We start from the raw sequence: 221,151 nt of genomic DNA, 5'->3' as shown, positions 1-221,151 counted from the left end.
TCAGAGAAGATGACATTACTCTTATCCTCTATGGTCCAATCCTTATGCTCTTTTACAAACCTCAGCCTGGCTCTTTGCTTCTCAGTGATGGACTTTAGTCTTGCTTTTCTTGACCTCAGCCCAGCTCCTAGGAGCATGTTTGGAGCCTTCCTTGCTGTGCACTTCCCCCCAACTGTCGTTTGTCATTCTTTTTAGAGGTCACTTGATGTCATCCTACAGTTATTTCTGCCCCTTTGCCAGTCTATGTTGTCCCCAGTGTTTGCTGCTTGACCTTGTTCTCCATTTTTTCAAAATATTTTAAGGATGGATGGAACCTGACCCTCACTGTTTCCCTCTGTCAGTAAAGCCAGTATTGAACCCTTCTTTTCCTCACTCAAAACTTTTATTTTCAACTCTTTTGACATGGTCAGGTGTTTGATTCAAATACTTTAGAGGTTATACTAGCACTGTTTTGGTTATCCAGCTGGAATTCAACAGACACTGGAATGGATTGTCTGCCATACATGTAGAGATGCTGATTTGAGAAGAAATTGGGAGTGGTCTCATTTCAATGCTGTCTATATGTATATACTGTATATGTAGGCATATGTATAATCACAAATAAATGTACGGTATACATTTATGGAAAACCTGCTCCAACTGGGTGCAACAGTGTGACATTTTCAGCTCCTAGAAAATTGAAGCGCAAGTGTGTTTAACTGAGACATCTTGCAGTAGCCAAAAGCAAAACCTGTACATTATTTGTCTCAATATTCATAAGTTCTCTGCCTTTTTACTGAATAATGAATGTGTGGAGCTGGTGCCTTTGGGGAGAGGGTACTGTTTATACCAATGCTTCATCTTCCTGGATTTGGTTTGGCTGTCAGAGGAGGTCATGCATTACATCATATTTATTTTGGATCTCAGGAGGATGAATAAATGAGAAGTGGGTGAAAAACAAACTAAGAGGATATTTTGGCTGTGGACAGTATAGGCAATAATGTACACTCTCCAGCTTTCACCTTTCCTTCCTTGCCTTCCTCTACCTTGAAGTATCTGATCTAACATGATTCGATATGTAAAAGGATGGGTGTTTCTTTAAACATGTTGCCAACCCACTTATGTCTGATCAGAGAATATGACTTGACCTATACTTTTTGACTTAAAAAATGCCGTACATTTCAATCAATTCAAGACTATTTGACTGTATGAATAATTTACTGTGAGGAGAACTACGTGGATTATTACAGTCTCAAGTGAAATCATTAAGCCGTTTGCCATTATGGTATGTAAGGCAATAAACAAAATTAATAAAATGATTGAAGCAGCATTGAACTCTCCTCGGTAGTTACAGAAATTCAAAGACTTCAAAGTGAAGCAGAACCAAAGCAAGGTGAGTTTACAAACCAGTCAGTATATCTTGGAAACCATACCTAATGCACACTCGAGGTGTTGGAATAGTGTGTAAAAACCAATACCCCCTCATATAACAACAACTGCATCAGACAGCAGGGAAGGCATCACCCAATCGATTGCCAGTTTCCATGGTTGCTGGCAAGCGCATAGATAGAAGAGCAAACAATCTGGTGACATGGATTTCCTTGTTTGCCCTTCGATCTGTTCCACTGGAGTGCATGCACCTGTGTGATTATTGCACAGGTCATGTTAATTCACTGAACATATGGAATGGAGCAAAGCATGGGTTGAATTATAAAGGATTGACTTTTAGGGCTCAGCACATTTTAGTTTTAAAACTATGGTAAACTTGGTTGCAATGGTTTCATCCTTTGTTTCAAGGTACACTTGCCACAGAAACATACAAAATCCTAAAGCAAGATGGATGGAAGGGGGGGGGGGCTCGGCCAGAGGGGTTTGATAAGAGTGGACAGTAAAAATTGGATATAAATGGCAACAGAGAAGTGCAATTAACAGACAAATGAGTAATATGGGCTTTAACATGTGTGCCCAAGGGAGAGTCAAGATTAGGGTAGGGAAACAAGCGCAAACAGACGTGGGTGATGAATGGTTTGTAATAAGCTGGCAAGCTGGTGACTTGCTGCATTCACAAGCTCCTCGGACCATCCCATTTCATGAGTTGGTTCTACTGACTTCGGTGGGTTTGTCTTTGGCGTGTTACGTTTACATAGTTTGTAACAAACACCGACTTACTAGGCTACTAATTAAAACAGACGGGCAAAGGAGAAAGTTGTAATTATTGATTGTTTCTTTCCTTCAGCTAAATACGAAGGGTATGTGTAAACAGAAATTAGGCAATGTGAAAAAATGCATGACAATCAAGGCCCTGCTTAAAGTACTCTAACATACATATAGTACTGTTGTGAGATAGAACTGCAAATTCACTAACAAATCTCAAGACAATTAGGTCTTTGTGAGGAGTGGAGATAAAAGAAATGAGCTGGAGGTATTGTTGGAGACTGCCACAGTCGGGGAGTGTGTAGTCCCTAAGGCAAAAGAGGCTTTAATCGTTCCCAATTGCTTCGCCTCACAAAGGTGCAAACCCCCACATCTGTCTTTTGGTTGCACCAGCACTCGTATATTGCCACGGGGGGAAACGGTACAGTGTTTGCTACCTTCCCAGGTCCCCATTTGCCACAACTCGACTTCAAGCGAGCTATACGGCCCCAGCCACCAGGGAAGACGATGGAGTGATCAAAACAATTACTCAAGTTCTGTTTAGTTCTTGGGAGAGTTCCTTAATCTGTCTGATTCTTCAGCCAAAATGAAACTTGTGCCTTGGGGCCTTTTAGTGGAGCATCAAGCAGCAGCTTTCAAAAGACGCTGAAATCATACCATTCCCCTCAATTTGTATAGCTTGTGTCCCTCCCTAGAATATCTAAAACATGTGAAGATACATCAGACACTTTGATGTTTCTGAATCCAAACAACAATCGATTAAGTGTCCTCAGCAAGCAATATTTAACACTATAGTGAGTCAGGTGGCTGAGTGGTTAGAGCATCTTGCTAGTAATCAGAAGGTCGCTGGTTCGATTCCTGGCCATGTAAAAATTACGTTGTGCAAGGCACTTCACCCTACTTGCCTCGGGGGAATGTCCCTGCGTCTGCTAAATGACAACATGTAATGTAAATGTAATATATGCCTACGAAACACATTGATTTGAGAAATAAAAATCGGAATGGACTTTAAAGTTAAATTTACGCTTTAAAATATGACTAAAACATCTTCAAGAGACACACGGCTCACCATTTGTTTAGACCTCACTTAAGTCAAGGCCGCCCTCACTGTAGTAGATCAGTGTCTCCTGATTAACTAAAGAGCTTAAAAAAAGATCTTGTGAACGCCTTGGCAGATCAATGAGGCCTCGGCTTTGATGAGACAGAATGAGCTCACCAGAAGATGTAATGGCTTGCGCCCCTTCCCGTGCCCACTCTTCATATGTAGCACTTCACTCTCTGACTCCTCTCCGCGGATTAAAAAGGCCTTAATTAAAGATTAATACCGGGGTTCCCTGCATGCAGCGGAAAGATAGCTCGTTTCCCAGGGTGTTGCGCTAAAACCGTTGAGCCAGGGCTTGGATTCTGTGCTCTTGGAAACAAAACCGAAAGCCCAGCATGGATGTCCCCCCTGTTGAAGGGCAGGCAATAACACCGACGCCGTTGTCTTCGTCACCTCCCTAGCAAGAACAGAGGGAGGACGAATCATTTTAATTATCACAGGCAGGCGAAGAGACACAATCAGCCAATTTAGGTCCCGCTGCATCGGCTGCCTCTCCACTCCTCCTCGTTACAATTACAGCTGCTCATCTTCATGGGGCCTGTTTAGAATGTCAGGGCATGCTGGCGGACTGGGAGATCTGTCTGCGGGAATGAACGTTGTCTTAAATGTCTCACTAGAATTGTGTGTGTTTTTTTTGTTAACTGTTTTGATAAGCCATGTTGCTCTCATGCATTTACAGCATGACAGCATGCGCTTGTCCAGTGACACTACTACTACTGAACAACAATGCGGTGCTTTAATCTTGTTTAAACTGATTTTATGTGCCAGGTCCACACAAATCCAGCGCTGCTCTTGTATCCAGGACTGGAGTTATTAGAATAGAACAACAATCTTGCTTGAGACACGCTCCACAACTGTTTACTTTGGGCCCAGTTTCCCAGACATGGATTAAGCCTAGATGTTAGGGTATACTTTAATTGTTACTCTAAAAGTAGTCACCAGTCCCTGTCTGACATGTCATACTACCATCCTAGTATTTGAAAGTGTTAGTCTAGTATGCCCCGTTATGTAACAGTACTGCAAAAATGTCAGGATGATATAGCCTACTCTAGCTACTATAGAGAGTTTCATTTCACAGTATGCAAGCCAGCATGCTTTCATGGTTACTCAACTACCACTAATGGTAGTTGGTATAGGTTGTAATTTATCAAATACTATTATACCTTTGGCTTGTAATTTATTATAGACTATATATGTATATTTAAGTTGTCAGTTTACTAGAAAAAATAACCGTGGTGGTAAGTTGATAATGTAAATTAAGCATTTTTTTTCATATTTGCATTTTTTTGTTGTTACAAGATGTCAACTGGTATTAAATGGCATGCATTTGCATTGTTCTTACAGTTCAGCACTAGTTTTAACTATCTTTATCCATTTACCAGAGCCTTCATCAGCTGTCTTAACCAAATGGATGAACCAGTTAGACAGACTGGGTAATTGAAAAAACATCAACACACTAGTCTTCACAGAGTCAAGATATCTAGTGTTTACATTTACATTTAGTCATTTAGCAGGCGCTCTTATCCAGAGTGACTTACAGTAAGTACAGGGACATTCCCCCGAGGCAAGTAGGGTGAAGTGCCTTGCCCAAGGACACAGTGTCATTTTTCACAACCAGGATTTGAACCGGCAACCTTCTGATTACTAGCCCGATTCCCTAACCGCTCAGCCACCTGACTCCCCTCTGTGGAATAAAAGTATACCCTTTCTCAATTAGTAAGTTGTTGGCATCATTCAAATAAACTGTCGTAAATGCTACCTGTGACAGTAAACAGATCTGACATGGCCCATTCCCTCGTCTCCTATAACACACCCTATACACAGCCGTAATTAGCAGCACAGCAGGCCAACAAGCAGCAGGCAACAAGGTCATACTTGTAATGCCATCATCTCAGTCACACAATCGGATTTGGAACTTATCTCAATCTTTCACAAGCCATTATCTTAAACTGACTGCCTGTTTGGTGCTTAATTTGCAGCACCACTGTTCTCATAAAAAGAACAACTTTCAATTGGGAGTTCTAAATATGCCTCAACAAGAAGTTTGAGCCTTTCAGTCAGCATCCCCTGCTTCAAATTGTAGCTAACTTAAAGTAGCATAGCATTGGATGTAGGCCACAATAAACCAGGCTGGAACATGTATTGCTCTAGCAGGTGTTGATGGAGGATTTAATGGTGTTGAATCAATTGGCACAGTTAATATTGTGTGGTAGGTCAGAACCGAACAGATGCAGTCTGTCAAGGTTGGTCTTAATTATAGGTACTTATGCCTACTAAGGGAGAATTAAATCATAACTTCAAGCTCACTGACACCTTAGTGAGACACATTGGTTACTGGAAGTTCTGTGTTTGTGATAGTGCCACAGCGGGAGAGGGAGTGGCCTTAAAGGAAAAACTGTGATATTGTTCTTAAACTTAAATGCCTCTCATGTCTGCCTTGATAGTCAATATAATGTGATGTTGTTATATTGGCAAAATAACTACAATATATGAACGCCGTCCAATAGTTTACTATAGGTGGCATTTTTTCTCAGTTCAACACAAAATGCCACAGGTTGGTATGGTGGAAGTCAGGTTGGGTATAATTCTTGGGTCACATTTTCAATTCAGAAGTTGTATATACATTGTATTACACTGCCATCTGCTGGTTACTATATAGTAAACACAAATAAATGAAGCAAGCTGCAACCCACACTGTATGCTTGTTTTATATTCATACTCTTTATATGTTTGTGTTTGTTGTATATTTATTGTATGTTAATTCACATCAGTGTAAGATAAATTATGACACATTCAAGCAATTCAGATTATTTGTTGAATATTGCGTACTGTGAAAATACTGTACTTTATTGAGAAATCAAATATTCGTTTTGAGTAGGTTGGATAAACAGGTATCTTAATCCCTATGCTTGTCATAATATGTCATAATAAAAAGGCATAATAACACCACAATAAAGCAGCTCCCCGGAAAAAAGGGTTGTAAGTTAATTTATGGTAAGTAGGTGAATGGACATGTACTGTCCATATATTTACAAGTCTGTAACTTTAAGTGGAAAATGTTAAGCAGGGAGGATGTCTGCTGTGTGCTTTTAAAAATGAATTAAACAGCACTTGCTCTTCTGTTGCCTATGACCCTGACTCATTTACTCTGAGTGGTTGTTTCATTTCTCTCCCTCCCTGAGGGAAACCAGGAAGGACACGGTCATTCAAAATAAACACAACAGACATGTCAATGTGACTTACCTCACCACCAAGATATGTGATGTGATACTGAGTCATTCTGTTTTCATCGTTGCAATTTCTTTGCTGTTCTTAGTAGCAGCAAGATTCTCTGCGATGGTTTGTAACTAGGTTCTTCCTTATCTTCTAAGTATAGCACATTCATTGTGTCTGTATATTATGGCTGTGTGAATCCTCAATGCCATCTGCTGTCTAGTTTCTGCACTCACAGTATAGCTTTGACACATTACTTGACATTTCCCACCAAACACAACACAGTACCACGATTCCACAGGATCACAACAATGTGGTTGAATCTAAATTGTGTGGAAGAGGAATAAGCAACATTCAAGTATTCTTGCCATACCATATTTATTATAACAAAAAATATAACAAGAATTTTATGAGGTGCTTTACAGTAGCTGAAAACTCAGTCATTTTATGCCACAATATCACTTGCAAGTACAATTTGTATAATCTTCCTTGGTTTACATGAAAGGGGCTGTTGGACTTCTTGTTTTTCTATATCATGTTGACCCCTGCTGTTTCATCCAGACAGTGTTTCAATCACATTAACAAGAGTTAGTGATTAGCATTGACACAATTAGACCTTAAAATGGTAGGATGTCAATAATGGGATGAGTATTATTTATAATTTTTTATGGACAAATTAAGCGGACATATTTTATAATTATTTTAGATAGATTTATAAAGAATGATGTATTATGGGAAAATAAACAGCCTAGGAATTCTGTCTTTGAGGTTTATTGAAACAACTTTTAAAGGAATGTAAAAGGAAGGAAACAGGCTGTTACATCCCAGTCTTGTTGAATGTGTGTTGTATAAAGAGACCATAAAGAAAATAAATGTATTGTGCACTGAACAAATACATTAAGCATAACTTCTCTCAAAGATACATGTTTTGCTTTCTTTTATTTACAAGATCCAAGGATCATGGAGTAGAGAATTGGCAGCCCACGCTTTTGTTACTGGATGGACATGTGTACCAGCTTAATACAAAGGAAAACATAGAAAGCACATTCACAACCGAGCGCACAGTCACATATTCACAAAATGTATAGAGCGTCTTCCCTCCCCTCCCACGCCTGGGTCAGTATAATGCACTCCGCTTGAGGATGTACGGCCTCCGAGTCTTGGCGGTGTGCGCTTGCCTCTTCAGGATGTATGGTGATTTCCTTTTGAGTGGGTTATCGCTGTTTTGCTCGGGGTCTAAGTAGTCTTGTGATTCGTGGAGTAACTGTAAGCACAATCATCAGCATGTGAACCTCTACTCTGTGGAGTAGAACACACATGTTTTGTCATGGAGGGACACAACATAATGAGTGGTTTGCACCCCTGCTCCTGTGATTGTGCAGGAGCTTTGGTGTGTTCTAACATGCATGGGAGGAGAACAAGGTCTAATCACGCCAAAAGAGCTCTTGGTCCTTGGTGTGAGTGGAGCTGACAGCCAAATAAAGAGAATGGAATATCTTCCACACACAGGGTGAAAGGGCTGTATAATGAGGTATGTGCGTACTTTTCTGTGCTTGTATGTGATTGTTTGATAATATGTATTTGTGTGTGTGTGCGTAGGTGTGTGTATGCGTGTGCAAAATGTATATGTTCTTACCCTCTCTTCACGGGGATGTATTACTCTGCAGATGTGCTGTAGGTTGTTGAGATACTCCAGCGGTTCAGGTAGCGAAGCCAGTCCATCCCTGCTCTCCTCCTCACTGTCCCAGGCCTTTTGCCACGGTCCACTAAGGCTGGTTACCATCTTGCACAGGTTGATAAGGGATACTTGCCAGTAGGGGGCGCTCTGCTTGTTCTGTTTAATCTAGAAGCAAGTGTGTAGACGCTCTTTAAAGTAAAATGTGTGTTGGAATGATTTTTCATCCTCACTTTCTTTCTTTCCCTTTAGTTCTCGCTTTCTTTCTCTAAATCGAGCATGATTCGTACAAGAGAATCCAGAAAAATAACCGAAAACTGCAGGTGTGTACTGCTTGCCTTAAGCTTGGGAGGAACATGGGGATTCCCCATTTGTTATTTCAAATGGTTTATGCATCCATGGTGCAGTTGAAATAAAATTTAAATAAGTGGATGGCCTGAAGACTGTAGATACGATATTTTTGCCAAGAGTCATAGATCAGTGAGGTCTAACCTCATACAGCCCCAGCCAGTTGGATTCTAATCTCGTTTGAATGTGACGTGAGGCCCTTGCCCCAGCTTGGGTGAGGCCTCTATGTGTGTACTGGTTGGCTAACACCACACAGTGCAAATCCATGACGGTCAATGAGAATGATAAAGAGAGGGAAATTGGTGAATCACCACAAACTCCATCTTCTTTATTATTATTCTTTGTGGATAGCAAAGCACTACACATACTGTATAGTCTCAGGTGTCTTTGTTGAAAGAAAATGTTTTATCGGAATATGATAGGGGTTTATATGCAAAAAGAAGAATGGCATTCCATTTAAGGCTTCTAATCCTTCTAACACCAAGTCAAACTGTCTGTTCAGTTTGTTTGCTATTACAATGACTTAGTATACAGGAGAAATTGATTAACTTTAAGGACACTTAATTGTGCTGAAAGGTCATCTCACATATCTTTTCCATGTAGGGTCCCCAGTGACCCAATTAATCACTTTCCCCAAAAGTCCAATGAGCTATACAACCTCAAAAGCGATGCTGGCTTTTTATATTTTATGAAACGGCCTATGTTGCCACTTTGACTTCTGTAACCATTTTGCTCCCCTCATATTCTCGTACTCTATCAGTCATCTTGCAACGTCTTATTCAATTCATTCCTTTAAAACATTATAGGCTATAAATCACAGCACTTATTTGTTGTGTCATGACTCAGTGTGTTCCCCTCATCACAAATCATTTATCTTAGAAAAAATAGAGTGGGGGAGCAGAAAGCGGACATGTCTGCAAGGCTCTGATGTTGTCAGGGCCATCTGAATCCAATTAGCTCAGGTAATCAGTCTCAAGGCACCAGTAGTTCCAGTTTTTAATCTCATTAATTCCTTCTGCACTACTGTGGTTATCTTGCATGATAAATTGTGATTAAAAAAAAGCAATACGAATTCTGCATGAACACGTTCCCAGATCGATTGTCTCTTGTTTTCGTTTTCAGTGTCCGTGTGTACCGTACAGTATGTGTAAATGTGTAACCTATGTAAAAGGATTCTGCTACAGGGGAAGTTAATGGGAATGTTTATCATAAATCCTCAAGTGTTAACGCTGTATAATGGAAAGAGTATATATTTAAAAGAAATAACCCTAACCCTAACCAAGGGCCTACCTATAACCCTGCTAAAACACAACCAAGAGGGTAACAGTGTTAAGGCTGTCTTATCTGGATGGCAGGTCTATATCCAGACTCTATGAAAGAACACCTGCATAGTTGGCAGTTGAAGGGAGGCTAGCTGGATGGGTTCTGTACACATTCACACCCTTCAGATGTGACAGGTGCAAAGAGAAAGCCATAGTAGCCTACCTTTGAAGTGAAGAGACTGCTCAGTAATTCCTCTTCTATTGCCCGCTGTTCTTGGTCAACATCTGTCGGGCGCATCCAGAAACATGAGTCATTTCAATTTAAAACACAGGTTCATCTGGTACAACCCAGGTAGAGAAGTAAGCCCAAGAACGTAGAATCAATATGGTGAATACAGCCTAATGTTTAGCTCTGCTGCCTCCATTTGTGGACTTGGAGTAGAATTAATGATGTATGCTTTTTTTTGTTAATTGCAAGACTCTTTGTCCATCATTGCCAGATTTTGTATGTAAAACACCTAAAACACTTTTAGGTACCTTTAAATGTAGATTTGATTGATATTTTCGAGAGTCAGAGTTCATGCAATTAAATACTATTGTTTTGAGTTCAAGAACCTATATTACTTTTAACCAAGTTTTGCTACGACAAGGTTGCTTTAGACCACACGACCCCAGGGCTAGAAATAACTGTCTGTTTTGGGGATTTATATAATTGAGGTATCATTTGTTAGGATCATCAGACAGTCAGGTGTCGGAGGGCGGCAGGACTCAGGATAATAGGGTGGAAATATTTAAGAACACGGGTGAGTCATAAAAAAGGACTGCAAAGAGACATGGAGACACTCTTTAGAATAGATAAAAAATACTAGAATGCCCGGTTCATTATGCAACCTCTATTAATCCCACTGTGTTCAGTATTTTTCTTGAGTCTGCCACTAACACACTGAAGAATAGGATATGTCTGCAAAAATCTATTCATTTTGCTTCCTTTAATTTGTATCAATAATTAACTTTTTGATAGTTTATTGGGCATCATTGTGATCTCAAGAACCAATAAGCTAAATAAGCCAAAAATGATTGAAAGTACAGTTTATCTTTCTAAATGCATAATGAAATTAGAAATATCCATGCTGTTGTCTACATTTAATATGTATAATGGTGTGGAGTTTGCCAGAATAAATAATAATAATAATAATATAATAATAAGTACAATGTTCGGTACACTGACAATCTCCCCTTATTACACTTTAGGGTACGAAACCAATATGTAGGGTTAAATCATGTGTTCTTTCTGCAACCCCATTTACAGAAAAGGCTACTATCTGGATTTGCAAGATTATATCATAATTATTAAACATCCTTTTTGAGTGTTTCAGACGCTTCATCCCTTGCATGTGTTATGTAAAATATCTGCAGGCAGCAGCTGTTGATAAGCACCATACACTTGCCGCAATTGTACTAGACCAATCCATGTGAATGAATAATATATCAATAGGACATGACGAAAATGCACCTGTTATTAACCCTCAAGTGAAAGAAAACTACCTCTATCCTTCAAAACATTGACCAGATGTAACATCCCTATCCCAAGGCTGTTCATCATTCAAAGAAATCATAGTTGCATATGAGCAGAAGGACGCCAATGCTTACCTGAGCATAGACCTCCACATGTGAAACAGAGGAGAAGAATGCATGCCACCTGTGCCCACATCTTTGAAAAATTCCACACTGTAGAGAATCCGCCTAGGCAGAACCCAAGTCCATAAGGTAAAAGGGCCAAATATGTAAGAACAGGGAGAGAGAGAGATGTGCACAAGAGAGGTAGCGTGGAACTTGTTCTTCTTCTTTCCCCCAGTTCAGCCAGTGTTTCCCTTGAGTCCTCCAGGGGTTGAATTCACTTCAGCTGTGGGATCCATTCTCTCAGTATATAAGAGCCAACGTGATGTCAGAGAATCACTCTCAGTTTCTGTCCCCTCCCTCCACCCTTCTCCTGACACCCATCTCTCCTTTCTTCATTCCCCTCTCCTTCCACCCCCGACTCTCCCCCCAGGGCAGCTACCCCAGGACGTCAGACATCACCTCAGCATCACCCAAAGGTTTCTGCGTCACAGAACCTTTTATCTTCCTTTCTTTTATCTTTCTCTTATTATTGCACCCGTGCTGTGATTGTGAGGGCAGGAGAGGAGGATAGAGATTGGGTAGACTATAGATTCAAATGTATGGGGTGACAAGAACCTGATGAAATACCATGTGAGGAGGCTCCATCACAGCCCTGTATGACCACACAGAGCTCATTAAACATACCAATCTCAGCACTGTAGATAATATTGTTATCTGAAAAAAACACAACACAAATCTGATTTGGTGACATCAGTGTTGGAGCAGCAATGTTCTTTTATGAACAATTTTCAAAATAACAGTTTGAGTAGTAACTGATTAAATACGTCATTTATAAATGGCCCATTCTTGTGGATTTCCGCCAGACGTCACTATATCGCCAGTGTTGACAATCGCGGATACTTAAATTATAGAAGTAATGGTAATTCATTTTATTCCATCCACGTAAAGCCCAAACTCAAGTGCAACCATACAGGGGCACATATGGACAACCCACAGTGAAGGCCACTGTCTGATTCCTGATGAGTTATATAGTCGAAAACCAGATACAAAATTCCGCCCGCAGGAAGTCATAAAGAACTTGACGCCTGAACTAGCCTACAACGAAAATAAAGTGAAGTGGAGATTAGGAGATAAACGTGTATAAACATTCGTTTATACACGTTCTTATTTTTATTCTGGTATGCCATTTTTCTGTTGACCAGTGGAGAAGTGGTTGAACTCTTAGTCTTTCAGTCATTTTTTTGTTTAACGCCACCCTCAATTTCAGTGTGGGACGGCCTCCCACCAAGTGCGCTTTGCAGTTGGGACAGCTCTCAACTTTGTCAAACACAGATCATAGCCTAGCAAAATTATTAGACAGCTACATACGGAAAGAAGGTTTATAACCTTCTGTGTTTGCAATGCAGCGAGTATAGCAAGTTTTAGACTGTGTCTCGAATTTGTGACTTCTTATGGCTCCGTTTGGAAAAAACTTTCTGAAAGCGCGCTTGAAAAACAGGTATTTTACATTTTTGTCTCTCTGGAGTTAAAGCCTATAGAATATTTTTCTAGGGGTCTGCCTCCAGGTTTACGTATTATTACAGATGCTCATAGTTCTACAGACAAAGTTGTAGATATAATACTGACTGACATTACACATTCGACAGAAAATGCACTGTAGTTAGGCTACATATTTTAGTATCCATAATTTGACATAAATGTCATCGTTTGGAAGGATTGATGTAACAATTGATTTTTCTGTTGCTATCGTCTTATGGATTTTGTACTGGATCAGTGTGTACGAGTGTAAATGTGAATGTACAGCGTGTGTACAGCACGCGCGCGCGCGCGTTTGTGTGTGTGTGTGTGTGTGTGTGTGTGTGTGTGTGTGTGTGTGTAAGAGAAAGGGGTGTTCTCACAATTGGCAAAGCCATGACGAAATGACAAACCATCATTAAGATATTGATGATGTGAATGGGACTGGTGGTGCGACTCAGTCTACTTTCATCTGAAGCGTTAGAAAACAGCGGTTTTCTTGATATTCACACGTCTTTCATTCAGTGTACGTCAAGGCTCTGACAGATTGATGGTTGACTCGGATCTTCAATGAGACGGATCGCCTGTGGCAGTTTCATTTTATTATCAATTTCACTACAGTCAAGACCAAAATATAATGTAGAGGATAGCCCACGATTTTTATCTGATAGGCTATGTTGGGCTGAGAACAATATTTAATTGGTTAAAAAACAAGTTACAACCTGCAGTCACACCTCAGCCTAGTTTGTAAACGCATTGCATTACTTTACTATGTTATTACGTTCAAGTTGACATAAATCCACCATCTACACTTGAATTACTTGTGTTGGCAATTTCCGTGGTTGAAGTTCCATGGATTCATATGGGGCTTTGTAAAGTGATAACATCTAGATGCAGTCTGCCACAAGCAGTGCTGTTTCTTTTAAAGAGACAAAATCTTATATATTCTGTTTGGCGGAATGCATGGGATTATGACCCTTTTAGCATTTCGGATTTGAAAAAGTCTAGGCAGTGACATTAGTCCATGTACAGTTCAGGGAAATAACTTTATCTGTGTAGTCTAACTGTCTGATAATTTCAGTAACTTCAAACAGTCTAGCTGGAGCTACCTCAGTAGATGCATTCGTCTTATTTATGTAGTGTAGTAATTATCCTTGAGCAACTATAATTATCTCAAGTGGATAGATCTGTAGATATCGTATGTCAGTGGTGATTTTGTTTAAAGCCTTTGCAATTTACTGTTTCAAGGAGACATCAATGTGCTTATACTGTTATCATTTGTAAACAGATATATAAATGTTGCCCTTGTAGGCTACTAGAATGAAAGACAGGTCCAAAATGGGAGTCAGGTGGCTGAGCGGTTAGGGAATCGGGCTAGTAATCAGAAGGTTGCTGGTTTGATTCCCGGCTGTGACAAATGTTGTGTCCTTGGGCAAGGCACTTCACCCTACTTGCCTCGCGGGGATATCCCTGTACTTACTGTAAGTCACTCTGGATAAGAGTGTCTGCTAAATGACTAAATGTAATGTAAATGTCTAGGTAGGTCACCTACCCTATTTTCAAGCCAATACCAACACGGGGCTGGCAACGGGCCTATTGAGACAAAGATTAGTATTGTACTCCTTATTCCAAAAAATTTGAATTGTATGGATTTGTATTCCATATCATGTATACTTTTCAAAACACAAAAAAGCTCATTTCTAGAACTGGACATTTTCTTCAGGACTGAATCAATGAGGAGCAGCAGTTGCATCTTCTCCTTTGAAGCCAGGTCTTAAAACATGAGTGTGTCTGGTCTCTTAGATGCCTACAATCTTATGTGGAACCATTCTAGAAAGTGTTGTTATTTCTTTTCCCCCAAATCGTTATCCTCCTCAGGCACAGGATAGAGACAGGAAGCCTCTATCTTGCAGCGTTGTCCCATGAACAGGCCCTAGAAGAACGACAGTTAAGACTGGCTAGTTGGCTTGCTGAGGAGTGTGTTTACACAAACAGTATAAACCACACTCTAGATCTTCCACCCAAATCCTCTCCAGATTGAGGATCTAGGTTGATGGGAAACAAATTCCTGGCAGGTTTCCATGGTATACTATTGATTTGTTTGTAGTACAAGCTCAAATTCACCTTATGTAGAAAGGCTTGACTGAAAATGTAGCCTATGGGTTTTACACAGTGAATGTAGAGGTGTAGCTACCAAGCTAATCTTTAGTGTGTCTTATCAACAACCCCCGCAGAAACATGTTTGCGTATATACTATCAAAGATAGGAAATTGTCTTTCGGTATCAGGATAACTGCATACTTGGCTGATAGTGTCTCTGTTAACAGGCAACACGATGTGACAGCAAAAAAAAGTGATACTCCCTGTCATGTTTGAACTTGTTTGAAACCACAATTGTGGGATTCTATGCTGTCATGAGAAGTCATTTTCAAGTTTGTCACTCAGGTCTGTTGTTTATATTCCATTATTTTGAATGGTCCTATAGGTTTAATTAGGGTTAGTGGAGTTCTTTTAAGAAAATAAGAGATCAGCAGCACACACCTTACATCACTTGCCACGTAATTTTCTATCACATTCTTTAAGACTTCCCTTCTTAGTTCACTTAGAGATCAAGTGTGGTTGTTTCTGGGACTCACTCAATCACATATACCCCATTGGCAACAGGGAAAGCTTTCTAAAATGAATGGAATTCAATAATTTATGGAAATTATACATATTTTACAATTGGATATGATGTGCACATAGGTATGTGTTCTAAATAACACAGACAGTTCTGTAGTTGGAGATTGTCCAGTTCACATGCTTCAGTTCATCAGCATGCGAATCTCAGATTTGTGTAACAATTTAATGAGTGATCGCATCAGAATCATAATGCATAATGCATTATGCCTTAACCAATGTATAAGGGCACCCACATGTATACCGCCAAACACATTCTATAGCATTTAAATGTCAAGTAGCGCACATTTTGACAACCCTCATAAATATATATTACTTTTGATTTCCTGTGTAGTATTTACCTAGTCAGGTTTGATGATTGCCTGTTCTATTTAACTCACTGATACCACCAGTTGAAGGTATTGTTGGTCCTGATAGAACAAGCTAGCAAGCTGTCATGCTCTGTTCCATGAGGACCTAATAAACATTGGTAAATCAAGAATTTAGTAGTCAAGTTAATAGGCTGGAAAATCTCAGGTTATACACCCATCTAAGCATTATGCTAGTGCTATTTTAGAGCACTGAAACTCTCACCTAATGTAATACCTAATAAATTCATCTTTGCATATTACCTAATTTTATCAGACTTTACCTTGATGTAGTCAAAATGGGGTACACAACTCAATAAATCCAGTTACAAAAAAGTTTGGGATTTAAGTTTCCCCTCCCCCATCCATGGATTCACAGGATGTGTCTTGTGCTCCAGAACAAACACAGGTGCTTCCCACTACTAGTAAAGGGGGCATCCTGCTCAGCTGAGTGTTTTGGTCTGGTGTGGTTGTGTATGTGTGTCTTCATAGTGTGTTCGCATGTACATTGAAGTTTGAAATTCAGTACTTCAAACGCTTATGAATAGGCTACTTGACTACTTAGCGATTTCTTGCTTGGCATCTCTCAGTCTCAGATGACATATTTACTGTAGTGCTCTTGAGATTTAAAAAATGATTGGGGTCATTATTAAGTCGTCATGGTCATTGTCTGTGAATGCTGAAGGCATGTTGGGATTGTTTTCCCTCTACATAGCTCTATTTGCTTAGCCATTTTCGTTTCCAAGGTCTCCATAACCATTAACCAGCAGCTTGCATTGTTGCATGTGTATCACATTCCTAGGCCTCATTCATCAACAGTGAACACAATACTCTACTTGTGTGTTTTCATGCTGGGTGGAAACCAAAACAATCTGGAATCACACTGTAAAATCAGCTATCTTGAAGACCTGGCAGGTGTTTATACTCCAAAGGTTTTCTATCCATAGACCAATTAATTTGTATGTTTTATAGTATCATAGAACTTCTATATATATTTTTTAGTACAGTCACTTGGGACTTAAAGGGACTTCTTTGAACATGACATCAACAGTTTAAAAACGTTTTTAAGTTGCCTTATTCATCGGCCATATTCATCCATACTCCCTGCCTTGTGACATTCTGAGACAGAAAGTACCTCATAAAGTAGAACTACTCTGCAAAAAAACACATTTAAGTTCAGTTCACTGTACCCAAGGCTCTGATGCAATGTGGCATATTGTTTATGGTAAACTAAAGCCATCCAGTACAAGGATCAATGGCAGTATTGGTTATGAGGTGTGGATGGAAGCCTACACTTCAAGTAATGTTCCAAAAATAAAAGCTGACTGAAAAGCCGAACTAAACTACAAACAAAACCTTTAATGTGTACACAAGGACTGATCACCTGATTACAGGAAACGGAAACATCTGACATTATAATTTGGTGAATTATTTGATTATTGCTTGATGTCATAGCCATCTGCATTGCCTGTCACATAGGCTATGGTATGAACTGAATATGAACTTATACAAGACCTTTACTGATCTCATATCTAGACATTAACATTACGGAAGTAAAAGGATGTAATCAAAAACCTATTTTGAGGTCAATTTATGATCATACTTATGATCCAGACCAAAAAGTAATATGGACTTTGAAGTTAAATGGCTCAGAACGAAATCATAAAGTAATCTTGTCTGATGAGACAGACAATGAGTTACCATTAAAGACAAATCAGATTGAGGCACTGTACAAAGCTAATGTATTTCTCATTGGCTCATTTGAAGACCACTATAGGATGTATTTTCTCCCAAAAAGTTATATTTGGTTTAATAGAAAGATGCATTCATGTGATTCATGTGAATGAGTAAAGGAAACCGAGACTGAGCTATGCTCAAATCTTTCTATGATACAGTACACTGCAACCGTTTTAAGGTTTTAAATAAATATTCCATATCGTACTATGTATATATATGTTTTGAACATATAGTATCTACCAATACTTTGAATAAATATTTCATCAACTGTATCTTGGTCTTAGGAACAAGGACATTGAAGCTGTTCCAGGAAAGGAGATCCAGGTGTCCGTGTTTGATGAAGAGAAGGTGGTCTGTGGAGTGACCAAACACACAACATGTGCAGACATAGTGCAGGCCTTGCTGGACGACCATAAGACCATCCCAGAAAGCAAGAGGCTCCTACATGGTGACTGCAAAGACTTCTGCCTCCTGGAGCGCTGGAAGGGCTTTGAGAGGGCTCTGCCTCCTCTGACACGAATCCTCCGGCTTTGGAATGCCTGGGGTGACCAAAAAACATTTATTCAGTTCATTCTAGTTAAAACCAGCGATGTTGTGCCCCAAACAGGCAAACGGTGCAGTAAATCCAAAGGGGCCAAGCCAAAGACGTGGGAAAAAGGTCCCACTCATTATTCTCAGTCCATGCCTGTTGAGAGACAAAAGCGCATGGTGAAAAAAGCCTTTCGGAAGCTGGAGAAGATCCACAAGGAGAAGGAGACCACCCCAGGTGCTGCGGAGATTGACAGGATGGTTCAGCTTATCATCTCGCAGGACCACACAATCCGACAGCAGGTCCAGCGAATGAGAGATCTAGATTTGGAGATTGAGAGGGGCAAACTGCAGGTGGGCCAGGAGGTTGACAACTTGTCAAAGTTGTCAACACCTCCCACCCAGAGTATGGGCTTTCAGAATGAGGATCCGTTGCAGGACTACCTGTACTCTAGAGACGGAGTGGAGCAGCTAGAGTTGCAGTTGCAGAGGCACCAAGACCTCATCCTCCAGTTGTCTCATGACATCAACGCAGAGCTGATGAGTGGCACGTTTGCCTGGCCAGAGGTTCCAGAAGAGGAGGTGCAACCGCAAGGGGCCACGGCTGCTGCACTATCCCAAGCACCTTCTGACTTGGATCTATCCTCCCATGTCCCGGAACTGGAGAGGCTACAGTCAGAACTGAAGTATAGCCTGTGCACTGGCGTGTCCCTTCACAGCCAAACAATGGAGCTGGAGAAAGAGCTAAAGCGCTACGATATGACAATAAGCTCCAAAGACCAGGAGTGTTGGCAGCTGGCCACCCAGCTTTGCTCACTGCAGTTGGAGGAAAGTGTAAAGGAAACTCCCAGGTCTGGGACCCTAAAAGGCCTGGCTCATTGCAGTGTTCCACAACACGTTAAACTCAAACACAACTTGTCCCCTACTGACATAACCGACACTGACTCCGACACCGGGATTAGCTCCACACACAGTCAAGACTCCCTCTTGCCCTGTTTGGATTCCCTGCCTCCTCTGGACTCAGATGTTTGAACAGGAACTCCAGGACTTCTGGATTGCTCAGCATGGGTGAATATTTCAGCAATACATGCTGAATGTTCACTAGTCTAATGTTGATATTCATCATTTAATCATGCAGGAATATTTAACATTGCTTTTGAATACTCTGAAGGCACCGTTACTATCCCAGGTGTTAAAAAGACTGGCATCTTCACAAGACCTTTTTGATTTACTTTCAACCAAAAGGCTTGTAATGGTAGAATCTGGATGTTTTATATTAAAACATTTGGGAAAGGTGTGTGGATAAATAACTACAGTGAACCTTTATTTTACATTGTAAAATGCAATTTTCCTGAGCTACTGCATTATATAATAGCCTATCATGTTACATCACGCAACTTGTATCTATCACACGAAAGACAATGATTTCAAAGTTATTTATTTAGACTAAAATAGCACAAGGTTGTATGTTATACAAGGACATTATCTTCTTTTTAGGCATTTTTAGGCAAACCCTTATTCAAGACATTGCAGCATTATGGAACTAATGATTATATCTTTATGACAAGGCAATGAGTCATAAAATCATTCAAAGTCAATATAGACTGATAATTTAAATGCCACAGACAGTTGGTTCACACATTGACTAGTCTAGCAACTGGTAAGACACAGGGACATCATTTTACCGCCTATAAATGAAACACATTAAAGCAGAGCAATAGGTGAGTTTCTAAAAATATGAATATATGAAATGCCTCCAGAAAAGGAGCGAGACTCAAGCCACAGCAGCCTCGGAAAGTGCCCTGTATTATCAGGGGAGACAGTCGCTAGGCAGACCCAAACAACAGCAAGCACTCTTCTCTTGCCATGGTGATGCTGAGAGTGTAACACGCTGTACTGAGAGCAGATCAGGCCATATATCCATTTCACAAACTAATTGCCTTCTTCAACCCCTTTCTTTAAACCCCTTAGTAGTTCCAGCATACATGAAAGAGCACAGTGTCTCACAATGTAGACTGCCTTGCATCAGTGCCTCCCAGTTGTAAAGAGTACCAAGGTTTAGCTAAGGCAGGTTTGCTTGAAAGCAGTTTGTACCAAATGGTACCAGATTTGTGGTTCATGGAATTTATTTTCTAATGCAAATAGTCCCTCAGTCATAGATGTTTCGATAGAAAAGAGGTCACCTTGTTAGTTCTTTATTGTTTCTCTGAAGCATGCTGATGCAGTTTCTTCTTTGATTTGGTCTCAAGCTGTGTTGATTACCTATTTTCTTCATCAGCAGCACCTGACACTCCCTGTGGATAAACATTGCCAAAGCCTACATTTCCCAGCAGGCCAAGCAGGAAGTAGCACTCAGACCCTGTAATGTCGAGTAAGATGGAGACTTGGTTATCCAGTCTCTGCCTGACATCAGCAAGAGTTCAAAACCCTTTCAAGTCATACGCCTGTTTTCAGACAACAGTAATTACATGGGCCAAAATGACTGTTACTAGAGCCTGTTTTTTGTTGTTGCAAAGGTGTAATTCTGTGGCAGCAACCTTGGGTTAAAGACACTGTATGGTCATTTATGTCATTCGGTAATGATTCTGTTGTAGTTTGATACATGCTACAATCACTGTAAAATTATAAAATAATTATTACATTTTGTCACAGATTTTTTTTAATCACTCACCACACTGGTTAGTCATGTAACACTGTTGATAAAAGAGCTTATAATTCCAATACCTCAGAACCTTACAGCATGGCATGTCACTAGCACTTGGACTGCTTTGCTTGGACATGCCACCAGTAGATAGACCCCTTCGCTTTGTTATTCATTTGTCTGGTTTTCTATATAAATGTTTCAGGCATTTCTGCTTTTTTTAGGACAGAGCCAGTGAAGAGCGAGAGGACATTTAAGGGCGAGAGAGAGGCTAGGACGTGCAAGAAATATCAACCAGGCTGGATTTGAACCTGGGCTTGTAAGGCCTTAGCCTACACAGTACAAGCACTTAACTGGTTAACCACCAGGGCACCCCGCTTTCTTATTTTCAAATGCATTCTCTGTGGGACCAGAAAGAGATGTCATCAGTTATTGTATTCCATCACATGTTGTCATGAGATAAGTCAGCACAACAGGAGTATATCATTCTCAGCAGTTGTTCTTTTAATGACATGGATACCGAACCAGGATCTCTTAAAGACACCAGTACAAATAAGCCATAAAAAGCCTTACATAACCTGTGAGTATTACAAATACTAGTACACTGGTGAACCTACACCCAGCAAATGGGGACAGCTAACATGACCAATGACAGCAACCACCCACAACACCACACATCAAACAAAGAGGGCTAGGTAGCAACACATGACACCTGATGAAGGCTGGCCTGGAGGGTATGTCCTACATGGGAACATGACATCTCTGGGAAAAATGTCTAATTTGTCTCATTTGTCAAGAGAGAACACCTTTAATAACATTACAAAGTTGTTTTCGGAGACTACAATTGCATTTTCCAATTCCTTAAGTGTGCTGATTTGAATTCACCGTAAATTATAATAATGTGATGATTATGAGAGTGCAGTGTTAGTTAGATGCAGAGCTGTGTCATTTCAGTGAACCATGACGTTTTTCCCTTGCTGTACTTTGACTCACTTCATTTGTTATAAAGAGAACTTGATCATGAAAAAATGTACGCAAAAAGCCACAATTACAGGTACTGGAGCTGCATGTCACATCATCTAATGACAGCATCAGATGGATTCTATAAACAGCAGATGTGCTATCTGAAGCATACTTTCAACAAAAGTGACAATACCCTTACTCACACAACACATGTTGTGAACCTGCCTGTTTTGTAAATTGTTGGTTTAAGTATAGCATGACTAGCCAGATTGAACCTATTATTATTACATTTTATAGTTGTGGAGACAAAAGGAAATGGCCAGTATAGTAATTTACATCAGAGAGAAAGAAGCAAAATGTAATTGCCATTTATAAAATGTTATGCAGCACACACCAAATTGTTTTAAAATGCGGACTAAATTAAAGTAGCATTATTAATTGTGCATGGACTATATTACATTAAGTTCAAAGCTAATGAAATTGAAGGTTTATTTGAAGATTTAATTGGTTTATTTGCCAATTACATTAGTTCAACAATCATCTGGTAGTCAAATTCATTATTTTATTACTTTGTATGTTTATCCATTTTATGTATATTTTATGATTCATTTTGATGAAAGCTTAATAACTTGTGGTTAAAATGTTGACTTTTGGACTTTGTTGTTCTATTTGGGCAACGTATTTTAAGATGACAGAGAATTGTAAGGACAGTTTAAAGTCCTGGAAATTAAAGCTAGGATGTGTAATCCAGAGAGGCAAGCAGTTAGCAAGCTAGCCTTGAAAACATAGAGCCCGCCCTCGCTTCAGAGGCGTCTCCAAAGCCACGCCTCTTCTGTCACACATGAACAAACACTTAGAGCAGAGCCTAAGCGCCAGGAGAAGAAACGTGTTGGTGCAATCAATCACTTCTCGATTGATTTAGATTTATTTTCTTGCTTTTTTTTACTGGTGGTTCAGGAGGAACATAAGGTAGCTGCATTTCACCTTCCATTCTCGTGCTCGCTCTGCAAAGCGACAAGGAACCTGTGCTGATGACGTGTGACCGTCTGCGCGAACAAGTTGTGCGGTGCTGTGCAGAAATCGACAGATAAGAAGGATATCCTACATTCGGCCCGAATGCAAGGATTGGTCCATAATTGTTTTGTCCTGTCCCATCCACACAGTATACATATACATATTTTTACATTTAGACAACTTAAATAATTGATTGCTATCAGGATGTGAAGAGACTCAACCAGTAAAACAAAAACAAAAAAAATATGTAGAAGAAAGATGGTGTAGATCGATTAAACTCACTCCTCAGGTATGTACACAGGCCATTCATGGAAGTGAATCGCTGGCTTTTCATTGGCGTAGCTGGTAGTGGTCGGCTTGCTGAGTCGGTGGTGTTGAGTTTGAGTCCAGTCACAGGCGGTTAGGACATTAGTGCACTGCCGATGAAGCTTGCGTGGCCATGTCTGTTACACTAGCTTTAAATGTTTCAAGCACTCTTGGCTAAAAATATACAGTACACATTTTTTTAAGAGGCTTTTATGTTATGAATTCAAAAAGAACTCCACACACTTTGATCTCATTAAGAGCTTTTGTGTTCTTCTAACAAAATGGTGCCATACTAACATGTTGGCAGGCTTTTAAGAGCAAACAACCCCATAACATTTTTCAAATTTCTCCAAATTTGCTCATTTTATGTAATTTTCCACTTCACACATCATCTAATTCAAATCAGTCTGTGTGTGGTCGAAATAATTACATTTGCCTGGCTCAAGTCAATCACATCTGAACTAAACACATTTGGAAATTGTTGGTGTGTTGAGTAAACACTTGAGTTTCATGATTTGGCTGTTAGCTATTTCTCTATATTCAGATATGACTGCAGAGGACCAGCCAATCGTACTACACATTCTCTTCCTCTCACCATGGGCATGTCAGAACTGCTCCAGGGCTGGGACTTAATTGCCTCAATCAAAACAGATGTGAGGTTTCATCTTTGGAAGCAACATAAATCACCATAATAAACAGATAAAAAGGAACAACAAACACCGCCAGTCAGGTAGGAACAAGAGCAGGAGGGAAAAATGAGAAATGGTAGGGCAAAAAATCGTATTCAGAATCGTATTTCATTTGATTCATAGAATCAAATGAAACATACTGGCTAGGTGGGTGAAGCTGACTGGTGTTAAAATGGGAAACAAGGCTTTTAGTTACACATTCTGTTTTACATGACAGACTTCAGACCATGATTGAAATTATATGATTTACAAATGTTTTAGTTGATAGCAAATTTGCCAGATTTGCTTACAGTGAAGCTTTCATTGCTCACATGCTAATGTAATGATGCTGTGATCAATCAAACAACACACATTCTCTTTGTCATTCTCTGTTTCCCTCTATCAATCGCTCTTTTTCTCTCTGACACACACACACACACACTTCAATTGACACTTTCATCTCTCCTGGCTTTCTGTCTTTTATTATTTCCCTGTAAATAAACAGGGTACATTCTGGCACCAATGTTAATTTCCCCCCTCTTTATTTATTAGTGTTAGTGTTCTATCTGAAGCTGTTTGCTTTGCCACAGGTGTTCTCTGATGCTCCACACTCCTCCGTCCTCCAGCCTCTTATTACCGGAGACTGTGTCTCCCTTCAGAGTAAAGGACAGGAAAGGAGGGAATGGATTAAAGAGAGGAAACTCACTAAGTGGGAGTGTAGAGGATGGTAAGAGCAACACACAGAGATAGACAGATTCTTAGAGACAAAAGAAAACACAGCTGAAGGATTTAAAATGGAACCAGATTAACAAAACTAAAGGGACAGACAACTCTTTCAAATTTAGCAGATTTTAATTTCCAAAAACTAGGTACGGAGAGGCATGGGGGTTCCCCTCACGATGTGCGGTCATCCATAAAGTCACTCCTCCACAAACAGTGGCTAGTTTGATTATTCACTGTACTCTGTGACTGCCCATGTGCCTATTATATGAAAGGTGTTCATCGTAAAGGTCAGGATGTTACCCAAATGGATAGACATATCCAGGAAAATGTGATCTATCCTATTGTGTGTTACTGGAATGTGGACCAACATGTGAGGTTTTGATAATGTATTGGTTGAGTTTGAATGGCTTGAACCTATATTTCATCTTTGCTCGGAGCAACAGACAATTGTGCTTCCATATAGTACAATTTGTCAGTGACATCAATCTCTCTAATTGCTTTCAAGGAAATATTCATATATTCATGAGAAGGTTCAATATATTAATATATAATATATCTGAATTTCCATCAATTGCACAGAACAGGTTGTCTAAAAGCCATCTAAATAACTATATTAAAGAAATGTATCAATCCAACATCAAAATATCTTAAAGTTTGACCTGTGTGACCCAGTCACCACCAAAAGCTCCACTATTGCTGGTTGCCTATTGTTTTCTAAGTGCCATCGTGACAGCATGTACTTGGAGATGCATTCCCAAGTGGGACTTGGAACAAAAAGGCTGACGTCAGAGACTTTGAAGGGGTGACCACTGAAAGATCATATACTGCTGCATGTGCTCCTCAGCGCCTCAGCCAGGCTTTGATGGAATGGTGAGAGCTGCTCTATTTTCCACAACCATTGTTGAGGCAAGGCACCACAGTTCATTTTGATGCACTGCACTTTGAAGAACAGAGACCGCTTGCGAGATTAATATGATTTGGTACTAATTTCCTGAGAGTAAGGATTTCGTGGGATATCACCCCCCCCCCTTCACACTCACTCACACACACCTTCATACACACATAACAACAATCAGCAGCCCCTGTGGCTTTGCGTCGCAACATGTTGCTGTGGTAACTGAGTGTGTATGTGCTCTGGTGGTTGGCAACTTTTCAACACTCATCTCTTTAAAAAGATAAAGACATGCCACATTGAAAGGGGGAGGTTATTCTGCATGTGCAAACCCACATTTATGTTGGGATAGCCAATAGTTAGTTAAATTTGATTATGAAATGTAAAATACACTTTATGACCATGAGTAATCTCACATCTTCATGTCCCTTCAGAGTATTTTACCTGCAAAAACTGAAGTCATTGGCCGGATGGGAGGCAGGTCTGGAGTGACGTTGGCATAGCCAAAGGTCACTGCATTTCTTGCTTTGGGGTTAGAATGGTCCAGTGCCTGTCCTGGCAGTTGGAGTTATCTTTCCACTGGCTTTTGTGCAGTCAAGAGGTGTGGCTTCCTGTGCTGTCCATAAATGTTTCCTGTATAAAGACCATGCCCCTTTAGGGCAAGCTAGATGTAGCTAAAGAGATGTGAACTGTACAGAAATCTAAACATTTCCAATGTACAGTAAAATAGCTTATACTGTACACCTTATATTTTTTTATGAGTAATCACAAACATGCGTACCCTGGTGGATGTCGTTTGACAAAGTTTGAGAGAAGCATTCAACAGAGCATTTTATTGTTGGGGGAAGAGCAAAACTATGTCAACAAGCATGACTATTCTTTAAACATTAGCTACAAACAGCATTCTATGTCAAGTAGCTGAACAATATGCCACCCATGTTAGGTTAGTTTTAGTAATAGCTGTAGTCTTGTACAGTGTACAGTTGTTAGAACTTCTGATAGAATATTTCAATAGGGAATATGATTAATACAACTGTATGCAAGTTTGTAGTTTTTAATGTTCAAAGTTTAAGTATTTTTTGAGGTGTTAGTTTTCAGAAGGCACTGGATTTGGGTTCTGGTTAATCCTGTCGGCTAGCTGAGTAAGGGTGGTAGCGAAGACAGGAAGGAAAGGAAGGGCAGTGTTTACCCATGGAAAGAGGTCACTGCTCACAATGGAGTCCGGCTGTATGTGTGTGTGTGTGTGTGTCTGGAGGGGCATTGTTAATCATGCTCTTTACTTTACCTTTACAAATAACCTACTGCAAGTCAGGGGCTCTGACCAAACAATTGCACAGCTACATTAGGAGAGACATTTTCTCCTACTGTGCAAGTAGTTGCTTATTGTGGAAAATGTCAAAAAGTGCCCACGTTTAGTCTATATTGTTTTGCAATTCAATGTACACAATAAAAAGCAAAAAAAACTAAGAGAAGCAGGCACACATAGACACACACACACACACACACTCACTTAAGATCAGGAATCAGAGGAGACTTGGTTTCTTCAGCTATAATGTGAGGAAGATCAAATATCAGATCAGTAAGTTCAGCCAAAGGTTGGTGCAGGGCCCTACCATTCCACCACCTGGAAGTAGATCCTGTCATCCATTAGAGTGAAAAGAGAGCCCGACCACAGTGCAGTGCTAGGCTTCATCAAACGTTCTTTTTAGACAAAAAGATATGGGAATTATCCAACTGTTGAATTGAATTATGAGTAGTAATCTGAAGGTTGCCAGTTCGATTCCCAGCCGTGCCAAATGACGTTGTGTCCTTGGGCAAGGCACTTCACCCTACTTGCTTCGGGGGGAATGTCCCTGTACTTACTGTAAGTCGCTCTGGATAAGAGCATCTGCTAAATGACTAAATGTAAATATGACATATATTGGCCTGAGAGCTTTCTAAAGTGATGTTGCTTAAGATGTAATAATTTCATGAGGTATAGTTATGCCCATAGAATAGTTAAAGCCTGTTTACAGTTATATTCTCAAACTATACAATAAAGTTTACATAGTGTAAGAATGGTTGCTCATTCTCATGCTGTAGAAATCAAACTATCGGACTGTACATATTCTGAAATTGTCAACACAATGATGGTCTATACACTATAAAGATCCAATCACTAACAGACGTCATCCCTGACAGTTTCTTTGATAACAAGGTACTTCAAATAGATGAAGATCGAGTCTGCAAAGGAAAAGAATAGAATTTGCCAAAAATAACCCTTTTTATTTTACACAATAGGTTGTGTGTAACCATGGTGTCTTTCTTACTTTTGAGGCCTGCTGTCACCTATTTCACAATTTCTTGCTTGATCTTTCATGGAAAGGGTTTTGATTGAAATCTTACAAATATAAGCTTTTGATTTGTTTAAAAAATGAAACACAATCATTTTGTAGTCAAGGAAATGTACCCTTTTTTAGTTGGCTTTTAAATTTCCAATTTTAGGGACACCTGTTTCACCAATCAGGCATTTCCTAATTACTTGGAATGTTGAGATTTAGACACAACTTGGAATACTTCCAACAACAAAGGATTTTTCTCTCTGAAAGGCTTTCAGGGTGATATAAATATTCTGGACTATAAATTTACCACCACCCTAGGTTTCCATTCGGCATGTCGATCACATTAATTCTCTCTGGGGGAATGAGGAATGTTGTAAACAATACCTCATGCAAGATATGACATCACTGTCTGTATGTCCCCTCCATGGGACTTCAGTTTGAACTCTATGGTTTTTTTCACTGTGGCGAAGCCATCAAGAATGCCCAATGAACCCCTACACATAGTAAACAATCCCAAAAGTTTTTATATGTAGTTGTGTACAGTAAAATCAAACAAAGGGTAAAACCAAATCTTCAACCAAATCCATTTTAAAAAGCAATTATGTGCTATGTACATAATGTTACCACCGATGGGTACTTATTATTCAAATCGTTTTTTGAAAATGAAGCTTTTTAGATGTTGCATGGTATGATGTGTATATAAATAACATTTGTATTTGGAAACTGGGGAACTACAGCAGACAAAGCCCGGTGTCCAGGAAGCATAAACACTTCCTGTACTAAACTCTGCAGGACACAGTGGAGGAATTAAAACTTTGTACCTCTGATAGTAAGACGACAGCTGCTTGGTGTTAAACGAATTACTGTAAAAGCATAGAGTTAGTTTTAATCAAAGAGATTCATTTCTCCTCAATATTTTGTGTGGCCTCCAAAGACAAAGCAGAAAAGCTGAAACGTCTCCTGAAAATAACTGGACAAAAATAAAAGTTTAAAAACCCCCCGGTGTAATCTACTGTACACTGACACTAGTTGTGTGATAAAACTAAAAGTCCACACAATGTTTGATTTGTATGATTTTTCCCCCCTGTGTTTTCGTTGGCTAGACAGGTGCCTCTGTCCTTGGATCTGGGATGTGAGATCATATGTTTGGAACACCTGTTTAATGTATGCACAGAAGCAGAGACAGACAATAAGGGGTCACCATCACCCTGCCTGGTGTTCAAGTACACCCACACAGAACTCTGGCCATTTGAAATCTACACACACACCCTTCATAATCAGAGGAAACTTGATGTAGCAGATTGGATTCAAACAGGAAACACACTAAATTGTTCTCGAATCACAGAGCTCACATCCACTGATGTTTTAGAAGTGGTACAGCTTGACAAAATAATTCCCAGCATGCTTTTCCTTGAGCCCTTGCAAAGAGAAGAGCTGTCTGTGTGGCCAATCCTATGCCCACCGAACGTACAGTGACACACAACCATGGAGAAATCTGCTTGTAACAGATTTCAGACAGATCATTATTATCTGTCAATCCCAATACAGCAAGTATGGTGGAAAATCAAACTGATTCAAACCTAGGAAATTGAGACTGTAATGGAATTTCCTAATTTCTGAAAACACACAGATAAAACATACAGTTATGTATAGATATATGTCCTAATCTAACCCTTCCCTTGTAGACAGAGTTGATGGGCGTGCTAAAAGACTCTGGTCTGCTTACAAAAGCAGAACTAATACTTTCTCTGGCTGACTTCCGCCAATTACCATGTCTAAAGCTGTCCTCCCACTCTCAGCCAAACCTACACCTCAATCCCAACTCTGTGTCATCATCCAATGGCAGGCTAAATGATGATTCATCACATCAGCAATTCGGGAAACAAACACTGAGATAGAAATGTTCATCGAACCACCATTGCTTTGCTGAGTGCAAAAATACACATTCAATGAGTATTTAACTCACATATTATACATTTCTGAACTTTCACAATGGCAAGAAAACATGAAATGAAGACAAAACATCATGAGAACTGGTTTCAGTGCAATCAATATGATGCACTATATATAGAAATATGGTTGGGTAAGGTTACACTGTTGGTTTGCCGCTGCCCAATCAAGGCTAATTATCAAGGCTACATAATCACTATAATAAACATATCCATTGAAAAAGTACAGGTCACAAAATAAGAAATATACTGTGTAGTTATGACTAGACCTGTTTCTGTTCCTCATTCTCCCTCTGTAAAAGACAGCCTGGTGTTTGATAAAAGGCTGTGTACTATGGTCTACTGGTGAAATGCTATCTGAAAGACTGTAAATCCTACTGAATGACAGTAAAAGATGAGAAACATTGGGCCTATAGTGTAGCCCATGAAGGCCTCACATGCCTTCTGGCAACAGAAGGCATGTGAGGCCTTACAGTATGCCATGGAAATACCAGTCTACTGCACCCAGTATGTAACTTAGAGGTATCCTAAAATTTGATGATGATGGTGGGTACAACTGTTTTAGTGTCAAACCAAGGTCATGCTAGAAATTGTGATATCTGTTGTCAGTAGGATTAGAGTTAGGGTTAGCATTACCCTTCTTTTTTCTCTTCTGATTTCATTTCAAGCATGAGAATCATCAGTTTTAAACTACTGAACATAGACTGTGCTTTCTTCTCCCCAAATGACTATATAAATAAATGATAAATGTTAATGTTAAAATGCTTTTACATCCCAAGCAAGTTGGTTTGTTGAAAGCTACAACTGCTATATTGCAGCACGAAAGCCTGATGCAATGTGTCTTTATAACGCACGACTGGCAAGCTAAAATGGTATCCAGGAGCTTATTACTTCCATCTTATTAGCAGCCTGAGAAAGCGCATGTTGTTCCTTGAACAAGTAAATTGATCCTAAGCAGTAAATTAACTCAGTGTCGTGGCGAAAAATCATTTTTTCTATTTTTACATCCTTCACTCTCAGAATGAGAAAATCCCAGAAAGACGAAATTCCTTTTGAATTGTGCACTGAACAATCAAGGGTCTGCTCAAAATGAGCGGCACAATGGGAAAATATTAATGAAATCAATGGGGATGGTTGCTTTAAACAGATGCAGCTGGGATGAAATATCTAGACATATCTAAATATGTCATATTTTACTTGTTGAATGTTTCATTAGAGAGTCTGAGACTTTCAACACTACTTGAGTTTCTAAATTATATAGTTTCATTTTCTTTATTACCTTTTCTATTTGATAAGATTTTGACACTGTGTGGTTTGGTACATGGATGGAAAATGTGACAATAGTTTTACATTATTTAACTTAGTTAACAACTAACAGTCTGGGACATTTCTCTTAAATTATAAAATCACTGAGTTACAGCGAATATGCCAGTGCTTCTATGTACAGTCTGTGATGTAGAAGGATATAATGCTGCATAGTGCAGTTTAATCAGACTATTCTAAAAGATGAGATCCAGAGATAGGCAAAACAAATGTTTTTTTTATAGCCTTTCACAGTTTATCTGTTAAATATTTATGTAGTTGCTGTTGTCTCATTATAATTTAAATAATCCAATCCTTATAATCCAAAGGTCACACCAATAAACTGAAAGTTATTGATTCATATGCAGTTTGGATATGCATTTTATTTATTTATGTAATTTGTAGTCCTCCTTTAGTAACTGAAAATGATTACATCATATCCATCGAAGTGTACAACCATGAATCACTGTTTAACTGATTTTTAAAACATTCAGTACATTATTAATTAAAGCGTTCATCCATATTTGTTGATATCACAAAACTGTGCACGATATCTTTGGATAACAAATGCTAATGAACATTTGACTTCGAACAAGTTAAATGTTAACACATTTTTATTGAAAATCCTCTTCAAAGACATACAATGGACTGTAGCTGTTTTTAAGTTACTGTTATGAGTCATAAATTATACCTTTAGCCAATTCTCTTCAGAATGACAGAAATAAAACACTATTATGATGAGGATGATACAGTACAAAATAGTGGAGAAGGCTGGTAATTACAGAGTCTTAGTGGTGTACAATACCATACTGAAATCTCTAGATGTATGCACATGTTCCATATACCATCGGTAGCCCAACAGACACATTCATTTCTTAATTTATACTATTAAGTAATTTCATTACATTTGCGCCGACCATAACCTGACTAGACAGTCTGGAAATAGTTCTGACCAACAGACCCATATTGGTATTGGTTTAGTGTTTCATCTCAATCATGTTTTTCATTATATTACATTTCCTCAGTTACAGCCACAGGGGTCATGTTCAGTATCTTTTTAAACATACACACATAATCTCCTTTTAAAGTTTTCTTAATAAAAACATTCTCAAAAAGGTTTCTACGTACAGAAAACATAAATCAATCATTTGTAATTTGCAACATACAGTAGATATACTCTATAGCTTTATAATCTCTGAACAGTGTACCGTCCATTTAGCTAGTAGGTTTATTATTATGACTTGGCTCCTCTTTTAAGCATGGCAGGTTGCTTCAGTGCACTTGCAAGTCTCTTATATGGGTATTTAAGAAAACAAGGAATATTGTATGTTGACTTGAGCTACAGCCAAAAATCACATTTAAAGATCTCAACACTAATCAAATGATAATCAGTCAGGGAGGTTTGAACCTGCAAGGTCATTTTAAGAAAGGAGTTTACAAAATGATGTGGCCTGCCGGAGCGGAGAACCCCAGCTACATTGCAGGCATAATCAAGAGGTGTACGGCTACCAATATTAGGTTAATTGATCAACACAGCTGTGTGTTATGCAAAGCGTTTCCGCTCATTCATATGAGTATTTTCCAAGTACTTAAGGCAGTGGAGGAAACACTTTGCATGATTAGACTGTAATTCACAGTGTGGGAGGACTGTAAAAGCATTAATCTACCCACCATTTAGAAGCAAGCTTTCTCAATATCCATGGGTCAGACATGTTGGCATGATGATGAGTATCACCTTTACAGCTGACAATTGGTATGTAAGTGTTTAGGTGATAGCGATGCTATCACCTAAATTTGATTTAAATTTGATTGATTTATATTATCAGCAAATTGCTGCATTGTGTCATGACCTGCAAAATGTGACCTTTTAAATAAAGTGGGGCTAGACTTTTTTAAAGGTCTCTTGCAATTTGGCTGTTGAAGGAGTGAAATGTTATCTAATTGCATTGGGTTTGTTATTTTTTTTTTCAGGACAAGATTCTGCTGGTTCAGAGAAGTGAACAAATTCCCAAACATAAAACTAATACCAGGGGGGTATTCCAGAAAGCAGGTTATGCAACATAACCGGGTAAGTTAACCCACAAGCTGATTCACAATGTTGCAGCAACTTACTGGCAATGTTGCTACAACGCTGGGTGTCAGCTGGGGAGTTAACTTACCCGGGTATGTCACATAACCTGCTTTCTGGAATACCCCCTTGATCTAAAAAGGTATAAACCACTTCTGGTTCAAGTAATATTTTCAAATACTGCCAAATACTTTGTCTCTCGCCCACAGCAATGAAACCAGTGTATCAATACCATAACTGCCATCTGTGAGCAAGATCAATGCATTGATTACTTTTTACTGATTACTTATTAAATATTGGTAACCTATGTCACCAATATATGTAACCCAGACCTATGTTGTGGATATCAACTAACTCTAGGTAGTAACACTAACTACTACTTTACAGGAGATGTTGTGTATACAGTGTCTGTTGGTGCTATTTTATCAGCACACATGAGATTATCTCAGTTTGATTATGAATGCCGTTTTCTCAGACCATTGCGTGGTGCCATATTATGTGTATGTGGGAACAGTTCAAAAATAAGATAATATGTCCCCTAGCAAAGTTATAATTAACTTCTATCATTAATTATCATCTTCCCATGTCCCCAGTCTCTTTAGGCCGTTTCAAGAGAACAGTTTTTCAGCTAACTAATCATTTAGGTGATTTGTGTTCATAAAGTCCATTTCTCATCTGTACAGTATTCTGCACTTTTTTCAAAGACCTAGAAGACCTACTTCCCTTGTATATAAAAAGGTTCAGTCAAAGTTAATGGCTTCCCAGTCCGTTGACTTTCCGTGCTGTTTCAAAAATGTTATACTGTTGCTTCTGCATGCCATACATTCCAGAAGCCTGGTCCACCTCAAAAGTTTGCCTATGCCCATTGCTTAGTTAAACATTACCAGATTGGTTTATCTTTATTGTCTGCAGGGTATATCTAAAATGTCCTCCAACCCATGTGGAGGTGTTTACCTTCGAACTCTTAAGTTTTTATCAGGGATAGCATTTAAGTGTGTATGTCATGATTCCACATTCCTTTGAAGAGTGTCCACACATTGGCAGGGCCTAAATCTGTTTGGAAAGCATGAAACAAACTGAGACATAAGCCTCTGCATAGTACTATCAGCCTCAGCTGCTATCAATGAAATATCAGACCAGAAGTTGAATATTTTTATATTGACTGTATATATTTTTATATTTTTCTCTCTTTTTTGTGTTTTATTTTAACTATGTGGAAGGAGGACATTGCAATATAAGAATTTCATTGTACAGAGTAACTTTGTTAACTGTACACATGACAATAAATATAATATAAATAAATATCTTTCATCTTGAATGTTAGACCTTTAGCCAAACACAAGGCCTGTCTCTTGCACACTGGGCTTTGACCTTGTCTCAGAGATGCCTAATAGACTATCGACTGCGGCCTGTAGCTACCATGTGGGCCAGGGTTTCTCCCCTGCAGTGCCTGCTGATAACATCCAGTCTACAGGTCTGAGACTGGAGTTTGTATGTGGGGTGCTGGGGTTTGATGTGGTTCCAGTAACAGTTGAAAGTTTACATGTGAGAGGAGGTCAAGTACATCAAGATAAGTTTGAGTGTTCAAATATTAAAGTTTCAGGTATATGCCAATTGCCATTTGGAATAAGTGACGTTTGTCTGTACAGGTACTTCAATAATTGTGAGATCCATACATACCCCCAAAAGCCCGAAGGCTTTACTAGATCACAAGGACACTGAGGCTAACGCTTTGCTCTCAAAACAACACCATCATGATTGTCTTAGCCTTCCTCTATAAAGATTGTGAATGAAACCATGAGCGGCTATGTCGCCATTCATACTGTAGCTTACTTCTTCTGGAAAACACCTCAGCTGTGCATGACTAATGACCATTTAAGATTAAGCATTACTGGATGAGCTGACTATCTAGGGGATTTGCAGTTTGTACGAATCCCAAGTAGATGATTTTAAGAATGAGGGACCGACGTAGACGCACTCCCCTGCGACTTCCTCTCCACCTGCCACTGAGAGCCCCCACGGCTCTGAATCAACGGGGGGATGTTAGCCAACCCAGGCAGTTGAATAGAGAGCTAGGATCTGTATCAATCCTCCATCTGCAAGGCAATAAGTCATCTTAAACATAACTGAAGTTGTTTGACTGAAAAAGAGAGATGAAATAAAGGGAGAGAAAATATTAGTTGCATAAATCAATCATCAACAAACATCAGAAAGGACTCTATACTGACAATGACTTCAAAGGAGGAGGCTTATGTTGTCTGGATTGTATACTTGCAACCAGCACACCTGATACTTTTCCTCTAGTCCACTGGAGCAGGTGCCCACTTTGATCACAATTAATTGTCATCCCTTCTCCCCTTCACACTGACAATACAGTAGATTGCCCAACACAAGAGTTGGCAAGAGAGGGAGTAAATGTCAATGTCAAGTGTATTTATATAGCACATTTAAAACAGCCATGGTCGACCAAAGTGCTGCAAAGGAAGTGTTGGTGAACGAAGTGTTCAGACTAAAATTGCAGCAAGAGTCTCATCAGAAAGGATTATGTGATGTTGGCACAGATGCACTAGTTAGGGTTAGAATTTGTGTTAGGGTTACATCAAGGATTGGGGTTAGTGATAGTTTTAGGGTTAGCAGCTAGAGATACAGTAGGTTTACGTTTTGGTTTAAGGTTAGGAGTTAGGGAAAGCAGGGTATTGAATGGGACTGATTTGTGAGTCCCCACAAGAATTGCAGAACAAAGTGTGGTGAGAATATTGGATGTGTAATGAGAATGGTGGAAGAGATCCGGTTCATCCGAGATAATAATTCACACCTGTAATAAGCCAACACAGAGATGGGATAATAACATTATCTTCCCTTCTGGTTGGGGTTGCACCTTTCACGTACGCACGCATACACATGCACGCATGCACGCACACAAGCATGCTCACACACAAAAAGCACAGGAATTCACCAGACACATACCTCTCTCCATCATGAAAAATCATTTCTAATGTTTTTGTAAATGTCAGCAAGGTACAAATTGGCTATTCTAGATTCAATTCACACATTTCCAGTCCCAGAAGTTCCAGTCCAACTCTGCACTTTGCACATATTTAACCATTTAATTCTCCTTTCATGAGAGCCCAGTTATATTGATCTATTGACAGCAAATTAATACAATAAATACTGAAGTATTATTAGACATAATCAATTAGTTAGGTTCATCTGACATTTCTCATATTTTTTATAGTAATTCATCAAGATAAATAGCAACAGTTTGCTCCTTGCGAAGAGAGGACAAGATATATCTGTTTAATTTAGATTTATGAGCTTCAAATATACAGTCTAATGTACAGAATACATAAAAATATGTAAAAAACTGTATATATACAGTTAGGTCCATAAATATTTGGACATTGACACAATTTATCATTTTGGCTCTGTATACCACCACAATGGATTTGAAATGAAACAATCAAGATGTGCTTTAAGTGCAGACTTTCAGCTTTAATTTCAGGGTATTTACATCCAAATCAGGTGAACGGTGTAGGAATTACAACACATTTTATATGTGGCCCCCCCCTTTTTAAGGGACCAAAAATAATTGGACAATTGGACAAACTAACAATCATAAATCTAATTGTCACTTTTAATACTTGGTTGCAAATCCTTTGCAGTCAATGACAGCCTGAATTCTGGAACCCATAGACATCACCAGACGCTGGGTTTCGTCCCTGGTGATGCTCTGCCAGGCCTCTACTGCAACTGTCTTCAGTTCCTGCTTGTTCTTGGGGCATTTTCCCTTCAGTTTTGTTTTTAGCAAGTGAAATGCATGCTCAATTGGATTTAGGTCAGGTGATTGACTTGGCCATTGCAGAACATTCCACTTCTTTGCCTTAAAAAACTCTTTGGTTGCTTTCGCAGTATGCTTCGGGTCATTGTCCATCTGCACTGTGAAGCACCGTCCTATGAGTTCTGAAGCATTTGGCTGAATCTGAGTAGATAATATTGCCAGAAACACTTCAGAATTCATCCTACTGCTTTTGTCAGCAGTCACATCATCGATAAATACAAGGGAACCAGTTCCATTGGCAGCCATACATGCCCAGGCCATAACACTACCTCCACCATGCTTCACTGATGAGGTGGTATGCTTTGGATCATGAGCAGTTCCTTCCCTTCTCCATACTCTTCTCTTCCCATCATTCTGGTACAAGTTGATCTTGGTCTCATCTGTCCATAGGATGTTGTTCCAGAACTGTACAGGCTCTTTTAGATGTTTTTTGGCAAACTCTAATCTGGTCTTCCTGTTTTTTTTTGAGACTCACCAATGGTTTACATCTTGTGGTGAACCCTCTGTATTTACTCTGGTGAAGACTTCTCTTAATTTTTGACTTTGACACAGATACGCCTACCTCCTGGAGAGTGTTCTTGATCTGGCCAACTGTTGTGAAGGGGTTTTTCTTCACCAGGGAAAGAATTCTTCTGTCATCCACCACAGTTGTTTTCCGTGGTCTTCCGGGTCTTTTGGTGTTGCTGAGCTCACCAGTGCGTTCTTTCTTTTTAAGAATGTACCAAACAGTTGATTTGGCCACACCTAATGTTTTTGCTATCTCTCTGATAGGTTTGTTTTGATTTTTCAGCCTAACGATGGCTTGCTTCACTGATGGTGACAGCTCTTTGGACTTTATATTGAGAGTTGACAGCAACAGATTCCAAACACAAATACCATACTTGAAATGAACTCTAGACCTTTTATCTGCTCCTTGTCAATGAAATAACGAACTCCCATGAGGGAATAACATACACCTGGCCATGGAACAGCTGAGCAGCCAATTGTCCAATTATTTTTGGTCCCTTAAAAAGGGGGGGGCCACATATCAAATGTGTTGTAATTCCTACACCGTTCACCTGATTTGGATGTAAATACCCTGAAATTAAAGCTGAAAGTCTGCACTTAAAGCACATCTTGATTGTTTCATTTCAAATCCATTGTGGTGGTATACAGAGCCAAAATGATGAAAATTGTGTCAATGTCCAAATATTTATGGACCTAACTGTATATATATAAGTGTGTGTGTGTGTACAGCCGTATAGAAGAGCTATCTGTAAACCAATTTTACCTTAAGTGACTTTCAACAACCTGACTTGATTGGGCTTTTTGAAAAACAATCTGAGCATCCAAGCTCAATGAGCTGGCTAATGGCGGAGCTAGCGTTGCGTATGACACCCTCGCATGATGCACACTCATTTTCTGCTTTTTAACTTTTGCAGTGAGCATCTTCACGCTGACGCCCTCCGTCACCGCTGACGCAGAGGGACGGGTGTGACGGTCAACCCCTACCTGGAGCTTTTGCACCCCCTGAGACGCTGGAGATAGAAATGAAATGGAAATGAAATGTTGTGCACACACTGATGCGCAAGCACACGACCACACAGGTGCGGACAATCTGTCTCACAAGACCAAATCTCATGCACTCACAGAAACAAAGACGGTCACAAGTGTGCGCAGATCACACACACAGGAAATCACACACACTTGAACACTCATCATTACTCATCCCCACCAAAATACAGACGCATGAGAATTCAAGTGGGTTCTCATCGTTGATCTGTGGACACTGATTATAAATATATATATATATATATATATATATATATATATATAAATATATATATATATATTTACCTTTAAGATGAAGATTATGATATACAGTCACACATGTGTCAGGAGTCAAACACTCCAAAACACGTGTATTCATACAAGTACACTACAATTGCTCTCATTACCATCATTGTCTTGAACGTCCAAAAGTCTAACAGTCCATCCAAGATTCAATCTCAGATCAGAGGCAGAGGTCATACAGTGCCATCTGGTGGCTCAAAGAATAATCATTTGGAATATCTGGAACATTTGGGTTAAAGCTGGAATACGTAACACTATAAAATCAATTTGAATATGAGAAACAGTGCCCCCCAAATTCGTGTCTGAATCTCCACACTTTCCTGCAAGTTTGATTGCCATTGGTTTCACAAAATGAGACAGGAGGAAGCATAACCGCGGGAACTAGGGGTGCTGAGGGTGCTGCAGCACCCCCTGCGCACAGCACGAGAATTTAATATGATATGACTTGAAAATCCACCACTGTGGCACCGCCCGCAACATTAAGACCCCCCACCCCCGCCAGCACCCCCTGATAAAATATGTTCCCTGAGGCTATGGGAAGAAAGCCCGCCTCACCAAACGCAATTGGCTGGAACAGGTTCGCTGGAACACAATTGTCTGGAAAGTAGCGGGCTGCTCCAAAAGTAGAAATTGACATTCCACTGGTTGTCTGTGTTGCTAAACAACTCTCAGAAGGCCTCATGTGCTTACACAACTTATTTATTAGGGACAAATGTTTCTTTTTATATTGAAACATCTCATTACAACATATTGTACCTCTAACACCAAGACAATACATTGTGTATATTTCCATTGATGAAAGGGTACTATTACAATGGTAAAATATTTAATCATCGTGTAGTTACCATTGTGTAGTTACCATTGTGTAGTTACCATCGTGTAGTTACCAGTTTTTACAGGGGCACTGGCCCCTTAAGGCCCCCGTGTAGAACCGCCACTGCGTATAGCCACATTGCCAACCATAATCTTGCGGGATCAGTTCATCAACCATATAGTACATTTGGTCCAAAAAATTGTCAGACATGAGAAATCATCTTACTGTATCTTACTTTTCTTCCTTAAGTTCCTTTACCCTCCTTGGCTAGGCCAATAACATGTGTTCCCATGAATATTTACTGCATCTGAAATACCTGGAGGTGTAAAGTGAACAAGCCCCTGTCAGATTTATAGTGCAGAGAGAGGCTGCAACTGTAGACACACAGTAGATCAAATAGGCCTACATTGTCCCAAAAAAAGCATTCTTACAGTCATGCAAATGTACATTTGTATTTTTAAACCATAAAAGGTTTGTATTGATATTTTTTATTTGGATATGGTGTTATGTTTCTTTTCCAATGGTTCCTTTTCCCATGGCTTCACGTAAGGAGTTAATAACAATGGCTACCATGTCTAGGTATGGCAGTACCATATAGCTGATTGACCATATCACCATATCTCCTAAATTTACATTTACATTTATTCATTTAGCAGACGCTTTTATCCAAAGCGACTTCCAAGAGAGAGCTTTACAAAGTGCATAGGTCACTGATCATAACAACAAGATAGCCACAAAACATTGCGAGTCGCCAAAACATGAAGCACACATTGTGAACAACCAAAGTAAGTGCCAAAGGGAAGAACCATAAGAGCATGTAGTTAAACAAGTTACAATTAAACAACATGAACCGCTATAAGTGCAAGTGTACCTGTGGAAAAAACAAGCAACAATAATAAAAACAATATATCACAGCGAGTACAAAATTTTTTAATCAGTTACCACTAACCACAAGAGCAACAAGTCTCTGAGCAAGAGTCATTGTGATCCTTGAGGAAACTAACATTGGGTCAAGCGAACCATTCCTAAGTACCGTTGTACTCCCGGAACAAGTGCGTCTTGAGCCTTTTCTTGAAGGTGGAGAGACAGTCAGTGTCTCTGATGGAGGTGGGGAGTTGATTCCACCACTGGGGGGCCAGACAGGAGAAGAGCTTGTGTTGGGACCGGGCGGTCTTGAGCGGTGGGACCACCAGGCGGTTGTCTGAAGAAGACCGTAGGTGACGGGTGGGGGTGTAAGGCTGCAGGAGAGACTTGATGTAGACGGGTGCAGTCCTGTTCACTGCTCGGAAGGTCAATACCAGGGTCTTGAATCTCATACGGGCCATGATAGGTAGCCAGTGGAGAGAGATGAGGAGCGGGGTAACATGGGAGCGTCTGGGTAGATTGTAGACCAGGCGGGCCGCTGCATTCTGAATCCTCTGAAGAGGGCGGGTTGCACATGCTGGGAGCGAGCAGCGAGTTGCAATAGTCCAACTTGGAGAGGACAAGTGCTTGGACTAGCAGCTGGGTGGAGTGCTCAGACAGGTATCTCCTGATCTTCCGGATGTTGTAGAGGGTGAATCTACACGACCGGGAGACCGCAGCAATGTGGGCCGTGAGGGAGAGCTTGTCGTCCATGGTAACCCCAAGGTTCCTGGCAGAGGATGAAGGGGTCACCGTCGCAGATCCCAGGGTGATTGAGAGATCGTGGGAGATGGAGGGTTTAAAATAAAATAAAATACTGGAATACTGGAATAACTTACACACGTCAGTACACGTCTTTCATTTAAGCCACATCATTTGGTGAGAAAAGAAATATTAAATTGGACATTTTCGGAGCTCATGGCATTTTTCTTATGGGGGTCAAAGTAGCACGTCGGGACACCAGGGGTAACAGACACACTCTTCAACTAAGATTTAACATCAGAATTTAGTGAAAATCGAGTAAATATAACACTATTGGTATTTCGATCTATTTATCCGCAATTATGCTATGAGCGACTGTATAAATGCTTGTGGTTCCCAACAATCTGATGCATGGGCAGAAGACACCCAAACATACCTCCAGAGCAGATAACCCCCATTCTTACACACACTGTGCTGCAGCTAACGCTTGAAATATGACACGTGTGTCCCTGTGGACGTATGAAAGGAGGATCAGGACCTAATCAGCCCCCCTGCCTGCCGGACACCACATGCTTTCCCTACAGGGGGGCTGGAGAGACCTGTGGAGAGACAATCCCCAACAGGAGGGGGGCATTACACCCTACCTAATCCCCTAATTAGGCAGCTACAGCCGAAAAGGGAGACAGACAGCTACTGGGTGCTGTTAAGGGTCAGGGGAGACCACCAACACAACCTTCTGGCTTGAAGCACTTCTTATACTGTACATTCGATCTCTAGATGATTTGGATGGGGAGAAGCAAGAAGGCTTACTGTGAGGAAGCTGGGATTCCATACGCAGTCATTCACACCTCGGGTCACTTATAGCACTCAGAGCTTTACGGAAGCTAGGTCTTTTGGATTTGCGGAGAGAGGAAAAGAGACAGGAGGGTAGGGAACAGAGACGTGTATTGTGCCACAACCTGAGGCCTGGAACAGAGGGAAGCTGTCTAGGCAGGCCACAGGAGCAACAGTGTCTGGAGCAGCCATCAGAGAGACACCATGGGCGAGAGGGATGTGGTAGCCAAGCGAGGAGGGGGGGAGGTCATGTCACCTGGGGTGTAGAGGTGCAAAAAGGGGCGGGTAAACTATGAATTCCGTGGCTTAGGTGAGGCGAAACCACGTGTGCACTCTATCTATAGTTGCTGTTTAGAGGGGCGTACATTCTATTTCAGAAATGTAGGAGCTGAGTAAACACTGTTTATGCTCTACTACAGCCCTGCATTTCACCTATTGACTTGGCATATGTTGTGACAAGCAGATGGGAGTCAGTTGTGTGACAGATATATTGAAAGTAGTGTTTTAGTAGTAGTGAGTCAACACCAGTAACTCCCTCTCATGTCTCTGACAGACCAACATCTCTATAGACACATTCCAAAAATGTGTCTCCTGTACTGAAAGCAACTTCCCTGTTCCCTCCACTAACAAAGTTCAACAGAAGCTTTAAAAGCAACTTGCCCCTGTGAAGAAAGCACAGCTGGGTGTGTTGTTTTGTTGTTGTTTGTTATTGATGGATTTCAGCATATGCAAACATCGTTCTAGCAGCAGGGAGGCTGCCATATTGGACTATGAGTAAGTGGCTTGTCACAGGTATTGTGGCGCACATCAACAAATGACTCACCATGCGCTGATAATTACAGTGTAGCAGCTACAGAAGGCTGCTGTGTGTGTGTGTGTGTGTGTGTGTGTGTGTGTGTGTGTGTGTGTGTGTGTGTGTGTGTGTGTGTGTGTGTGTGTGTGTGTGTGTGTGTGTGTGTGTGTGTGTGTGTGTGTGTGTGTGTGCGCATGCAAGTGTGTGACTGCATGTGTTTATGTGTGCAGGAACAAATAAGTCTGAATAGTAGAACACTAAGAATCCAACTTGTGAATCTGGTTCTATCCTTAAAAAAAAAATCAAAATCAGTCTTTCCCTGTCTACTGTGCTTGACCATGGAAAGAAGATGTTTTCCAGCCTCAAAGTGGTACACAGTCTGGAAAATAAAATATCTTAGAATATCTAGAACAATCAAGATGGATGAATAGCACTACAAGTGTGAGGAAATGTACTGTATGTATTTTTGATTTTGGGGTTCACTGTATGAACTACATTGTCAAGACGTTGGGCACCTATCTTTAAACCATGGTCTGGATAAATACTCAATTCCGATTGGCTGCAGGGTATCCATTATTTTCTGATAATGGACACCTACTAAGTAGTTCCAGTGAAACTAGAACCATTATAAATTAATGTGCTGGCTACATAGTGAGGTCGACATATCTACATTTTACCATAGCAACTGGGACGCAGACAAATCCTCCATTTATGATTTATTGCAACACTTTAACAAGCTAACATCTTATTACAAAAACGAGTGACATTTATTTTAACCTACTTGGAGAAAATACATTTTCTGAACTTACTGTGTCAGTGTCACATAGTGCTTGCAAACAGCCATGACATCAGGAATGAAGATAGGAATGTGTTTGTGATATCCACATATAAATCTCAATTATTTTTTTGCCCCAATTATTTTGTGTTACGGTAACTCCAAACACGGAGTTCTTACTGTAGCAACATTCAATTCTTAACAACCAAGAATGTGCCATGAGCAGCTTTGGTTTGTGCTGCCCAGTGCTGTGAAGTCAATTAAATAATAAGTCACTCTTCACTCGAGTAGCGGTTCGGAGAACTCACCCATAAATCATTGCCGTATGATGCGGAGGCTCGCTACTCTCTTACCGCACACACATAACTGCTGTCAGCATGAGGGATCGCTGGCCTCCATGACACCACAGGAGTTTGAAAACACTGGGTTCCCATGCAGCAAAATGGGAGCGAGTGTGAGCAATGTGGTCCAGTTGAAATGTCCATCAGAGTCCTCTATGTTGAGGCCTGATGAGGAGAAAAACACGAGTGTACGTGTGTGTGAGAGAGAGAGACAGAGAGAGAGACAGAGAGAGAGACATAGAGAGAGACAGAGAGAGAAAGAGAGAGAGAGAGAGAGAGAGAGAGAGAGGGAGAGAGAGAGAGAGAGAGAGAGAGAGAGAGAGAGAGAGAGAGAGAGAGAGAGAGAGAGAGAGAGAGAGAGAGAGAGAGAGAGAGAGAGGAGAGAGAGAGAGAGAGAGAGAGAGAGAGAGAGAGAGTGTATGCAAAGTATGCTGAGTGGAGGTTGAATCTGTTTTCCTCAAGGCAAAGTATAAAAGTTCAAATTGAAAGTCAAACAAGCTAGTTTACGATGCAGCTACCACCAGCGCCCATTAGATGGACATTCATCTTGATAAAAGCCTAATAGTATTTCAAATAATGCAGTCTACAGCCATTACCTCAATGCAATAATTGCATGAGTCAATTTCAAGATGGGCTTACAACACTCACCTCCCAAAACACATGACTGCATTGCATACCAAGTAGACACTCACCAGGGCCCATGCAGCGACTGATGTTACAGCATTTTCATGTCTGTCAGGGAAATTATGTCACTTAAGGCAGTAAAAGACCCATCCCTTTGCTAATTAGATTTAAGAGACATCCCGTCTGATTACCTGATAACCACCGAGGCAGCGGTCAGAGGAGTGTGCTGCCTCTCTGCCTTAGCACTGAGGCGTAAAAGGCCTGCCGAAAAGATCTTGGCTGCGTTCGCAACTTTGTGACCTTAAAACATTTTTTGTTGCAGGCTATTTGAGACAACGTATCGTCCTGCATAGAAAAACAAGTCTGCCAATCTTGCTTAGGTCTAACCCTACTTACATTTACATTTAGTCATTTAGCAGACGCCCCCCCCCCCCCCATCTACTTACTGGGAAAACATTCAAAAAGATACAATTGGGGGGGAAAGCAGATTAAATGTTGTAGACTGGCGGGCATTGTAAATTAAGTATTGTGTTTAACATGATGCTATGTAGGTTGCAATGGACTGCGGCAAATACTTTTTAAACTTGGTCTACTGTTCACGTGGCGTGTGATCTTCATGTGTTGTGTGGCTCAGTTAAATACAATAACTGTGACTGGGACACACTCTGACTTTGATTTGACAATGACTGTACAGTAACTCACAGCAGCTGACATTGATACAAAACCACATCAGTAGAGAGTGACCATTATGAGACTGACAGCTGCTTCAAATGTAGGTGAGTAAATAACATACATACTTTATGGAGTCCATTTAGTTAATACTATTTATTTTAAAATTTTGTTTTACATTAACCCACACCCTTTATCTTTCATTGCAAGCCCTATTTGTCTTTAAAAAAAAGGATCAAAACAAAAATTATGGCCAACTGACAGTGGGACAATGAGGTGCTGCCTAGAACTCTTTAGAAAAATACATGACTATAGACAATTCCTCAACTCCTGCAGTTGCGTTTGAAGTCTTCATGACAGCAGCGTAAACCCAGCCTGAAAGAGAGAGAGAGAGTCCTCCTAGGCTCTCCCTGCTTCTTTCCCCACATTCTACCCTCCTCCGTCCCTCCCTCCATCAGTCCTGTTCTTCCCCGTGGGAGATAAGGCGAGTACAAAGTGACACTCTTATTAATGGCTGCTGTTAACCTCAGTGGGTCAAACCTATTGGAGTCGCTGATGAATCTGGTCTGCAGGAGCATTGTGGGATGATAACCCTCCATACCAACCCTCAACAGCCCCCCACCCCTCCCCCAACACACACACACACACACTTCCACCCTCCCTTCCCACATGTGCAGACTTAGCCACGTCATCCATTCCCCCTCCTCAACTGAAATGATGATGGTCGGGGAGGAGGATGAGGAATGTAGCAGGGTGGAGAGGGTGAAAGGACAGGGGGATGTAGGTGTCCCCCCCCCCAGGGAGAATCCTATGGTTTGTGTGCGAGTTTGATAATGGGTGCATTTGTAACTAAGTGTGTTAGTGAGAAAGACGTAGACTGTGATGTAGAGGAAAAAGTAAGCGAAGGTGGTCAAAATGGTCAGGAAAACTATGTATGATTGAGCCACGTGTAATATCAACATAACTTTTTTGCATCAGACTGTTGCTTGGTGTTTTACTGAAGATACAGATCAATTTCAACAACTGGGGAAAATAAATGTATGATCTTAAAAATCTTAATCCAAGAATGTGGGATCATATCCTTTTCATTCACATGAAATGATTGTGACCATTTTTGGACCTGTGTTCAATATCTGATTTCCACAAAACCTCAACCTCAAAGCCTCTGAAAAGAAACATGCACTTGTATTACGTTTCTGCGTGTTCCAAATTAAGACTCGATCAAAGAGCCTGTGTTTTGATCCATTGAGATAAGAAGCAGCGTACATTATTTTGATTGGCAACATCGAGTTTGTGCCCGTAGGGAAAGTCATGTCTGCCATAGAAACATCTGACAGGCGTTTCTGTCCCAACTGAATCAAGAAATACTGTTCCTATTAACACTTTTTTCATACTTTTTTTCATACAAGCTTTCAAATGCAAAGCGTCATCTCATAAACCACAACATTGGGATGATGTCATCCACTGAAAAGTGAGCATCCAGGGTACACATGCTCCTGCCTCAGAAGTGGTGTGCAAAAAGCGGGTATTTAATGCTCCAAATCTTTGTGTCACTCTCAAGAGAAAACTAATATTGAGAAATTGAATATACATATTTCCCTACGTCTGTCTATTTGGAAACGTATTTTATCCAAGTCTTATCGTCAAACATTTTTCAAATTGATCATTTTACTGGTGAGGGGTGCATTAGTTCGACTGGCAGTGTACTGTAATAAATGTAATGTGGTTCATTGCAGCAGTATCAACTGTTGGACCAGAGCTGATTTGTTGATTATGCTGTTCATTAACTGGGTTTTTTGTTCAAGGGACACAACTTTAGTTCCCATACTTCTGTAGTCAGTAAGTCAAGTCTGTCTGTCAGAGAGTTTGTCACTAAATATGAGATTATCAGGATATCAAACTTTGGGGGGGGGGGGGGGGGTAGTTTGTGCGATAGACTAATGTGTTCTGCAGAGAGGGGAGACTGGCATTTTGGAATGGAAGGGAGAAAACAGGATAGAGTAACATGGCGGATATCGCCATTAAAAAAAGAAAAGTTTCAGTTGAGAAAGTCTTAAATTTCTCAACCCAATTAAATTCCTAATTGAGAGTTCAGTCATGAAAGTCATAATGTAATACATTACTTTTAATGTGAGAATTATTTTTGCATATTTACCAAAATAAATTGCAATCATGATATAATTTCAACATTTGAAATTAATCTTAATAAGAATTGTGTCTCTTCATAACAGACTATGTTATTATTTCAGTCTATTCGTAACTGTTAGGCTTTGAGAGTCCTAAGCTGAAACTTAAAAGGGACTTGATAACATTTAGACCTTGACACCTTTAGGTACCATACACCCAGTGTTAGTGTTAACCTTTTGCAACCTATTTGTGACCGTACTGGACCACATGTCACACAAGGCCAATACAACTTTAAGTCAGATAATCTAGTGCTCAGTCAAACACATTGATCCGTAAACAGTTCACATTGAAGCAGGTTCATTACCACCATCAAATCTCTCAGTAAACCTGTGTATGGGAATATCTCGCCAGAATCTCGCCAGTCATTTCAACTACAGCCCTATTGTCCACCCATATTCAACACCGCAGAGCACAGTCTATTTCACTTTCATATCACCATGGTTATTATGGGCTGCTTTAATGAATACAGTAAGGTTAACAGGCGATGTCTAGGATCACATGACCGAGTTGATGTTCAAGATCACATGGCCCGGGGGACGTTCAGCATCACATGGCCCAGGAGATGTTTGCGGCATGTTCCTTTGCCTTCATCCGCAGCACGGCGATGCTGGAGGAGCGTCTCTCAAACTCTGGCTTGGTCTCAAAGGATGGGCCGCCATTGGGCGGTGGCGACGTGAGGAGGGAATCCGCTGCAAAGAAGTTGTTCAGTGAGACGTGGCCAAACTGGCTCTGCTGGTTGGAGAAGGCCACATATCCGTGTTCAGCAGGAGCGCGAGGGGAGGGGGAGTAGGAGGTGACGCAGGGGGGGGAGCCGCGGGGGAGCATGCAGGAGGACACCACGGGGCCGCTGGGGGGGGGACCGGGCCACAGGTTGTTGGGAATCTGCGTAAAGTAAGAGGGCATTATTAGTCATCGATACTTTAATGTCTCACAGATACTTTGTAACTGTGAGACAACAAAATGCTCCTTGACAGAATGTTCGGAATAATTAATGAATCCTTACATATCGCTTATAGGAAGGTTAGATTTTATAAATGTCCTCTAATGGTGAAATATTGTCAAGTTTAATGTCTATCTCAAAGTACATCACAGACAGCAGATGGATGTTTTACTGGCAATTTAGTAAATAAATGGACAACCCGTCTTTTTCAATTACGCGCATTGGAACATTTTAACAATGTAATTTATGAATATTACTAATATTTAATATTTTACCAGTACATATTTATATATATTTTTAACAACCACTTCAATGCACAAGTTTGATATCCATAAACTAAAAATAGCATCTGTGAAAACATTCTGACATGCATGGTAACTGCAGCCAAATGTGTATTACTGACAAAACTGCACTAGAAGCCTACAGTTTAACATTTGGGTGAGTGATTTTTTTGCAGTCTAGGTGCTGTATGGTAGTTCAATTTAGGACTTGTTGCAGACATAACATGTCTGATATTATCTCTCTAAAGTGTGATATCAAATAGCATACCAACCTAATTTCTGGATGTTAGCCCGTGAATAAGTCTTCTGACCCACAAAAAGTATATTTTTTCTCACAAGAAAAGGCCTTTATAGACATATAGAGGAAGCAACAAAATATGCTTGTACAGAATTTTGATTTAGAAAAAGACATAGATCATGAACAATACTGAAACTGATCAACTTGATAAACTGATCAAATCATCAGATATCTAATATGCCCTTAGTCCACGTCCACACATTTTACATACATTTTGAATAACTCATTGGTAATCGAACACTCAATCTTCAGTCGATGGTACTAGGCCTACAATCTTGTCTCAAAATGATATGGTCGATATTTATTAAAACTTTAAAACTACAAATGTGGATAGGTGATAAATATACGTGAATATGGCTCGCAATGGCTTCACCTCCATACAACTTGGAAGTTTCTACATCTATTTCGATAGACCGAGAACGATCGTCGTCGCACTTACGGTCCACAAACACCTCTTATCATACATAGCCTAACTAAAGACAAGTTCATGTATTCGATGGTAGCTTAAATATAGCCTATAGTTAGGGTTCAAATTATACTGTAGGCCTACAGGTATTGCAGATTTTACTCATGCATAGGCTACAACAAGCTGATGACATAACACAATCGATGTGCTTAATTGCTTGTCGTTTTTAAATCCCATGTCAAACGTATTTGTCCTTGTTTGTGAATATGTATACCGTATTAATGTAACCAAAAAGTTCGGTTGTTGAGCACCGTAAAGCAAATAGCCTGTTTCAAAATATTTCAAGATGCGGGCGCTAAGTGACAAACAAAACCGATGCTCAGGTGGAACACTTTTGATAAGTAATATATCCTACATGCATACATATTGCTCTAGCCTATAGGCTATCATACAAAAGAGAACTTACTTGTGTGTAGCTGTCCGTTCTTGGTAACACTGATATGTCGTAAGTCGCTGCAAAGTGACTTTTTGCTTGTTGGATCTGTCCATAGCGCTCTCTTTTTCTCCATTTGGCTCTTCTGTTTTGAAACCACACCTAAAACAAAGAAAATTCCCAATTTACTTAAACTCAATGTGTATTTTCACAGTTACAATAGGCTAACTATGGATTTAAATGAAAATCGAATATAATCAAAGCCAATTGTTCTATTTATTTAAAAAAAAAATGGCCATGAGATGGCAATACTTTCAACCTTTATTCAACCTTTATTTACTTCACAGGTAATTTTTCCAGTCTTAGATTAGTGTACATGTTAAACTCGGTTTACCTGCACCCTGGCCTCTGTTAGTTCAGTCCTCATCGCCAGCTGTTCTCTCACGTAAACATCTGGGTAATGGGTTTTCTGAAACACTTTCTCCAATTCCTCAAGCTGGGCACTCGTGAAGGTCGTTCGGTGCCTTCTTTTCTTACTGCTCGATACGTTACTATCGCACTTGTCACCGATTTCATCCAAGTCCGTTTTGTCTTGGCCCACGGTTACAGATGAGGCCCGCAGATTGCAACAAGTGTCCAGTGACCTTCCAATGTCCGAATGCAAAGTTTCCTCTTCAGTTTTTTGCATACCATAATTTGCTACAATTCAGGGTGGGGTGGAGGTGTCAGTGATATTTAAAGTTGGGGACATGATGACAAGTTATAGGCCTACCACTATCACTTAGCCTATGCGTAAACTACAATAATTGAAGATAAGTAAATCACTTACATTTAAAATGTATAAACAGTTCAACTGTGTATCATGCTATGGATAGGCCAGCAGGGTACGCCTATACATAGTCCTATAAATTATTGTAAGATAATGACTGATTGTGATATCCTCACGAGGATATAGTTTTGTTGGCTTATAAGATTATTCTTAACTATGTGAAATCCAAATTTACTCACAATAAAAATATCCTACAAACAAACAAAATAATAAAACATCTTCCATATCCCAATCATTCTACATTTCCTATCAATTAATCATGCAAAGCATATAGCCGTATACTATTGTACATTTTTGCTATAGTCTATTAGATTAGGTTGCCCAATTTTCGATATATTTTATTATTTTGGGATTGTCGTCTGCTGTATCATAATAGTCTACTTTATACTCGTCAATAAACTCAAGCTAATACGATGGATTTCATGCGTAATTTGGGTATACAACAAACACGTAAATTGACAAGTTACCCACCGTTCTGGTCACCACAAGGCGAGGACCGCTCCATCCGAGTACTGTGGTCGTTATTCTGAAGACCGAACGCCTGCACACACTTAGGCGAGGTCTTGTTGTAGTACTGCACGCTGTCCAAACTCTCCACCACCTGGTCCAGCGCGCCGCCAGGGCCCAAGTAATAATCGCTGCTCTTAATCACTTGGCTTTTCAGAGCGAATTTATCGTTCATGTATTCCATTGTATTCCTTGTATCCTGTGATTCACATGTAGTTTTCAAAAGGGACCATAGATAATTTTGACGTTCATAAACGCGGAACAATACCCTGTACAATAACTAGCGCAAGTCGTTAATTAGTCTTGTCTTGAAGGTTGCACGGCTTCTTTATAACGTGGGAGAGGGGGTCCCTTGAAGAAGCCTCCCTACTTTTGAATATGAAGCGGACTGAGCTCCTCCCACGCGCTGTAGGCCTATCCCTAGACTGCAATGGACTGAAAGGAAACAGTCAAATTGATTTAATTTAAACACGACATCCCAAATAAAGCGATTGTAAAGATGTGGACTAAAAGTTGTGACAAAACATAATCATTTAAAAATATTTCCTAATTCCACCGATTTAGTTTTGCATGTAGGCCTATGAAATTTTGCCTAATTTAAACCCAAGTAGGGCCTATAGGCCTAGCCTATAAATGCGTAAATGTAATAATGTAAGCCTAAATCAAAATATGCTCAAACTGTCTACTTTGTTCAACTTAAAAAATAGGCTCCGTTATTAGCAAAATAACAGCTCTAGCCTAATGAACAAATAATTGACTATGCGTTGCTGCATTATTAAAGGTTTATTTAAACATATTATAGATACAGATTTTTAAATTACTCGATATTCTCTAGAGAGAGATGAGAAAGTCACAACTAACATAAAAAGTTTTATACCTACTTTATGAATGAAAATATGATGATGTCAATAGGTTAAGTGTAGGCTACGGATGTCCACTCTTAACATATTTCATGTAGCCTATAGCCTAATAAAACAATGACATTTGGAGGAGCATATTTAGAAAAGATAAGAAATGACAAAGCATTGCTGTGTACCAGGATCTTGATATATTTTACATGCATTTCATTGAAAATCCATGCACTTCAAGTCGACAAACGGCGTCGGACCATGTGGGACGGGGATATTGAGTCTGCAGGCCTGTCCAATTATAGACACGATTACACTAGGCGTACGTTTATTTAGACAGTACATAGGCCTTTAGTTAAGCGACAGATAATAATTAATAGCCTACATAAATAAAAACATTTATTTTTAAAAGTTTATCAACTAGGGGTAGGCATATTAAAATATCAAAAGAATATAAGAATAGGCCTAATATCAAAGTCTCTGTAGCCGATTCAGAGCTCAATGAATTCAAATAATGTCGACAGCACTATAGTGAATAGACAAGACAACCAGAAGGTTCAGATATTTATAAAGGTTTGTTTAGCAAAACAGAGAAAACATTTCCTATTCTTGATATCCTAAAATGTATATTAGTATGAAAGTTAAAAAAAAGAAAAAAAATCCTCGCCAATCGCATGAGCTCGGTATACTTAGTAGGCATATATGGTTCGCTATAGGGTCAATGGCAAGTTAGATGGTGCCACACGAGAAAAAATAAAAATAAATACGAGTGCTCTTAAGTAGCAGGGGGTGGCTTACTGGGCATCTAAGATGACCTCGCATACTGCCACATGCTGAGGAGAAAATGTGAAAAGTTCGGCTTGGTGTGTCTTGCACTAAAGTTCCTGGCACGAGCGGCAATTCATGAAAGTGGGCATTGCGGGGGGTGTGCGGGGGCTTATACATTGCATACCACAATTAATGGTGTTTTATAAGTTAAGAATGAAGTTAGAAACCACACGTGCTGTTTTCAATTGTAAACTGACCTGACAGTGGAAGTTTTAAGGACTACAGGTAATTGACAACCCACAAAAGCCACAGACAACCCAGGAATTAATTTGAGATATTTCTGATATTTAAAGTAAAACCTTTTCAGATAAACTGAATAGATATGTTACAGCATTGAGGTTGCTAAGGACACAATGGTATCTAATTCATGTATTGCAGTAAAAAAGGCTATGGCCTTTTGAAATACAACTCAGCAACTCAAAAAATATAGATATAATATATATAAAGTATAGCTGAATTGGAAATTTCCAATTGTATTTTGATGGCATTATACATTTATTTTAAAATAATTTTCAGCAAAGAACATATTATATTTGAAAGAAGAAAATAATAATATGTCACAGATGCCTGCATCGTAAACAATATAAGAAACTGAATTACCCATTCAATGACTTTGAATAGAGAAAATTACTAATCCTCCCGTTTTATGTCACTGTGTGTAATGCCACAAGCATGGATTAAAGAAACAAGATATTGTCTGACAACGCTCCTGTTTCCAGTATACCGTATCACATAATGCTATCAATAACTAAAACTCAAAACGACTGTGCAGGCCTGTTGAAATAGTGGAGAAAGCCCCTCAATGAAAAACACAAGACTCAAGGTGTGTTTGAATGCGCACCCTCCGTCCCTAACTCAATGAATAGGAGTTATAAGGTCGGAAGCTATAACCACTACTGAGAGACACAAAGAGTTCACCCATACAAATAAAAATACTTCTGGAACAATGTCCCGTGGACAGATGATACATTCCTAAGATGCACAACTCGGTTATATAAATACACACCTTCCCTGCAGTGAAGGTGGTTCAGTGGTGTTGCTTTGTCTTTATTGCCAGTGTGCCTTAAACACATGCAAGGCATCATTAAATCAGAAGATTATCAAGGTATTTTGGAGTATCCAACCCAGTTTCTGAAAACCTGGTCTTTATCAAACATCTTTCAGCAGGACAATTATCCTAAAAGTATAATTTGGGATGACTGGAGCTGTGTGCCCAAAAAGAGTGGTTAAACTGCTAGAAGAGAGATGCAAGAAGCTCATCTATGGCTATAGGGAGTCCTTGATTAGTTCTTTTAACCAAAAGCTGCTCTACCAAATAATAAGTCTAGCGTGTCAGCCATGTTGTTAATCCCATTTGTATATTACATTTTGAATGAAAACCAAAGAGTCTATAACAATAAAAAGGAAATTGAATGAATTGTGGAGACCAAATACTTTGGTTCAACTCAACTATCAGTTGATTTATTCCGATATGGAACCAATCACAACAGTGAAATCCCTTAATAAAATGGTTTTCAGACAAAACCCCTGTCATCTTGATAAATGGTTCTTTCTAAATTAAAGAAGACCTTCATTATATGGGTCCATACCTATTCTTTACAAATGGTTCTCCTTCATTTGTTTTTAGTGTATATTTATTAATGTGAAGTTAAAATTAGAAATATGCTGAACATTCAGTTTCCCAAAAAAGTATGAGGGTTGGGTTGATTCATTTGAATTTAATTTATCAGCCAAACAAATCTCAAGAAGGCTGGAGGGTCTCTACTATACTGGATGTTACTGAAAGTCAAATCATAGAAACTGAATGGACTACTATCATCCAAGACCACAATCTCATCAAACAACACAATCGTTTGGCACACAACTATACTTGCATCCATTTGTACTATAGACTTTGAAATGAAAGACAAAAAAGCTCAGTATGGTGTACTCAGAAATTCTAACTAAAGTCAAGATCTCTTCCTATTCCAAAATCCCATGAGCATCTAGAATTTGTTCTGGACAAGGGATATCAATCGGAATTAGGGTTGGATGCAGTTTTACACTCACACTAGGCTGATGACGTTATACTGGCTGAAGAGCACATCTCAACGAGAAGCATGGATCCTCCCCAGGGGGTATGAGAGTTCAATGCCCCCCCAGGACAGTGCTCTTGGGTTTCATGTCATAACAGCCCTTAATGGGTAGGACCACTGCCACATGTAACTAGCTCTAGACAAAATTCCCTATCAGCCCAAACATTCAAAACACAACCAATGTAGAAATATGAAAGTTCTCAGAGAGGAGAAAATAAATAAAGGAATATGATTTTCTGCTAGAGTGCCTCTCTCCTTTCAGACTCATTTATTTGTTTTCACATTCATTAACTTATCATTTCCAGGCAGGCGACCAGCTAGGAACCTCCACATCGAGGTTTCCCGCCTCTGGTGGGGCCTTGTTTGCAGACAGACGGATCGGCTCTCCAAATTCAAATACACAAACATGACTACAGTAATCCACAGCTGATAAAGAAAACAGCATTCTAATTTGAACATCAATGTTTATGCTCCTATCGAAACAGCCAAGATTTCTGAAAAAGAGAGCTGTTGTCTGTGGACAATGACGTCAAATACAGAAACTGCCGTTACTTCAATAGTACACTCAAATAAATAAACTTTTTATTGAATTCATGTAATTGTTATTTAAATTGGGGGAACAACGTATAGCGGAACAGCAACTACATTAGGCCAACAAAGTAGCTGTCTGAAGGTTGTTTCTTTTCTTATTTTACAAAAAAGTCAACCAACTGTTTCCCATTTCTAGACATCGTCTGCATATTAAGCATGTCATTCTTTAACCAAGTCTTTGGCTGCGGTTGTGTTAAGACAGTGATATCCGAGCATAATGACCAGAATGTAAGCGCCTGCAGATATTTAGACTTGACCTCCTCCTATTGCTTTTAATTAATTTTCAGATGAGGGAGCCCAATCCTAGCTAAGAGACAGCTGCAGTGAATTTCATCGTAAGAAACCAATTACATCTTCTTTTGATGAGAAATGTAAGTTCATATTACACTGAAATAAACAATATATTGACATGTTTACTTTAACTAATAAAATATTATAATTCAAACATTCCTGATTATTAGAACAAGTATGTTTTCCCCAAAACTGAGGTATTCTGATGTACACTGTGAATTGCTGTTGGAGAATAGCATTCTGATACATTAATTATAATTATACTATCATTTGTTTTTCAAAGTATACGGCTAATGCAGTGGGTCAAACTCTGGATTATGAGGGTGTTTTACTTCTGAACTCTGTCCCTCTTCTTCCCTCCTCCCCATCCACCACTCCTCTGGACTGGGTTGTCCCGAAAAGACATGCGCTCTTTTTTCGATGGAGCAGATTGGGCTCTATTAGGTGATGGCACATTCTTTTCTGCATGGAAGAAACAGAGAAATGTATTGACTATAATACTCCATTGAAACAAAGCTGAAACCTTAAAATCCATAAAAAAAACGGAAACATGCACACGTAATTCACACATCTGAGTACATCTACAACGTAGTCGTCATGTGTCGTATTGCACTTGCCCCTACTCAAACCTACAGGATCTACTCAAAAGCTCTCCAAACAAGGGAAAGGCATGGGGAGCGGTTCTAGTCAAGCCTGATGTGTTCCACGTGTAAGAACCCAGAACCCAGGCCAGGGCACTGCAGAGAGCCTCCCCAGGGAGCAGCAACAGCAGGGAGGAGGCTAGGAGGCGCAGGGGGCTGGAGCTCTCTTCACAGGTACCGACTTGGCTAGCAGAGCACCACATACCTGCACTGCTGGTGCCCTGTATAGAGTATCCAGCAGAGCAGCAGGTTTACTGGGGAGTCTGTGGGAATACTTTTTCATGGTCTACCTGATGTGCTTGGACATTATATTAAGAAACTCAAACCTTTTATTGGCCAGGGAGGTCCCAAGGTGTTTGTGCACTGCAGTGTGGAGCTTATTTAGAAAAAAAAGAGACCTTTAAATTGATGTTGCTAAACAAAAAAAATTTGTTATTTGCTTCCAAATGAGAAAAGAAGACAAAACGCATCTTTACAAATACTGCAAATGTTGCCACTAGTTCTGTCTTCAGCCACACATTCAACCTGACCACTGTAGTCAAACAAATATCCATTTGCTCCCTTTAGCGTTTAAACAGAGATTAAATTGAGGTTGTAGATATGCAACCAGTGGTTTCCTTTGTACAAGACAAGAAAAAAGTTTGTGAGGCTGAAAAACGTATTTTTATGGCATAGCCCCAGCAAGTGGTAGGTATCCTATTGCAATAGGTTATAGAGTATTTACATAGTCTTTACTGCAACGGCAAGTTAAGTGAGCCCTCCGCCTTTACAGACTCACTTTGATGTTCTGTACTACTTCAGAGGCAAAGGAAATATTTTTTGGGCAAAGCCAAAATAGATTGCAAAAGATTACTTTTTCCCTTTAGGGATGACTCGCTCAAACCTGTCAATTTCCAGAAGGAAACCACTCTCTGATGCATTATGCTGCCTACAAAATGCAGTTTTGTTGTTTATCAAAAATCTATTTGGCTTGTGGAAATTTCACCCAGTTTACACACACATACATCTTTCAATTTAACTTTGTAAATTTGATAAGTGCTGTTTGAGCAGCCTTATGGCCGAGGGGCTTTCATTCTTGCCTCCCCAGATCCCAACACCACACAGCTTCACACACATTCAGTCTCCACTGCAACCCTCGTGCATATCATTCCCAAATCATCACCAGAATCGAATTTGGCTTCGTTAGGACGAACAGGGTTTTCCTACAGTCAAATTCCAGGGCTTGTTTAATGTGATCATCTGCTGTTGCTCAGTCTCTGTCAGTAGCACCTTTGTCACCCAGGCTCCTGAGCTTGAGCGTCTCTGACAGAAGGACCACTCATTCCCCACAGAAGGAACATTTCTTCCCAGTTTCCTGTCGAAGGACAAATTCTTGGTGTCCTGTCCCCTGCCCGACCCCATGTTCTCCCTTCCGTGTGTCGCTGACACATGCATGTACACACACACACACGTTTTCCCTCATCATCATATCATAACCTTCCATTTGGCAGGTTGACTACAGTAGTCTATTTGGATATCGAGATGTTCAAAAACTCAGGAGAAGGGTTCCTCCAGACTCTCACTATATCTGGTGATGATTACAGTCAGTCAGAGCCACAGCTAAATGAAGGATGTGTTTTTAAGCAATTGGTTTTCAGTGTACCTGGGATCTGTGAGGCTTGTGCCTAATGTTACTGTAAACAAAACTCAGGACACACACATACTGTGGAACTTGCTTGTTCGGCCTGTCACTGAGGAGAACTTCATGAATGATTAATTAAATCGGTATACTATATGTATAGTAGTCAAGGGGGTTTGTAGATAATCGGTGACGAAGCAGAATACTGAAAACTTACTTGAAAGTACCGAAGAGCCGTTTTGACCCTGACTGTGTTTGCTAGGTGGCGGAGAGATGGAAGCACCGTTAGCCCACAACCCAGAGGCCTGATCAGGCCCTCCTCGGTTCCCTGCCGCAGCCTGCAGGCAGTAAACACATGCACAAACCAAACACACACACACACTGTTCAAATAAGGTCAGACATTATTTTTCTCACGCAACTGGCGCCCTACTTCCAAAAAGGTTCAACAACAAATGCTGCGCTTAGAATAGAGCACGAAGACATGTACGCCAAGGTTTACTATTTTTTGCCAGTGACCATAACTCAAACCGCTCTAATGGCAAAACAAGCCCCGTAGTTTGCCGACTTCAAAGGACCCATGAGCATCAATATCGCTCTGTGATCCAAGAACACCGCACAGGTATTTCTACAAATTAAATTAAGAAATTGCAGCAAATGAAACTGGATGTTACAGCGGAACCAAATGAAAAGAAAGGGTTCAACAAGCAAGACAAGCTACAGGTGGAAAACTTATGTGGAACTTATATTATATATAATATAGTATACTATAATATAAACTGGAAATGGTAACAACCCATACCTTCACTCCCCAACCTCCTTTTAAAGAGACCTGAGAGCAGGAGTCAATTACTCAATGTAAGTGAATGAGTCGTAGGGTAAGGAGAGCGAGTCACTCACCACAAGCTGCACTCGGCCTCCATTCAAAACGTCTGGATCAATCTGGGGTAGGAAATGATCACTACAGAAAAAAGAGGCCAAACACTCAGCTATCAGCTTGCATCCATTTTTCTTTTCCCTTGTTTTCAGTTCAATACAATCGTCTCTGAATAACCATTCATCACTGATCATACACTACCAATGGGATCACTGGATCTTTGTATGGTTAACCTGAGTTGTTGTAAATGAGCTATCCTTTGTTTCTATAGTACATGTTAGTGTACTATATTTAAGACAACCTTTAAAAGTCAATCTTATGTCGGTGTTTAAGTTTAAGTTGCAATCCAACAGCTTTTTTAATGTGTTGACAAGGTTGAGTATCATTTGTGTGTACAGACAGATGCAAATACATGTATGCATATTTATATACAGAAAACTATGAAACACATCAAATGTATATTACCCATTTTAAAGTTAAAGTAAACATTGATATATTCACATGTAAACTGAGATTAATATGTGTATATCTACATTAAGGTACTGCTTTAGTACTGTATGACTACCATGTGAGAATCTCACCTCTCTGACAGTTGATCGGGGTCCAGAGCCTGGGTGTGAAGCCACTGGTAAGTGCGTTCCTGCTTCAGTCTTGTCTGTTCCACTTTCCCTGCCTCCTGCTCCACCAGCTCTTCACCGCGAGCTGCATATGACAGAAAACATTAAATAAACGTCACAAATGATTATTTTCCAACTTCTTCTTTGGTACTTTAAAACATCCGTGATGGCACTAGTAATATACGGTAGGACTGTCAACCAGGTCAACAACTTTACAAAGAGGTTATGGGGTAAAGTTTGAGGTTTATGTTAACCGATGCACACCAACTTACAAGTTTGACAAATAAACAGTTATAAGCCGGGGGCGAGTGAGCTTGGCAACGCTCAACATGTCAGACTGCATTTGAGGCCCCCTCGGTGGTATTAGCTGTGAGGTATCAGTGGCTAAAGCACAAGGCGTTTATGTTGAGGCTTAAATGAGCTATTTGTTTGGACGGCTCAAGGGGTATTACCCTAATTGACTTTACTGAATGACGCAAGCGGACACAGTCATATTTTTGTGCTTGTTGTTGCGATTTATTGTGAAAAAACGCACCCCAAAAAATTGAAAACAAAAAAACCAAGGAGGACAACTTAAGGGTCAACGATTTATGAACAACACTCAAATCCTATAATAAAACGGTAATTTAAAGTAAACAGCTCCACCGTGCTGACAGTAATGCGGCCTTAGATGGGTGTGAATTGCTAATACATTTTGACATGCCAGTGCTGGAACTAATGACGCATTGGTTTAAGTAATTTTCATGCTTAGTCTGAGCTGCGAAGGGGAGAAAAGCTTTATGGTTTACAGTTGTCATGGGTTAATTAAAGTCCACTAAAAATGTTAAGTGATAGATGCTTCCCCTGAGGTAAGGAGGGCAGGAAGGGGCCATTGGGCTAACTCCGAAAATACCACACACATACACAGTACATATATGAATCTACAGTCATGGTATAGAAATGTATTTTTATAAGCTGAGGACTAATGACTCGTTTTTGTGGCTTAAACCTTTATCGCGAAAGAAAAAATACTCCCCTGTGATGATCCTCGACATCAGTGGGGAGCTGTAGGAGTCACGCCTGTTAAGTGGGTCTCTTAAGAGCATTACCCAATCACTAGGTCTCTCACTATCTTTTGGGGGTGGGGTGGCGGAAGACAGGGCTTTTAGTATTAGGAGAATCAGCACACTGAGGGAGTGGGGGTCGGGGTGCATTGTTAGCTCCTTTGGAATTCTAAAGGAGCGACATCAAATAGTCCCTTTAAAACTTTTGAAGTCTTCCCTTGTCCTGCGGCACAGGTACAGCCAAATCAAGGTTGTGCGCAGGCTACGTATAAATGGACCCTGATTGGACAAATGAGAGGGTGGGAAAGGTCGCATTGTGGTTCATCTGTGGTTTCCTGTGCTTGGGTTGAATTTATTCTTCAAAGTTCAACCGAGCTCAAATTCATTGAGGACACAAGCGACGTTTATTGGCCAAAAGTCGAGGTCTATCTCCTGGCATTCTCAGAGATTCGATCAGATATCAACATGGCATAGCCCTATAGTCAGACAGTCAGTTGGTGTGGTGTGTCTGTCCTGCCTGTCTGTCCTGGCTGCCTGTTTGTGCCGGCCCCTGCCCCCAAGCGTCAGACTTGAAGGAGAAGGAGGGGGGAGGGCTAGCCTTTATCAGAAGGGCCTGTCTACTACTTTCCTTAGCCTCCAGGTCAAGTCTTCACCTCCAGAGAGCAAACCACACACGGTCAACCCCCGGTCAAAGCGCACAGACACTGTAGAAGCACTCAAAGTGGACATGAAGGTAGCCCCCCCCCACCCCCCCCCCCCCCCACCCCTGGCCATGTTCACGCATATCAGACAGAGAAAAGCATGAAACAAGACTCAATTCGATACAGAGATAATCATTTTTTTTTCCTGTGCTTTCAATCTTTTGACATGCTTCGATTGTTTACTTGTTGGTTGTGTTGTTATGAGACACCATAAACAAATGTACACTTTTGTAATCCGAAGCAAAAGCAAAGTTTTAAAATAAAATTGAAAATAAGATGAACAGCCGTTTCAAGGAACACAGTTTAAAGGAATACCTTGTTAGTTTTGTAGTAATAATTGCTTAGCATGAATACAATTCAATTGGCAAAAACATGAACACTCGTTGGTTATCTAAATGTTATTTATCAATATTCAACTCTTTGAAACTAATCCTAATCCTAACTAAAATACCTTTCCAACAGTACACTTCTGCAGAACTATTTCACAATACACCATCAGAGCCAAAGGCTGAACTGCACGCTCAAACTAAGCATAATAACAAAGTTATTGCATCATCCGTGTTTTTTAAGTTCAGGTGAACTATTTCACGAGTATTTTAGAATCTAACGTTCAATTATCATCCAAGCATGTCAGAGCATTGGATAAGCCCCTTGCCAGCTGGCACCAATTCGACAAATCCCGGCAACCCAAACCCAAAACTATCTTTTGCTTGACGACATTTCCAGAACCGTATCTTTCCATTATCTTTTCCCTCCTCCCTTTATACTCCCCCTCAAACCTCGAAACCCCCACCCCCATCCACTTGTCTGTTCTAATGGAGAGAGACCTTGTAAAAAGTTGTAACCCTAACCAGGCCTGAATTTCTTCGGGAGATTGTGTCCCACTGACTTTTTATGTGTGTGTGTGTGTGTGGGGTGGGGATTCGGGTCTTCACAAGCCTACACCCATACACAGATAAAGGCACGCATCTGAGCTTCTAACTCCCCTCCCCAACTAGCCTCCATTGACACTACCTCCCCTGGTTCTGACCTGTGGTAGGGACCCCCCCCCCATCCCCATCCCAGCCTCAGTTTTAACGCCCCAGGCTGAGCCAGGCCCCAGTCACCCCAGCCCAAGCCCAGCCAGCGCTCCCCGGCAGGGGCTAACGTTTCAGGCTCAGAGTGGAGGCCCTTCTGGAGGTGATTAGCCCCAAAACCCATGACAGATTCTTTCCGAGATATCCGACGCGGCATGTTTATTTTATCCAGGCTCTTTGTGTGGATGTGCTCGACATGAGTAACCCACTGGAAATGGGTATCAGCTTACATACCAGAGAGAGAAAGAGAGAGAGAGAGAGAGGGAGAGAGAGAAAGAGAGAGAGGTAGAGAGAAAGACAAGAGAGAAAGCGAACGAGTCAGTGAAAGACAGAGAAGACGCAGATTTGCTCGCGAGCCCCAGTGTTTTCGCAAAAGAAGAAGAAAAAACACTGCGCTCTGTTTTCGTACGTCCGCATTGCTAAGTGTATCAGAACGGCAGATGTTGGAGGCAATCGCCCCACTCCTATTTGCCTTTACCTTACTACTACCACCTTTCCTTCACCCCCACTCCCCCCCCCCCCGCTTCCAACCCCCCCCCCCCACCACCTGATAAGTCTATACATACCCAAGACAAGAGAGTCATTTTCTTTCAAGCCTGGAACCCCATACCCATGGCCCTATACCTCCCCAACACTTAACTCGATTTCACACTTCAAGTCATCTACAAAGCCCTGCTGTAACACAATCATCTTGTTTATCCTCCATCATCCCAAACAACTTAATGTCAAGACTATTTACCACCAGTTCATGTGCATTCAATTTCATTCCAAGTAAAATGTGGCCGGTCCATTAACTGCATGCGTCGGTGCTCTCTTTGACTTGTATGTATTTTTGAAGTTTTGAAAAATCTGTTCGGGTAGATACGACTTTGTGAGTTGCAGTCTAAATGGTTAGAGGGGGGTAAAGGTATGCAAGATCATTTGCACCCCAAAAATGGGGTGAGCAGTACGTTTTGTTATATGTTATTGCTGTTTTACAGCCTGCATTGCTTTAATTATTGTTTATTTGTTTCTATTTATGCCTCAGTGTCTGGAGTGTACGGCATTTGTAAAAACCTGTTTCTGTTTAAAAACAATAAAAGCTGAGATATTACCTGAGCGAGAGACGATAAAGCACACTAGGGTAGAAATCTCTGAATGGCCTACGTTTGAAGCAGTCGTTCTTCACTGGTGAGTGCTTCTCTGGTGCCTCAATAGGGACATGCTGGTTGCTGTGGTTCCTAAACAGGGCCAGGCGTACCGATGAGTCTAGGACAAAGAGAGAGAGAGAAAGAGAGAGTTAACATCAAACCAATCTACTCCACACAAACTAACACAACCTGAACATTTCATTTCAAGCCACAACCATCGCATAGGGCTCTGGTGAAACTCACGGCCAACTTAATCCCTAACGGTTCCCCAACATCATGACAACATTTGTAAAACATTCATGCTCCAGCTCCATGGCAGCAGCTGACACTTGGAGTTACATTCGACAAAAACAGACACAACTGCAGTCATGCTCTCAGAATCCGGATCAAAGACCAGGCCACATCTACACGACCATGGCACGACTACCTACGACCGCTTTCAGACAAGACCGAGCGATGAGGTCACCCATCATTGTGGCTGCGGCAACCCACAACTCAGTAATGAAAAGCGTCTCCGGGACGACAGGGTGCGTGGTGGGGTTGGAAAGGGGAGCTACCAGTTTGGTAATGGTTATTTCCGGTCAAGCCTCTCAGTTGAGGTTCAATAGGAAACGATAGGAACCGACTCTGCCGTCTGTTGGGGTTGATTGACATACACAGGGAGGAAAAGCGGACTGGTACTGCAGCACGGTGTGTTTGAGTAAGAAATCTGCAGTAGAATAAATACTTTACAGTTCTTAGGCAAAAAACATGTTTTTCATTTGAACCAATGAGAATTAAGATGATATTAGTAAATGTACAGCTGGTACTGTATGTGCCTTACATTATAAAATAAAATTGGTGCAATGCCCCTTAATACATATAATGGACAGTAAGAGTATTTTTGACAAGTTTCTGTTTATGAGTGTGCATGTCGACCAACATTCTAGATTCAGAGACTAAAGACATTTAATAAACACTGGTGCAGACCAGCAACCTCTCATCAACATTTTTTGTAATAATTCAATCGTATAATCTATTTGAATCAGGCCTAGAGGAGCCCGTTCTCTTCCTCACCAAGTAGCTTCCGCCGCCTCTGCTTCTTAGACTTCATCTTCTCAGCTCTCTTCAGCATCAGCAGAGCAGTGTGGCTGTCCGTGAAACCCCTGGGACAACAATGGTATGACTGAGACACTCTCCATCTATCCTTACAAGCCAACTTCAAAGAAAACACACACCGACTAACAGGGTATCGACTAACAGGTATAGGGAGTCAGGTGGCTGAGCGGTTAGGGAATAGGGCTAGTAATCAGAAGGTTGCCGGTTCAATTCCCGGCCGTGAAAAAATGACGTTGTGTCCTTGGGCAAAGCACTTCACCCTACTTGCCTCGGGAAGAATGTCCCTGTACTTACTGTAAGTCGCTCTGGATAAGAGTGTCTGCTAAAAATGACTAAATGTAAATGTAACAGCTGACTTTATCCACTACATACCTTAAAACACACATGTATACCTACACATTTCTAAACTATTACTTAAAACGATTTTAATCGAGTAATTGCATGCTGTGTGACCATAACACGTCCTTACCATTCCTCCAGAATTTTCTCAGATCTTTCTGAGAGACCGCTAAGTCCTGATGGCGAGGCAGGAGATTTTTTCCTGAAAATCCCACATCATTATTCAGGGAGATGGAAGTTCTATCAGCTTACGATTATAAATCAGTCCCAGTCCCCTGACAGTAGCCCTGTGACATTCTTCATAAAACCCGCCACAGGCACATTGACCTGCATGTCTTTATTTAGTCCCAGTAAATACACTGCGACACTGCGAACTGTTTGTATTTATTTTCTTTGTAAATCAAGTTGCAATCAAGCCGATCAAATCAATCGTCTAATCACTGTTTTCAAAATCATTAAGAAATTGAACCGTGATACTAATTGAATTGTGATACTAGTAAAAATTCCCATACCATACATCTAATTAACATTTAGGGGTCCACTGTCCACCATTTTGGGTCAGTGTACTTACCTGCTAGTGCTATGATGGGAAACTCCTCTCTTTGTGTACTCCAAGGGTGTCTCTGCTCCTAACCAAGCATGCTTGGGTTTCCACTGCAGGTCAGGGGGGAGTCTGGGCTGGTAGGGGTAGGGGTCTGGAAAGTGGTGCTGAATTACAGACACAAACCATTTTATTATCAAATATCCTTATCTCTGATGTCAGCATTCTTCCTAGAGTGAAAGGGTAAATGAGATACTTCTACCAATGCTATACATTTTTTATACGAGTTTCCTCTACAACATGTATGTATTTCAGACATGAGTTGCTGTATGTACCTAAAAAAGTATTGTGTGGACAATGTCTGACCACTAATTCTCTAACATCACTTTTAGAGTCAAAGTGATATTCTAGGGAGTTGTCCCAGTCCCTATGTCTCTTTGCAGAAGTGGAAAATGGTCTAAAGGTTCTCTTTGATGTGGCTTTGTGTCAGCCTAAAAATGTAACTGCGGGTCATCCACAGTCAGCTGTGATGCGTCAACAGACTCTGAGCTTCAGCCACCATGATGTAGAGTCAGCGGCTCTCCAAAGAAAAGAGCCAGCAAAAGGTAAACAAGGCGAAAAAGAAAAAGTGAGAGAAACCAAAGTTGGGGGTCGGTCGGGGGGTGGGGGTGGGGGGGTCAAGGTTAGCGTGAAAAATGACATCTGCCGATGCAAAGGAAGCATGTGGGCCTCACAGAAGTTATTGTGTTTTTCAAAGTCATAAATTGAAGGATTAATCAGGCTGTTTCTACGGAGACCAAAAAGAAGCTAGGGATTTCACCTCTTTTTTCTCTCTCTTCTCTCTTCTTCTATTACCTTTGGATGTGACGCCTGCGGTGGTAGAGGGAGACTTTGGGGAGGAGAGTCTGCTAAGACCAGGGATGTCCAGTCTCTTTCCAACAATGTCTGTTCAAAAGACAAAATGAAGAATCAATCTCAAAGTAAGGATGGAGAGCTGTGGCACTGTAGCAAAATCCTATGAAGAATGAACCGTTTGCTTTACTGTTAGATATCAAAGGTTCAGACACACACACACAAGAGAAAGTGACCACAAAAAAAAATGGTAGACACTGATTAATGTTGACAGTGAACAGAGGGTAGGACATACGCAACAGAGATGTGTGTTCTTGTTTGGGGGAGGGGAGGGGGGGGGGGGGTGACCTGGACCTCCGCTTACCTCATCAAAGACAAATTCATCCACATGCATCTCCTCAGAGCCGTCTTCCTCCGCATCCATGCGAGCAGCGGCGAGAGCCGAAGCAAGTCTCTTTCTGAGAGACCAACCCCTCCAGGATGCCTAGAAAGGTACGGGGGGAGGGGGGGCACCATACATCTTTGGCAAACGTAAATATTGTGTGTTATCCCATTAGGAAGATAAAACATGCTAACCTCTCTTTAATTGCTGAGCGATCTGCTGTTTGAACTCTGCGTGACACCGCAGGGCCGCAAAGAGACAAATGGAACGTCTGCGTGGACCCCTTAAATCCGCCAAATTCCCAACGGAGGGGAAACAACTTCACAAAGTGAGCAGGGCTGGAATTCGAGGGCTCCCACCACCGCAGCTCTTTGGAATCTAACCAATGATTTATCATCCCAGGACGCCTCCGAGAGTTCCTCAAGGACCCATCAAGCACAAGGAGGAGAGAGGAGAGGGTGTTGGGGAGTCAAAGTGTCAGGTAGCCCTTTTTTTCAAGGCACCGTCTAGCACTTGCATAGAGATTATGCAAGTAGGGCTTCGTCTGTCAAAAGCTGAAGGGAATTCCCCAACGCAGCGGCCACATGGGGAACACGCTGGGCGGGGGGGGGGGGGGGGGGGTTTCATGCCACCTCTGGTGCGTTTGTGTGGCCTCCATAGTTCACTTCAGAGAAGGCAGAGCAGCTTGTAAAAGTGCTGGGAGGATGTGTTAGGATGAGTGTCATATGCACAGTGGCACTTTCAATTTGATGGAATATACTGTATCTTACTGAAATTCATAAGCGTGTAAGCAAACGTTCTTGGTGTGCCTTAATCTAATAAGACCATTTATGTGTGTGCTCTACGTTAACGTCATTTTAAAATCACGAAACAGATTTTTTGAAGTTCGTACGTTTCCATCCATTATTTACTTTCTTGACCTATGAATGGTTAAACATCGTTGTTTGAATGTTATGGCAGTAATGCTCAATGTACATTCATGTTCAATTCATTTTACATTCAATCTTAACTCACTCACTGTAATGCCTATTCTGTTTACTGCGAATTTCCTTAAACACATTATTTATGAAGCTGTTTTTGATCTAACATTGCAATAACATGATACACTGCAATATTTCCAACCCTCCAATTGACAAACTGTAAGCAGTCACCAATTGATAAATTGTTACATAAAAATGCATAAATGTAGCCTATTAATCTCCTTTGGGCTTGAGCCATCAAGAGTTGTACTGTCTATTGTGGCCGTGCTCTGGGCTTGACATAACGCTTGCCCACATGTCCAGGACACGAACATGGTCAGAAAAAACTATATGTTTGGGTTCTAAATGCTAATATCTATCTTAAGCTTGAGCGAGTTTGTTATGTTTTGCATATAAAAGATCAGTTTCACTCAGTACATGAGATTACCCTCATGTTCTCTCTCGACTCAATCAAGCTCACAGTGTGATTGGCCGATATCAATGTTATTATATCATACAATAAAAAACGACACCTGGTTTATATTGAATGGGTTGTTATCAAGCTCTGTGGAAGCCGAGTAATGACCATTCATTTGAATCAGGTGTGCTGGAGCAGGGAAACATCTAAAACATGCAGGATAGTGGCACCTGAGGACCAGGGTTGCCTACCCCTGCGTCTATCTTGTACTGTGGCAAAACACTGACCTAATACTATCAGGCCTATGGCCTAAAAAATAAATTGTAGGTCTGACTGAGGTATCGTTTAAGGTACACATAATGAATAAAGCAAGCATTTATAGTGTATTGTCACAAAGAATAAAGGAACAGTTGCAAATGACCACCGGAGCCCTGAACTCCCCTTGACAATGCTTACCTGGATGACAGTTGCGGCATAGCCCAGGTCCAGACAGCGTTGGCCATTCTTAGTGATTCCAGCATCAAATTTTCTTCCTCCCCCTCCTCGTCCATGTCCATTTTCTCTTCGTCCTATTCTCTTTCCTCCCCCTCCTTCATCATGGAGAAGTGGTATCCTCCTACATCTTCTGTGTTTTCGCCAGTGGCGCTGAATCACAACAGCTGCCATACTGCGCAAGAATAAAACATTCACAGAGAGCCATACATACACAAAGAAGCAGAAACATTCATACACACAGGCTCACAGTACACACACACACCAACCACACATACAAAAACACGGTGAGAGATACAATTGATGTCATATAACCTCTTGAATTTATTTCTGTAGCCACATCTGGAAAGCAGCACCTCAGAGGAATCCAGGGTTGTCTAGACCCACAGAAGATATATTGTTCTATGAGAGAGAGCTAGCCGCTTCAATGATGAAACTGTGTTAAACTGAATAAGATGTCCCACATCTCATCACATAAATAACGTAAAGGACGTTTAAATGATGACAAATGCTCATTGGTAGAAACTTATAATGTTGAGGAACTACACACATACTGTACGCTTTCCTGAAAACACGTAAAAGCCGTATCCAAGAGGAAAGGTTTCAATGGAGATTCCTCGTCAAATATGTTGCAGAAACCAAAAGGACTCCAATACAAGACACTAAATGAAAGTGCAAGGTTTACCTTTTGATGTCTCGGTTGCAAGGGTTTGGAACGGGTGCTTTGCTTGGCTCAGCACGAGGCTTCTCCTCTGAGGTGGTAGCATTGGGATATTGAGCCTTAGCATAGCTAAGTGCCGCGCTTAGCTCTGTCCTAGAGGACCCAATCCTTGGACTACAGCTGGGTCTGTGTCTTGGTAGCTGGACCTTCTTGTCAGGTGTCACCTCTTGGTTGTTACGCTTGTTTGGGCTGAGGGGGGAAACCTTGTGCAACTCTTGGCGTCCCGGTTCCTTTGTCCCAGGCCCAGCAAAGCATTCACTGATACATCTATTGATACTCTCATGAGCTTTGTCCATTATCTCCACTGTCTGAATGTCACTTTTGTCACTTGGTCTTCGGTCGACAGTGGTGTCACCGTATTCGTGAGCATACCGATGCTCCTCGGCCAGCTGCAGATTCTCATCACGGTGTCTGCTGAAGACCTTCACAGCACTCAGCGGAGAAACAGCCTCACTGCAAAAAGACATGAATATGAAGAGATATGTGTTTCACAAGTTGTGGTGCACCAACACTAGTATTACACAAATACGTTTGGGGAGCTTTTTAGTGGAAGTAGAAGCACAATCCTTGTACTGTGCATTCAAGGAGAGAGGTGCGACGTGTGATAGAATAATGACAGAACCATTGAACATTCTGCCGTGACAAAGCACAACTGACTTCTGACGGATTTCGGTTTTGTAATCCCCTATAATGTCTCATTCATAAAAGGGATTAAGTGACTACAAAGCCACCTCAATGGAAAGCTAATGGGTTTATTAGAAGAGCCTCCGTTCCGCTAGCCCTGTCACAAACCCTGAGGGCCAGAGTTAAGGCAGTACGTGGTATGGCACGTTGCCCTAGGTAGTTTCAGGGATTAAGCCTCGCTGCAACAATGTCCCTGCTATACCACTGGGCTAGAAGAGGGTAGGGGTTACAAAGAGGGATCTTACAGATTGTGACTCACTGATATCTGGTTTTACTACTGGCTGGTTCACCAAAGGGTCAAAGAGAAAGCTTTTTTAAATGTATTGTATAAATACTGGCTTGACTAATTTGATATTTGAAAGTTACAGTAAAGATGTATTGTCAGTACAAATTGAGGGAAGCAATGAGCCAAAGCAAATACAGCAGTCCTGGTTCTTAGTGAATACTGGCATCCAAGGAGAAAGAGTTGAGTTGACTAGTAGTCGAGATGTTATTTGCATTATTGCCCTAGATTATATAATGTATTATAAGTTTCTTATTTTAAAAACTGCTTATGTGCTTATGAATTTACTGCAAATTTTCTTTCTATTATTATTTTCATAAGATACAAATGTATCCTCTCTTAACCACTCAAATGTATCTGAAGCTTCTTGCAAACACATTCTGTCACTGATTTAATGTATAATGTATTTATTTAGCAGATAATTTTATCCAAAACGACATATAAAGGGAGATTTGAGCCTGCGACCTCTAGATCTGCAGTCACATTCTCTAACACTGAGCCATACCCACCCCCATTTAAGATGTTCTTAAAATAGCATGCATGTCTAGACACTTTCATTTGTTCCAAAACAAATGATCAAATATAGAGCTGTGTCCTCTATTTACCTCTCAAATCAGTCTTAGAATGTTGTGAAATCGTATTCCCAGAAAACCCCATGGTGCCTCCTTCTCAACCACTGCAACCAAACAGTCTCAAGCTAGACTCCTCACCTCCCTCAACCTCTTTTAACATTGTGTCGGGTCAAAGGTGGACTGTCTACGGTGGTCTCGCCAAAGCCCAGAGAATGACCCATTGTCCACCAATTGGGGGGGGGGGGGGGGGCGCCGCACTCCCCCGAGCTATTGGAGCCCATGGTTTGACCCGCGGTGGTAGACACCACTCGCTTTTCATGTTTTGTGCTATGTAATTCAGAAAGGTCACATAGATAAGCGTGTAGAGAGGTTGAACACCGTTTCATGTTCTGGTGGTCTGTCCAGGACGATCTGTTTGTAGCTAGGAGCCGATTTAGTCAAACATATAATTTGCTAAATGTTGGTTCAAAGCGCTGCATACTCTTTGAATCTGACATATTACAAAGCTAACATTTCTGACAGGGAATTTGTCTTAATGACAAGGTTATGAAGATTTATATGCAGATTTAAACACAAATATTTATAGGGTCTTGTTAATGGTTCCCAACAAAAAATAGCAGCTGTAGCCACCATGACAGAGCTCTGTCAACCAACTGAATATGATCAGTACCACATCTCAGAATCCTGTGAAATCCTCAGTTCATGCTTTCAGTCTGTCCTTTTTGGGGTTAGTACCATAATCCACTCACCCTAGCTCCCTGCGCTGTGCGTCCTCCAGTGTGTAGACCTGTTGGAGTTGAGCCTGACAGAAGGCTAGGAAGCTGCCCTCAGGCAGGGTGCTGCAGAGCACCACACCAGTAGGGGGTGGTGGAGAGGAGCCAGGCGGATGACCATCCACATCCCTTAGACCAGGCACTGCCTTCAGCAAGGACGACCTGAGCAAGACAACAAACTATGTCAGGTAACCAGAAGAAGGGTTTTGATTGAATAATGGTCTTAAATATGATGATTGTGGATCACAAAGCCAGGCACATTCCGATTTTCAGATGCAGCATTGACAATACACTGTACTGATGAAAGTGACAAGGCTGTATAGCTGTATTACATGGACACAAACTTGATTTATTCATGATCCCTGCAAAAAGTAGTCTCCTCTAAATGATTACAAACTGTTTTCAACACTGATTTATTGTACACTGGTGGAAACACCAAAGCTTGAACTGTTTTTCATAGCTTGTATAAATAATATTGAACCAAACTAGTGTTTTTACCTATAGAAAAACACACCAAATGTTGCATCTCAGGCCAACATAGTTTAAAAATCTCCATACAAACAAAGGAGGGCAGAAGAAAAGCACTGAAAAAAGTGACAAACTGGGATTAAAGACTGGGAATGAGAATCTGGGCAGTGGCCCTGGCAAAACCTTACTTTGAAGTTTATGTTCTTTGTTTTTTTTTTTTACAAAAACATGACTAATGAAGATGGGTAAGAAATGTCTGATGTTGACAAAGTGGAGTTTAGGCGTCTTAGGAATTCAATAAACCTTTCAGAGAAACAAAATCAGCTAAATGTGATTACAGGATGATGGCAATGTGAAAATACAGAAAGACAGCGGTAGAGAGAGGGGGGCGGTATTCCTGGGAAAAGCTTTATAATTCGGTGACGTACGATGTTCTAATTAAGAAATGAGGGAAATTGAGTTTTTAAAGGACGTCAGAGCAAAATCATTTGACCTTTCGTTGCAATAAAGGCACACTGTGCGTTTTAGTACAGGAAACTTGTAGACAAATGTCCAGGTTAACATGGACATTTCTCGCCCTGTTACACTTAAATTGTATTTATTACATTGAAAATCAACGTATGTGATTACTTTATCAGTTTTAACACAAAATTGTAGTGATGTATTAAAAGAAGAGTGGGAATGATGCGCATCAGACGTCTTCCTTACATGGTGTACGTAATACAGTAATACAGTACACCTACACACATTTCCTTTCTGGGTTTGTCTATAATTCATGATTTTTCCTGCCCTGGCTTACGTATTCACACACTATCAGTCAGATCACTTACACCCTAAAATGAATTAAATGTATGTTTTTGCCTGCCTATACTCTGTACCCCGTATTGTTGTTGTAACTATTATACTGTACCTAAACAATGTTTAAAATTGTTCTTTTTTTCTAAATTAGCAAAGATAAACAAAAAAGGTTTACCTTTTGAAATGTGTTCATATGGATGGGGTAGTGTGTATAGATAGGTCAAGATAGTTTTTTTTACACTGTACATTTTTTTTTTGACTGTAAAGTTGAAAGTAGTGAATTGTTTAAAAGGGTGTGAATACTTTTTCTAGGGAATTGTCCTGTACATAATGAAATCCAAAAAGGATCATGGGTGTCTCAAATAATGGATACAGTAGGCAGCACATGTTGGTCCCTGGTGACTCCAGCTTAATAGTTCCTTCATCCCTCTCTTGCTCTTTCATCCACAACAGGGAACATATTTCATTTGATGAAGACTTCCTTGAAAACACAGCACTCTTTAAGGAGAGCTGATTAATTAGCTCGGGAGCTTTCTTCTTCCCCCTTCACTAGATTAGGCCTGCTTGGGGCCAGTGTAATTCTTAACCATAGCTTTTTGGTCCTTTAATTAAACTGGTGTTTTCTCTGGCCGGTGATAAAAAGGTCTGGGCCAGGAGTAAGGAAATAGAGAGAGGTTAATTCCATTGTTGGCCATTGGAGGTTAGGTATAGTTGAACATAATATTTTGACTTGTTTCAATTTAGAGTTAAGGCAGTAAGAAGAATCAGCAGATTAACCCTGTCTCAGTGTGGATTGTGAATTAAATATAGCAAATCATGTTTGACATTGATTTAATTAGAATAGCAATGAGTATGTACTGTTAAAAATATATATTTTTTAAACATTTGTCACTGAAATGATGTTTGTTGTAAGAGTATAATCTGGAGTAAATGTGTGTGATTGCTAATTGATATAATGGTACAATGCAACCTATAACATATATTTGACAAACTTTCGAATGTTTTTATGTTCATGAAATATGACACTGACTAAAATTAATATTAACAAGAGTGTCACTTCAAACCAAATAAAAGTCACTATTATAACTCTGAAATGGATTCAAAAACACCACATTGAATTTGAGGACATCTTCTTGAACCATAAGGTGCATCCAAGCCAAATGTCGACTCATTCCATCACACTTAACACCGATACAAGGAAAATGGTTGGCACAGTAAATTAATGAGCAAATTGACATGAAAAGTTAATGGATTTTTCTGTTGAATAAATATTATTTGAATTACCGCCACTTAAAGGCTATGTGTGCGCGGATGTCAGTGGCACGTTAGGTAAACGAATCGGGTTCCCTGGATTGTCTGGGTAATCCGTGCATGTGGACAGGAAGGCCCATGTTTAAATGGAATGTTTACACTCGCTGCCTTATTCACCTCAGCCTCCTCCTCCCTCTGCCTCCCCCTCTTCCTCCCCCACACCCAGCTCACTGTCTATGAGCATAACCTTAGAGAGGACGTTTTAAAGGCATGTTCCGTTTTTATATCCACCTCAACTGGTATTTGCATGACTAAAAACTTTATTTTATCTCTTTAGCAAACACTTTACTGTACACTTTACTTTTCTTACTGTGTGCAAAAGTACGAAAAACGTGACTGACCACAATACCATCCCATGATTTATCAAGAGATACTAAGAGAAATATATATTTTCTACAATGTACAGTTGGGTACTGTAGGCTTGCAACAAATCAACCTCTCCATCATGCCTTGTTGAGGTTTTTCTTGTTGTGATGTTCTGGTTCCACAGCTTCTTGGTGTTGTATGTCTGCTAATATTTGCTTGCTGCCATTTATGTTGTGTGTTCGTTTTGTTCAGTCCTCCATTTTTGTTTAGTCACTATCCATTATTATAAACAAGAATAAGAATGTTTCTAATTAACCTGGGAAAACAGAGTTTAAGTAAAAATCCTTTAACAGCAACATAAACCCTTTCAGGATTGTGTGTGTCGCAACATGGCTCTAAGGATGTGCCACTGTCCCTCTCATTGTACCGTGCCTACAGTACTGTACCTCCAGTCGACTTCCTGTTGAAGTGGGTTTCCCGTCAGGTCCACATCCAGAAGAAAAGGACACCTCTTCAGACTCTCACACACATTCTCCACCTCTAACAGCAAGGAGGGGAAAAAGACATGGTTTAGTTTTTAAGTTCTTTATATTTTTTGTGTATTCAGCTTTGAGTTAGAAGAGTTAGTGGTCGATTTACAGTATGTATTTATCATAGTTGTGATATCATAGGAAAATGTTAAGTAGAATGAGAGTTGGACATTTGACTGGAATGGTGTGGAATGATATGGAAACATGAGAGAAGACCAGGTAATGGCTTAAATGGCTTATACAATTATATTAGGAGAGTGTGTGTAATATGCATCTGATGTAGTTGGAATACAACATAAAGCCTTTTGAGAGAATGTCAAATTGCAAAACTAGCTTATTGATAAACTCAAAACTGGTTTCTTTTCAAATTTCTTCCATCATTATTTACAGTAAACTGAGTATTTTATCACTTCTCAAATGTCTGAAACACTCTGAACGACATTTCATTTTTCTTTTGTTACACTATCATCATTTTGTTTACTGACCTGAGAGGCAGTTGTGGCTGAGATCCAGCTTTTCCAAAGATACAAAGTCAGACAGCAAGGGAAGCTGGGTAATACTGAGGAAACACACAACAGCGCTCACACACAAGGTTCGTACTCACATGAAAAATGAACATACCATAACATGTAGCAGGTAAAATGTGTCCGATATTCCGGTATGACACAGGAAATCGTTATGTTGTGCAGAGCTTTCAATGGATCTCCAAACCCTGAGTTTGTTGTACCTGTTCTGTGCCACAGAGAAGAGCTGCAGTAAGGGCAGCCAGCAGGCCGTGAGGCCCCCCATGGAGGAGATGTTGTTGTCCTCCAGATGCAGCTCTCGTAGGAGGACCTGGTTCTTCAACAGAGGGGGCTGAGGGAGAGCGAGAAAGAGAGATAGGGAGAGAGAGAGGGGTGAGAGAGAGAGAGAGAGAGAGAGAGAGAGAGAGAGAGAGAGAGAGAGAGAGACAGAGATTGAGAGAGAGAGAGAGAGAGAGAGAGAGAGAGAGAGAGAGAGAGAGAGAGAGAGAGAGAGAGAGAGGGGGGTTGATAGAAAGAGTGAGAGGGGGACAGAAAGGGAGAAAGTGAGGGATAAATTGAAGAGAGAGAAAAAAAAGAGAAAGAGGGAGAAAGAGAGAGCGAGGGAGAGAGAGAGAGAGCGAAAACAATTATTATGGTTGAACAAGAAGTTCTGGGTGTTTCCGTCAGTTACTGAGAGCCACCCCTGTTGCAGGGCCAGAGGGACGATGATTAATCAATGTCAGTCATTGCAGTCCTGCTGTGAATAGTCACTGTCAGTCACAAGGAGAGTTGAGCTGTCAACCTTAATACTTTAGGAACTTGTGCATGGTGTCTCAAACAACATTTGATTTGTATATTAGGCTGCATTGTGGTGCATTTCACAACTAAATGATTTGTTCAATGATATTGCCATTACGAGTTAACCATAAAAAACAACACTGATATTTTCAACCACAAGTTACTTTATTACTGTACTACTTCACAACTGTACTGCAATTCATCCTAGGGAACTCAACTATATGATCCCACATTTGTCAAGAGAAACATCTTTGTACTAAATACCTCCAACAGAATATGTATTCTTTCAGTGGGAATGACTTAGGGTAACACCTTCACAGCTTGGTTCAGTTTACCTGTTCATACGTGTTCATATGGGCTACATAGAGATGATCCAAAACATTATAACTGCTCACAGGTGAAGTGAATAACGCTGATTATCTCCAAACAAGGGCACATGTCAAGGCCTGGGTACATTAGATGGTAAGTGAACAATCAGTTCACGTGGTCAACATGTTGGATGCAGGAGAAATGGCATGAGTAAAGAGTGACTTTGACAAGAGCTTAACTGTTCTGGCCAGACGTCAGAGCATCACTGAAACGGCAAAGATGGTGGGGTGCTCGAGGTGAGTAGTGGTGAGTACCCTGGATCCTGTGTGCCAGGATCAGGTACATCCCTTCATGGCTATGGTATCCCCTGATGGCGGTGGTCTCGTTCAGCAGGATAATGCGCCCCCCGCTGCCCCACTTGCAACACATTGTTTGGGATTTTGACCGATGTGGACAATAAAGTTGTTTGTTTCTTACCTCAGTGAGGTTGTTGGCCCTCAGGTTGAGTGTGTTGAGCAGGGCACAGTTGTCCAAGCCCTCCACGGTGCTCAGGTGGTTGGAGGAGCAGTCTAGGTGAAGGAGTGTGTATACCACCCTCAGCTCGCTGGTGCTTATCAGCTGGTTGTGGTCGATGCAAAGCCTCTGTAGCTTCTTCAAGGACTCCAAACCACCTTCAGAGGGGGTCAACAAAAATGTTTAGCATAGATTTATATTACTAGGTTTAATCCTATCAAACAGATCTATTTGACTAGATGTAGTCCTATGAAAAAAGCTTTATTTGACCAGGTGTAGACCTATCGGCTATTTTTTAGGAGACCTAAAAGACAGCAAGCTAGTTAGATGTAAAAGGTACATTTGACATAAACACACATGCTCATGAAAATAACAATGAATTACAATTTGGATTTCAAGATCACACAGTAAGCCTACTCTATGATTGCGTACTGTAACTCAAACATTAACGACTAAGAGCTGTAGCTTAGAAAGCAGGAAAAGGTATGCACACAAGTATTAGGATAAAAATACTTAAAAACCATCAGGATTTAATAGTGGAAAGTTACAGTATAAGTACTGAATGAGATGTCAAGAGTGCTACACAATAGGTATAATATCAGTAAATCTGGGAGTCAGGTGGCTGAGCGGTTAGAGAATCGGGCTAGTAATCAGAAGGTCGCTGGTTCGATTCCTGGCCGTGTCAAATTACGTTGTGTCCCTGGGCAAGGCACTTCACCCTACTTGCCTCGGGGGAATGTCCCTGTACTTACTGTAAGTCGCTCTGGGTAAGAGCGTCTGCTAAATGTAATGCAATGTAAATCTCATTTGAGTGAGGATCAAGTTTTTTTCTGTTCTGTTTTTTCTGTCAAAGGTCAAACGTCCATAAAAATGCATTTATCCTTTGTGGGCAATATCTATTCATGACTTCAGGGATACGCTATGCTTATCCACAGTAATGTGAATGAAGTCTCACTTCAATGTATATTGAGTGGTGGTTAAGTTTGAGAGGTGTAAAGGACTGTTTGAGAAGGTCAATGCTGCCCTCTAGAGGAAAGTATTGGTAAAAGGACATCTATCGCTAAAAGGCGTTTAAAGAATATGCATTATTGCTATAACTAACTAAATAAAGAATATTGCCTACAATATTGGCTATTAACAGTATCTGTACTTGTGAATATGCATTCAGTCTTGCCTCACCAATGCGAGTAATTAAGTTATATGACAGCTCCAGCACTGTCAGGTTCACAGCTCCTTCTAAACCATGGATAGATGTCAGGCGGTTCCGGCTGAGGTGGAGAACCTGCAAGTTCACTAGATTCTCACAGTCCACAGATGTGATCACATTTTCCTGTAAAAGGAATGAAGCAAAATCCGCATTTCTCAGAACTCCACAAAACTATTATCATGTTGATTCAATATCTGTGAGCTACTGCAAATAAGTAGCCTACACCATAAATAGATTTAGGAGGTTTGTGCAGGAGGATTAAGCGTAGACTCCAAAACCTAATACCAATGGTGACTGTCCATAAAAGGCTTGGCTTTATCTGTTTCAGAGAAACTGTGGAAAAATGTAAGATTTACCATTGGCATATGGTAATCCTAATCGGTAGATCAAGACTTACCTCATATTACCTTATTAATATCTTATATTATTTAAAAAGTATAACTGTATAACTTATAACTATAAAAATATATTACAACATTCAGTGTTATCATCCAGTGTTATCATCATATTATGATATTGATTCAGATTGAGTCTTGTCTGCCCCCGTTTTACCCAATGTCTATTCCTCATGTCTTGTGCTTAGACAGGGCAGAAAGCTGTCAGGCTCATACAGTATGACATAATAACGACTGGTTAAGGACCAGCTGCTGTGTTTAATGTCTGTGCTTTCTCTGTGTTCACTATATAAAAACGATCGGGGGTCTGGCATCCACTAAGTTGACTGACGAATGAGAATAAACTCCAGATTCATTGAAGTCAAACCGTTAGTGGAGACTGACCTTCCTTTGTTCCATAAAACCGACACGTGCAAACATGTGTATTCACCTGTACATCTATGTAGCGAAGCTCCACACACTGGCCTAGTCCCTCCAAGGCTCTGAGGCCACAGCGCCTGAGGGTAAGAGACTGTAGTCTGGGGCAGTGGGCCAGGGTGGAGAGAGAGCAGCCAGGGAGGTTTTCCACACACACCGTGGTCACCTGTAAAAGAATGCGGTCGAATAATCTGCGATCGTCTTTGATCATTGCTAGAGTGAGTTGGAGTCATTTGGATTGATTCTGAGAAATGAAATTCTTCTGGGTGAAAAAGGCAGATAAAAAAAAAAAGAACAACAACACAGAGAGTTTGTGCCATTTACTGTATGCAAGCCCAAAGTAGGATTTAAAAAGTGTGTTTCAGGGTCAGCGAATGAAAGTGCAGAGGGCGTAATAGGGGTTTACCTCTTGAAGGGAGCCCCAAGCTCCATGTTGCAGTAACACATCTGGGGAGATAGGGGGCAGGCAGTCCCCAGCAGTGGCTCTCCTTGCCCTCCTTCTCTGTGGCGTTTGCGTCTTCCTCTTATTCTGCAGTGAGAGTTTGGACCAGGGGATACAGTCCTTCATCCAGGCCAGTCTCTTCTGCTCCGTTTGCTCTGATAAGGTCATGAACCCGGAGTTACAGGATGCTGGGACAGGGTCAGGGGTCATCTGTTGAGGGTCTATGGTGGTGGTGTTAGGGTAAAGGTGAGAGGGACTTCCTTTATCCGCTGTTTCAGGTGTGGAGTCGTGTATAGTGCTTTCTTTCTGTGATGTAGATTCTACTAGGTTTATGTCATCTATTAGTCTGATGGTGTGTTGATGTTTGTTAGTCTGATGGTTGAGATTAGGTTGGATTTTTCTCTCCTCCTCCTTCCTTTTATCATCCTGCTCTTTCTTTCTAATCTCCTCCTTGTGTCTTTTCTTGTCTGCTGCTTCTTTCTTTCTCCTCTCCTCCATCCTTTGCTTTTCTTCCTCCTGCCTCTTTCTCTTCTCATCCTCCCGCTTCCTGTTCTCTTCTTCTATTATTTTCTCCTTTTCCATCCTCCTCTCCTCTTCCTCCCTTATCTTCTTCTCCTCTTCCTCCCTTTTCCTCCTCTCCTCTTCCCCCCTTATCCTCCTCTGCTCTTCCTCCCTTCTCCTCTCCTCTTCCTCCCTTCTCCTCCTCTCCTCCTCATCCCTCTTCCTTATCTTATCTTCCTCCCTCCTCCTACTCTCCTCGTCTTCCCTCTTGCTCCTCTCCTCCTCCTTCCTCCTCTTCTCCTCCTCCAGCTTTTGCTCGCTCTCCAAGCGCAGACGCTCCACCTCCTTGGCCCTTTCATACTCTGCTCTCCTCCTCTGTAGCTCTTGCTCCTCCCTTTCCCTCCTCCTCCTCCTCTCCTCCTCCATCTCCCTCCTCCTTTGGTCCTCCTCACGCCTCCTTTCCTCCTCTCTCCTGCAGTGGAGCCTGGCTCTGAAGCCCCGGCGAGCCAGCAGGCCTCGGTAGCCAGCCTGGATCTTAATCGCCGCACCCCAGCGCAATGCTTCTGTTCTGCTCTTCTCCTCCTTCAGCATCGCTTCCAAGGCCCTCCTCTCATCCTCCATCTGTCTCTGTAAGCTGCTGATTAGCTCCTGGTTGGCATGTAAGATATTAGGATTGAAGCCGTTAGGATACTACAACGATGCCCCAAGCCCCTATCAAATAGAATAGGTGTATTAGTGGCATTGGTAACAGTTTACCAGTCGTATTTTTTAATTAGGCACATATTCATGGATCAGAAAGATTTGGAATAGTGTGAGATGAAGGCTAGGTCTTTCATTGCTTCCAATAATCAAAGCCATTTTGATCTGCATCAAGGGAGACAGGACTAGGTTCAAATGTGTATTTGTTTTTGTTTTTTTTTGTCATTTAGCAGACGCTCTTATCCAGAGCGACTTACAGTAAGTGCAGGGACATTCCCCCGAGGCAAGTAGGGTGAAGTGCCTTGCCCAAGGACATTCGTCATTTGGCACAGCCGGGAATTGAACCAGCGACCTTCTGAATACTAGCCCGATTCCCTAACCGCTCAGCCACCTGACTACCACATTTTTGTGTATTTTTGTGTATGTAGGGACACCTGTTGTTGAAGCAGCTCCTTTTGGCGTTTCTCCTCGGTCTCTGTGTCAATTGTCTGCATGCCTATTCTGAGAGGCTGCATGCAAAAAAGGACTATCAACAACAATGACTGGGAATTGTGTTGTTCCTATTGTGATATTCATTGATAATTATAAGACCTCCTCATGATCAACAATCTCACCTCATTGGTCCCTTCTATCCGTCTCAGCTCGTCTTCAAAGTCTCTTTGCCGACGTTTCTTCCACTCCTCCTGTTCTCTCTCCTCGTTCCGCTGCTTTTCTCTCTTCGCCTGTAACTCCACTGTTCTCATCTCGTCCTCCTCTATCATTTTTCTCTCCAAGGCCTTTAGTTCGAGATGGAATTGCCGCTCAGACTCAAGATGCTCATCAGATCGAACTCCGTCTGTGTCTAAACAGAGGACAGGTCATGTGTGGATTAAGGTTTAGTATTACACAGATGACAATCTCTGAAAGCAGGGTTTCATATCCACTTTCGAATTGACATTAGACAAAGTACAGAAATAAACACTGACTTCCGATGTTCCAGTCCACTTGTGATTCACTGGGACAATTGGTGCCACCTGGTGGTGTGTCCATCTCCTTATTTATTTCCTCTGAAATTACCTGCATACAAAAAAAATCACCTGTTACAGAGCACTGTCATTGAGGTAAATGTAGGCTATTTCAGTAACAAAAGCCTAAAAACAGCCTAAAAACTCACATCTGGCTCGTATAATTTCACATTTCCGTCAAAGTCAGCTGCATCTTGGGACAGAAGGTCATCCGAACAACTTGCATGGATCGAGGACACATCTGAAGCTGTCAAATATAATAAGGGTGAAAAGGAACTTGGAGTAGTGCAGGATATTGAATAGATACACGATGCAAGAGTTAATAACCTACATGTAATTGTAAATCATGAACCAAGAGGACAGCCCAATCATTGGACATGGTGCAGTGTGGTGCTGACAATACTGTGGTGCATGGTACACTAACTAACCTACCTAATGACATTATGAAATATCTAAGAAACAGAAATGACATGCAAATGTTGGCATCACTGTCAAAGGTGTATACAGTGTGTTGGTGTTACATTTATATTAGCGGCCAGAGAGTTTTGCCAGGGTATAGCCTACTGTTGTCACGTCATTTTGGAGCTGTTGAATACACGTTACGGTCTATCCTATTTGTTTAGTGCTTTGGATTTTAAAAAGTGTTAGCTACATTGATTGTAGCCCAGAAGAAGTAAGTGGTCTGTAGAAAAGTGGAAGTGTGCATCCTCAGTGTGACCTCAGGGGAAACACGGTCTGAAAGCAGCCAGACAGTATCCCTTGGGGCACGATCTTACCATCATTTTCTAAGTCCTCAAGAATGAGATGTTCCAAAGCACTTGCTCTTCTCCTGACGACCTCCACATACGAAAGTATTGACTCGGGGATTTCAATTATGTCCTGGGAACATGGTGGTAAGAGTTAGGAACTGCGGACAGTTATGGTGTATTAAGAGTGAAACACATTTGCGTTTACTTTCTATAAGCTTGCTCTAGTTAGTTTGCAAGATACATTACATTTCGATTTAGGCATATTCCTTGGCCTCCACCATAACTCATTCAAACCATTACAGAACAGAGTAACGTACGTCGTCATTATCTGCCCCCTCCTCAGATAAGTAAAATTCCTCTTCATCAGTAATGTCTTCAAGATCAGAGTCGTTAATGTTCGGTTTGCTTTGGTCTTGCTTAGTGATGTCTTCATCAAATGTATTGACATCCATGTTCTTCAGACAGTGCCCTGATCAGACGGGTCATACACACACTGTCTTTCCAATGTTCACGAAAAAACAGGCGGTATGCATAACGCGTGTCAGTTATTAACTACACATTTAGGAACAATGTAATGATAGATTATCTAGCTAGCTAGGTTAGGTAGTTTGTTGCATTTAGCAAGTTGTTGATAGCATGTTCCGAGCGATGAATTGCATACACGCGTCCAAATGGAACATTGGTTGCCATGGAAATGAAAAACACGACAGGAGCCTGCAGGAACACACAACACTGATACCGTAACAGAAATATGCGTGTTCTTATTGGAGAGGTAAATAGTTAACATATTTGGGTAATTACTAGATAATATGAATATGGAGGATGAGGATATGATTGTGTCAAACTGCAAAAACATTTGCATTTCAGTAGTTTACTAGAGTAGAGGGGAAAGGAGAAGGAACGTGTTTTCCTCAGTCAGGAAGTGGGTGATCGAATTACTGTAGTTACTTCTACAGTTACAGTATTTTCTGTTCACTAATTTTAGTGTGTTGTGGGTTGAAAAGAATGTACTGCCTTCCTATAAATTGCCATTTATTTTATACTTTCTCCCTCCCTTTCTCTCTGTCTCCCTCCTAACAGCTCAAACAGAGCTACATCCATAGTTCTGCTATTGCACAGCCATGTACTGTTAACACCAACAATACACTGTCTTTGTGACATTTTATAACAAAAAAGGTAATTATGATGGGTGTTAAAAGTCCTGAACTTTCAGCCTCAGCTTTTGTGGAGATTCCAGTGCTGCCCACACAGGTAGCCTACTCCCATACCCGTTCTCAAGGGCTTTCAAAGGGGACTTTCAAAGTCACATTCCTCGTAGTTTTCAATGGAGAACAATATGTTCCCTTACGTCTGTGGTTTTGAAACATAGAGTCTACTTATTGTCACTTTTGGCTGTATAGTGAGGCAAACAAAACGTGAAAGTCAGGAGTGAAGTGGTAATGGATCAGGCCAGGCCTATCGCTCAGAAACTAACACCAAATTCAATCAAAAGACAACAACACAAACACAGCAAAAAACTGCCACTAGGACAACTTCCCATGTACAGTAAACGGCCAAAAGTATATATGGACATCTGACCATCACAAGTATAGAAGCTCATTGATAACATTCCAAAACCAAGGGCATTAACATGGAGTGTTATTGGAAAGCCTATTGGAAAGCCTTCCCAGAAAAGTGAAGGCAGTTAAAACAACTCCCTATGAATGCCGATGATTTTGGAATAAGGTTCAATAAGCAGGTGTTTGTATACTGAGTGATGTCCACATACAATTGGGACCATATAGTGTGGTATGTAAGGTCATATGTATGAATGCAATGTCAAAGGTCAACCTCATGGATGCCACTGACATCTGCATGTAGGTCTAGTTTATGAAGGTTGTTGCGGGTCAACGCGCAACTTCAGTGACAGCACTGATAGGAGTGAAGGGAGAATTTGGCGGAGCCCTGTTGTTGAAGTCAAACTGTCCATCCTTTTGTTTCATTAGGTCCCCTTAGAAGCATTCACCAAGTTCAATTGCTCAAAAAGGCCCCATCAGCAAGCCTTGTCCACTCCAATTAGGGCCGGACCTTTTGTCGTTGGGCAAGGTGTCCGGTGCTTTTGTCCGCGAGCACGGAACCCAGACAGCGACTAGACAGGCCCAAGCTGCAGATTTACACAGCAGATTACTCCAGTCAATGGCGGCTCCGGCCCTAACAGAGCAATGGTTTAGATAGTGCCTGTGTGTGTACACTGCCAAGGGTTTTCTGTTACTCGTCTGTAGCCATTATCTGGACTGGAGCAGCCATGGCGCTTCAAGCCTATCATTTCCATCGGTGACTTTGAGATAGAGGAGGGGGTCACTGGGAGGAAGACCAAACATGTGACTCTCTAGTTCCCATGTGTCTTCGGGTTTGTCTCCTGACGTTCAGCTCAAGGAATAAATTGATCAGAATGAAATGGAGTGGGATTCTACATTTTCCTTGTGAAGAGATTAGTGTTGGAATCTCCCCAAAGCCTGTCTAACTGTCTTTTTAATCTTGATCTTGGTCTGTCTTTCTACTTAATGTCCTTTCTTTAAAAAATAATCTGTGTTACTTTCAAAATCTGACGTTCCCCTCTCACCCACCCCCCGCCACCAAAAATGAAAACATGGATAACCCAACACCTTTCAAAGAAGTTGGAAGTTGCTCAAGGTTCATAGAAGTTTAATTGTATTAGGTGCACTTGAGAGGCCAACATTTGACTGAAATAATCCCAAATGAAAGACATCAGTCAGAATTGTGAGGGATAGGCCTAATCGCTAAAATTGTGATTACTGTCCATCATAGGAGATACTCCCCAACATCGGAAAACTTTGAAATTAGCTAAAATTGGCTTGACTCACCTACTTCTCACTCCCATACAGGGAAGAAAAGAGATTAACATTAATAGAATTATAATACTGGAACAAAACTTAGGTCTTGTTATGAGTGAAACATTCCACATATGAGATTTGGAAAAAATGACTAAAGTTATGTTTATGTTTGTAGTATGGCCTCATTATGACAAAGCTGCCTAAAATGACTACAGGATTACCATAATCAGACATTCCCTAGTTATAAGCAAGGTTTAAGAAATTATCTTTTGGAGCTAGTTTCACTGAGTTAGTAGGACCACTGTTGCATGGTCTTGATCTGACCTGAATTTTTTTCCAAATGTGCATGCATTTGACAAGGTTTGTAGTACATCATAATAAAATCCCAATGTGTATGATTCTAAGGAAAACAAAGTTTTAACTGCGCCTTTTAGGCCTACTTTTTTACTCCGGATAAATGGCTTTGTGAGTAAGGATGCAGATGTGTAGAATGGTTCATTCATTGTAAGGATTGCATGAATTTCCCCAGAGAAACTGAATGGCATTGGAGAGTGATAGACTAGGCTTTGTGTCGAGACCACACTTTATGTAAAGGGCCAGCTGTGCAGACTGTGAAGGACTCAATGACTATACTACAGCAGACATGACACACAGGTTGAGACTCTTTGGAAAACAGTATATCCGTATTATTCCATTATTTTGATGATGAGAAACGAAATAACTGTATTTCACAAATAGTTTCAATTAAAAAAAGTTGTCAGTCTAGGAGGTTGCAAAAATCTTGGGCTTTGGCTCTATTGTCACTCATACCAGCCACGGTGTACATTCTGGACAACCCCAGGTCTGAATTCCTCAGAAGATCTTCCATTTACATATTCTCAGAATCCCATGACTTGAACTAGCCGCGTGACACAGAACTGTCTCGAGTGAAAGGAGGCTTTATGGCTATACTTTGTAATTAATCCTCTCTTTGTCAAAGCATATCACGCCTCCCACCATAAGAGCTTGGGAGGCAACCCGCTGTCCATTCTTAAATCCCTTCACATTAGTTCCATTAGTCCACTTTTCTTCAAATTAACTGTATGCAGAATTAGGAGAGAGGACCTGTGGATGAGCTGAGAGTAAAAAGTGTGTGTGTGTGACAGAAAGAGAGAGAGAGGTTGTGTGTGAGTGAGTTAGAGATTGAATAGAGATGGACGTAAATAAAGTTGAAAGACATGGCACATTGATTCCAAAAGAAGGCCCCTGCCTCAGAGCTGGCCTCTGTATTGTGTAATTCATGCAGTAAAATGGAATCATTCTGTATCTGAGACGCAGAGGAAAGAGGATTCAAAAGGCATGTGACCACTAATAAATAACCAAATGAGGCTCAGAATGGAGGTCTGTGGTGTTTCACATTTGGGAAATAATAATACAGTACCAAAAATTATGTTGTGCATTTTATTTAAAAAATGTAAATCTTGGTGAACGTTCTCTACACTTCCAAATTCTAAAGATCCAAAACAGAATTGAACAGTACAAATAATTTATTGGCTTTAAAATCTTTCTCTGACAGAAAAGCTACAATTCTGGAGGGAACAGTTACTACAAAACAACATTGTCAGATAATAATGTCCTTTCTCCCATATACCCTATGGCCAGACAACACTTCCTTTGAGGCTTCAATCTTTTGATATCAAAATGATTTCAAGGTTGCCTCATGAGAACATCATGTTGCATCATTCTTATGATGTACTGGGTGACATGCATGCAGCATATCTTAGTACATAATGTTGGTGTTCTCCTGAAAACAATTTGTTCTGTTGAGGACATTGACAACGTGATTTTGCCTTTGACTGAGTGGAGACAAGACCATCATAAGCAATAGTTCACACGCCCTTTTCAGCTGTTTAAAAGGTCACAAAGTAATCTGAGCGTTGAGGAATTGTCCAATACAAGCTCAGTATGTGACTTAATGTTTACAAATAGTAGGGACACTGCTTTCAAAATGACTGTAGCCTACATAAGTATAATTACTGTCCATAAACTGAGAAAAATTAAGTAAAAAGATTGGAATTGGTATGCTTATGACATTTTATGATGAAGCAAACTTTTGGATGGAGATCTTTTTAAAATATTTTGAATCAATCTCATTTTTAAGTTGGGTCTTGTTAAAGAAATTATTATTTGAAAAATGTGTTGTCCGGAACACGTTGTAAACTGCAGTGGGTTTCATAATTTGATCAGTTGTCAAGGAAAATCATGGATAAACGATAGCATGTCAGGAGGTTATGACGTTGTGAAAACCAATGCCTTAACTTTCCAATGGCAGTCTTGTGACTACCTATCGGGATCGGCTTACCAAACTCTGGGTTAGCCCATGAAGAATTCAACAGGTAAGCTTTGGCAGCTTGCCATCTGTGACCTGTCCCTGTGTTTACCACCAAAAGATCAAAATAGACATCATCTAACAGAAAATAGGATGTACTGTGTTGTAACTCATTGCACACAACAGCCCTTTCTTCATTTTCTAAAATGGTTTCTTTCTTCATGCTGTCTCAGGAAATATCAGTGATCCAACAAGACTTGATAACGTAAAAAAACTTGTGGTTTTACCCAGCTAATCATGTTGGATAATCAGAAATTGGTTCGTTTTAAGAGAGGAAATGTTGAAGTGCATCCATCCATCCATCCATCATCTTCCGCTTGTCCGGGGGTCGGGTCGCGGGGGCAGCAACCTAAGCAGGGAGGCCCAGACTTTCCTCTCCCCGGCCACTTCCACCAGCTCTTCCTGGGGGACCCCGAGGCGTTCCCAGGCCAGCCGAGAGACATAGTCCCTCCAGCGTGTCCTGGGTCTTCCCCGGGGCCTCTTCCCAGTGGGACGTGCCCAGAACACCTCACCAGGGAGGCGTCCAGGAGGCATCCTTATCAGATGCCCGAGCCACCTCAACTGGCCCCTCTCGACGCGGAGGAGCAGCGGTTCTACTCTGAGCCCCTCCCGGATGACCGAGCTTCTCACCCTATCTCTAAGGGAGAGCCCGGACACCCTGCGGAGAAAACCCATTTCGGCCGCTTGTATTCGCGATCTCGTTCTTTCGGTCACTACCCACAGTTCGTGACCATAGGTGAGGGTAGGAACGTAGATTGACTGGTAAATAGAGAGCTTCGCCTTTCGACTCAGCTCCTTCTTCACCACATCGGACCGATGCAGAGCCCGCATCACTGCGGACGCCGCACCGATCCGCCTGTCGATCTCGCGCTCCATCCTTCCCTCACTCGTGAACAAGACCCCGAGATACTTGAACTCCTCCGCTTGGGACAAGATCTCCTCCCCGACCCGGAGATTGCACTCCACCTTTTTCCGGTCGATAACCATGGCCTCAGATTTGGAGGTGCTGATTCCCATCCCAGCCGCTTCACATTCAGTTGCGAACCGCTCCAGTGAGAGCTGGAGGTCACGGCCCGATGAAGCCAACAGGACCACATCATCCGCAAAAAGCAGCGACCCGATCCTGAGGTCCCCAAACCGGACCCCCTCAACGCCCTGGCTGCGCCTAGAAATTCTGTCCATATAAGTTATGAACAGAATCGGTGACAAAGGGCAGCCCTGGCGGAGTCCAACCCTCACCGGGAACAAGTTCGACTTACTACCGGCAATGCGGACCAAACTCTGGCACCGGTCGTACAGGGACCGAACAGCCCCGATCAGGGAGTCCGGTACCCCGTACTCCCGGAGCACCCCCCACATGAGCCCCCGAGGGACACGGTCGAACGCCTTTTCCAAATCCACAAAACATGTGTAGACTGGTTGGGCGAACTCCCATGCACCCTCCAGAACCCTGCCGAGGGTATAGAGCTGGTCCACAGTTCCACGGCCAGGACGAAAACCACATTGCTCCTCCTGAATCCAAGGTTCGACAATCCGACGTACCCTCCTCTCCAGCACCCCTGAATAGACTTTCCCAGGGAGGCTGAGGAGTGTGATCCCCCTAAAGTTGGAGCACACCCTCCGGTCCCCCTTTTTAAAGAGGGGAACCACCACCCCGGTCTGCCAGTCCAGAGGCACTGTCCCTGATGTCCACGCGATGTTGCAGAGTCGTGCCAACCAAGACAGCCCTACAACATCCAGAGCCTTAAGGAACTCCGGGCGGACCTCATCCACCCCAGGGGCCTTGCCACCGCGGAGCTTTTCAACCACCTCGGCGACCTCAGCCCCAGAGATAGAAGGGCCCCCCCCAATGTCCCCAGACTCTGCCTCCACGTCGGAACGCGTGTTGGTGGGATTAAGGAGGTCTTCAAAGTATTCCTTCCACCGATCCAGGACGTCCCCCATCGAGGTCAGCAGCGCACCATCCCCACCATATACAGCGTTGACAGTGCACTGCTTCCCCCTCCTGAGTCGCCGGATGGTGGTCCAGAACCTTTTCGAAGCCGTTCGGAAGTCATTCTCCATGGCCTCGCCGAACTCCTCCCACGCCCGGGTTTTTGCCTCCGCGACCGCCAAAGCCGCATTCCGCTTGGCCTGCCGGTACACATCAGCTGCCTCTGGAGTCCTACCAGCCAACAAAGTCCGATAGGCCTCCTTCTTCAGCTTGACGGCTTCCCTCACCTCCGGCGTCCACCACCGAGTCCGAGGGTTACCGCCGCGACATGCACCGACCGCCTTGCGTCCGCAGCTCCGGTCAGCCGCCTCAACAATGGAGGCCCGGAACATGGCCCATTCGGACTCAATGTCCCCGGCCTCCCCCGAGACATGGTCGAAGCTCTCCCGGAGGTGGGAGTTGAAGCTCCTTCTGACAGGGGATTCTGCCAGCCGTTCCCAGCAGACCCTCACATTACGTTTGGGCCTGCCAGGCCTGACCGGCATCTTCCCCCACCATCGTAGCCAACTCACCACCAGGTGGTGATCAGTTGACAGCTCCGCCCCTCTCCTCACCCGAGTGTCCAAGACATTCGGCCTCAGATCCGACGACACGACTACAAAGTCTATCATCGAACTGAGACCTCGGGTGTCCTGGTGCCAAGTGCACATATGAACACCCTTATGCTTGAACATGGTGTTCGTTATGGACAAGCCGTGTCTAGCACAGAAGTCCAACAACAAAACACCGCTCGGGTTCAGATTGGAGGGGCCGTTCCTCCCAATCACGCCCCTCCAGGTCTCACTGTCATTGCCCACATGAGCATTGAAGTCCCCCAGGAGGACGAGGGAATCTCCGGGAGGAACGCTTTCCAGCACCCCTCCCAGAGACTCCAAAAAGGGTGGGTACTCTGCACTGCCATTTGGTGCATAAGCACAAACAACAGTGAGGACCCGTCCCCCCACCCGAAGGCGGAGGGAGGCTACCCTCTCGTCCACCGGGGTGAACCCCAACGTACAGGCGCCGAACCGAGGGGAAACAAGTATTCCCACCCCAGCTCGACGCCTCTCACCGAGGGCAACTCCAGAGTGGAAGAGAGTCCAGCCCCTCTCAAGGAGACTGGTCCCGGAGCCGATGCTGTGCGTCGAGGCGAGGCCGACTATATCTAGCCGGAACTTCTCTACCTCGCGCACCAGCTCCGGCTCCTTTCCCGCCAGCGAGGTGACGTTCCACGTCCCTAGAGCTAGCTTCTGCAGCCGAGGATCGGACCGCCAAGGCCCCCGCCTTCGGCCGCCGCCCGTCTCGCACTGCACCCGACCCCCATGACCCCTCCTGCGGATGGTGAGCCCACTGGAAGGGGGTCCCACGTTGTCTCTTCGGGCTGTGCCCGACCGGGCCCCATGGGAAAAGGCCCGGCCACCAGGCGCTCGCCATCGAGCCCCACCCCCGGGCCTGGCTCCAGGGGGGGGCCCCGGTGACCCGCTTCCGGGCAGGGGCAACTGAGAACCATTGTTATTTTTCTTCATGGTAGTTTTTGAGCCACGCTTTGTCTGATCCTTCGCCTGGAACCTGTTTGCCTTGGGTGACCCTACCAGGGGCATAAAGCCCCCGACAACATAGCTTCCAGGATCATTAGGACACGCAAACCCCTCCACCGCGGTAAGGTGGTGACTCAGGGAGGGGAAGCTGATGCTTTCAAAAACAATCTTACTTGCTTAAATCAAGCACATTACAACTAGAATAGCTCCGGAATCAAGCTATTGAGGGAAAATATTGAAAAAAAAGGCCACGATAAGTCTCGCAATGTGATATCTTCCCTTTAAAGCAGAAGAGACCATCTTCATGTTCTCATTTGCAATGATAAATCTATCATTCTGTAACAGCCCAGTCACCAGAACCTTCTGTCAGGTGACCTTGTGACCATATGATGATGTCGGGAGTGTTTTTTAATATATATTTATATATATCCTGAAGACAAAGACATTACTAAGGACTTTCAGGGCCTGGGCACGTCTTACGAGGAAAGTCACCATCCTCAGCTGAGAAGAAGGCGTCGTCATTCCAGTCAATAACATCAGAGTCATCCTGAAGACTACATCATCCCCACCCCCACCCCTTTGAATACACAATACAGACACAAACCTGTCCTTGACCTAACGGGTGTTTGTTGTGTGTGTGTTCCTTGACAAACCTCAGTTTCTTGCTAAATGTTACATTCAAAACTCCACTTTGTTGAGAACTGTGTTTATTAATCTGGTGCCACACTTGTGTACATGGTAGGGGGCTGTTGAACTCACTGAGAGAATGCTTTGTTGGGGAGCTGTTAGCCTACATAGAAGAGATACTCTACTAGGAACAATCAATATCTATGTCTGCTCAGGCTGCACTCTCTGGGCTCTGACAGAAAGGGAGGGTTCCTGTGTAGAATATTTCTTGGCAGTTTACATTTCAGCCAAAAGATGTGTTGTAGGCAGGGAGGTTTGATAAAACTGGGTTGGAGAGTACAGTTGTTAAACTGAACTAATGGTGGATTCCTGTGTGAACACTCCACCAGAAATACTCACCCCAAAACAGAGATAGAGGGAGATATTATGTTGATAAAAAAAGTTGGAGAACCGTTCTTCATGATCTCTGGTTGGTTTATTCAGGGTGGTTATTCAGCAGGGGGTGTAGTTTACGCACACTCATGCGAACTGTACATTGGCATCAACAGACCTACTGTATAAATACATGGTTGCATTCGAAATTAAAATGTCATGCCAACTATACCACTTACAGTGAAATGCATATTGCTCAAAATAAGGTTAACTGATTGATACAAACATATCGCAGCGGTAAATCTAGCCTACAATGACCTTTCATTAAATTAAGCAGAAATCACATGTTCGCACTCTATCCTCCAGTAGCCTAAAGCGGATGCGCATTGTGCTTTAATGTTGACTTAAATAAACAATCTTAGTCCCACAATATCGCGCTTGTAAATTATGGCGTGTAACCATATCACACACTGTATACCAACCCCCACCAGCCTGGTGAAGGAGCTTATAGGGGGCTTTTCGTAGTGGAACATACCAAAGTTCTGATGGGTGGACGACGGGTCTGGTTTTACGGTATTGAAGCTAAATTACGGATTTGTGAGCGGAAGGCGGCATTAATTATCGGTTTTATACATGTCCATAATCATACACAATTAGATGAGTACAAAAATCTTTGTATTTACGTAAATAACTAAACGACTGAGGCTTGAAGCACCCCTATTTAAGCGCCACATCCTTCTGATGATACCTTGACAAGGCGAGGCGGTATGTCTGTTCACACACCGGCAATCGTGGACCAGAGAAGCAAGTGATAATGTCTGCCCCATGTATGTGCTCTCACAATTTCATTCCTTGAGACGCATTATCCAGAAAAGGACGACAATTTTTCAAAAAAAGTAAGCTTCTTTTATATTTTAATTCTGAGGATGGTTTTTCTTCATTGTAATAGGTTTATTTTTGTTTATATGCGGATACGCAGGATGGGGGTAGCGAATGATGAAATACTGCACATGGATGGCATAAGGACTGGGCGGGGATCAATTAATTTATGTACGTTTTCTGAACAAATTGTTCTTGAGTGCACAATGAGCCACACACCATATGCCTTTGAACACGCATTTTTCTCTTCTATTTTTAAAGGCCTCATTTACAAATGTTCGGTTGATGCTGTAGCCTACACATTTTCAGTCATACATGTTCCATGCAGTCCATCTCATAGTAGCCTATATCTTAAAATAAAGTAGTCTAAACAATTAGTCAATTAACACGTTTGTAGAAAGTGACATGTATGTCGTACCCTACAAGTGCAAAATGTAGGCTACATTAGGATAATTTATATATTTATATATAGGCCTATTTAAGATGCCGAAAATCATTAGCCTAATATTGTGAAAATCTAATGACGCCCAGTGCTTTACAAACGAGGTTAATCTGAAAGTGGTAAAGGGAATCTATTAATCACTTAAACCGGGGTTGGCAATTTGCTGATCCATTCTGCAGCGACATTGTTTTATTTTAGGGAGGACATTTTACTAACAATGTAGCATTTAAAACATGAAATTACAATTGACTATGGCGCGTGTAGGCTTATTGAACAGGTAATACTGTTTATCTCTATATTTCCATCTGCCAGCAACCCTACTGTGCCAGTGAGGAAAACGAGTGTTTGGGTTCATATGCAAATCGCCTCGTGCTCTGCGTCGGGGGCTGAATTATTTAGGCGGGTGGCAACATAATAGCCTTTGTATCAGGCAAACCTGTCATAGGAAAACTCCTTTCCGTGTTATGACCATAGCATTTTTGCGACGAATTAATAAATAATGTCCTTTTATAGATTGTGGGGACATGTGCGGACAAGGGATTTCCTTTAGAGACCTTGCCATGTGATGTAGGCTATTAGGTTATTAAATGATACCCTATGTTGTGTGTAGGTAGCCTAAAGGCAACTCCAAATATACATTTTAAAGAATGAATAAAATGTTTGTAAAGTTATTGCTCACAGAATTATAGAATTATAGAATTTCTTATGAGGAAACAGAGATACTTCATTTGCTTTTATCTGGTTGAGTATTTCAGTCTATCCTTCCTTTTTTATCATTTGTATTAGTATTGCAGAAGAAATGCTATTGATACAATTTTGCTATTATTAAACTAAGTGGGTGGATCATTGGTCAAAGAAGGTTGAATGTTACTGTCAAGGTCAGTGGTTAATGTTAGCTTTATTTATAGTAGGCTATGAATACTTTAATAACCTATGGCAGGGCCGTAATCATAATATATATTGGGGGGGACCCCAATATTCAAATCTGTTCAAAATGTCCCCCCCCCCAATATATTGATATAAAAAATATATATATATATAAATGGCAACCACGCACGCTGTCCGAAATTATCCTATAAAATGTAATCATATTCACAACTAAACGTAAAAGGTTTTGCCCCAATGTTGACTCCATGGCTACGGCCTTAATCTATGGAACATTATATTATGTTTTGCATTATGTTCCAGCTTTCTTGACGAACAGAACTGAAACTTTTAGGGGTTTCACATGAACTAATCTCTGCTTAACCTTGCATCACACTTTAAAAAATGAATGTTGATTTTCCAATAACATGCCCACCTACTATCTTGTATAGGGAGTATTACCATCCCTCTCTTTTTCATTAGACTAAACTTGAAATGTACAGGTCATATGTACCTTACATAACAGTGAGGACAATCAAAAAATATGCACCCTGAAGCCTGAAGAGAAGTGTGCACATTTTAATGTTTCTTTCACTTTTGTCTCCTTCAGACACTTGGTGATAATGAAGAAATAAACCTCGTCCTCCACAACCCCTCCATCTTACACAACAAACAAACCCTTCCTCCAACCCCTCACTCATCAACTTGGCTGTTCTGCCAGTGCTTGTACCACACTGTATTACGTGACTCCGCAGACTGTCTCACTGACTTCAAAGACGTTCCGCCCCTTGATCTGGTTCGCTTTATCAAATGCCCAAAAACAGCAAGGCCGTCAAGAGAGAGCTTGACGACGATGTCACGGAATCTGTCAAAGACCTGCTTTCCAACGAGGACGCGTGCGACAATTCCTTCAAGAAGAGCTCGCTGATCGTGAGCCATGAGGAGGACGGCAGAGAAGAGAATGATGTGGAGGAAGGTTCGGATGGCGATGAGGAGAGGCCCGCGTGGAACAGCAAGCTGCAGTACATCTTAGCCCAGGTGGGCTTCTCTGTAGGGCTCGGGAATGTCTGGAGGTTCCCTTACCTTTGTCAGAAGAATGGAGGAGGTGAGTGATAGGTCACTGATTTATCTATCTGTCTTATTTACGCCACTGAACAAAGTAAGGAGAACATAGGGTTGGTTCAAAAGGCTTCTAAACAACTTTCCAAATCAAGTAATTGTGCGTGTGTTAGACATAAAGAGAGAGAGTCTGTGTCGTTCTTTTCTATCTGGAGGCAAGAAGAAGGATGTGTGCGTGAGTTTTTAGGTCACTGCATGTGTGACTGTGCTTGGATGCGTTTTGGCACATTGGTTTCAAATACAATTTACAAGGGGATGGTGTTCCTTGAGGCAGACCCCTCACTGTGTTGTCCTTCCTGTCAAAAGCAGCTGTTGCTCAGTCACCTTGCCAATCGGAGGTCTCAAAATCACCATAACAGTATTCATGTGACTGTGTGACGATTACTCTGTCTTTGCCATCCCTGCCTCTCTACCATCCTGCAGGCAAACACCTTCTGATGACATCACAGCACTCCAAAATACACAAATGTTTATCAAACCAGCATGCAACAACTGAAATAATTGTGATAATTGAATGCTAACACTGTTTTACCAAATCAGTGTACACTTCTACGGTAAAAACATTTCTTCCAGAGTAGCATTCCTCTGTATTACAATACAGATTTTCAAAAGCCAATTTTTCTGTCATGATCAAGCAGATGATGTCCCTGGTTTTCTGTTCTCTATACTACATAGAGATAAGTTATGCATTCCATGTGTGTGCCTATTTCTTTCTTATGCTTATCGAAATCACAATGATAAATAAATGTTCAAAGCTATATATTAGAATATATAAATCGACAATTTCTGGTTGTGTGTACCTGCTTTCAAGTGTGTGTGTCTTGTAGCCACCACCTGCACATTGTCATGTTTTCCAGGTGTGTTTTAAATGACACTAGCCACCCTGCTTATTACTGCTGTAATTACATTCAAGTGACACACCTGAGGTTGCCATGATCTGTCATAATCTTCCACTTTGTGTATGCTCACCCACCCTCTGTTTTCTGCATGCCCTTGCAACCTGCATTGATTGTATGTCTGTGCATCTCTGTGTGTGTCTGCTCCAGTCAGGCTGTTTCCCAACATAAGCTTTTTTTACACCTCTCTGGATAAGCTGTGTATTTGAACGCACAAGGCATATTTCCATTTTGGATTGTATTCATTTATCAGATGCTTTTAAATCCAAAGCGATTTATAAATGGGGCAGATAGAAAGTACGGCAGAAGATCCAGGATGAAAAGTGCATAGTTCTAACAGTATTTATGTAGCATATATTTCACTATATACACTGTAAAATGTAGCATGTCTGTGCACTTGTTACGTAAGTGGTTACGTCTACCACAACACTGTCCAGTCTAGACACCCTGTTGCATCTTCAGATAATCTGGGACCGTGACAGCCTCACTGAATCATAGACATGCTTCATCAAGTGTACATGTGACACTCCCAAATTCCCTTCAGGCATCATTGAGGTTTAGCGAATAGGTAAAAACAGTGTTTTTACGCTAAAAGGAGATTAGCATGAACCCTTCTATAATTATCAGTTGTAGCCATCCAGTTTACCATTAAACGCGTATTACACAGGACCTCCCAAACCACTAAAGACACTACTCTATATCCAGATGCAGAAACTCCTTGCTCAAACCAAATACTGTTCAGCAAGCACAGATCTTTTCCTGGGAACAAAGGGTGGTTAATACTCTTCACAACATCATGTGTCTTCCAGCCTCATGGTTCATTTGCCTGTTCTGATGCCCTCAGAGGGGTCTGTAAGAAGAACCAGTCTGAGAGCACAGCTTGTACGTTCTGTACAGATAGAAGGCTCACCCTGAAGCAGTCTACAGAGGAATGACATATTTGTAGAATGTGGACAAAATAATGAGGCGTAATGTATGTCAGGGGTCCTTTTTAATGGAGAATCTTTTAAAACTCCTAGTACAGTTTTTAGCTGGACCCTACATAATTAGGACAGTACTAACGGAGATGTGCAACACACACTTGTTGCTATACAACATGGAGAGGACGACAAATGGGTTTTGGTGACAGAAAAAGTGATGTTTCTTTGAACCCCCCTGTGTGTGTGTGTTCTCTCAAAAGGAGCATACCTGGTGCCCTATCTGATCCTGCTGGTGGTGATTGGCATCCCCCTGTTTTTCCTGGAGCTGGCTGTGGGCCAGCGTATCCGGCGCGGCAGCATCGGGGTGTGGACCTACATCAGCCCTCGTCTGGGGGGCATCGGCTTTGCTAGCTGTATGGTGAGTCAGGGGCACTGCCAATTCTAACTGTGGGCAACAAATAATGACACGAGACACCAATCGATACTGTACACAGCAGCACGCACACTCATTTTATTTTGCTGTTCAAACGTAGATAAGGGGGCACAGACAGTTCAACTTGTTGACATACGTGGAGTAAAACCGTCTCAAGTGTAACTGCATTTGCCATGAAAGCACAACCTGGGGCCTCAAAGCCTAGCCAGCATAAACCAATTCCACAAGTGACTGTATCTTTTTCTACCTCTCAATGTGAGTCATGCAATCAGGCAGAGGTTTAGGGATGGACATTGGGGTCCCGATGTCAAGAGACCATTGAAACATCCCTGCTGAGAAGTAGTATCTTATAATCTAGAATTTTGACTGATTTTCTTTGCAGGTGTGTTTCTTCGTGGCGCTCTACTACAATGTCATCATTGGGTGGAGTCTTTTCTACTTTTCCCAGTCGTTCCAGCAACCTCTGCCCTGGCATGAGTGTCCACTGGTCAAAAACAAAACCAGCACATGTAAGTCTACACACACACCAAAGCTGAGATCAGCTTACCGAAGCTGTGAAACAAGACCATGCGAGATGTACTTGAACACAACAAACGTGCCGCTAACTTGCAGGAGTTTGCCGCCTTCGCGTGACATTTGAGTGTGCCAGCGTTTGCTATCTAATGTTAAATGTGTTTATTTATTCACAGTGACATATGGTAGAGGAGGGGGGGGGGTTATAGTGTCAGGGGGGGGTGGGGTGGTTGGGGTGTAGTGTGAGCTAAGCTCCCACTTCACAGAGCTCTGTTCACTAAGTCTCTGTGTTTCCTGCAGACGTGGTGCCAGAATGTGAGAAGAGCTCGGCCACCACCTACTACTGGTACCGTGAGGCCCTGGACATCTCAGATACCATAGCTGAGGGTGGTGGCCTCAACTGGAGGATGACGTTGTGTCTTCTGGCCGCCTGGTCAATGGTGTGTCTGGCCATGATCAAGGGGATTCAGTCTTCTGGCAAGGTGAGAGATCGACGACAGGGACAAATCAAAGATATCTTATCTTTGAAGGAGTGTTGATAATGAAAGAAGAAAATTGATCAAAATGACCGTCTGTAAGAGTGAGACGAGTTCATGGTAGAAAAGTGGCAGAGGTAAAAAGGTAGGTTTATATTTGTTTCATCAAGAGAGAGTGAACCTGATTATCTTGCCTAAGGCAAAGAGATACTTTTTTATTTATATTAGATTTTTCTATGCCTACTAGATTGCTTCAGCCTTGTCGAAATAATACAATTGCCTAGTATGACCTATGTTATAATGTGCATATGACCAAAAATCTCTTTGACTTTCACTTTAAGTACAAAGACAAAAGGAAACGAAAATAGCTTGACCTACTGTACTATTCAACATGGTGCACTAGCAGAGATACCTGGCCCAGTTAACTGGTTGGTCACATCTGTGACCTGCGATACAGGATGCTGGTACTGTACATGGAGAACAATACAAGGGGAATTTTCTTGCCAAGTGTATGCCAACAGTACCTAATGGAGGAGGCTTTGGTCAAAGGAAGGAGATGTTCCTCATGGCTGCTTGGTTAAAAGACATGCTGTTGGACCTACTGTTGATGCCTCTTGACAGATCATGGTCATGTGAACCAATTATGGGGGCTAGATAAGCTTACTTTAGCATACTGTTGCTGAGTGTAGTGGAGTTGACAGTATCGTGACTAGCATTATATTGATTAACTCATACCAATATGGGCTTTTAAGGCTTAGGCTGCATGAGCCTTCTAGGTTTTCTTGTGTCATATGAACCGCATTAGTCAAACAGTTTCAAGGTCAAGGTTGCACAAATTGGTCCACTTCTCGCAGTTTTTAATCTCCTGGATATTTCTTTTTTTTCCCCGTTCTTCCTCTTTTAGCTCTGTTCTGTCAGCTCAGGGCTGGTCAAGATACAGTATATTGTCAAGTTTGTCCCAAAGTACCTGGTTCCGTACTGATTTGAAAAAATACTTTAGAATCTGGTTCTTTCTTGTAATAGGTTTGGGACAGAGCCCTTCACTATCTAAATTAGGTGTTGTGATTTGACCCCTTCCATTGTACCTCTTACTGATATTATCCCAACTGTCTGGTCTGCTTGTTCAGTTCTATTGAACTCCTATCTTCTGCCATACAGTCCCCACTAAAGCAATGCAGGCAAGAACAAAAATGTTGCAAAGAAAGAGAGGTCACAGCCCCTTATATTCTCAAGATGTACCCTACTGGCTTACCCTACTGAACAGAGCTTCACAAGTTTTTAAAGATATCTTCTAATACTGTGCACATATCACCAAGTACAATTTAAGTTTTCAAATAGGCTACTTTTTGTGTGTAAAATTGTTGTAGTGAACATGACTGTGCCTTGCTTTCTGGGTCAGTAAAATTTATTTTCTGGGTCTTCCTCTCGGATGTTGCCATGGTTCACCATGAAGAACCATTGATAAGCAGGCTCTTTTCGATGCATCCACATTCATAAAGTGCTATTGAACATGGTTGAATGGGGGTGTGGGGTGAGGGAGGCTGATCCACGTGTGCACATTTCCAGGTCCGGTTTTAACCGGTTTGATAAATATATTTTTTGGGGGCCGTTTGCTATTTCGGCTTTTGTGCACACATACACTTTTTGTATGGATCCTACACACTGTTTTATAAATAAGGCTCCTAGTTATTAGTTCTAGGAAGTTGGGCCCTTTAGCCAAGTATAGCAAGTCTAGCATTTCTCACCACAATGCAACTCTTGATATTTTGAACCCAGTTCCTTAACATCTCGCACCTCTGCAGACACTTCTTTTTCGTTAAAATTCATGAATGCAACTTTAAATCATATGACCTGAGGACTTGACAACTGAAAGTTTAAAAGTCCACTCCTAAATCATATGGCATGAAAACATATGCTATATGGGAACTACATATGGTGGCATGAGAACTTTCACAGAAGTATTTGCACATGCTTTTAACAGGAGAATCTTACATATGACAATCTTACACATGCTGCAAGAGTTCTAGTCAATTCTAAACAACTACCTGGTGTGCAGTGTTAACACATAATCCCACTTATTGTTGACATTATCATGTCAAGGTTTGCTATATGTAACTGGTTGACTTATTTATACAAGCTGTTCATTGTGGACTAAAAACAGTAAATATGGTGGATTTGTAGTTGAAAAAAATTATATCTAATCACACAAACATATTTATATTTTTTATAGCATAGAAATGCTTAATACTATAATTTCAGATCCTCTTTGCACCCTGCCATACATCTGTATGGCTTTGTGAAAATGGCTGTGCACTTTCCCCTGTGAAGGCCCAACAAGGAAGGCCCTTTGAAGATTAATCAGGGTTTGGTCACACAAAAGAATATTAATGTCCAGTTGGCCCCCCTTTTCTGAAAAAAGCCCATTCGGCTAAATCTCGTCACTACCATCTGCATTTCTTTTCCATTTCTGTGTGTGTGTGTGTGTGTGTGGGGGGGGGGGGGATGTGTGTGGGTGTGTGTGGGTGGTTGGTTGGGTGAGAGAGGAAAAGAGGGAGCAGACCGTTTCAGTTGCCATGGTTATACCCGCTCTTTTGCTTGGTTTGATTGCCGAGAGTGTGAAAAAAAGACTGTTTGGCAAAGAAGGGAAGAAAGAAGAAGCTAGATGTAAATGTAAGGATTGAATGGTTCAATTACATTTTCACATCAAATTGATGGACAGGGATTTTGTCAAGCTGTATTTAATTGTGTTGTAGCTTGCTAACTTATATGTAGTGCCCATTTGTAGATGACACTGGACTGCTAATGTCAATTGAAATAGGATTTATTTAAAATGCACTTTAATGCATTATTTGAATACATTACTTTTATATATTCCCTTAAATATTTGTCGTAGTGTAGACATTGTACGATACATTAATTATATCACAAACTTAAGTACATAGATATAATAAGTCAACCATCATTTTCCCCAAGGACCAAGTGAACTTAACACTTAACCAAGGCCGGGATTTAATCCCTCACTGACCACATCCTCACCCCACAAATCTCAGTTGGGATATGTGGGTGGTGATGCAAACTTCTAACTTCCCTCCCATGCCTATAACTCTAAACTCCCTCTTCCACCTCCCTCTGAAAGAGTTCCCCAGTCCTGAGATAAAACAGTAGAGGCGTCAAGCATAAAGCAAAGACCCCCCACACACCCCCGTCAGTCTTGTCAGCCAATGAGACAAAGGCCTGGAATCCAGCATCCTTTAGCATAGAACACCTATGTGGTCTCGTGCAGTACTCGCCTCGGAAAGGGCCCCCATTGTTGTGCAGCACCATCATTTAGCGCCCTGTATCCGTTGACTGTATGCCTGTAAAGGAGGCTCCCCATGGGCAGGGCACTTGTAAGAGAATGACTGCGATCCACAGGTCATGCTAGGGACAGAAAGCCGCCTGAAAGGTTGTTGTGCAGATATTTATTGGTCACAGTCCAGTTCACATCCGCTGGTCCCCTTTGCAATCGTGCGCGCTCCTCTCCTCCTTCATATCATTTGTGATGAAAGATGGTCTGTTTGGTGAAAGAATGTTGTCCCCATACAGTTGTCCCCAATCCATTTGTGAATATAAGTGATTGTCAGGGGATAAAGGATGGAAGGACAGAAGGTAGGCAGGCAGACAGGCAAGATTGATGGATGAAGTAAGAAAACACTATACCAACTATGTTATCATTATAATCATGAACCCGTGTATGCACTAGCCACTTTCACAGAGTGCTGATTCTGTTGTGGTTTTGCAGGTGATGTACTTCAGCTCTCTGTTCCCCTACGTGGTGCTGATCTGTTTCCTGGTCCGGGCTCTGCTCCTCAAGGGCTCCGTGGACGGGATCCGACACATGTTTACACCCAAGGTACCTTTCCATCAACTCAATGATTTCCACTGAAAGTGCTTCTACCCATCAACCCTAGCTACAAGGCTTTAGAGCTTTCTCTGTCTCTTCCTTGAAGGCTTGTCTATATTTTTTACTTTGTTTAGTGATCGTGCTTCTACATTTCTATAGAAGACAGAAGGGACGCTCTATTAAATAGAAATGAGTCGGATGTGAAAAAATAGACTACGATGTGAATCTTTAAAGATTCACATCGTAATACACTTCTGTACTAGGTTAACTTAGTGAGGCCTGGGCATTGGAATCCATTTGGCGGCAATCTTCTTTCCGCTCCTCGTTTGCCATAGAAACAGGACTCACTTGCTTTAATGTAACTAACACACCACATTCATTCACAACAGCATCTCACGTGTCAGCCTCCTCTCAAGCGGGAGACATCTTAAGACGTTAAAGTCTCCCCAGACATCTCATGTGGGCTGGGAGAGGGAAATCAGAGTGGCGCTGGAGTTGTGCATGTCTGTATTCTGCTAAAACTGGCTGTGGTTTTTATTTTGGTCACAGTAAGTGTATAGGAGTAAATTAGTCAGTCACAAACACATTCTTAGTGTGCTGCGTCCTGTGTTTGATCTTAACTTTTGATGTATACAATGGAGATAATAAAAGTAAACACACACAAATAAAAAGATTATAGCAAAACGTTGTAGTTTTGTCAAATGGATTTAAGGCAAATGTGTAATTCATGTGACAAAATACCTTCAATTATGTAGAATTGAAATGATGTTGGTTTAAGTTTTATAATTTTTTAATCTAATGGTTAGTACTAATTTTAAACAAAACTCAAATGTCCCCTACAACAAAACATTGTGTGAAAGCAATTCAGCGTTTCAGAACCGTCTAACTTAGTGGTGTCCATTGTTAGAAGCCAGAAATAGGGCAGAAACCTGTCTGGGTCTTAATCCTTATTGTGTAGCTAGCTTCAGATACATACAGGTGTCCGGGGAGGAAGTCTAGATTCTGCATACTGCACAGTAAAGTAGGGTCCTTAAGTAAACTGTGTTGTGTGTCGTCAGTTGGAGATCATGCTGGAAGCCAAGGTGTGGCGAGAGGCAGCCACTCAGGTGTTCTTCGCTCTGGGCTTGGGCTTCGGCGGCGTCATCGCCTTTTCCAGCTACAACAAGCGAGACAATAACTGCCATTTTGACGCCGTGCTCGTCTCCTTCATCAACTTCTTCACCTCTGTGCTGGCCACACTGGTGGTCTTTGCCGTGCTGGGCTTCAAGGCCAACATCATGAACGCCAAGTGTGTCGCGCTGTGAGTGACATACACACACCTGTGCATCTTTTTCAGACTGGGATGAGGGTTGGGTGACATTTTGTCTCACATCTGGATCTGTATTTGCCCTTATAGGTTGCTTGATTAAGTACCCTGTGTCATTCATGGGGAATGACGCCATTTTGACTTGGATTTACAATCTCCTCTGATGTTATTTTAGGAACTCTAAGAAAATCGAGGGTTTCCTGGGGAACGAGATCAGTCCCCAAATGATACCCCACCACATTAACTTCAGTCATGTCAGTGCCGAGGACTACAGACAGATGATAGATATCATCAAGGGGGTGACTGAGAGTGACTACCCTCGCCTTGGCTTGGACTCCTGCAGCATTGAGGAAGAACTCAACAAGGTGCGTTCTTTCTGGAGAATCAAATACTCTCATATTGAGTCATTTAAAAAGAAAATCTGTGCACAACTACTACATATTTTGAATATGGTAAATTATCCTGTTTAAATTACCTGGTTACGTATACATTAATTATAATAATCCATGTTGTTTGTCTTTGGTACTCACTTTTAACGCATTTACAGAATATTTTGTAATTTTGTTTGGCACTATATGTATGTTAACCAATTAAGTTATTCAACATAAACAGCATCCATAAAAGGCATCTATACTTCAAGATGCAAACAATGTAAAGAACTTTTCTACATATTGTTGGAGCGGTTATTAATTATCATTCCAAGAAAACTCCATTGTGGTTTCTGTTTTGATCAAATCCATGTTATTTTTACCCATGGCTATACTGTACAAATGCATCATGTTTCTTTTCCTTGGTCCTTACTTGAGCGTGTTCCAAAGCAGTGAATAATGAATGAAATTGGCCAAGTACCCTTCTGAGAAAATGCTACATCAAACACAGCAATGGTAGACATGATGATAGAGTAAAGGGATGGCTTGTTCAAGACAACATGGCTCCATGTTGCTTGGGTCAAGTAATGGAAGGTGATACAGGAAATAGATAGTCATCTTGTTTGTAATCTTGTTAGAGTTGTTTTTTACTGTCATATGATTCATGCAAACCAATCCGGATTGGACTCAGGCATGTGCAAATAAATTGGTTTCGGTATAATTTTGTAATACCTCAAACATTATTGGGTTAACTTTATTTCTTTAGTCTTTACTAAATATGTTTTATTTGTATTTTGTTCCTCCTCAGGCTGTCCAGGGAACAGGTTTAGCTTTCATCGCTTTTACCGAGGCCATGACCCACTTCCCTGCCTCGCCGTTCTGGTCTGTCATGTTCTTCTTGATGCTGGTCAACCTGGGCCTCGGCAGCATGTTTGGCACCATTGAGGGAATCATCACACCCATAGTGGACACCTTTAAAGTCCGCAAGGAGATCCTCACAGGTCAGAGAAAAGGGCACCCTACGCTTAGAGAAAGAATATACTTAAATCAATTTGATCTAATTTAATTCATTAAAATCAGAGCTTAATACATTTTCATTTTAGGAATCTTTTATTTTTGCACAATTGGAAGTGTACAACAAACACATTTTGTATATTTACATACTTATTGACTTCAATATTTGTAAGTGTGTTTGTACTTGCTTTGCGAGTATACTTTACATTATTGTGACCCATGTAACAGACATGTCCTTTCTCTCCTGTCAACAGTGGGGTGTTGCCTGCTGGCCTTCTGCATTGGTCTGTTATTCGTCCAGCGCTCAGGGAACTACTTTGTGGCCATGTTCGACGACTACTCAGCCACTCTTCCCCTGCTCATAGTGGTCATCCTGGAGAACGTGGCTGTCGCCTGGGTCTATGGGACTGACAAGTAAGTAGGAAAGACTTGGTGTTGTTTATTTTGACGTGTGGTTTACCTTAACCAATGTCACATCACTCTTTGATATAAACCATTACCCCCTACTGACTCCAAAATACAAAACCCTAGCAGATCCAGAGCATAGCTACCGATGAGCTGTTTTCCCTTCTACAAATAACGATCCTTGTGCACTCCCAGGTTCTTTGAGGACTTGAAGGACATGCTGGGCTTCACGCCATTCCGCTTCTACTACTACATGTGGAAGTACGTCACCCCTCTGCTGCTCATCCTGCTGCTCTGCTCCAGCCTGATCCAGCTGGCCATGACGCCACCCAGCTACAGTGCCTGGATACAGGACCTGGTGAGTCAGTTCCCCCTTCTCAGGGAAACCTGCAGTTTGTGAATGACTGGGACGTGGAAGCAGGGAGAATAGACTTCTAAATTGGTATTTGTCTGATTGAAAGAACCGTTGAAATCTTGCCTAAAGGATGATGACATTCAACTGTAGTATAAATGTAGTACAAATGAGGAAAAGGTCATGGTTGGTGTCATTTGCTCCATTTGATGGCTTTTAGTAGTCCCCTACCGTATAAAAACACTGAAACATCTGTGTCCACAAATATATGTCCCAGAGACACAGGTGGACAGTTTTGGTCCCCTCAAGCTTGTTAAAACACTGCAGCCTTCATGATAAGAGTTACGAACCACTATTATATCTCATATATATCATAACCACTATCATTAATCTTTAAGAAAAAATATCACAAACGCGATATCCACTTAACAAAATGTAATACAGTGAGACGGAGATTGAACCCCAAATCGGATACTTTTACTTTTAGTAGATACTACAGCAGCGGATAAATACTATCATACTATGGCTTATTATAGACTTTCATTGAGCCTTACCCTGGCATATTCAATATTGTACAGCATTAGCTTGATTGTATCAGTTTGATTGGATTGAGATTATTAGTTATTGTTTCACTGTTGAGATAGTGTTCACTGTGCCTGGTAGCTGAGATGTGGTTACTTACAGTGTGCCTAGTAAATACAGCGCCACCGAGTTTTAAGTCTGACACTCTTTATACATGTATGAGTAAGTCACAAAACGGCAAAGTTAGTGTAACTGTGTGTGTGTGTCCCAGGCTAGTGAGAAGAGTCTGAGCTACCCTCCCTGGGGCCTGGCCGTGTGCATCTCCTTGGTGGTCGCCGCCATCTTGCCCGTGCCCTTGGTCTTCGCCCTGCGCTACTTCAACATCATCGATGACAACGCCGGGGGCATGTCCACCGTCTCCTACAAGAAGGGCCGCATCATCAAGGAGAGCGCCCGGGCCGAAGAGGACGACGACGCCAGCCTGATTGCCGCCAAGTCGCCCAGCGAAGCGCCATCACCCATGCCCGGCAACAGTATCTACCGCAAGCCGAGCTCCGGAGTCCCTGATGCGGGCATGGCGCCCAATGGTCGCTACGGCATTGGCTACCTGATGGCTGACATGCCTGACATGCCTGAGTCTGACTTATAAAGCAACTCGTAACACCCTCCCCCTTTCCTCATGCCCCGCCTCCAAAGGCCGGCCAATCCTGTTTCTGCGTGTGTTTAGTTGTTGGGATCATCCACACATTTTTACTTGTACTGTATTCTTTGTAGATGTTGTAGTTGCTACCATACATGTGTCCTCACCCCTTTTTTTGCCGCGTCAGTGTAAAAAGGTCTGTAAACATATGTTATCTGTTTGGCCCGTATTTCACCTGCCCTATTCCAAACCAGTTCCTGACTGACTACTTACACGACCCTTTCTGGACCCTCCATGTGGATCTGAAAGGACAGTATAGAAGTAAGCAATAAGGTGGGATCTCCCCCCAAGCCTACAAAAACACAAGTTCCACAGAAGGAGACAGTCAAGTGTGTAGGGAAGTCAGTGACGGATGATGTTGGAACTGGGCCTGTCTGTCTGTGGGGTATTGTAATCAATTTATAGAATAGCTGTGTACATATGACACCTATTTCTGGCCAAGTACTGAGATTAGTAGCAGTGTAGCCACTTCGAATGACAAATTACGATGCAATACTGACCACATTTCTTTGGTGTAAAGTATAATATAGTCCAAACAGTAAAAGGGTGGTATTAAATCACCCCCAAACCCCCCCAGGATTGTTGAAAAAGTGTGCCTAAATAACATTTGTTTATAGAATACATGGTGGACGTTGTATATTTAAGGTATTCTGTAAATATAATATATACATATTATAAATATATTTATCTGAATAGTTTGGATATCAAAACACCTTGTTTTTATGGTGAGCTGTGCTTCAAAATCCTTAACGCTGGTCTTTGTTTTGTTTACTTATGTGCTATCAATGAGGTTCAAGTCCTCCTATTGTACTACTTTGTAAATACTTTTTTCCATGAAATGGCTTCCAATGCGATGTCTTTTTTCCCCCGTCGAGATTAAAGATCAAACATGGTCCGTACTGGACACCAATGTCTGTGTTTTCTGTTTTTGTTAGCCTACTTCTACATTCTATATATATTATTGTCAAATATGTAGATTACTAGAGTTTAGATGAGTAGCCTATATGTATTAAGTATAACTAACCAGAGATATAGGCCTACATTCACAAATATGCATCTAAAACATCTTTCGTCTCGTTTACATGCGGTCATCTTTGATTTTTTTGAGAACGGTGCCTTTCATGGAAGCCGTGCATCTGATGGCACCGGTCGGTACACTCCCGCTCCAGACTCTTGCAACTGTGAACACAGAAACACTGACAAGTGGTGTAGACACCCCACAACCTGCCGTTCCGCTGGACTATTTGCGGAGCAGGTAGGGTCCGCAAAGGTCCCACCGGCATCAATAGCCTTCTCATATTAGCCTACTGGTATAACCACAGCAACACATCCCACAACTGTCTGCATCGAGTGAGCATTAGGGGACTGTTTCGGTCTGCGCATCAGTGCATTATTATGAAAATTACACATTTTATGTTTATTTGGGTGGCTCTGAAAAGAGCCTTTGTGTTTTTTCGTAAGCATTAGCTAGCCTACATGACGCTCCTCAGGCTGACTAGGACAATCCCGAGGAACTCGTTCCCCCTATGGTTCAGGTGAAACCAGTACCTCCTGAAATGTTCCTGGTCGTGGCTGATGTTGCCGTTGGCAACTCCAACCCTACCCATGAAGCCGGCCACTCCGGCATTCACCAAGCGCCTTGCGCGCTCCCCCTCGCCTGGCTCCGGTACATCCTGTGGATGCAGTCGGGGTTTCGCCAAATGATGTGCGATCCTAGGTTATTCCCCCCGAGATGGATGACCATCACGGCAGGTGCCGGACCCGAGGTACGTCCGGCGCATCCCGCTCCGGCCCATCCAGTGGACCTGGTAGTCCAGCCCAAGGGTTCGGGTGAACCCTGCTGGCCGTGTGGCGGTCAGGTGGCACTCCAACCAATGCACCAGTGAACTTCCGAGGATCCATACGTCCATTGTATAGTTGGTAATGAAGTTAGGTGATAGATATTGACAGTAAATAAAGGGATGGATATGTAAAAAAGTCGGTACGCCTCCAAAAATATAAAGGGACATAGGCGAGAAGATGGTACGATGTGGATTTGACCCCTCCCACCTCACTCGACCATGCAGCCAACCAAAAGAGACTACATGGCAGCCTACCTGCCATTTATCTCTATCCACACAACCAACGTGTACACATCATAACCACATGTTAAAATCACTTCATGTGTGAATATTTGAAAATCGGAATAGCAACTACACCCCTAATTTGCAACAACCTGTTTTCAAAAAACACGTTTCATTTACCACAGTAACTTTACTAATCAAGTCAGACTTGACACTCAAGTGATTTCGCGCCTTACATTATTTTGCACTCACATGATTAGTGCTGCTCATCTGATTTGTGCTCACATTCAGCACAGTCATAAATAAACATTTGAGAAGAAATGGCAAACGAACAAAGAAAGCAACTGACCGAGGATGATATTAGAGCAGTTTTTTTTTCATTCTGATGAGGAAGGGGATTTTGTAGATCGTAGTAGTAACGACAGTGAGGATGGAAAAGATCTTCCAGTCAATGTGGCTATTGCTAACCCTGAGCCTGGGGCGATGGAGGCAGGGATGAAGTGGAGGCGGTTAGCTCTGAGGGCTGCCAACAACTTCCCCCAGGACCTGCTGTTTTGTTTGATGACACACAGTCTGGTGTCCGAACCCCCCCTGCATCTCTTTCTGAGGCAAATTGCTTAAAACTTTTTTAACAGAGTACCTGGTTAGGGATATCGTCGAGGAAACCAATCGGTACGCCTCGCAGTTGCAAGACAAGACCGCGCCAGGAGTGGTGGGTTGCTATAAGCAAAGCTGGCTAAAAGTGGCTACCCACAAACATAGAAGAAATTTACTCATTTCTAATGGCAATAATGGGTGTTGTGAAGAAGTCCTCTTTGAGAGAGCACTGGAGCACGGATCCCATGCTAGCCACTCCTTTTTTTCGCTTCCCTGTTCACACAGGACGGTTTTCTCCTTCTCCGTTGTCTTCATCAGGACAACGAAAGGGCAGATGCAAGTGCTCTTATTTGGTCCTTTCAATGATCTCTGATGAATCCTTGATGCTGTGGAAGGGTAGGCTGCGCTTCTGTCAATTCAGCAAAAAGGCACATGTTCAGAGTTAAGTTCTTTGTGTTGTGTGATGTAAGTACTGGCTATGTTCAGGACATGCTCATATGCACAGGATCCACAACAGACATCCAGCATCATGATGAGCTTGGGTTTTCTGGGTCTGTTGTCATGACCTTGCTTGCTCCACACCTGAGGAAAGGCCATGTATACTGTACGTGGACAACTGGTACAGCAGTCCAACCCTCTTTCAGCATCTTCTGTCTCTTGGGACAGGTGTCTGTGGGACTGTGCGGTCCAACAGGAAGGGGATGCCACCTTTCACCTGTAAAATGAGAAAGGGAGATGTTGAGTTCAAGGAGAACGGTCAACAGCTTGCAGTGAAGTGGCATGACAAGAGGGATGTGCATGTCATTTCCACTGTGCATGCATCTTCAATGGCTGCCACTGGAAATGTGGACCGTGTCACCGAAGAGGGAATTGTAAAGCCATGCTGTGTCCTGGATTACAATAGGAAGATTGGAGCCGTAGGTAAGAGCGATGTGCTCAATAGCTATGTACCCTGTGAACTTTTTTCATCTCCTTGACAATGCATTGTTCACCCATCTTTTTTATCTATTTCTCTTTCATGCAGGGAAGACCATACCTTACCAGGAATACAAGATGAACCTGATACGGGACTTGAAGTGCACCACACAGCTCAGCGATCATCAGCTGGTGGCCGTCCTGCCTTAGACAATCCTCTCCGTCTGACGGGCAGGAACCTGTAAGTTTTCCAGGAGCTTGCTTGATCGCCTTATTGTGAGGGGTCAGGGAATAATTTTCCAGTCTTGCCTATATTGGCTCAAATGGGTGGACTGGTTTTTCGATTCCCTCTGGAAAAGCGGTTCGTTAATATGTCAAATAAATGTAATTGCTTATAAATACGGAAGTAATGTGTCTTTTGTACATTTAGAGAACTGTACCATTGTATCTAGCACAGTACGGTATGGGTAAATTCCTACTGAGTTGGTAATGCATCCCAAATCGTGTTCACAAAATAAGTTACTAGATGGAAGCCAGCTAGAGAACACAAAATGATGCATAACAATCAAGTTATACTGACTACATGCATCTGCATTATTATGTATTTGTTATAATCTGACTACACAGACTACATAACATAGCCTAGTAAATAAGCATCAGATAGATAGTTGAATGACACTTTACTACACAACAAACTAGCTAGTTTGGCAAAAATATCACCTCGTGAAATACAACAGTTCATGCTTTCATCTCAGCATCGTGCAATATATATAGGTGGTATAACTTGAGTTGAACAAATACTAAAATAAGCTGTTTTCCGGCTTTTGGGAGAGTTGCCTAGTGGATATTCTGAGTCATTGGCATATTTGCTAACTTTTTTAACTAAAACTAAGTGTACATTTACCCAAATATTCTCATCTTATGTTTACATAAACTTGTTTTACAAAAAACATAACCATACACCATCTTACAATACATAAAATATAATTTATTGAGATGTATTTTTAGACATAATGAAAACATTCAAGTTTTACATAGGACCGTGTGTCTCATTGACATCTTAGGTAAGGGGGAAGACACTGGTTAGAAGTGCCTTGGCTTGCTGGTAAACAAACACACATTACAATAAATAGTCAAATATGGCCTTTAGAGAAGTCATAGTTCTCTCCATTTGGCTAAGTGTCCAGTTTTTTTTATAGTAGTGGTATTTCACATGTAAACACAAATTTGGGAACAGGAGATTTTCCTGAGTACATTAACCAGATTCATTATGACAACACAAGTTATAATTATTCATAATTATAATACAAATAATGTTATTTGTATCCCTTTTAAACTGAAAGCAGTCTTAAGCAGTTCCACTGAGTAGGGTAACAGCATATGGCAGAGTGTTCTACCCTTCTGACCTAACAGAAAGCAAATAACAGCTTCTATCACAGCGGCTTATAACGGTGTTAAATAACCTCCTTGACCGTTATTTAACATTTAATTGTTAGATTACATTGGTAGGTTGGTGGTTACATTGAAAAGTATGGCTGTCAGAAAATGAGGTAATCTAAGGCGCGAAGCAGAATGTTCCAACTGAATTTCTGTCCCTTTTTAATGTACATTCTACAGAAAAGGTAAAAATGTTTAAACAAATCTATAGGAAACATTTACTGTTGTTTTATCACTGGTGGAGGGATCAGCATAACAATGATATATGGGAGTCATTTGAGGTCATACAAGGCCAGGTCCTAGTATCTAGTAGTGCCAGCTTTGAAAGATTTCTAGGCAACTGTCAATGTAGACTAGGCTGTGTTCTACTCTAGGTTGTCCCGTTTCTCAGTAAAGCAGTCCAGAATGTTCTATGGTTGGAGTATCATTCGTAGGAGACAGAGCAAGTATGCCCTCCAGGTGTGGTTCCGTACATCATACGTAGTTGCGTGTCTCTGAGTCAGTCGTGGAGCTGCTCTCTCATCTTGGCTGCGATCTCCTCCCTCTTCTCACAGTGTTTCTTCAGATCCTTCACCTCCCGTGGAAGGGCACTGTTCCAGAACATCAGCACCGACTCGTCTCCTCCTGCGTTCACACAGGACACACACACAGGCGCGTGCACAGGTACAATAAGGAGGCATTCCGTTTTCTTTGCCGTCAAGATCCTGAGGGATGCATATTTCTTACCACTCTGACTCCTACCCTGGGAAAACCTTCGCCCCAAAACCAGGACCACATCATCACGGTTCAGTGTCTCTGCAGTTGAAGAGAGCGTGCTTTAAAGGTTTCGAAAATTACATGACGCAAAACTTTGATCTGTTTCTCATCCTTTACCTGAAGCTTTCTTCCAAAGCGACATACAAATAGTACGTGTTGAACGAACAGTGTCAAGGAACGGAACGTATTTACCAGCCACATCGCAAAGAAACCACACCTCAGATTATGAAACCACGGATACAAAACTTACGAAGGAGGACGACAGCCAGCGACAAATGTGACACATAAAGCGCCTGAGTAAACCCAAAGGAAACACGCCTTCAGACGAGCAGACACGAATTGGCAGACAGGAAATAACACTACACTGCACATCTACACGATCACAGGCCATCCTTTTGATCCTCAGACATGTGAAAGAACAAGAATGACACACACAGGTCATCCTGGCACACAGACAGACAGGAAGTCATCCACACCACCAACCTATGAGTGCGCAGGCCATGCCGCGGACAGACTGGCAGTGGGGGCTCATGACTTGCAGCGCCTGGTGGTTAGACAGTTCCAACAGGAGCAGGTACCCCCCCCTGGTGGCGATCCACAGGCTGGCCCCGGGCTGCACCATGAGAGCCTTGACACAAGCCCAGGGAGGCATCTCAGGGTAGCCCTGCGTGGGCCTCCGACTGGAGCCGTGTCTGTACAGGGAGGGTATGGAGGATTAGCATTAGCATGAAGACATGTCTGTACAGGGAGGGTATGGAGGATTAGCATTAGCATGAAGACATGTCTGTACAGGGAGGGTATGTAGGATTAGCATTAGCATGAAGACATGTCTGTACAGGGAGGGTATGTAGGATTAGCATTAGCATGAAGACATCTGTACAGGGAGGGTATGGAGGATTAGCATTAGCACTGAGACATGTATGTACAGGGAGGGTATGGAGGATTAGCACTAGCATGGAGAATTCAGGAGGCTGGTTGTCAGCGGAGGTTATTAAGAAAAAAGGATAGACAGATCTTCATGGATCCCCCAAGGGGAAATTGCACCGTTACAGCATGAGTGACAGTGGTGTTCTATGAGATGATCATCAAAGCTCTCTGTAAACATGAGTGTGTATGTGGTCCCTGTGTGTGTGTACCTGATTAGCTGGAAACAGTCAATGCAGTCCACCATCCTCTCACTCTTCTTGTCCCAAACCTCGACGGTCTGGCCCCCGGCTTTGCTCAAGTACACGTGCTTCTCCACCACCACACGTGACACACACGCCTCGCTGCTCGCTGTCCTCTGCAAACTGGAATACACACACACATGCACACACAGAACTCTTTACGCAGTTTTTTTGTTGTGTTCCGTATATATACTATATATAAAGTGTCTGTGCTTATTATGTCACTAGGAAATCATGCAGTGAACCCTGATTAAGTTGATCTAAGTATATATACTTAGATCAACTTAATCAGGGTTCACTGCATGATTTCCTAGTGACATAATAAGCACAGACAGGTTATCTTACACACACTGTTACAGATATGTTCTATGCTGGGAAGTATAGTATGCACTGACTGGTGGGTGAAGTTGGGCTTTGTGTTGATGGTCCTCCAGATGTCGTAGTCTACAGAGAGGGACAGGACTCTGGTCCCACAGCCTGCCCACACCGTGCTCCTGTCCAGGGAGTGGGCCGACTGACCCAGACACACGAGGGGGGTGTTGACATTCCCGATGTTGACGCTTTTGACCGGCCTCCCGTTCTCCTGCTGTGAGGGGGAGGAGGGAAAAGAGAAGCACCTGAGCTTTAAGAGATAACAGTGGGTGAAAGGAGAGGTAGATGGGTCACGTTTGTGTGTGGTGCACCATTTCCATGACAATTTGGGGGACAAGTCGCTGTTACAGCACACCCTCATCTATGTCCTGCCACACTTGGTTTACAACAGTGGAAAGCTCATGTACCTGGAGAGCAGACTCTTCATAAACCGTCAGAACTCCATCTGCGGTCCCGACTAGCAAGTAATTTTTGCTAGAAAGAAAAAAAACAACAACATTCCATTGTTCAATATGTTCAATGTTAACATGTTAATGTTGTGTTAATGTCCCCAGCTCTCTGACTTGTCTCTTTTTCTCACTTTAGCTGAGGATGAGAGTGGAAAAACAGCGAGGTCACAGCATCTGTGACACTCTGTAGGTGGTGGCATGATGATATGTCCTGGGTGTTGATGACCACCAGGGTTCCAGCCTGGGTGCCCGCCACCAGCCAATCGCAGGCCTTGCCGGGGACTTGGAGCGCCACCAGGCATAGGACGGGACTGGTGTCGATCTGAAGCTGGTGAGATAACCGACGGAGCCAACAATGAAAACCAAACAAACTGTCCATTTACTTTTGCTCCCATAATATGCATAAGTTATGCGTTATGTGGCTCATGGTGTACAGAAGCTAACAGTTGGCACTTTAGCCTTGTTTAGTTACGAAAAAACTAGACTAGAGAGCCAAAATAACTACAATTGCGTAAGAGTCAAATAATTTGTAAATGTTTGTTAATACCTTGAAAAGTACATCTATATTTGTATTCCCATGTCCCAAATTTAGACCACCATGGAGTAAAAAGTTATAGCACAAGTTTCCCGGGATCATACTTTGTGCTACATATTTGGTGCTAGTGTACACCTCAATGATATATTCCTGCATAATACTTCAAGATAAGGAAGTAGACTGAAGTCATGAAAACCCTCCCATTCTCAATTGGCACAGAGGTGAAGTCAGAGGTTAGGACATAGGTGCATTTGTCAGGATGTATTGAACGACAAAATCAGAATTGATTCTGTTCTACTCTATTGTACTTTATTCTGATTAAATGTAACTGAAGTCAAACGTAAAGGACCTGGTCAGTGACAGTGTGGGTGTCCAGGTCCACCTCGGAGATGCAGCCTATTCTCTGGGTGCTGCTGCCACCAGCCACCCAGACCTTGACCTGGTCTCCACCGCTGGGCGCCCCCACGGTGAAACACTCCGCATTGGGCGCCTGGCTCACCACCAGCTCCCTCATCAAACACAGCATCTCCCCCGAGTTCAGCCTGTCAAACACCTAGTCAACACACATACCCACACAGTCACACACAGACAGACACACACACAAGAGTCAACAACGTTCAAACACCTAACCTTTTTATTGACTATTTCCCTTGTAGTCAGTAGCACTAGGAGAATAATGTGAAACAGGTGGTCGCACCGCCTTTACCTGTGCAGAGGTAGGTCTGTTTTGGGGACTCTCTTTCATGCAGTCATTCATCAGGGTCTGGAAGCCGGGCCACGGACAGCAGCCATAGTGCGTCACAGGGTCTACAGGAGACAGGATGTCTATGAACAGCCTGTGCTTACTCCATCACCACCCCTTAGTTTGATTAGACCCAACTATCCTCTTTCAACTATCTAGGGCAGGCCATAACGGTTAGCGAGAAGCAGCGCCATCTACTGACAATAATGGAACTACATGCCATTGATAGTGAGAAATGGTGAAAGGCAACTTCTGAAAGGTATAGGTTTGCACTGTATCTAATACTATATCCACCAACATAAAGCAGAAGTTTCCATTGGAGGCACACCAGCATGCTAACCTGGTAACTTCCCCCGCACGGCCATCTCGTCAAACTCGCTGGGGAACTTCATGCCGTCCAAAATGCGTTCGCCGCACGTCAGCAGGTCGTAAATAAGCAGGCCGAAGGAGAAGATGTCCGCCTGCTGATTGTAGATCACATTGCCCCGGGCGACCTCTGGAGCCCTGAAACCTGGATAGGAAAACCAGAAAACATTGACCAAACGGTGAGGTTCTGGTGATTAGACTGCAACATGGTCTGTCGTCAGAGTATGGTCAAAAGAGTTCAAACACAGTCCAATGAGTTGCTGTTCTTCGCTTTTGCAATAACAAGTTAATAGCAGGACCGCACTGATACATGAACTGATTGATAAACTGACTGATTGTTGATTAATTTATTGAAAGGGTTGTTGGTTGGAGTTTTTCCACTGGCTCCACTTTGGACAGTCTCTCCTGGCATCTCAGAGAGGCTCACCTGGGGTTCCTTCGGAGGTGCGCACCCCCATGCTGCAGCAGTACTGGGCGATGCCGTAGTCTGTGATCTTGGCGATGATCTCAGAGTCCGTCTTGAGGTTGAAGAGAAGGATGTTGTGGGGCTTCAGGTCGCGGTAGATGATCATAGAGGAATGCAGGTATCTAGTCGGGCACCAGGTAGTGTTAGGAGTCGAGAAGTTTGGACAAAACACGGAAACGACTATTGCTTGTGTGTTTTTTGTCATCTGCCTTTTCTCTCTTTATTTTGAATCCAACTTGATCTTATTTTTTTATAGTTTATGAATCGGAATTTTGTTTTTTTTTATCCATACACTACATACGTATTAATTTAAAGCCAAGAGTAACGCAGTTACCGGAGTCCGTCAGCCACTTGCAGGGCGATGCGGTGCTGTAACTTGCGGTTGAGACTGCCGTTCTCATGCTCGAACAGGGAGTCCAGGGAGCCGCGAGGGGCCAGCTCCATCACCAGGGCTTGGGGGGCCGAGCCGGCTGCCAGAAGGGCCACCAGGCTGGGGTGGTGGAGGCGGCCGAGCACTGCCAACTCCTGGAGGTCGGGACGGGAGAGGACAGAGGGGAGGGAGACCAATCACATGTGCTCAGTGAAGTTGAAGAGTCAGTACAGGGGGGCTTGTCATGGTCATCAAACCTCACCTCTCCATTAGAAAAACGGTATGGTAGAATGCACAAACCCATAAATCTGTGTTCTACGGCAATTGTATCTATAAGAGAATGTTGCCGTGACAGGATTCTGTTGAGAGGGAGCCATAACTTTTGGTGTGAGTAAAACTTGGATGTGGCCGTTTCATTTACCTGTCGTAGCAAGCGGTGGATGTAGATCTTAGACGCATGCTTGTTGAAAACCTTCACCGCAACTTCTTCGTTTTTGTAGACTCCCCGGTAGACAGTCCCAAAACCGCCATCCCCTACAGACAAACTTCAATTCAGCTCTGCTTAAACTAAACTCATGTTTTTTAGGGGATACTGTATTTTAAACAAGTAATTGATCAGATATTTTGAAAGCTGAATACACTGTAAAAAATAAAATAAAATAATAATAATTACACACTACTATCACTGACCCAGTGGGTTCTCCTTGGAGAAGTCAAGCTCCTCGTTGTGGAGCATGGTTTCTGCCGGCTGGTCGCTCAGGATGAGGTCTGGGGCGATCTGAGAGATGGGCAGGACGCAGTGAGGGTCGTCTGGGTTCACCAGCAGACAGTCTAACAGAAAACAAGTACAGGAATTCAACAACAACAACAAAAAAGAAATACACTTTAGTTACATTTACATTTAGTCATTTAGCAGACGCTCTTATCCAGAGCGACTTACAGCAAGTACAGGGACATTCTCCCCGAGGCAAGTAAGGTGAAGTGCCTTGCCCAAGGACACAACGTCATTTGAAACAGCCGGGAATCGAACTGGCAACCTTCAAATTACTAGCCCAATTCCCTAACCACTCAGCCACCTGACTCCCCCTAGTTGCATAATACACTTCCAATTTTACTTTATAAATCGAATTAATTCATTAAAAAAAAAGATTATCTGTTGTACTTAGTACATGTGCGTTGCTTTGGATCAAAGCGACTACTAAATTAAATGAAATGTAAAAAGAAAATGGACCGTTCTCCATGTGGTTGAACAGATCCTCCAGCAGCATCTTGCTCCAGTCCTGGCCGTCCTCGTAGCTGTACAGGGCCCACTTCTTCAGCAGGGTCTCCCCGCTGCCGTGCATGTCCGTGGCCAGCAGGCCAGGGAACCACTCCTCGAGCAGGGAGTCCATGTGGTCCGTCACCTGGCCCAGCAGCACGTGACCTGGAGCGACAGAACGCGCCGTTTCACATCCGCACTGGGAGAAGTGGCTGTTTGTCTTTGCGGACTCACTGCGATTGCGATGTCTGTCGTCTTTAGCTAAATAATCAACGACTGAATCCCGGATTTCTGTGTGGAAGTTTGATTCTGTGCCATTCTTACAGTTTCATGTTCGAGTCTGGGTGTAAGGCAGACCTTTGCAGTACGATTTAGGATGAAGATCATAATAGATTGATGCGAAAACCACTCCTACTCTTACCGAGTAATCTGTTTAATTCTCTGCAATGCAACAGTGAAAATTCTTGTTGTACATGGAAAAGCCCAATTTCCACCTGGTACATTAGCTCCAAAGGGGATTGGTACAATACCTTTGCGTGAGCAGGGCACTGTGATCTTGACGAAGCTGGCGGAGCTTCCCTCCAGAGAGCTGGCCTCCACCAGGCAGTAGGCCTCTGGAGACCAGCTCAGGTAGATGCCTCTCCTCCAGTAGATCCTGTTGGGCTTAAGAGCCCTCTCTGGGGGGGGGGGGGGGGAACAAAAAAACAGAGGAACTACTACCTTGATAAAGGAGCACAGGCTAGCCAAGTTTATTTCAGGATTAACTTGGAGGGGGGTGCAGTGAAACTCTATTGTCGAACAGCACTTTTATTCAACCATCCATTCATCCAGCCAGTCAGTTTGCCTTGAAAAGGCATTTACCCACCCACCCATCCAGTTTGCCTTGAAAATTCATATACAGTATAGTGATTTTCAAGCATCCATCCACCTGACCCAGCCCTATCCATGGCCAGCCTCTGCAGACTACAGTACATGAGACCCCTGGGATTCCTACCTCTGCCACGCAGCAAGTAAGAGGAGACCTCCAGTAGACGGTTGATCTGGCGTGACCAGTAGCCCATGGGAAAGTAGGGCATCTCATACAGGCGCACAATCACCTCCGAGTTCTCACAGTGGGGCAGCTCTATCACCGGCCTGGACTTGGGAAGGCTGTGTGTCAGGGAGAGTAGAAACGTGTGGCGTTATGAGGGATAGGCGGCGGCCACGTTGAGTCAGGTGGCTGAGCGGTGAGGGAATCGGGCTAGTAATCCGAAGGTTGCCAGTTCGATTCCCGGTCATGCAAACTGACGTTGTGTCCTTGGGCAAGGCACTTCAACCTACTTGCCTCGGGGGAATGTCCCTGTACTTGTCCCTGTCCCTGTACTTACTGTAAGTCGCTCTGGATAAGAGCGTCTGCTAAATGACTAAATGTAAATGTAATGTTGGCTCAAATGACCCCCATGTTCCATTCTTTGTGGAGTCGCACCAAAATAAACATTCAGGGCCAAAACCAAAATAAAAAATTCTGGACGGACCTAAAAAGACTATTATCTGTAAGGCAGCTTTATATCTATCTATTTATCCGTTTCAGTGGAACTCTTCCTACCTGCTGGGTACTAGAAGCTGGTCGACCCCAAAGGGCAGGGCGATCTGGAACTTCTCCAGGAGTTTGAGGTACTGGGTCAGATAGTTCATGGGGAAACACTTGCTCTCAGACAAGAGCTTCTCCACCAGCGAGCGCTGGACAACTCCCTTGGGGTGCTCCCAGGACCCTGAGCTCTTCACGGTCAGTTTCTACAGAGACAGAGCCAGAGAGAGAGAGAGACACAGAGAGAGACACTGAGAGAGACACAGAGAGAGGGAGAGGGTGTGGGGGGACGAGATGGAAACAGCGAGTCTGAAGCCACCATATTCTAAACAAGCTAAAGAAAAGGGAAAAGAAAAGACGAGCGGCGCTTTTCTCTCTAAATAACAGCGGCCCAACGCAGCTGGATCGATCTCTTCTACCTGCGAGATGATGTCGCAAAGCCACTGCGGGTCGATGAAGTACAGCTCTCTAAGCTGGAGGGCAGGATCGTCAAAGTGCAGGAGGACACCTTAAGGGCAGAGATCATTCCCATGAATACACAAGGCGCACGCATACATACAAACACACACACACACACAGGCCTCACGTCCTTTGTCCTGACGCACACAGAGAGACTAACGAGCGCGCGCGCGCGCACACACCGGCCTCGCTGAGGAAGTGGATGGCGTGTGGCAGCTCCGCCTCCTCCAGGGGGCTGTCCTGGATGAGCCGCAGCAGGGCCTGGTGCTGGAGGACGGGGAACTCCGCGGGGGCCCGGGCCCTCTCCTGCAACACTCTCCGCTCCAGCTCCACGTAGCTTTCTGGGACCAGCTGCCCCATCACCGGCTGGCCCTGCATCTGGGGGAGGGAGGGGGGGGGGGGGGGGTTACAAAGTGAGGGGAGATCAAGTGGGGGACTGAGATAGGAAGAAAGAAGTATGCGGACACCTATAATATGTGAGCTCGTTGGAAATCCCTCCTTTTGCTAGGCTCTATCTGGGCTGGGACAGTGAGAGACTTGAATGAAGCCATTTCAGTGTTGTCGCGGCGGTAACATCCGGGCGTCACCAAGGGCTGTGCTGAAAGGTGAACCGTCGCCTAAGTGTGAGGTTGCGTGCACTCTGGAGAAGATTTCCTTCAAGGACCCTTCTGTGTTTGGATGCGTTCGTCCTTCCTTCGATTCTGCCGACTCTCCCTGTAGCTCAGATGTGGTTTCTTTTCACTGTGCCTGGTAAATAGACGTTCCTTGACTGGGACCAACATGCTACTAAATACTGTCAAAACTATGCACTACAGATCCTTGAGCTTCTGGCGTACTTTGTCGCGTTGGATAAAAGCGCCTTGCTAACCGGATCCAGCGTGAGACGCCGCGTCTGTGCGCGTGTCCCAGGCGGGCGCGCAAGGCTACCTTGAAGCCGGTCACCTCCCGAGCGATGGCCTTGCGCAGCTTCGCCACGGCGTCGAGGTCCTCCAGCACAGACACCATGTGGTGGTCCCTGACCACGTGGAAGCCGTGGCGCTGCAGCAGCTCCTCTCGGATCCGCTCCAGGCAGGCCTGCAGCTGGGCCTCCACGCTCTCGTCCACGTGGGTGCCCACCAGGATGACGGGCGACAGCGGGGCCACCGCCTGGAGGGGAGTCAGGGATACACACGGATGTAAGCGACGGTTATCTCATCGAACAACCCGCTTTCGATGACGCCCCCCGGGCCCCCCGGATGTAAACGTGCGGCGTTTCCCCGACGGTGGTGCGGTTGGACCGGGTCTCACTTTGATGTTGAACAGCCAGGGTTTGAGCGATTCCACCTGGGCGGCGCCCTTGCTGACATCGTACACCACCAGGTAGAGCGCCCTGGGGGTCAGGAAGTGGGGGTGGGAGCCGCTAAACTCCTCCCCACCTGAGGTAAAAGAGATACGAGAAACGATTAGAAGGAGGTCGAAACGCGACCCTTCCCGCGGCTGTTAACGATGCCGCCGCTCACCGGTGAAGTCCCACACATTGAGGACCATGTTCCTTCTGTCGCGGTCCCGGATGGTCCAGTCGCAGACGTCGATGCCTGCCGTGGTCCGCTGCGACGTCTGCTGGGAGCGCTTGAGCTTCATGAGCTGCCGGATGAGGGTGGTCTTGCCGCTCCCGGCATTCCCCACGACGATGAGTTTCATGCGGTGGTACGGCACGGCCTTCTTCAGGCGCTGCTGCAGGAACCTGGGGTGAGGCGCACGAATCAACCGTCGTCAGGGTTTAGGTGTAACTATTTCTCGGAAACTGATGGTTTCCGGTGATTTCACGTGTATTGAAAAGGCTTGGGCTGTCAAATCTTCATAGGCTGTTGACACCATTACTTTAGCTTTTTTTACATGACCTTTTAAGCGAAAGTAACGATCAACGCCAATGCGATGCCACAAGAGAATGCAGGCCTACAAAGGTAACAATGGGGCCTCGACGGGTATTTCGTCCCATGGGGTGTTTTTCAGGCTCACCTGACGATGTCCTTGGTCTTGTTGCCGATGTGTTTGAGGTCCAGATGGAGGCGCAGGCCCTCCAGGGGGAGGTCCCACAGCCGGCCCAGCTGGCCCATCTCGTCAGGGAAGGAGCGCAGGCCCCCGTTGTGGCTCACGTCCAGTGAGGTCAGCTCCTCCAGCTGGCCCATCTGAGGGGGGATCTAAATGGAGTAGGGCAAACTTGTTTACTGAGAGAACGGAAGGGTTCTACTGTACTTACTGACGGGAATGCACTTCAGCAACTCTCTAGGTCTTAAAGGCAAGGTAGGTCGTGTTTTTGACAGCACTTTTTGTCACGTGCTGAAATAAACCACATCCTGATAGCAATCAATGAATGAAATTACAATAAAATTAAATAAAGACGTTATCTGTGGCCGTCGCTGGACTGTGATAAACATGACCAATCATTGTGTTCGGACCGAATGTAATGATTGGACGGCTTTCATATCGAATGCAATGATTGGACGGGCTACTTGCCTATCTACCTACCTACCGACCTGTGCTCTGTTTGAACACTCCTCGCGGTAGTCAGGCAGCGCGTTCATGCGTTTTGGGGGAGTGGCTTTTGGGTTGGATACTTTCAAACTCAAAGCCCAAATTGCGTGTTTCGCAATACATACATATCATGCCTTTTAACATGTGTTTAACAGGTGCCTTTAACAGAAGCAAACGAAACACGTTTCCAAAAGGGATCCTGACGGGGCTGTCTCTGTACCTCGGTAAGCTTGTTGTGACTCAGGTGGAGTTTCTCCAGTCTGGCCCACTTGTGCACGGGCCCACTGAGGTCCAAAGCTTCAATACGGTTCTGACTGAAAATCAGTTCACGCAGGTTTACCGAAGCCCACGCACCCGGGCCGGGTAGAACCTGGATGTTGTTGGTCCTCATGTCCACCGAACGCAAACTAAGGATGAACAGGTTTTGGGGTAGGAATGGATATTTAAATCAGAATCATCCACAGATTTTTTTTGAGGAAGAAAGCTAGTTTGAATCACAAACTTACTTTGGAAGATTGAGCACATCATTTGGAATGTAGCTGAAACTGTTATTGGATAGTTTCAGCGTTGCTATTTTTGAGGGGAGGAGTGACAAGGAATCTGCGAAAAACAATGAAAAAGCACAGAACTATCATTTCAGAACTGTCAGCTGAGTCTTGAGTGTTGACTCAGCTGTTGACACGTTTCCACTGGCAGCGACTCAGAGCATGCTTCAACTTACTGAGTTTGTTATTGGAGGCGTTGAAGCTCTCGAGCTTGGGGCAGCCAGACAGGAAGTTGGAGGAGATGCTCTCCACGCTGTTCTTGCTCACGTCAATAATTTTCATCTCAGGCAGACACAGAGGAGTACTTAGCTCACTCATTCTGTTCCTGAATAAACAAAGATGTGAAACGGATTCCCAGATAAGATTGGTATTTAATCTAAACTGGCTCAAACTCTACTTGGAAACATTTGCAGCATAATAAGTGTCTGACATGTTCTTGGATGGGCAATGTCTCAAGATATAAGCTCTATATTGCATGTTGAACCCAATTTCCCAGCATACCCTTCCAGAAACAGCTCTTCCAGTCGCACCATGGCTCTGCCCAGCTGTTGAGGGAAGGTGGTGATTTGGTTGAAGGACAAGTTGAGCTGCCGTAGCGATGGGCAGGTCAGTGCGGGGTCAAGGGTCAGAAGAGGACCCACAGAGTTGCGAGACACATTGAGCGTGCTCAGCGAGGGCAAGGCGAGAAGTTCGACTGGCAAGGACTGGAGCTGGTTACCTTGGAGATCCAGACGGGTCAAACTCATCAAGCTCTGTCAAATTGATACAGACCACAAAAAAACAGGAATCTCCATGAGGCGGCTCTCTAAACGTTCTCCTTCCTAAGGTGGTTTAGGTAACCTACATGTATACTGGTCTAGAACGCTACCTCGCATGACACCTGGCCTTGTTTAGAGAGCTTAGAGAGCTAATGACTAGCATTTAGATCAGCGTGCTAATGTGGTTTTCCATCACAGTTGAGCTTTAATCCCAGAGAAAAGTAGCCAAAACGATGTCAAAGAAAACCGAGGGGTTACCTCACACAGCGTGGATGGGAACTCTGACAGGCTGTTCTGGCTCAGGTCCAGGCGAGTCAGGTGCTCCAGCTGCTGTTGGACAAAACCCCTGTCCATCAGGCAGGACACAGACTCCAGCTCATTCCCTGATAGGTCCAGCAGCCGGATCCTCTCTCTTTCCCCAATCGGGGAGGCAGAATTATCCCCTGACCCCAACACTGGGGAGTAGACTCCTGCAGTAAAACATTAGTCAGGCTGGATCATAGAGATACTACATCTATAGAACAGTAGATTTGTATTTCTATTCTTGATGGTGAGTCTTAGCATATACACTGTATATGTATTGGATTAGGTGAAACTTAAAACTAGCTGTAAATCAGGTTTTCCTGACTACATTGAATATTTGGAAGGGGGGGGTCATACTTTTATGGTTGGAGCCAGTCCTGCCATATCTCCTGTGAGGCTCCCCAGGCTCAACCTCAGACAGGCCAGCCTGACAACAGAGAGAGGGACAACAAGATTGAGAGAGCAGGAGAAAGAGATTTTTTCGGGGACACAAAGCAGTCAAATGTAAGATGAGCTGTCTCCATACCTCTGCACTAGCATGTCTGCGACGGCTCTGTTTCTTCTTGAAAGATCCTGCTCTCCACTCTTCTGATGAGTCGTTGGGTGACTTAAGGGCTAAAGACAGGGAATCACTTCCTGTGTACATAAAATAAAATACAAAAATAAACTGTTTCAGACTGTGTCAAACCATCGAACTAGCTGGCCTTTTGTCCAATTTTTTTTTTTTAAGAATGTTTTCATGTGTTCTGAGCCTCACCATCGCTTTCCATGTCATCGTAGAACACCAAGCTGTCTTCCAGGGAGACGAAGCTGGAGTCATCGCTCTCGTCCGACATGTAGCCAGAGGTCAGACAGGGGTCAGCTAGTGACCTAAGAGGACATGGGGTGCTTTTGATTCTTTGGAAGGAGCACACGTACTGGCCCAGACGTGCACCTTTACCTGTGAACACAGAACAGGAAATGGAAGACTAATAAAAAACCTCCTTCTGGACAAGATAACGATAAATCTAAGAATCTAAGATAAAAATATGGAAAATGTCAACGTGTTCAAGCTACAAAACTTGGTGACATGTTCCCTGTGTGAGAGAGTTGTAAAGTCCTCACCATTATTGTTTCCACACAAAAAAAGATATACTGCCTCTGATGGGAGCAAAAACCTATGGTAGTTTAGCTGTGGACCATAAAAGCAAGCAAAGTCTGAACTAACTGCGTATAAAAAAGAATCTGCATGGCTGGCACATCCTTGAGGCTAATCATTGAGGAAAACCTTCCGAACGAACTGAACCCAAAGCACACAGCGTCCCTCCCAAGTGTACAGCTCGTGCTTCACCCCGCTCCGGACCCATACGCACAACTCCTCACACTAGAACATTCTCTAGCCCCTCTCTGCATGCCCGGGCCTCCAGCCACTCACTGTTGTGGTCGCGCAGGCTCCGTGCTCTCCCCCGGTCCACCAGCAGGGGGCCGAGCCAGGCGGCGTCCAGCCGTCCGAGCCTGAAGCCGCCCAGACAGAGGGCTCCGTTGTGGCGGTCCAGCCCCAGGCAGCCCAGCAGGAGGATGATGGCGGGCCCGTCTCCTCTCCGCGTGCTGGCAGCCAGCGCGCTCCGAAGGTGCTGCTCGTGGATGCCACGGCTCAGCAGCAGCTCAACCAGGGCCAGGGTCCCGCCCTTCTCGCACACCTGAGGCACGCACACGGGGAGAACTCACAAACCTGACCTGAATTCTTATCGACACATGTGACTATGCCACCGTGATGAGATAGTAATAACAATGAGACGAGTAATGAGTATGATATCCTCCTCCCACGGCTAGTTTGTGGATAGTCAAGCTTTGCATGCATGTAGCAATTTCCATTTCTCACACTTACATTTAGTCATTTAGCAGACGCTCTTATCCAGAGAGACTTACAGTAAGTACAGGGACATTCGCCCGAGGCAAGTAGGGTGAAGTGCCTTGCCCAAGGACACAACGTCAGTTTGCATGACCGGGAATCGAACTGGCAACCTTCGGATTACTAGCCCGATTCCCTCACCGCTCAGCCATCTGACTTCAATACAAAGTTTGTCTATGCACATGTATATGACACAATGCCATGTTTAGCAAGTTCTTCATAACAACACGGTGTCACAAACCTTTAACAATCAAATTGACAGTAGTGAGCGGTGCTGACCTGGTATATGAGGGATTCGGTCTTGGGCTTCCTGTTGACGTCCGCGCCCAGCTGGATGAGACACTCAGCCATGACCTCATCCCCGTCCTCGCATGCCTTCTCCAGCATGCCGTACCTCAGGTCGGCCTCGGACGCCATCTTGGACAGGGCCAGGCACGCCGCCTTGCGCAGCTGGAGGACGGGGGAGAGCATGCGAAGAGAGGACGTTTGGTCGCGGATAAACAGGAGTGGGAGTGAGAAAGGAAGTTAGGATGAGAGAGGAAGGAGTGTGTCTATTGGTGACTCTGGGGCGTTGTGACAAAATCCCTTGTGGTGGTGCCGCACGCCAATGTCCCCCACTGTGACGAAAAAGTATCTATCTATCGTGAAGGAACGCATCATTCTTTCTGTATGTCAAACTCTCACACACAAGCCTAGACACATCCACACCAGTCCTACCGGGTTGCTGTACAGGTCAGAAGGGCCGTCTCTGAGCTGCTGGAAGACCTGCCGATCAAAGTCCTCCTTCTGCAGGTCCCCCGCCGCCCCTGAACAGGCGTCCAGCATGCGCAGAGCCACCTGGAAACCCTGTGGGCCAACCGCAAACACACCAAGAGTTTCACACTCACAGCAGAATCCCTGCACTGCTCACAACAATCCAAGGTCAATTTGGGGACACAGAAGCCACAGAGAAGAGCACACAGTTTAGAGTTTTTTGTTGGAACATGATCTAAACACAAGTATCGGTAAATGTTAACCTCAACATTGATGGATTGTCACCTTCAACAGCATCTCGGGGTAGTCCTTGTACTCTATGAGGGAGGTGACAAGGACCGAGGCCAGGACAGGGACGATCATTCTTGATAGCTTCTTCTTAGACACCAGGTAGCAGAGTAGATTCAAACCCCAGTAGTGTATTTCTGGACACGGGCAGAGCATAATCGATCACATTCTAGGACAGCATAACCTCTTTTTACTGGGATATGTGAGGACTGTTCTATAACGAAGCAAGTCATACTGACAAAAAAAAACGATTTTATTTATTATTCAATGTCTGGTTCTAAACCTACAGAACTACCATAGTTCTTTTCCAGTGCCCCACATGATATAGGCCGCACTGCATGTGCAGATTTACACCAAGCTACCCAAAAAGAACACAACTCTGTTTTAATGAACGACATATACCAATCCTGTTTCAAAGGACAGCGCTTTCACCAGTGGCGGCCGGGACTTTGCAGAGGCCCCCCCGCAAAGTTGGAGCTCGAGGCCCTTCCCCTAAATCCACTCAAAATGTATCTCCATCCTATCTTATACATTGCTGTCTACCTTTAAATATAGCCTATATTCACCAATGTGAGAGAAATAAAAAAGTTTAAAAATAACAAAAGCACAATAGCAGCCTATTTGTGTGGCATCCTGCGGAAACCCGTCGGATGTCGCGGCCGCGCGGTCATTGCTGGCTATAAGCCATAAAAGATCGAAAATTGTTTTCTGTCAAAATTTAGATTTTTGATGTTTTCTATAGTTAACACCCTAAACTTCATTGTAATGTACAAAAAGTATAGCTTCTGAAAAACTGTTAATTTCAACGTTTTTTGGACATGTCAGCTAGCAAGATTTCCAAGCCATTTCAAATCAAATGCTCAGTTTGCTTGCTCTTTTGAGTGCTGCAGCAGCCACAAACAACTGATCAATGAAGTCAGGCTGTTAAACTTAAAAATAACTTGCTGAGAAGTTATTAATGTATCCTATACTTAAACTGACATTTACATTCACAACGTGATTACGAACAAAAGGATTTCCTTTCCATATTCGCCACAGAATTAGAATGAAACGGAGTGGAATGCAATTTTCTCGGTTATCACTTTATTGACACAGGTCAACTTTAAAATTATGTAACTTCAGTTGTGATAAAGATATCTGAGTGATTTAAACATATTTGTATTCAGGATAGTTTGTAGTTTCCAAATATGTATAATACCCAGAAAGACCCAAATGTTCACGATGTGAAGAGTTTCCGCAGGCCGCCACACATTTGTCATTGTTCAAAACCAAAGACAGCACTAGCCTTCTGATAGTTCAGCACCAAGGATAGCATCGTCGAAATAACACACAATCAAAGGAAAGGAAAACATTTATTCTTGCCAATAAGTAGGCTAAGCAAGTATATTTTTTGTTGGTTGCTGGTGAAGACGTGCTGCTGCTAGCTACCTGCGGCTGCGGTAGTGTTTCGTCTGGAAATGTTGATAATATTCCTCTCTGGCTGGTCTAAATCTGTGTGTGTAAGTGTGTAATCTTCGGGTGTTTTGCTCTAACTTATTCAGACAACAGTTTATTGCTGCGCTTTTGAGCACCGCGTGCATATTTTCTTTTACTCATGTCTCTACCGTCATCTAGCAGAAGGCACGTATCTTACGTGCCCAAAAGGCACGTAAGATACGCAAAAGCCATTGTTGCCAGATTCAGGGATTTTGAGACTATTTAGCCTATTTAGATCTGTTACGTTGCCTACATTACGGAATTCCTTTACCTGGCAGTTGAAACTTGGGGCTCTAAATGAGCGCCCTCAAAGTGTTTTCCTTGTTTTTTTTTATATATATTTTTTTATATAGACCTAGTCTGTTTTTTGATATGCAGGGCGGGGCCCTTAGGGCGTGGGGGCCCCCCCGCCTTGCGGGGGCTGCGGGGGCCTCCCAGCCGCCACTGGCTTTCACCTTGTTCCTGGGGAAACATCTGTAGTGTGTGCAGCACCGTGTCTATGGCCCCCTGCTGGCAGAGCAGGTCCACTGCACCGGAGCAATCAGCAAGGGCAGACAAAACCCTCAGACCATTCTCCTGGACAGCTGAGCAGCCGATGAACTACGATAAAAACACAGATATGTAAACAAATATCTGACACCTTTCTTACGAAACAAACAGTGCTTCGTTCCTAAGATAAGTGATGGGAAGCTCAGGAAGTGACTGTTATTTCAATCCCCTTGGGACACAATTAAAATACTTGATACTTAATACAACCACTGGATGTCTGCACACAACGTACCTACGGCAATGTAAAATGGCCAAAAAGGATGAGGGAAATTTAGTCTTTTACCCTGTTGAGGGCCTCCAGGTAGATGGTGTGAGCCCCTTCCACCACACACTGGTTCTTCAGCACCCTCAGAGAGACATCCACAGTGTCTGGATCTTCCACCGAGACACCATGCTCCCGCAGGCGCCGGTCTGCTCCCACACACACACACACACACACACACACACACACACACACACACACACACACGCAAGCAGCCACACACCGGATCACACACACAAGTATACACACATCACACACATTCTCATATTCACTGAAGGCAACTTGTCACTGAACGAGCACAGGCATCACATAAGTCTTACGTCTTGGACTTTCTTCACACCACTGTTAATGTGAATAAAAGCGGGAAGGTGTGAAGGCCGTTCAAGTACCTGGGCAGAGGAAGACCAGGCTGGCTCTCAAGGCCTCCACCTGGACCTCAGGCTGGAAGTTATGGACCTTCATGGCCGCCAGGATCTGATTCATGGCCATGTTCATCTCATCCAGATTGGCAGTCCTACAGACAGGGGAGGATGGAGGGTGGGGGGCTGGAGTTTGTTTACTTTACACAGGACAGGATAATGCTGTATTTTTGACGTCTAATTCTTTGAGCCTGACCGACATTATTTAGGTCTGATACCTATTCAGATATTAAGGTGGTGAAAAAAAGAATTTGCCATTAGTTTTACACAAGTGTTGTGAGACCGCCATGGATACAATGTGAAAACTTTTATTTTCCAGATACCGCAAGTCTTCTTTTGCTAACGCCAAAAAGAAGCTGGTGTACGGTAGTTGGAGTGAGCAAAAGTGTGTTTTGATGAGATTGTGTTTCTGTGTGAGTGCTTGCGTGTGACTAGGTGATGTACTGTACCCATGGGAAAATGTGTCCAAACTTTTGACTGGTACTGTAGGTTTGTCATGGCTTGACTGAGAGTGTGTATGTGTGTGAGTGTGTGTGCATGTACCTACCTTCCCCTGAACAGCAGATGCAGCAGCTGACAGCCGCTGGCGGAAACTTCTGGAGAATTCAAGTGTCTCTTCATCATCTCCACCACGTTGACATGGAGGCCATTGGACAACAGCAGAGACTGCATTTTAGCTGACACACAAAATCAAGAAGATACACCATCAATAACTCCATCATTAGGATTCCTCCATCAGGAGGTAACCTATTGTAATTGTTAGTATTCTTTATTATTATTCTAGTAATCTATTCCGCCCAATAACTCAAGCTCTCCTTGGTAAAAAGTGTTGAGATTTGGCATTTGATACAACATGCCACAACTAATCCCCACACTAAGAATGGCTCACATTAGACCTTAGGTAGGCCACAGGCCACGCCCAAATGTCAAATGTTCAAAGTGGTAGTGAAGTGATGGTATTTCCACCCAATTTCTCCAATTCTTCTGAATTGTCAGCCTTCTGGACACTGGCCATTCATTTGATACTATAGCTGGACAAAATGTCCGCCTTCTGGAAACTGGTCATTCATTTGATACTGCATCTGGACAAAATGTCAGCCTACTGGACACTGGTCATTCATTTGATACTGTAGCTGGACAAAATGCCAGCCTTCTGGACACTGGCCATTCATTTGATATTATATCTGGACCAATATCGAAATCGCATCACACAAAACTTGACCAAATACAAGAATAGTATTTTATAGTGTAGCTACAGGTTTGTTACGGGTCTGGTCAACAAACAAAACTTGAACTTGAACAAAGACGAATTGTGACTCACGGTTAAATGTGATGAGCGTGCCCAAGGCACAGGCGGCAGCCTGGAACACCCTGACAGAGGAGGAGTGGAGCAGCATGGCAGCCATTACCTGTCTGTGGACAGGCGCCCTGAGGAGAACACAAATCTTATCACTTACACTTTGTTATCGGGGATGCTAATGCTACATACCACCGATGACAATTTCATGGAGAATCAATGCCACAGTGAAAGAGTTTGAAGGATGACAACTCGTCAATGACAGCTATGAGGGATGCTATGCTATTGCTACAGTCCATAGTTTATGAATATATGAATACATTATATGGAGCACCCATGCTTATGTAAATGAAAATATCATGTGGACCCCAATGCTAAAGTCAATGTTAAAATCAAAAGAGAGGCTTTTTATGCTGCGCTGCAATTATAATTTTTTATCTTGTGATACTAGCACAAAATAGCACAATATTGGACTTTGCCATTAGATAGGGCTTACCTATTTTCCTGGTCCACTATGGAATAATCTAGTCCACTCCCATGTAGTAACAGGTTGTGAATGGCCCAACATGCAGCTTCCTGGAAGATAAATTAATAGATAAATAATTGTTTTTTTGAGAAGAATGTTGATTAAGGTCATACATGCTCAAGATGCTCTAAATACTACAGTTGATTGAGACACCAACATTGACAATGTGGCTTTCAAAACTATGAGAACTTACAACACTGTAAAGACAGATCTCTAGGTCTCACCTGGACGGTGGAATCTGCTGCGTGGAGCTCCAGGGCTGTGCAGCAAGCCTTCATCCAGCACAGGTCCATGCCGTCCACCTCCACCTGCCCTCCAACCTGCTCCTCCTCTCCCTCATCCAGACCCTGCTGGACCACCACCTTACTCTCCATGATCGTCCCGGCTGTGGGAGGAGATATGGGAAGTACAGTATTTGACAGAATTTGAGTGTGTTCATCTTTTTGTATAGTGTATGTGTGTGTGTGTGTGTCTCGTGTGTGCATGTGTTAACTCACTGAGTTCGGCCAGACAGGAGAGGGCAGCGGCCTGCAGGGTAGTGTTCTCTGGGTAGGTCACACTAGCCCTCACCAGGACTCTATGCACACCGTTCAGCACCAGGATATTGTAGTAACACACTAAACCGAAACAAGCTTGTGTCAACTGCAGCTCCAATGTCAGGGAAATGCGCTTCAATATCAACACGTAGCTACTGAAAGCTGGAATTCTTCTACCAGTAAGTGTTTGAGGCTTGACCAAAGAAAGTGATTGTGCTGACCTGCGGTGAACTTCCTGATTAATTGGCAACCAACTTCCTGCAGAGGCTCCAGTGCTGGGTGAGAGTCCATGGCTCCCGCCACAACACTGTAACAACGTGCTCCCCCGGACATGAGGATCTCCACGTTGCTGGCTGCACAAACAGTCAGATGTGTAAATACCTTAATGTGGGGGATTTCCGATCCTCATGCTCATAGTAGAATCTCATCTTAATCTGATTTGCAGTGACAAAGGCCTATTGAGCGGGTGTTTTTGTAATCACTAAATGGATGAGGGGGGATGTGGGGGGGTAATATATTATTGCTTACAGGATGCTACATAAACCAGAGTTATAAATAGATCTTTACAAACCATTAAGTGGATATCAAGTTGATGCCAAATCGTAATATAATTTTGTAAATAGCATACACTAATAAAGAATTATGCATGAATAATGTGCCTTAAATTTAGAAACTTCAAACTCAGAGCTGCTCCTCTGTACTATAATCAAATTTTTGGGGATCTCAGATCTGAGAATCAAAACAAAAACAAAAAAACTGTCCAAATACTTTAGATGTGTATTTAATCTTATTTATTTTTTTACATATTTTGATGTATTTTATTGTATTCCTCCAGGAAATGTAGTAAGAATATGTTTTGGTTTTACACATTGTAGATCTTGTATGCAGTATCTAGATCAGCGTGTAAGGGTAATTCAAAAGAACATTATGTAAAAAACAAAATGTTAATGTTATGGTTTTGTGTTAAAACCATAGACATGTATATATGTCTATGGTTAAAACATAATGCATAATTAAAGGATAGTTCATTCATAATACATGCATCATAGAATCAGAACACTGTTCCAATGTTCCAATGTGCTGAAACATTCTGTGATTTCACAGTACAAATTTGCTAAAAATGTACAACTCTAAACATTGTTTACCAGAATAAAAGTGGTATGATATAGTTCCTATTAAGTTTTCAACTTTTCCCAAGTATTTAAACATGCCATGTTATGTCACTGTTTCAGTAACTAAGCAACAGTTACTGTCTGGGGCACCAAGAGCACTTATCTGACTAGCAACCAGTAGTAATTACATTTCTACTCCTGAAACTAAACAACATATTTCATCATCACTTGTTTTATTTCCTGTACGACACCTCTTTGGTTCAGTGACTATGGAAGACCACAGCATCCTCCAATCAGCACTGCCTCTTGGACCCTCAACTGTGTAGTGTTAGCTTGTTATCTCCAGTGTATTTAAGCCCTCACATTTTTGTTAGTTGTTGCCAGATTATCATATATCTATACGTAAGTTTAGAGAAATGTACTAAAGGATCTGACAGGTCTGACAGTCATACACCTGTTGGTTTTAAACCAATGGCATCTCTTTTAATTATGACAGTCTGACTATCAGTGAGAACATACATAGTGTTCTTTTCGTTGTTTGCTAGAGTATGAATTGACTTTGGATATGTAAAACTCTTGTGAACATGAGCAAATATGTTTCTTTCTATTTTCATTAAGCAATCTTGCAAAAAAGATTGAATAAATACTAATCTATATAATTACCAATGGGCACTGTTCTGACCACCACACCTAATAGCAGAATCTAGAATATGTGTTAGAGTGTTAGCATTGCAGTCTCTAAGGACTTGGGCCTACCGGGTCCTGCCAGAGGGAGCAGAACCTTCATGGCCTGTAGAAGCAGGTCTTCACTGGCCTGGGAACTCAGGAGTGCTGCTAGAACCACACTGTGGTCCTTGTTCTCCACAAACTCCACCAGGTGGTCATCGCTCACTGATAACACAGACAAATGTAGGACAGAGCAAAATTTTTTTAAGTAGGTCATGGAAATACAGAACAAGTGATTGAGCAGATGTATGATAATTAGTATTAGGAATCTCATTATTTAGTCATAAGTAGTGATGTGGTTTGAAGTATATGCATAATTTACATAAAGGCAGACAAAAACGTTTAGGTAATTAGGAAAATACATTATGAAGAGAGAAATGAAGCAAAGCATTTGATTAAAGAAGAAACTAAAACAAAATATAATTGTTTAGTTACATCTAAGTTAAACTTAAGGATTTTCTGTTTACCTCCTGAAGTCACCACAAACCTGTAAGGGATCATGAACTACCCCATTAACAATGTGTTTGTCACTGTCAACATTGTTTATCCATGTAGGATTATGCTACAGAGCACGTGCATGACAAGAAATCGGACCTTGTTCCAACAACAGCTGCAGAGCACGGAAACCTTGAAGTTGAACTTCTTCGCTGGAGGAAAACTCCTTCATAGCACCCACAATCAGGTCAAATACATCCTCCTCAGCATCTAGAACCAACAGCTTGATGATGTCTGCATGGACACAAAAACACAAACCAAAATAAAAGAACTCAAACCCTGTTCACCTCAAAGTACATGGCTTCGTCCACCTTCCATTTATATACCAGGAGAAACATGTTTTACTCACAAGGGCTTACATTAACCCTTACAACTCTTCAGACAAACCCTAAATCCAATACTACTACAGCTGCCTCAACGGAAGTTGTCTGGAGTGGCTAGTTGTCCTGTAGACAATATATAATTGTTACACAAACAAAACTGAAGCAGCGTCTTTTATTGATTCACTTTGCAATACAGTTTACAAAAATGTCTTGCTCATGCACTGCTGACAAAGAGAGGGTCATATGAAGGTTACTGAAAGACGACAAGGTTGTTACAAACCGAAAGGAAAGCAGAGAGGGTTTACTCTGTAACTCGCACAAGCGCCATGAGAACTCTTATGTGTGCACATTTTTTCCTCTGCGTTCCCATAATTGTGCTCAACTGATACTGTATGTCCATTGATTAACAAGAAGGTTGCTGTACCATGTGACTGTGGTAACCTAATTAAATCCACTGCATTCTAAGGACTCTCTAGCAAACATGGCATGATGCCATGTCTTTACATCAACCTGAAATTATTTTAAAGAAAGCAGAAATTGCAACAGATTCAGGTGCTGTGTCAGCTGTAAGAAATTGTTACAAAAATGTTTACTCTACTGTATGGCACACAGTATTACCACATACATTGGTAAGGTATTGACTCCAGTACAGTATTGTGCATTAGTATTGTGCTTCATGGTTTTATGTTAGTCTTTGTGGTGATGAATATCCAGTTGGTTACTAAACAAATAAAAACCTAGATTTCGTGAGAACGCTGTTTCCTTACTATAAGTGCATTCTCTTCTCCTTAGAGATAGTGACAGAGATAGTGGCAATGTTCTACTCTCTAAGTGTTGTTAAGGTAATTTAGTTTGCTTGTTGTCTGTCATGGCCCAGTTATGCTAAGTCATGGGTTAGAACACTATAATATGGTAGATATGAACTTGAAACGAGTTGCTGGATGACGCGCTTCGGGTGTTATGTATCTTAACAGTGACCTGATTGGAGGAGGAGAGCCAGTGTTCTGAGCCCCACCATCATCGTCCGGCAGTCTCTGCTGTGTTGGGAAAGCACCTTCAGGATCTGCCTGAAAAACAGGTTAACACACACACGGGTGCAAGTAGATAAGTACACAAGCACTAACATGCAGTTGTATGTATGCACACACCTAAACGTAATTTACGACAAACTACATTTTCAAATGCAGGGAACTTAATACTGCTAAATGACTAAATGTAATACATTTTTACTTTTGTAAGTCGGAAGGTGACCATTAACCCAGCAATCATACATAAACTTCTACCAAGCTCAGTCAGTATGGACATGAATCTGTGTTTGCCCAAATACAGCCCAAGCCAACTTACTGGTGCACACCCAATACCTCCCAGTCTTTCCCTGCTTCCAGAGGCTTGGTCAACTGGTCTAAGGTGCTAGGACATATTTCTATTAGCCGACACAGCAAGGACCATCCTGCCTGAAATGAAAAGGTAACTTTAAAACACCACAAACACTTTTTAGATACAGCTTTCTGTTAAGTTGATCAAATATGTAGTACTAATACAGTGGTAGATATACCACTGACATCATTTGGGCAAAGTGTTAATAACCAATTTGCTTAACTGGTGTATCTGCTTTAGTTGGAATGAAAGTTAGAATGAAAGTGTATCTTTACACTACACTATCTGCAGTGTGAGCAGAGATCATTAAACATTATTGGTGGAGAGTACTGAAGTTAGTGTTTAACTGTGAGGTGTTTGAAACATGGTTTACCTGCTGCACTCTTTTACTGTTACTGTAAAATGACAGTACAACCATAAGAGGCCCCTGAACCGCTTTGTCTTCGAACAGTTCAGCTGCTAAAAAACGGTATGCAAAGAGAAGACAAGGGTTTTTCCAACATATAACTATAAATAGACAGATCAAGTTTATTTTTAATTTACCGTAATAATGAATGGAGTTGGAAAGATGAAAATAACAGCTGTAAGACAAACAGTTCTTGCAACTCAATATTGTGCAGGCTCCTATTCTAGTGAATCACTTAGGCTATATCTTACCACATCCATCTGTATGGGCCAGGAAAATAAGGTCTTCGATGATTTGAACCAGCGTACTTAACTGCTTTCCTTCTTCAAGATTTTTCAATCTCACTAACAGTTTCTTTAGAGTCTCCTCCAGTTCTTCCTTGTCCTTCATTGTCTTGATGTGTTATCGCAAGAAAGTATTGATAAGCATTTAGTTATAATCCACCACGATCGTAGGTGGGTGTCGTGAAACAATCGAGTTGCTCCATTTTATCTGATGAATACATGTAAACATTGATAGCCTTCACTTTCATTCGTGAGTCCATTCAATATTGTGCGACTTGAAAAACACGTCGCTCGACGGCTGTCAGACATGAAGGCCAAGTTATTATGGATTTCAGTTTTTGAAGCCCCGCGTTGTCTGGTTGTTTGGTTTTGGGTGGGCTGGAAAATGTTGTCCCTTTTTTACAGGCGTGACTTTTCTAGTCGACAAATAGTCTGTCATATGACTTCTCAAAACTTCCCGTTTGGTAGAGAGCGCAGCAGCACCTGGGAATCAGCTCAAAATGTAGTCTACTCCAACATACGTCAGGTAAGATAGGCTACGTTGATTTTAAAATATGTTGTTCTTTTGTAAAACATTCGAAAGTGTCCCACGGAATTAGATCGGTGACTATCATTGAAAGTACAATTTTACACAATTAGATGTTGTGAATGAATGATTGAAACGGAATATATAAAAAGTAATCCAACAACAATTATATTTGTATTTCGTCTCAAAGTGAACTATATAGCCTATATAACTAAATATAAATGATTCACCATTGCTGCGCAGATCTTCTCCTTTCGATTGGTTACCCCTGACATTCATTCACTTCCGTGTTTGTTATCAATCATCTCATTTCGAAATGTATATTCGCCTTGATCATACAGTATATCCTGACAGTCATCAACCCATGGTACACACTCTCAAGTGAAGCGATAGATCTTCTTAGACATTAGGTTTCTTTAGACTAGCGTCGGAATTCACTGGGCTACGTGTTTTCATCATGTCCCCGCAGCATCGTTAACACTGCATTGGGCAAGCATACCTACTTGCAGATATCAAGGAACGTTATGGGGAGCAGAAGGAAGAAAGTGAGGGACGAAGGAGAGGGTTTGGTCAGGACTTCCTCCCAGGCCAACCTCCTCGGACTTCCAGAACTGTCTGATGATGAGGAGCATGTCACAGGCGGATTTGTCTACATCCTGGTGGGGTTCTCTGCTCTGGGTGGCTTTCTTTTCGGCTATGACACTGGAGTGGTATCTGGGGCAATGCTTCTTCTCAAAAAGGAGATGAACCTGAATGCTTTATGGCAGGAGCTACTGGTGTCCAGTACTGTTGGTGCTGCTGCGCTCTCTGCATTGGCCGGTGGGCCATTGAATGAGGCTTTCGGGCGTAGGGTCTGTATCTTGCTGGCCAGTTTTCTCTTTACTGTTGGGGGGGTCGTTTTAAGTGCTGCCCCAAACAAAGAGGTTCTACTCGTTGGAAGAATTATCGCTGGACTAGGTATAGGTAAGTGTTGACCATACATTTTGTAGGTTAGGATTAAGGGCAGACTGTGGTGTTTCAACAAGTGTTTGATACAAATTAACAAGATGAAAAGTTGGACACCAGGATATACTGTCTTAACTAAATGTGGGAGACTGTTTTAGACTCTCCTCTTTAGGTAATGTTCTCAGTTATTGGATTTGGAGATCGAAGCTCTACATGCTTAGGCTGACTTGATTTATTTTATAGATTTATTGTTAAATGAAACCTATCTACATACAAAAATCGTAACAATTATTTGATGCATATATTAAACGCATGCCTTGAGACCTTGTCCTGCCTTTCCCCTTAATTCAATTCCATAGGCATCACCTCCATGACGGTACCTGTCTACATCGCTGAGGTTTCACCGCCACACCTGAGAGGGCAGCTGGTCACCATGAATACACTCTTCATCACTGGCAGCCAGTTTATTGCCACTCTTGTAGACGGAGCCTTCAGCTACCTGCACAAAGATGGATGGAGGTATAGTCTTAGCATTTCTGATATTTGCCATAGTTAAGGGTCAATCAATTGTTTAGATTCTGGTGGTAAAGCAACTTTAGGTTCATCTTAAAATGCATATTGGTCAGGATAGGCCTGTTCATTCCAATTCAGGTGTCAATCCTGTGACACCTATATAAGTGCTAAGAGAACCTGCTAATTGAAAACCCCATTATCTTCTCAGTTGATTTGATTGTGACATGTTCCTGAGCCCGTTCTCTGTTGCTCTATTTTCTGTCAGAGGTGACAGAAAAGGCACTTACAACCTGCTACTTTTGCAAGTATATTTTTTGTCAGAAAACTGCTTTAATGCCAGTCAAGAGCTGCAAACTTCTGACACCTCTTCTTCCCAAATAGACTAGACAGAAATGTGAGAACAGCAGCTGATAGCAAACTGAATTAAAGCAGCCTGCCATTCCAACACTCAAATTATAAGGAAGTTTTAGAAAATGATTTTCTCTCTCTCATCTCTGTCATGCAGTACTTGTTCAGTTTGTTGAGGGAGAAAATGAACTTCTCTCATGAAAGCTTGTTAGTACCTATGTCTATTTCTTCCTCTCCATGTGTCCCTGGCTGCAGATACATGTTGGGTCTGTCTGCAGTCCCTTCAGTGATCCAGTTTATTGGTTTCCTGTTCCTGCCAGAGAGCCCACGCTGGCTCATGCAGAAGGGTTCTACCCAGACTGCCAGGCGTGTGCTGAGCCAGATCCGTGGGGGCCAGAGCATTGAGCAGGAGTATGAAAGCATCAGGACCAGCGTTGAGGAAGAGGAAAAGGGGAGAGGAGGTGACACACTCAGACACACACCCACACACAATTATGCCTTTAGTACTACTGTGTTAACCTACACCTACCCTTTCCGGTAGAGGGCCCTGTGATCTGGCGAATGCTGAGCCACCCTCCCACATGCAGGGCTCTCATTGTGGGATGTGGACTTCAGATGTTCCAGCAGCTCTCTGGGATCAACACTGTCATGTAGGTACCACACAGGCCTCGTTTCAGTACTTGCATACTCTGTTGCTGTGGTGTGTAGGAATGAAATTAGGGGGGGTGAGTGTAACTGAGTTGAAGTGGTTAAACCCACTACTCATTTTAAATACCCACCCGTGCCATAGAATGGCTAGATCTTTGGTGGCGTAGCTGATTGAAGTGGTGTTTCTGAGGGATGATCAGTTGCGTGTCAGAGTACACAAGATCAAGTCTTACCGAGGGGCTTGTGACTGAGAAAGCAATACTGATAAGCAAGACACAATGCAAGCTAAGTCAGGAAAGACATTTTGCTCAGGGAATGATTTGCAATTATGGTCATTTCAAACCTAGTTTTGTTCTGGTATCAGTAATGATATCATAACTAAGTCAGAATATCATTTCAAATCAATTATATAAGAACATAATTAGGAGTATCATATGGGGAACAAAAAAAGAGAATAACAATTTCATTTTCTTTCTTTCTTCCTGTCCCATTTTAGGTACTACAGTGCCACAATTTTGCAGATGTCTGGAGTGCGAGACGTCAAACAGGCCATCTGGTTGGCTTCGGCCACTGCCGCCACCAATTTCCTGTTCACCCTGATGGGGGTGTGGCTTGTGGAGCGAGTGGGACGCAGGAGGCTGACGCTGGGCAGTATTTTTGGTGTGTGTGTGTGTCCGGGTGTCTTTGTCTTGAATTATGAATGTAGGAGACATATCTCTGGGGTGTACATGGTGTTCTTCATTTGACCAAATTAGAAATTGTATCTGTCCGACAGTTTCTCTGCTTGCCCTGTATTGACTAAATGATGTCTATAATTCTCCCTTCATAAGCTTATGAGGTCAAATCTTTTGATCTCTCCCAGGTACTGCTTTGAGTTTGATAGTTCTAGCTGTAGGCTTTTTGATATCGGCCCAGACCTCTCCCCCTATCACCCTCCACCCCACAGAGCTTATCAACAGCACCTGTTCACACTATGGGTAAGACATGCATGTAGTTGACAGCCCAACTTAAGCTGTCATAAAAATGGGCGTGTATTCCGTTTTTGGGGGGCTGATTACTCTACAAGGCATATAGTTATCAGTCTTGGATTTAGATTTATTTTAATATAAAAATGTATATTATGTCAGTAAGAAAGCGTTATATTTTATTAGATGAGCTAAACTCTCATTTTAAACCTAAATCTTGGATTTAAAGCAATTATTTGTGCTTTTACTGTAGGGGATTGGTATGTGTCTGACAGGTGTCACACTGTAATCTGTCCCCCAGGTATTGTGAGAACTGCATGTTAGATCCAGGCTGCGGTTTCTGTTACTTGGAGAACAGCTCCTCTGTGTACGACTCTTCCTGCATTCCTGTCAATCAAGCGTCCACTGAGAAAGCTGCTTGGGGCAGGTCAGTAGTCGTTTGCGTGTGTGTGTGTGTGTGTGTGTGTGTGTGTGTGTGTGTGTGTGTGTGTGCGCGTGTGTGTGTGTGTGTGTGTGTGTGTGTGCGCTTGTAGTAAAAATGTTTTGTGCTTCATGTAAGGCCTATTTATTTACTGTAAAACTTTTATTTTCTCGCTCTGCATGGATGATGATGGGAAGTGGGTTTTGTTTTTGCCCGTATCTATTTGTATTTGATTTGATTCCTTTTTAAGTATCTGCTGTTGTTTAAGTATGCAGGTGCTCCAACATGACTGAGGCTAGTGATGGACCTCTCTGGGCTTACAACTACTGTCCAACTCCTAACTCTTGGATAGTCCTACTAGGCCTCATCCTCTACCTGGCTTTTTTTGCTCCAGGTGAGCACACACACACACCTTCATCAAAGAACCACCTCAATATTTGATCTTTGGTTTCTCAGCTACATAAAGTCCAGCCAGCAGTAGTTACAGTAAACTGTGTCCTTCTGCTTGTCTGTGTCCCAGGTATGGGTCCCATGCCATGGACGGTTAACTCTGAGATCTATCCTCTTTGGGCCAGGAGTACTGGTAACGCCTGCTCCGCTGGAGTCAACTGGACTTTCAATGTCCTGGTTTCGCTCACCTTCCTCCACGTGGCTGAGTACCTCACCTACTATGGTGAATCATCTTTAGTTCCAGCTAGTAGGGATTAGGTGTTATTGTTGATGCAATGTACAGCCGTGGCCAAAAGTATTGAGAGCGACATACATTTTGTGTTTGCAAAGCTTGCTGGGCCTTGGCATAAAATGACTGCTAACATAATTTCAGTAAGTCATATCATCAGCGCAGGGGAAAGTGTGAACTAGTTCTAGCCAGGTGAAATCACTATCATTCTGATTGGATTTTAAGAGCAGATTGACTGCTGTAAAAGAGGGGACTATTTGCATATATTGAAAATATTTGCCCCAAAAAAGCTTTAATTAAGAAATGTGCCTTATTGTATTCCAGTATTCTATAGAAACATGTGAAAACATTTTCCTCAAATACTGAATCAGCAAACTTTGCAAAACACAACATTTTTCGCTCTCTCAATACTTTTGGCCACGGCTGTACATTGTGTTGGTTGTTCTGTCGAGGCACAAAGCCATGTGTCCCTCAACGTTTGGAATGATTGATTGATCGGTCAGTCGTGGATTGATTAACCGGTCTAACCGCTTCTCCCCAGGCGCGTTCTTTCTCTATTCGGGTCTGGCTTGGCTCGGCCTGCTCTTTGTGCTGGGCTGTCTACCAGAGACCAGAGGCCAGAGGCTGGAGGACATCGAGGGCCTGTTCTCTGGCCCCCTCTGTTCCTGCGGAGACCCTGAGGGAGGACGGACCCGCAACTTCCAGTACATCCGGGTGAAGGGCAGTAACGCACTGTCGGACAACGAAGCCTCTGATGTGGAGTAGCCTGTGGGAAAATCTAAAGGTTCTATTTTCTCTCACCAGGGAGAGTTTGGTTAATGTATTTCTGAAGGTATTTCATTCGTTTTCTTGTAGACCTCTTTCACACACGGCAAGAGGGACGAGGGAGTCCATCAGGGAACAATGTGTTTCCTTTATTGATGTTTTGCAGGCACAGCTGTCAAACGGTTGTGAGGCTGTTGTCCTGCTTTCCTTCCCTTCCATTTTAAACTCGCTCACTCCTTTCCATTTCTCTCTTTCTCTCTCTTGGTGTTTTATTGCTATCTCTCACGCAACACAAGGCCTTATGGGAACAAGAGTTTCACATTCCTGTTTCTGGTGTTGAGTCAGTTATGAATCCATGTTGCTGACTCAGCGCGATCACCATGTTTTTGTAGAGTTCCTGCAATGTTGTTGTAGCAAGCCAGTCAGCACCATAGCAGCTCAGTGGTATTGGATGAGTGGTGTACTGGTATTGTATGCTCTAGTAGGTGCTTAAATAATGAAATAAATGTATGTTGTACTTTAACTAGGGTTGAATCAGCTGTTATTGTGAGTTCTGGAGAGAGATTAGACTTCAGTAAGACTAACTGGGTGTAACAAATTGAGTACAAATTTTATAATTCAATGGCATAATTGCCTGTAAATGTGGGCAGCAGTCATTAACTATTGTAAATAAATTTATAAAATGTACTGTACATAATGATTTCCAATGTTGTTGTTTTTTGTTTATGTATTGGGGTCACTAATGTTCTTTGAATTGTACATGTTTGTTGATATGCTATTTAATAAAGAAAGAAAGAAATGTCATTCTGAAGTTATCATTCACTCTCCCAGTTCCCCCATGCAGGATTTCATTCCAGACACAACGTGACGCCCAACAAAATGACAAAGGCACAAAACCCTTCTGGCTAAATTGCTTTTTCTGGCTAAATAGCTTTATGACAAGGAAGTGAGCTATAGCTGAAATACTTTGGCCATAGAGTTTGTTTTTTTTTATCTCAAAGAGGAAACTCAAAATGGAAAACACACAGCAAGAAATTCAATTATAATAACCCTTACTCTGATACCAAACAAATATAAACATTTCCATTCAACTGGACCGAAACCTCCAAGCTCCCTTCTGAAGAACTAGTTCATGCATTCTAAAAATGTGTGTTTCTGCTTGAGAGTATGAGGTGAGGCTGCTAGATGGTAGAGCTAGATGGGCTGTCTTGTCTGGTAATGTGATAGGACTGAAACTGGACACCACTGGTACTGTGCTACTGGGTGGGATGGAAGGGACGGATGCATGCATTTGGTAGGTAAACTGAAACCTTGACAAGAAACTATTGAAGTTAATACCACCTCTTCATCGCCTGGAAAAAACAATATTGTACTTCCACAGGCGGGATTTGAAGTGGAACACAAGCACCATGACCAACCAAAAGCAATGCTGATTGCAGGACCATCAAAATAGCTGGAATATTTGTATCTGTCTCCAAGCACAAATTTGGTAAGACTTTCTACATTTGTACAGGATATGTACAGGGTAATGGTTGAAATGAATGTATTAACATCATACAATGGTAAGAGTCACCAGTTATTCCATATGACCACACGGTGGCACCATAGATTGACCTAATGATTTTGTACCTGTTAAGATTGCAATTTCCTCGGAATGTGGATAGGAGTGGAAACTTGCACCTGTCCCAAATTGCTCATATTGAAAGAAGTGGCCACTACTGTGAATCATGGTTTACACCGTATATTGTTTATTTGGGTAAAGTTTGTTTGATAGGGCTCATCACTGTCTCAGATTTTACACTTGTTTTCTTTTGTCCTATGTACTATGATACAGCAGTGAGTTACCCGTTGATTCCTACAAAATGCATCCGGCATGATTGTTCTGATATATGTGCTTTACCCATTTAAAATGATCAATTTCTTTTATATTTCCACGACAATTTATTTTGATGTCAACTCGCAACCCTTCTCGGAGTAGGACGGCTAAAGAGGGCGTGGTTTGGTGACGCATTGCGGTTCGAGCGGAGGAGCGTGCGGGAGGCGTGTGTGTCTGTCCCTCAACCGAGGAACCTGAAGGCAACAACAGAAGGAGGCTGTGCTGACTGTAGCCCTGCTGACCCTACCTGCATGCGTGGAACTCGTTCTTGCTGGACATGCAAGGCAGTATGGTTTTCGCACAGTAGTTTCTTTCGAAAATTATTCTTGTAGTCATAATCTATATGATATCCAATTAAATATGGCTGGAGTAAAGTCGAGCTGAGTTGATCTTTTAGCGCTCGCTGCTGGGGAGTTGCGCACTCTCCCTCCCATCAGCTTGTCGAATGAGAAGATAATCAAAGTACGGACAGATCCGTTGGATTTTAATTCTTTGTTTAATATCGATAGTCTGCAGGACCATGTCAGGTGGACAGGATGAAAGCTCAGTTCGAGTAGCACTAAGGTAAATCACAGATATCCCACTGCTTCATTGAGTAATCATGTTTCTGCTACCAATTTCATTGCTCTTTTGCATGCACTGTTCGGATCCTGTAGCCTCTGCATCATCTGTTGATCCAGTTTCAAGCCATGTAGCACTATGATTCAATTAAAACAGGAATCGATTTTCAGACGTCCCGTCAGACACTACTGAATAAAAACATTTGAAAAGCGTTGGTCTAGTCTAGTGCATCTGCTCTCAATTGTTCGACATTAATTCCGCTGATTCCGGTTTGTGTAAACACGAATTAGGCTGATGCCAATTATTTCTCGGCATTCATCATTGCAGAGGCTAAAAGACTGATGCTATATTCATGACGCAGCACATAAGCCCAGGGAAAAACTGTTACACATGGGCCTTCTATAGCAGGTGCCACCAGCGGCGTTGGCCAAAGGGTGGGCGATATCATTCTTGTTGTCGAAGGGCTGAGTTGTCAAAGAAACAGATTCGGTCTCTTGTGTTACTTTGGCGTGATGCCGACCATCTAGTCTTTCTTCAGCATCCAAGGGAGACGGTTGAGGGGCGGTTAATCGATAAAAGAAGTGCTTTGTTGATGGCCTGTAGCCTAAGGAAGAGTCCGTCAACCGTGAACACAAAGATTTCTTCTTTCTAGTTTAGAAACTGTTGGTCAGATTTTTTTTCACGGCTTATTTGCCTAAAAATCGTATGTCAAAGCAATGGACAAACCTTTTTGCATGTAATTATAAGCTCGAGGTCCCCTGAAAAATGTATGGAATTTTTGAGTTGTTCATGACTACAGTTAGGTTGTATCTTCAATGATAAATGTAGGCAACATCCTATGAGCGTCACAACCGCCTGGCCAATTTGCTTTGCCAGCTATGCGAATCTGCCCATGTTACACTCTTTCTGTCCATCTCTTTAGTTCATGTGCCTACCTACATTTGTGTCCTTACGCTTTTCTATTGCATAATCGTTTAAACACCTGCTTTTGTGTGCAGGTGTATGCATGCTTATGTTTGTGGGCAAATATCTTTGGTGTACGTGTGTGGTTGTCTGTGTGCTCAAACCCAGCCAAAGATCTTGAGCATGTCAAGACTTCCATATTAACAGGTCTGTGCTCCCTTGCAGAGTCAGCCAGAGGGACAGTAATACTCTTATGTTCTCATTAGCAAATAGACTGAGGGGGACAACATGTGTGTGTGAGAGATGGTGTGACCCATCTCTACGTTAAACGCTATGATCCTTTACAATGCATAGCAGCTAAGCTGGCATATGCCCTGCCCTTAATCAGCTCCTGGGTCAGTCCTAAAGACCTGCATCCTTGGTACTCTGAACCATCTGAAAGGATTGGTCCAAAACTAAGCAGGCAACAGTAGGAAATTTTGACAATCACATCAACTTGGCTCTCCTGCAAAGGACTGGATCTAGATTTGGTATTGGGCAAGACTGAGCGCTTCATGGCAAAACTGATTTCAGCACATGTTTTCCTTTGCTGCACAGGACAGGCTTAGAATGTTTGCCTTTGAAGTGTGTTGGCGGTCATAGTTTATAAATTTGAGTATAGAGAAAGAGCCTCACATTCTATTCTGTTTTCACAGTGGTTTCTAAACAAGCCTTTGTTAGTGCTAAATGCAACAACACGTTATGTCACTTTTATTATCAAGAGTTTAATAAATTGTACTTTAGGGGTGTAACGAGTTAGACTTAACTGTAAAACCAGCCTGGTGGGATAATTACTTGTATGTGAGCAGGCCTGTACAATAGCAAAGGGTTTACATTAAAGGTGATGAGAGGTGTGTGTAAAACACAGACAGTCAGTGCAAAAATAAAGACAGTTTTTATTCTTTGGAATATTATTATTACTACAGATTTCTACCGGAATAAGTGAGTCAAAGACGGTTTTAATCTGTTCATATTTCATCTAACTGGCTGAAAGGTTGGTCCCTTCTGAGATGGCGCTAAGCATAGCCTACACTTAAACGGAAGCTGCCCTAAAATAGACTGGGAACGACCACTGCATTGCTGGAAGACCTCAGTTATCTATACCATGACCTCTGACGAGTCAGCACATTCCAAAAGACACATCTAAACAAAATGTGGATTGCCGGGGGATAGTTTCTGGCTCCGATCGTGTTTTGTGGTTGTGCTTCGAAAGTGAACTCCGTCATACAAAACCAACACAGAGAGTAATTACAGGCGGACAAAATGCAGACTACCACACCCAGGCAAATGTTAGTCTTGCATTCTTGGTCTTTCGCTTGTCTTTTTTTGTATGTTCTCTGTATCCCTCTATCTTTCCTTGTCTTGCACTCTCTAACCTTTGTGCTCTCTTGCTCTTTCCCCCTTCTTATGGGTGGAGAATGAGTGTCCCTTTATTCAATATAGCCTAAATATAATGGAGAGCATGCTATTCTTGACGGGAGGCGTGCTGGTTTTATTTGGACCCTCTGGATGCAGGCAGCCAGGTTAGGTCATGAGTAGAAGCAGACTAGGTTCACACCTCTAGCTTAAACTAACTGCAAATGGGTAGTACTACAAATAGATTTTGGCTGTAACTTCTGTCTGCCGATTTGATCATAAATAGGGCTTGTAGATCTCAAATAGCCCAGTTTGCTTGTTTTAGCAAGCTGTCACCTCCTTAGTTACAGTGTGCATGTCTCTGAAACTGGTACTGGTCTTTGTCTCTCTGTAAAATTGGTTGCTTAAATATTTACTAGCCTGCGCATGATTCTAACACTACCTGGTTCTATTATCAGATTATGCACCGGATCTATCACCCAGTGTAGTCTAGCCTCTAAACTCACGCCTCACTCGCTAGGAGGACCAGGACATGTAAATGAGCTTCACCCACCTGCTCTTTCCTGGCTCACAATGTGCTAACAGATGTATATGAATTTGCATCGGGCTTGTTTCTGCTATGTCGAACGACTCAGCCTTGTGTGCAATCATGGAGTAATCCACAACAGATTTTCCCTGACGCCTGCCTGTGGAACATCAGACTCTCATGTCGCTGACCCGCTTGTCCGTTTCCTCTCCACTGTCCTTTCCCATCCTTCGTTTATCGAACCTCTATCTACGTCTGCTGTTGCCTTGAAAGGATCAGATACCAGCTGATGTTTTCCATAACTCCCTCAACATTTTCAGGATGTGGCTCCTGTGTCGAGTCCTCGTCCGTTGGCCTGCTGTTGACACAAAGATGGGAGTACTCTGTCAACATGCCCCGTTGAGCGCTGATCCCATGTGCAAGTTAGGGGAGGTGAGGCAAAAAGGACTTTTGTCTGCCCTGTTTAACCAAAGGACTGTAAGTTAATTTGTTACTTATACATTTGTGAGGCCCTGACCTTAAATTTGGATTGACCAACATGTCCGATCTAACATGGAGCAACATGGAGGCACTATTAACTTGCTCCAAGAAATCCAGCGCTGAGCTAGCTGTGTTATTACTCTGAAAGAGAGAGAGGGTGAGAGAGAGGGAGGGACGAAGTGATGGAGAGAGATAGAGATAGACATAGAGATAGACATAGAGATAGATATGAACATTCTCCCGATACTATGTATTGGGAGACGTGTTTAGGTGCGTGTGAGGCAGGTAATGCATAGTGTGAGAAACACCATGTGTGTAAGACATTGCAGTCAGGTCCTTTATCCATTATAGTGTTGAGGGACATAGGTGTGGTGTATTTGCTTCTCACTTAGTTTCTGCACATCTTGTTGACAGCTACTAGCCACAGTCTCATCCTAACCCCAATCCAATACAATGCCACCAACTTTGCCTATAGCCATGCAAGTGGGGAACTTATTTGATTATGTTTTGGGCTGTTGGGTAAAGAGACTGTGGTTCCCATTTTCATAGTAGTCTGGTGTACAATAATCTCACCACGTTGACGAATGTTTATGAGTAGCTTTCTCCCAGAGTGGCTTGAGACTATCAAACTGGAGGGCTCCAGTCCTTCCGGTGGCGTGTTCAATTGCAATAAAGTTACCACGTGTTATCTGTATCTATGGCAACTGGATAAACAGCTATGCTTCTTTGAGAACACGTGGCAATAAATTCTGGTGAAAGTTATAGCTTTGAGATTTTAATGACAGGCCCACATGCATCTCCCATCTTTTTTTAAAGCATTTTTGTAGTTTTATTCGATGTTTGTCTTGAATTGGGTCTTTGTCATTGAATTTGCTAATAACAGTATTTCGCAGCCCTCCCATTTCTTCGAATGGAACGTTATGTTTAAAACAGGCATTTTTCTATCCAACGCATACTTGCTTTTACATTAAAGGAGTTGGAGACTTGGCTACTCTTTCTATCTAGTTTTCTTTCTCTCTCTCCCTTTCTTTCTCTCTCTCCCTCTCCCTCTCCATTTCCATTATCCCTCGGCCTCCCCACCCCAGGTGGTGAGGCTTGTTTTTACCTGTTGAAGATTAGATGGAGATTTGGTCGTTGTTCAGTTGTGGTTATGTTGCCAAAACAGCTTTCGTTAATGTTGGAGTGCTGGAGGTGATGGGAGCAGGATTAAGGGGGCTTTATGTCATGTTTTAGGTATGAGAGGACCAATCCCCTCCCTACATACCTCACTTTGCATCTTCCTCCGACTGGCGCGTTGACATTGCATCCCGCCGAGAGAGGATTATTACCTTTTATTTAAAATGTCTGTTCCTAGTCGCCATAGTAACCTCTTTCCTCGAGACATTCGAGGCGGACAAAGTACCGTAGGGATACGCTGCGGAGTGATAAACTTAGTTCAGACACTGCACAATATGTAACATGCAGTATGTAATCCACTGTGCATGAACTGAAGGCCTTTATCAGATTGCTTGTTACAATTCCCAAGTTCATAACCTTGGTAGGGTCACGGTCAGCGTCGTGCTGCTGTGCTCGTGACAGAGTTGTGTGTAGTGGGGGCATACACGCACGCATGCACACACACACAAACGCACGAGCACAGCTTAATGAGGACAGAGCGTGCTAAATCTAAACCTGCAGTGCTGCAATTCAGACCAAACCCACTTCATGTTTCGTTTTTTCCCCCCTCCCCCTTTATTTCCCCTCTTGTCATCCTAAAGAGTCTCAGAGAAAAGACACGGGCAATTCTTCCTTCCCTGACTGAGGCACTGTTAGATTTGGAAAGTGTCTAGTGACTGTAATCGGAGAGGGAGAAGGCCCCCGCTGACAGTTTAAAGAGCCAACTGAAGGCATCACATGTTTACTGTACTGCTCTCCCAAACACACACACACACACATACACGCACGTGTGCTCATTGGGACTTGTGGTTCTGGGAGTCCTTGCTCTCAAGCAATTTCTCATTGGCATGGGGCAGCTGCAGGTGATGTCATCTCATGCAACTCAGTTATCCCACTAAAAAACCTGGGAAAGACAGGCTGGACTTCTTTACTGCAGCATAGGTACAGCAGCATCATTGGCCTATATGTGTCAGTTTGCACGAGTCGACTGTGGCTATGACTGACTGAGCGTGTCTCCAATGTTGCCCTGGCCTTTTTTCTCTCTCTTTTAGACAATGGACGGCCTGTTCTGCAGAGATAGCGTTCGAGCTTCCTGTTACCCTTCCCTACCCCTCTACCCTTCTCTACCCTTCCCTACCCCTCTACCCTTCCCTACCCCTCTACCCTTCCCTACCCCTCTACCCTTCCCTACCCCTCTACCCTTCCCTAACCGTCTACCCTTCCCTAACCGTCTACCCTTCCAGAACCGTCTACCCTTCCCAACCCCTCTACCCTTCCCAACTCCTTTACCCTTCCCCTCTCCCCTTCCCAACCCCTCTACCCTTCCCAACCCCTCTACCCTTCCCAACCCCTCTACCCTTCCCCTCTCCCCTTCCCAACCCCTCTACCCTTCCCAACCCCTCTACCCTTCCCAACCCCTCTACCCTTCCCAACCCCTCTACCCTTCCCCTCTCCCCTTCCCAACCCCTCTACCCTTCCCAACCCCTCTACCCTTCCCCTCTCCCCTTCCCAACCCCTCTACCCTTCCCAACCCCTCTACCCTTCCCCTCTCCCCTTCCCAACCCCTCTACCCTTCCCAACCCCTCTACCCTTCCCCTCTCCCCTTCCCAACCCCTCTCCCCTTCCCAACCCCTCTACCCTTCCCAACCCCTCTCCCCTTCCCAACCCCTCTACCCTTCCCAACCCCTCTACCCTTCCCAACCCCTCTCCCCTTCCCAACCCCTCTACCCTTCCCAACCCCTCTACCCTTCCCCTCTCCCCTTCCCAACCCCTCTACCCTTCCCAACCCCTCTACCCTTCCCCTCTACCCTTCCCCTCTACCCTTCCCCTTTACCTTTCCCCTCTCCCCTTCCCCACCCCTCTCCCCACCATCACTCTCCTCCCTTGTGGCGATGCATCTTAATGATTTATTGAGTGAGTGCAGTGGAGCAGCGATGGATCCTGAGGGGCGGGCCGGTAGGGGAGGGTGTGAGGGACAGGTCAGGGCGCGTTCAGCCGCAGCTTCTCGCCGCGTTTAGGATGAAAGAATCCTCGTCCCACCCCTGTCTGCAACGCTAAACACACTGGCTGCCGAACCTGGCGTTCCGGTGACGAGCGCCTGATCGCTCAGGAAAACAAACCATGGTGTCAGGTGTGCTGGAGGCATGTGTGAGGAAATCCCAGCGAAAACACAGCTTTGATGTGATTGATATGGAGTACAGAGTTGGCCCTCACCACAGGGCTTGGGGCTTGTGAGTTAAGTGTTCGAATACAAAACACATTGTTTGTATGGGGTTGGTGTTGATCAGCACTCGGTGTCCTCTCTTATTCTCATTTAGTCATCGGAATTACATTGGACTTTTTATTAAGGTGAAAGTTCATTGTTCATCTCATGCATACATCAAAGCGCCTCCGAATAATTGATATTATTTCCTGGAGACATTCCCTATTCCTGGAGACAGTTCCAACGAGTCTGTAGGAGTGGTTCGGAGGATCACTGCAGATCAGGGAGAAGCCAAGGACCCCCAGGAAAGAGGGGTGGAGAAATGGGGTGGGGAAATAGTAGGCTTACATAGCCAGTTAGTGCCCCAAACAAAGACAGCCCTTGTGGTGATGGAAGTGGTGAACAAAAACCGAACAATCCAAAGATTGTGTAGGAAGTGTTCCACTGGAATACGTGTTTTGAGATTGACATGCATGCAGTGACATAGTGCCTGCTTCCTACATGTGTTATGACAACCCTAACCCTAACCCATAATAAGTTTTTGTTGCGTAGTCTTTGTTTTAGAAAAATATATTTAGTCTGCAACTGATGACGCAATACGTCAATCTAGGCTATTTGTACTGTATTATGATTTTAAAGACAATCATGTTACATTATCTCATTTATTGAGCAGATACTTTGATCGAATGCAACTTACAAATAATGTTTATAGAAAGGAAAGCATCAAGCAATCAAGTATCAGAAATGTATAGTTCTAACAAGATAGAACTGTATTTTACAAGCCCGTACAAAAAATAACATTACAACTACCAGGCACAGTGCAAACATAACAACATCAGTTAAGCCTCTGCACTTCCAGATCCACTTTAACATGGAGACTGCGTAAGGCCCGTTTCATAATCAGCACAGTAAAGGGCATTAACGGTAGAAATAAAAGAACTATCATGTCACTGCGCCGCTGCCTTCACAAAGCAAACACACCCCACCTTCGCCTCATTCCACAACACGCTGCAGTTAGCTGGCAACCCAGCGGACATCCTCTGACCTCCAGCCAGGGCGTTATTTCTCCTCCCATCCCTCCCTCCATCCCACCTTCCCTCCGTCCAGTGGGATAATCCCGGAGCATGCCCGGTGGCAGTGGTGGGTTCTGTGTTACAGACACAATGGCTGCTCTGTGCTCCTCTGCTGGTATTGTTCTCTCTGTGCCTGGAGACACAAAGCAGCCCTTATACACGGCTAGTCAGGAAGGCCCACTGTCAGGTGCTCGGTTAGCAGCGTAGCTTGGCCCTTTAGCTAGCTTCATATCCATCACCACGAGGCTTAATATCAGTGGTTTGTGTACAGTAGGCTTCAATGAAGAGGAAAGAGCTTCTGTTTGGTAAAGTGTACGGAGGTGGCGGCCTCCAGCAATGTGTCAGTCAGACTCTGTTTTGGGTGGGAGGGAGTAGGCCTGTCTCTCGTTCTTTTCTTTCTTTTTTTGTTTATTTGAATTGTCTCTTTACATCTGCCAATCAAGCGTCCCTCTGTTGCACTGCAGCACTCCTCTCACACTTATGTCCACAGCAGCCTGGGTAATCCTCAGTCAGCTCTCAGCTGGCCAGCTTTCAAGAGGGCTTTGCTGACATTCAGGGTTTGAGCTTAGTGCGACTCGCGCGCGCACACACTCACACACACATACAATGATACATACATGGGCAGCCAGCTGGCAGATTGAATGGAGCAAAATATTGGGTCAGAAGCACAGAGTAATGTGCGGACAGCACCTAAGGCCAAACAGAACTACAACACAAACTTTAATTAACACCATGACCTGCTAATACGGCTCTTTTTCAACTCATGACAGCACAGTCATATTTGACGCTTACTTAAAGGTTTCAATTGTATGGTCTCATGTCAGCAGCAGTAAAGGCACTGTGACTGTGTGACACCTGCATTGCCTGTTTTGGACCACTGGAGTAGAGCTTGTCAAATGGTTGCTTTAGTTTAAGGTTTTTATGCTCACAAAACACAACATGTCCCTTCTCGGCTACATAATAAAGCGTAATGGGGTAGTACTGGAACGAACACCCCATTTTAAAGCCTTGTGTTACACATCAGAACGTGACCTTTTTCTCCTCTCTGTGTTTCCCCTTTTCCAGGATCCGTCCTCAGCTGCCGAGAGAGAAGATCGAGGGATGTCACATCTGCACCTTCGTGACGCCTGCGGAGCCCCAGGTGATCCTGGGGAAAGACAAGGCCTTCACCTACGACTATGTGTTCGACATGGACTCGGAGCAGGACAGCATCTACGCCAACTGCACTGAGAAGCTGATCGAGGGCTGCTTCGAGGGTTACAACGCCACCATCTTTGCCTATGGCCAGGCAAGTGGAGCGCTTGTGTTTCTTTTTAGGGGAAGTTGGGTAAAGAGACTGTGTTTTGAGAATGGGTTGACATTCAGATAGGAAAGTGCATTGGTTTCTGTGCATTAAACCATTTGTTTATTGTTGGCCTTCTACATGTTTGGCTATTGATTTGGTCAGTGCTAAAAATGACATTGTATTGGTTTTATCAAAGACTGCAGTTATGGCAGTCTTACTTTACACAGACACACACTTCTAAAAGCACTTCCAAACCTTCCAGTGAATGTGTAGAAATCGATGGAGGTGGTACTCAACAGTTTCTCGTAGTGTGTGTGCTCTAAGCAAAGTTCTTTCCCTCTTTCTCTTCTCGCCCCCTTTGTCCTTGTCCAACATTTCAAGATCTTACTTTCTTTCAGAGGGGTTTGTCTTCTCTGAGGCAGTCCCAGCCAACTGCAGGGACATTACGTACAAGTCTACCCCCCCTTCCCCTGGTGCTCCCTGGGTTGCCTTGACAACCAAAGCCCACTCTAGTGCCTCTAACAGGGTTTGATAGAGCTGGGAAGTTCCACAAGGATAGAGAGGGGAGTACTGAAATCAGTGAATCCCACACACCTTCACATAAAGCATACATTTCTAATGTGACCCCCCCCCCCCCCCCCCCACCGGTTCACCCATATTTCCCAGTACTACTCCTGGGATTGGTGGCCTATTTATTCATTTTCGAATAGGTTTAGTCCTGGTTGGCTCTGGCCCATAGTACAGCCAAGCCTAGCTGTGTTCAGTGGCTCATGTTTTTTTTTTTACTTGGACTAATCCAGCTGTAGCCCTGTGCTGCAAACTGACCCAGTCAGCTCCATCATGGGATTCAGCCTGCTTAGATTTTGTGTCAGATTTAGAGCAATCAATATTGCAGGAGAAAATGACCTGTATGTTCCCAGCCCCAATGCCCTGTATGCCCAATCTTGGCGCTCTAAATTTTCCCCCTTCCTCCCCTTCTGTTACTTCTTCTACCCCCCAGACGGGCTCAGGCAAGACCTACACCATGGGCACAGGCTTCGATGTGAGTCTTGGGGAGGAGGACCTGGGCATCATCCCCCGGGCTGTGGGCCACCTCTTCAGAGGTATGGAGGAGCGTTGCCAGGCTGCCCGGGACCAGGGTCGGCCCGTACCCGAGTTCAAGATCAACGCTCAGTTCCTGGAGGTACAGTACCGCACGTTTCGTGAACCAGTACACACTGGGAGTGCTGGGAGCCACTAAATTGAATACGCAGCCACTGATATCATTGTTTGTTTGTTTTTTGCTTAAGCTTAACCTACACAATGCAATATAAGACATGTCAAAACACTAAAAGACAAAACAATACAAGCTACAGTACAGAGGAAGCTGTTGGGATTAATTCATAGCTGTTCTGTACCAGGTTCTTTATTTACGATTACGAGCAAAAACTCAGTTTCATAATAATCCAAACAAAAGGACCCTGGTGTCACTCCATACAAGTTGCTCCTCAGTTGGACACTCAATATTGCAGGAGAAAATGACTTGTCCGTTTTTGGGCACAGCCTTCAAGTCGTTACAACAACTTTTAGTAAAAGGTCCAGGTCAGCCTTATATTGTTGACAGGGCTAGTTTAACAAGCTCGTCTGCAAGACTGACACTTCGAAATAACTCTATCAAAAGTGTGCAGCTGCCGGTGAAGGGTTGGAGTGGACTGAGGGTCAGAAGGGCTTGTGTCTGGACCGGGAGGGGTGACAAGAAGGGTTACTAGGAGCAGCGGGCAGTTGTGTTGGCTCGTCATAGAGAGTGACAGGGGCCCCCATGTGGCCAGACAGGGAGCAAAATATTGATGCAGAACTAGAAGGGGCGTCCCGTGTCTTTGCCTACAGTCAATGTAAACGTTAGATTGGACTATTGTTGGTGAGGCGCCTAGCTAAAAGCCCATTTGGAAGCCAGCAAAATAAAGCTATTAAATACACATTTTAAGATGGGGATATAACCACTTTTCAAAATGATTATGTTGTTTTTGGAAATGTGCTTGCGCTGTAACAACAAATTTGACCAGATTGTATTGTTGCACTTTTAAGTCCAAATATAAGAGCCAGGTCCAGTGGGGTTGTTCCCTTCACAGGAAGTCATCACATTAACCTTTGTTTTGCCAATAAGACTGACAAGTCCTCTACAATTTAGAAGTTGTTGACTTTTATTTCTATTAATTCAGGTTCTATGACTGGAGTGGCTAGATTACAAAAGAGATTTTATTACCAAGACAAAGAGCTTTCACAGTTTAAACAATAATAGGCAAGAAAGAATAAATGTGTAAAGGCATAAGGAGATCGTGAGTACAGATCACGTTGCTCTGGGTCAGGCCTAAACACCGTCTGAGAGGCCAGTTACCAAAACAACAGAATCAAAATGGTGAAAATGAACTTCCTGTATGCTTTGTCATGTTATATTTGTGTGTGTGTGTGTTTGTGTGTTCCCTTATTTCCCAGTGTAGCTGTACAATGAGGAGGTGCTGGATCTGTTTGACACCACTCGGGACTTGGAAGCCAGGAAGCAAAAATCTCACATTAAGATCCACGAGGATGCCAATGGAGGAATCTACACTGTCGGAGTGACCACACGGACAGTGTCCTCCGAAGCAGAGGTGTGTGATACATGTTTCCGTATCTACACACTGCTTTTGTATGCATGCATGCATGCAGATACACGGTGTGTGTTAGCGCTGTATGCGCTCGCACGTCATCAGTGTGCGCGCGCGCGCGCGTCGGTCTTTAATTCTTTATCAACACCCTATCGTTGCGTGTATCTGCTTGTACGGTAAACCTGTCCACACCAGTAACCAGTCCCTCTCTCCCCCACACCCTCCCCAGATGCTGCAGTGTCTGAAGCTGGGCGCTCTGTGCCGCACCACCGCCAGCACCCAGATGAACGTGCAGAGCTCTCGCTCCCACGCCATCTTCACCATCCATCTGTGCCAAGTCCGCGTCTGCGCTACCGACAATGTACGCACAGCTGGGGGGGGGAATCGGAATTGATTGTCATTCTGGCTTTCTGTTCGTTTGCATAGGTGTAGAGTAGCTGTTATGCTTGGTTGCATGACACTACAGTAAATTGTGAAATGTTTGATACCTAAACCCAATCTTGACCTGTTCCTAACTTTCCCCTAATCCTAGCCCTAACCATGATCATAACCTATTCCTACCCTTAACCGTAACCAGCTGTTGCATATCAACAAGAACTGTGTCTTCTACCATGCTGCTCTGTGCGGAAACTGCTTTCATGTTGTTGTACCAACCTTTTCTTTTCCTCTCAAATCATACAGCAAGACAACGAGACCGACAACAAAATCTCCAACGGTAACTCCGAGATGGAAGAGTTTGAGACGCTGACGGCAAAGTTCCACTTCGTGGACCTGGCAGGTTCTGAGAGGCTGAAGAGGACCGGGGCGACCGGAGACCGAGCCAAAGAGGGCATCTCCATCAACTGTGGACTGGTGAGAGACTGGGTCTAAGCTTCACTAGCCTGTTCTAAAATACCAGAGAGAGGAGTTTTCCTTGTCTGCCATGTATGATAAAATTGTAGACCTGCATATCAGAATATAGATTTTGAGTCGTGTCTTTTTATATCCGATTAGTCATTTTTCAGGAATTCCGGGAAATAAATGATTTTTAATACGGTGCTGTAGGCGCTGTTTTCAACAATAAACTGTATATCTCTGCATATGTTGCGTCAGGGTCTGCACATGCAATGACACAGCTCTTTCATGTTACATTGGATGTATGCTGTCATCTGGTGGTGTAGTTTAGCAATTGCAACCATTTTCAAATATTTGAAAGAAGTGAGGTTCACTTGGTTGGATTTTTATAAGCAATAATTTTCAGTTGTTGTTTATTAATCGTCTCTATCTCCATGTTGTGGTCTTATTCCCTGTGCAGCTTGCTCTGGGTAATGTAATCAGTGCTTTGGGAGACAGGAGCAAGCGATCCTCTCATGTGCCTTACAGAGATTCCAAACTCACCCGGCTCCTACAAGACTCGCTGGGAGGAAACAGGTCTGTCTTCGATCGCTTCTGCCCATGTTTGGTTTATATTGGTTCCCCCAACAGTAACATAGTGGAGGACTTGAATGAATGTGAATGACCCAAAACACCTTTCACTCTTTATCCCTTCCCCTAGCCAAACAGTGATGATAGCGTGCATAAGCCCTTCGGACCGCGACTTCATGGAGACTCTGAACTCTCTGAAGTATGCTAACCGGGCCAGAAACATCAAGAACAGGGTGATGGTGAACCAGGACAAGGCCAGCCAGCAGATCAGCGCCCTGCGCACGGAGATCGCCAGGCTGCAGATGGAGCTGATGGAGTACAGGACGGTGAGAAGAGAGAGAGGGAGAGAGGGAGAGAGGGAGAGAGGGAGAGAGAGAGAGAGAGAGAGAGGGGGAGAGAGGGGGAGAGAGGGGGAGAGAGAGGGGGAGAGAGAGAGAAAAAGATGTAGAAAGTCGGGCAGGGAGGGTGAACGTTATGAATAAAACGTTAAATAATATAAATGATAGAGAGAAATGAAGGATGGGGGATTACGAGGATGAAATAAATGTGTCTGGGGATGATGATGATTTGGAAAGTGGGTCAGAGAGTACCAATAGCAAGCCAATTAGTGAAAGACATGGAGACACTGGTCTAAAGGAAAATATTTGAACTGTCTTGATATCGATATATACTTGGTGCACATATATATCGATGTATATAAATACAAAGGTATATATCAGGACTAAATTCAAATATTTTCCTTGCTGTCTATTAACCCTTCCCACCCCTTTTAATCAAAATCGTTCTCCTCAGGGCAAGCGCATGGTGGGTGAGGACGGCATTGAGAGCATCAGCGACATGTTCCACGAGAACTCCATGCTGCAGACGGAGAACAGCAACCTGAGGGTGAGGGTGAAGGCCATGCAGGAGACCATCGACGTCCAGAAGGCCAGGCTCACACAGCTGCTCTCTGACCAGGCCAACCAGACCCTGGCCAGAGCCGGTAAGGGTCTGTGTGTGTATTGGTTTGTGTGTCTGAGTTTTTGTGTGTGGCTTTGTCTGTGTGGCTGTCTGTGTGTGTGTGTGTGTGTGTGTCCATGTGGTTAAATTCCCATTGGGGAGTTCCTCTGTTGTGTTTATTTCCGAAACTCAAATGACTCAGCAAAAGCTTCCTGTTTCCCTCTGTGCCTTTGGCCTACCTTTCCTCAGGAGAGGGAAGTGAGGAGATTGGGAACATGATTCAAGGCTACATCAAAGAGATCGAGGAGCTCAGGTACAAAACGGCATTTAGATATGGACAAAGACATTCATATCCTCCAGGATTTGTATCCTGTCATTAATATCATTGCATGTAGTACAATACGCTACCCATAATATATCACTAATAATACATTATAATACAATATGTTACTCATATGATACTTAGATCACATAAATCCCTCAAATGAATTGTTTATTTGTACCTATGCATACTGCGTGTATACGTCCGACTCATCCCATGTGCAATGTATTTCCCATGCTCCTCTCAGGGCCAAACTCTTGGAGAGCGAGTCCATGAACGAGAACTTGCGCAAAAACCTGTCCCGCGCCTCCACCCGCCAGTCCTTCTACGGCGGGCCCGTCACCTTCTCCCAGGCCCTGCTGGCGCCCGAGAAGGAGACCTCCGACATCATCGAGATCGCCAAGAAAGACCTGGAGAAGCTCAAGAAGAAGGAGAGGAAGAAGAAGAAGAGGTAAAACGGAAGGAAGGGAAGATGGGATGGAGTGGTAGGATACGGGGATGGGAGGGATGGGAGGGAGGGAGGGAGGGAGGGAGAGAGGGAGAGAGGGAGGGATGGGAGGGAGGGAGGGAGGGAGGGAGGGAAAGGATGGAGGTGATCGGTGCCTTTGAGTTTCCATCCAGTGTTCGCTCCTTACAGTATGGCAGGACTCGATTTAACGACAGGTTTTTGGGAGGTTTCCTGCTTCCCACAATCTCCTACAGTATGCATTCCTTTGGGAAGTTGCTTGACCTCTCCTCTCTGTGAATCCTTCTCCTCTATGCATTAATTTCATTCTGCCTGTCTAGCAAATAAATCTTGCTTACAAGGGGGTAGTTGGGAAATTCTGCTTACTAGGGTATAGGAGAATACTGCGTACTAGTGGATCATGGGGAAATACTGCAAGCTTGGGGATACTGGACAGCTATTCCGATTGCTCTGCAGATTGAATTAAGAAATATGGGTGATAGTATATTGGTCATACAGTGTACAGTATTTGTGTTGTGGGCTTGAACTAGTTCACACATTGACCATCCTCAGTGAAGGTTAGTGGTCAGCTGATCCCTTTGACCTTGACTGTTCTTCCTTCTCCTGCTCTCCCTCTCCCTTCCCTCCTTTTTCTGTTCTTCACCCCTCGTCACCTCTCCACGACCTTTGACCTCTCCTTCTGAAGACTGCAGCAGCTGCTGGCAGAGAAACAAAGGGAGGAGGAGGAGGAGGAGGAGGTGGTAGAGGAGGAGGAGGAGAAGGAGGTAGAGGATGCCAGGTTTGTCATGTTTTCACCCCCTTCCTTCCTCCCTCGCTTCCTCCCTCCTTCAAATTGCCCTCTCCTCGCTTCTTCTAATCCACCTTTTTTGTTTGACAGGCAGTCACACCAGGAGAGCAACCCCTTCTACTGTAGGAGCACATTAGCAGCCATGACTGTCACCTTTTCCCTTTGACTTTTAACCTTGCTACTGTGGAAATGCTTGACAGGCTCCATTCATTCACACCATCAAGTCCCTCACACACTCACCTATCCATAATGGCTCTAGTTCAATTATTAAAGAAACCTATTTGATAATTGACTCCAAATGAAAATTATCCATATCCATGTTACAAAACTGATTTGGATCATGCTGGGATTGTTTACAGTATGAAATATTTGTAATAATATTTTTTTATATACAGTAGTATATATCTACTGTACTATAATATGTTACTAATTTGGTAAAATTTTTGCACTGTAATAATTGTATGGTAACTACTGCTTTATTTTGCCTTTTTTGACCCATTTCTTTCAGTTTGTCCGTCAAGCTGATATGGATGGGAATGGCAGTTAAAACCTGTCCTTATTGTTAGCCTCATTGTTCTGTCCATAATGAGTACTAATAATAACCCTTTTTTTCATTTAATAAATGACCCCTATTTGTTTTCGAACTGTTCTTATATTTTCTTCATATTCTTTTTGTTTTGTGTAGGATTTTCCTAAACTGAATCCCATGGCCATGTTGGATATTATTCAGGGATAAATTAATAATACACTCACTGTTTACATACATTCTCATTGTGTTTTATGATGTGCAATTAGTGCAATAAGTAGACCTTGTAAGCAATGTCTCACTGTTGCCTTGTACAGTCAGCTGTACAGTCATACAGTACATGTTGCTCTCTTCTGCATTAATGCCATCATGCTCAATGAACAGAATTTGACTCTCAGTCTTTCTATCCATTAGTGCCAGCAAAGAGGAGATCCCTGACAATGACCAAGACAAGGTGACAGAGAGGGTGCTCTCCGAACGCACCAATGAGGAGGCTGAGACGGTACGATTAACAGCATCCTCACCCAATCTTGTAAGACACCGATGAATCCAAATGTCACCATTGGATGCTCTTGTCTGGGCCTTTAGGAGCTCCAGGAAGGTAGTGACCATGAGGAAGGGGATGAAGAGGAGGACGAGGAAGAGGAGGAGATGGACGTGGAGGAGAGCTCCGATGACACAGACTCTGAGCTGGATGAGAAAGGTACCGTCAGTAAACTGAGGGTCCAAACTCTGGCAATGTTTTCAGTGAGAGCACGAGGACTCATTGTGCAAAGTGTTTTAAATGCAAGTAAGATTATTTGTTTATATTTGGGCCAGTGTTTAAAAGTGTATACGACTAATATGCTCATCTTACTGAAACTGTGGATCTAGTCTACCCTTTCCAGACAAAATAATAACCCATCTTGCATGTCATTCCCGGCCATCTTTTTCTGCTCTCCAGAAAACTTCCAGGCGGATCTAGCCAACATTACCTGTGAGATCGCAATCAAGCAGAAGCTGATTGACGAGCTGGAGAACAGCCAGCGGCGTCTCCACACGCTCAAACAGCAGTACGAGCAGAAGCTGATGATGCTGCAGAGCAAGATCCGAGACACGCAGCTGGAGAGAGACCGCGTTCTGCAGAACATGGGTAAGACCGTCAGGCTACGGGAACTGCAACCACACCGCAACCGCAGCCAACGAACATGAATAAGGCAGCGGGGTCCCATGGGTTAGACCGTGTCGTCCGTGGTCACAGTCGCAACTGAACCGAGAGCGAGACACGCACGTTTATGACCGCGATTGTCATATATTTCGGTTCCAGTTTGATCTAGTTGCACACATCTTTACGTCCCCTCTCATAACTCTTATTCGCACGCTCCTCGCGGAACCACGTGCCGCCATCTCCCCCCCCCCCCCCCCCCAGGCTCGGTGGAGACGGGCTCGGAGGACAAGGCCAAGAAGATCAAGGCGGAGTACGAGAAGAAGCTCAGCATCATGAACAAGGAGATGCAGAAGCTGCAGTCGGCGCAGAAGGAGCATGCCCGCCTGCTGAAGAACCAGTCGCAGTACGAGAAGCAGCTGAAGAAGCTGCAGATGGACGTGACCGAGATGAAGAAGACCAAGGTGGGCGGGACTCCGGCGCCGAAGCGCTAATATGTCCACATGTGTACACACTCCAAATGCTATCGAATGATGCCACCCGAATGGGATCCACCCTAAGTGGATTGTGGGTTTTAAAGTTGTAGTTTTTAGGGGATTCAGCGTCGAAGTGCCGCTTGAGCCGTGTGCGATCAGCTGTTGGAGTCACATTTGGGACATCGTTGTCACTTGTGATCCATCGTTGTTGTCGGTTGTTTCTGCTCCAGGTGCGTCTGATGAAGCAGATGAAGGAGCAGCAGGAGAAGAACCGCATGACAGAGTCCCGGAGGAACCGAGAGATTGCCACCCTGAAGAAAGACCAACGCAAGCAGGAAGTGGGGAACATTCCTATTCAGTAGCAGAACAGATAAGGAGTGCTGGGTTGGATTTGATACATTTATATTTTTGGGGGGGAAATAATGTCAGTTGTTTGTGCCAAGAAGTTTTTCATCAAATTATCACAAAGACCAAGCACAGTGGGAAACATAGCATGAACGTCGCTACGTCTTGAGAGAGAATTTTGCGTGAGAGGGTTCTCCAGATGTTGATCGTGTTATGTTTCATTCACAGCACCAGCTGAAGCTACTGGAGGCCCAGAAGAGACAGCAGGAGTTGATACTGCGCAGGAAGACTGAGGAGGTGAGCAGCCAAAGTGTCCATGGATAAACCAGCTGAAATGCTGAAACGACTCCCTCGTGTAAAATGCTCTTCGAGAGCTTTTCTGTTGCACCTGTGGGAAGGTGGTTGCCAATGCTCTGCGTGTTGGTGTGCATCTGTCTCTCAGGTGACTGCTCTGAGGAGGCAAGCCAGGCCCATGTCAGGGAAGGTCACCACAAGGAAGGGCGGCTTCCAGGAGTCTCTACAGGACTCCTCTCATCGCCCGCCCTCTGGTCGCTCCTACACTTCCAGCTCCACCGCTCCCAATGGAACCAGGTACCGTGTGTGTCAGGCTTCGTGAGTGCATGTGCGGGAATGCCTTAGAGTAAGAGCTAAGACTCACCGTGCTACAAATATGCGTTATAGTATGATTGTGTGTTAACCTATAGATAGCCATGTTGTTTGCTCACCTCTTTTTATAAGCGGTATGTACGAAAAAATGTCCTCAACCTTTTGTAATTATTTATTTGATTGTAGTTGTTCTGAATGAGTATCTTTTTTTCTGTCTATTTACTCTTGTCTTTGTGTCAAAACGTGTAAACGAGTATTTTGCGTGTCATTTTAAAACACAATACAATGTAATAAGAAGGTACTGTGTGGATGTAATCCAGGCACTACAACAGGAGGTCTGCTGGCGTGTACTCGACCAGGATATCCAGGGGCATGTGGCAGACCCTGGAGCGCCGCGTCACTGATGTCATCATGCAAAGGATGACCATCTGCAACATGGAGGCCGACATGAACCGCCTCCTGAAGGTCTTACCACTCTCTCCTGCTGCTCATCCTTAAGAATATGGCCGCCGTTAACCTCAATGGGGTTACCGAGTGTTTCGTGTCGCTGTTTTTGCTCCCCTAGCAACGGGAGGAGCTGACCAAGCGCAGGGAGAAGGTGACCAGGAAGCGGGATAGGCTGGTAGGGGAGGGGCCCGAGGTGGAGAAGGCTGCACTTCTTCTGAGGGAGGAAGTGGAGGCGCTGAGCGCCAACATCGACTACATTAATGACAGCATCGCCGACTGCCAGGCCAACATCATGCAGATGGAGGAGGCCAAGGTGAGAAGGTTTAGGAGAAACTGATAGACAGAGAAACGGGACAGGCAGACAGGCAGGGAGATAATGAGGTTAGACCTATCAGGCAGGGAGATAATGAGGTTAGACCTACCTTTTTGTAACGATGACTCATATAACTGGATAGAGAAATAGTGGGGGGGAAACCTATCCAGGAAATGTATAACTGAATGCATCAGATGGCTTGAACTGATGAATAACTTTGCATGAATTTACAGGAGGAGGGAGACACTGTCGATGTCTCTGCTGTGATTGGCTCCTGCAGCCTGCCTGAGGCTCGCTTCCTATTGGACCACTTCATGTCAATGGCCATCAATAAAGTAACATCCCTTAATCAAAACAACACTTAATGTCATTTCTTTGAACCATAATTTGGTGATTAGTTGAATCAGTGGAAAGCAGCATTAACAAATAAACACACCACTTACCACTGAAGATTAATATCAACATTACAACATTAACCTTAGCACCTGTCAAGCTGTTTTGGGGGGTTTGAGTACAGTACCTTGCTTAAACAAACAATGGCAGGCGATTGCTGATTAGAACCCTTCAAACAGCAGCCTTTAACACAAACACACTTTGCACATTTACCCTTTGACCTCACCTGTCCCATCTCCAGGGTCTGCAGGCGGCCCAGAAGGAGTCCCAGGTGAAGGTGATGGAGGGCAGGCTTAAGCAGACGGAGATCACCAGCGCCACCCAGAACCAGCTGCTGTTCCACATGCTGAAGGAGAAGGCTGAGTTCAACCCTGAGCTGGACGCCCTGCTGGGGAACGCGCTTCAAGGTGACAGTGCCCCCTTGTGGAGGTTATTGACACCACGCTGGCCCCTTCTGTTTGTGTGAAGTGTTTTACAAGGGCCCCTGAAACCCAACCTACCCAGCCCTGTCCTCAAGGTCTTGGTGACAGCCCTTGTTAAATGCCCTGCTCTGACCTATGGTTAGCTCAGTAGGCAAGCCAAGCAGTTGAGGAAGAAAATTAATTAAGAAGATCTCTGGTTGGTTGAGATAGCTGCTATGGACTATACTAGCTTCAGTTTTCTTCCACACAATATTGGGTAAAGCATCAACCAAAGTAAAAGTATTTTAGTGAACTGTCATTGTAGTTCTGCCACTCTTCAAGGTTGGGGTTTGAAAGTGATATTTTGGGCTTTGACCTTTAGAAACAAAACTGGGTGGTGGAGGTGAAATGCATGATGTGGCCTGTTGAGTTGCTTTTGGCTGTGGCATCCTTCTGAAACGTTGCTGGCTAAAAGTTAAAATATGTTTTTATTTGTTTGAATTAGTTTAAAATCTAAATTTGGATCTCTTATAAAATAAAATGAAATTTAAAAAGAAGCTTGAGAACACGTTTTCTTGGTTATGACACCATTTTCGGTGTTATGCAGTTCATATTGGTCATATTGTACTTTTTTGTCAGTTTCTGGTCAGAAGGACGCCCTGTTAAAATAGATCCAGCACAGTAGTTGTTTACTTTTTTTTATTGTTTTGCCTTGTTTTTCAATATGGGGGACTGTGTTTTGATTTTAGTGTGGCATTTTTTCTGTTCCCCCCCATGTTGCCTTGATATTTTTTTACTGCAGAGCTAGGTAACATGCCAATGGGTGAGTAAAGGAAACAACACTCTCCTATTATCTGTGTTATGACTGCATGCGCCCCCCCTCCCCCTGCCCCCCGAACTAACAAAATGACCTAACATGAGCAGGTGCATGAAGTGCAATGCAACCAGATGTCCATCCATCTGTCTGATGACTTTCCCCTCCTGTCCCTCACTGTGGAAGAGCCCTCAAACCTCCACCGCCCCCTCACCCCCCCCCCCCCCCCCCCCCCAGCTCCTCATGTGCCGTGATAGCGACCATGCTTTAGCACAGCTGCTAACGACCCCCCGCTCATCTCTCGAGGAACAGCCGTTGCAGGCAGAACTGGGATGTCGGTCTGCGCCACAGCGACCAGTAAAGCAAACCTACCTCTTGGCAGATCGACAGGACTAATGATTCCTCTCCTCTTTTTTACCTAGAGACCTTGTTCCTGGTCATTCCCCTCCACCATTCTGTGCGGCTCGCCATAACTCCTCCCAACTGTCCTTTCTTCCACCTTCTGACTCCTCACCTATTAAACTCCTGTTAGTGTAAAGCCCTGAACTTTGGTAGTGAACAAGGACCTCAGGGGTGACATCATCAAGCGGCATGGCGTTGTGCTGAAATTGTCTCCATTCGCTTTTCTCGTCCATTGTTACCACACTCTGTCCGATGAACAACCCTGTTGTTAACACATGTTCGTAACAGTTCATCTTAACAGTCTGTGACATTAGGTCAATGACAAGTACTTCGACCTTCAGGAAGTTGTTTAGAGATTAAACATAAACAGTAAGTAAATCCAGATTCTGTACTTCTGTCAAGTCTTATATTTTGGGGTCTTCTGGTTTCACAGAGAATGGAGATGACAGCAGCAGCGATGAGTCAGCACAGAGTCCTGCCATTGAGGGAAAGTAAGTATTGTGGTTGACATAATAGCTTTAAAGGGAAAGTTCTCACAAATTCAAATGTCCCCTCATCTTGTACGGTTGATGAAAAAGTGAGTTGTCCACGATGCAGATAATGGGGACAAAATCTCAAAATCAATCAAACCTACAGTCATACGAAAGTTAAAAAGCCTTCAGACAACATTCAATCAAATACAAATGACCTCTGATTTTATGGTATGATAAAATAATTGAAAAGTAAATACGAATAAAATGCTAATTGAGTCCCTGAACTGTGAGGTTAATATACAGTACTTGTGTAATTTGCATAACTACCTTCTGTTCCAGCTCTCTGGCATCAGATCTCATGAAACTATGTGGAGAAACTAAATCCAGAAGCAAGGTAGTATTTTCTACACTTCCTGTTCAGTGATTACACAGTGTGACTTTGCAAAGAATAATGTGTGTGTGGGGGGGCTTTTTTCCGATACAGGCTCGAAGGAGGACCACCACTCAAATGGAGTTGCTTTACGCCAACAGCGACTCCGCCCTTGACACGCCCACTGACTTCTCAACCCCCATTCTGCCATTGGCTGAAACTCCTGAAGTGGGCGTGGATTTGGAGAACTATGGCCCATCTGTCAGGGACTATATGACTACTTCCCCTGGCTTTTCCTCCAAAATGGGCAGCATGTAAGTCCATGCTGAGTCGCTAACCCACTAACATGCTAATTGTACGACAGGAAACTGCATGTTGATATCGCAGCTGTGTGTTTTATGTTCACCTTGCCTGACTTTGCCTGACATTGGTAACAATGAGCCACATCCAAACAATGTACTAAGGTGGAGTTTCTTTAAAAGCATGACGTTTCCCTTAAGCTTTTTATATCAATTTGAATCAATAATGTATTTCTCACGCAATAAGCTCCCAGCAGAGACAAGTATAACCGTTTATGCGAACATAAAACCAACCATTGATTGTGCGGCTCTTTTATGTCTTGCTTGATATCCTACCGTACTTTTCTCCTGCAGTGTTTCATCTCCATTTACAGTCAATGCAGCTTTAAACATTAACAATAATCACTAAAATGCTGACCAGTCAGTTGCTGTGACCTTAACTGCTTAAAAAACGACATGGCTGAAAACTCACAGTACAGTGTCTTTTAGTCTACTGTAGGGAATATGTCAGCTGTCTTGTTGGGGACCAAATTTCATGTAGCTTTAATAATTTGCTTGTGGCACCTTAATATCATCCGCACAAGGTGATGAGAGACTTAATTTTGGGCAACAAAATGTCAGGTAACGAACAGTGTGTATGTGTATTGCATGGTCATCACCTCATTTAGCTTTCATTTTAATTTTGCTTTGTTTTACATCCCTCTGTTATGTTTCGTGTCTTTGTTGTGTGTCTTGCTTATGAATCCTCAAACTGAATATCAGTTCCGGCTTCAGACCTCCCTCAGGGGCGGGAAAGAGAGTTCCGGAACCTTCCCCACTCTCTCGCAGGAAGACTTATGACAAGGCGGCTAAGGTCAAGGAGATCAAACAGTAAGCAGTAATCAACAATAATCTAAACTGTAAGCCCAAGTGAGGCCCAAACTAAAATTTCGATAACTCTTTTTAACATCTCAAATCTCTCAAATAATTTCTCCTGCTTCATAAAAGCATGTGATTTCAAACTAAATTAAGAACTCACTTTGCCTGGTGTGATTGCCCTTCCCTATCAGGTTGTACACTGAATTTCAAGATGCTGTTAATAATGTTTTAATTTCCTCTACTTGGCATAGCTTATATATTGGACATGGGTTCAGTGTTCAACTTGCTCTTAAACCTCTCAAACCCTGTGCTGCAAATAATTCTTCAATATATAAATATTATATATTGATGACAGCGCTAACCTACCTTTTCCCACATCAAAATGTAATTTGAGCTTAGACTGGGGAGCTGAAAGGTGGATGAAAGCGGTTTCCTTCTTGATAAATCCTGAGTGAACTGGCCATCTTTTGGAGTCAGCTCTCCCAATCTTAGCTAAATCAAGACCACATGTACATGTGCATGCACAACTGAAGTGTTATTTCAAAAAAAAAAAAAAAATGTAAAAAAAATGCAGAGTTCACAAATTGGTTTCATTTTAATATCGGGGAGTTGTATTACAGTGAGTGTGTGTGTGTGTTTAACTCCACACCCCATACTTTTACATATTTGACACCTACTGACAACACCCTTTGCACAACCAGTATTTCAGCTGCACTCCCCCTCTGTCTATTGTTGCAGCTACAACTTCTGGGGCCTTTCTCCTCCTCTTCCGCCCATCCATGTAGCCAATACAACGTATTTAGCCGCTTGTCAGGGACCCTGGAGACTACAGATGTGCCATAGGATAAGTAAGGAGAATAGAGTAAGACAAATATAGGACCAAGACCAGAGGAAATGTTAGCAATAGCATTAGTCATTTAACATTTAACAGTCAGTTAACATTGAGGATCGTAATCAATACGTGGAATTAATGGTAAAGTAAGTGTTAGTGAACAGTCAAATGAATCAATATTAAATCATGGGTATTAATGGTAGGCAATAATGGGACAGGGTGATAGTATGAAACACTGGCATGCTCTCTTTTCTCTCTCTCTCTCCTCCTGTCCTCGCTTCACCCACATGCACAACTATCTCATCTCCTTTTGGGGTGTGGTGACACGTGGATGTCTTTCAGGCTTTATGGTTTTAATAATACAATGGAAGATTATGCTGACCATGGCAAGCTAGTTACATGGTCACATAATCAAGTTGAGGTGGTGTGGTCACAATTCTTTCAGCGCTAATACCAATCCACTCAATCATTATGATTTCAGTAACCAGAAAATAGAATTTATAACCACTTTGGAACATTTTTCAAAGTTTATAGTTCAGTTCTTAGTTGATAGTTCATTATGGCACATCTTTACATATAGGCATTGACTTCATTGATGGCACCTTACCTGTCTAATAATCATGCACCCTTATCTAAAACATATACTGTAGATCTTGGAACCCGAAGTACTTTATTTCATCTTTAATTTACAAAAAACTACATTTTTAATTGATCGATGTCTAATGTGAATAAAACAGCCTTAGTTTCCATTGATATGTGGAGACTGCCCACTGCTCTGTTTTAGAACTAGACCACTGTCTTGTCAGGGATCTGAGTGTCTGACTGAAGGTCTCTACCTCAGTCAGTATACCGTCGTGTTTTAATATAGGTTCAAGTGGCTCATCTGCTTCGGATACAGGTAGCCTTTTAACGGTTGCTTTCTACCGGATCCAATTCTTGTCTGTCTGTCCCATTGTCTTGGGGTGGACATTCGGAACCTATTTGATTTTGTCATGTTTTCTGTGTCTGGTGACTGCAGCATGATAAAGGCCAAGCGGGTCGCATGCACTGCGCTGTGGCTCATTGTACATGTGCGGCATGTGTTTAGGATTTTGTAGTGTGTATGTTTGAGCTGCACGCTGGATCTTCTGTCCTCTCACTCTTTACATGATAAGTGATTTATACGTGCTACTGGAGGGTTCCCCAAATAGATGTCTGAACCAAACAGTATGTTCATTTGGGTTTGTGTGTGTGTGTGTGTGTCCCTTACCTCTCCTCTCCCCAGAGGTGTCATCAACCCTCTCCCGTCCTCCAAGGGCAGCCGCTCGTCAACGCTGCAGTGTGTCCACGTGGCCGAGGGTCATCCCAAAGCAGTGCTGTGTGTAGACTGCACCGACGACCTGCTCTTCACTGGCTCCAAAGGTCCCACTTAACTGTCCAACTTGATGCTTGCTTCCTTTCAGATTACACTCTTTTCCCCCAATCTTATTTATTGATTGGTTGGTTGAGTTATCCTTTCTGTTGCTTAACGGGAGACTTGTCGGAAACTCCCGCCCTCTCCCGTCGTGTGTCTTAGACCGGACATGTAAGGTGTGGAACTTGGTGACGGGGCAGGAGATCATGTCGTTGGCTGGCCACCCCAACAACGTGGTGTCTGTGCGCTACAGCTCCAGCCTGGTCTACACCGTCTCCACCTCCTACATCAAAGTGTGGGACATCCGAGACTCGGCCAAGTGCATCCGCACCCTCTCGTGAGTGTCTCCTCTTGGGTCAAAGCGCCGGCTGAACGAGTACAGTATATTACAGTGTAGCACAGACATTGTGGATAGTTGATCTCTGGGGAGGTCTCCGGTGATTTGATATGGAATGCTTTGGTCAGAACTGCAAGCAGTTCTCTAAAGGCAATTTTGTTTAGGTATTTCAATACCATTGTCTACCAGCCATACATACTGTACCGTTAGCAGTTTCATTCATGTTTTTTCTTTGGTTGCCGCAGGTCTTCTGGTCTTGTGACTCTGGGGGATGCCTGCGTGTCCAACACCAACCGCACGGTCACTATTCCTGCAGGAGAAAACCAGATCAACCAGATAGCCCTCAACCCCAACGGCTCAATCCTTTATGCTGCAGCTGGCAATTCTGTCAGGGTCTGGGATCTAAGGAGGTACGGTATACATGGAATACAGTCTCTTTCACCATTGCTGTAGTTCACCTAGAGGGTTTTACATGTACATGTAGTCATTTAGCAGATGCTGTTATCCAGAGCGACTTACAGTAAGTACAGGGACATTCCCCCGAGGCAAGTAGGGTGAAGTGCCTTGCCCAAGGACACAACGTCAATTTGGCATGACCGGGAATCGAACCAGCAACCTTCTGATTACTAGCCCAATACCCTAACCGCTCAGCCGCCTGACTCTTGTATATACTTATATAAATATTCTACTCACCTTGGTCATTGACAGACAGTTCAAGCCGCTTACATGACAGGTATTGTCATAAAAAGCTTTTTTTCCCCAGAGGTAGGGAAAAAGTAGACAACGGCTTTTAAGCACCACCAGTAAAAATGATATTTTTTTTGTTTTGTTTTTTTGTTTTGTTTTTCTGTCAGGTTTGTGTCCACGGGCAAACTCACAGGTCACCTGGGCCCTGTCATGTGTCTGACTGTGGATCAGACAGGGAGCGGTCAAGACTTGGTCATCACCGGATCCAAGGATCACTACATCAAGGTTTGTGTGTGTGTGTGTGGGTGGTCTCGGTTTGCGCTGACATTACATTACCTGACTGTCTGTAAATGCACGCAATCACAAAACCTGATCTGATCGTTGCTGTTGCCAGATGTTTGACGTGACTGAGGGGGCTCTGGGTAGCATCAGCCCCACACACAACTTCGAGCCCCCCCACTACGATGGCATCGAGTCCCTGGCTGTGCAGGGGGAAGCCCTCTTCAGTGGATCAAGAGACAATGGCATCAAGAAGTGGGACCTGGCCCGCAAAGACCTGCTTCAGGTGAGGGAGGGAGGGAAGGGAAGGGAAGGGAGGGAAGGGAGGGAGGGAGGGAGGGAGGGAGGGAGGGAGGGAGGGAGGGAGGGAAGGAAGGAAGGAAGGAAGGAAGGAAGGAAGGAAGGAAGGAAGGAAGGAAGGAAGGAAGGAAGGAAGGAAGGAAAGAAGAAAGAGTATGGAAAGGAGAGAGTTGCATCTTAGATGGCGAGTCATTTTACTGATGGATGAGTCTGAAGCTTTCTTTTGAATGTAATCAGTGAACTAAGTTGATTTCATATTCGCATTAGACACACATTCATAGTCTGACCACTCGGTAGACTGAGTCTCTTAGACTCCCTGTAATTGTCAATCACATTGGACAACCTTCCCCCCATTAGCCAATCACATTCAAGTAATATCATAAGACCAATTTTCGATTTAAACAATAACTTATTATCCATCAATCTTATCGGTACCGTATACTATTCTAAATGAGTATTTAGCAACCCATAAATATACATATTGATTTATAGCGTCTGCTAGGCTATAGATAAAAATAGAAAGACAGAGTGCGAATAGACCTCCAGGATGTAGCTGTAAGAGTGTGCTTGACACAAATCGAAAATACATTGCCTTTTCCTCCATGTCTTTTGCCAACAGCAAGTACCAAACGCGCACCGTGATTGGGTGTGTGCCCTGGGGGTGGTGCCCGGCTCTCCGGCTCTGCTGAGTGGCTGCAGAGGCGGCGTGCTCAAGCTGTGGCACACAGACACCCTGGGGACCCTGGGGGAGCTGAAGGGCCACGAGAGCCCCATCAACGCCATCGCCACCAACAGCAGCCACCTGTTCACCGCGTCCGAGTGAGTCACCAAGCGACACGAGCGTGCACGCGCTCTCGCGCGCGAATCAGCACGCACACACACACACACACACAGACACTGGACCTCGAACGTAATAAACACCGTGAGATTCAGAACTCGTACATCCACAATTTGTTGTTGAGAAACAGTGGTCTTCTCTCCTAGCGTCTTTCACCATTACAAACATGAGACGTTGTCCTCTTCTCTCTCTCCTGTATAACGGACAAACATAAAGGCAACATGTAGAATGCTGGCTTTACACTCACGCAGGTTTTCAACATTTTCCATTGACAGTGACCGGACAGTGAAGATCTGGCGAGCTCGAGGTGGCCTGGACAGCACCTTGGACACGGACAACGCCGACGAGGTGGCCAGCAACTGAAACACAGAGCCATCTCCCGGTGTCGCTCACTGCTGGACATGAAAAATGCAGCCTGTGACGCTAGCTGCCTTCTTGCACTTTGATGCCTATTTTTTGGAATCCTAACACCCCTCGCTCTTGAACCAATGTAACCATGACAACTAAGCCTGCATAGGTGGAAACAGGATTCCGATTTTACCCAAGACCCAACATTATTCCCTTTTAGCAGAATAAAACCCTCTTTTGTTCTTGCTGAACACAAACTTAGCTTCATTCTCATTAACCGAAGTCACACTCCCACACCCACGCATACACTCGCACAAAACATACAGAAAGTATCCGCTCTGTATGTACTGAGCCTACAGTACATGGGTTACACACATGCACACAAACAAACACACACACACACACACACACACTCGTACACACACTCCAATGTAAGTGCAGACCTTGAGTGTCCAGGAAGGTGAGTAGATTAGGTAGGGGAGAACATGATCACCGGAGCTGTGAGCTGGCCTCCATGTCCCGGTTCTCCAACACCGCATACCATACACGCTCTGTCCCATGTCCCCCTCGGACCCTTACCCAGAATCCACATGGCTTCACAACACATCCCTCCCCTCACATTTCTGTATTTTCGCAACCGCTTGGCTCCGTGACCAAAACGTGAAACCCTCTCATTGATGTACTGTACTTGTTAACCCTTAAAACTGTACTCTCTCTGTCTCTTAAGGCTCACATACAAATGTTCTGCTTCTCTGGCACTTACATATTACAAACTGTGTGTGTCTGCACTCACTGTTCATGTGTATTTCATATGTGTGTTGTAATGTAGGATTCTTCGCGTGTACTGTTACAGTTCAAATCCTTAGTCCCCTCTCTAACATGTTTGGAACTAACACACATATGCTGCTAATTGTTTGCTCACCTTTGACCCTTAGGAAGCTTCAGTATTGGGCTCTGAGTTAGGGCCATCTGATTCAAATGTTATTGTACTGAGTGTAACATGTGCAGGGGCCTTTTTATCTGTACCTGTACTGTAAACATTAGCCATGGAGAGTGGATCCGTGTTGGTCTCTCACCTCTGAACCCAGAGCATCCCTGTGGAATGTGGCTTTGCTCCGTAGCGGTTTTGCATTTAAACCATTTTGTGACGATTGTGTGAGCTGCAAGGACATCGAATGGTATACTAGAAGGCTTTGTTCCGTTCTGCTGAATGTTTACAAAGAAGCACTAATGAATGGCCTACTGACTGTATCTAAACAATCAATGATCAATGTTAGCTTTAGTCCACCTGAATTAATTTCATGTGGAACCCTGTGGGCCATAATTGAGAGAGGAGCGGTTAGACACACTGTAACACTTTCAATTGAAGCCTTTATCATTGAGTCTATTGGTAGTGGTCAGATTTTTTCGCTTTTGTTCCTGAAGCTACACAGTACAGGTGTTCTAGTTGGCATAGTCAAAAATGACTGACTCGGTAGTGATTCTAATGTCAGATGCCTAGTGAAATAAATGTCATCTGTCAAAAAACAAACTTGTGTGATGCATGTCTTACCTGAAACAATGTTTACATCATGTAAAACACGTTTACTTAAAAACACATGTTACATTTTACATGTAGACATTTAGCCGCCGCTCTTATCCAGAACGACTTACAGTCAGTACAGGGACATTCTCCCCAAGGCAAGTAGGGTGAAGTGCCTTGCCCTGGGACACAACGTCATTTTTGCAAGGCCGGGAATTGAACCAGCAACCTTCTGACTACTAGCCCGATTCCCTAACCACTCAGCCATTTGACCCCGACCTAACATGTGATACTATATGGAATTTGATGTTATTTCAAAGGTTCTTTACTCCTTCTATGAAGGAGCGTACCCGGTGAAATCACATCACTGGTTCCTCCTAGAGTGAAGACAAGAAGAAAGTATCGTTTTTTAAGTGCCTGTGTAGAGGCTTTGTACACGTGCCAGTGGTGTTCCACAAGATGGCAGCAGTGTTCGAGCAGGTGTTCAGACAGGAAAAGGACCAGCAGTCATGAATGTGTGGTTGGCAGCAGCACAGTGTCAAAGACGAAGAGACTGGCACTGTCTGTTTGCAGGTGTGGGTGTATGTGTCTGTCTGTTGACTAGAGAGCATGCACATACACACACACCTTTTTTTGCATATTCTAGCACAACCATTATGTTTTGGGAACTTTCAAAAAGTTCATAAATAGGAACGTTCTAAACCCTAGAATGAGATGGGGTTAGGGTAAGGGTTAGCAGTATATCTTCTCTCATATAGAACGTATGACAGTGTAGGGAACTCCAAGTCTTGTAAATTATGGACTATGTATCTAATTGTCACAAAGTGTTGAGCTGATGGAACTGCGCACCTTCAGATTACTATAACATACCCCTCTTTGGTGAAGTGTCAGTCAGCTCTCAGTGGGTGCAGGTGTGACCCAATCTTATTTTCCTAATTTGGCAATTGATCAAATGTTTGTCATACTGATTAAAACGCTCGTTCCAGGCTAAAACGAATCGAATTGGACGCAGGTGTCTTTGTTTATAGCTGACAGAGTTACGCCTGGTAGAAAAACATTATTAATTGGCTTTCGTGCATCTGTCGGTGTCTTTTTTGCCGCTGTCAAAACCCAACCGAGCGGAAAACCAAGCGAATTGACTTGCAATGATTGTTGCAACCTGATGTACTTTTGACATTACACCTGCCTATCTAGTTCATGACCACTGTCGGCCTTGGTGATCATTGACTGTCACCAAGCGGTCGACTAATGTTATATTTCCTATAAAATAACCTATTATCACCGCACTCTCAGACTGGTTCCTCACAATATTAAAATTCATATTTATTTTGACCAGGTTTGGGGAGTAACCTTCAATAGGATAGATGATTATAGGAGTTGTGCACTCTTCTAGTCTACATTATGCTACAAGCTAATACATAAATTGTATTTTCATCTTATTTAGAAGATCGGACCTTATTTAGGTAGACTTAACATATCTCTGTTGTGCCTACGGGTAATTAAACAGTCGCCTCCTCCTGCTCTTCCCGCCCTTTGAATTGACTCCTAGAGTCAACGTTGAAGGAGAGGAACCTCTAAACGGTCCGGCGCACATACACGACGCGCTCTGCTGTGCTACAGAAGCTGCAGTTTCCAAACGCTTGCCACGACGACCCAGGTTCGTGTTTTCGTCCCCATGCTGCCGATTAAGCACTGGATAAAGGAATGTGTCGACTACTAGTAGCTTTATGAAAATGGCGTGTATTGGAGACTTTGATCCTTTCACCGCTGCTATTCCTGCCACCAAAGTTGAGCTCACAGTGTCGTGTAGGTGAGTAGAGGGATTTTCAAACCATTCTTTCAATTTCCAAACACTGTTATGCTGGAGGATATGATTGTGATTTGTGTCCATCATTTAACATAAATAAGTGAATTTGATTTCTGCTGTGCGTGAACGGTGTAGCTGTAATAAAAAACAATAAAAGGAGAAGCTATCGTATCATCATGGTAGTTAACATGAACCCCTGTCGTTCCACACCCAGATCAGTTTGTCAGTTCTATGCATTTACATAGAAAACATGCAAATACTTTGTAACGTGTAGCCTAATACAATATGAGTATGATTATTTGGTGATGGTATCAAACAAACCTTCTACTCTTGGCTACTTATCTGGATAGGTTTGGAGATATTAACATTTGGCGCTTCATTTGGAAACTCATTAACTAAAACAAATTGCCTTAAGGACAAGGGAAGCTAGGATAATTTGGGATGCTTACTCCGCATTTTCCCTTAAAAAGCTGTAGCCCAACTTCCAGTCAGATACAACTGACGGTACGCAGCTGTCTGTGTTGCGTAAGAGCCACGCGCGTTCCTCACCCTCAGGTCCTCCTCGGTTGAGGTTTCACCAGTGTTGATGCTGCTGCTGGTCTCAAGAACATTGTCCACTTATTCCTCTCCAAAAGGTGCACACACACTCAGCATTGCCCTAATTTGAAGTCAAATATTCTCCCAGCATATCACTTAAATCTTCGTGTGCAAAGCCATTCTTTTGAGATATGAGTCTGAGATTGGCTTTAAATGTTATGTTTAGGGTACTATGGTTGAAGCTTTAAGCACAACAGTATTACAGTCAAATCCCCCAAATTACATTTGACATTACATTGCATCTTACAACAACATAGAGGTGAAATGAATCCTTGTTTATTTGCGCAGTGAGCCTGTTGGACAATGATACTGATTTGAATAAAATCATAAATAACATTACACCATTTGTTGAAATGTCCAGTGAAAATACAAAACGAGAAAAACAAAATGACACAATAAAAATGACATTCATTGCATGGCGTAGTGAGACTGAAGAAATTACACTTTGATCAGCTCCCTCTTAAATCTGTGGGCAACGTGATCAGCTCCCTGCACTTTACATCAGTGTGATCAAACTATCTGCCATCTGCTGGAACAACATCCTGTCTACTCTCTACATCTTTGTACGACTGATGAGCGGCTATCACCCTTGATCACCAGCGCTCAATAATACATGCAGAATTTCCCTGACTGTTGGATGAAGCGCCTGGCGGCTTTTAAGGGCCGTTTAGATCAAACAGTGTTGGGTAGAGGGAATGTTTCTAATCTAGGAGAGTGTTTCAGTCTTGTTATCTCTGCTACTGTCATCTCCCTGAACCGTGGGGGGCATATAGACGGTCTCATGGTCAACCTTTGGGCATACAAGAGCCAGAGAATTCTTTTGAAGGAATTGACATGTTGCGACAAGGCTGTATTGAAGTCAGGCACCCACCTGCAGTGAGCTAGGTCAATATGTCACTGTGGAGAGTTCATATTCCTTGAGAAAGGTGACAAAAGACTGTCTCCTGTAAATTGAGGTTATTCCTGTACAGAAGCCACATGCAACAGCAATACATTTGTTACATTACAATGTGTTCGACCCAGCTGGTGATCTGAGCTACACCAGATATTCTCCAAGGAACATGATGCACATGCTTTGGAATTATTATTGTGTGTTAGTAGCAGTGTGCATTGTGTTTGTAGAATAAGCTGTTTTGACACTGCGGTTAGTCTGCGTTTCCTTCTCCGTGGGCATATTACAGTGCTGTAGAATGTACCGTGCGGTTATCAATGGTACCTGCATGGGTAGATCAACTAGCCTCTCCAGATCCATTTTAATGTATTCATTTAGCAGACACTTTCATCCCCAGTGACACACAGGGGGGCAATTGAACAGCAGACCTCTTGATCTGCAATCAAGTGCTCTTCCGCTGAGCTATATCCATCCCAATTTTCCATGTACAGGCTCAGCATAATACAAGCACCGCAGACTATGCGAGAATGAATCCAAACAGAACATCAGGGGCCACTTGTCCACCCTGGAGATGATAAAGTAGTAGGTTCATATGATGACATCAGGGTTTAGGAGGTCAGAGAAGGCTTGACGGTACATAAACAAGAGCATGGCAAATCAGCCCTCCTTGCCATGGGTTTCCAGGGTAACAAGGAACGGTGGCGGCAAGGTTGTGCCAGTGGCATAGGGGCCCGAACCAGGGGGGGTCATGCTGAGCGGCCACGATAATGAGCTTTTGAAGGAACCATTTGGTCTAATTAAGGCACAGTCAGCTCCTCTACTTTAACTAGTTAGCGGAGAGGACATTGCCTCTATCGCTTTCACACACTGCCTGTTACCGTAGCTCCCTCTCCACCTCCGCCACCCACGCAAAGATTTACCTTCTCCATCATCAAGTTTGTTTAACAACCGGATATTATTCGATTTTCCCTGTTCACTTCTCTGGGCGAGGGTCATACGCCACCATTTTTTCCCAGAGAAAGACACTCCTTTTCTCTTTTGTTCAAAGGTTGTTTGATCTTAAAACTCTCGTCAGGTCTATTTGAAACCAAATCAATGGACTTCAGTCAAACCAATAAGGAGGCCTTCCCCAGAGACTAGTGCCATGCTGCTTTGTTGACATGAAATGATTGAAGTCTGTGACCACACTAAGAGCCTTTATAGAAATCACCTTGGCTGTCATGAGAATTAAGCAACTGATGCAAGCTTAAAAACATTTCATTTAGCTGACATTTGCATTCCCATAGTGGGAATATGCAGATTCTCTAACCATAACCTAATACAGCCCACACTCTTCATCAATACGCTTCAGCAATGAGCTCTTGGATGGAGCACACTTGCATTTAGGTACCATGACCTACGCCTTAATAACTACAACCAACATCTAGGGACATATACTTAGAGATATATATATATACTTAGAAGATGCAGTGTATACTGGGTCATGTAGTATAATGTTAAAAGACTAATGCTGGTCATCTACGGAAGAGATTAGAGCCCGACCGATAAAGGATTTTTAAGGCCGATACCAATACAAATATTTGGTGATTTAAAAATCCGATATTCCGATATCAGCCGATATAAAAAATTATTTTAAAAATCCAGAAACGCTTAACAAAACAAACTGATTTCCCTAACAGTAGTTATTTGTAGTTTACATTTAGTCACTTTTAGCAGAAGTTCTTATCCAGAGCGACTAAGTACAGGGACATTCCCCGAGGCAAGTAGGGTTAAGTGCCTTCCCAAGGACACAACGTCATTTGACATGGCCAGGAATCGAACCAGCAACCTTCTGATTAATAGCCCGATTCCCTAACTGCTCAGCCATCTGACTCCTGTTCTTATTTCCTCACAAAAATAATATGTTAATGCATTTCTGATAAATAAAATGTATAAAAATACAAACTTAAGATATGAAACTTAAAGTCCTTTTAACAAAAACACAATAATAATAATAAAAAAATAAAAAATAAACAATAATATTCATTTATCGGCCATTATAAATGCCGATACCGATAGTTTGGAAAATGCCCAATATCGGCCGATAATATCAGCCCGCCGATATATCGGTCGGGCTCTAGAAGAGATGCGCGCTCTAACAGATTTTTCTCATGATTATCAATATTCTATCACTCGCTGTCATCTTTGAACGAACACGCAGAGGACAGGAGATTCAACCCCGCAAAGGGCAAGTGAGGAAGGAAGCAGAACTGACAAGCAAAGCAATGGCACCTGTGACAGTGGTGCCGGAGACCCTGGCTGCACAGCTAGGCTCAGCTCCACCAGCTGGCGTCGTTGTGGCGTACTGGATATGAGTGAGGTCAGGGGCAGGGGGGTTAGTGGTAGCGATATAACCGAGTTAAATTGCTTAAACTCACCCCTCAATATGCTGTAAATGCTCCTCCGCCTACCTCATTGAATTACTAGCTTTTCTATGGTGGAGCTGGGTGGGTCAGAGAGGGTGGTCAGTTGCCTGGGTGACTCACAAGACCATATGAAACCCCAAACAGGGCAAGTGTTGAAGAGGCAAGCTGTGCATTGACACTTCTGACACAGGCTAGGGAAGCGTCAAGGTCTGTGAGTCACTGGGTTTCCCCCCGCCTCAGCACGGTCTCGCAAGGACAAAAAATCACATTGACGGTTCATCAATAGAAATCGAATGTGGTGGGTCTATGGTGTCAATAGCATTTAAAACCTTGACCCGTGATGTCATATTCCTTAGTCCTTTTTCTTCCTTTTCCTTTTAGCTCTGAACCTTCTGAACACGTCCGTGTAAGCCTGATCTGCGTTGACTTGTCAGGTGGAAGTCTCCCTCCTTGCATGTGGAGCTGAAGTGGGTTGTCTTGTCTTCCATGTTGGTTGACTGACGTAACTGCTGGGATTCCAAATGTAATTCTGATGTGATGGGACTATGTTGGTAAATGTTTGATGATCAGCAAGTCCCTCCTCTTGGCCTATCTTGAAGTTCCTGGGCTGCCCATGGTGAAAAGGACCATTTTAAGATTTGTCCTGAATGGCCAGTCAGAGGCAGGCAACTGCCCTCAGGTACAGGGGCACCAGCTGGTGTCTAACTCAGCCCCATTCTCTCTTTCTTTGTATTACACGCATGCGCGCGCACGCACCTCCCTCTCTCTTCCTCCTCTTTTGTCTTCTCTCCTTCCCGTCTTAAGCTTGGCTCAGCCAATGGCTTCTGGAGATTTCCTCTTGCTAGGTATGGCATTTCGTGTTTAAGGTCCCTCATTCCAGTCATCTGACATGCGTGCTCAGTTGATGCGACCAGCCCCAATTCTTTCGCTTATTATCACTTTTTTTGTGGTCTTTCAGCCCAGTGGATGCTAGTGGGCGTGCTCTAACAGAGGTAGCCAAGCGTGGCGTTATACCATCTGGGGCGTACTGGGATCAGCACAACATGGGTGGCTGATCTAGATACATCACTAGTAATCAATCGCCTAAAGACACTCTCTGCTTGTCACAAAGCAGCGCATCCCCCTAGCTAGCATGATAGTGAGAAGCTTATCTGCATGTCATGCAGGCCCCTTGCCGGATGGATACCCATTCTTATATCTTTTTGCCTCTTCAATAAGTCAGTATCATTACGGCTCGCAGCCCTCTCAAACAAAACAGACCTATGAAAGGTTTTTGGGTTTAATGTAAGCTTCGGCAGCGGTTCAAGCTGTGAGAAGAGTTTGCTTCAGTTCCTTCCCGTGTTTGGACTGACTTAGTTCCCATCGCTGCGAACCCTGAACCTGGTGTACTGTGACTAACAGGGTGGAACCACACCCAACAGCCCTGCTGTTGCAGCCTCTGGTGTGGCATGCTGGGACTCCCTGCCGACCCCAGGTTGTGTGCCAGTCCTTCATTCTTCCTCTTTTTCCTCGCTCCACCTCATCTCTGGTGCCCTCGTGTTGTTGTTGTTGTTGTTGTTGCGTGAATATTTCATCTCCTCTCTGCCTGTTAACAGCAGCATACCTTCATTGCTCCGAGCATCTGTTTGGGACTCTTCTGTACATTAAAGGCACTGTCAGTTTGTTCAAGCACAGATTCTTTTTTAACAATGAAGATGTTTTAATGCAGGCGGTTTCTTAGCTTGTCTGACCTTCTATCCAAGCCTGAGGGTTCAATAGGCGTGGACTTCTATACACATTTAAATATTTGATTGGCAGCTTCCAAGCTCCTCGCTTCAGGAGGAGGGGGAAGGGACACATGTTGATAGTTTAGGTGTGATCCTTTGATATGTGGACAGGGAGGAGATTAGAATATTCTGCTTGTTGGTTGAACGTATACTGATAGTTGATCTGAGATCACCTCAATGCCTGATGTTTCGGCCTTAAAAATCGTATCCAGGGAAGCCCTGAAAAGCAACCGTTTTTTAAATCACAATGAAAATATCTTCTACCTTTGTGAGGATTCATTTAGCATGTATCAAGCTGAAACAAATGACACAAAGACAAATAAATCAATTAATGCTGTCTATCGAAGATGGACAAAAGATAACACCATAGAAATTTGGACTGAAAAACTGATTGTTTCTGTTTGAAAATGAAATAATCCATAAATAACCTTTCAATGCCCATTGTTTTTGGCAGCCCTTTAAAGGGCAACTTTCTAGACCAGTTTAAGCATTTGGCCAGCCACCTCAAAATGAACCGATGCATTCAGGTGAAAAATGGTGAGTTGGGGGGAATGCTTCTACATATCTCGAGCCTGACATGGTACTAGAAGCCTTGTGATTGGGAAGGAGGACGGTTAGGGTAAAGGTTAGGCTTTCTGGATAATTAGCTCAACATTAGTGACTACTCCTCTGAGGATCAGTAAACCCACTACAAAGGAACTGGCCATATTAAGGGTGACCTCCAAGTTCCAGAAAGCCGGGCTGTTTCCTATGACATCATACCATGCGTTTTCGAAATCGTCTCGATTCTGTTTCTCTTCCTTTTCAGAAACCTGCTGGACAGAGATACCTTTTCCAAATCAGACCCAAGTAAGTCTCCTGTGACACGCGTGCACCCACGCATATACACATCGACTTCAACACCCCCCCCCCTCCCCCCCGCCTCCAATGAATCAGTAGACATTTGCATATGTCAGAGGTTGTATGCGTCACAGCGGATGTCACAATGAGTGAGAGGCGGCAGGGCATCCTCATCGACGCCCTCCCACAGCCCTCGCTAGTGTTGGGGTTCCACCTCCACGGGAGCTCGCCGGCCACCAGTGCTCCAGGGGACTCTGTCAGCAGTTTGGGGGGAGGTTGGGCTCGGGCGGCTGGGGAGGCATCCAAGAGGCTCGCCGTACGTTTATCCAAGGAGGCACTTGTGCTGCCTCCATGTCTCTGTGCTGCTGACGGTACTGGACCCAGTCACAGAGGATTAGACTGCCTCAGCAGGCCAGGGGGGCCAAGGCCGACACACACACACACACACACACACACACACGGAGGCCTCGGGGATCCTCACGTACGACATCCACATTAGCTTATATGACCAGACAGTGTTTTCAAGTGTGTGTGTTTGTTGGTTTGTTTTTATTTGCCTGTTAGTCATTGTGTCTTGACGTGCATTTGACACAATCCTGTTCAACCATTCACCTTTTGTTGAATCTGCATCGCCAGTTTTCTATCATACACTGGTTTATTGCTCTTTTAATTGAGAATGGAGAATGTTCACATATACCAAAGAAACACTTTCGTTTTTTTTCTCAAAAGCTGTGGGTGTTTGACGGTGTGCGATGTGTGTTGGGCTCGGACACGTCTAAAGGAGCCCACATGCATCTCTGCGCCTCATTAGAAGATGAAAGGAGCTATGTGCATTCCCACAGCTGAGCTCCCTCTCACAGCACCACATACACACCATATACAACATACACACTACTACACACCATATACAACATACACACTACTACACTCCATATACAACATACACACTACTACAAACCATATACAACATACACACTACTACACTCCATATACAACATACACACTACTACACTCCATATACAACATACACACTACTACACTCCATATACAACATACACACTACTACAAACCATATACAACATACACACTACTACACACCATATACAACATACACCCTAGTACACACCATATACAACATACACACCCTACTACACACCATATACAACATACACACCCTACTACACACCATATACAACATACACACCCTACACACCATATACAACATACACACCCTACACACCCTGCACAACATACATTATACCCCAGACATACTATACACACCCTGCACAACATACATTATACCCCAGACATACTATACACACCCTGCACAACATACATTATACCCCAGACATACTATACACACCCTGCACAACATACATTATACTCCAGACTTACTATACACACCCTGCACAACATACAGTATACCCCAGACATACTATACACACCCTGCACAACATACAGTATACCCCAGACATACTATACACACCCTGCACAACATACAGTATACCCCAGACATACTATACACACCCTGCACAACATACAGTATACCCCAGACATACTATACACACCCTGCACAACATACATTATACTCCAGACTTACTATACACACCCTGCACAACATACAGTATACCTCAGACATACTACACACCATACACAGCGTACCGTAGTCTCTCCGCACACAGCTATCCAGTCGAAACACATTTGAGCCCAGGCACTCTGCTATGCTGTTGTGGGCTAACAGCCAGGCGCGGGTGCAGGCTCGCTAGCTAATGGGCTTGCTTCCAATGATCTTGCAGTAAGTGCTTGGTGCGCTGAGCTAGCAAGGGCAGACAGAGGCTTATTGCAGTCTCTCAAGTTGTGCTATCATATCCAGTCAGGTGGAATGGGATGGAAGGGTAGGTTTTGACCTTGCCGATGAGGTGTGTTTGTAGGGATGCTCCCAAAGGAACAAAGTGGCTGGCTCCGATTACAGCAATAAGCATCATTCGGCTTAAAACAGATGGGTTTTGCTTTCAGGTGGAATGGGTTTGTTTGTGTGTGCGTGTGCTTTGCGTATAATAAGCATCTGTGTGTGTGTCAGAGTTAAGTTGCTTGAATCAACCAGATGCGATCGTACTGTAGCTGTCCACCATGGGAAAGTACCGCCTGCTTACAAGTGTAACCAACCAGCTGACCGATCAAGCTTTAATTGTAGTGTTTCCACCCACACACACACACACACACACACACACACACACACAGTGTCAATCAATCAATCCATCCATCAATAACATGCCCACTTAAATATACCAAGGCCTATTGCAGTGTATTCCCTCAAGTACTTGTGAAGTCGATGCCTTTTGTCCCGACAAAAGACGATCGCACATGCAAAGCAAAGTACAGGTCGAGTGATATTGAATATGAGCCTTTCTTCTAGTATGTAACCTTAAATAACACATGTGCCTATAGCTGCTGTTTTAACAATATATTTCTCTCTTTGCTCTGTTTTTTTTGACAGTTTGTGTGCTGTACACTCAAGGAATTGCCAACAGAGAATGGAGAGAGGTAAGTTCAGGCGAGGAGCAAGTGGGTTCCAAGCCCCTACATCTTTCCAAACATAGATACAAGGCTGTGCCCACAAGTTAGTAGAGTAACCTAAGTTGTAAAGTAACTTGCTAAGAGTGAGCGCTAAGTTCTGTCATTTCTATGTGGGTTACATCCAGCTATTAAAGCTACACATAATGATATGATTACAATCACAACTTAGCTTCTTAAGAGTTAAGAAGCAGGGAAATCACCACATGCAGTGTACAATACTGATCCTTTAAAGGTCATACTGATTGCTTGCAGATTGAAGACCTTTGCTGCAAAGCAGGAGCCTTTCATGTGCTGCCCTCATTTAGTGATTAAAGAGAATCATTTCATATTAGGGCGACGTTAAAAAAAGGAATGTGGGAATTTTAGAAGCACACTTCATATCTTTTTTAGAGGTTGGCTGCTACTTATTGCAAAAACGTCTGACAAAATCAACCGTAAATGATTTGTAATTAAGTACTGTAGAAATCTAATATATTATCCACTACCCCCCACACAATGCCCTTAATTCTTTACCCTCTCTTAGTTTTGCCGGACGGAGGTTATTGATAACACTCTGAACCCAGACTTTGTCCGCAAATTCATCCTTGACTACTTCTTTGAAGAGAGACAGAATCTACGCTTTGACCTGTGAGTTGAGAATTGACTGTTTTGTGGGAGCCTATGCATGCGTTAGGCATGCGTGGGTGCGTGAGAATGTTGCTCTGTGTGGAACACAAGTTGGACTGGAAATGAAATATTCATTGAGAGTGAGGAGAGAGACGCCTCCCTTTTTCAACAGCTGTTCGGTCTGAATTCCACTTCTCCCAGGCATGCTTTGAGACATAACAAAATAAGTTGTTAGTGTGTGTTAGTTTGAATACTTTTTGGCCTCATTTACAGTAATTAGTAATGTTAGTAAGATAACAAAAAAAAATTGCAAAGTCATGCATTAAGAACAGTTGCTATTTTCCACTGCCGATACTTCACAAATATCCCATCTACAATTCATCTGTATGCATTTTTCTGTTACATCAATTTAATCAAACAAAGTTAAAAAATGGACAGTACTCAAAGAATTTGAGATTTCTATTGCATTTTGGAATGGGGGCGAGTGAATAAGTGAGAAAGCTACCAAAGAAGTGCATGCGTGGGGGGGGGGGGGGATGATAGGCTAAGAAGTAGATGAGGGATGATGGAGTATGTGTTTGCAGATTAGTGGACTCTCCACAGGGCCTGGGAGTGGGCGAGCATCAGGCTGTATTACGATCTACAGACCCGATGGCGCACAAACGACTCGCAGCCAAGAGCTGGCTGCCAAGGCTGTCCTACACAAATGTGGACCCTCGTTCCACCTCACGCACCGCCACGCACACATACACACACGAGCACATACACAGATGCGCATGCAAACACTCTACTAAGCACCCCCCACACACACACACACACACACACACACACAAACACACCACCGCCGCCACCACTGTCACACACATTCACACACACACTCAGACAGCCAGTGGGGAAATCCTGCTCAGTCACCCATCATCATCTCTTACCCTGGGAGGCAGAGCCTTTTACAGTACAGTACATCCCCACCCATTCACCTCCCTCTCTCCAGCACTCTCCTCTCACCGGTGTAGATGCTCCATCCCCACAGCCTTCACATGCTGGGGACTTCCACGGAAGGAACCAATCGGACCGCACCTTCCTGTTGGGCCCAGTAGCCACTATTGACACATAAGCCTCATCCCACGAAGCTTAGTTCCCCTTTTCGAAGCTTATATTTATTTCAAGACTGATGGAGGCTTACTTAAGGATACCCTGGCATACAGGAGTGTAGTCATAGGGAGGCTTTAGAATAGTATACCTCATGTTTTTTTTATGGACACAAGCCACAACCCGGTTTTTAACCACTTATGTTAATGTATGATTTCAAAGTGCTAACAGAGTAGACACTCCTTCACACCACGGCCGACATGCGGGGAGATTCTGACCCGAAGCACTAGCGCAAGATGTTCCCAAGGAAAATCCTTTGCTGACGAAGGCTTCGCGTCACGAAGCCCTTTTATCGCTCGTTTCCATGAAAAACATGACCGTATTGTCTCCCCTCATTTATCCATATCATTCCAACCTCGGAGACGAGGGTGCGTTGTTCGCCCAAATGTTCCCCGTCGTGTGTGGAAGTGTCCTCTCCAGACCACTCCAGTGGACCAAGAGAGAGCAACTCTGCCCCACTGCCCACGTGCACGCACGGCTCGCGCGTCAGGCACACACTCGCGAGATGCCCGGGGGCATCCTCTCTGACGAACCCTTTCGAGTGTGCTTTTCTTGCGCGCGCGTGTGTGGGTGGGTGAGACTAGGCGTGTGCAGCCAAACGTGTACATCTGCGTGTATATTCGTGTTTTCATTTTTTTCTTCTTCATCTCTCCCTCTACTCATTAAATGAATCATTTATGAACGTTTGTGAGTGGCAGAGGCACGGGCGCGCAGCTCACGAGGCGCACCTGCGCGTTGGGACGTTCGCGCGTTGCGTAACGGCGTTGTGTAACGGCGTTGTGTAACGGCGTTGTGTAGTTTTAATGAAAATTCCATTTGTGGGGACACCTGGTCGCTGTATGAAAGAGCTTAGGCACGTGCATGCTTGTTTGTGTCAGTGTGGCGCGAGATACTGTGTGCCAATAGCCCGAGTTGTTGACTACCGTGTTTCGGTTGGGCTGTGAAGACTTTAATCATGACCTCACTAGTGTCGTACTGTAACAAACTCATTTACTGCAATACAGGTCAATGTCAAACCATTCAAGACTCAAATAAGCAGTCGGTTCGAACGATTCATCATCTCTCAAACAAGCAATCTGTTTCAACCATTCATCTCTCATTCATCCGCAGGTATGATCTGGACTCCAAGAGTGACAACTTGTCAAAACATGTGAGTTTCCTTTTCCTCCATAGTCCTCCTCTATGATCACCCATCCATTCATGAGAATAGTCTTTGTTTTACAGTAGTGTCAATGAATTGTAATAGTCTTCAGGTACCCAAGCCTTAACACAGTATCACAAGGGGGGCCAGGTATTAGTTTGATCCTCCCAAAGTCAAACGTTGTTCATTGTCACAAGCAATAGTGCTTTGTGTGGTTAATTGTCAACTGAGTCAGTTCTGAGTGCTTTAAAGTGCTCTCTATGTTGTTACTGCCCTGCAGGGCATTTTTACAGGCAGGTGCATCACATAGCTGTTTGAAGGCTCTTAGACACAGCTCCTCTTCGGCTGTATCGCTCTATCTTGCTACAGTAGCACTCTTTACTCCCACAGCCTTCAAAAACGCGAACAGGCCTGTCATTTGGTATTTTTTGCATGCCACCTCAGGTGTTTGTTATTTTACCTTAGTGGCAGACCAGATTATGGGAGTGTTCAGAGGAGGTGTCTGGTGTCTTACAGTAAGCACACTGTGTTTGAAAATAGGTTACATTATCAAGATAGCATTGGACTACACAGCCTAACAACGCAGGAAAACACACACGGGTTTGTTTATTTCGTGAAATGGCGGATTGGTTGAGGGAATAAGGCACCTTCCCCAAATCACTCAGACGCCTCTTGTCTTCGATCCGTCTTTCAGTCTCTCTGTCCGTCTGCTGTTCCGTCTCCCCGCCTGGTTGTCCGCCTCCATGCACCCGTGTGGCCGTCGGTTTTTCTGAAGGCTTCGGGAAGGCGTCATTAAGTCAGCGTTCGTCGTCCTTCCTTTTGAAACGCAGCCGCGTCTATTTGTGTCATTTGGCCTGTCGGTTGTTTCGCTGCAAAAGCCCAGACCCCAGCCACAGGGAGTCAGTCTCAGTATGAGGGCCGGGGAAACGCTTGGATGCGGCCTGTCGTCACCACAGATGTGTGGGATTGAAGATGTGGAGCGCTGGCTCCGTTGTCTCCATCGGAGGCCCATGCTCCACGCTCCTCTCACTGCCTGTGAACAACCAGGGAAACCGAGGAAATATGCAGTGTCTGTCTTGGTGGATGATACAGCAGGTGTTTTCCCTTCCATACAGGAGATTACCTGGTCCGGATCAAGCCTCAGGGATAGATATATCCTTATATACTATATTTGGAGAGTAGTTAATCGTGATTATTGAACCGCGCTTGGTTGAATGCAATGTGGATTGAGTTGTATAAAAAATATAGAAACCTGTTGGTTTACCGTGTAGCTGCGGTTCATCTTTGCTGCTTTCCTGCTATCTTGGTGCCTTTGGTGCCATTTTACAGACCTGAAATGATTACAGTCCAAAAAATCTTTTAATTTAAACCCCAACAGCAATTGTTTACCACTAAAGTCTGTTTGTTTTTTTTACCAGTTAATGTCAGCTCTGCATGTATAAACAATGCAAGATTATCTTGTGCATCCCAGATGACAAAGCCCTCTCGGGGAGAGCTGAACCGAAACAATGAGAGGTGGTTGCTCTGTCAGAGGAGGGGACAGGGGTGTGCAGGGGGCCGGGGTATGGTGGTGGATAGCAACCATGGCTGCATGGAGGGACAAGGAAGGGATGTTCAGCAACCGCGAAGATCTCCAGAGCAACCATCTGTCCTTTAGACCAAACACAAATGTCACAGGGAAGATATTCCCGTAGAGAGAGACAGTAGTACAGTGTGCCTCCTCGATTGTTCACTTGCTGTATACTTGGAAACACAGCAGCATCATCCTCACCCAGTCCACACTCGTACACACTCTAATGGCCATTGCCGTAAATGTCTGTTAGTATTCTGGTGATAAAAAACAAAAATGTCTTCCTTGAGACGAAGGATGTTTGCGGATGTGTGCGGGTGTGTGCGTGTGTGTGTGTGTGAGTGTGTGTGTCACATAATCAGATGGATTGTCTGTCCTAATTGTAAATGCTCCAGAATGGTATGGTAGCTCATTAAGACTTTAGTAGGCTCATGGTATGTGGAAAATTATACATTAAATAGTGTGCTGCATATTGATGTCCCCAATTACACTTCATTTGGATTGGAAGCTAAAAGCTCTCTTTCTCTTGTGCATGTGTGTGTGTATGTGTGTGTAGGATTTTCTGGGCCAGGCTTTCTGTACCCTGGGGGAGGTGGTGGGATCCATGGGTTGCCGCATGGAGAAACCCCTAATGTAAGTAACACACACTCACAAAAACACACTCTGCAACACACATGTTGCCCTGCCTCTGCTGTTTTGGAATGGTCCTCATGATTAGAAGCTTAGAGGCAAACTCAAATGAGATGGTTTTAAGGCTGCCGCTGTATTTAATTAGCATTGTCAGCATTTCATTGTGCATCCATCACAGCTGGGTCCAGTATTACTGCAATTATGGCAAATTCAAGGATGGATTTCAATCAGTCCCAATTGAAAATTAAAAAATGTGCTGTCCTGCCGGCGACACCTTGAATCGACTCGAGTGAAAACAGAACTTACATGCTGAAATGGAAATTTGCTTCATTGTCTCCGGCCCTTGTGAATAGCGCATGAGCAGAACAGGAACAATCTGCAGCTTTCACTGTGAGATTAATAAATAACGAGACCACTATAGGGCCTTAATGGAATCCACTTAATAGGAAGCCCCCCACCCCAAACACACAAAAAAGGTGTATACACCAGCGAAACCACCTATGTTCTCTCTATTGATCCAGCTCCACAGGTTTTCCGAGAGTCTCTATCACCTGCGTTGACGTTATTTTAAAGGGTTAGTGTGGAGTGAATGTGTTGCTGGGCAATTTTTGTTTTTGTTTTTTGTTTTTAAATCCCCAAACCATTGACCTGTGCTCTGTTTGAGAGCTGAGCGTATTCTGAGCCCTCGCCCCCCCGTCGTCGTCTTTGCTCTTTGTGAATGGGGTCCTGCATCCTGTTTAGGTGTGTGTGTGTTTCTGCATGAATGAGCAGTTGCAGCTGAATAGGCCCGACGAAGAGGAACCCTGAAGACGATGACGTAACATGGAAGGATGTACCGCTGTCGTTGCGTTACATAATCAACTCCCTCAGCCAGCACTCATTTAGTGCATGTGTGTGTGTGTGTGCTCTCTTTGTGTGTGTGTGTGTGTGTGTGTGCTCTCTTTGTGTGTGTGTGTGTGTGCTCTCTTTGTGTGTGGGCGTGTGTGTGTGTGAACATCCAGTTCACTGCCCTAAAGAGCAGCACCTCCATTTACATGAATAAAAAACCTTGCATTCGCGCGCTCAGTGAAGTGCGTGGAGATTGCGCAAATAAAGATCCAAGGGCCAGATGACCATATGCACCAAGCACTCTATAGCACCATTTGTTGGAGGTGTTAGCTCCTAAACAGGATGTATACTGTATAATTGGTACAAATGATACATGGTTATGTCAGGTATATTACATTATCTTACTAGAATTCTTATCCTACTACTGAGGTTTTTAGCATGAATCGTTGTCAAAGGTAATCATTTATATATACAGCGTACAATTACAATTAATACAATTGTGTCGTGAAAAGTGTATCAAACCAGTGGAGGAGGATTTAGATGACAGTGTTTAGTTCTAAAGGACCTCTGTTGCTATAGCCTACAGCATGGTTCTACAGGTGAGGGCGAGCAGGCAGAGAAGATGGACTCCTGTACAATAGGAAATGCAGGTTGTCACCGTGTATTCACTGCTAATCCCTTTTTGATCTGTACTCTTTTTCAAAAGCTCCCTCCCTTGTCCATGTGCTCCACTTCTAACTTGCTGTCTCTCTGTCTCCTCCTCCTTCTCTTCTCCTTTTCCTCGGCTGGTCTTTCTTTCTCATTATCTTTTCCATTCACTGTCTCTCTTTCCTCTCTTTTTTTTTACCTCCCCTCCAAAGTCCATGTTTTTATGCTTACGGAGTGAGTTCATCTCAGAAAGTGCTTCTCCGTGCATCCCAAAACCCTCAAGTCTAGAACGTTCCTTTTTTCCTCCTCAAACCCACTTGAATTTCATAGATTTCTCCATGCATGTAGCTGCATAATCTCTGTTCCATTACACAGCCCTACTTAACAACATGACCCATCATCCCTCCCCAGTCCAAACCCAGCCCCTGGTCCTGACATTCATTGGACTATTTATAGTAGTGGTCGGTTTCTCTTGGCATCACTCTCTAAATGTGAATAAATGTTATTTTGTCAGGCTAATGACTGTTAGTATAGGAAACACTTGCACGGCCCTGTAAACACTGGAATGGAGAGTGAAAATGTCTGTCTCTCGGGTGTTTTTACAGTGGTATTCCTGGAAAGAAGTGTGGCACCATCATTGTCAGAGCAGAGGAGCTGAGCAACTGCAGGGTAAATATTGCTTCACAATCGTGAATATTTGTCCTTCATAAGCAAAACTTTTTCTTGTTTCTATTTTTATTTGCGCCACCCCGTCTTAGAAAGACGTGTACTTTTACTTTGAAGTTTTTATTGAACTGTTAATTACACCACTTGCATTAAGCAGGTTTTTTCTGGTAATATGGTGGCACGTTTTTCTGCATTGTGCGTGTAGTACAGTACCAGTACACACACACATACCGGTACATATTCCCACATTTTCATAGGTACACAGCAGACATGTATTGCATAATTAATTGATAAAGTACATTACTTTTGATCCTTAGCTTCCTATCTCCATGGACCACCTTCTCTTTCTTCTTTTTCAATGTACAGTTTGTAGTTTTTCTGTGATGCGGATATAATTGTGTTCCATAATTGTAATGTTCATATTAATTAAAAATGTAAGTCAATTGCATTGTGAATCAATTCTTGATGATCAAATGCTCAGAATTTTTCATATGACATAATAGATTTTGCAGGGCAGCTAATTTTAGGTTAAGATATATATATAATTTGTGGGGGGGGTCTTTTAACCAAAAGACTACTAACAGGCAGTACCAGATCAAGAGAATCAGTGATTATGTGTCCTTTCCACAGAGCCTGCACAGCTTACAAGGCTTATAAACCAAATATATAACATTTTGTAGATAGTGAGTTTGTATTGAAATCTTTGTATTTTTGTATTTTAGTTCATAGGCTGAGTTAATTAAATATGCATTTCTACTACTATATTGATCTGTTAATGATATTGTATAGTCAATGGTGACTTAGTTTAATGTTTAATGTTTCCATCTTCCTGGTCCATGTACCTTTTCCATTTCTGTACTAATATTGCAATCAGCTGGTTGATAAATAGGACATTTATAAGCCTTTTTATTAATTATATAATTTTGCAACAAGTACAGTAAAGCAAGCACATTCTGTACTGGTCCAGTGCTGCCCACACACAAACCAAAACTATAGCTGCATGCACGTACATAAAAGAAAATACGCACACTCCTAGTTGCACACATGAGCAGATATGTATGCAGCCAGAAACACACACAGACACACTCACCCACTCACTCACTCACTCACCCAAATCGTATTACACTTAAACGAATGACCAGATTTCAAGGCGAGAGAGCCCATGTGCTCTGTGGACATTGCTTCATCGAGTACATGAATGGAATTGGGCATTGATTCCTGCCCTGCAAGGGGCCTGCTGTTCCCCACTAACCCTATCAACTCAATTTGATTGAATAAGGGCCTTGTTGGTCCAATATAATCTTTGCTATTCTTTTCCCTCCATCTTCACCCACCCTATAGGAGTCAGTGATGTTGCAGTTTTGCGGCAACAAGCTAGACAAGAAAGACTTTTTCGGGAAGTCCGACCCCTTCCTCGTCTTTTACCGCAGCAACGAGGACGGATCGTAAGTTGACCGCACTGACCAGCGCGATGAGCCACGCGCTGTTTTCCGAAAACCACAGAGTGCTACGCAATCGTGTCGTATTTCCAGCCTCAATTGTTGTTTTTCGTTTCTGTACCCGTGGACATGGAAGTCCTCTAAGGCATGTAGACAGGAAGCAATATTGTTCACGCTCCAGAAAGCCTTTCACATAAAGGATGTTATAGGCGACACTGTCATGTTACATAACAGCCAAGAAGGAAACATTTAATGCATGCACCCCGTATCCTCGCCGATGCCAGAAAAGACAAAAGGGACGGGATAGGAGATGGGTGTGGGAGGGAGGGAGGGAGATGAAAACGAGGAATAAGGAAAGGCGAAGAAAGACGATAGAAGAACGCGAGGCGTGTGGAGGTGGCTTGCGGCTGGAGGTGGCTTCATCTGTGGTCAAGCACAGACTCTATGGAAAGCCATGGGCGGCAGATGCTTTTATCCACGCTGACTTCCAAGTCAGGCACGTAACCCATTCTCCTTTAGTGCAGCTGGCTTATTTTACTGAAGCCCGCTCCGTGTTTGGCTCCAGGGTAGAACAGGCCGCACAGATCCCCTCTGCCTCCGGTAACAATACAAAAGTGGGAGCAGTTGTTGTTGTTGTACGAGGGAGTCCCATTTTGAGTGTTTGTAGGGGTTGGCATAAGCAAATGAAGTTGTAAACAAAACAGTGGACACGGAGAAGTGCACTGACTACATTTGGAAGTGTTTGACCCACATTTGGCAAGAGCTCTTCACGATCTCGCTACCACGGTGTGTCCTCCTAACTGTCTGCCTGCCTGTGTGTGCACTCTCCTGCGTGTATGTGACAGCTTCACTATCAGCCATAAGACAGAAGTGGTGAAGAACACTCTGGATCCGGTGTGGCAGGCCTTCAAGATCCCAGTCAGAGCCCTCTGCAACGGGGACTACGACAGGTACGCTGCAACAGACATGAAAACAATTCGCCGAGCTCCTTCAGAAGTTAACTTTCGGCTACCTTTTTCCTTCTCTTTTTTTCCCCTCCAAATCTGTCAAAATACTGGGGGATAGATACGTCAATGGGTTGGTCTCCCTTGTGTTGCATCCTGGTTTTCAATGTGCCCTAAAATCTCTCACAAGCTTGGCGTGACGAACAAAGTGTAGAGAGCCTCATATGGGTCCAACGTGCTTTGAGACCTGGTGGGAAAGCCACGCTTAATAAGTCCAATCCGTCATTATTGTGAAATGCTATTCCATTATATGAGTTGCCAGCAGTGACTCACCGCTCTCCCCTGAGCTTGATGCTGCCTAAACAGCACACACTTAAAGTAAGCAGCACTTATGAATAGACATTGATTTTACAGCCAGCAACTCCTTGCTGGTTCACCCTTACACATATTAAACGTTCAAGTATGTTCTGGTAGCTGACGGCGCAGGACTCACTTAAATGTCTGTCCCCTGCCAGTCATATCTTGCATTCTTTTGTGCGCTGAATCTCAACACCTTAGCACTACCTGTCTGAAGGCTGCCAGCAGAGAGTCACAATCACCCTCTTACACAGATGAGCAGCTCTCCTTCGAAGAAGGCAGATTCTCAATCTCCTCACTAATTGGTTTTTCTAATAGAATTTCTCTTGTCACCACAGGAGCATAAAGGTGGAAGTGTATGACTGGGACAGAGATGGAGGGTAAGCAGGCACTAGCACTTGCTCGTTTTCTTTCAGACTTTAATTATGTCCCACATGCACGGTTTGTCGAAAATTCCATATTTGCTGCCCTTGGCGATGCTAAAGTTCTACAAGGAGACGAAATTGAGGAACAATTAAGAGACACTTTGTGTTCACCATATATCTTCCACTAGTCATTTTCTTTTTAAAGTTTGTTTTTGACTCACAAGGAAAGGTATCATGGGCATTTTATTCAAGTTATTTCACAGGTGAAAGGAAACGATTATAAATGATGTCCCGCTGTCTTGTATTTTTCGTCCAGTCATGACTTCATTGGAGAGTTCAGCACCAGCTACAGGGAGATGTCTAGAGGCCAGTCACAGTTCCACGTCTATGAGGTGAGAGATTTACACTAGATAATGTGAACATGCACACGTACATATAGTACACGCACACGCACACACACCCGTACACAGAGCCAGACACATTGAGGCTATCAATATCCCGTAAACGTTGACAAGGTCTTTTGACCTGAAGGCTGTCTCTTACTGCCCTGTCAACCTTTTTTATGCGTGGAACATTAATCCTGTAGGCAAAGAGTCAATCACTACAGGTTTACAGCACATCTTGATGAGAAGACAGACAGAACAAGGGCACCAAGTGACAGATTGCAGTGTGCTTTCCCCTTCATACATCCTTATGTAAGCTGTTGGTCTCGACACAGAACCTCCCCTGCACATCCTAACAGAGCCTGGACGATTATCTCTGGCTCTCACCCAGCCACTGTCATGGCACAGTCAATTTCATTGATGAAAGGAAGCCAGGCTTTGGGTCAGGATCCGCCTGCTTTCGAGCCTTTGTTTTCAACCGTGGGATCAATAAGCCGCTGAAGTAAACCCAGCCATGTTCATTTGCAGGTGCTAAATCCAAAGAAGAAAGGAAAGAAGAAGAAGAAATACCTCAACTCAGGAACGGTCAGTCAATATCTAATGCCACTCAGCTCAGAACGGCCGCCTGCCTCCCTCAGTCTCCCGGAGCTGTTCCCTCTCCTGTTCATGTCATGGATGAGAACTTTGCATGTGGCTTCACTGTTTGTAACCTGCTGCTGTCCACAGTTCTTAGGAGCACTGTTGGGAAGTGTCATGATCGAGATTTGAAATGTAACAATCTCTTATGACCTTTGTCACATAACGATCGAATCACCACGGGGGGGGGGGGGCTGTGCCGTACTTGAAGGCGCGTTTCTGAAATGCCGGCCTTTTGTCCAAACCATCCCTTCTCTCCTTCATCGCCCACCTTGTTCCCCTGACAGGTGACTCTACTGTCCTGCCTGGTCGATACAGAGCTCTCCTTCCTTGACTACATCAAAGGCGGGTGAGTGGAGAATGAAAGCCAAGTCTGTCCTGTAGGACAACTGTGCTGTAAGGAAACCACCATGCTTACTTTACTGGAAGCAAAGCTACTCTGACCCACTTACTGTCCTTATGTGATGCGGTACACCGAGTACACCGACACTGCTCACCACACCCGTCCGCCTCAGCGACGACGTTACTCAGGTTGCCGCGATCAAATCTCGTTTGATCGATAATTCACAACGTTCCCCTCTCCTTAATCAGATTTTTCTCTCGCAGGACTCAAATTAATTTCACGGTGGCAATCGATTTCACCGCTTCGAACGGTGAGTGTCCGTCAACGGCCCATTTTGCTTGAGTGTCAAACTTTTTCACAGGCTTGTGTTTCGGCTTTTCGGTTTCAACAGTGTTTGACAGTCTCTTTGATCATGTCTATTTGGTATAGAAATGGTTAACAACACCGTTATTATTATACTCTTCAATAACTTTTTCATAACTCATTCTACTTAGAGTTTTCATATAGCTTAAAGCCAAGGGGACCTGGTATTAACCATGTGAGTCTTCCCATTGGTTGTCAGGTAATCCCTCCCAGCCCACCTCGCTCCATTACATGAGCCCCTACCAGCTGAACGCCTATGCCATGGCCCTGCGGGCTGTGGGGGAGATCATCCAGGACTACGACAGCGACAAGATGTTCCCTGCTCTGGGCTTCGGTGCCAAGCTGCCCCCTGATGGTCGGGTCTCACACGAGTTTGCCCTGGTGAGAGGAGACACTTTTGTCCTCCCATATCCCCTATCCCCATCCTCTTCTTACTCCAACCCCTACCCCCCTACCCCCATCTTCTTCCTCCTCCTACATCCACTGCCCCCATCCTCCTCCTCCTACATCCCCTACAGCCATCCTCCTCCTCCTATATCCCCCCCACATCCTCCTCCTACATCCCCCCATCACATCCTCCTCCTACATCCCCCCATCATATCCTCCTCCTACATCCCCCCATCATATCCTCCTCCTACATCCCCCCATCATATCCTCCTCCTCCTATATCCCCCACCACATCCTCCTATATCCCCCCCACATCCTCCTCCTACATCCCCTACGGCCATCCTCCTAGATCCCCCATCATATCCTCCTACATCCCCCCCCAACATCCTTCTCCACCTATGTCCCCCACCACATCCTCCTCCTCCTATATCCCCCCCACATCCTCCTCCTATATCCCCCCCCCACATCCTCCTCCTATATCCCCCCCCACATCCTCCTCCTACATCCCCCCATCATATCCTCCTATATCCCCCACCACATCCTCCTACATCCCCCACCACATCCTCCTCCTACATCTCCTGCTCCTTTCCTCCTACTATTCCTTCATCTCCCGCCCCTCCTCCTCTACTCTACCTGCCACCCTCCTGGCCCCTGCCCCCATCTCAAGATGTCCTCAGCCACTCACAGTGGCTTGTTCTCTCTGTGCGTCCTCTCCAGATGTTGCGCCCGAGGCGTTGGCAGCCATTACAGCTGCTCAGCGTTGAGTAACACTCTCCCCAGAGGGGCCTGGGTCTGAGACAGGCCCCATATGCATTTATCTAAGCATAATGGATTGACTTAGTCAGCTCTTAAGAATAGGTCCCACTGAATGGAGCTTGCTGCACGCTCACGGACGACCAAGACAGCCGACACCGAGGCCGTCATCATGGTCTCCTAGAAAACGGCTGGGATCATTAAAAGTGTTTCGTTTTTAGATATGTTGTTGGATATGTTGCTTATCCTCCATTGTTACTGCTATCTCACGCTCATAGGAAGGATACTAAGTCTCTGAGAATGTTAGTGTTTACGGTGTATGTGAGAAATGTCTTTCCAACTAGTTGTTTGGATGTATGTTGAGTCATCTTTCTGTCTGTGCAGAATGGAAACCCCCTGAACCCCTACTGTAGTGGGATTGAGGGGGTAATGGAGGCCTACTATCAAAGCCTGAAGTCTGTACGTCTCTACGGACCCACCCATTTCTCCCCTGTGATCAACCACGTGGCCAGGTAGGTCATACGCCATTATGCCCCCGGAACTGGACCTTGTACAGACAAATACCAGCAGTTAATCATACAAAACAATAATTGTGCATGCTGGAAAAACAGTTGGTATACATTTACATTGATTAATTTAGCAGACGCTTTTATCCAAAGCGACTTCCAAGAGAGAGCTTTACAAAAGTGCATAGGTCACTGATCATTTGCCAAAACATGATGCATACATTGTGAAAAGCAAATAAGTGCCAATGGGAAGAACCATAAGAGCATGTAGTTACAAGTTACAGTTAAACAGCATGAACCTCAAAAAAGTACAAGAGTGTACCTGTAGACAAAGCAAGCAACAATACTATAATTCACAGCGAGTACAATAAGTTAAATCAGTTACAACTAACCAACAAGAGCAACAAGTCCCTCAATAAGAGTCATTGTGTTCCTGGAGTATAGCATTCCTGTAGCAATATAAGCGATCAATAGTCCCTTATTGTATACATCTGTCCCTGTGCATGACCTGTGACCTATATTCCCACTGATAGGTAGATTGAAATAAATGTGCTAATAGTCATGGCTTAAAAAGCAAAATTGATACTCTGATGGCCTTACCATATATAAATGACTCCTGCTTTTTGACGTTTGAGGAAAGTAACCATTTAGTTGTGATGATCAATAAGGTACCTTCTGGATCACGGATTTTGAATAATTAAAATAATGTTTTTTTAATGTTTTGTTTTTAAGCTCTGGCAGAAGAAATAGCCACATATTATTTATGAAAACTGTCACAACTTCCACTTTCACACAAACGGATGAAGAATCAGGCATCCGATTAGATTACAAACGCTGCACCAGTGCCCTCAAAAGAAAAGAAAAGAAAAAAAACGCTTTCAAATTAGATTAGGATGATTCATGGATGCCTTCCGGCCCGATTCCTTTCATATTGCTGTGGAGACTGCAAACGCAAACAGTCAGTGGTCTCCTCAGCATCAAAAGCACTCAATGTTTCTGAGAGAGTTACCATCTGAAACAAGCAAGCCGTTCTTCATTGACCAGTGGACACGATCACCAAAAATATCACCCAATCAATTCAGTTGAGCAGTAATCGGGAAGGCTGAGCAGAAGTTAGCCAGATTCAAGCGTCTTAGCGCCATGTAGCCACGCTCCACTTGGGCTTCGTTATTGGAGAGGTTGTCCAGTCAGCTACAGGATTGACTGTAACAAGCTCTCTGGCCCATCGCTCATCATTACCCCTCACATCTTATCTCTCACTCTGTGTTGTCCACCCACGCACCTTCCAAATTGCTCCGTGGTTCAACAATTATCTCTTGGCAGGGGGCGACAAAAAAAAACTATTTTGACACTAAAGATATCTTCTCTCTCTCTCTCTCTCTCTCTCTCTCTCTCTCTCTCTCTCTCTCTCTCTCTCTCTCTCTCTCTCTCTCTCTCTCTCTCTCTCTCTCTCTCTCTCTCTCGCTCTGTATCCCTCTCACTTTCTCTCTCTCTCCAGTATATTGTTTCTACCCAATGAGTGTTCTGTTTTATCCACTGTTTGAGGACAAAACACCAGACACAGTGAGTGAGACTAGGGGGAACCCTAACTCTAGGGTTATTTGGAGTGCTCACGGAAACCCTTCTCATGATAACTTTAGAGCTCCCAATGTGCCGGGGGGGGGGGGGGGGGTGTGACGTGTGTATTTTAAACATGAGCTCACCTTCCACACACTTTCTACCCATCTCATTTTCTGTCTCTTTGTCTCTCCCAACCTCAGGTATGCATCTGCAATGACAGATGGCTCCCAGTATTTCATCCTCCTCATCATCTCCGATGGCGTCATCACTGATATGGCGCAGACGAAGGAGTCTATCGTAAATGTGCGGACTCTGTCTGATATTCTTGGTGTGTCGTAAATGGTAGAGCAGGGAGTCAGGGGCACTGTAAAAGTTGATTGTGGCTTATAATGTATTACTGTATTGGGACGCACTGGTCGGTAATTGTAAGGCCCTGTAGTCCTTTATGATATATTGCAAATCATTTCTTTTTTGTACTGCAAATTCCCCAGTGCAATATAATTGTGAAGTTTAATGAGATCATAATTGTCATCATACCTCTGAGAATGGTCGTTCTCATATCCTTGCCAATTGGTGAGTCCATCTTAAGGCAAGGCAAACTTATAAAAAGCTGGAAAACAGTTCATAACAAAGGCATTTATCACTCCAGCCCGCCCTTGGCATCCCACTTGAGTGAGATTTGATAAGCAAAATTGCAATGCAAGGCAATGGGCGGGCACTCAGGGAGAGGATGAAAATAAGAGTCATTTATATGCTTGTCAGGCTGGCTGAGATTTAGACTTTTAGACCAAGTCATACATGCATGAAATTAGAGAGACTGCTAATTATAGAATGATTCCCTCCAAAAAGGACTTTTTTTGACGTTGGGTAACAATCCACACCTTGTAACAGAGTTGGAAAATGTCTGTACTATCATTTGGACTCCCCATTTACTCCCCCTTTTTAGATAAGCTATTACTATACATGCAGTGCCACTACAGATGATTTATGGACCTCTCTGAAAGCCTGTGGCATGTTTGATAAGCATAGACTTTGGAGGTTTTAACAAGAAACTTTGATGCATGGCTTCTTTTCTTTTCCCTTCCCAAGGCTTCTTCTTTGCCCATGTCGATTATAATTGTTGGGGTCGGACCAGCAGAATTTGATGGTAAGAGTGGGAGGTGTGCGTGCGCAAATGTGTGAAACGTGTGAAATGTGTGAAACGCAAGGAAAGGGATTAGCGGAAATGCGTGCGCACACACGCATTTCCGCTAATCCCTTTCCTTGCGTTTCACCTCTTTTCTTAAGCCCCCCCTCTCTCTCTCTTCCCCAGCCAGCACACCCCCCCCCCCCTATCACCTTCTTCCAGATTTTGACAGAGGGAAATTATCTTTTTATCCAATGGAAGTTCTGTTTAGCATATAGACATGGCTGTTGTTGAAGACATCATTGTTTACTATTTAAACAAGCCCTTGTAAACGTATTCAATTAATTTGCCTGCAAAATCAGCTGGTCTGAAAAATAGATAACGCCCCAAAAATCACCGTGCATTAAGACACGATGGCTATGTGCTGACTTAGCTCCATCTAATAGTGTGTGATAGGCAGATACTTTAAGCTCAACACCAAGACTGTGTACCTTGCGGTTTGACCTTATACCCAGTAGTGCTCTAAAGGCTCTGCTCCATGCTTCACATAAACGTCTGTTTATGATATTGAAATGTAAATATGGGTTTCTGATTTCAAGTTTGAAGCAAAGTTTGAGCAAGCACCAGTAAGAAAGTAGCGGGATGTCAGCAGGGTGATGCGTCCGCCCTCTTCAACGCCATGGGGAGAGATTGTGAACGATGTGCTTTTCTCTCCAGAGATGATCGAGCTGGACGGGGATGAAGAGAGGATCTCCTCCCAAGGCAGATTTGCTGAGAGGGACATTGTTCAGGTACAGAGCTTTCCCTCGACTCATTTAGCCGAACGCTCCCATTGAATGCCGTTTTGGTCAGACAACGGACGGGTTGCGTGTGTGAACGATTGTCTCCTTCTCCCCTTCTCTCTCACCTATATACTTAATAGGATGTGTGTATATAAATTATCTGAAACATATCAAATCATTTTCTTGGTTCAGTATATATTTCTTCATCCCTCCCCCCACCAGTTTGTCCCCTTCAGAGACTACATAGACCGGCGGGGAAACCACATACTGAGCATGGCCCGCCTGGCCAAGGAGGTGTTGGCCGAGATCCCTGACCAATTCCTCTCCTACATGAGGACCAGGGGGATCAAACCGGGCCCCTCCCCCCCTCCCTACACTCCCATCCCCACAGTGCACCCTCTCCTCACCCGACGTGTGAGCCGAATCTGAAGAGGAAAGGCAACGCCCCCATCATCGATTTGTCAATCAACAGCGATTCTGCCGACTCTACGGTTTTCTTCTTCCAACAACTCTTCAGTTTTGATGGCAGCCTCCGATGACGGACACCAAACTGTCCCAACTCTCATGTTGCACTTCCGCTAAACCATTGTGGGGTCGTTCAGACAGGCAAAGTGGACGGAAAGATGTTCTTCCATTTTGGACGCTGCCCTCGCGAGGAAGCTCCTCCATTCAGGGGTCAGAGGTCAGTATGAAGTGATTTGACCCAGAAGCAGCTCACGTGAACAGGAACTGGTTCATGAGCAGGGTCCGGACAACATACAGTCCAACCTGTGGAAAGCCTTCTCAAGAACTGTCCTCTTTCAACTTCTTCTTCCTTTCCACTCCACGTCCCTCCTACAAACGGTGTCTCTCTATGTTTACAAAGGATGGTAAAGGTTGATGAAGGATGATTTTTTTTACCCAACAGGTTTCTTGTTTTCATGGCTGGCGAGATACTTGTATTAAGGAGCCACATCCCTCACCTGTCTTGCTTAGTAAACGGAGCACTAATGTAGAGTAGCATTCGTGTCGTCCTGCACTCAGGGCTGAGTTCTTCCACTTCCATATCCCTTTTTATGAGGCTACCATCAACACGTATAATCTTCCCACTCTCCAGTGTCCCTCTCTGTCCGCCTGCCTTGACTCCAAGGGGGACTTCAAAGTCGGATCTTGTCAAACATAGCAGGGACTCAACCAGCCTTACTCACTGTCAGATACATTCACGTTCGCCATGCTCATAAGGGTTCTGGAATCGTGGATCTCCGTGCCCAGAAGTCAAAAACACACTCTGCATCACATGACCATGTAGTGTTTCTGTTTCGTTTGTTATTTTGAATACCATTAGACACCATGGGAAACTTGTTTGTATTTCAGAGCTTCTTTTTTAGTTCTACCTCTTGTATAGTGTTGCCCAAAAAAAACTGCAGTATTTCCAAGTAGCAATTGTTTTTCTTCTGTTTTTTTGACTGTGCAATGTTAGGACAACTAACAGTTAGCTGCATGTCTGAAGATCATGACTGAAGTGCAGACAGCTCATTGTAACTTGTTGAAAATATTTTTCCAAACGGCTATACAATCAAAATTAAATTAACTCCATTGTGATAGCACAGTTACTGTAGAAATACATGAGTGAAAATGCTTAGCTAAAGTTAGATTAACCCTCCTATTGTCTTAAATAATACTATTACCAACTACTAACCAAATGCTAACACCTATTACCTTTGGGTCACTATGACCCGGTGTCCAATTAATCTCATAACTTAACTAAATGACTAAATGTAAATTAACAAAATTACTAAATGTAACTAAACCTTTGATTACGAATGTGAAATTTGGCAAAATGTTACAAAATGTTCTGCATTGGTCAGAAACAACATCATCTTTTTTGTTAACTCTCTAGTGTTCCCTAAAAGTAAAGTAAAGCTGTGAAGGTATGAATGCCAATGACACTTTCATTTAGTCATGTAGCAGACGCTCCTATCCAGAGCGACTTACAGTAAGTACAGGGACATTCCCCCGAGGCAAGCAGGGTGAAGACACAACATCATTTGGCACAGCCGGGAATCAAACTGGCAACCTTCTGATTATTAGCCCGATTTCCTAACCGCTCAGCCACCTGATTATTTTACAGATATATTTAAAATAAGTCAAGGAGGTTGTGGTTCTTTATTGCCATGAACACATTTAAACTGCCCAATAGAAATGTGTGAATTGGAAAATAGTTTACATAAAAGAACTCATCTAATCTCTCATCTTTTGCCTTCTTGATGTGGTTGGACATCACAGGGACTACTACAGCCCTTATTAGTATGATCTCGGGTCATATTGACCTTAAGACAATAGGCATTACTTTTTTGTGGCAGCTACACTGAATTTCCTTTTTTGATTAACCCAAATGTCCACTTTTGGGGTCATTATAGGACGCTACTTTGGAGGCCCTGTACTTAGATTAATGTTTTCTTAGGTTTGAACATTTTGGGTCATTATGATCCCAGGACAATATGAGGGTTCAGGTTTCTAGTCAACACTCCCATAAAAGCAGTCCAACTTGCTCTTCTATTTCCCAAGGCTACTCTTACATTTGCATAAAAGAATACCTACACAATTAATGCCTCAAACACAACCTGGTAACTGCACTGCCACTTCTAACAAAATGTCAATACATTTTATATATGCTACTGTAGTTTATTTGCTTGGCTTCACAGTAAATATAAATGACAATGCAATAGCATGACATCAAAGCACAAAACACAGACTTATTTTGAAACTGTTTCATTACGTGATCCCATGTTGTATCTGCCTTGTGAACTCCTGTGGAATATAAAAGCACTACAATATGGCATTGTATGCTGCCCGTTATATAACCAACTGTATTTGTTCACCTCCCAACATATTTAAGGCATCGTCCTTCTCCTACTTTCTTTTTGAAGTCCGTTCATAATCAGCTTTTAAACTTTTTACCAGTTTATAAATTCCTGATCTTAACATCTCTTTAATGTATTGTTGGTACTTTTGTATAATGCTGCTTGTAACATTTTTTTTACTAGGGCCTGTAATCATATTTAAATCATGAATAACAGGCCTTATAGATGTATTTACATAAGTTAATCATATTTAAATCATGAACAACAGGCCTAATTAATGTATTTATTTTCATGCCTAAAAAGTTCATGTTTACAGGACATTTAGGTGGACCTTAAAAAAGTGTTACGCTTTGTCTAAATAGTGTTTACAATGACAGATATTTTCAGCGTAACGATTCAAACATTCTAGCTTAATAATTCATGCACACTTCCAGTTTGTATGGAGGAATGTTATTATTGGTGACTTATTATGAGATCTTGATATTTTGAACACGAATAGTAATTGTATTTTCCTCATAGTGGAGGCATTGCTGATAAATATAGGCTACTATAATTCCCCCTAGATGTTTTGCACTGTTAATGTTACCCCATGAGATTGTGGGTGTTGGACTGCACAATGTAGCAATGTTTTTTATTTGTTTGTATGAACTGGTTACTCATTTTCAGGGATAAGACTGAACCAGAATAAACTGGATTAGACCAGATAAGACTAGGAGAACCCTTGTATACTGCGGGGAGGAGGACTCTGGCTCTAAAACAGGAGGCAAGACTCCTCATTTATTTACCATGTCAATGTCATCTTGCACCCACACACTCGCATACATACATGTATTCGTGTATGAAATATGCAAGAAACTTTCAAAACATGTTGAGTGTTTCTTATTTTCTCTTTCAAAGGAAGATTAAAGACGGAACCAATATTATTTACAAATTGTTGTTACCGAATCATTCATGCATCCATGAATTAACATTCAACTACAAACTCAAGAAAACTTGTGTAAATATCTGCGTTTTGATTTTTAGATATGGAAGTATATGAATGCAGTTAAGGAATGCATGTAATTGCTCTAAGGAGGATGCAATTAAAGTTTGTATTAGTGTATTGTTTTAGAGTAAAGAGTGAGGCTTTCAAAACTAACTTGTGTGCATAACATGCAAAACAATCCACTCAGTATCCCTGAGTCTATTAGTACCTGACTATATGTAGGAGTAGAAAAGTAACTATCTACAAAGCTTCTATACAAAAAAAAAACAAGAACAATTGAGGTGTTATGTATATGGCAGGCGGCCACATGCTACTTGTGGACAAACAGCTTTAATTAAGTAGGTTTTCTTCACTGCCTCCCACAGACAATAGTAATGGTGTGCATCCATGTCACTTTGCCAAGAAAGAAAACTTGTTTGATCCCTGTGACTGCATCAGAGCGCCTTGTAAAGTTCACGTTATCTCACACATTATGACATGAACGTTGTTTACCTATGATGGTTACCCAGTGGTTCTATCGAATGCTTGTGACAATATCCTATCCTATCCTATTTTTATAGCATGCATCATGTTTGCATGTGTGAATTCTAAACAGAGGTGCACCAGTACTTGTACATGACGTTTATGTTTTTCAGACTACTATGGAAAAATATTGCCTTAAAATCTCACTGAACTTTTGGAATTGTGCAATGCCTTCAGATATTTAATGACTGATTCTCATTTTGTGTCAGTACAAGTGTTTTTGTATAATCATTCACAGCCACTGTCAATCATGCGTTGTTCATCTCAGATGCAGTGGTAAAAATGATGTGAATAGGTGACAGTGGAGTCTGAACAGTAAAGTCTATGTTGTTTTGTCAACAGGCAGAATCTAAAGAAACCCAAATCCAACTCAATAAAGGCCGGTACATACAACCATAAATTCACTTAGTATAATTTTTTTATCCAAAGATAAATACAGGGGGCATTTGAACTTGCGACCTCTTGATCTGCAGTATAATGCTCTACCACAGCTAAACCCATCCCCTATAGCTTGAACCACCCCTATGTAGTCATATAATCAAAGCCACTTTTTCTAACTGTTATTACAGTCTTATTCTTTAATAACTCTTTACCATTATTGTAGAAGTTAGATCATTCTAAGGAATACATTTAAACCTTTTTGTTTATTGATTCTAGTGCAACCCATATTTAGTCTGATAATTATGCATTTAATTTCAGAAAAAAAACATTTTCTTATCTTAATCAAAATATTTTTATAAAAATGTTCTGTATTCAAATATACAAAATACAGTATGAAAAGAAAGGGGTGTGTATAGTTCAGTTGTAGATCATTTGCCTGCAGAGCAAAATGGCCCAGGTTCAAATCCCCCATGCGTGTCACTTGGATAAAAGCATCTGCTAAGGGAATACTAGTCATAATTTCGTTATTATCCAAATGTACTTTGGAGAAGTGCAATCAATGTCTGCAATAACAGTTGAACTATACTTCACACCTTTCAATGAAGGCAACCCTCAACATAGCTTTTACTGTTCTAGGTGGAGGCATAACCTACTGCAAATTGATATATAAATAACTATTTCTGTATTCGGTATAATAATTTTCAATAAAAAATGCATATCAAACACATATGTCTTAACACTAACACTTTTATTTTTAGGTATTACAATGACATGAACTGTTTCAACCCCAACTGCCACACCACAGGATGAGGGTGTCAAGCGTTTTCTTTTGTTTTTCCCTAAAGGCACCCAACAACCAGTTGACATTCTTGGCAAGTGGTTTGACAGAGTGTGTGGGGGCTGTTTTGTAACAAGTGACATTGCGCTAATTGTGTCCATGTTACTTTTTTCTTCTTCTGACTTTAGGCAAACACTTGTGTTGTCCAAGATTTTAATTGGATCTTTAAATTCAAGTTATATTTATCCCCATACATAGATTAAAGTGATTTATTTATTGACCTACACTTCCCACTTGAAAACCTTTTACCGATCCAAAAAATTAACTCCATTGACGTAACTGACTGTAATAACTGACTATATCATAACTGACTGTAATAGCTCACTGTCATAATTGACTACTTCATAATATGCGAGAGCCCAGCAAATAATTGTAACCTTTCAATACTTTATACATGCAATGATGAATCCCTCCCCCCCATCCCCTCAAATAACAATCACGTGGCTTGTTTGAGCTAACACACAGACGCACACACACAAACCTTTACCCTGCTTATTAACTGGCATTTGTCCAATGGATGTTTTTTCACATACTCACCATCGTGATTTTCACGTTGCATTTTACTTGCAGAGCATTAGGTATTTGAAACAAATGAACAGAAAGGGTAATTCAATATGAAAACACTCAGCTCTAGTTTGGCATTATGCACAGAAATCCCAACAGAATGAGGGATTCAAAAGCAATAAAGAAGATGTTAAAAACCTCTGCAGCTAAGGAACCCAATTTAACAGACATCAATATGAGCGGGGGCATCAGAGATGCTGTTGGGAATGATTCTCTTGCTTTGTGAATACCAACGTATACCCAAGTTCCACATCAACCTGCAAGTTAGTAGCAGATGGAAAACAACCCCATGCAGACATAGGAGGGTATTAACACAACGCTTGACTCTGTGACGGATTGCATTGCATTGCACTCTGCATGGATTGGCACCACTGTACCTCTCCGGTCTCCTTGCACCCTATTGCCCCGCAAGGACACTTAGATCTCAAGATGCCGGCTATCTGGTGGTTCCCAAAATTAAGAAAAAAACAGCTGGAGGTAGGGCGTTCTCATATAGAGCGCCTCTTCTCTGGAATAAACTACCCGTCTCAATTAGGGAGTCTGATACTGTTTCGACGTTTAAAATTAGGTTAAAAACATTATTGTTTAGTCAATTCTACGACTGTTAAAGGTAAGTATGTTACTAGTTGGAGGCAACGGGGGACGGGTTGTTTCCATCCTTATTCTTTAAGTATAACTTATTTTAGAGTTCTCTTCCCCTGGAACAGATTTCATGTTCCAAATGAGGGGGGCTGTCGCTGTCTTGGTGTGTGGGGTTGCATCAAATTCCCCTTTTTTGCTCTGTTAAATTGCTGCACCAGTCCACACTTGACCGGTGGGGATCTCATTCTATTATGACTGTAACTGTTAGCTGCTCCTGGCATTCTCTAATCCCTGCTCTCCTCTCTCTGTCCCCCCCACACACATCCCTTGTGGTGTGGGGGGTTTGAGTTGTCAGCACCTGCCTGGTCGTCGGTCAGCCAACGCTGGACCTGGTCGCGAGTCTCCCGGTCCTGTCCTACATCTATAAAGTTGAATAATGGATTTTGGTGTTTTAAAAACCCATCGACACTGTATGACTATGTTTAGCCTGTGTTCTGCTCCTCTCTCCCACCAACCGTCTCTGGAGGAGGGGATCCCTCTCTGAATTGCTCCTCCCAAGGTTTCTTCCATTTTTTTTCTCCTGTTGAGAGTTTTTGGGGAGTTTTTCATTGTCTTCCTTGAGGGTTTAGGTTGGTTGAGGGGCAGTTCTATGGGCATATGTGAAGCCCTCTGTGACATGCTTGCGTGTAAAAAGGGCTATACAAATAAATTTGATTTGATTTGTGACATTTTGGAAGTGCCTTTCCCAAACTTCTTCCCCAACTGCACTGCATAAGGATTTGAAAACCCCTGAGGGTCTTTGCTGCCTACATCAATATAGAACTGCAAGGAGAAACACATTGCAAGCAGATCATAATCTATATATGAGCAAGAAACATTCCCCCCTCTGCTATTCTTTGAAGGGGAGTGATGCGTGGATGCCAAATATAGAAATATATTTTCGTGCTCTTTCTATTCTTAGACCAGGCAAACCATTCTGCCACATTAAAGTCTTTTTTTAGACTTTGTTACATAATAAACATATAAATGGTGCCCGATAGAAGCATTTGCTTCCTTACTCTGAAGGAAAGAGAATATTTAGCCACACAATAATGCTGCTCCAAAAATAGACTGTGATCTTTGTGGTAAATTTTGCAATTCGTATTTTTTCATTATAAAGACTGTCCTTTTTAATTATTCATCAGGCCAAATTTTGTAGCAGAATGGATTGGGGGGGAATAGCCTAAGGGATTGTGTGAAGTTGTTTACAATGCATCATTTGGTTAGTTGAGGGGGAGGAAATGATTTGATGTTGGAGGCATGTCATCTTGTTTGTGCATTAAAGCAATAAAACTCATCAAGGAAAAAATAAGATGCATTTTGCCATAATACACACAAAGGCTGGAGCGTAGTTGGTTTCACGGCACTGATCAACTTCTGTGAAAGAATTGATCAAGTGCGCAAAGAAAGAAGGGTCCTCCTCACACTCCCACCATGCCGTGCTCCTCGCACTCCCATCATGCATTGCTTCTCCCTTCATGCTCTGCAGTGGTGGAATGACCTCCCTGTTCACATATCCATCCCTAACGGTCCTTTCATGGGGGTCTCTCTTTCCCTCGAATAATCTCTCTCCTGCTGCCCCGGGCTAAGGGCACCAAAAGCAGCCGTTCATCCCTTCTTGTTATACCTGTAATTGTGTCCCTTCTCTATATATTGTATTTGAGATCCTGTTGATAGGTAGGGAGACAGAGAGGGGATGACATGCAGTCCGAATCTAACTCGGACCTCTGCGGTAAGGCCTCAGCTCATTCAGTAATTCTATCTCAAGTAATTGAGATGCTATTGTTGCACTGTGGTACTTGTTTTCGGTTGACTGTGCCTATAAATACAGACTGTTACTTGACTCAGACTATTGAAATACTATTAAAACTCTACACTTCTGATCTTCAATCGTCTGCCGTGCTTTCTTTTTGCACTATTTTTTGTTGTTGGATAAAAGTTGATATGGATAAAAGCATCTGCTAGATGTATAAAATGTGAATGCAACGTGAAAGAGACACCTCATCTTCTAGTTGTATGTCTGCAAATTATAAATGAAGACATTGACATTTGTCGATGCACTGAAAGAAAAAGTCTGTTGAATTTACATAAATGAAGTATGTACATTGGTTGCACGCAATAAAATCATGTTTAGCCAACATGAATCTTTCATTGGAATATACTGAACAATTTTACATCAGACACACATGGTTTAATTACACAATTTAAACCCAAAGATTTCATGTTCAATTAACAATAAAATCATGTTTTGCCAACATGAATCTTTCATTGGAATATACTTATTCCATACTTATTAATTATATATTGGTAAAACGATTGTATTACGCAATTTAAACCCAAAGTTTTCATGTTCAACAAATTTAAGCTGGTTATGTATTTTTTATGCTAGGGCCATAATCAATGTATTTTTCATGTTTAATGTACTATATTTATTCAGAATTTGTTAAATTGACATCTCTACTTGAAGTATGAATTTAGTGGTATGGTATGAACATCAATATCATATCAGTTCAACAATTAACACAATATTCCTTAAATGTCTACAAAATAAGCACCAGGACACACTGAACAGATTTTAAGTGTCTTTGCACTTTTTATTTTGCGGAACTGCAAACTGCAAAATAAATGGGTTCTTCAATGCACTATAGAATTTTTAAATGTGCCACTGCAGGTAGCTCAACAAAAAAAATCAAACAAGGTCGTTCTACATCCCTACACATTTCAGATGGATTTATTGGTATGGTATGAACATCACTATTATATCAGTTAAACAATACACAAAATTCCTTAAATGTTTACAAAATAAGCAGGACACACTGAAGAGATGTTCAGTGCCTTTGAACTTTGGGGAATCGCAAAATAAATGTTTTTTTCAATGCACTATATAGAACATTTAAATGCTGCATCATGTGAGTAAACCCAGACTTCAAAGTACAATTTTAAGGCTTATTTAATATGAACACACCGTGACATAAGGAAACCATAAACAAACACAGAGGGGTACCACAGCAGGATAAAGAGGTCATCTCGGAGTATTAAAGAGCAGTAGAGCTGTTAGGATGTTAGATGTTAGAGAGTAAAGGTGTTGGACTGCAAGAGGAGTTTTATGAAATTCTAATGTGAAACAGGTACGTCTTTTATGCTTTGTACAGTAGTTATAATGTCTCTGCACTATGTCTGTGTTTATGAGTGCGCGTGTGAGTGCTAATCAATTTGTTGTTGTCACTGTCTTGAGTAATAATATGGACTTGTTGGTTTTAAATGTGCCACTTCAGGTAGCTCAAACAAAACAAAACTTGAATAATGAAAAAAAAGTGTGATGTACAGAGCATACAAAACGGAAGAAAAAGGAATTCAAACGTCGGTCTCAAAGAGTTTGATTTTTAGAGCTTGTGCCCTCTTGGAAAGCGTGCTTCCTTCCAACTCCATGATAACTTTTTGTATCACCTCAAAGGTGTACCTCAGTTGAGCAGGGTAGTCCAGATTCAAGTTGTACATAAGACCAAACAGCATGGCAGTTGCACATGCCACACTTGGTAGCTCCTGCAACACTGCTTGACTTTCAAGGACAATCCCGACGTCTGCCACTTCACCCGAGTCACTGATGGTAAAGATTCCCACTGTGGTTTCCTCAATGCCCTCCTGGATGGCAGATCTGTCTGCAGTCTGGAGAGGAAACAATAGTCTTTGTTTTATTTGGAATATGCACATTGGTCTGAAATGGTGTCACATTTTTGGTTTCAGTTCTAATATTCACACAAGATGGTTATAATAAAAAATATTATAATAAACTTCTCACGGTAAACTGAATGCATCCCATTTCTGCTCTCAACAATACATCAGTTTGACTTACCACATACTCCCTCATTAGGTGCGCTGGGTCCTCATGGAGGTAGATGCAGAGTCCCTTGATGATGCACTCCCTTGCAAACTCAATGTCATTGTTCTGGAAAGAGAGTCTTTTCATTGGTCTTTCCCCCCCTCCACATCTCAAAAAGATATAATTTTACACACCAACACCACTGTAGTACAAACACTCTACATCATTTGCAAGCAAAATATCACATTACACTTTTTAAATCAGCATCGTGTTGCAATACGTATGTTTTTTTTCTGGAATAAATGTACTTGCTTGATCAATGGCTTCCCGGATGGTCTTCAGTCTATTGCCTATCATTCCTCCTCTTTTTCCAAACAGCTTCAAAAGCCCAAAGGTGTGTATGTCAAGCTGAGACAGGAATCTTGATTGGAGAGGCATTGTTGTAATACGCTTAAACTCTGCATTTATCTGAAAGCACACAGTCAAAGATTTATAATAACCTATATTCAACAGCTACAATACATGACGTGCGTGTGTGTTTGAGTGTAGACTGGCTTCCAGGCTAGCAGTTCCTGAGCAATACACCTGCTGAACATGCCATGTAAAAAACTCCCATACCTCACATACGTCGAAGAACGCTGGCCATCTTGCCCTGATGGTCTCTACCATGGGTTCATTTGAAACCACTTCTTGTCTCCTATATGCAAATGTTCTGTCCATTTTCACCTTTACTAGCTCCCTGTTGTTCCTTCTCTTAACATCAGAGAGAAGTTCTTCTCTGAGCTTTTCCAAGCTCGTCTCAGATTCCCCAACTGGAAAGGGGGGGCAGTAGTTTACTTCAGACCGCCGAGGTTTCTTTATGGCAGCAGCAGGACTTAACTTTCCTTCTGGCTTGTGCTTCAGGGAATTTATCATCACTTCAGTGCAACCTAGTTTTCTCAACTGAGTGCGGTATATGGCAAGTTTATTCCCCAAACTAGCCTTCCATCCGGCACAACCTGTTACAGAACCTTTTTCAGTCAAGCAAGGATGCTTTGATACAAGGGCCTTCGCAACCATGTTCAACTCGTGGCCAGAGCAATAAAGTTTGGACTTTACAATTTCTTGCACCAAGGCTTCTAGAATGTTGGACTTTAGTCTAGGATCTGGAATAAGAAGTTTGCCGTTCTCTTTGTAAGCAGTATTGCCCCTGTCAAGTTTGAACTCGGAATCATATGAGAACTGTGGCACATGGAAACTGGCAGGCCAAGCTGATCTTGTCAAGTGTAGTGACTCGGGGGAAGACAGAATATCCGTATCAAGAGACCGATGAGATGAAGATGATTCACTGGCAGGTGAAGCTGGAGGCAGAACTGAAGGAGAACTGAAGGGGGTTGCAGCAGCACATTGGGAATCTGAAGATGAACTCTCAATCCGGATTACTTTAATTGTCCCTCTATCCTGGAGTTCATCTATCGATGTGAGGTTCATGAACTCATTGCCGAATAGTGAATCCATGAATTGAAGTCTGAAGGCACAATTAAGCTCACACTGTCTCTTTACTTCCTCAACCATTTCCTGAACAGATCCAGGGAAGCCATCTTGAAACTTCAGTCTTCGGCAGTCATTGTCTTCTAAAATAACCCTCATCACTGTGGAGGCAGACATTTTGCAAATTCTTAATCTGTGAAACAAAAATGCCAGATTTAATGATTACTCAGTGTGCAAATTATAATGTAACAGAGTGAGACAGGCAATTGTGCAGTGTAAATTATAAACAGAGGGGAAAAATATACCAATTGTAGGGCTGTAAGAATAAATTTAGGGATTATAATGTAATTTGAATATTAATGTTGAAATTGCCAGTTGAATGTGTGTATATATATATATACGAGAAACGAGAATGTGTGTGTGTTGGCAAACACACATTCTCGTTTAATAATCTCAAATAATAAAGGCATACAAATTCGAATGGGATTATAGAGAAAGATTGACAGCCCTAAACAATGGACAAGCTGTTTAAATGTGATACCCAACACAATCAGTGTTTCCCCTACCATTATATTAGGGGGGCGCCCTGCCCCCCCTGGAAGATCAAGTAAAAAATAAATATTAATATTTTATATATAGCACCCGATCACAAAATAAGTAATTTCAGGTTACCTTTCCTATAAAACAGGTGTATAGCTTGCTCTTTTATTAAACAAACTAAATGGCCTTATGTTATTTATCTTATTTACACGAAGGCATGTCATTTCTGTCTCTACATGGTCGCCACCTTTTATTTCATTTTATGTCATCAACCAACCTTTTATGAGGATATGTCTTTTTAAGGTTACCATGCGGCTTGTTCCAACTCGGTAATCACTCAATGGATAACCATCCGTCAGTTCATCAAGTGCCAGAAGTTTAAGTTCTTTTGTGGGTGACGGGTTTAGTGCAAAGGCTCTATAGTGGTCACTGTACCACCCACACAGCACATTCACAAAAAGGAACAACTTGTCATTGATGACACACATTTGAAAGATTTCTGCAAACTCCGGTAATCCATATGCTGACCCATGAGCAACAACCATACCCTTACAGTACTGTATTCCAAAACATGATGCCTTCTTGGCAAGATGCACTTCAAATGTGTCAGGGTACTTCTGCCTAATAGCCTGAGCCATTTCATCTTTCACCACATCTATTGGGACTGTGGATACATTAGAAACCTCTAGGTCAGATTTACCATACGACGGAGAGTTTAGATGGAAAGCAATCATCAGCTGATGTTTTGAAGCCAAGGTCAAAGGTATGTTCCTGAAACAGCTGGTATGTTTAACAATCTGCTTGAAAAAACTGTGCTTGGCCTCAAAGCGCATTGTCCAATGTACGACAAGAGGACCAAAAGCACGGATCATGAGAGGGTAGTGCTCTAAATAGTGGTGCTTTGGTAGAAGTCTGATATCAGGAAACTGCTCTTGATACCTTTGCCTATGTTCAATAATCTTACTTTCAAGGTAGGAAATGGATTCATCAGTATGTACTGGCGCAACAACAAGTTCAACAATCTCTTTCAAATCCATGAGCACAAGCCATGCTGGCTCATTTTCTGGTATAAGTGGTCCTATCAAAAATGAAAGCAACCTCAATAAGGTCCAGTTCTCATGAGCATTGCCGCCTATGGTTTTACGACTTACAAAACTTATTGGTACTACATGTGGTTTGTTAGTCTTATCTGTCCATTTATAGGGAAAAGACAATATGATCTTGTTAAGGTCATCTAATTTGAAAAAACCCTTTGAAATAAGTAATGCAAGGCAGTGAGAAAGCTCGGTTGGCACGATTCCTTCAAAAAGATCATGAGCAAGATCAGGGGGATAGCCGCTGACAACATTAAAGTAAAGGAGATGTTCAGTTAAAACACACTCTCGTTTAACCCCAAAGCAATTTTTGTTAGTCTCCTGTGATGACTTTACATGGCATTCATGAAGCTGTTTAGTTCTTGGGTTGAAAACACCAGATGCAACACAATGGGATTGGACATCACAACTCTTTCCTGTGCAATACCGGCAATAGTAGTCTCCGGAAAAGCTTTCAACAAATCCAGCCATGCTGTGAGCTCCCAGGTTGTCTGCAGCCACAGTCTGCACTGTACCTTTAAGAGATTTGCCTAATAGTGGGATATATACACCATCCTCTAGAGTTTTAATGTCTTGTAAAAGAGGCTGTAATACTTTTGTATAACCATACTTTTTTACATGATCACTTTTTGCTAGCAACGCCAAGTAAATCGATGACAAAGATGAGTGGGAACCAGGTGGGAGGTTACCAAGTATCCAATAAACTGCACAAAGCTTGTGTTTCTTTCTAGACGTGCCTAGAGGGTTACATGTCTCAAAATCGTCCACATAAAGGCCTAGTGATATTCTTAACTCGTCGTTGTTTAAGAAACTGTTCTCTTGAAAATGGGAACCATCTTGGGGGGCCTTATATTCATAAAACTGATCATGTTGAATCTGCTGCTGTCCCCTATGATTTTGCAAGACCTTATCAAGTATATGTTGCTGACTTAGAATTTGCTGCAGAGACTTCAATATTGGTACATACTGAAATGTGTGATTCTCTTTTGCGTCCAAGACATACGTAGCTGGTTCCACAACTCTAAATATTTTCTTATAATATTGTCTGCGTTGATACGAATTACTCAATGGGCCACCCTTTTGTAAAGCTTTATGCACTGGGGTAGCTGAGCAAACTGCCGTGGCAATTTCTGTTATAAGCGATTGGTCTATTTGGATGTTGTTGCTTTGAAATATGTCACTAACAATACTACTAGACAAAGGGATAGTAGGAGAGCTAATCAAGTGGTGGAGCTCTTGTAAAAACTCATCAATGGCTGTTCCTGGTACATGGACCAAATATTCTAGTTTTAATAAAGCAGCTGCAAGTTGTTGCTCAATTAAACCAGCGAGTTCCCTGGGCTGTGCATTAACATCCGAGCATACGCATGAAACCTCATCACTATCATCTTCCTCTCTGTCAGACAATGGTGCATCTGTTGGAGGTGCTAGTCTAGTGGTTCTCACTATACTTGGTTTGAAGTCAGTTAGTGTATGTGGTGTATGGTGACGACTTCTATGACTTTTAAAAGTGCCATAAATATTGGTTTTAAAATCGCAACCTAAAAACATGCAGGAAACACTCTCATTCCTCTTAAGATGTGTGGTAATATGACTAAAGTAGTCTCTTTCTGTTGCTAAATCCTTACATGCACATAAGTGACAACAAAATACAGAAAGCGCTGTTGGTTTCTGAGAAACTTGTGTGGAATGCACTCTATTATGGTGAACAATTAAAGCATTCCATGTTTTAAATGAGCATGGGCAGGTCAAATATGTACAGGGATAGCGAGAGGTGCGTCCAAAATGAACATGTTTTAGTTTATAATGATTCAGAAGTTCAGACCTACTTGAAACAGAAGTTGAACACGCCTTACACTTCCACATTCACTGCACAAAGAGAGAGATAAAAAAAAAAATGGAATTTGAATTGAATATTTACACTACATAAAATAGAAAATAGTCTTGTGAAGAATAGCCTACTCACCACTACTATAAAGCCTTTGGCAGACCCTCAAACCACAAACGGAAACAGTAACAAATTAGGATCTGTGAAAATATTAGGCTACATTAAATACACTTCTAGGAGTCTGAATTCGTCGTACAATGATTAGAAACGAAACTTATTGCGATAAACTGACCACATATTGGGAATCTACACGGTTACTTCCTCGCCTGGAAACATTTTACTTTAAAAAGTAAAATATTACCAATAATATTCACAAAAAATACCAAATAATATTATAACCAATATTATTACCGAAATATTGTACTAGTGGAAAAGGAATGCACCACCCGTGGGCTAATTACCCCATGAAGCTAAGCCAAGGAGATTATTGCTAGCTAGCTATGCAATATTTGCATCTAGCCCCATGTGTAGCTAGCACTCACTCTACAAACACTTCAGTATATATTAGGGGTGTAACGATACACTCAGCTCACGATACAATATGTATGACGATACTGGGTGTACAATACAATACGTATCACGATATTTTGATTTTTGTTTAAAATTAAATTATTTATTTCCAAAACATTTAACATTTTCAATAACTTTCTTTGTTGTACATACAATTTAGTTAACTCAGTTCAAGCGATTTCTGTGAATGCACGCATGACGCAGAGTAGGTCGCGTGCTGGTATCTCAACCAATAGGATCAAACGGACGTCATATTGTAAAAATATTGCCATAACTCTATGATACATATTGTACCATTTTTGTATTGGGATATATTGTTCCACGATATATTGTTACACCCTTAGTCCATATGTAAGCACATGACCAGTTAGCGAATGTTAACAAGCTGACAGCGTGTACAATAAGGTGCTTGAATGATTGCTTTAGATAGTACTTACTGGCGATTTGAATGCTTGGACAGCCCAGCTGTCAGTATGACCTCTTCAGTGACACTACATGCAATTGCAACTGAAAAGCTTCAGAGAATTGGCGCGCAAGAGAAAGTGTTAAACCTATACATTGAATATTTACACTACATAAAATAGAAAAGTCTTGTACTCACCACTACTATAGAGCCTTTGCCAGACCCTCAAACGGACACAGTAACAAATTAGGATCTGTGAAAATATTAGGCTACATTAAATACACGTCTAGGAGTCCGAATTCGTCTTAGCATAATTGGAAGCTAAGTTCATTGCGATAAACTGACCACATATTGGGAATCTACACGGTTACTTCCCCGCCTGCAAACATTTAACTCTCTGAGGTTATATATTAACAGTAATATATACAAAAAATACCAAATAATAATATTATAACAAAATTACAACAGGTTTTTTTAACTGCCCATGAAAAAAGATAAGCACAGGCGAAATATTGTACTAACGCTAGTCGAAAAAGAATGCACCACACGTGGGCTAATTACCCCATGAAGCCTAGCCAAGGACATTATTGCTAGCTAGCTAGCTATGCAATATTTGCAGCTAGCCCCTCGTGTAGCTAGCACTCACTATACAAACGCTTCAGTCCACATGTATAAAACTGACCAGCTAGCGAACGTTAACAAGCTGACAGCGTGTAAAAAGCGGTCCTCGTATATTTGTGTGTTAGCTAGGTTAGTACTAACTGGCGATTTCAATGCGGGGACAGCCCAGCTATCAGTAAGACAATGTTTCACATTAAAAACG

General features: G+C 43.0%; 9 protein-coding genes across 17 annotated transcripts; 5 read left to right on the top strand and 4 right to left on the bottom strand.

The window, feature by feature from the left end:
* Window positions 1–6,815: 6,815 nt before the first annotated feature.
* Window positions 6,816–11,620, bottom strand: nts (neurotensin). The gene is made up of 4 exons (XM_062460675.1): window positions 11,384–11,620; window positions 9,957–10,018; window positions 8,085–8,291; window positions 6,816–7,712 (listed from the first exon to the last, which is right to left on the bottom strand). The coding sequence occupies exons 1-4, from the start codon at window positions 11,442–11,444 to the stop codon at window positions 7,566–7,568; spliced, it is 477 nt and encodes a 158-aa protein (XP_062316659.1). The 5' UTR covers window positions 11,445–11,620; the 3' UTR covers window positions 6,816–7,565.
* A 1,013-nt stretch (window positions 11,621–12,633) lies between these two features.
* On the top strand, window positions 12,634–20,835 carry rassf9 (Ras association domain family member 9). The gene is made up of 2 exons (XM_062461771.1): window positions 12,634–12,851; window positions 17,915–20,835. The coding sequence occupies exons 1-2, from the start codon at window positions 12,805–12,807 to the stop codon at window positions 19,188–19,190; spliced, it is 1,323 nt and encodes a 440-aa protein (XP_062317755.1). The 5' UTR covers window positions 12,634–12,804; the 3' UTR covers window positions 19,191–20,835.
* Window positions 20,836–47,248: 26,413 nt separating this feature from the next.
* alx1 (ALX homeobox 1) lies at window positions 47,249–51,364 on the bottom strand. Its single transcript, XM_062460674.1, has 4 exons — window positions 50,977–51,364; window positions 50,071–50,375; window positions 49,710–49,838; window positions 47,249–48,200 (listed from the first exon to the last, which is right to left on the bottom strand). The coding sequence occupies exons 1-4, from the start codon at window positions 51,194–51,196 to the stop codon at window positions 47,865–47,867; spliced, it is 990 nt and encodes a 329-aa protein (XP_062316658.1). The 5' UTR covers window positions 51,197–51,364; the 3' UTR covers window positions 47,249–47,864.
* A 3,177-nt stretch (window positions 51,365–54,541) lies between these two features.
* On the bottom strand, window positions 54,542–82,914 carry lrriq1 (leucine-rich repeats and IQ motif containing 1). Of its 2 annotated transcripts, none has more exons than XM_062461769.1 (26): window positions 82,728–82,914; window positions 82,438–82,540; window positions 81,811–81,908; window positions 81,623–81,713; window positions 81,272–81,498; window positions 81,092–81,166; window positions 79,422–80,606; window positions 79,029–79,181; window positions 78,176–78,326; window positions 76,961–77,154; window positions 75,601–75,728; window positions 75,359–75,432; window positions 74,790–74,883; window positions 71,437–71,622; window positions 69,113–69,601; window positions 68,392–68,602; window positions 66,541–66,660; window positions 66,180–66,269; window positions 65,355–65,491; window positions 64,914–64,985; window positions 64,403–64,491; window positions 63,363–63,464; window positions 59,361–59,481; window positions 58,803–58,863; window positions 58,122–58,242; window positions 54,542–56,107 (listed from the first exon to the last, which is right to left on the bottom strand). In XM_062461769.1, the coding sequence occupies exons 1-26, from the start codon at window positions 82,860–82,862 to the stop codon at window positions 55,974–55,976; spliced, it is 4,641 nt and encodes a 1,546-aa protein (XP_062317753.1). In that variant the 5' UTR covers window positions 82,863–82,914; the 3' UTR covers window positions 54,542–55,973. The 2 variants fall into 2 exon arrangements, with proteins under 2 accessions (XP_062317753.1, XP_062317754.1); XM_062461770.1 differs by having other exon boundaries at window positions 81,811–81,902.
* A 9,968-nt stretch (window positions 82,915–92,882) lies between these two features.
* slc6a15 (solute carrier family 6 member 15) lies at window positions 92,883–108,117 on the top strand. Its single transcript, XM_062461768.1, has 12 exons — window positions 92,883–93,017; window positions 94,917–95,411; window positions 97,502–97,659; window positions 98,057–98,183; window positions 98,488–98,669; window positions 102,445–102,555; window positions 103,605–103,846; window positions 104,028–104,217; window positions 105,029–105,221; window positions 105,489–105,648; window positions 105,835–105,997; window positions 106,785–108,117. The coding sequence occupies exons 2-12, from the start codon at window positions 95,117–95,119 to the stop codon at window positions 107,160–107,162; spliced, it is 2,199 nt and encodes a 732-aa protein (XP_062317752.1). The 5' UTR covers window positions 92,883–93,017; window positions 94,917–95,116; the 3' UTR covers window positions 107,163–108,117.
* A 3,638-nt stretch (window positions 108,118–111,755) lies between these two features.
* On the bottom strand, window positions 111,756–137,931 carry lrrk2 (leucine-rich repeat kinase 2). 2 transcript variants are annotated; one of them, XM_062461764.1, is made up of 51 exons: window positions 137,539–137,931; window positions 137,255–137,340; window positions 136,849–136,958; window positions 136,483–136,571; window positions 135,281–135,415; window positions 134,717–134,851; window positions 133,070–133,201; window positions 132,810–132,929; window positions 132,537–132,697; window positions 132,283–132,362; window positions 131,811–131,917; window positions 131,037–131,166; window positions 130,460–130,584; window positions 130,092–130,219; window positions 129,715–129,859; window positions 127,781–127,920; window positions 127,460–127,588; window positions 127,022–127,192; window positions 126,266–126,530; window positions 125,609–125,791; window positions 125,378–125,487; window positions 125,209–125,278; window positions 124,807–125,018; window positions 124,292–124,542; window positions 123,967–124,115; window positions 123,752–123,845; window positions 123,466–123,652; window positions 122,730–122,911; window positions 122,231–122,454; window positions 122,019–122,146; window positions 121,659–121,877; window positions 120,914–121,109; window positions 120,692–120,780; window positions 120,291–120,478; window positions 119,700–119,854; window positions 119,236–119,382; window positions 118,679–118,870; window positions 118,138–118,278; window positions 117,869–117,981; window positions 117,412–117,602; window positions 117,039–117,199; window positions 116,586–116,756; window positions 116,210–116,310; window positions 115,853–116,056; window positions 115,100–115,296; window positions 114,927–114,993; window positions 114,543–114,733; window positions 114,118–114,270; window positions 113,465–113,673; window positions 112,952–113,020; window positions 111,756–112,849 (listed from the first exon to the last, which is right to left on the bottom strand). In XM_062461764.1, the coding sequence occupies exons 1-51, from the start codon at window positions 137,675–137,677 to the stop codon at window positions 112,725–112,727; spliced, it is 7,596 nt and encodes a 2,531-aa protein (XP_062317748.1). In that variant the 5' UTR covers window positions 137,678–137,931; the 3' UTR covers window positions 111,756–112,724. The 2 variants fall into 2 exon arrangements, with proteins under 2 accessions (XP_062317748.1, XP_062317750.1); XM_062461766.1 differs by having other exon boundaries at window positions 137,255–137,337.
* A 74-nt stretch (window positions 137,932–138,005) lies between these two features.
* LOC134021198 (proton myo-inositol cotransporter-like) lies at window positions 138,006–144,185 on the top strand. The gene is made up of 11 exons (XM_062461767.1): window positions 138,006–138,097; window positions 138,567–139,060; window positions 139,402–139,561; window positions 140,159–140,364; window positions 140,445–140,553; window positions 141,048–141,211; window positions 141,414–141,528; window positions 141,818–141,943; window positions 142,213–142,331; window positions 142,458–142,610; window positions 143,158–144,185. The coding sequence occupies exons 2-11, from the start codon at window positions 138,622–138,624 to the stop codon at window positions 143,379–143,381; spliced, it is 1,815 nt and encodes a 604-aa protein (XP_062317751.1). The 5' UTR covers window positions 138,006–138,097; window positions 138,567–138,621; the 3' UTR covers window positions 143,382–144,185.
* Window positions 144,186–145,426: 1,241 nt separating this feature from the next.
* kif21a (kinesin family member 21A) lies at window positions 145,427–174,522 on the top strand. Of its 7 annotated transcripts, none has more exons than XM_062461752.1 (35): window positions 145,427–145,821; window positions 154,619–154,841; window positions 155,839–156,021; window positions 157,316–157,465; window positions 157,692–157,823; window positions 158,144–158,314; window positions 158,757–158,872; window positions 158,997–159,192; window positions 159,659–159,848; window positions 160,055–160,118; window positions 160,375–160,578; window positions 161,279–161,371; window positions 162,321–162,408; window positions 162,495–162,609; window positions 162,850–163,038; window positions 163,315–163,514; window positions 163,757–163,864; window positions 164,100–164,168; window positions 164,314–164,462; window positions 164,798–164,942; window positions 165,043–165,237; window positions 165,471–165,572; window positions 165,872–166,037; window positions 166,834–166,854; window positions 167,681–167,738; window positions 168,060–168,114; window positions 168,205–168,404; window positions 169,164–169,259; window positions 171,344–171,480; window positions 171,635–171,809; window positions 172,055–172,219; window positions 172,664–172,781; window positions 172,891–173,061; window positions 173,695–173,894; window positions 174,189–174,522. In XM_062461752.1, exons 1-35 carry the CDS (start codon window positions 145,778–145,780, stop codon window positions 174,274–174,276), a joined length of 4,776 nt encoding a protein of 1,591 aa, XP_062317736.1. In that variant the 5' UTR covers window positions 145,427–145,777; the 3' UTR covers window positions 174,277–174,522. The 7 variants fall into 7 exon arrangements, with proteins under 7 accessions (XP_062317736.1, XP_062317735.1, XP_062317737.1 ...); XM_062461751.1 differs by having other exon boundaries at window positions 169,152–169,259; XM_062461753.1 differs by lacking the exon at window positions 166,834–166,854 and having other exon boundaries at window positions 169,152–169,259.
* A 2,852-nt stretch (window positions 174,523–177,374) lies between these two features.
* On the top strand, window positions 177,375–205,632 carry LOC134021195 (copine-8-like). The gene is made up of 20 exons (XM_062461762.1): window positions 177,375–177,593; window positions 184,059–184,099; window positions 186,588–186,634; window positions 187,191–187,294; window positions 189,533–189,572; window positions 191,690–191,766; window positions 193,845–193,908; window positions 195,247–195,350; window positions 196,190–196,294; window positions 196,984–197,025; window positions 197,327–197,402; window positions 197,922–197,978; window positions 198,317–198,378; window positions 198,636–198,682; window positions 198,935–199,116; window positions 200,260–200,387; window positions 202,142–202,244; window positions 203,031–203,088; window positions 203,785–203,858; window positions 204,072–205,632. Exons 1-20 carry the CDS (start codon window positions 177,511–177,513, stop codon window positions 204,276–204,278), a joined length of 1,701 nt encoding a protein of 566 aa, XP_062317746.1. The 5' UTR covers window positions 177,375–177,510; the 3' UTR covers window positions 204,279–205,632.
* The last annotated feature ends 15,519 nt before the right edge of the window (window positions 205,633–221,151 follow it).

Source organism: Osmerus eperlanus, chromosome 5 (genome assembly GCF_963692335.1).
Source record: "Osmerus eperlanus chromosome 5, fOsmEpe2.1, whole genome shotgun sequence".
Classification (NCBI taxonomy): domain Eukaryota; kingdom Metazoa; phylum Chordata; class Actinopteri; order Osmeriformes; family Osmeridae; genus Osmerus; species Osmerus eperlanus.
This window is presented reverse-complemented; position numbering and strand designations above follow the sequence as displayed.

Coding starts and splice junctions, on each gene's coding strand:
- nts (XM_062460675.1), bottom strand. CDS start 11,444: ATGTGGGCACAGGTGGCATGCATTCTTCTCCTCTGTTTCACATGTGGA. Junction 10,019..11,383: donor ATGTGGAGGTCTATGCTCAG/GTAAGCATTGGC, acceptor TGCGCCCGACAG/ATGTTGACCAAGAACAGCGG. Junction 7,713..8,084: donor TACATCCCCGTGAAGAGAGG/GTAAGAACATAT, acceptor TTGTGCTTACAG/TTACTCCACGAATCACAAGA.
- rassf9 (XM_062461771.1), top strand. CDS start 12,805: ATGGCTCCGTTTGGAAAAAACTTTCTGAAAGCGCGCTTGAAAAACAG. Junction 12,852..17,914: donor AAAGCGCGCTTGAAAAACAG/GTATTTTACATT, acceptor TCTTGGTCTTAG/GAACAAGGACATTGAAGCTG.
- alx1 (XM_062460674.1), bottom strand. CDS start 51,196: ATGGAATACATGAACGATAAATTCGCTCTGAAAAGCCAAGTGATTAAG. Junction 50,376..50,976: donor GCCTTGTGGTGACCAGAACG/GTGGGTAACTTG, acceptor CCTGAATTGTAG/CAAATTATGGTATGCAAAAA. Junction 48,201..49,709: donor GAACGGACAGCTACACACAA/GTAAGTTCTCTT, acceptor TACTTTACGCAG/ATTCCCAACAACCTGTGGCC.
- lrriq1 (XM_062461769.1), bottom strand. CDS start 82,862: ATGGATGTCAATACATTTGATGAAGACATCACTAAGCAAGACCAAAGC. Junction 78,327..79,028: donor TTCGCTACATAGATGTACAG/GTGAATACACAT, acceptor TTCCTTTTACAG/GAAAATGTGATCACATCTGT. Junction 75,433..75,600: donor TTCTCTGTGGCACAGAACAG/GTACAACAAACT, acceptor GTGTTTCCTCAG/TATTACCCAGCTTCCCTTGC.
- slc6a15 (XM_062461768.1), top strand. CDS start 95,117: ATGCCCAAAAACAGCAAGGCCGTCAAGAGAGAGCTTGACGACGATGTC. Junction 102,556..103,604: donor GACACATGTTTACACCCAAG/GTACCTTTCCAT, acceptor GTGTGTCGTCAG/TTGGAGATCATGCTGGAAGC. Junction 105,222..105,488: donor CCGCAAGGAGATCCTCACAG/GTCAGAGAAAAG, acceptor TCCTGTCAACAG/TGGGGTGTTGCCTGCTGGCC.
- lrrk2 (XM_062461764.1), bottom strand. CDS start 137,677: ATGAAGGACAAGGAAGAACTGGAGGAGACTCTAAAGAAACTGTTAGTG. Junction 125,488..125,608: donor CGATGACATGGAAAGCGATG/GTGAGGCTCAGA, acceptor TTATGTACACAG/GAAGTGATTCCCTGTCTTTA. Junction 124,543..124,806: donor TCCCATCCACGCTGTGTGAG/GTAACCCCTCGG, acceptor TCAATTTGACAG/AGCTTGATGAGTTTGACCCG.
- LOC134021198 (XM_062461767.1), top strand. CDS start 138,622: ATGGGGAGCAGAAGGAAGAAAGTGAGGGACGAAGGAGAGGGTTTGGTC. Junction 142,332..142,457: donor CCTGGCTTTTTTTGCTCCAG/GTGAGCACACAC, acceptor TCTGTGTCCCAG/GTATGGGTCCCATGCCATGG. Junction 142,611..143,157: donor TGAGTACCTCACCTACTATG/GTGAATCATCTT, acceptor GCTTCTCCCCAG/GCGCGTTCTTTCTCTATTCG.
- kif21a (XM_062461751.1), top strand. CDS start 145,778: ATGTCAGGTGGACAGGATGAAAGCTCAGTTCGAGTAGCACTAAG. Junction 164,463..164,797: donor ACCGCTCCCAATGGAACCAG/GTACCGTGTGTG, acceptor GATGTAATCCAG/GCACTACAACAGGAGGTCTG. Junction 171,481..171,634: donor GCTCTTCACTGGCTCCAAAG/GTCCCACTTAAC, acceptor CGTGTGTCTTAG/ACCGGACATGTAAGGTGTGG.
- LOC134021195 (XM_062461762.1), top strand. CDS start 177,511: ATGAAAATGGCGTGTATTGGAGACTTTGATCCTTTCACCGCTGCTATT. Junction 189,573..191,689: donor GTGACAACTTGTCAAAACAT/GTGAGTTTCCTT, acceptor ATGTGTGTGTAG/GATTTTCTGGGCCAGGCTTT. Junction 191,767..193,844: donor CGCATGGAGAAACCCCTAAT/GTAAGTAACACA, acceptor GTGTTTTTACAG/TGGTATTCCTGGAAAGAAGT.